This window comes from Thunnus maccoyii, chromosome 19 (genome assembly GCF_910596095.1).
Source record: "Thunnus maccoyii chromosome 19, fThuMac1.1, whole genome shotgun sequence".
Lineage (NCBI taxonomy): Eukaryota > Metazoa > Chordata > Actinopteri > Scombriformes > Scombridae > Thunnus > Thunnus maccoyii.
Genome location: NC_056551.1, coordinates 18,397,452 through 18,622,048, shown reverse-complemented (window position 1 = coordinate 18,622,048; position 224,597 = coordinate 18,397,452). Strand labels below are relative to the sequence as shown.

Here is a 224,597-nt window from a genome sequence, read left to right as displayed (position 1 = left end):
CTCTCAGTCACACAGAATTTCTATTTAGAGTCACAGTTTTCATGGCGCCAAGTATCCCATCATTTCAAAGTAACTAAGCCCTTTTGCGATACCGTTTTTAAAAAGATTACAATTCTTCGCTACAGATTGTGTCGATAGTGTACCAATACAGTCAACCCACCACTGTCATGAAAGCATGCACTGTCACAAATACTTAAAAAAGATACTATCTCAAAAATGTTGACGTTAAATGTAATGTTTAGATTATGTTTTGTTCATTGTCTGTCTGCCTAGACGTTATCTGTGTGTGAACAGAAGCATTGACTTTTCACATGGACATTCTTAAGTATTTGTGCCTAAACTATAGCCATGTTCCATCCTTTGTTATGAGTGTGAGCTCGGTGCGTACGGGGGTCACTTCTGCACACAACTGCGCATTCATTCTTACTATACTCTATGTGTTCTATGTCTCAGTGTTTTTAGACGGGAAAGGAGTAAGCAATGATGATGGCCAAATGTCTCAGTTTATCCAATTGGTATCTTTACTTACAATGTGAACTACTAGAAGCAGGTTTTTTCTAACATTCTCAGTCAAGCTATATAGAATATTTAATGAGGTTGTGTACAGTAGGAAAAAAAAAAAAGTGCAATCTTTAGCAGTAATATCACGCTCAATGAGACATTGTAAAAAATTGGAGCACCTTTACACCTTTCTTCGTAGCTAGCCACTGACGTTTGGGTTGAATATATTGATGTGTGGAAGGAAACTGGCCAAAGCAAAACATTCTAAGTCATTGTCTTTGTTTTTAAATTGCACTTTCTAATTTACTAATAAAAAGGTACTGATTCTTCTAGCTAGGTTAGATGTTGAATGAGTTAGTAAGGGAGCAATATCCCCGAGAATTTGTGCTGCCCCGATCCTGTATGAGGTTCTAAATGAGGGGGGAGATGTTCTATTTACAACGAAGAGCGCTTAATCGTGAATATGCCATAGTGTATAGGAACTAGTACACAGTCAAGATGGATAGCAGCACTGTTGGTTTGTGCTGTTTTTGATATTTGCCTTTGGAGGGAGAGCTTCCCAACTATGTGCTTTTTTCACTATAAGAATCACAACTAACATACTGGAATGGGCATTAATGGTGACATACAACACAAACTAATGAGCTTACATGTTAGCAGTATAGAGACTCTCAACAAACCAGCACATATATTTGTATATTTCTTTTTGTTTGTTGATTGGTTGGTTTGAGAAAAAAAAAAGAGATGCAAAAAGAACTGAGAATCATGCCCAGAGAGGACAAACCAAATGTTCATTTGGTTTTTGGTGACCACAGGTTTCATATGTTTACTGATGATGTGCGTAGTGGAGAGAGGCGGCAGAAGCTACAAGGAGCTGCTCGGTCCTCTTAAAGCCCACTCACATGGTCATTGTTCTGCTCATTCATGTAATCCAAGGCTTAGAGAAAAAGAACTATCAGTTGGTTACTTGATTCAGATGAAAGAAAGATAAATGTAAACTTTCTTACAACAATATGCAGACAAACAGTGTTTGTCAAAAAATCTTTTTGATTTTTTTTTGTTTATTTTGTTTGTAAATAATAAACCTTTAAAATATAGAAAATAAACGACATATTGTCATTTAAAAAAAACAAGTGTGTGTCATTCTGTTGTCAAACAGTGTGTGTTTCAATGGAGACAAGCGCCGCATGGCCGAGCTTTTACTCATTTACAGTTCGACGGAGGGAGAAAATGGAGAAATGATTTGTAGTGATGGAGAGGGTCAGAGAGTATTCAGGAATAGTGTCTGTCAGCAGTTACAGGTGAGATGAAAAATCTGTCCATGTGGCCAGCAGGGATTTCCATTCATTACCTACAAATCCAGTTATCAGTCATAAAGTCATCATACAAAAGACAGATTTCTCTTTATGATGATGTACATCATCATGGACTGGGGACAAGCTACTAAATGCTGGCTTATTTGTCACTTTTAATAACAGAACCTTGCTCAAATATATGTTTCTGCAACTTGTAACACTTTTGATTAAATCTCAAAGAATGAACTCTAAATACTCTACATTGCAAGGTTGTCTGTTTTCTCCATCCCAATTTAAACTAGAAGTTGAGCACAGCTCAAATTGCAGAGGTGGTTTGCGGTTACCTTTTGAAAGCCGGTCTCACAGGGGTTACGCCAGGGTGACGCATGCTTCAGCTGCTCTGTAGCTCCATTATCATCCAAGCACTGCCCTCAGTTAGACAGTTATCTTACATTAAATGTGAGTAATTGTATACAGAGGAAATTAATTTTTTAGCGAGTGTTTGTGAGATATGACAACTAAGATTTGTCTATGGAAGCATTATCATAGGAGCATCATTACTTTCCCAATAATGATCAGAGCAATTACATTCACAGTAATGTAATATTAATGGATATTGAGAATATTTGGAAATTTATATGACTAAGTCTGCATTGTTAGTGCTTGAAAATGTAAAATAATTACACAATATACTAATTTAGGTTATTAATTTTACCTTAACTAATTTAGAAAATAACTGAATATGTGGTCTATGTAACAAAAGTATTGATTAATATAGAAAAATTACAATTGGAATGTGGGTAAAATTTTTAAGTCCCCCTATTTAGCATTTATAAGGAATATACAAACATTTAATATCTAATTAATAGAATTTATTTTAACTAAAAATTTGAGTTGTATAGTAAAACACAGTTGTAATAATATGAAATATGTCTTCATATGAGAAATTATAATTACTGACCAATACTCTATATTAATACATTACTAATTATTATTAAGTGTGTATGTCCTCATATCTGCTTTTAATTACATTATAATGTGAGACACCATTTATTAAATGTTTATACACTGCTTTTAAACATTAAATAGGTGGACTTATATGAAAGTTATGTTTCATCATCATTGTTATACACCTATAAAATGAATGATAAATTTTGAATATGATCCCTTATTTATCAGTCATTTTAGTTTCTTTAGGGAGCGAGTGAAACACTTCTACATATAAGGCATCAGTGTTCTCTATCTATCTATGTAATGACAGTGAATGTATTCCTACTGGTGTCTGCACTGCAGCAGCATGACATACTGTACAAACCCGCTGTAGGATAAAGTATGGCAGGTCCTTTCTAAACCTGCGTTACCCTCCTGTGTGTTACATTGTAGCACAAGAACAAAGCAGATCCATTCATCTTCTACTCAGCTGGTAAAATAGCTCAAATTCTGTTTAATTATAGAGATAGCCAGGCTTAATTGATGAATGAATGGCCTGATTAGCATGCTTAAATACTTGTAATGGAACTACAGCCAACATTATTAGCTCTAATTAAAAAACAGAAAAGGAGAAGGTGGATAAAAAAAACAAACCTTGATGGTCATGAGTGCCACTTTTTCTTCAGTATCAAAAGTTATCTAGTAATTGTCTCCATGGTTACACTGCAAACCATATCTACTAGGAGTGAATGCAACATGACTTTTATTTGCTGATTCTCCAAAATATAAAGAAATATAAACTAAAATACAGCAAGGCTGCTCCATGGCAATATTATACTTCCTGTTTCCTTGTTTATCCTTTTACTTCCAAAAACAATATTGGTGATAGAATCCATGAAAATTCACATTTGGTTTTACACTATCAATACATTATTTGACATTATTAAGACTTTAAATGTCCCTTATATCCCTGGAACACTGACACTCCTCTCTATTCAGTCTTATACAGATATTAATGGTGTGTCAGAAACCTGTGGATGCGCAGGCAAAAAAAAAAAATAATAATTTCAAATTGCATAACCACTGACATGCCAATTGATGTCATTTCTGAATAGCTGTTCTTATGCTGAAAATAAAATGGTAGGGTGGTTGGGGGATTGCTTTGAAAACAGTTTGCCTAGGGCACTGAAACCTCCAGGAACACATCTTGCTAGAGCAGCATGAGCTGCTCACGCCCACACACAGAGACAAAGAGAGAAGATCTGACCAGGGTGAGTGACATCCATAACACTGACTGATGTTTTTCTTTTCTTTTCTTTTCTTTTCTTTTCTTTTCTTTTCTTTTCTTTTCTTTTCTTTTCTTTTCTTTTAGTTGAACACAGACTTATCTTGTTGCTGGTTGTTGCCTTGAATAAGGAGACAGTTGTCAAAGTGAGACCTATCAATCATATCTGTGTACAGGTTGGCTCATTTTAAAAAAGTTCCTATAATATGCAATGCAATTATAAGAAAACTAATGTCTATTTAATGCTAATTTTAGAGAGAGTTTCCTGTTGTCAGTGCATAGAAGCTACTACCTATACTGGAACAATATATCAACTACACCACAGTCTTATTTCTCATAGCATTATCAAGCTAGCATGAGTCAGTCCATTGCTTTTTCAGTTCCTTTCTGGAGGACTGTGATGTCAAACCAGGTTTGTATGAATATGTTAGTAGTTTTAACTGCACCTGTCAACAAAGAGTCTCCTTCATCTGTCGCTCCCTTTCATTCATCATCGCCTAGTTAGACTTTGTCCTCCCTCCCAGGCCTGCATATCTATGGTTAGGATTAGAGGGCATTATCTTCTTTGAAATAAGACTAAAATAAGGTTACAGGCTTAGGCTTGACCCTCACTGATCCAGTAGTAACTCAAGGTTGACGGATGTGTTTGAGAGAAACCAGAGGCATCATATTATCAGTCAATATTATCATTAGTTAGAATATGTAACATGCCTTGAAAATGTAAAGTGATAATGTGATATTTGATGGTAAATTGTAAATGGACTGTAGTTATATAGCAGCTTTCTAGTCTTATTGACCACTCAAAGCACTTTACAGTACATGCACACATTCACCCATTCACACACATATGCATACACTGATGACAGAGGCCATGCAAGGTGCCAACCTGCTCATCAGGAGCGATACAGCCCTTCCTATCCAAAGTGCCCCACAATGCTTCTATGTTCACCCATTCACAAGCATACAATTTGGAGCAATTTGGGGTTCAGTATCTGGCCCAAGAGCATGCAGACTGGAGGAGCCAGGTATCAAACCACCGACCGAAGTCACGACATTATCTCTGCTACAAAAAAAATTCTTGGTTTTTGTTTACTTGCTATCTGAACTATTTGTTGTTGTCGTATTAAATCTGAGTGAGTTTAAGGTCTTTGCATAAACCCCATCTGTGTAGCAATTCTGTGATGTTGTAGTTTCAGCATTGAGAGAACATGCGCCTTGACCTTGTTACGACCATGAAATGACTTGTGACCTACAGCTAAATTTGCTTTACAATGATGTTATCCTACACATTCAATTATTTAGAATTGCATATCAAAGCATTTTATTTAACCTGCAGCCTGAGGTCAGCAATCATGTAAGTTACATTGGACCAAGGACAGTATGATACAGGATAGGGAAGAAAGACCTACAGTTAGTCTGGAATAAATTATACACTGTGGAGAGTCCTCCTGAGAAATAATGAATTTTAAATTTAATTACTTTCCCATTCAGATATATTTTAATGAATCTGTATCTCAAATGGTAATAACTTATGATTTATCTGGCAACAGTTTAGCATTCATCAAAGGCTTAATGAGCTACTCTGCAAATCCCACACCAAGACCTGTAATGGGTTTGGTGTTTAAATCTATGACTGTGCTCCAGGATACCATATATCTGGGAGTGAAAATATACATTTTGTCAAAAAGAGGTGAACAATTACTTTTTTTTGTCATCATGGTACAATACAGCCTAGCAATATCACAAATACAGACCTTGACTTTGCTGATCTTTAATATAATGTTGCAAACTGCATGACGCTCTTCTTTTATCCTTGTCTGAAACCGTGTTCATACAATTAATTACTGCATGCACAACACTTGTCAGCTAAGAAAAGGGTAGCCCCTTCAGTTTGCGCCCTGTTTGTCCCTGTGATCGAATTTCATTAGGCCAGTCAAATCAATGTTGGCCTAACTTCCTTTCCTTCCATCGCATTTCATTTTTTTCAATCTGCTCAAGACGTTTGTAATATTAGGAACTGAGCAACCTTCCTCAGGTGCCCACGCAAGGTCACACCCACCAGGAAAGACAACCATAGTAATTTGCAAGGTGTTTTCTGGAGGTTCTGATTGGAAATAAGTCATATTTATGCAGCTTTTCAATTCAACAGCAGTCCAGATATTGATTGTGGACTCGTTTTAGCGGGTTCACCTCATTTTCTGTTTGTCTCACAGTTATCCGCCTTCTTCCGCATCCAATATTTCCCCACTGTCCTGAGTGAGACTGCCTGGTCAGTGTGTGTATGTGTGTGTGTGTGTGTGTGAGTATTTGTGTTTACTCAGTATCTGTGCAAGCACTGATGAGATGCACAATGTCCTGGCCTGTTGGGTGAGAACTTCCCGGGAGCCAAAACAGGGGGCTCTGATTAGAATGCAAGGTCTGCCCTGCTGCTGTTTGGCCTCTTCCTCTGCTGCTTTGTCTCTGTCTGCATCTGCCCGCCCTATTTGTCTACAGATCACACAAACACACACACATACACACACACAACACCAGCCAGTCTCGCCTTTTTTTTTTTCTTTTTTTTTCATGTTTTGCTCTCAGGTTCAGACGTCACTACACAGAAAATGAGATAAAACATGAAATAACTTTTGCATAATTAATATGAATACGTTTATGACCTGACTGCAAAGCTCATTACTCCTTTGACCTAGATGGGCAATGAAATTCTTTTCCACTTAACATTAACATAAGGAACCTGCAAATGATTTCTGAAAAACATACTTTCTTTATAAGTTCATGTCTACAGCATGATAAACTATAGCATTATGTCCTGAGACTGGAGTATCAATCAACTTATGCTGATATATAATTTACAGCACCACAGGTATAGTTCTCATTAAACTGTTCATTTTAAAATACAATTTGCAGCAAGAAAAGCCTCACACAGGAGTACTGAGATAGATTTAGGTAAATCTTAGTCCCTTTTTATACAGTAATATGGACTGAGAGAGGTCAGAGGATATTATGCATTGCAATGGAAATGGAGTCATCTTATTACACATCTTCTTCAAAGGGGACACAGCAGGAGTGCTGCCTCTGTGATCTGAGCTCAATATTGAAGTCTGTAGCAACAGAAAAGTCAATCAAGATTAGCTCTGTGAGGTCTCTGTCTGCCCTTCACGGGAGGCCACAGAAAATGGGCCACGGAGAAACGAAAATTTGTCGGAGAGCGTTGCTCCTATCTTGGTTTGTTTTTGGGATCCTTCAATTGACTCTCTCTCATTTCAAACACATTTTGTACATTCACCGGCAGTGACTTTATACAATATCTGAGCAATTTTACAGTCCTCACACTGCTGCTTAAAGGCCCTTTAACACAAAATGTGATTTTTTGGGGTGATTCATTTGCATGTAATTTGAAAACACATCACTGAATGTAACAATACACATATAAAGTAAAATTTTGCTCTACTGTCATGCAGCCTTTAATCCCTCCTGTTTTTGCCTGCGACAAGATAGTTTGAACCAATCAACAGCTCAGCTACATGGCAAGATGACAACAATGGTTGATCACCGTAATGTTTCTGTCCCATAAGTCCATAAAAATGTATTCAGATATTGGCCCTTTGGACCCAGTGAACACAAGAACATGAACTTGCAGAGATGCTGCCAACAGTCTGCATGTAGCCTACAGTATGTCCTGTGACAAGCAAGCAAGCAGTACTGAAACAGCTGTTGGTTTGCCACAGCCTCTGTCTCTGTAGCCTTGGTCTGCTTAGATGATTGTAGTGCACAGCCATAAATTCCACAGAGCCTTATGACAGTGGGTGTGGTTAGCCTCTCCCTTGTCCACTGACACATCTACTTGCCATAATATGCATGGCTGATATCACAGTAGCTCTTGCAAGATGTATTTATCATCATCTTGTCCTGTTAAAATCATTGCATTACTCATACATTTGTTCACATTTTTGTGCAGTTTATTCTTAATATGCTCTATAAACAGGAAATGGTATTTTCACTTGATAAAATGACTAAAATAATCATTAAATTATTAAACCTGTCAGTGATTAATTTTCAGTTGATTGAATAATAATCATTTCAGTATTCTTACATGGACTCTGAAGCAATGAAGAAGCTTTTTCTCTCTGCCTGCAAGGATCACCCTGAAGACAAGAGACATTTCCTCCATCTAGCAGGATGTTTTTTTTTCTTTTTCTTTTTTTGTTTGGTTACTTTCATGTGGTACCCAGATGTGCTGTGAGTCACTTTAACCTTTCCCAAGCACCTTGCCTTCACATAGCGTTTAACCTCAGATATGACTGCTGTGGACGTCTCCACTGACCTCGCGGCAGAGGTTAGAGGCTCCTTGTTATCTTGTAACTCACACACACACGCTCTCTTTCACGCACACACATTCTGTTTCTCCCTCAGCAAAAGCCTTCCTATCTCCTGTCTTAGCAAAAGCTGAATCCTATTATCAGCTAAATCATTTTGACAGGGCATCGTGCCCAGTAAAGAGAGGGACAAACACAAAGAAATGAAAGATAAATTGGGCAGCATGAGAGTGACATGAGGTAAAACTCAATGTGAATATTATTATATTAGTCACCCTGACTCTTTATATATCAGCCCGTCACGTTGCTGACGCCGCCTCTCCTCCACCACTCAAACACCTATTGATGAACTGTCAGCAGTTGGTGTTCGTCATCTCCTTCATGGAACACGTCTTTCCATCAATTACACCTGGAGGATTTTTGCTCTAAAGCCCATTCCTGCATCTTTATTTTCTTGACCTCTCTACAGCCCCCCAAAATCTGCTGTCAACACAGAGTAAAACAGAGTTAATAGTAAGAGTGTCTGGGGAGTCAAGAAGCTTTTAGACATGTCTTTGAGTTTATTGATGGCTAGGCCTGACAGTCTATAACAAGCTACACCAGCTTTGTGATTTCAGTCCCTTAAGAGAGACCAAATCCCAAATAAGTTTTTGTGAAAATAACAGAAAAAAAAAAACATTACATAAATCTCAAAGGGACCAACTAGTTTTTTCTTTTTCGTACAACATGCACAGCTAAATTCCAGCAACATCTGCACAATGTAAAGTCTTTCCATGAGAGGACTAAAATGATTAAAATGACGCAGAGCACCACAAGTTTGTCTCAATCCAATTGAGCTTGAAAATCTGGAGATAATGATGATAGCTGTATAAACTGCTGACTAACTGCAGGCAGAAGGATATCACATTAATGGGGGAAGTTTATTTCGTGGCCTTTTCCAATAACATTTTATCCTCAGTTGCATGTGCAAATGCAATTTAGACATTCAGGTTTTGACAAGGATTAATTTGTCACTGTGGGTAAACACCATAAGTTTATCAATTTTATCCAAGTAATCTTGCATTGTTGTACATTTACTATGATATAATTTCCAAATGCATGACACACTCTACTGTGAATACATCATCCCATCAGAAGCTCCATATCTTCAGTATCTCATACTGTATGAATCCCTTCTACTGAACGACTTGTGTCTTTGATCCCACACATGCAGCAGGGGTCCTCTCGAGGGGGCTCAATTGGCAGATTATCTTATAACTGCATCAAGGACGACATACAATATCCCTTTACCAGACCCACTCTTCCGCTCTCCAACGTTAATCTGTCTGAACGAGCCAGGATTAATGCTTTCCCAGAAATGCCAGCCTACGATATGAACAAGTGAAGGGGCAAAGGGAAACCCAACATCCTCCTACTGATCCACCGAAGGTCAAGGCCTCGTGTACAACATATATTGTTGACAAATGTGCTTTGAATCAGACAAACACTGGACTGATGTGCAGGATATTATATCAAACAAAACAGGCCAGTTTAATCCAGGTTAAATGTACGATTTTCTCTTTTTGTGTTATTGTGGATTTTATAATAATGGTAAATTCGGTAAAATCTAAATCTCTCCCTTAATATACTGCAAGCTAACCGGTTTATTGTCCCTGGGTTGTCATATTTTTTATGTTTGGAATAATGGAATAATGGTAACAAAAGCACAGAGGTGGATTTGTCTATGTCTATGCTCTTATCTGAAAGCACACATGCATGTTTTATTGAAGAAACAAAAAGAATAAAGTAAAAAGCAAACGTAATGATGTAATGATGCTTGAGGGTTGAACTTAAAGCCCCCCTCCCCTTTCTTGTTTTTCCCTCAATCGGATGTTTGAGCATCACTGTGTAGAATCATGTACGTGCAAAGTTTGACATTGGAAAGCTTTTTACATTCACCTGCTGAAAGTGGAAAGTTTCTCTGTGCTCACCTAATCTGAGTTTAAGATTAGTGACATCACAACTAGTTTGGAGCCAATCAACGACCAGTAAACATCTTACACAAGTGTGATGTGGAAACTTGGAAACTTGGAAACTCCAGTGCACATATACTGAGAATGGACTTTTCAGGGAAGTAGGAGACATTTTGTGTCAAGCAGTTAAACTTTTGAAATGAAACATATTTGCATATTCATAGATACCTAATTGTGAATAAGGGAGGAGATGTCAATTCAAGGATTTTTAACAAGGTAACTGAAGATTTTTGGTGGAAAAAAACAGTTTATTATTCCAAGCAGATGATTTTTATGTCCTAAAAATGTCTGGAGGGGATCTTTAAGTTTAAATTTAGTAAAACCTTACTAAAAGAAAGAAGTGGCATTGACATTGAAGTTACATTTTTGTTTTTTGGAGTTTGTCTCATATGGATATGATACCTCCCAGAAGATACCTCCCTGTAAGCTATCACTGTCCTGACATTGCCCATGCATTTACCCCCAAAAGCACACAGCTCATCTTTAAAGTCAGCAGTTCTTCTGGTTCAGGTCAGACAAAAATATTTTATTGCAAGTGCAGCCCTAAAACAGAGCTAAAGTTTCATCACATCTTGATCAGGCCAGTTTATAGTTAGGCAAAAGCATTCTCCCTGGGTAACAACTATGCATCATTGTAGCCTCCACCCTTTTTTTTTTTTTTTTTGAATTTTCGCCTATTTGGCATACCCAAATGGAAAAGTTTATAACACAAGAGCTGTGAGGCCAAAATGCAAGTACTAGGCGTCATTTGAAGGGTAACATCTTCTAGTTTCTGGAAATGTGCTTGTTTGGCATGTGGCTAAAACATAACCAAAATTACATCAGTTAAAATATGGCTCAAAAAAATGTTTTCGATCCTCATCTATAATCAGATTCAAATATGACTCATTTGAATGACAATAACAAGGACATGTTTATGCCAGAACTATGCAAACCACCACAGACCTTCTACATCTTGTCAAGCCCACGTGACCTCCAGACCTGTAGACCTAACCTTATGGGAGATAGGGAGTTTTTGGTTTGTGGTGTTACTGGTGTCCCCAAACATCTCCAAAACGTCTCCAAGTGGCCAAATTGTGCTAATTGCTTTTACTCATTACTGTGTGATGCTAAGCCACTTAAAACTGGCTTAAGCGGGTCGCTTGTGACCCGGTGGATGTTAAGAGGTTAAAACAAACCCCTATTACCTCATTTGTCACTAAATATTGTCTTGTTAACTATTCCCATTTAAATTTTCCATAGCAATTCTTCCAAAAATAATCCCTAAACATCCCAGTCTGACACTGTCATATCTACCAGACCAGGCGCAACATGTGGTGTAATTAGCTACAATGACCTTGCCCTTGTTGTGATGTGCTCCAGTGTGACACACAAAACTCGCCACTCTTCCCATTAGAATTCTCTATATCATGAGTAATTTTGCCATGTAATGAGGTTCCACTTAACTGTAGAGAGGATATGTGTAATAATTAATTTCTGGACTCCCCATTAGAATGATGGAGCACCACACGCATAGAAGGTTACTGACAATTTAAAAAGATGAATGGCCATTCTGATTAGATTGCCAAAGTGGTAATCAATTTATACTGACTGGACTGTTTTATATTAGAGAACTTTTATGCATGCTTTGCAGACTAAATAATAAGTAAATAGGATCACAGGCACATGCGCACACACACACATACAATTAGTGCCCTCAACTCCTTGCATATTCAATATGTGTAGAAAGCTGCATTGCATAATATTTCATATAATAATAATAATAATAATAATGATAATAATAATAATAATAATAATATGTAGACCAATCCGAGTTTGAAGTCTTTATAGCAGGAAAGCTGCTTTGCTTGGTTTCTATTTTTAAACTGTAGCAATTGCAATGTGTCTGTTTTTCTACTGATGAAAAGCAAAGGCTGAGTAGATTCAGAGCTGCACAGTACATGCCGTGATTTATGTAGTCTGCGTTGGTATTAGTGTTTATAAGCTACAGTATAAATGTGTTCTGTAGAGATTTTCCTAAATCCAAATATCATATACATATATTTGGTGCAGCACAAATTCACTCTAATTCCCATTCACACAGAGTAGACGTAGTATAAATTCAATACTTTCTATGACCTCGCCGTTTCCATATTTTTGTAGTATTTGCTGGAGTGTACATGAGAAAACTGCTGATTCTTATGGACATTCGCTTCTCTTTCCACTTTATTACTGTTGCACTTGATATTATTAAGATTAATTGTATTACTTATGTTTATATTTATCTATGTTAATATGTGTTTCATTTCAGAAAAAAATAAAGATTTGCATTGAAAAAAAGATTATAAGGCTGTACAAAATTAGTTCTGTCTGGACTGTCACCAATCAAGCAAGTGGGGAACATCAATCCATTTAACCTCGTGCTCCTTTAGCTTACTCACTGCTTTTACCTTCTTACTTCAGAAGATTTCCCATATCGCATGTGGTGTGTAAGCTTCTTCCTGGTGCCAGGTTAATACATATATTCATATAAGAGCTGTAGCGAGTCATAGTGTCACTATCACAAAAAAGCTCGAGACGTGATCCATGAATCACATCACATCCTCTCATTTATTTTGCTACCTCAGCTTTCAAATTTAATGAAGTGTCAATTACAATATGCACGCCTAATTTCCAGATATTGCATCAATTACTGACTGATCACATACATCCTACTGTAATTACTGTAATAAATAAAAAGCCATATGAGCAGCAAGTTAAAACTAGCTGAACATCTTTCATGTAGAAAATAACCTTCACTGGATGCACATGAGGCTATATGTCACAAGCAATGTTGCAAAGCTATTATAGTAAAGGGGTCAGTGCTGATGGGACAAAAATTGTTGCACTCCATCTACTTTATTTCTTTTTTTCCTCCCTTTAACTGCTCAAATGTTTCTTTCTGTGCATCGAGTGGCCTCTGAGTGTGGTGTAATGTGACCAAACATGCAGCATTAAAAGCTGCCGCTACTGATGATACTCACTGGTCTGAGGTGACAAACCACCACTTTCCTGCATTAGCTGCATTGCGACAGCCATGGCTGGGAGCTTCTCTTCACTTGTCTGATTGGTTACGGATTGATTTTTTCATTAGTATGTGATTAGCTATTGGTTATAATTTAACTGTAGGGTCATACGTTTAGGTTGAAGGTTATAGGTGATATATCAGATTAATCCATTAATTGTCTGGTCTATTAAATGGCAGAAAGTGGTGAAAGATGCCGATTACAGTTTTCTTAAGCCTAAGTTAATGTCATGAGATGTAGTAATAATTATTTCCCTTGACCAGCAGTTGAAATCCCCTAAGTGACTGAGGACAAAATCTACAGCCATCACTTATTTAAAAGTTTATTTGAAGCTAAAATGAGGTTTCAGCCAACCAAATTAGTCAAATCAAGTAAACATCTTCTAAAGTTACAGTTATTTTAGTGCTTTTTTTTTACTATACTTTCACTGCAGCTGAAGAGGAAAACACTGTCTTCTCGACGGACGGTGTTTTCTCTTTGAGGGGAAAGAGGGAATGTTTTTAATAAAAAGACTAACTGTGGAAGATCTCCACTTCATTTGAGTAACCCAGACGGCTGAAGCTTCATATTATCTTCAGATAAACTTTAAAATACATTTTTGCTCAAAATGAGGACTGTGGATTTTGCCCCCGGATCACTTAAATTATAAGCGGATTTAGAGGGGATCTTCTAATGTCCAGTATGAACAGGAGGAATGATTACAGCAAGCAAAACCTGTTTCAGACTTGAAAAATTGTGAACCTGTCCTTTAAGTGTGGTGAAACTGACAGTGTGATGTATCTCGGTCAGACAACTCAATGGATTTATTATGCAAATAGGAGTATAGAGTTGATACCTGCCCTCTAGATTCTGGGCCCATGACTCCCTACAAATATATGTCGAGTTCAGCATGACAAGAACAGGCAAAAATCTCCCAAAATCTGCATTACACATTACAACCAGCTATCATGTAGAAGTGTGGGTCAGCTGCAGCCTAGAGCACAGGAGAAATATACTAGCTATAGATTTATATTTTACTTAGGTGCTTGAGTAAATATACTTATTTTCCATAAATGAATATATATGCATCCTCACAACATCGTGATCAGAATGCAATTGAAAAATGTACGATACCTTTACATCTGATGTATACTTTTTACCAGTACATGTGGAGATCATTGAATTCTAATGTTGAGGAAGGAATTGACATGTGATGCATAACTGCACTGTAGATCACGACCATGTGTTGGGGTTAAATTATCTGTTTACAAAGGAAAAGAGCAGTCAGTAGTTGAGAGCTTTGTGGAGGAATCTTTTTTCTCTCAGAGATCTGCTTACAACAATTAATGACTACAGTGCAATACTGTTGGATTATATTTAATCTGAGGGAATGACGCGTTTAAGCATGAATGAACTGAATCTGGTTTGACAGTCTGTCTCATGTGAGGACATCCAATTTGAACACTATACACCAAAGATAGGTCACCACTGGTTTGGTCATCCAAACAAAATTTCCTCTCTTTCCTGGTGTGATATATATCAATGTGTGATTTCTTTGTGCTTTGGAGATACTGGCTTTAGATCACAGTACAAATAAAATACCACAGTAATCTACAGACCTCATTGTGAACATTTTGTTCCACAAGTATGCTGTTTGTGTTATGATGGTAGTGAAGAGATGTTATATTAGAAAACGTGCATTATAGATGTGAGCATGTTGTACCTGCTTATATATGCATAGTCTGCTGTGTGTAAATGAGTGTGTTTGCAGGAACATAATGTTTGTGCCTTTTGTTACACCGTGTGCATAGATGCACTCAAATCCTGGTCATTCAGTATCAGTTAGTCATCACCAAAGTAAACTGTAATCTGGTCAGTTGGAGGGCAAATGGATGTCAGAGGTTTCCCTCTGATGTAGAGCCCTATCCTAGACTCCATGGACATGTGACACCTAAAGCCTCCTGCGTAACAGTAAATAATCCTGCCATCGTTAAACCCAGCCAGATTAAAGCAAATCCCTTATGAATTGACTTTTTGTTGTAGTTTCCATAACTATATTAATGATAATATTATGATTCTCCCCTCCTTTTCTCTTTTGTGTATTATCAGGACAAGGATGTGAACAGATTGCAGAACTGATGTGGCCGGTACACACAGAGAAGAGTCAGGCATACACCCATCGCACAATATGAGAACTACAGTAGATGGAAGTCAGACTGACTAACAAAGCACATTCAGAGGTACAAAACATGTATTTGTAATTTAATGGATTGAGGAAGTGAATGACCTCAGCAGCCTGTTAAATCTAAGCTGTGGGATCCTGAACCGTCTGTTAGACAACATACAGTAAGCTTTTATTTTATTTTTTTCCTCAAATAAAATATGAAAGGGATCTGATGTAATTCTATTATGGTTCGGCTACCGCTCCTTGCTCCTCTGCTAGTGCTATTACTATTAATTCTACTACTTTTAGTGTCATGAAAACTACTACAACTACAAGTACTATTTTACCATGACTTTACAGGAATGTTTTTGCATATGTGTGATAATAAACTGACTGTGACTTTAAGAAAACCGGGCTCTGCGTCTGAGTCAATAGCAGTCACAGATGACAGATGAATGATACTCAAAAGATGCTGATGAGTAGGATTTGCCGAGAATGAGACATGTGTGATAATGCAATATAATATTGTGATGCTTTATTGAGCCCCACGGGAAAATTCTCCTTTTTTTCCCCCCTTGTCCTCAGGGAGGTCACACTCCAGGCTGAGCCACAGAGCAGCACTGCTGCAGAGGGGAAGAGGCAGTGTGCACTGGCAGTGCAGGTGCTTCATGCTTTGCACATACACTCTGTCCTTAATACATGTTCTGCAGAGTTCAATGTCATACATAAGTGGAACTGTAAGCTATTTTTCATTGCACAGTTTCAGCATAAAAATCATAAAAAGTGAAGGGTAACCACATACAACATAACACACACAGATCCTTTGTATTTCCGCTGTAGCATGTCAACATAGAAACACATCTTGAGCCATCTTTCTACACTTATTGGGTCAACAGATTAATGTGAAACTCACAAGTCATATTGTGCAGTTTACTCATCTCCTTGCATGACAGATGTCTGATGCAATCCTGATATAATCTGGCATTAAGATTGACCAATAGAGACTTAGCAAATTCCTTTTTTTCCCCTCATAAATTAGTGCCGTCATAGTTGTAAGTAGAAGACATTTGTGGACTCTTTTGCATGCAAGCCCTAGATTCTGAGGAGTGTAGTTCTTGAGGGCGCACAACACTGTTTTTCGAGGATTTCTTCTTTAAGGCTCATGATTTGTGAGACTATCATACACACATTTATTTACACATATTTTAAATCTACAAAGAGATGTATTCTACCTTTAACAAAAAGATGCCACAGTGAAAACTGTGATCTGCTACATTCTTCTATGCTGTCCACTAAGCAGCATTTTATGTATTCATTGGATTTCTGATTGTATGTATATCAAGTAGACTCCTTTGATGGTCTATCAAGTAGAATACAATCTCCAATAAAGAAAAAGGAAATTGTGGTGTCTGTGAAAGTCATGAATACTACACAGAAAAGGATTGGTACTTCACTTTGGAGGGGAAAGCCTTTAAGGGCAAAACATAAGCGTGTCAAAAAATGACTATTTCCACAAAAAAAAAAAGGGGGGCCATCTGTGTGACCTGACTTTCCTCCTCATGTTGCAGGACTTGCCCTCGCTGCTCTGACAGAAGCTATGTGATAATCAAATGGTTTCGTGTGTCAGCGGGAGGAAGTATTACATCACAGAATGAACGGACATGTACAGATGTGATATGAACGTGGCCAACCAGACACTGATGATCAGCCTGAAGTATAATAGGCACACTGAGTGGCCATGTGGCTGTTACGCAATTTTGAATCAAAAATGTGAACCCAGAGGTGCATATAGCAGCTTTGCGCTCATAAAGTAAAATATGATCACTGTATCTAACCTAAAGAGGACTGTGTAAGTCTGTTTACATCATGTTACCATGCAGATGCACAGTCTCACAGTGTTGCTAGCATGAGTGTAGACTCTTGTGAAGTGCTTGGTTGAGCCGCTGAATGCACTGAATAAATAAACTGAACACAAACTCAATATGAATATTCTAATATATATAAACATATTTCGATTTTTATTAATCAATGCAAAAGGTCAGTCTATTTAATTCTTGAACCCTCCCTACTTATGAATTCAAATGTTTTTAGTAGACATTCTGTAATGTGAAAATGCTGGAGATGGTGCTTCAGAGCTTCAGATCATTCAGGAAACCCTGAGCTCTCGGCTCTGTGTGTTGCCATCTAACTCACACCCTGTCCATTCATATGCAACCAAGCGTGCCCTGATGATTAACGTAGCTGACACGTGGCAACCATTAATCAGGTATTTGCTCGTGGCTGGAAGTGGTGATAAGACCGACGGTTGAAGATGAATACTGGTGGGGATGAACAAAGCATTGTATCTTTTTTTTTTTTTTCCTCTTTGCAGTACATTTGTCATATTGATTCATCAATTTACATAACAAAAAGACCAGGTGAGCTACAGTACATCTCACAAACGCTCTTTGAGTCTGTGGTGTTGATGTTTATTCCACATTTATTCTGCGTTCAGATGTTGCTCTGGAAAGTTTCCCTTTGTCATCCTCACGTTGGAGGAGGAAAGCTATTTTTGGATCAGCGTTTGCTTTTGACTCTGATTTGGCATCCTAGAGGTTTATTGACAAGAGGGAAACAGTTGGGCTACTTGACATAAACGATTAGCCAAACCTCAGATGACTGGAGCACGATGACCACGGGGGGAAAAAATCAATGATGATCATTTGACAAGTGAAACTGTTTCATGAATGCATTACTGCCAATATTGTATTTTTAAGTTGATTCATCATTATTTATTTATTATCTCTTTAGTATTTAAGCCGTCTTTTCAATATCTGCCTCAAATTTATCAATAAAGCCAGCATACTGCATTACATTATGTTAGTGGTTTACTTGGTCATATTACTGTCGTTTTTAGGGATCAAAATTGTTAGTTATCAGTTCCCAGTGAAAAATACAACATAAAAAATGGTACAGATACAATTTTGTCTAGTTTACTCTTCTGAAGTCTGACCTTTCTGTGAATACTGCATTTCAAACCACACCACTATAATCATTGACAATCAGGCCTTCTTCTTCTTCTCTCGTTGATTCTCTTTCTCAGAAAGGATTGCCCATACAATGAAATGAATAAAATTATTATAACCAAACCAATAGTGACAGTAAACAGGGATTAGCCAACAACCAATGAAAAAAAGGGATTTTTTAGTCATGCATTACAACCAGGATGGAGAAGCTTCATCATGAATATATATGAATAAATATAACACACACACAACATAATTCAGAGCCTGGTCCTAACTCATTGTTGGCTTGCTCAGCAGAGTATCTTCTCTCATCTCCTGGACTCAACGATATCCATTTTGTTCTTGTCATCTTGAAATTAGAGAGAATAGACAAGTGGTTATAGAACGAGAAACTGTTATGATGAAGGGATACATGTTTTTTTTTTTGTTTTTTTTTAGATTGCATGTCCTCAGGCAGTGCATGAGAGAAATGACAGTGTTTTGGTCAGGTGATAATGTGTGGGTGTTTGTGTTAATAATGCCTTTTATCTATGTAATTCCAACAATAACCTGATAATATCAAAGTGGGATATGTTTTTGAGTTTGCAAGTTTAAAAGCCCTATAGTCAAATATAATTCTTTCATTTTTGTCCATAATTTTGCTTTTCATTGCAACTATAAAATGTATTATTGCTGTGCCGTCTTCAGAATGAATGAAAATACAGATTTTTTCTGGCTCTGCTTTTGATCACTCTATTTCTCCCTGCCAAAAGAGTGAGAGAACAAAAATAGAAGAAAAAATAGCTCTAACTGAATAGGGATTTACTCACAGGTAGATGCTGGCACACTAGTTAAGTGTGATTGCACAGGAAGCGGCAGAAGCAGCACCAAAGATTGAGCAACTCTATTTGACAGCTTTAATAGACTTTCCAGTTGGTAATAGCACTGCACAAATTCAGCGAAGACATCCGCAGGACAGAACTCAGCACCACTTACGATAAGTTGCTCTGCAGGCATGTTTCATTTCAGCAAGTACATGTTCTATTTTCATGTTTCTGGGCACCTTTCAGTCACGTACAACACTGTAGCAACACTGTAATGACAGATGCACCCAACTTTGGTTATTTTTTCCTTCTCTACATGAAAAGTGTAATTCAGACAGAGGTGATGTGAGGCCAAAATTACACCTGCTGTACTGTACACATATGGTAATTTTGCATAAGAATTAATTTAAATGTATTGTGTAAAATAGAAGCAGCTGCCAATTTTCTATAATCTGTCTTGAGTGTTTTTCATGTCCACTGTTTTAACCTGTTTACTGTCCACATTGTATTTTAATGATACATAGTGAAATATTTTGCCTTCTGCATATGTTGCACAGATTCTTGCTTCAACTTGCTGAATTCAATCCATGAACTCTAAAAACAATCTTTGTCCTGGTGTTTAAGCATTCACACTGACTTGCTCCTCTGTATGCTATACCAACATGAGTGAAACAGTCTTATGAATCAATTTTATCTTTTGATTAACGTCTTAAAGGTTACAAAATTCTGCTTTTTGTTGTCAGGGCCAAAAGCCTGTGGATTTATTTTACATTTTAAAATGTATTTTACAATCTTTTTTTTAATATTTCTTATAAATCTTTTTGCATGTTATAAATTGAGAGAACCTCTTCCATATTCTGAAGATTTATCTCCTATCATAATGAAGGCAATACCATAGTAAGAAGGCTGAATGCTCTGGACCATAAACCCCTGTGGTTCATACATCCATCATCCATGGTACCATGAGGAAAACATGTGCTCCTTGTTCATCCGCACCATAAGTCAACTTAAGATGCCAAATTTAACTTTGATGAACAGATGAAAAGAGTTGGGATTTTTATTTTTTGCTGACCTGGAGAAGGTCATTCATGCATTCATCGCTTTATGGTTGATTTACTGCAACTCTCTCTACCATTGCCTAAATAATAATCGAGTCTCCAGCTTGCAGTTTGTGCAAAATACTGCAGAAAATGTTTAAGGGGAGGTTAAGGATACAATATGGAAGCAAATAATCTGTCCACTGGTTTGTTGGACCTTTTAGTTTTTGTACTTGTGTAGAGATATTTATCCTTTTTGTAATATGTGATTTATGCCTTTTGCATGTAAAGTAAAATGCTTCAACAGAGTTTGAAGGACTGAGAAGAACAAATTTCTCACTCATTCCATCATCTCTTAGAGTGCACCTCTCCCGTCTTTCTCCTCTCCGTCTCTCTCTGTCATGTTGTGAATCCCAAGTTTGTCACAGCCATGCTCTGTCCTTGACTGTGGCTCCCTGGTAATTAAATTAGCAGGATGAAATGTGCAGGTACTTCAACCAATTCATATATTTCCAAAGTTAACAGCCCTCGTGTTGACAGACACTGTTTTCTAATCAGCTTTGTAACACAGCCAAGGTCTCTCCTTTGAGATGAGGAGGGTCTCCACAGTGATGTTGATACAGGGCCAGAATATGCACAGTACCACATGAATAGTTGCATTTGGTGGAATTAAAACGCCCCTCAGTCCTATTTCCTAACTGTCAGTGCAAGTAAACAGCACATTGCAGATAAGACAATATTGTCAGATAATCATTAATTCATAAGGTGTTTCATAACATCAGCATACAGTATGTACTCCAGCTGTATAATGGATATGTTTTTGTTTTTGTATTGTCAATCACTTTTCTCTTATTCAATTTGAACAGCTTATTTCACTTGATACTAATGCTTTTGGGTTATTACAATAAATTACCCCTTTTTATATGTAGTAAAATAAAGAAAACACTTTCAGTTAGGTCCATTTACTGGTCCATCTCACATTTTTGGGCATATCACCAGAATTATTACTGTCCTATACAGAGCACAGCAAATTATGCCACTGAAAGAAGCATTAATAAATGATAAACCAGCAGCTGTGAGTGTCAGTGTTATGCAATCACGGCCTACCAGTAGTGTGTGTGTATATGTGAATGTGTTTCTGTGTGTTGGAGAGAACGAAAAGAGAGTGAGATGGCCATGTGGCTGAGGTGAGAGAAAGGGATCAAAACGGCCAAGACTCCAATGACGAAGCTGTATGAGACTTATCCATATTGATGCTGTATTTACCACCACCGCCTCCCCGCTTTGACCTGAAAGTTACTGTTTGTTGCATTATTAAAAATGCTTGAGGACTTCAAGTGTTCTGAACAATATATACAGTATGAGAACACTTTGATATTTTATGCTTCAATGGACAATTATTAAAGTGGGCATACTGTGCCTTTTGTGATTTTCTGTTATTTATATACTGTTATGATGTCTGATATCTATGCTAAACATAATCAAAGGTCCAAAACTTGAGTTAAACATATGTAAAAATGCTCCCCTGCAAGTAAAAAGCCAGGGCTTGTTGTGCATGGGCATTAAAGACTATCTGTTCCACAGCTTTAGTTTCTAATTTTTTTCCATGTGTTGTTTGTGTTGTCCACTCTCATATTCTCTCATATTTCGGATCGGATTTCGGCTTGAACATGTATGGATGTTTTTGAGAAGATTATATTTCAAGTAAAGAACGAGATAAAGTAGTGAAATCCTACTACTGTAGTTTGTTGTATGGTTTGTTGATGTAGCCTCCGAAGCCAGCGGCAGTCTTCTGAGGAGCAGCTTCCAAGAGCTGGCCAATCAGAACAGAGAGGGTTCCTCAGGAAGGGGGCTCGGGAAGGGGGCCTTAATCAGACAGGAGCTAAAACGGCCTGTTTCAGACAGAGGCTGACCTGAGGGGCTGCATAAAGAATCAGTATAAGATAAATAAGGGTTTTTTTTAACTGTAAATCATGCACAGATATTCAAATGGATAGAAAAATATTCCCCAGATTAAAAATATAGACCTGTAAATGTGTATAATATGTCCCCTTTAAGGCATATTCACTAGTTACACTGCTACTTTTAAAGGTGCTCATTCAGTAGAGAGGCAGGTTGCCAGGCGTGTGAAACACTTAATGAAACAGCATGTACTGCACAGTGCTGCATAATAAAAGTATCCATGGAGAACCATGTTTGAAGTGTGAAAATGATTTCAGAATGTTGTTTGCGTGCATCAAGTAAGCAGCCAGCTAGTTAACCATGTAGTTAACCATGCTGTGTGCCTCTCTGCTAATGGTGCTCATGTCTCCTCCGGAGCACTATGCATCACTACACAATAGAGATAAAGTAATGATAACATTTGTGGCCTGTACAGTACAATTAAAGCATTTGTACATCAGCAGTTGAAGTGTAAAGCATTGCGTGAGTAGCAGTGTTTGACCACTGCAGAAGATTGTGAAGGAAGGATTGACAGTATTTGCATGTAATCTGGAGGGGTTTTGTAATGGCAATATACAGTACAGTTCAGTAGATCCAGGTCACTTTGCATCGAGCGGTCTTCGCTCCAAGGATGAAATCAAAGTGTAATAAGACTGCTTTAAATCAATATGCTCCAGTTGTTGGAGCGGTTTGTCAGAGAACCAGAGGTATGCCCCAACTATATGCTTGATTAGTATTCGCCTGTTGCACAAATTGTGTGCATTTGTGTGTTGGACCTTGTTTTTTTTTCTAATGTAATATGTATTTTATGCATATTAATATGATGTAAATTTTCTCTGCATGAGCTTATGGTTCCCTGCATATGAAATTTGCTTAAATTAAATCTGATTAAGTACTTATAATTTCATATCAATTTGTTATGGTAAAGATTAGCCATTTCAGTGCTATATAAAAGTAAGGCCATATGCAATATACAAGGGGTCACAAGATTATCAAAATTGAGGGGTTGCAAGATGTTTAACCAGATAAAAAAAAGCAGAAACTTTTAATTGTAATGTTTATTTTTCAGCTATGCTAGTTGTGTGAATGGCAATTGGTTGGTTTGTCGGTCGGTTGGTCCACCATTTTGGTCCATGCTGAAATATCTCAACAATAAATAGATGGATTTCCATAAAATTTCGTACAGACATTAATGATGCTCAGACGAAGAATCCTAATGACTTTAGTGATCCACTGACTTTTTTTATACTTGTAAAAGCAATGGCATTCCCATCAAGCTAATACGCTCAAGTAAGATGGCAAACAGATGATGTTAGCATTTAGCTCAAAGCACTGCTGTTCCGATAGCTTCACAGACCTGCTAGTAGCCGAATTGGTTTTTTCTTTTCTCTCTAATATTTGGGGGTGGGTTTTGTGAATTACTGGACAAAAAATCACTCTTTGATTGAACTGGTCACAAGTTGCAGACTTATGCAACTGGTGTAGAGGGTCAGAAGTAGACACTGCTTCATTTCAAGAGGTCACAAACCAAAAATCTCTCAGCTATAGGCTGGAGGCTGGCATGAAGACGTTTTTTTCACCATAGAACAATATACCATCAAAGCTATCTGACAAATTTTCCAAAGGCAGAGAGGAGTTGATGACAAAGTGTTCTATAATTTTCACAACACTTACACAAATTGATTCACACAAATGTAAATGTAGTATACCATAAAGCACTGAGACAGGGAACCTCTTTGACATTGCAATAGGGGATGCTGCAAAGTAACCTTGATGTTCTGGCACTTTGCCTGCAATTATTTAATCATGTGCATTGTTGTTCAGGAGACAAAGCTTTTCTCCTCAAAGTAATCTTACTTGCCTCTTGACTTTCTTGTAGATGAATCAATGATATTGTCTATCAAAATCCAGCCAAATGTCAAATTTAAAGGAATCTTTTGATAGATTTAGATTGCCCTACCAAACTGAAGTATTGGCACCAATTGAAATAGGTGCCAAACCAGAATATCTTTAAAATCTTGGAGCAAAAGTGCAAGAATCACTAAGAATATAAAAATTTTCAAAGAACACTCCTTTGTCATGTAGTATAAGACATACTAAGAAAATAATAAATAAATATAAAGCTAAAAGGAGAAAGAGATGACTTTAATGAGAGAAATCCATGTGGATGAATTCAATTTGGACTTTTGTTTTATTTGTTCCTGATTTGTTGTTTACAGAGGACACTGAGTTCATAACGCTCCATTGGGGCCACATGTCATAACCCATCAAGGTCAAATTGCTGTGAATTGATGCTAAAATATCAGTGCATTGACGTGTATGTAGACACCAGAGATTAGTTACAGCTTAGGTGTCCTCAAGGATGGAAAGTTTCCATCCCAAAGGAGTGAGAGTGCTGTGACTGCAGCTGGCTGATGGGGAAACCTTATCAGCAGGTCACAGGGAGGGGTTTGTACGTGTGTGTGTGTGTGTTGGGGTAGTATAAGGAGAGCAGATAAGGAATCCTCAGCACAACTTTTGAATTTGGAGTATGTGTTGTAACAAATATAAACGGCCTGGTATTTGATGGAAAAGGGGAGCTTGCACTTAAAGATGCTCACTACTTCAGTCCAAGCAGCATTTGTAATGATTGTGAGCTCTCCAAGACTATGACACAGCTGGACAGGGACCCACATCAATTTGGAGCTGTGGCTACCACCTACACAGACAGTTTGACTTTGTGTTTACTTCTCTTCCAACTGTTGCCACCATACTGACATTTAAAATGTATGACTAACCAATCAGTGGCATTTCTGAAGGGTAAATCAATCAAAAGAAGAAAACTGTGAGGGCTTTGGCTTACTGCAGTCTATGATTGACACTTTGGCTGGCTCACATGAAATACAATTAGCTGATATAATCAGATGACGACCCCTCAGAGAGGTCAGTCGGACAGGTTGGCAGCATTCTGCATGAGCTGTACCCGTCAGGATTATTTTCTTAGACCGAATATGAGAAAGACTGCCTATTGAGAATACCTGATGAGGAAAAATCTGATTCAGTAAATGGTATAAAGTGCAAACCTGTCAAAGGGTTTGGCTGAAATAATATTGTCCAGAGTGAAGTGTTAGTGTTTGAAAGTTGTTAATGCTGAAATCTCAAGCTTGTTACACCAGCAGTCCAGTCATTTATCTGGCCTCTGCTTTTATTAACATTTCTCCCACAAACATTTAATGACAAAAGAAGAAAAGACCATGATGGAAACATTTTTCTGGGCAAAAAAATTGTGGTTTTTTGCAAGGCACCTCTGCAATGAAGCCTCAAGACAGATGACAACACAACAAAGCTCTGTATCCCCGCAAATGTACGTATACAATATAGTGATGTTGCATTTTAAAGGCAGATGGAGCTTTGCACTCAGAAAATTAAGACTAATATAAGGGGCCGTTATAGTTGTTAGAGATCTGGCAACCAAAGTTGGCTAGCTCCCAAACAACCATTAGCCTGTGTCCAAAGTATAGTGGGCCAACAAACAAACACTGTATCAGGCTACTCCAACATTAGGGAAAATCCAGAGAGACAACCAGCAATAACATAAAAGTAAATGCTGCCAATTCAAACTTCTAATTTATGTTTAATATGTTTGTTCCATTAGTCAAATTTAATAACAGTCTCCTAATATACAGTGCCAGTCAAAAGTTTGGGCACACTTTCTCATTCAAGAGAATGGGAAGGTGTGTCCAAACTTTTGACTGGTTAAAATCATTTAACTCAAGTCATAATATGATGATTATGTATAACAAACTATTTTTATCAAAAGATACTGATTAATCTCCATAGTTGTGCATGTAGGCACATAAACACAGAGTCATAACACTCCTATACACACAGGGTATGGTACACACTACAGCACACAATACAGTGGACACAAACAGTAATTTTATGCATACATACAGGAAATATAAAAATACCAAAGATGCCACTGGCGCTCTACGATAAGTGGAAGATACAATGTTTTCCGACAGTCAGTGTCTGGTTCAGTGAAAGCAGTATATGAGAGATGAAGACAGACAGGGAAGTAACCCATCCAAAGGCGATATCCTCACCTTTGTGTTTACAGCTTGCCAAGAAAGATCACTGTTGGAGTGAAAGGTGCATCTCTGTATTTTGTGATGCTGAACTGTACATGCCTGGGTCAACCTCAGACCAACCTTGCAGTCCTGTTGAAAACAAAATCGCAACAATCCACTCCTCTGGCACAGCTCACGAAACTACCTGAATTTAATCTTGAAGTAACAGCTGCTGGACTGGAAAATCAATGGTGACTTTCACTGCTGCACATTCAAACACCCAATGACAGTCTGAGGAAACGAATGGGTATGATAATAGCTTCCCTGCTAAACAATATGGCTTGGTGTACTGGTGCATGTTGCCACAACTGGGGTCATAAATCCATTGTTACCCAGGGCCAATGCTGCCTAATGCTTCAGAACTAATTTAAATGATGATGAGCTATATTACCAGACCTGTGCAAGTCCTGATCACCACAGCCCCCAGGAGCCTTCATCCTAAGATAGCAGGAGTTGAGGAAAGCAGGGCAGGAGGTGGAGAAAAGCATGGAAGAAAGAAGACATTAAATGTATAGGAGAAAGGAAATCCATTTGACCCCAACTTGTTATGAGTGCATAGCTACAACAGAAACTTAGCCTAAAATACTCTTACATAATAATAGAATACTCTTACATAATAGTGAGTGTTGGTCTCCACCATGGTTGTCCCTTGTCACCGATTCTGTTTGTGATTTGCATGGACAGAATCTCAAGGCGCAGCCGGGAGGGAGGAGAGTGTCCGGTTTGGGGACCTTAGATGATGCGGTTCTATTGGCTTCAACACACCGTGACCTCCAGCAGGCAGTGGAACGGTTTGCAACCAAATGTGAAGTGGCGGGGTTGAGAGTGAGATCCTCCAAATCTGAGGCCATGGTGGTGATCTGCCGGAAAAAGGTGGACTGCTCCCTCTAGGTTGGGAGTGAGTCGCTGTCCCAAGTGAAGGAGTTCAAGTATCTCTGGGTCTTGTTCATGAGTGAGGGTAAGATGGAGTGTGAGGTTGACAGGTGGATCGGTGCAGCATCAGCAGTAACGCGGGCGTTATACCGGACTGTTGTGGTGAAGAAAGTTGGTCTACATTCCAACCCTCACCTATGGTTATAAGCTTTGGGTAATGACTGAAAGAATGAAATCGTGTATACAAGCGGCTGAAATGAGTTTCCTCCGGAGGGTGTCTGGGCTCGGTCTTAGAGATAGGGTGAGGAGCTTGAAGATCTGGTAGGAGACCCTGGGGCATACCAAGAACACCCTAGAGGGGCTACATATCTCTTCTAGCCTGGGAACGCCTTGGGATCCCCCAGGTGGAACTGGAGGGCGTTGCTGGTTTGAAGGATGTCTGGGTTTCCTAACTCAGTCTGATGCCCTCGCGACCCAGTCCCAGATAAGCTGCGGAAAATGAATGGACTCTTACATAATAGCTCTGTTTTCATATAGATCATATTTTGGATTATCTTAGATCCATGAAATGTCACGTTAGTACAAAAGGCCTTCCGGAGAGATAGAATCCCTTCTTTTTCACATTTTTCCTGCATGGGTTGCCACAGTTCAGCCATCTGCTCGCTGGCTCTATATTTCAGTGCATCCAAGATCAAGAAATATGCAGCACATTCTCCATGTCTAAAGAAATTAAGCCATCCATCTGACATGGGAACTGCCAAGAGTCCTGTCAGCCATTTTACCGAAGGTTAAGCAAGTCAGCAACAGTAATAAGTAATGTCCGCTTCACTTAAGAGGCCTAGTTTTCTTACTTTCTCCATTTCCTCCTACAGATTATTATTATTATTTTCCATCATGCTCTGTCGTCTCCTCACACTGTTTGCTGTTTTTTTAATCTTCTAATAAAATCCCAATGCTTCTTGTCTCCCCAGTTCACTTCACACACACATTATTTTGTCACAGAGGCCAGTGGAAACAGACCGATACTTTCCTTTTATCAACGAGTATCTGGATCTGATAGGAGGATGAGGAGGAAGGGTGAATTCAAGGAGGGACTCAGTGGATTGTTCATATGTGTGTGCATGTGTGTGTGTATTATGGGGTGGGGTGTAAAAATGAGCTAGCAGATCCAGAGGAGGGGGAGAGACATGATGGCAGGGTGGGGCAGTGAAATGTGGCCATCCCAAGGACACTGCACTGAGGTTATATTTATTGATCGCAGCAGCGTTGAGGAGATACGTGCCAAGACATGTACTGTAGTAGTAGTTTCCAGTCTCACAGTAAATGTTGCTGTTATTTTTGTGTACTCATTGATGGGGGGAAGTGCTTTGAATCAGCTTAGTCGAGATTTTGATTGTTTCTACAGTCAATCTGTAAGATTGTGCTTGTAGGATTTTAACAAATATAAATAAATAAAATATTATCATTGTTGCTATGCAACAGTACTTTGGATGTGTTATTGAGGTCATGCTCTTTTGGCTGAGGACAAGCATCATGTTCATCATCCTCCTCATCCATGTACCTTCTGTTCGGATGGGCGTGTTTGCAGCAGTTGAAAAGCAAGACTTCCTCATACAGCACATCTCTTTACACCCTATGTGACCCACCAGTGAACCTCGAACATCTGGCGCAATTCAAGAGAGAAAGAGAGTCATAGTAACATGTGGTGGGGGGAAATCGTTTCTATCTGAAATGATGGGAAGAAAACTATATTAACCTGCTGTTACAACAGAGAAGAAATAGGAACCAAAGTGATGATGGTTGTGCTCAACCTGCTCTGCTTTGCCTTTGGGATTGGGTTGCTGTATCTCATCCATCCATTATATTAATGGTAAAAAAAACCCTCAAAATAAACAAAATGAGAAAACTGTGGAACTTAATTCAGACATATTAGCATTATCTGAATTTAAGCCTGTAAAACAAGGACTGTGGATTTTGTCCTCCATCTATTATATTGAAATTATATTAGGAGAAGATCTCTTTACGCTCAGCATGGAGTGGAGGAATAATAACAGCAACCAAAAACAATACATATGTGTTCATATATAATATATAATATATCTTATTCCTCTGTGCTGTAGACCTCCGTTGTTGTCCAAACACTATTAAATACAAATCAATGAGCCACACCGTTGCACTGGGTGACCTGTTCCTTCACCCCAAATACTAAGGCCACAGTGGTTTGTTTGAAAACAACTCCAAAGACTAATAACAGCGATCACATTTTCACCCTCAGGAGAGTAATGCTGTGTAAGACAGGCGCCACTGCACTTTGAGGGAACGCGGTTCCATTTACAGTGGTTGTGTGATGTTGATGTGTTCTTTGAGAAATGTACAATGTCAAGAGGTTGTGATATGCAGCACAACAAGCTAACTGTAAGCAGAGCAGTTTCTAAACAAACTAGCATAACCATAGTCCTAAGTAGGATCAGTTCATTATTGGTTTGGCTCTGAGATTTGTTGACAATAAGAAAAATGTAGAGAATCGCCTGCCATATGCTTTAAAGCTGCACCACCTGTGTTCATTCTGCACTGAGCAGTTTGCATTAAAAGCTTGTGGGAGGCAGAGTGACCTTGAGACAAAAGAATGCTCTGTACAAAGAAAAGTCACAGGTTTTGATTGTTGTGACAATACATGCATCCCCATCGATGGCATTTTAACATTTCAAAATGTCACTGAGGAAATCATTTTCATTTGCATTAAATGATACTTTTGTTCCCAATGCAAACAGAGCTTGAAGGAATACATGAATGTGTCCGTGATGCAGACTGTTAATATTTCTAGTGAGCTCGAACTTGCTGTGGCTCTCCCAGTCTGTCTGGGCATGTGCAGAGAAGCACTGCAGTGCTGCACTGTGAAGAGAGAGAAAGACAGAGGAGAGGAGTTTTGACAGCAGGGCGCTCATTCCCTGCCATATTCTCGTCGCCATCCCATGTGAGAGAGCATTTAGAGGATAAAAAGGCTACATTTGTGTATTGTCAACTCCTGCAGCCGTGCATTATGAAGCCCATCCATCAAGCATGAAAAGGTTAATGTGAATGAACAAAACAAGTTTGTTTTCTGCAATTCAACCTCTACAACCATCACAGCTTAGATTACCAGTTTAGTTCTGCTCAACAGCTCTGTCAAATTGAACCTTGCTCCAGTTCAACTCAGGCCAGACATCACAAGGACAGCTCCTTAATCATGAGAAACAACCAATTCCCATTACAGACATTCTTAGTCTTTCTTGGCTTTTGTTTTGTCCCCTACAAACCTCTGCCAACTGTGTCCTCCCTCCTCAGATCACTTTTCTTTCATCTGATTCAATATAAGGTCCATTTGTTTTCTTGCACAGTGCAGATTCTTCTCCCAGTCAAGGCAGTAGAGATAGGATAAGAATTTCACTTGATGTGGCACTCTTAAGTAAACAAAATGGTCCACCTTTCCTCTAACCCATCCTTCTCAGTCAGGAAACATCCAGTTCAGATCTACAACACTTATATTGATTTGGGTTAACGGTGAGAAGATGAAATAAATGGTGAGACCACTCAATAAGTTTGGCTCAACCTATCATTCAGTTTGGACTGCGGCAGACAGACAGACACACACACACACACACACACAGAGAGAACCAATTAAAGCAATGATGCCAACAGTCCCAGGAAACAAGCTTTAACCTCTTATACCCGGAACCCAAGAGCACTTGACAAAACATATAGATAAATATCATTTATTTCAAAGAAACAATGAAGTACATCAATAGAGTGAAGAGTAAAAATGCTTCCTTTTGTTGTTCTGCGTTGTTTTCTTGAAAATGATGACATGGCAAAAGGTTCACAGATAATTATTTTATATCCGTAAGGCAGAGGATGTTGCCTGATGTTTGAGTGAGGTTATTAAACCTGTATCTTTGATACAGTATCAGCCTGCAATATTAATTGGCTACTTGTGCTGCTTGCAGAAATGATCATTCTCTCCCTCTCAAGCTGCTGAGGCATCAAAACAGGTGGAACATAAATGGCACAGCATGTGCACCTCAGAGTCGTGACGCACCCTGGTATTTCTAAAAGCTGTCATCCATTTTGTGGGCAATGATGACGATAGCAGCGAAAGGGGGGGCTTGGGGGTAAGATCTCTTGGTTGAAAGGGCCATCAAGTGGCTGGAACATGAACTGCACCCTCAGACTGTTGCTGAGCCACAGAGGCTCTGCTGTAATGAAGCAAGTAGACCACTGAAACACGGCTTTCACTTGAATTGAAATAGTCATGCTTGAGCAGGCCCTTTGAAGCAGGTTCAAGGTGTCATTTTCTGCTAAAGGATACTGGAAGAGGCCAGATTCCCAGTCTGTAATAGGAAAGAAAAAACTCTGTAATGGGAAATATTGTATTACACATCTCCTGAATGGCAATTCTGACTAATGCCATGTTTTGAATAAAGTTAAATCATACCTAACTGACCTCACAGATTGAAAAGCGACCATTGTCGCTGTAAGTGACACCACAGTCCTCTTATTTCACAAGGATATCCTTTACAGGCTCCTCAGTGGCTCCTCTATCCAACTCCCTGTAATGCCACACTGCATTCCTGAGAAACTGAAGAACTCTTGGGTTCAGCAGGTGCCCGTGAACAGTGTCTGTGCTCAGATCAGACCTGCTGGTAGAGGTCATGCAGAGGTCAAGGTCATTCCGAACGAAAGTCAGCAGCATATCAGTGTAGGATTACTCTTCAGGTCTCTTAGATCACTCGACCCAAAGAATGAGCAAGATAGTGAGGTGAGTTTGGGTCAACAGAACAAGTTACAACTTGGTTAATGACATAGTGAGTTTGTAATATACATGCTAAATGCAAAAATGATGAATGGAATCAAATTGAGAATTGAAGGCAGCGATGTTAATGAGCAGTTTGGACATCATATAATGAAACATATATTGTGCCACTGGGCCAAAGACTGTGAATATTTCATGTTTGTTCTCCAATCCTTCAGTGTTTTTCCCCCATGTCATTCACAAACTCTGCTATTCTGTTTCAACATGCTGCCCAGCTTTGTTTGTGATGACTTGGCTGATTTCTTGTGCAGCGTAAATCCCCAGTGTTTTGACACAGTAAATAAAGACAGTAATCTGCTTTGCTTATACAGTCTTTACAGAAAACCTTAAATTAAAAAGCTGCCCTCTGTTGCCGCAATTACAGTACAATCAGTTGCATCAAACATGACTTAATTTGACATGATTTAAGGCAGTGGTCTGAGTTGAGTAAATGTAAGTAAATTCTATCTTATTTGAGTAATTAGTTCTCCTTGTTGGCATAATGTTAAATGGTTAAAGGGGCATTTCACCAATTTTACAGACGTTATTCAGCCTGGGAAAACTGTTGCATAATATCTTCTGTGGCTCTGGAGTGTTTTCAAAACTGAGTAAAAACCTGTTGTCAAAGCTGAATAATGATGTCATAGTGATGTTAACATGATTATCAGGCTTGGAGACGTTATGAGAATGCCTGCTTATTTGGAGGTAGGGGAGGATTCCAATGAAAAGATGCTATTGGGTTGCATTATGTGTTTTTGGAGTTTGGCTTGTAGTAGGGATTAGAAGTCCGGATATCTCAGTCTCTGCTGTTTCGATTTTGACCTTTTTTTAAAATCCCATCTGTCTCTTAAAGTCTCCGTACTTTATGGAAGTGCAGTGCTAAAGCGCTTGAGTATTCTTTTAACATTTCCTGCTGAATTTGTTTAGTTGATATGAAAACATTCATGTCCTCATAATGATCAGACATTACAACCTGAAAACATCAACATCACTCAAAAATTATTTGGGGATATTTTGTGAGGTTTACATATCTAAAGTGCTTATTAATACCTTAATACATTATCAGTCATCAATAAATGAGTGGGTCACCTGCCTCTGTACATATTCTGATTTAACACAACTACATTTGTGTACGTGTGTCTATGTGTGTGTGTGTGGATGTATGTGGGTGTGCGTATGTATTGTATATGTGCCCTATTATCTGACCCCCAGATACATGAGTGTACATGTATGTACATATTTATGTACTGTTTATGCAATATGTTGTATATATTATGTGTTTAAATTAAATAAATAAATAAATGGGTGATTAATCCTGAATTAAGCTTTCGGACAGCAGAGAGAGTGTATTCTTTAGGTTTTACACTATTTGTTTATTGAATAACTAGATTCACAACCACAGTATATTATGGTACCATGTTACCTTAAACAGCTAAAATGATTTCACTTAATTTTATTGAATATGAAGCATGCAACAACATTTTTGAATGGAATTTTTAAATAAATACAGGTCAAATTTAAACCAGAACACTCTCTATGTACAATAGCCCACAACAAAGGGTGAAATATTTCAGTTTTTGTGAATTCTGGGTCACTTTGGGAAAAGTCATGACATCTGAGAAAATGGGTGTTTAAGATGTTTTTACTTCTCTCAAATGTAAAAACTGGTCAAATTTGACCAGAACAGTATATACGGGTTAACAAGTTCTGCTATGTTTGTTTAGTTATAATGAAAACAACCATGTTCTTGGCTCATAATAAATTGACATACCTGAAAACATCATCATCTGTCAAAATTATTATGGAATATTTTGTGAGGTTTACATATTTCTGTTACTATTAAATTTGCATCAGATTTCATTATCTAATTATATTAATAGTATTTTAGTAAAGCTCACTGAACCAGTTGAAGAATGATGAATACTTAAAACTTCAATTACACACTGAAAAATTAATGAGTGTAAATGTATTAGTGCTCATAATGTTAACTGCATTTCGAATGTGTGTTAGCATCTACTGTAAATTTCAGATTCCGGTTAAACCGAAACAGACTTTTTTTTTTAGTTATATCATTAACAGCCGCGCGGTGGTAGCAAAGATGAAGACATCATAACGCGCATGGTCAACTACGACTTTTTTGCGTGCTCGTGCGCTCGCGCGTGCGCGGCTGAATGATGGTGTAAGCGTGAGATCCCTCCTCCAATCAACTTTCAAAGTTTCACCGATGAGAAATGCTAAATCTAAAGGTATGTTTATGTCTTAGAGCTGAAAAGTCCCAGCTTTTGTCATTTATATAACTTGTCTAAAGTCTTAATTGGACGAGGAGGAAGAGTTCAGTTGTGTCTGTGGTGATCTGAGGAGTTCATTCAGGATAAGAGCGCAGGGTGAGTGGGAGGGTCTGTCAGTGTGCCGCACATTTAAGTTGGTTGCACAGCGGTGAGGAGCTGTAATCATTACAAGTGTGGATTACTGACAGGACCCAGGTGACTGGACTCGATGAGATGATACTACAACACAACAGGAGTCCTCTTCTGCTCACCGTCACCTGCATGTACTTCTCAGGAGGTTTACTGTGGTCCTATCAAGAAGAGGATGCCAGTGACGGGTAATTTTAGGACATATTAACACCAAATGACGCGAGGACTCGTTTGCATTAGATGAAAGGGAAATTCTTACTTTGCTTCATTCTCTTTTCTTTCTTTTTTTTCCACAGTGAAGAGTGCTCCGAGAATAACATTTCTACAACAAAGTATCCCTGCGTGAAGTCGACTGGAGAAGTTACGACGTGTTACAGGTAGAGTGATCCATGTGGTTGAAGTGGTTGGATGCTGTTCTCAGACTGAAAGGATAATAATTGTGTGAACTTATCAAGCAGTGCGTTTGGTGCCCATGAAAATTATTACAAAATGTAGCTCTACATGATTTAAAATTGAACTTAATAATAATTCAGAGTGATAATGCTGCTTAAATGGTGCATGGTTGTAATGTTAGTGAACTGGAAATAGACTTTGACACTGGGCACAGTTCTGCCTTATGCAGGAATGAAAAATAATATTATTAATATAAGTGAAAATCACATAAAATCCTATTTCCTGAGACTTCTATTCGCTTTCAAACATAAATCAATAGGCTATTAAACATACTCTGTTCATTTTTTTCAACATGCATGTGATTTAAATATTCTTTTTAATGGATCTGCTACTGGTTAGATGTTTTTATAAGCTGTACAATATCAGCTTCCCATATTACAAAACAATATGACAGTTTTCAGCTTGTAGTACTCCAGTGTGTGGAAAATAAAGGGATCTTGTGAACTAAAGGGATAATAGCAATCTGAATATCCACATGCCTCCAGATTGGCCTGTTACGCTCTGACACTAGTTTTAATAATGACACTTCACAGACACAGTGGATGCAGCATTGCCTCGCGGCAAAACTCCTGTCGGAGGCAACGGATTAAGTTGTTAGAACCTGATCTGTCTTCATTGCAAGGGGCCGCCTCACAGGCATAATGAGAAGACTACTAAAGACTTTAAAGAGCTTGTTTCGTCAGAAAACGCTCAAATATCCACTGTATTCATTCTTAGAGCACTACGCACTGACTTTGTTGAAAAGTATGTGAAAAATAGAGAAGATTTTGTAAAAAGCAACAAATGTTAGCTGTCTTTGTGATTGATACATGCTTTTATTAAAATGCAACAACTGGTAAATACTCAAACGCTACTTTGGGGTAATGTAATGCTCTTTTTAGGCTATGATTCAGGTTGTACTGTAGCTCTGGAAAGAAAATCTTGTCCAGGGAGACTAATTTCAAACATTTTCTCAACAATCTTGATTTACAGTAATTCTATTTCTGTAAGTCCTTTTCCTGGGACAAAAAGTATGAAGAACTAAAGAAATGCCAGATTGTTGGATATCTCCTCTGAGAGTCTTCCAAATGGAGACTTTGTGAAGTTTCATCTCTGCATCACTTGACAAACTGCTGGCCGTGGTTCAAGCGCACAGTGACATCCTGTTTGATCTTCAAATCTCAAACACACTCTTAACATAATTATGTTGGTTTATGGTTATTGGCTGCAGCCACAGTTATTTCCCACAATGTTTATTTAAAGAAGAAAAACTGTTTTATCTAAGAGCCAGGATAATGTTTTCTGGGTGCATTTCAGTTCACCTGCACAGTGTAAGCTGAGGGCAGCCTATCAACCATGTAATGATTTGAAGAGTAGTTTTTTTTTTTGTAGTGCCAAACATTTAGAGTGAGATGAATGTGGATTTTGCATATTGCATTTTTTCCCAAAATGCAGACACATACCAGCACAATACACTTTGGCATGAGTGAAATCTAGTTCAAAAGGAACAGAATGTGATTTAAGTTGGCAAGTTTCAGTCGCCAGAGGAAAATATAGGCTTATGGCATTCATTAAGCGCTCTGTAGAGTGTCAGCGTGTCTGCACATCTTGGGACATTTTGTTACTCTAATAAACAGGTTTTTTTAAACACTGTCAAAAGAACTATTTGTGTAAAAGTTGTTGCTTGTACACACAAGAGTGCTATATCAGTTTGATGATATAATATTTGCTCCCAATAGGCCCGGGGCCCCACATTTTTCTTTTTTATACACCAATTTAGTTTTTGGACAACAAGTTGAAGAGCTGCAGATGTTTGGTGGACATCAGTTTACTGTTGCAGCTTAAGGTCCACATGTGAAGACATAATAGATACATTTCATTTTTTTTAAAGAATAGTTCCTTCTCTGGGGAAATATGTTTATACACTTTTCTGCTGAGAGTTACAGTAGATGAGAAGATCAATGCTACTCTCTCTGTCCAGTAAGAGCAGTTAGTTGCCAGGCAACCAGCAGAGACTTTAGGAAATCACTGTGCCTGGCCAGGAAGTATTCTGGCACATAACTCAGTGTAAAACATCAAAATATTATATTTACACTTTGTTTTTTGTATTGATTTAACAAAGATAATAATTAATTACTGAGTTTTAGCAGTACTGGTAGGTTGATTTTGTTACCCTTGGAAAGAGCCAGATTACCTGTTTACCCCTGTTTCCAGTCTTTATGTTAAGCTACACTAATTAGCTGCTGCTGGCTCTAGCTTCATATTTTACAGACAAACGTGAGAGCGGTATTGATCTTCTCATCTAACTCTGCAAGAAAGCAAATGAGCATATTTTCCAAAATGTTAAATGGGATGTATCATGCACATTTCCAGTTCTGTATTATATTCTGGGGCTCTACTGGTATATCTTTGCATGATTTACAAGTCAAAAAACTCCTTATTTATTGTATACTGGCCTTGGTATGTGGCCTTCAGTTCAGCCTCTGTCTCAAACAGGCCGTTTTAGCTCCTGTCTCTTTAAGACCCACCTCCCAATGAGCCTACTCTGTTCTGATTGGATAGCTTCCAGAAGCTGCATCTTGGCAGACTTCCGCCAGCTATGTAAACAAACTATAGTTATAGGATTTCGCTTCTTTTTCTTGTTCTTTGCTGAAATGAAAACTTCTCAAATACATCCACACACATTCAAACCTGAAACCGAAATATGCGAGTGGACAATGTGAACAACAAACAAACAGCAACAAAGGCTTCAGAACGGACAGCCATTTGTGGACATGTACGAACAATTTGACATCATCATGAGGATGAAGTAGAGATAACATTGCAAATGAAGAGTTCAGAGCAGGATGGAGCCCTTGCTTATGACTTGCAGGGAGCATAGACATCTGACTTCATAGCAGAAAACCACAAAAAGCATGATATGTCCCCGTTAAACTATTCCACAACTAAGGTTTAATGGTTACTTTTAAACGTTTTAGAGGCTTTGAAATTCAAGTCTGTTGTAGGCCAAGAGGGAGAGGAGAGGACCTCCTGATGGAATTTTGAAACAGGCCTCCTTTAGCCATGGCGTGCCACTGTGTGCACAGTTTAACACTCATCCTTGGAGCATTTATCATATTGTGAAACAACACCAGAGGAGACACCAGAGACCAGGGGGAGCATATGTCACAGTACAAGAGAAGTACCAGGGCCACAGCCAACTCTGACCATATCTGTCTCACTGTCAGTGCAGGCACATTCATCTCTCTGTGTCTTTCTGGGTTGTTTTATATGGAGACTGTCATATTTGGGTTCTACTTTATTTGTGTTAAAGGCCTAGTATGTCAGGATTCAGTATTTCCAGGCTTTATATTTGCAATTTCACAGGCTGTAGAGTCAAATATCCTTGGCCTATAATAAGATGTGAAGGGCTGTGCAGGGTTTTCATTCCAGGCGTTGCACTTCAATCACAAAAGCCTGTGATTGCAATATAAATGCTTTAATTGCAACCAAAAAAAGGGTCTGATTAAAATGATAAGGTGTGAACTATTTGGCAACATCTTCAGTGCTAAGTGGTCACTGCTGTGGTATTTATTCCCTGCACGTCACAAGAATCACTTTATAGTATTGCCAGGCTTTTCTTATTTAGATTTCCGTTTTCTTATTTGTTTTGTTTGGATAGATAGTAATCTTTTCTTTGTTCATTTGGTGTTGGTGGTTATCACAGGTCGTAATATGCTCATTTTCTTTATCGCATATCTCTTTTCTTAACCACAGTTGCTGCTTCTGAAAACATAAAACCAAACACTGCTCTATGTCCAGAGAATTTCTTTCTGTGGCTTGTCACAAAGCAAGATTATTGAGTTAGCTGGACAACTGTGCCGATTATAACCCATAGCATTTAAGAGGTTTTCATTTGAGTCCATGTTGCAGATTTGAGGGGGCTTCCAGCTTTTACTCAGCAGTTATCCAGCTAACTTCATAATCCTATTTTGTGAGAATATACCTGACAGCTGCTGCTAGCAAACAGCAAATCTTTGAGCCTTTATGAACTACTTTCAGGTTGAATCACTTAATCAGTTGGCAGTTAGGAGTATCAAAACATATACTTATAAAAAGATCTAAGGTTGTGTTCTAAAGATTGATCATTTTATCTTTAATTTTAAGCAGTTTACTCAGAATGTGTAAGTTTTCCTCAGCTGCTGAGATTAAGTATCATATGACATTTCTGCAACTCCAAGATGCAAACCAGACCCAATGTGTTAACCACAGCAGGATAAAAACACATCAATAATCTTTGTTTATAACTCTTCTTCAGAGACAAGAGGGTTGTTGAAACAGTGATTACATTGGCTTGATTCATTGTGTGTATGATGTTGGTCTTACCTACCATGTAAAGGAAATGCTTCTCTGGAAAAGAAGCAGAACTTAGGCAATCTTTCCACTCTACATCTGTAACAGTTACACATAATTGATGTGTGTGGCATGTGTAATTGTTGCTTTGTTATTTTTCCAAATAATTCTAGTGGTACTAAGCATTTTGCTGTGTTTTTCCCCCCCTTCTCCTTTGCTCCCTCCTCTTCTACTCTGGGATTCAGGGGAAACTGGTTTATGCAGTAAGGAAACCAAGGATAACATTTCTTCAGCCCCCCTGTGAGCATATTTGGGTATGGATGGTAGGGACATGTCCCGACCAATATCAAGGTGTTACTGGATTGTCCCTACCAATATTTTTACCAATCGCAAACAATCTAGCCGCTTCAACTCCATGTAATGTTAACAGTAAGATCTCAACAGAGTTGCCGAGTTTGTGTGTTTTCTGCAAAAAAGTGCACTATTACAATAAAGAGTGAAAGAGCAGGATATGGGGATACTCGACCTGATGATCTGGCAACCCTCAACTTCAAGCTATAGGCATTGTTGACTAGCAGCAGCAGCAGTAGTGGAGTCATGAAGTGAAGAATCTCTGAAGCGGTTAGTTTTTATAGTTTAAACGCTCCAAATGTCACAGAACTGACAATGACTTCACTGGACAAAACTTGGATCATTTAATATTGATATTATATTTAATTTCAGGCGTTGGGTATTAGCTAATTTGTGATTGTTGCTCAGACATACTGTTTAATTAAACAACTTTACTACTGTTGGTGAAAATTCCTCCCAAAACCAAAGTGTCAGTGACAGTTGAGCTCAGTTAATAAGAATGTTCTCTAATCAATCCAAACATAAATTAGTGGGAGAAATATTTACCATTTAATGTAGAGCAGAGCAGAGTTATTATTGCATATGTGTCATGAAGACATTAACATTATTTATAAGTTAAATTAGCCACAACTAATTGTTATATTGGAACATGTCCAACTGATTTGTTTGTGACTGTCAGGGATTATTAATTCCTGTCAGCAGCAGCCTGAACACTGCACTGCACCTGGCACTGCCTCTCAAGTGAGCTCTGGTGTCATAGTGAAAGCCATAAGTTCAAGAGTTGAATGAAAAATAATACAAATGGAAATTTTTGAGCTGATTTAAAGATAGGTTTGATCATCACTTTGGCTCTGTCATGAAAGAAGGATCTCAGGTTAGGTTTGAAAACCTTTGAAAACCTTACAACAGATAGTTACAGAGCAGCTACAGGTTTCTATATATTTATTGTGACAGTCTATGATATATTATTTTTACATATTATTTTGGTCTCAGATTTATAGTTAAGTAGTCTATCAATAAGATAAATTGTAAAAAATCTGAGGAAAAAAATCATGATCCAAGTCTGGTTTCAGGCAAGTCAGCAAATGCATATTCAGTAAAGTAAACATTTTGCAGAGTCAGGCTCTTTATGGGTGTGTGTGTGTGCACACATGTGCCTATGAAAGAGAAAAGCGTGATAGAGAGCTAGTACACATACACAATTGTTTGGCCCTCCGACAAAAAATGTCCCTACCAAAGTTAAAATCAAACCTCCGCCCTTGCCTGTGAGACACGATAGTCATGATTCCTCACATGCACTTGGCTGATCCAAAAATCCAATCATTTGTTCAGAGGTATTTCCTTTATCCTTCATTTGTACTTTCTCCTTTTATACATTGTATTTTACTGCATCAAGAGGTCCAGAAATTTGTCAAAAAGAATTGAAATATTCCATTGACTGCGAAACCAGTTAATTGATTTATATTGTAATACAATGGGGGCATACTGCTCAGTTCCAACGATCACTTTAGACTGATTATTCAACTTGGCTTTGAGGTCTGAAATCCCTCTTATTTCCTTCTTTTTCAAATCTGCTTTTCACATCACATTTAAATGTATTCTGCACCTTGGAATAATCCTCTCAGCTGGACTTCTGTACCCTCTCTCAATTCAAATAGCTTTCAACACGAGATACCCTTGGGGATTATTTGTTGCCATATTGTCATCCCTCCAGTGATTGTAGCTCTATGAAGGATATATTGTGGCACAAGAGTTCAGCAGGCCCCTGTTGGTTTTTGTTCTTTTGGCTACTACATTTCTGATACTATAAATGTCCCACACTGGGATTTATGAACAGCATGTGAGTCACATTTTTTCAGGAAAATTTTTTGATGGAAAACATGTAACTCAGGAAAGCCTTCAAGCTTAGTTACTAAATGAATGTCAACTGGGCCATGGGCACACATCCAATATCAGGACGATCTGCAGTTATTTATTAGAATGGAGTCCTTTAAATAGTTGTCAAGTGTGTATTTCTAACTATTTTGAATGTCTGCCGTCACAGAGCTTCTAGTTGAGATCATACATACTGCATGTTGATAAGTACGTATAATTGTTGATTGCACATGAGGGAGATGGAAAATATTAGGCAATTTAAAATTATTACTCCCAGTTTCAGACATTCTCTACAGTATAAATGCTTTTCTTTATTACTTAAAAATCAAATTATCAAGCTTCATGTATGCTACTGGATATGCATCAAAGAACCAGTTAGGAGACCTGTCAAGTGTACTTGTCAAGTCTTGTCTACTTGTGTGTAGACCAAAAAAGACAGCAGCACAGTTCATGGAAAAGATTAAAGATAGCTCTGAACTAAAATAGCAAACCCATAATACACTTACTGTAGCTGTTTTTCTGTTGTAAACAGTGTTTTGGTGAATGTTATTCTTAGTGTTTCCAAAGTGTGATGATTCTGGCACATTGTGATTTTTCAAAAACACCTGGAATAACTAACAAAATATTTCTTTTTTGATTTGCTTTAAACCACACATTTTTTAGTAATGACAACATTATCAGTTATTACAGTTTAACATTTGAAAATTCAAAAAATGCATCTCGATAAAGTAAATAAGTTGTCTGAGGAAGGAGCATGGAATGAGTCCAAGCTGTTTCTCAACAGCTCCTCGAGTGAAACAGAGTTTACCGGAATTAGCCTCAGTAGATGTAGAATGAGATAACGTCACAGAAAATCATGCCAATCAAAAATGCCTGAAATGATTTACAGTACCTGGCACTGTTCCTCAGCACTGCGGTACATAGATTACAAAAAGAGGGAAGAGTAAAAGTTGCTGGTCTAATGTATTCCATCACATTATATATCTATTATCTATTATTAAAGTGCAATAAAGCCTTGCTTCTACAAACTACTGGATACATCTGCTAAATAACTGACACAACCATAAGTCTGTGGTCAGACATATCCCATAATTCATCATAAACCAAATCCTTGAAATGATACATAATGTCCTGTCAAAGAAAAGACAGCATCTGTTTTCTATCAATATACAGAAAGAGGATATGAAGTCTGTTAAGTGAAGTGGACTGCTGTATTACAGAGACTGTTCTGTGTAGTTGACATGAACATTTGGTGTTGCTCTTAAATGACAGCTCCCACACAGCTGAAAGTTAAAAAGGATAAAAAGGCACAGGAGGAGGAGGAGAAGGAGGTCAGCTGCCGTCCTGAGCAAATGATCCTAGTTTGACATAATGTACAGTACAGAATGATGGCCAATGAAATACCAGCACTGACTTGTTTTTATTTTTCATTCATTTTTCTTTTGTTGTTTGTTGATCCTAGAGCTGAAACCATTAGTTAATAAACGGATTAGTCGATCAACAGAAAATTTAATAATAAATTTATCATTTCAGTTCTGAAATTTGTAAACTTTGCTTGTTCCAGCCTCCTAAATGTGAAGATTTCCCTCTTTTCTTTGTCTTATATATGCATATAGTATGTCTTATATAGTAAATTGAATATGTCTCTGGGTTTACAACTGTTGTTTGGACAAAACAAACATTTTGAATTCATCATTTTACTTCCTGCCATACAGACTGAACGGTTATTTGAGAAAATAATCAAGCCTCAAGAGAACTTTATTGTCAACCCATCCATACACAAGTACACAGTAGGGATGGAATTGCGTTCCTCTGGTGTCAAAGTTGATACATTTAATCAGCAGATTAGTCAATAATGAAAATAATCACTACCCTAGATGACTCAAAAACACGTGTGACTTTATGTTGCATGTCGACCAGATGCAAAGTCTTCCTGCTCATAGTACTATCTGTTTTTGATGAATAATTCTCCCCAGTGGATCAATTTGATGAATAATGAGCTTAGAGTCAGTGGAGGTGAGATGATCACATCTTTTTTCCCAGCACATTATATTCTCAGTAAGTCAGACAGTATGAATTCATGGATGAAGTTCAAAACATTTCGTCCTGTTTCTGATCTTCTGTTGGCCAATGAATTCAGTTTAGTTCATTTCCAAACTGTGAAAATGCTTCCCTTATAGTTGGAGAGCCGCTCGGCCCATATAAACACCATACTCACCTACTGTGACTTTGTGTCCATAAACATCCAATGCACTCTGAGCTCTTCCACTTGCAAGTGAACAGGCTGTTTTGAGTGTCAACTTCTTACTGCAGTAATCTGCTTCCATACATTTGATTGAAGACAAGGGCGTAATAACTTCCTTCCTTGATAACTTCCTGTTGTGAATAGATATCACCATGTTCATTATTAAAGCTATGTTAAATTTGCTGCATTTATTTTACTTTACCACCACTAGGCAGCTTGATCAGAGGTGAAATGTTTAGCTTTTTATTTGGCTTCTCATTAGTCAACCCATTGATTTATGTGCTTATTGAACATGTCTAATCGTGATGTTTTCAATGATATCAACTCTAAACTTATGCCAGTTGTTGCCCCTCAGGGAAAATTGTAACAATCAGGTTATTTATTGCATTGCGGTCGTTTGATTATTTTTGCACATTTGCAGTTTTGATTAATTATCATCCTGTGTGCTCATGTGTACGTCTCACTATAACCTGCACAGGTGAGATTAGTTGCAACTGCATGTGAATTTCTGGACCAATACTAGGCCTCATTGTAAATACATCATTACTTAGAAAAGGTCTTGCTTTTTAAACTGAGGTAAGAAGATAAACCTGTATGTTTATTGCTGTGTTGCACCACATTAGTGACAGGATGCTTTCAGTGTCATTAACCAAATGATTGGTAAGAAATTATAAATCAAAGAGTTCATGTAGTTGATGTTTTATACTATCATCATAAGATATCAACAGATTTTATGCATCAAAGTGTTTTCCACTGCTTTGTAGAGAAAAATGTGACTTGAGGCCTGGATGTAATGCATGTTCCTGTTGTAAAATTAGATATATAGAGATGAGATGCAGAGATGAGAAAAGTATTGTTATTGTTCATCGACTTATTTATGATTATCACTTGTTTTTTTCCAAATACCCGTCCTAAGGCTCATCAATTTTTAGTATCTTTAGTCCTAAAGAAATATTATTTATCTTGATGTTAATAATTCAAAGACCACACATCCTAAAGACGGCCATTGTTCTCTGTCACTTTTATTGGTGTCGCACTTTGCACTAAATTTTCAATAATATTGTTATAGAAGTCGGGCCAATTTGGCTGTGAGTGATCTCTGCAGGTCCTGTCATTAATATATTAGTGTGCTGTTGGAAATTCTCAGACTCAGTGTTGAACTATGAAGGGAGTGGGAGGTGGAGTCAGGTTTTTCAAGTTTGATTTGTATTCATCTTTGCCTCTGTAAGGGGTTGAAGTTGTATATTGTGTTTGGAATTGTGTTTTTCCATCGTGTGAAAGAGCTGTTTAACCACAGGCTTGTCAACAATTAAACTGCAACAGTGATTTGCCCTATTAGGTAAAAGATGGAGCCCATGCACTTCCCATTCCTTAAAAAGAACTGAGGAAGATGCACTGTGTGTAAGTTATCATGCTGAAAGCAGGGGAGGACATGTTAGTGTTAAGGAGCATTCCTTAGTGACTGATGTAGCGCACAAGCAGAGACAAACATCCTCTCTCTCCACTTCTCTTCTATGTCTTTGGTGCATAGCACTTCATGAATTAAAGTGGTATGTCAGAAGTATACAGGTGTTCATAACCTTCCTTGAATTCACCATTTTATGTTTTTCACTCAAAATGTCAAACACCAAGACATCAAATCCATAAATATGATCCAACATCCGTACGTTCCTCACACACAAATAAGAAATGAAAGGCTTCCCTTTTTTCTTTCTTTCAATAATTAAAAACATGTCTGTGTTTCTTTTCAGACCGTAATCAGACTTATTATTTGAGCTTTCTTAGTTTTACTGGATAGATTATAATTTGCTTTGGTTCCATACAAATGCGTTTTGCCATCTGTTTCCATTTGAAAGAAGATTGTAATACGAAACATGCTGTTACCGGAAAGACCATGACTTTGAGAGTTCAAATGGTTTATAAAGTCTCCTGATGCCTGAAATTGTTTTATCAGAACAGTTTGACAGCAGTTGTTTAGATGACAGAACGCAAACATTTCAATACTACACAGTAGTAATCAAACAGTAGGTTAAAGCACGTCAAGGACAGACTGTAAATGGAGATGGATGTTCTCTCTCTGTCAAAGACTCCACATCTTCAAAGGCACGTACACAGTGCAAGTAAGTTACTGGCTGAATATCTAAATGGAAGTCTGAATGTGAAAAGAAATTACCATAATGCATCAATTTGTCCACTGTAACTGAGTGTAATTGCTTAAGTACATGTTTGTTAATGTATTATAGAAACAGGCAGTGGTATACTGGACCTCAGGCATACTGGGACAAATCCCAGTGCCTGCCGCATCGGTGGGCCGTCAAAAAATCCATAAAGTTTTTACCGGCCCTGACTGTCTCTTTAACGGCCCTCTCTGTGAGCCTGTCATTAAGGGTGTGCATGAGAGCGTGCTGTGTGTGTGTTCCAGGACTGGGCTCACTGGCCAATCACAATTCCCAATACACCCCTGGAAACAGGTGTAAGAAACTGGCATCTATGTGAATTGAAGAATGAGTGCTGGTGTTGCTGTGACAACATGAAACATTTTGATACACGCTTCATTTTCTGACTTAAGTAACAGTTTTGAATACTTGCTAAATGATAGTACATCCTAAATGTAATGAACTGTAACATTTATTTGTTGTTTGGTGATTTTTTTTAGGCCATGTCTGATTACATTCAACTTGTTATTTTCAGATCACAAGCATTTTTCCTTCTCTAAACCATGTTTCAACAAGTACTTTAGCGACTTGAAAGCCTACTCTTGTTTCTTTTGGCTGATGCTCATTCATCCATCTGTTTCTCTCCACAGTGAACTGTTATGTGGCCACGCTTTGGTCATGCTGTGGTGAAGAGATGTGGTGATGTATGACCACAGGTTGTGGTTTTCTGCCTCCATGCCTCCGCTTTGCTCTCCAAGACTGTGCTCTAGTTGTATTCAACATATTTTTGCAAAGATATACTAAAATAACACTACATCTTTACAATAATAATATAGCAACACTTTACATAACAATCAGTATTTGTACACCCATTTCTATGAAACAGGAACTTCTTGACAAGTTAATCAGCTAATGGAAAGAAATTGGGTGTGTGTTTCAACTCAGTGTGTAATTTTTTCATAGCCAATTGTTATTCATCATTGGGCCACTTGAAGCCTTAATTTATTCTTCCATTACAGAAAAGAATAAGCCACTAATTTATTAGTCCTGAAGGACATCAACTAACCAAAGGAAATGTTTGCCTGCACCAGTGAACACACAGCCGAGTACCACTCATTTTAAATTGTAAACAGCTGCTGCATTCACCATTAATAATAACACATTTTGGAAAAAGGGCTTCGTGTTTGGTGCTTTTTGGCAGCACAGATGTTGCCCCGTCCATTGAGAATTTTGCTTGTGTGCCGCTGAATTTCAATATATTCGTGTCAGTCATAGTTTGATTTTATGATCTTCACCACTGCCATCATAAGTGTGTTTGTCCATCTGTCAGGACCATATTATACTGTAGTTTTATACTGTAGAGCTAGTACATCACGTCAGTCTGTTTAAATTACCCAGATATTTATCATCCTCCTCAACTTGCCCTCTTCTCTCAAGTGCTCCATTCAAGAGGGTTTTATTTTTCAGAGAGCGTGCACATTAATAAACTTGACATTAAATCATAATTGAAGTTAACCAAGCTAATTTTCATGTGTGGTCCCTGGACAGAATATCAAATTTCACCACCTGCAAGTATTAAAATAACATTAAATCCACAAAACCACAAGTGTACCAGCATACATCACATACCATACATCTTAGTTACTAACACATTGCCAGTAGTGGTAGTATTCAGATCTTTTACTCAAGTAAAAGTAGCAATATCACAGTGCAAAAATACTCTGTTACAAGCAAAAGTCCTGCATGAAAAAGTACATAAGTATGAGCAGCAAAAAATACTTAAAGCATTAAAGTAAAAGTACTTGTTTTGCAGGAAATCAGGCTGTAATATTCTACCTCTATTAAACAAAGTATTGTGAGGGGAAATGTCTCTTTGGTGGAACTGCAAACAACTCAGAGACATCTGAACCATGAGAAAGAGCTACAAATACACACTGATTCTTTGTAAAGGACTACAAGTCAAAAGGTTTGGGAACCACTGGTTTAATCTTTAGTAATGCAGTGTAATTTATAAACTCATCATTATGATATTTTATGTTAAATCTTCATCTGAAAAGTAACTAAAGCTGTCAAATAAATGTAGTGGAGTAGAAAGTACACTATGTCCCTCTGAAATGTAGTGGAGTGGAAGTATAAAGTGGCATCAAATGAAAATACTCAAGTTAAGTATCTCAGACTTGTACTTAAGTACAATAGTTGAGTAAATGGACTTAGTTACTTTCCACCACTGCACATTGCATGTCATGACAACAAAACAAATAAAAGCAGATATATAATACTGTATCCATCTCAAATCTAGACATAATAGTCAATGACCACAATGACACTACAACTATAGGTCAAAGCTTATATCAGAAAGCCTCCATTTAACGCATATCTGTTCACTCTGATCACATTACAATCAAGAGTCACTTGGCAGAATGAACAAAAAGATGAACCACAAAGCAAAACAGAGCTCAGCACGTTTACCAGTCGAACCCACAAGACAAAAACAGATCATCCAAACCACAAATGTCACAAATCTAAACATCTATAGTCGTCCTCTACACCTGATCACCCCTTGTCATCTCTCACACCTTTCAAACACTCAATTTAAAGTCCACAAGTGTGATTACTGCCTTTTTTCCCAGTTTCTCAGTCAGTAAATTGTATTGATTTCTCTCTTATATAGCGGTGTGGAGTTCCATTCCTGTGTGGCTTAAATTGATTGTAGATTGATTGAGAGCTCTCTCTCAATTGAGAGCTCTTTTTCATTGTATTTAATATATTTCTTGTTAAATCATCAGGAGGATTTATTGACACGAAAGACTCACTCCGACTACTTGAAAGTCTGAATGAACATCTGCTTTTTACATCAAAATCTATGGTGAAATACATTCTCTTTTGAAGGCAAAAAAATCTGTCATAAACTACTGTTGACTTTAGTTCACCTTTCAGGAGGCCAGGTCTTCAGGGAACGGTTTTCTTAAATCCATTTTTACATTGGAATTTTTTGCGTGGCTGTTCATGTAGCACTCTTTGTTTTTTAGCTTATTTTTTTAACACAGTGTTAACGTAATGAGTGTTTAAATCTGTGAATCATAACACAGGAATTACATTACTAATAATCCCTTCAAGATTCTTTTTTGCATCTCCCTGAAGTTTGCATGCATTCACAGTAACTCCAGGGTTTTGGAGGGGATTGGTAATATCTGGCCTGTGTCCAGTTGAATGGTTTGAGTTAGAAACACATGGAAGGGCTGATGACGGTTTACTGTAACAGGCCACAGACAGCAGTGCTTTGGATAATTTCCTGAGGTGTCAGAACCAGAGACATCACACACAGCTCTGCACTGGTCCTCAACATTTTAAGTGAAAGTTTATATAAATGAAAATTCAGTTTTCTCAACTGAAAATGTCATATGAAAGCAGACAGATTTGGATTACCTTATATTTTATAACATGTTGTTAGGGTCAAATCTGATTTGCAGGAAGTGCATACACCACTGAAGAAAAGCAACAAAGAGGCTCAGGCTGCCTCCGTTTTAGCCAACTGGTAGTACTTTTGCTCCAGCTGTCCGCCAAAGCTGAGTGAAGCTGAAGCTCTTTGGTGCAGAGAGAGAGTTTTGTTGTATTGTGTTGCTGATGCCAGCACAGTAGGAGTGCTGTACATGGCTTGAGTAGTAATATGGAGAGTTATTTCAAATGAACCCTTTTCAGCCACACATAATGTAGATATTGTTCGTTTGATGTGTATTGTAGCGGTAATTGTAATATTGTTGCACATTGGTCAGGCAGGCAGAAAGTCATGTTTTCCATTGGCAGACTAATCCGGAGGTTACACACACTAACAGCCAGGTAAACACACCCTGCCTTTTTGATTTGTACTATTAGTGTGGGCTCACCATCGTGAGCCTCACACTCAAACCATGCGGATATGTGCAGTCACTGTGAGACATGCTTTCTGGGGAAGGGAAAGCACTTACAGTATGATTCACTGGAGTGATCATACAGTACACTTCTTTTAATAGCCTAGATTGGCCACAAAGGAAGACTTCGATGTAATTACCAGCAATGATTTCCTTTCCTTGTTTTTACAAACTCTGACTGCATATTTTCCTACATTTTTTTTTTACTTTTACCAGGCCGCCTTCCCGTTACCAGTTTGTCACAAGAGAGAAAGTGAAAACAAAAGAGTTTTGAATTAGTGATATCAAATTGAGCAATGCGTTTGCACAATTTTCAATCCAGACTGTGTGTTTGTTTTAAATGAGGGACCTTACCAAAGAGTATTGTACCAAATCTGTGTGACTGTCACGGGCCATGAAGACTGAGTTCAAACAGTCATTAACCAATAGGTTATGTTAATGTACCATGTTAGTGATCAAATGAGGCGCCATTATTTCTCTGGACAGACATAAATGCACTCAGCTTGAATATAGATAGAAACAACATTGCAGAGAGCAATTCATTTTGATTCAAGAGCATATCTGTGGTTTAAAAGGCTTACTAGATTGTATTTATTTTGCAGAAGAAGTGTTGTCTTATGTGCCCAGTGTGGCCTGTCTTTCTTTCTCTAATACCATGCCATTGTGTAACTTTTAAGATCCCCTCCAGATATGTTTTAAATACTTTACTTTGAATCATAATTTGTGTCTAATTTAGGTTTTAATACTGGCCCCTTGACGTCAGCAGTAACTACAGGAGTCATGACTGGGTGGTCATGGTGTAGTCAAGACTTCCTTCAGTGTTTTGCATATTGAAATTCAATCAGATGACTACATGGCGTGTAATGTGAAAGGATTTGCTTTCAGTGATGAACCCACTGAGAGTTATCTCATGCGTTGCTTTGTTGAGCCTTTTAGCCTCATTAAGTTGACTGTTTTGGTTTTATTGATTCTGATGTGGTTGTAATGTTGCTTTGTTCCTCCTTGACGTGAAGTCATGTGTGGATTTGCCTGCACAGGGACTGCTGATCAAATCTAGCTGTCTAGCTAACTCTGGGACATTCAATGACTGTCCTTTGTCCTTGTTAAATGAACAAATAAATAAATAAAGTAAGCAGTTGTTTTCCAACATGTTAGACAAAGGAGTTTTGTAAGGCGATAACATGTGTCTGGTGCAGCTTGTTTTGTAGTTTTTCTGCCTCCTAGTGGACAGAAATTGATAGATGCAACTTTAATATACTGGCAGCTTTTAGAGGAAACTATGAACTATACATTCTTTTTTGAGGTTTATGATGGAGGGTTAAGCATCAGCAATTAAGAAACATTGCACTCTGCAGCAATCAATTTTCCTCACATTAATCTTTATTCCAATATTTCCTCTAGTTTTATCCTAGAACATATAACATAAAACATTAAACATGCTATATTTTTTTAGTAGAGGTATATTGCGCCAGTAACAACTAGCCTGTCCCTTCTCCTATAAATTTCATTGCTCCTATGAAGCTCTCGAACAGCTGAGTTGTTGTTGGAACCCACAGTATATGAAATGTCCCTTTAGTCTTCACGCTGAGTTATACAGCTAAGTGCTTTGGGGTTACAATGCTACAACTGTTGTTGTCTGTAATGGCTTGCCTCCAGCAGACAGATATCAGCTTGTGGAAAAATATTTCTCCAGCATCATTTACCTTATTTGGTATCTCCAAAAAGTTGTACGTAATTACATTATGATTGCTGACAACAATGGGACGTAATATATCATAGCTGAAGTTACAGTAACACATCTGAAAGACTCGGAGGAATGTGCATCATAGTAAGAACCATGACTAAAAGCCTGCCCCCATAGAGAAAATTCTGGTGTACAACAATCCCCGATGTCTGATTTCTTCCTCTTCTGAGTGTAGTATTTTTAGCACAATAAATGACCTTTCCAAGAGTGTGTGGTTTTTTTCAGTCTAGAGGTGCGGAAAGCTCAAGAGTATCCAGGCATTCTGAAGATGTAAACTCGGGACTTTGTGTTTTTATGTGTTCCTATAAATTTTTTTTTTTTCGATAAAGCACTGGCACATTTAACTGTCCCCCTTTATATACTGTAGTTTTGTCTTGCTGTGTAATGTGTTGCTTAACTTTATCTCCTGTTTGTCTTGACAACCAGCATGTGCTCAGAGAAAATAGGACACATTTTGACAGGCTGGAGTTTTATTTCTAAATGACATAATGTGAATCCCCTGAACAAATGTCCAAAGCAGGAGGCCTTACAAACTCCAGTGCACCTTTGTCCATTTGTTTTTAATACATTTCTGTGACCCTGAAGCTACAGAGAGGGATATTTTTGTCTGTGTGTGTGTGTCTGTGTGTGTGTGTATGTGTGCACTGGTATGCCTGTTTGTCTGCATGTTTTTTAAGAATGACTGAGAGAGTTTGTGGCCTTATGTGTGTTTAACAATAACACAATTTTAAATATCCTGTGAATCACGTTGTTATTTATTTCTTTTAATCAGTAGTACATACAAGTTATGGAATGAGAAACCCATGATGATCATAAGAAGATCAGACAAATCACTTTGTTTAATCTAAAGTTTCATTTTCTGTTGTTGAAAATGGATATTTTGGTTCCGTACTAATTTTTGCTGTGACAATATTGATCAGTCAGAGGAACATATTTTGATAGGAGTGGGTTAAACTTGTTAAGCGTAACTTTTTTTGTTACAAGGTTTTGGACACACAATTCCTTTGAGGTACAACAAGGCATATGTAGAAATATTTGGAAATATCTTAACATTATATTATGTTTGTCCAAGTATAACAGCAACACACTTTTATTTCAACACTGTCTCAGAGAAATTACGTTTATATACAACTAAACTGTATTCCCAGTTACGTTGCGTTGGCAAATGTAATCGCTGGATTATGTTCAGAGGCAACATTTTTTCGAATGAATGAAGCGCTACATACCAGACGCAGGACTCTGTGATCCCCTGTCTCTCAGCAGAGACGGGGGATAACTTCTTGAGTCCTGTGTGTGGTTAGGTTTAGGCAACAAAACACTATGTTTAAGGTTAGTGGAAGATCGTGGTTTTGTTTAAATGCTGATGTTGTGCTTCATGTCATTGCAGATTTATTCTGTATTAAACCAAGGCTGTGATTTTTCCATTACCTTAACCAAGTGCTGCCTGAACATAACCATAAAAAGGTCAATGATGCTGTAGTTATTACTTGTGGCTATTGTACTGCAAAATCTGATATTTTGGTGGAGAAAGAAAGAAATATGTTGTCTCTGAACTTTTCACTCAGATGTTCAGTATCAACATTTTTTGCAACTTGCCAAATACGTTAATTAACAACATTTTCTATGTTTAGAGAAGATGTAGCATTATGTTTCTAGCATATGAACATAATTTCTTGGAGACAAGATTTATTATTTTCATTATTGATGAATCTGATGATTATTTCCTCAATCATTCAATTGCTCACTCAGTCCATAAGATATCAGCAAGACCAGAACCCCATGGTGAGATCTTCAAATGCCTCAAGGACACACAACGGCTCCAACGGCTGATAAACTGTAGCAGTGTCATTATCCTGCAAATCAAGTGTGAGGGTCAAATATTAGAGCTTACATGATGACTGGTCTCTGGCTGAAGAAGAAGAGGGAAGACATTCTTTTACTTTAGCACAGACATAATCCAGTATATTCAGTTTTTCCTCCTGTCTGTTCACCCTCTTTAAAGGACAAATATTTACTGAGATTCATTCAACAACCAGTAGTAGCAAGTAACACCAACGACTTGATGCACTCAGAGTAGTACTGTATACAGAAGCATCATTGTTTACTCACACTCTACATTTCTAAATGTATAGTATTTTTTTAGAAAGGTCAAACAGCAAAGCACATGTCTCACATGCCTAACATTTCTATTCACAATACCTGTGATTATCATTAGTGTCATTATCCCTTGTGAGCTTCTCTCACTGCTAAAACACTGGGGTTATTTTTCTTTTCCTAACACATCAGGCAATCATTCTTTCAGCTCTGTTCTTCTTCAAGATAAGAGTGAAACATTTGAATGCCATATCAGGACCATTTGTACAATTTGATGTATCTGTGACACATTTTTCTGCACAGCATTATCTAACCACCTTTGAATTGGAGATAACTGAAAAGTTCAGGATGGTTTAGCAAACAAGTTTTTCTTTTTACAGCAGAGGACCAATGAGTGATCCTGCTGTGCACAGTTGAGAGCGACCCCCCCCGCTAGTGGAGGGTACTGAATACTAAGTAAGCAGTATACTGTATTTGTAGAGTGCACAAAAAATGAACAGTTGTGTTGTGGATTAAATTGTTGTCTAGAACGCCAGCGCCACGGTTTTGGATTTAATATTAACTGCTATAAGAAGGGGGTGACATAGGAGAATTCATTGAGGAGACTCCATATGTGTGAGATGAAGCAACTGAAGGCTGAAGAGTACAGTGCAGACTGCAGTACAGACAAGAGACTGGAGCTTGAAAAAGAATTTGGGGCAGAGCTGCTGTTGATGAGGAAAGGTCTGATCTAACAGATGGTTTTGTGCAAACATACTGAATGGGTTGTGCCTTCGTTGCAGGTTTTGCAAAAGAATCAGCTGACTAAGACTCATACAAATTTCTTGGCAGTGTAAGGCTGGAGCCACCGTGATCTCGTCAGTAGTGACATGTTGCGGAGGAGTTTCATGGAAAAACCTGCAGCCTCTTCTTGCTGAGACTGAGCGTGAGGTAGTATAGAGGTGGAGCATGAGGACTAGTGTGAAAATGATCCATGAAGACTCCTTGGACACTCTGATTTTTGGATAGAGTCAGATCACATCTCTCGGGAAGTTGATGGTAAACACAGTGAGGAGAAGATCAGCTGCACTATAAAACACTTGGACTGCAACTCGTGATTATCTCAGAAACTCTGTCAGCATTTTTTTCAGTCAAATGATGTTATCTGATGGGAACATGTGTGTTTCAAGTTTCCCACATACATTAACTTTTTTTTTTTACTATAGGAAGGAATACATTTAATGTATATGAAACCTTTAAACCCTGTTAAATTATTTTATCTGTCTTGACTAATGACATATTGTAGATACATATTACTTCATGTGCAAACTGTGTGTAAAAGTTCAACAAACCTTTCAGCCATATTAGCTGATTTTGTTTTCTCAATTCCCAAATCCTTATAATTATCAATATTAACCTCACCCTCATTTCCTTATTATTCTGCTCGAAGCCTTTGTTTTCTCATTATGCTACAGTGCAGCATACAGCACCTTGCCACAAAAATCTACAATATGTGGATAATTAAAATAAATTAAGATCAAGGCAATACATTTGAATGCTTTAGGAATGCAAGTACTGATTATTTTCATGACTGATTAATCTGTCAATCGTTATTTTTTTTGATTAATCAATGTCATTTAGTCTATAAAATGTACAGAAATTGTGAATAATATTCAGATTGCTTGTTTTGTCCAAAGACATTCAATTTGCTCTCATTTGAGGAGCTGGAACTGGAGAATGTTTGACATTTTTGTTTAAAAAACGGTGATTACAATATTATCAAAATGACTGAATTATTGACTGATTTGTGTATCTTTTATGCCGCACTTATCCTCTCTGCTCAGATTGAGCAGGCTAATCAGCATGAGTGTAGAAATTGTGTCCTCTCCACTTTGGTAAACATCTTCTCTTGTGTGGAATGCAGACGTGTTATTGTGTATCACTGGCAGCATTTGCTAGACAAATAAGCGTCCACTGAGGAGACTGCACGCTCACAGCTGTGTGCATGTGTGTGTGTGTGTTACCCATTAGTTTTGTAATTGTTATGCCTGTTAGACAGAAGAGCATGCTGGGATGTGGCTAAGAACAGGGCCCCTCGTGTGAAGGTGCATGTACTGTACGTGCGCTTTTTTGACTTTTATTCATTCTGTAGTTGCTTCCACTTTTACTCACATGTGCTGGTGTGAATTAGTGTGTTTCATCACAAAACAAAGCCTCGACATGCCGGTCCAGCATGTTCAGGGGAGGTCCTCTGTTTATAAGGTAATTAGAGTGCTTGTGGTTAACCTGAGGTAACTGAGGTCAGACTAATCTATGTCTAGATTTCAGGGGGCCCCTGTAAAGTGATATGGATCACTAGCAAAATGAAATAACCTTTAGGTGAAAAAAGGCACAGGTGGCCAAACAATCAGATTGTCTGTGATGTCCTGATTATTCTGAACAAGTGCAGTGCTCACAGATTAGTGTGTCTGGAGTCAAAAGGTAGTTGATATTCTTGTAGAAAAGTGTCATGAGTGCATTTAGGGTATCTTTCCCCTCGTCCTCTCACTCATGAATTTTAATGAACTCCACGTGTGTTTTGAATTTATTTGCCAATTTGCATGAAATACATGAGCAGCTAACAAGCTTGTACTCTTAGCTGTTGTTATGAAAGGTGCTAAGGAGCTGTGCACCATGACACAGCATGGTCCTGTTTTGTGTACTGAATATTATGAAGAGTTACATCTCTAATTATTGCAAGATCCATCTTTTGGAAAGTAAGAAAAACAACAAAAAGAACATTAAAAACATGCTCTGTGACTGTCCCCTGGTGTGTCACTGTGGAGAGTGACTTTAATCTGAGCTGTTTCTGCTGTTGTGAGGGGAGCTGAGGTGGACTGTTAAGTAGCTTCGGGGGGATCGATGCCAGATATTGACTCAGACAGTTGTTTAAATCTAGACAAAGCTGTTTGGAAAGAATTATATCCTTTTCGATTTAAGCATCAGTGCTGTCTAGCAGGGGTTGGAGAGTTCATTCACAGTCTTCATACAAACTGCATTTATTAAAAGAGTTACTTCTAAAAGAGTTAACTTGGCCTTAACCATCGGAAAACATCACTATTTTACCCCAAGCTACATAAACACTTAACTGTCCAGGAGAGGTGTGTTTGGACTGCAAACACTTGCATTTGCAAGCAATAGCAGCCCAATATGCCATTTGAGAAAAGTCTATGGCAGTTAAATGTCAAATCAGCATTTAAGTATGTTGTAAACTCTGTCTAAAGCATATAGTTACATCTATACATCAGTATTTTATCTTCATATCAGATCCTTCATATGAAAGGCCTGACAGATTTTCCACCCCCAGACTCAAATGATGTTGTTAGTTTGAGGTTATTGTATTGCTTCAGTGCATTGACCTTCAGCTTAGTATCCATCACCCAGAGTCTTTACTAGGCATGTTGTTTTAACTTGAAGACAGGTCATATCATTACCATCGTGGTTGTGCGTGTCAACCTCTCCCTGTCTGCCTGTTTTCAAGTCAATATGTCAAAATATAAAAGGTTAACAAAAGGATAACATAAGGAATCAACCGTTTTAAATTAAATCAATTTATATAAATGGAAAATGCGAGATAATACTTAAATTGTGTTTTAATAAGTGCTTTAATCCACAAAGTAACCCAACACCACTTAGATTTCAGTCTTGTTTATTTAATGATATAATGAGAGAAAGGACAATAAGGTAGAATATTACGGTATTGAGAATCAATTAGCATGGTAATTTAATAAAACATACAGCACAGTAAAACTGAACTTCAACACAGATATGGATCCAGTTTCCATGGGATGTTGTTGCCTCTTTCATGATCTTTTGGAGACGGACATAGATGTTTGTTTTATCATGATTGTTCAACCAAACCCGGTTATTTTCCTAAGCTGGTTGTTTGCTATAAGTGCCTTCTGTCCTCATGGGGATGTTATTGTGACATGAAATATTGAGTCACACAGGAAACCATCCTCAGATCAACTCTCTCAGGGTGTCGTAGCCTCTCCCACCCAAAACCACTGCAACATATTTGGAATATAATAACTTACACTATTAAACAACAGACATGGAAACAAATATCCACCATTTGGTGTGCACTGGTATAGCAGTTTATAGAAGAATTATTGTGGCCCATCCTAAAAAGAAGAAAAAAGAAAAAAAAGAAAATGCAGATCTTTTATGCTTTATAAATACATTTATAAAATCATTCTTGTTGTTCCAGTAACTAACTTTAACAAACTAGCATACAGTACCTATATAACAAATATACTAAAAAAGCACATCCGAAATTAAACAATTTAGTTCAAACAACAAAAAACACTAATTTTAAAATATCATTCTTATTAAGAAAACCAATAGAAAACCAGCCAGTGGCTCTGTGAGGCTATACATGTGCACAACATTGCTTTGAGGTAATAAAAGGCCAGCATGCTAACACATTCACAGTAGTGACAATGCTAACATGCTGATGTTTAGCAGGTGTAATGTTCACCCTCTTAGTTTAGCCTGTTAGCACACTATTTGCACAAAGCATGTGTTTAGTGCAAAGTGGTTTCTTTAGCTGATGGAATGTCATTAGATTTGTAGGTATTTGGTCATAAACCAAAGTATTAGACACATTAAATTTTGACCTAATAATGGCACTAGTGAAAAGTCAGGGGGTCACCAAAGTTATTAGAACTGATCCTCTAGGGAGCTTTAATATCTGGAGCAGATTTCACACCAATTGATTTTATAGTTATTGAGACATTTCACTCAAAACCAGAAATGTGGTGGAGCTAGAGGAAAAGCAAGGATACATCATCTGGGAACCTGAATGTCTGTACAAAATTTTGTGCCAATCCATCTCGTAGATGTCCAGTTAATAGTTTTTTTTCTTACACAAGGTCCTTGAAGACACATGTACAAAACACTTAAACTCACTTAATTTGAGTTGTATATACAGTTTATGCATTCATCTGTCCCTCTGTCAGTACATCGCACTTAATGAAACACAGCCACACCGCATATACACACAGTATATTTATATGCATGCAAACAAACTGAATTGCAATGTGTCATGGAGGGCCCCCTGAGCAGTGAATTGTTCCTCTTCTACATTAACCACCCGCAGGAGCTACAGTGTTGAGCATCAGCAAATACTTAAAATGAGATTGTTGCAGGTTACATAATATTCTTCAGTGAGAGCCTCAAGTGCAGTGAGGGAGGTCCTCACAGCCCCTCTTATGGTGGTGAATGACACTTGGCTGCTCTGTATATCCTGTAATGTGAAGGATAAAATGACTATAAAAGCAATCAGCTGTAGAAAGTAGACCCATTGAATTGCAGTGGTGCAGAGTCAGCGAAGTAATTCACTGCCAAGCTTTATCTTTTTTTTTTTTTTTTACCATGATAATATTTCTGTGATGATGTTATTTCAGAAGACACAACCATTTGGTTCCTTTGGCTCATAAATAAACTTTGAAGTAGCAAAATGGAAAATCTTACTACATAGGATGAGAAACTGACACTGGATTAAGAGATCATTGGTTTCAAAATGTACCGTGCACCCTGATTCTGTCCAAAGTCTCTAAAGGGCCATCTAGGTAAGAAAGCTCAAAAATCAATCTGCAATGTGTCACTTTAACTGTTAATGGATAGCATGTCCTGCTTTTTTTTCACTTTTCCTCATGCATTCATTCAAATTATTTCCTTTCATATCTTCTCATGTTCTTGGTGTTTACGAGCAGGCGTTCAGTTTATATCCTGGCCAGTGGCGGGGCTTTAGAGATGGCAACATTAAACTATTGGATGGATTGCCATGAAATTTTACGCAGACATTCATGGTTCCCAGAGATGAAGCCAACTGACTTCAGTGATCCCTTGAATTTTTCACCGTCATGAGGTTGACATTTTTGGATCTGAGTGAATGTTTTTAACAACCATTGAATGGATCGCCATGAAAATTCATACAGACATTCATGTCCCGTCAGGATGAATTAACAACTTTTGTGATCCTTTAACTTTCCATCTGATCCAGTCATAATTTAAATTTGTCCAATTCTTACGTTTATGACCAAATACTTGAAAAACTAATAACATCGGCATTGGCCTCACGGTGGTTAACACACTAAACTAAGATGGTGAACATGGTAAATATTGTACCTGCTAAACATCAGTATGTTACTGTAATATTGTCATTGTGAGCATATTAGCATACTGACATTAGCATTTATCTCAAAGCATTACTGTGCCTACAGTAAGTAAAGCCTAACAGAGCAGCTAGCATGGCTGTAGATTCTTGGTCATGTTTTTTATGGATAACCTGGTTGAGTTCAGATGAGTCAAGTTACCCAAATAAATTAAATAAATAAGTGACTGCACACCGAATAGATGCTCCCAAAAAGTCGACTTTTTGGTAGCGTCTTTTCCCTTAAGATTGTTTTTGCTGTTTTGCTTACATACCTGATATTATGTTGGGATGTGCATACAGTATTTTCAGACCTAAATATATGAATAAATAGATTGCCGCTATTTTGCTCAATGCTGATGAGCACAGAAGGGAGAATTTCCAGATATAATGCCCCGATCATCATAACTGCATCTGAATAAAAGCTGCAAAGCATTACAAAGTAATCATTTTTCAGTACCACTATCAAAGTGTGACTGTACTGTATTGCCATGACTTCATGGTGCAATTGGATTTTTTTTATCACCTCCTGTTTGAAAGCAACACCTGGTAGCACTTTGCTGAGTGTTAGCGAGGAATGAATACATCACGATGATGTGACAAATAAAATATTGCAACAATGAAGTATTTTAGATGGTATTAATAAAATAAGAATAATAAAAAATAACTTACCACAGATGTTGGAAGAAATCATGCAACAGAGAAGATGTAAAAGGAAAGGTCATTGTTTTCTCTTGCCCCCCCTCCAACGCACACACACACACAAACACACAAATACACATGTAAACCATTTGGATAAAGAGTAATGCCTTTTATCATCCATTTATCATTGCCATACATTTAGTAAATGTATGGATTACAATGGAAAAGGTGAGGATTTAAAGAAAATAAATATACAAGTGAGCAGGAAAGAAAAAGTAGAAAATACAAGAATGCTAAAGTTCAGCATTGGGTCATAACAGGAATTAAAAAGAGAAATATTCAAGAGAAACTGGAAAAACCAGCACATTCAGCATAGTCAACCCAACGGGGGATTTTAACTGTAATTCAGAGGAATCATCAGACATGAACGAACATGCCACAGCAGGCCAGACACAGCAATGAGACCTGCAGTCTGTGTGTGTTTATGTGTGTGTGCGCGTTTTTGTTACCTCTTGGGGACCGTTTCTGGTATAAACACTGACTTTGCCGGGACCAGTAGTCCTCATGGGGACCAAAGTCCGGTCTTAATGCGGCAAAACGTCGTTCCCAGTTAAGGTTAGTCATGAAATGGTTATGATTAGGGTTAGTGTTTGGGTTAGGCTGTTCAAAGTGAATGGATTCAAGGATAGCTGCACAAACCTGTGTGTGTGTGTGTGAGTGTGTAGTCTGGCCACATTTATCTTTTTGGAGATCTTTCCCACATTAACAGACAGGATTGTAAAAACAGACTGAATCGCTGGATCATAACAAATTCTTCAGATCTATATTAATGGTACATGTCAAATATTATGCACATCATATGGAAAGATGGGACCTACTGTGTGAATGTTAAAGTATTTTGGATTTGTCTTCTTACATATATGCATGTTCTTTTGCTGTCTTTCAGAAAGAAATGTTGCAAGGGCTTTAAGTTTGTCTTGGGCCAGTGCATTCCTGAAGGTAGGGAAATCTTGCCAAACTGTTTGGATGTCTGCCTTGTGTATTTGTGATGTTTTTTTTGAATTCTCCCCCATCATGTCCCATAAGATCGTACATGTAGGTCCTTCAATACACTTCATTTAACTTTCTCTTGTTTTAACCTTTACTGGATGTTTAATGACCCATGACATGATTGCGGAAAAATATAAACCGAGAGATAGATGAAATGCTTAATTTATTTCTGTAGACTATGACGTGTGTGCTGGCGCCCCCTGTGAGCAACAGTGTACTGACCATTTTGGTCGAGTGGTGTGCACCTGTTACCCTGGCTACCGCTACGACCGTGAGCGCCACAGAAACCGAGAGAAGCCCTACTGTCTGGGTGAGTCCTTGTACAACACCTCATCAAGTCAATTCCTCTGTTAAAATGAGAAGATGTTTATAGCGAGTGAAAGCGTTCTAACAGCAATTCTGCAGCACAGGATGTCAAACTTGGGTGATTTCCAATTTCAAAACTGAGCTTGGCAATAAGCCTTTAAAGATTCTGCTCCACTCAGATGGAATAAACTGCAGCAGAATGATGAATTTGATCACTCAATTTCTTTTGCTCTGTTCGAAATCTTTTTTGAAATCTCTTCTTTTCTGGCCTTTACATCATGCTCATATTCATTCATTATTGTTAGTTTGATGTCTATTTTATGTTTTGTATCTTTAACATTAATTGCAGTTTTGTATGTTTTGATTTCAGGGGGGGTTTTTTTCTATTTTTTTTACACTTTAAAAGTTGACAGCTCTCATTCAACCATCTTGTCTACATAAAGGTTAAATTAATCAATTAAAATGTTATTTTATACATCACATTGTTAATTACAGTCACATACTGACTCTATCCTTTTACTGAATGCTGCAGTTTATTTTCATACACTCTCCAACATGATGGCAACTGTATAAGATTGAAGATACTTCCAGACTCTGCATTTTATTTTGCAAATGTCAAACTGAAAGAGTTTTTGTCTTCCTTTAATTTACTTGTCCTAATTCTGTCTCTCTCTGTCACTGCAACGTATAGACATTGATGAATGTGCAGACAAAAACATGACTACATGCTCTCAAATCTGCATCAACTCTGTGGGGAGCTACAGCTGTGAGTGTGAGAAAGGCTATTTCCTGGAAGAAGATGGGAAAACATGCACCAAGGGGGAGAGAGGTGAGTAACAGTATTTTTACTCAGACATTCTCTCTTTATTCAAGGGCACATCTGACTGTGATGTGGAGGTGACCACACATTGTTATTCGGTGTGTGTGTGTGTGCGCGCGCGCTAAGGAAAGAGAGAAGGGGGTATTGCAAACAAAGACACCTGGTAGTCATTACACATCCCAGCTCCTTGTGCATGTCAGAACAGTTATGTCTCCCAAAGTTACTGCTACCCCTGTGATTCCTGCTTCTCTCTGATTTGCTGGATGCATTTGAAGAAAACATCACAAATGATCCAGGCGATAAAAAAGACATTTGCCCTGGATTCAGTCGCCAGTGAAGCGGTCAGAGGCTGCAGATTTGCTACTTCCTCCCATGAGCTTATCTTCTATTACCTACTATAACAATTCAGGAGAAGTTGGAGAGTGAGAAATTATGGTACATATAGTCATGCTCCTGCTTTATGTCCCACTGCGTTATAACACAGTGGTGAAAAATAATGTTCAGACACTCATCCATTAAATTTATGCATTCTAAGAGGAGGGCCCATTGTACTCCAGGATAGAAACAAACATCAAGATTGTTCACTTAAACTGCTTAAACTTCAATGTTTCATGTGGCTTCTGATCAAAGAGTGGTGGAGTGAATGAGGGTGATAAATCAAGAAAGCAATGTTGTGAATTTAATCATAAATTGACCTCTGAGTACTTTGAGTTACGCCAAGTTCTCCTCAAAAATGTTAAAATGTGTTCAAATATTGTATTGTTTTACATCCAACAGAGCCAGTAGTCAGAGTGCACTTCCCTAAGGCTCTGACACATTTACTACAGCACCTTCCTGTCTAAATCAAGAATGTTAAGTGACCCACAACATTTTGTCTGGCAAATGATAGAGTTGCAGAGTTAAAGTGCAAGTCCCATAAATCCCCTAAATTGACTCTCACAGTTTGCAACGACCCATCAAACTGTCATCAAAGCAATGCAAAACCGCATGACTGGACCCCTCCAGTTTGGTACTTTTGGTTGTTGAAATTCACTAAATACTTATTTGCATTATAATGTTACAGAAATAGTCCCATGTGTGTCGTGACAGTTATCATATTATAGTTCGGTCAGTCGGATTGCTTTAACACAATATTTAATAGTATGTGTAGATTTATACATTAATATAAAATCTACATCTGTTGATTTATTCAGTAAGTGAGGTGATATTTTAAAACTTTTTTTCTGGGCATTCTCTGAAAGAAACATTGTCAGGTAACTTCTGTGACAGAAACATGTTTTTTTTCCCCCCCAACTTCCAGCAGTGCATCTCTTTGAGAAATCTGACAATGTGATGAATGCTGGAACTTGCTCAGCCACCTGTGACGATTTCCACCAGATCAAGATGTCTGTCCTGCAGCTTAAACAGAAGGTAAAGGTCACAAACAATAACAAAAAACACACATTTCTATCTTAAAGGGGCCATATTATACCCCTTTTCCACAGGTTAACACAGTTGCCTGGGGTCTTAATAAAATATATCGGATATGCTTTGGTCAAAATACCTCAAGGATCAAGCACCACAGCAGCCTTTTCATCCTGTCTAAACAGCCCTTTTCAGAACGGCCAGTTTGAGTGTAAATAAACTTAGATTTAGCTGTGATTTAATTGTAATAAACGGATCAAAAGGATGCCGAAATAACTACATCATGATGTTGATTCATAAAAAGCCTGAATTCATCCTTTGTCAGGTCTGTCCACAAGACGACAAGCAAACAACTTTTAAAATGCTTGTTTTTTGAATGGAGTTCAGATCGATCAGAGCTATGCTAACATTGTAGATGTTCCATCCACACTCAAAATAATGTCCTCTAAAGGCATAAATATGGCAGCAACATTATTGTTTATACACATAAATGTCTACATACAACTTTAAAATTACAGAGTACAGCTGAAGTTTGTGACTCTGGTGTTAGCTCCAGCTAGATTGAAGATAAATCCACTTAATCCCAAAAGTTTAAAAGACAAACTCTTCCTGCCAGTAAACTACTCCAGATCAGAGCACAATTGGGTGTTTATTCCTCCATTAGACAGCAGCAGGACTCTAAGGCTCTGCTCCTTGGCCTGCTCTCTCTTGCAGAGCTTGCCGGGGCTCAGCAGCCATCTGTCAGCAAGCAGTGGCTCTGTGGCTCTTTTTCGCCTTTAGCTTAGCTTAGTTAGCTTGGTAGCCTAGTTTAGCTTCGCTCTTTGTGACGTAAGAAGGGGCATCACATCTAAATGGCTTGCTGAATCACAAGAGTACAGAGCAAGCCAGCCCACACCAAACTGACTGGGTGGTCTTATTTCACTGTTTGTGTGTTAGAAGGCACATCAGAGACCCAAATATATAAGCACAAGCAATGAAAAAAATGTTTTTTTCATAATGTGGCCCCATAAGAAATATGAAATCAAATCTATGCAATTTACCTGAAATACTGCACAATTTTTATCTTTAGTCACAATCCTGCAGCAGTTTTTTCTTGTGTGGTTAACCACAGAAAGGCAGTAAATGCACCCTCATGTTTCAGCTGAATGTAAATATCTGCAGAGCTGTTCTGTTTCTTTATCACCACCTGAAGATCTCACTGTATCTCCGGGGAGTCCATACCTGACAGTATTTCAGAATCAACAGCGCGCAATTTTTTTACAAGTCTCTTGAGATGCAGTATAGCTCTTTATTTCCTAATAAAAGAAAATGCCTGCAAATTTTTTTTTTTAGTGTAGGTTGATTTCTTTGTAAATGTGAATTGGTCAGCAATTTGTGTGAAACTCAACAGGGGGGTTAAGTTTCACTCTGTGTAATCACAGGCGTCTGAATCTATCTGAGCCCGAGTCTGTCAACAGTGGCACTCAACACCCTCGACTGTAACACATAATATATTGCTTCCAGCTGTGTGGTCTATGAGCTCCTGCAACTATACTGTATATGCCTTTTTTTCCCTTTATGTTAGTATATGATATAATACTGCTGTGCATTATTTTAGTATATGAGAAAGTATATTCTAATTTATTGTTATCACGGGAAGGTTAGAGTATAACTTTAGGAATACATTGTGGTTCAAACACCTGTGCCCAAGGTCACAGGCTACAATCTTGCATAATGCTCAGTCTTGCATAACGTGTGTGTGCATGTGTGTGTGTGTAAGTGTTTGTGAGCATATGCCTCTACGTCTGTGCGCATGAATTCTGATTTGTTGGCCCTTTCAGCATAGCAAGGTCTTTCACATGTTTCCCTCTGGGATTGCCAGATCCACACGATGTTATACAGAGATCAAAGACAACTTCTTCTCAAGGATGTCACTTAGCATACAGAGCAGGAGCTCTCCTGGTCATGCTGAATAATGCAGAGGGGTTGCCTGGCCCTCCATCTGGCTGGGTTACAGCTTGTAGCGTGGTGCAGATGGAAGATCAGCTTTCATCTTTGGCAGGATATACGATTTTAACATAATGTTACTTGAGGTTGGCCCCTACTTGAGTGTGTAATTTCCCTGTCCTATTTGACAGTGCATCACCTTTATGAATCATTGTATGTAAACCCATTTCAGGAATGACAACCAAATGCTGGAACTGTGTAATAAGACCTTTATATGTTTGCTATCACTTATGATGAAAAAAAAAGAATCTCATCCCATGAGAGAATGTTAGCTAGCTAATTTATGTTAGCTATGTTCTTTACTTGCATTCAGTCTTTTTCTTTACATCCTTATTTAAGATGGCCATGCTGTCAAACAGTGCTGATGTCCCTGAGCAGATGACCAGTGAGAAAATCTTGACATCGCCTGTATTCTTAACAGGGCCTCCAGGTCTTCCTGGTCCTCCAGGTAAGACACGTAAACCTAAAGATGATGAAACAGTGTCATATTCAGAGTAAGGATGGTATCTGCTGTGATTACTTCAGTTGTCTTCAATCAGTCTTGATCATTTTAGGAGATCCAGGACCAGAGGGCTCTCCAGGACTTGCAGGACTGATGGGCCCTCCTGGCCCTCCTGGACCCAGGGGCTTGATGGGACCCATTGGACCCACACCAGACCTGTCCCACATTAAACGGGGCCCCAGAGGACCTGTGGTCAGTTGATGTTTACCCTTTTCTTCACAATTATTTTAAGTGATTGTGTTTAAGGAGAAAGATTTACTTAGCATTTTAGATCCTAGAATTTAATTTCTTATATTCCTCATAAATCACAGCATAGGCTAAGTATAGCCTAAATATGTGTACTCTGTCTCTGACCTCTACTGCATTAAGTAAGTCTAGAAAACAGTACACCCGTTTCTTACGTCCAAATTTGTCTTCATTTTCAGTTGGTTCAGCTCCATACTTCTGCTTTGTATCACAAGGCAGAATTACTAAATTAATCTGGATTGCAGCACTGAATACAGTAAAACCTTGAACTTATTTACTTTAGTCTGTGTTCCAGATTTTATGAGGTTCTGGGTTTTACTCACCAAAATCATCAGATAATTTAGTAAGCCTGCATCTTGAGTCGGGCCTCTTGAGAGCTGTGATTGATTTAATTTTATGAAGAGAGCATGAGTTGGATGTATCGCTTGTGTTTCATCTGACACATTTCAAAAAGACATCAAAAACCAGCGTATACTCTTAAAGAAACACTTTTGCGAGGTGAAAAAGGATGACATTTGGTAATGGCAACAACAACAACAGAGAAAACTGAATCCATTTACAGCTTTTAGTTGTTTTTTTTGGCTTGCTGTGTTTTAGTGCACTGCCTCATCTTGCCTGCGAGTGTGAACCTCTCGTGTTGATGTGTGGGATCCGAATCAAGAATGTGCAGGATGTGTTCATCGTGATATATTTCTACATTTTAAAGCTCTAGTATTTATGCAGTCTAGTTATTGATAAATTAAACTATCAACACCTGCAATCAGTCATATCACACACTGCATGGTGCCAAAACAAAAGGTCTGGAACACTGTTTTTATAGTAAATAGCAGGGCTGCACTTATAAAGCGCTTTTCTACCTTATCAGACAAAGCACTTTACAATGTTTGCCTCTCGTTTACCCATTTAGACACACACTCACACACCGATGGCGGCAAAGCTGCCATGCAAGGCGCTGGCCTGACCATCGGTAGCAACTTGGGGTTCATTGTCTTGCTCAAGGACAATTTGACACATGGACAGGAAGAGCTAGGGAACTGAACCGCCAACCCTGCGGTTAGTGGACAACCCGCTCTACCTTCTGAGCCACAATCGCCCCTACACATAGTATAAAGTGATCCATAGTTTTGTGTGTGTTTCTGTGTGTGTGACATGGGAATGTGTGTTTTAATTCACGGCTCTTTATGTTCACAGCCTATTCATTTCATTATTGCACATGCTTGTGAGATCTGACTTCAGAGGGAGTTGTCCCTCTCACCACACAAATACCGATTGGATTCTGAGCACAGTTATGAGGTTTGGCCACCAGGTCACATGTGTTTGACGGCATGTCTGGGTTTCATAGATGATGAATGTGGGATAGTGTGTGACTCAGAGGCTTGGTACTGATCTGAATATTGGCCTCTATACAATATCTTCACACTTTTTTAATGATGATTATCCCAGGAAGGAGATCAAAGCATTCTTTACCATTGGGCTGAAGTCACTCAAAACTGGCCCAGAGGCAGGCACACAGTTAATCTTGGATAATCTCTGTTGGTGGAACACGATGAAGATGTCAGTGTTGTATCAAAAAAGATTTAAAGTAGATGAGTTTCCTGTGAAAATAATGAATCAAACATTTACTCATCTTTGTTTGGACAGAAGGTAGGAAAACACCATCAACAAGTCACCAGCACGTCATCAGACTAACACAGCAAGACAGACAATCACAAGCATATTCACACTCATAGGCACGTAACTGTATCCAGTCCAACTGACTTGTATGTCTTGGGAGTGTGGGAGCGTGGGAGGAAACAGACAAATATGAAATACTTTTCTTTTTATTTAACAGGGGCCTCCAGGAGCACCAGGAAAAGATGGCCTGAAGGTGAGGTCAGCTGATATTTTCTAACCTTTTCCTATCTGTTTAAAAATGTAACTTTTACTTAACTTAGACAACAAAAATTCTCTTGAAGAGCAGGGGTCCTGCGCATTGCCCCTCGGGCTGAGGAGTCATTCATGTTGGCAGCACTCTTGGCTCATTGAACTTGGCCTCTCTTAAAGGAAAGAAAATGAAGTTGGTGCAGAAGGTTCAGAAGTACCAACTAGATACATTTGGCTCAACTGCCAACACCATGTCTGTCAAAAGATGTTTCTCAATAGCTTAATTGTTTCTCCATTTCGCCAGATGGTATAGGTGCCAGGATACTCAGAAATCCTCAGCTGGATGCTACACATGCAGATGATAAAATCACTTAACTGCAAGTTACTACAAGTTGCGCAGAGGAAAAGTAATGTGCCCAACAGCAATTTGCACAATTTTAATGCTCTTGTTGGCAATGATTAGAAAGACCAAAAGAACACGATTTGGTGGAACAGATCCTCAATATGAAGACAAGCAGAGCATTGTTATTTGGTCCCTCAGTAGCCATGAATAGGTTCAAACGTGGTACAGGACAATCTTGTATTTGAGATTATCTGACTATCTGATCACAATTTGTTCAGAGTGACATAATCTCTGATAAACATGATTTATCTCACCTGTAAACAAGTTTCTCCTACTTGTTGGATCAGAGTTGACCCAGTTCACAAGGAGCTGGGGCTAACAGCAGTCTGTCTGTTCAAGTAACAACCCAGTAACTTCTTCTTGCTCACCAGTTTGAAGACTCTGGATACCTCTAGGGTATTGGAGTTGTCTGGATTATCACATGGATTTCATGAACAATTCCCTTAGATTGTCTGATGGGTGTAAGTGAGTAGTAACCATCTTTCAAAAAGCTAACTGGAATGTTTTTCTCTGCTTTGCCTCCCTGGGAAGCCTAAAGGCAAAGTGTTAAAAAAAAGAGGCTCCAGCAGATGGTTGAGCTTCAGATTAAGGAGGCACAATGCAGATTCCATCCTGGTTACAGCGAGATTTGTGTTCACATTTTTCACATTTTTTTTGCATTAAACCAGATTTGTGTGTGCCTTCCTTCTTGTTTCTGAGATATTCATAGGCTGAAAATTAAAAAGCTGCTGAGCTCAGAAGAATGTCTGATTGGAGACATTGGTCCACTCTCATTCAGATTGGGAGTACACACTTGCGACAAATGGAGCTGTTGTTTTCATGTCCGTGACAACAATGGTGAAACAAAGACTAGTAGCCACAAAGTAAAGTTTTATTAAAAAATAAAAGTCATCTTCCTGTCAATCTTTAATTTGATCCTCACCCGTGACAAGTACAGCAGGTCGGTTGTGCAGTGAGGCTTAAACGTTTCTCTGCTGGTGCTGAAGCTGATCTTCAAGGAGAGTTTGAATGTCTCTGATCCAGCAGAGCGTCAGAATCAATTTAGAGTGAAAGCAGCCAGTTTAGGTTGTTCAGGCAGGTAATAAATGACAGACTTGGAGACCATGAAGTGACTGTGATTAGACAGGAATCTGGTTTTGATGGTGTAACAAAACTTAAATTTGAATCATAAAAAAAAACTCCTGCTCAGGGGAAAATATTTGCAACCTGTTTCTTGATTTATTACAGCTTGTAATTTTGATCAATAAAGATTGTGTTACTCTTTCAATGACCTGTCATCCATGCCATACTGACTCAGAGAGGTATGAGGTACAAAAGCCAAAGCTGTTCTGATCTTGCGTTAGCCCTTGGCTCTTGTTATACTCGTAACACTGTTTGCATAGCTTGTGGATCACGTATGGAACAACTTAGGTACATCTGCCTTTTTAACATTGTACCTTGGTATTCTTTCAGTACAGCCGGGATGTTTGTGTGGATAGATTGGAGGGTGATGGTAATCTGTCTCTCTGAGTAACAAATCCAAACCATCTGCCAAAACACTCACAGCCCCGATGTGACCCTGAGCCTGGTGAACAACCACGGTAGTCAGGTCAACGTGTGTACGCTACCGTAGGTCAACAGGCTGCCATGACTCTTCACAGTCAAGCTATATGTAATATGTATGTTTAATATTATGTGAGCAGCACACATACACAGAGCATAGTTTCTGAACTGGCTAAGCAATAAATGAAAATACAGTTTGAGCAACCAGCTCTCCTGGTTTCTGATGTGACTGTGGGTTTGTCACACAATGCATTTTTCTTATAGTGTTATGACTACTTATTGATTCACCTCTTTTTTAATCCAACAGGCAATCATGGTCACTCTTTTCATGATCTCAATTTTCTCTCCCTTCCTTTAATGCTTTAAAAAAGCACTCTCTAACACGAATATTATGAATTTTTCTCATGCTTTCCCCCCCCCACTGTAATTCATCTAAGCTAAATATTTGTTTTCTTTCCCCAGGGGGATAGAGGAGCTCCTGGGCTTGCCGGACCACCAGTAAGACACCAGCTATCTATATTGATGCCACACTATTATAACTTGTTACTGTTAACATTATTTTTAAAGTAAAGCATAGCTGAAAAACAGACCACTGTGGACTCTGGACATTAAATGACACAGTTAATGATACTGTCAGACTCAAACATAAATAGTATCTGGTACAGAGTAAACATTTACCTCTTAGATAAACACTGATGGTGCTAAGTTAAATCATGAGAAAAAGCTCAGTAGCAACTGGCAGAAGATATGTCATAATTCTATTAAATGTAGCGTGTCAGCGTTTCTTTAAAAATGAGAGTAATTTTTAATCAAGGTTCCACAATAATTAAAAAGATAAACAGCTAAATATATCTTTGTTGTACTTGACTCGTAGGGCCCTCCAGGCTCCTTTGACTTCCTGCTTCTGCTGATGGCAGACATCCGGAACGATATTGCTGACCTGCAGAGCAAGGTGTACGGTCGACCGATGCCCTCTCCGGGAGACGACTTTCCCGTTGTCCCCGACAGCTGGAGGGACGACCAGGACAGTCTGGATACGGGCTCAGGTGAGGACTACAAGGAGCCTCCACCTCGGACAGGCGGAGGCTCCAAGAAGAACAAGAAGAGGAAACCAGCACCACAGAGAACAGACTTTGACTGGAATATCTGAGGAGGGTGGATTTAAATACTTTATGTGAGGTGTAAATATTGAAGTGGTTTGCTTTTTTTATTTAAGTGGTTTTTAACAGAATGTACTGTATGCCTTTTTGATCACAGATGTTTATTTTTGTATATTATACAAGATTATGTGTGACTATTTTTTAACAGAATGAGTAGACTGTGCAAATGCATGTTTTTTATTTTTTTTTATATTTTCAGAAATATATGGTTCCTCCACAGCACATTAAATAAGTCTCCCATAAAAGCGGTTCTACCCCATTATTTTTGCCAATATATTCCGCTTCACTCAAAATAAATAAGAAAGTAAGCAATTTCTTAATGATGAATCAGTTGACATAATCATACTTAAATTAAAAAAAGGGATTAAAGCAGCACGAATGTTGGATTGGGGCGTTAAGACTCTGTACTGACTCTAATGCCTTCAGTCTCCATCTGTAACGCCTCACTGTAGTGTTCAGTTGCCATGGCAGCAAAGTAATAACAAGTTAATGAAGATGAATACTTGCAAAGCCGCTTGAGATTTGTTTCAAAACTGTTATTGCTGATGTAGTCATGTTGACATGCGCTGTGTCAAGTTGTAATTCTTGTCTGGGCTTCAAATAATTTTTTGATAAAAACAATGCATGTGTAAATCATTACATATTTTAGATACTACATGCCAAATGGAACACACATGCTGACACAAAGGATAACAAGCTGACTCATTTCTCTGCACACAGGCCCTGTCTTTGTCCACTTAACTTTAGTAGCCTGTCAATGTTATTCATTATTAGTATAAAGGAAAGGTTCACAATTTTTCAAGTCTGTCTTAAAACAATAGTCAGGTGCCCATATGATCATTGAAACAGGTAATATTCATACTGACCATTAAAAGATCCCTTCCTAATGCACCAGCATCAGTCCCCCTCTTTTTGTACTGACATGGATTTAAATGTTTATCTGAAGATAATATAATCTGAAAATAATATTCAGCAGTCCAGGTTAGTCAAATCAAGTGGATATCTTTAAAATATAAAGTCTTGTTAGCATAAAATTCCCTCTTTGTGTCTGGTCAGACAGTGTTTTCCTGTTGAGCTGAGGTGTAAGGATCGTAACGAAAAGAGGTAATTTGGTACTAAAAAAACTACAACTTTGAAAGATATCTGCTGGATTTGACTCATTTGGATGGCCGAAGCGTCATACTAGTTTCAGATAAACTCTTAAATACATTTGTTCCCCATCACTTACATAGGAAGCACATTAAGGGATCCTTTAATGGTCAGTATGAACAGAAGGAATGATTAAAGCAAGCAAAACCTGTTTCAGTGTTTATAGGGGTTGACAGACTTGAAAAATTATGAATTTATCTTTTAAATCCAACCCTTGTTTAATTCAATTGCTGCAGGAAATGTTCAATTCAAAGCTTCCATAATAGGACAGAGTGATGACCCTTCCCACTAATTGTGAAATGCAATGCAACGACATACATATCTAAACTCATTTTAGGTTATGGGGAACAAAAATCAGGCCATGTTCCTGGCTGTATGCAGTCAGTTGTTGGGTGTGTGGATGTTAGTTGACTGAATTTCAAACATGATTTGATTCTCTTCTCCACCAGAGGGAGACCTTCTCAAAGCAAAGCCTCCAACGTACTGACACTTAAAAAATTCTGGGTAACGTCCCATTTTTAGGTTCTTGGTTCAGCAGTACCGTAACATTTGGAAATAAATGAATTGCTATGCAAGCTAGGAGATTTCCACTTCTCTTCTCAGCAGAAATGAATGTTGGACTTGGCTTACTGAGTAAAATGAGTCACACTGAAACTAACCAGAAAATATGAGATGTGCTGATTTTTAAGGCTGAAGACTCAGAACATTTATAAGAATTCATCTTACGGTTAGTGAGGAGATTTACTCATATATTCAAGACTTTACATACAGTTACCACTGTAGAGAACTTACTTTATTCGGGTATTATGTGATGTATGGCTGAATCATCACTGTGTCACAAGCACTGACAGAAAAATGCAAATAAAGTACACAAAAAAGTGTAATAACATCACTGAAAATGCATTATTTTCTTCCATTCTAAGTACAATATCTCACAACACAAATAGGATTATATAATATAATATTCCTCTATTCCTTACTATTATTTAACATAATCTCACTCAGGTTTCCGCACTTTTAGGTAAAATACTGAATGGAGGTATGATGTCATAGCTGGAAGAGGCAGAGCAGGCTGGGCCTCCGAAGGGAGGACAAGGTTTTGGCGTTGGGTGTCCAACGGATTTTTGGATAGGCCTTCTCTGAAGTCATAAAACTTGTTATTTCAAACTTTTTTTTGTTCACCTTTGACTCTCTCGCTCCTGGCTTGCATCTATCTGACTCTGCCTTTGCTTGGAAGAAGAGAAGTTGCTGATACAAACTTGGGAGCTTGACCAAAACAAGGTGATGTCACTTTTTTATTTTCATGAATAACAAGACCGCACAATAAAAATAAAAAACTCTCATGTAGTCTCATGTATCAGCACTGCTCCAAGGCTCTCATATTGTATTATAATTCATCAGCCACAGCAGAATAAAGTGATTTATCACAGCTGTCAAGTGAGCATGAGAACTTTTATTTTGCACATTATGACTTCTAATTAAAATATTTCACCCAGTAAATCTCATTTATTAGTATTATTAATAATTATTATATTGTATGTGGGTTTGTTATAACTTTATGTTTAAAAATTGAGTTTTGTTTCTTAATACATTATAAAGAAAAAGAATGTAGGCCTGTGGGTGCAAGTTATATTACCTTTGTCTTTATAACATAATAAAAGTTTATTTTTATGATAGCATGTTTCCAGCTTTTACACCACAACAATATAATAAAAAGAAATTTCACAGCAGGTGCATGAGCAGGAGCTCATCTTAATGTGACTTGTATCACAACAAGGCTGTAGTTGTCCGACATTACTGATGGAAAATAATGAAATGCAGTGGTGGGATATAACTATGTATATTAACACAAGCACTGTACTGTAATGTACAATTTTAAGGTGCCAGTACTAAACTTAAGTATTTATATTTTTTCTTCACCACCTTTCATTGGGAAAAATGAATAAAAAGGAAAAATAATTGAATTTTGATCAACAACAGCATAAAACACGCCAATGCAACAGTGATAATAATGCAATTACGTATTTTTTTGCTGACGATACCACTGTAAATACTTTAAGTTGTAATGGAGCATTTGTATACTTGTATTGCTACTTTTCCTTAAGTAAAGGATCTGAATACATCTTCTACAGCTGATGTTATGTTATGCTGTGATATGTGACAACGTCTAGGCCTCAAGACCAATTTCCTTTTTAGTTTGGTTGCTGGGATCTGGAGAGTGGCTCACTGGGAGTGATGGCTGACACCTGGGTTGGTTTGACTGCTCACCTATATATAAACACCAGATGCCTGAGCAGTCAGTCTCTCTCTCCTGTGGTTACTTGGTTTGGGTTGAACTTTGGTTGATTTATTTGATGTTGACACATACACACACTACACACATTACTGATGAACTGACTGCATACTCAATTTAGCTTTATTAAATAAATGTATTGTACTATAAGAGTCATGTGTGGTCTCCACATTTTGTCATTCCTTTGAGTCAGGTCGTGACAGATAAATATTAATCAATCAGCACAAGCATCCTCCTGCTTTCCTCCTCAGCTCAGGTGAGTCATTTCTGCACCAAAGCGCGTCACAAGGGCGTCGATAAGCTGACATACAGGATTCCAGCTTTGATTTAGAGTCTATTGTCTTTTTGTTTAATCTATTTTGCTCTACATGTTAATTAGTTCATATGCTAACATAAAAAAATCCCTCTTAAACTGCACTCAGTATGTGTCCTTTTGCACACTTTAAAAAATGTTATTAGGCCTAATTAACATTTTAGTTTTATTGCAATCTATTTATTTGTTTTTGTATTATCATTTTATTCTGACTTATGTCTTTTATTGCTCACATTTTCTTTTATTATTTTAAATCTTCTCTTACCATTTACTTATCTTTTATTGTTGTCTTACCAAATGAATTCTTTTCTTTCTAATCTATTATTATATTTTAGTATTTACGTATTTATTTTGTTTACATTTTACAAGTCACTGTGTTTAAATGTTGGTATTTTACTTGTATATTGGTGTGCATTAGTCTCTCAATCCATATTTACCGTCCTGTGCATTTTTCAATCACCTGTAAAGCACTTTGAATTCCATTCAACTTAAGAAAGTTGCTGTGTAATAAAGTTTGATTGATTGATAATCATCCTTTAGTGTAGTCTAAACAGGACAAAGTGTTAACTGGGCTGTGATGAAACACTCATTAAGGAGTTTAATTCTTTTTATTAAAAAAAAAGTGTTTGATAAATAATGACTTTTGCTTTAATGAAAGAATTCACTTTTACTACAGTACACTGTGCTCTGGTTGTCAGTACCCCTCTAAATCCACTAGGTGGCAGTCATTTCTCAGTCCTCAGTCTTACAGTATAGAGTATGTGCAGTGTGCTGACATGGCTCTGAATGATGCACGGCACACAGTGTACAGTGAACTCATTAAACTTTTCATTGTAGTTCACAGAGAAGCACATGAAGATAATCAAAACACAATCATGAATAAAGCTTTGTTGGGATTTTCACTCAGCATGGTTATGTGTCACCATTCTCTTTCATGTTTGTCTTTGGATTTAATGAAATTAGATGTTCTTACGCAACAATGTTTAATATCCTTCCTCTCAAAAATGTTTGACAACATAGTTGGCAGCCTCCAATGACCATATTAAGTAAAAAAAAAAAAATACAACATTAGGGTTTTCTCTGTCAGAGTAATTCTTGAAACTATTTTGTGATAACCTGTTACATTTTGAAGCAAATTAATCATCATCAACTGTTTTTTTTACACATTTATGGCACATTTATGGCACAATTTGGCACATTTTTGGCGATCGATCAATATCCATGGCCTTTGTTGTCAACTAAAATTAAACAAACAATAGCGTCATCATAATTATCAATATTATCACCATTCAAATTATGTAATCAACAACAAAAACAGATTTAACACTACATCATTGTTTACATGCTGCGTATTTGTTTCATAATGAGTCCATTTTCAGAGAACAGTACATGTCATGATTTGCATTTGATTAAAGAGGGACCGAAATTAAAGTCTTGTGCACATCCTTTTAACAAGATTAGGTCATCTCTTCCAGAAGAAGATAGAAAAAACTTGGCAGTATATTTCTCAAAAAATCCCTTCTGGAAGTAATTAATCACCATCATACAAGGGCAAGTCTTAAAAGATTTCAAATATTTGCTGAAGTACCCCCTTGTTCCTAATTATATCTCCCTGCGTGTCCCCCTCATTATTTAGACCTACCCACGAAAAAGATGCAACACTGAATGGGAACCGCCACACATCCAGCCCCCTTTTTTCAAAGCAAATGTTTAATAGCAAATGAATGAGTGAGTTACTGTGCTGTAATAAAGGCCTTAATGAGGTAATTTTATTAGTAGCGGCTGCCCAGAACTGTTTGAAACAGATGGGGGAAACAAACAGAGAGGCAGCATAGAGAAAATTAGTGTTACCCAATTCATTAATTAATGCATTAGTGTGGGCAGCAAATTAACTGCCCCAAAAATCCTCCATTCAGTGAAGATTATGATGAAAAAAACACATTGTTGCCCTCCAACGTAATTACAAGACAGTGCAAATTCAATTCTAATGAGGCGAAAGGCACCCCCTTAACATACATCCCCTATTTCCCCCTCTAAAAGGGCTTGCTCTTGTCGAGGCCTAAGTTTAAGGAAGTATTGAGAGTGAAGGAAACAATAATGAGAGATCGGCTTGGTCCTTGCTGCTTTATATGCTGCAAACAGGTAAAGAGGATTGAATGGCTCTCTTTCTGGGACTCCTGGGGGGCCGGTCTTCCCAGCACAACAACACTTGGCCCTGAGAAAAGGGTCCGCTGAGGAGCCTGGAGAGTGAATAGACCTGTGCTGCAGTGGGTCAAACTGAATGGCCACAAGGTTCTTCAATGATTACAAACTATGTTGTGCCAGCCCGGTCTCCACACATGTACACAGACACATGCCTACGCACGGACACACGCACACAGAAACACACAGCCATCACCCTTCCACCTCTCCCTCTCATTGAGTTATCTTTACTCAGGCTTTGTCTCCTCTAATTGGAGCTGATGAGGGACTAATTGGTAGCTTTTTTACAACACCCAGTACTTAAGCAATGGCAAACTGAGGGAGGCAGCATGAGCAGAGTTAATGAGAGGCTTTGCACAAATAAAAGCTTTAAAATGGGCCTGTTTCACAGAATGGGAGAAAAGGAAAGTTGAGGATATCCTTTGTGTCCTCCACATCTTTCACTTATGTGCAGGTATCTGAAAAGAAGAGGGAGTGGTGGAGAGCATGCAGTGGTTGCTGAAACGTTGAGCACTTGTGCGCATAAAGGGATCTGTTCTGTATTGTTTGGGGGCCCATCATTTAGTGTGTCTGTTAATAATGAGAAAGGGCTGCTCCTCAAATGAATGTGGCAAAGTCCTTAGGGGACAACAAGTGCCCTCTCTTCCCCCGGACCACACTGGACTGTGTTGAAGCAATCTGAAATAAAGGTTTAGTCTTTCGGCATTGTTAAGGGTGAGTATGTGGCCTATGTGCGCAGAATTGAGCCAACAAATAATACAGCATCAATAGTCTGTATTTATTGAAAGGTCCAATGTGGGGTAATCATTAAATCCTTTGTAGATAATTGTTTCAAATGATCATGAATCAAATTCAAAAACGGGTCTCTTGTTGGGTGCACGCCCATCATTTGTGACATTATAGACATACTGCAGGATAATTATGCTCACCGCATGGTAATTTAGACATAAAAATGATGCTCACTGGTCTTCTAGAGCACAGCATGTTCAACCACATGACATTTCCTCAGCATGCTGTCATCTCAGCAGACATTTTGTTCACATGGTAATGTGGTTTGCTTTGTGCTTTTCGAGTATAAATAAACACCATGAAGCAACAGGCTTCGTTTAACTAAGCCATGGTGTCACACCAGGAGGTAACCAGCCACTCTCCCTTTCCCACTAATGTGACACGGGCAATACAAACTTCTTTAGATGCCCAGATCCTCCAGGGACAAGTAGCCCCATGCACAGAACAACTGTTATTTGTTTTATCTTATTAGGCCAGTTTAGGGTCTCTAAATCTTGACAAATGACGGTCTACAATACACAGAGCAAGTAGAGATGAGGTGGAAAATATTACGACATTCGGAAGAAAGAAATTAAAGAAGAAACCAGCTCAAACTACATTCATCACAGGTATATATTGATCAAATTCAAACCCAGTATTACTCCATATATAGTATTATTTAAATTGAACTTCATATATTAATAGTGCAGGCTCCAGTAAATACAGTAAACTCAGATCAACTTGCTGTCACTTCCAAGATACGTTTACAACAGCATCGTATTATTCACTGGCCAAATATTTGTGCTGACTCATGTGATAGGCTATTCACAGTCTCGGTGACCCATTAACATCCTACAGGTTCCCATTGTGCACTACTAAATGGACCCATTAGCATTGCTATTGTTATTTAAATCCCACATTTCTTAACAAAGAGTGTGGTTTAACTCTCTAATGAGGACTTCCTCAGACAAAGGACAGAGGCCTCTATTTTCTCTGCTCCCTAAATCCACTGAAAACCTGTTCGATTTCATGAGTTTTAAACGTGACAAGAGCAATCAGCTAATTTATAATTTAATGTACTCAACTCTGGATTTCTAGTGTCCTTTTTGATGTCAATGGTTTGGTGAAAGCTTTGTGTAATGTGTTTTGAGAGTTTCTGTCATTCTTTGCTGAAGCTACAGTCTCACTACTTGCTGCTTGATGCATCGTCCTAATCCTTCTATGAAAGATCATTAACATTAATCTTTTCCTAAAATATGGCTTTTCAGAGTTGCATACCTTCAATCTCTTCTGATAGAGATGTGTCTGTACATTCACTGTGTCCCTGGATAAAAAAAAATAAAATTAACTTTGACATTAAAGTCTTGAAGACAGAGAAGGAAACATATTTCTTCACAGTTATTAATTTCTTATTGGTGCAGAAGTTACCTCCTGTTATTCTGGCACAAGAAAACTTCATTAAAGTTTCAGTTTTCGTGATTTTTGTGATTATCAGCCATGTTCATCCACTGTGGATTCCGTAAATAGACAGTGACAGACAGTGTATGCACCACTCATTATGGGCGACATCTGATCTGTATCAGCAAACCACAACTTTCACAGCTATGAAAAAATTCTTTTTTTCTGCTCCTGCACCCTCTGACTACAACAACAGCGAAAATCTTGTTGATGTGCATTTTTATGCCTTACGTATGTAAAACCCCTTTCTGTTTGAAAACCACATCATTTGTAATTGTTGTTATATGTGGGGTTGTGTAAAGGTGGAGAAACTATTCAGTGGTTAACACATGGAGGGGCACCCCCAAAGACAAAGGTCCTAAAAAGCAAGAGATCAGCCCTGTTCATATGTTGCATGACTATAAATAATCTTTTGCTTTGCGTGTGAAATTACTGCAGCATTAAACCTTATCACTGTAAACATGTGCAGATCAGTTCTTGTCATTTGCTGATCATTTGCCGGAATAGTCAAAATCCCCAGATTAGTGTCACCACAATAGCTTGTTATTCTGGCACAAGAAAACTTCATTAAAGTTTCAGTTTTCGTGATTTTTGTGATTATCAGCCATGTTCATCCACTGTGGATTCAGTAAATAGACAGTGACAGACAGTGTACGCACCACTCATTATAGGCAACAACTGTTCTGTATCAGCAAACCACAACTTTCACAGCTATGAAAAAATTCTGACTTTTTTTCTGCTCCTGCACCCTCTGACTACAACAACAGCGAAAATCTTGTTGATGTGCATTTTTATGCCTTACGTATGTAAAACCCCTGCCTGTTTGAAAACCACATAATTTGTAATTGTCGTTATATGTGGGGTTGTGTAAAGGTGGAGAAATTATTCAGTGGTTAACACATGGAGGGGCACCCCCAAAGACAAAGGGCCTAGGGCTTTGCGTGTGAATTTACTGCAGCATTAAACCTTATCACTGTAAACCTGTGCAGATCAGTTCTTGTCATTTGCTGATCATTTGCCGGAATAGTCAAAATCCCCAGATTAGTGTCACCACAATAGCTTGTTTTGTTCTGGGGTTCGCTCCTGAACCCGTAATCACAGGCCCCCACAGAAAGCGATGCTGTGCCTCTGGAGGCAATAGGAAGAGGCTGGTGGGAGTAAATAGAAAGTGAGTGGTACATAATTGTGTCATCTCCCATCTCCCACTGAGGCTTTCAATTTGCAGTGAAAGCTCGTGCAGCCGTCATGGCCGTGTCACCTAACCTATCGCTGACCTTATGGAGGCTTACGAGCCGCTCCAGAACAACATAGGTAATACAATAGCCGAAAGGACTGAAAACAACACAACACAGGACTTGTGCAGTTGGAATGCTCGATATGTTTGTTGCTTGTTACATTGTGGATGTTTGATCACTAAATCAGCTAAGTTTTAGATAATAAAGTTTTGGAGTTTTTTGTAGGTTTCCCATAAACTGTTTAAGTGCAATCTGTGCAGGATGTAGTCAAGAAAAGGATCATAGTAGTATCATATGTCACACACAACAACAGGTTTTACATATAAGACTAATCTTATTCTTATTTGTCCCACTGACATAAGAAATACATGCTATAAGTTGTACATCGCTTTGTACTGTACGTTGCTTTGGACAAAATTAATAAATGTAAATGTAAATCCCCAAAAATACATTTCAAACATGAATAAAAGCAACATTCATAGTAGAGCCAGACCAATACTCAACTCTTGAGGGCGCTAATAATATTGACCTTTGAGTTAAAAACTCTGATGATCACCAATATTTTAACATAAAGGCATAACATAATCAAACATTATTAATAAGGATCCCTAAAATTTGATTACTAAAGAATCGTGACCAATATGTTGTATGCACTGTACGTACATTTCACAGCTGAAAAAAAAACTTGCTCACTGCTCTCTGGTGGACAAACTATGTAATGACACATAAATTAACGCAACTACGCCATTTCTGCAGTGCCTTTCCTCTATTCTTATATGAAACATCTGTGATAAGCTGATATATCATCTAGACAGTTTATTGGTTGGGCTCTTATTCACAGAAACAACACGCAAAGGTTACGGCTTTGACATGTATTGGGTGTAATATGTAGCATAACACTAGCCTCAAACAATTATTTATTGAAATGAATTGCATTGAACTGTTTTTACATTGTTTCTAACCAAAAACCTTTAAAATCATTTTTTATATCAGTGGTTGGATTACAGGACTATTTGTGTGGGTGATTCAAATATATCTTTTATTGCAGGTTTATATATAAAAAGTATATTTCTAAGTTTTAGTATTAGATTGGGAATGTAGAGGGGTAGGCATAGCTTGGACACATACAGTAGAAAATAGATGTTGCTTACGTGTTCCTCTACCGTATAGCAGTCGTAGGCAAATAGCTGCCCGTGGGCTAATTTTGGCTCATCAACAAAAATACTTGGCCACCTAACGATAGCTGAAGTTTTCTATTTTAGACTGTTCATAAATCTACAGTGGATAACAATGTTAACACAAATCCCAATAAATATGACCATGTAACATCTTATAAACTTACATGATAATGACACAGGTACATAGCATAGTTTGGCCTATTTGTCCAGGACAGATTTCTGTCACAGTGTTTGTGTGTGGATAAGATATCAATTACACTTGTTGTCCCGCAGTGTAACACAGAAGGGTTTGCCAAATAAGTATTAACATAAGCTGCTGTGACTCTGTTAGCCCTCACTTACTAATGGGAATTATGAGATCTGCCTCAGATACAACCCTAAAAATGTTTTTTTTTAAATCAAGTTTATTCTTTAATGACCTCAAAGAAATAAACAAACAAGCCATATTAAAAAACACATTCGACCGTGTCTGTCTGTACAACATTGTCACCCTAATAAACAGTGTTGAAAAAACGGGCACATGATTGAACCTAATTGCTGACCACTGCTGTGTGTTGTACATCACTATTAATATACAATATACTAGCTAAATTGATTTTAAAGTAAATGAAATAATTTGAAAGTATATTTTGGATAGTTGAAGTAACCTGCATTCATTTCACTTGTTGGAAACATACACTCAAACCTAAGGCCATAGATTTTTGGACAAATGGCAAATGTGCCCCACTTGATCCCCCAATCTCTCATGTTTTTTGTGTTATTTATGCACGTTGTCATATCCAATTTCTCATCAGTGTATACAGCTCTACAGTATATGGCAGCTTCATTATTTCCCCAAACAGCCAAATAAACAACCAGTGCTCCTATGCTGGAATACTCTTGCCTGGGCCCTGGTAATATGTGTGTCAGTTAACTTGTGGTGATTAAATTAAACAGAACTTTATTCAGGAATGCATAATTTGAGCACAATATTAAGTAAGATCATTTAAAGGATAGGTTCACAGTTTTTTAAGTCTGTCCTAAAACAATAGTCGGGTAAACAAATGAACAATAACACATGTTTTTCTTGCTGTAATGATTCTTCCTGTTCATACTGCACATTAAGAGATCCCTGCATAATGCATTTTCAATGTAAGTGATGGGGGCCAAAATCCACAGTCAGTGGAAGTAATGGTCAGTATGGAATGATGGAGGAATGATTATAGCAAGAAAAACCACTTTCAGTGTTTATTTGGGCACTTGACTGTTGTTTTAAGGCAACTTAAGTCATCAAACTAGATTTTGACACAGGGTCCCACTATAAGCCGGGGCCACAAGATAGGCAACAATGTAGGCCTATAACCTGCTTTATACTTCAGTGGTGCAGTATCAGTAGGTTTTGCAGTTTTGCAATAGGCCTTCTCACAGCAAACATTTTGACTTGCCACAGTAGAAAAAGAAGGTGAACTGGTGAAAAACAGGTGTTACTGATAAGATTATCAGTGTTACTCAAGAGTCCCAGTAAGTCATGAGAGTGTGACAGTGGGCCAGCAGGCACAATACCAGTACCCTGAAACAGTAGCAGCTAAATGCAATTATGTCATAATTTTATTTTTTTACACCTTTTCTTTTTCTATTGTGACATGTCATATTGTCCTCCACGAAAAATACCTATAAATTAAATGGATGTATTATAAGTACCCATTTACACTGGGTGAATCTGGTGATTTGGGACACAAATACAATTTTGTATATTTTAAAATATATTGTATTGTAATTCTTAAAAAATAGATTCACAGTTTTTCAAGTCTGTCTTAAAACAACAGTCACGTGTCCATATGGACACAGGAAGGGGTTTTCCACTCTGTAATCATTCCTCTTCTTCATACTGGCTATTGAAAGATCCCCTTCAAATGTGCTTTTAACGTGAGTGACGGGGGGCTGAAATCATTTTGTGCAAAAATTGCATTTAAAAGGTTATCTGAAGCTTATATGAGGCTTCAGCAGTCTGAGTTAAATAAATACATAGTATGGATTATAGGATTGAATAAAATAAATAAATAAGTGTGTTATGAATAGAGCCCGACCGATACTGGATTTTTGGGGCTGATGCTGATACCTGTATTCTGATATCGATATATACACTATACACACACACACACACACACACACACACACACACACACACACACACACACACACACACACGAACACACACACACACATATATATTAAACTTGAAGTCAGGAAATGGATCAAATATAAATAACATGCTGCTCATAATCTAAAAAAATAAAAATATATATGTATCTGCACATATCAGACAACATATACGCCGATAACGATATATATCGATATATGTCTGACCGATATGTCGGTCGGGCTCTGATTATGAAGGGATCTTCTAATGGTCAATATGAACAGGAGGAATGATTATGGCAATAAAATCCTATTTCAAACTTAATTTTAGCATCTGACTGTTGCTTTAAGACAGACTTGAAAAATTGTGAACCGTTCCTTTAATATGTGTAACATTATATTATGAGTCATGTCTTTATATTTTCCTGTCTGTTCTGTGTTGTCGACAACGTGCACCGCAGGGCCCTTCATGTGTGTCAACCTCATTGGTTCATTATAACCACAGCTGTAAAAAAAAAAAAAAAAAAAAAAAGAAGAAGAAGAAGAAGAGGGGTGAAAAAAAAGGCACCAAAAAATCGTCCAATGAGAGAACGCCCTGTTGGCCCTACAGGCATCCCGTCATGCTCGTGGACGCAGCGCTACGTCAGCAGTGATACCGAAACATGGCGGTGTCCACAGCACAGCGCCGGGCTGCGACCGCTCGTGTGTTGATATTAACTTTCCTCACAGCGTTAATATTTCACCGGAGCGTCGCAGATATTGCAGCCGGTGCCTCAACGTCAGAGGAGGCTCCACACCGCCGGTTTGAGTACAAATACAGCTTCAAAGGACCGCACCTGTCTCAGACCGACGGCAATATCCCCTTTTGGATCCACTCTGGAAGTAAGTTTGTATCCAGCTGTCAACATCACAGAGATAACGGCTCATCTGCTGGGGAAAGCTGTAACACCGACCTCCGAGGGTGGCAGCGGGGACAGCTGATGGCTGTTGTTCGTGTTGTGTCTGTTTTCTGCTCAGGATGTAAAGAAGTGACAGCGTTTAGCTTTCTTCATTCAAAACTGCACCAGGGAATCAGTAGATTTTAGCATTTATGCTAACTGGGCTGCTTAAAAAGTTAGTTTGAGGCCCTGAGTTCGTGTAGACACATGCAACTGAAGTATTGAACTACCCTCTCGCCAAAATGGGCCTTTGGATTCTTGCATCACACACTGAGTTGTCCAGCTGCTACATGAGATTACACTGTATTCCCCCACTAAGTCAGCATTGATCTAGAGCTGCAAGGAAGGATTATTTTCATTAATCATTCATCTGCAGATTGTTTTCTCAGTTAATAATTCACTGAAAAAATGTAAAGCAGTCATAAGTAGCATTTTTATTTATAGGTAGATGTCTCCCTTTATCAAACGGAGGACAATATAGAGAAGATTTTGGATGACATGGACAAGAAAAGTCCACAGCTGGACGCAAATACATCGTCAGTTAACCCCTAGGCCACCAGCACGCTAAGGTGACCTCAGGCTGCTTGTTTTGTCCAACAGACAGTCCAAAATACAAAGATATTCAGTTTACTATCACTTAAGATAAACAAAATCAGCAATTCTCACATTTGAGTGGCTGTAACTTGGTTATGTTTGGCATTTTTGCTTGAAAAATGACCCACAAATAAATAATTAATTGATTATAAAAATTAATAGTTGATTAATTTACAAGTATAGTGTACACAAAATCTTAATATAACACTGAATAAACATAGACCAAAGCTGAGAGGAAGATTCAGCGGTTTCTAAATCAGTACTGGGTAAGATTAGAGAATAGACACACCCTGATAATGCTGGTTCATAGTAAGAATACAACAAGTTAGCTGGCAGCTTTTCCACATAGGCTCGAATGGAAGAAGGAATCACTTTTGCATTCATATTTTCTTATGAAACACCTCATAAGCTGTGTGACTTTGTGATAAATGAGTTATGGCACTTGATGAGCTATTGTTTTAATAGGGAATAAAGAGAGGATGATTACTTTGCATAGGCCGAATAGCTTTCCAAATTCCTCTTGCCAGAATTCAACATGCCACTGAAATCCTGTTTACTCTCTCCTCTCCACTCCAGATGCTATTCCCAGTGCAGACCAGGTGCGTATTACGCCATCCCTCAGGAGTCAGAAGGGCTCCGTGTGGACAAAAGGCAGAGTCAACTTTGAACATTGGGAGGCCGAGGTGACCTTCAGAGTATCTGGAAGAGGAAGAATGGGAGCTGACGGTTTGGTAAGGAGGGGTGAAACTTTGTTGTGGGTTAACGAGGCAGTGAGAGAGCCCACTTTCCTATAGTATACAATTTATTAATGCACTACTGTTCACAGTTGTTAATAAACTTTAGTTTAGTAGTCCAGAAAGTCCAAAACCATCTGTCCTGACCAGGAACATACTTAGGCTCTAAACTTAGACACAAAACTGAACTGGCACACTTATTTACTATTGATCTACACTAGGACTGGGTATATACTAACCTTATATTGTACTGAGGCAAAGTTCTTTATTTAAATGCCCCTGCACGCCTACACAAGTGTTTTCAATTGTTCTGGCTGATCAGACCTCTGCAGGTTGACAGATGGCAGAGCTATGATAGGACTTAGGTGAAGTCACCAGTCTCTATGCACCAATAAAAATCATAAAATACTAATTAAAGTCGCATTAAAAGGTGCAACAAAGAAAACGAGAGTGAGTAAGATGCCAATAAAACTCTTGCTGCATCCCAAATCCATACTACATAGAAACTCTAAGCAGGTTTTTAGTGTACTCAAACTGGACGGTATGCATACTAAATATGGTCAAATTTTGAGCGTGCTGTGGTTGGACAATATTGTCCCACAATTCAACATGCAGCCGAAACAGACAAAGGAGAAGGTGCACATGTAGAGGGCAGAGTTATACGCCTTGTTGTGCACAGCTGGCTAGAATTTCATATGAAGAAGAATGAAATCGGATGAAGGTAAAAAATCTGTTCAGTATGAGCCGTGTAGTTGGCTTCATTTTTTGTATACTAACTGCAAAAACAGTATACTCTTATGAGTAATAGGTAATAGGTATGTACAGTATATGTACAGTATGTACAAGCCCACAGAGCCTTGAGATGAGCTCTAATCAGCCAAAATAAATAAAATCACCTGTGTGAGTGCACTATGGGATTTCAGCACTGAGTCATTGTGCAAACTTATTTTGTTTAATTAAAAAAAAGGTCAAAATCAAGTTAATATTATAAATATATAAACTAAAGTCTCAGAAGAACACTTGGTTTGGTGTTGTTACAGAAACACAGCTATCATATTACCTCTGATATTAAAAATCTTCAAACAATATCCAGCCCTAATCTGAACTACCCTGCAGTTTACTTTAAATGCACAACCTTCCACCCAATAATTATCAACCTCATAATTAACGAAAACCTCAGGATATGTTTACCGCGTTGATGTGAAAAATAAAGATGACTTGTAACAACGGCTGAGAGAGTGTCTGTGACTACGTCTTCCTGCCGCAACCACTAAATCAGGCGTACCGTTAAACTCTGATTGTAGCTCAGAATTTGCATATCACATCTGAAGAGGCGTATTTAAAGAAAGGTGCATATCCTGTTTCATAACGTGTGATATGCCCACAGAGTTTTATGACAAGCATTTCCCCAGCTGACAGAAATGAAGAGGCCGTTTCAGCATCACATGGTTAACTATTTTAAACCAGTCCAGTAGATTGATTAAACTTCACTGGAAACATAGATTAGTCTTCACTAGAAATGATATTTTTTTGTAACTTGTTGCTTGTTGAAAAGGCTTTACTGTGAGCAAAGTAAAGTTGATCATTTTATTGGCTTGTCTGAAGCCGTGTCAGAAAAATTTAATTAATTGAACTTCATGATATTAAGATGCGAAAGTTAAAACAGGCCTCAGATGTGACAACTGCAATTCCATTCATAAAGAGTGATTTCCTTTACATAAACAGTTTATCCTATTCATAATAATCCTGTAATATTGACTCTCATTCACTGCTTCCCTGCTGACTTGACTAACTTATTTGTCAGGAGAGAAACATAAGCGACACCACACAATAAAAAAAAAAAATTATACACATTGATTTGTAAACGTTTTCTTTGTCTAACAGGCTGTGTGGTTCACCACAACTCAAGGCCTCGACGGTCCGGTGTACGGTGCCGCTGACAAGTGGAACGGAGTCGGAATTTTCTTTGACTCTTTTGACAACGACGGAAAGGTTGGTGTCAAGTCTGCGTTTTCCAAGATGAGCCTTAATGTTTGACTACCAATAGTATTTCTTAAAGAGTCACACATACAGATTCATGGTGTTGAAAGAGGACTAGAGAGCAATATTCATTTTTCTGTCTTTCTTTCTTTCTTTCTTTCTGCTATTGTTTGGTGTTTAGTTCAAAGATCTTCTACTACAGAGATAGCCCACATCAACACAAAGACCGCCTCTGTTTGGTTATCAACTAATGTAGTCATATAGGAAGTGTGTTAAAAATAGCAGATTATGTAGTTCCCCCTCATATATGCATCTTAACTCTTTGTTCTGGCTGTTATCAGATTATCCTTTACTCATGTAGAAACCTACTGTAGTCATTTACTCATTATTTATATTGAATTTAATACTTTAAATTCAATTAATACTTTAACCTTTTAAAAGGTCATTTTTTGTCACATTTATCAGTATCAGTTAGTTGTACTCGGGTATTGTATGGGATTGGTATTTTTGAATAAGATTACCTGAAAGTAAAGCCACCTCTTTGCTGTAGATGACAAAAGGATTAATGTGTTTTCTTGTTTTCTCCTTCAAATTTCCAGAAAAATAACCCAGCTATACTTGTAGTGGGAAACAACGGCAACCTTGTTTATGACCACCAGAAGTGAGTAAACATTTCTTCTGCTTCTCTCCGACGTCATCGCCAACTCAAATTTTAACAACTTAAAGAAGATTAGGAAATATGATTATATTTGCTTGAAAGTAAATAATAATCCTCTATCTTTCCTAATCTCCCTCGGGCCAGTGAAAGCTTTAAATCACTTTTTCAGTGCCATTCCAGTTTGTCTTAGAATTCACACTGTTTACGACACTACTAAACACGTATTTACAAAAAACAGACATGGGCATTAATGTTATTCACTTATTTAATAAACTCTCATCATATTTTCCCCCCACTCATGTACAGTGTCTATTGGGACCGACAGTACAGATGAAAGTAATGGTTATATTTTGTTCGAAATTGTTGTTTTGATGCAGTGACGGCACCACACAAGCACTCGGCACATGTTTACGAGACTTCCGAAACAAACCGTATCCTGTCAGAGCCAAAATAACGTACTACAAGAAGACACTGACGGTAAGAGACAACATGAATACACGCTCACATGTTCAGCAACAAAACAATGTTATCATCTGCATATATGAAGAGCCAAAAGGAAAATTCTTCCTCATTAACAGTTTTCAGCCAATGACGCTGATCTTATAATATCACATAACTTTTTATGACAGTCAGCTGTATTTTATTCAACGCCAACATGGTTCTGTCTTCCTCCTCAGGTCATGATCAACAACGGTTTCACTCCAGACAAAGAGGACTATGAGTTCTGCACAAAGGTGGACAACATGATCATTCCCTCTGAGGGCTTCTTTGGTATTTCAGCCGCAACTGGCGGTTTAGCAGGTATTGTTTCTACTCTCAGAGCTGAAGTATTTAAATTTTCAGTATTTTCTCTGTTGTCCTCTTCATTAGTGCGAGTCACAGTCCCTGATTGGGTTACTCCAATAACGACCCTGTTTATAGTTATTCCACTCAAACTACTGACTCTAATTTCCAGTAAGAGGTCAGAAAATAAAGACAAACAGGCCATTTTCCATATTTTGTTCAGGGAAGAGGAAACTCAGTATTTTCGTCTGGTAATTACTTTTCCTCTGTGTGTATGAGTATTATGGAAACATTACCCTGACATGAGCTCATTATCATGAGGTTAATACACTGTCATTACTTCTTTTTTATCCTCATTGTCGTCAGCATATTTTCCCATCTTAACATTACCCAGATATTATCATTATAACCAGGTTATGTCTCTATATTTACCTCAGTATCATCTGTTGTCCCCAAGATCCTCCTTACTGGCTTGTCATTACTATGCTTCAGTGTAAAGTGTGACCGTAAATAATGGTAATAAATATGTTTGTTTCTGTTGTTTGTTATTTTCTCCATCAGATGACCATGACGTTCTATCTTTCTTGTTGTTCAGACTCTCAGAGCCGGGCCAGCAACCGGTAACTACACTTTCCTAGAACTCCTAATACTTTCCCAATCCTGTGTGTACTATTCACTTTCTTGTAGCCGTGTGTCTCTGTGTGCGTGTTCATGCATGTGCGCGATATAGCCTAAGCACGGCCTCTATTGAGCTAAGAGAGGGGTTTTTTTTTTTTTTTTTTGTCTTTCCCATTGAAGCCCCCACCTGAATCTGAGATTCCTAAAGAAGAGAAGGACAAGTACCAGGAGGAATTTCAGAACTTCCAGCAAGAGCTCGACAAAAAGAAAGAGGAGTTTCAGAAAGAGCACCCAGATGTCCAAGGAGAGCCAAGTTAGTGTTCTGAAACTAAATGGACCGATTGATTATGTAAAATATATTGGAAAAAAATAATCATAAAGTATAATGTTGTTTTTTATTAATCTTTATAATATGTTTTACATTATCTGAACAAACTAAATTAAATTGTCAGAACATTATGATTACATTTCCAGTACATCATGTAAAGTACATAGATTTTAATAACGATTGATTTTTTTTTTATGATTGGTTTTAACCTTGGATTTTTTCATACTAACGTGTGTATCCTCTTCAGTGGAGGACTTGTATGAGAGCGTTAATGATCGGGAGATCCGTCAGGTGTTTGAAGGCCAGAACCGCATCCATCTGGAGATCAAACAGCTCCACCGGCAGCTCGCCATGATCCTGGACGAGCAGCGTCGATACGTGTCTGTTATCACGGATGAGGTCGCCAAGAAGGGGACGAACGCTGAGTCAGGACAGGTGGGCATGTCGTTGCCAAGAAATCAATTCATACACGATGCAGACAATTATGGGTCATAAATAATCCCATATCATGTTGGCTCTATGTATCGCAGTCATTTAGAAATGCTCATTTTACTTTTCACAGAAACAGAAATGTAACCATCCAAATGATAATAAGTTGCTTTGCTTCTACAAACATTGTAATTATTTGTAGTTTATTGATAGAAAAATAACTGCTGTTCATAAGGTACCACTGGAAACCTGCTGCTGAAGTAAACTCTTTTTTTATGACAGTTTATCAAAACTAATAAAAAAGTTTTATGACAGCCTTATCAAACGTCAACACTGGAGTGTTTAACCTTCAGACCATTATGTTATATTTGTCTTCTAGCTGGATACGTCCAGTCAGCAGTTGAGCTCCGTCCTATCCACCCAGCAGGAGGTTCTCAGAAACCTGAACGAGTTGAGGTAAGTTGTTGTTTACGTTCAGTCATTCCCTAAAAACTTGCTGTTTTTTTTCCCCAACAAACATAAAGAGAGATCCGTGATACTCCAGAAAAACAAGGGAAATCCTGGTGCTTAAATCCCTCAAATCATATTTAATCTCAGGATACAGTGGCTGCAACATCACAGGTGTCTGCCAGCCCGATAATCCAGCTGCAGTAACGGCCTCCTCCACACGTCAGTCAGTCAGTCACAGACACACACCACTAAATAGGGATGATCATCACACTACCTTGAACTCAGCTGTAAACCATTGTACTAGTTTGTGACATTTCAGGAGTTGGATAATTCACCTCCTGATGCATGAGAGAGGGTTGAAAGGAAAGTGAGTAATAGTCAGTTTTTTAAAGTCAGTGCTTTACAAGTTTTTTTATTACTTCTGATGGGTATAGTATAGTAATATCCAGCTGTAATCTCCTTTAACTTTAAAATGTCTCAAACTACAAAAAAAACAGTTTCCTTACATTCAGATGACAGGCTGGACCAATTTCTCAGATAATACAGCTTAAGAGATTTTCTGATGGTGTGCCTTGCATGGCAAAGACTCAAATGACTGTTTGATTTTGGTACTTACAGTAAGTAAGCCTGATTAGGTGTAGAATGTAATTTTTGATGTTTAGAGCTTGTATTGTGTCATCCACTGTCAATAACATATTTGTGCTTTTGTGTTGCTTGCTTAAGGTGCTTGTGGGCTTAGTCATTGTGAGCACGCAACAGATTTGGGGAAAAAAAAAAAGTCGTCTTCAAATCCTTCTCGTAGATTAGTGAGAGGATTTTAATCACCATTTTTCTCAATTTCTCAAATAATTAAGTAATGAAATATCTTACAAGTCTGCTTATGTCTAGCTTTGTTAACCTTTCACACTTGTGTGTTTGACTCCGCTGTAAAAATCTTTCGTACTTAATTTACTTAAGTGAAGTCAACCGCGTAAACAAAGAAATTGTGTACATTTATTCTATAGCGGCATATTTGTTCTGTCACAGCAGTTTGATTGTGTGTCTTAATTTTAACACACCATCTGCATAAAAAAATTAATCAGAATCACAAGATATTAAAGATTTTATTTTATGTAACATTAATCTCTTAGTCTCATGTATCATAAAAGAACCAAGCTGTTTATATGCCCTAAATCCAACAGGACATTCATCCTCAAATGATTTTGCATACATGATTTTCTTTATTGACCCATAACTCACATGAACCTACTTTTAGACTCTCACTCGTTAATGTCTCATATTCCACCCGAATGCCTCCTATAAGTGCATGATATTGTATAGATGGCAGAGAGAGAGAGACAGAGTTTTAAGAAAGCACATTATCAGAGTGGCAGTTTTAAGATAAGGTAGTACACAGGAGTAAGCTGATTGACACAGTGAATCAGTTCAGACCCTGGCAAAAGGCTGCCGCCGCTCCCTCTAATGTGCTAATGTGAGCGACTGATCTGTATGACTTTGTAGATTAAGTACTCAGTTTATCCCGACCCGTCTTTTAAACACAGAGTTTATGATACAGGACTTCATCTCTTCTCAGACTCTCCAAATGTCCAAGGAGGGCTTTCTGCTCATAAATGGGTCACTTGTAGTAGATGAAGATTAGATGTAGGGTTTAATAAATGCTCACTTACTTTCTCAAGGGAGATTTTTTTTTTTTTTTTCCTCCTCTCTGTGAAACAAATTAGATTTTGTTTATATGTCATCCCTGACCATCCTTTGAGACCTCAGCCATGTGGCCAAGCAAGAAAAGGCCACATCTTAGCACCATTTTGTCCTTATCAGATTAGTAGTCTTTAAATACATCTGTCATACACAGACCAAAACATGGTTTCCCTCCAATTGATTTCTTGTCACAACCCCCCCTCCCCCCCTCAGGACCTTCCTACTTACGCTGTTGGAATTCCTTTCATTTGTCAAGTCACTTTTTTTTTTCTTTATAATCATCTTAGATGTGTTTAAGATGATAAGGGAAACTTATTGCTTCCTCCCTGTAAGTAATCAACTTTAAGAAATTGCATTTTGTTGAGAAATATGATCCAGTCTTAAATGTCTTTCATTCTCTTCTGAGAATTTGCACATGAAATTGAAAGTAAAGACTTAGAGTCAGACAAAGCTTTTACATTCAATAGCTGGTGAGCCATGACCTTAACATTAAGGATTGTTATTTTCATGTATGGATTTTTTTACTCTGATATCAGTAATTCCAGACGGACACAGTGGCCCAGGATGAACCAGTATGAATGGCTCAAAATGCTTCTGACTCCTTACACTGCCCAGTTTTAGTATGAAAGGGTGGACACTGGTTTCTTTTGTAATAATAGACTCTCAATAACCCTTAACCCCTTAACCCTAATAGAATTTCAGTGCTCTAATCGCAGATATTGGAAAATGACTACTACCCCTAAAAGCCTCATTAAGTGACCTATTAATTTAGATAAATCCTATAAGGTTACACTTTTATTATGTTAAATCAACAGCACATGTACAGAAATTGGACAAAAATATAATATACAGTATTTGTATTAGGTGTTGCATTACTGATAATGCTTCAACATTAATGTGTGTTGAAGTTGCAGTTGATGCTCTTGTCTGAACAGTAAAAGATACTGTAGGGAGGTACGTAAGTAGATCTCACTACAGTGTAGAAACACACATTATATACCGTGTATTAGAGCTAGACAGGCAGATATTTACATATAGCTGATATTAGCTTATTGCAGATATATTGGCATTGGTGTACAGTATGTGTTGGCCAATAAGTAATAAGCAATTATAAAACAGGAATGTCCGAATCTGTTTGAGGCAGTGGGTCTGCTTTACAGAATTTGTCCACTAGAAAGCTCTGGCAAGTTAATTTATCAGAGGCAAAATGTCCAACTCGGTACATATCTTGGTCACAGTTATTTAAGAGTACGCCTCCAATTTAGCACTACACTGCTAAAACAGTGTCAGACTCACGGGGGACATTAAAAAAAAATGGATCAAAATCAATGCAGCAGTAGCAGAGATAATGTCTTTTTTTTATTCCATGTTTTCTTCCTCCTTGTCAAATCCTGTGTTATGCTAGCAGTGGCTAATGTAGCCTCAAGCCGCTAGCCACAAGCAGAGATGAGGAGCAGGCTACAGAGGTCTATTAACCCCATTTTTCTTTCTAACTCCACAACCCCCAGATTTTTTTTCATTTTCAAACTTTTGCGCCAACAAACATTGACTGAAGTAAAATCATTTGAGGCAATTTATCAGATTTTGCGCAGCTCCCTCTGGAGCCACGAAATGCTTAGTACAACTTTTTTCATGTATACAGTAGTGCTCCTCAAGACCTAGTAACAGGTTTAATGTGTTAAATCAGTGAAGTGCCTTTAAAGGATCCTTATTAAAAAATGTTTGTTATATTAAAAAAAAAACGGCCTCAGAAATCCAGTATCGAACAGGTGATAGTGCCTATTAAATTGGATCATCATTAGTTCTCTAATAGCAGCTGCTATTCTTCAAACACAGACAACCAGAAAGTCTACACAATGTGTTTCCCACGCATCACACCACCCCCTGTGCTTGGCCTTGTATTGCTCTGCTCCCTATTCTTATTCATTTCCAAGAAAATGAAATGCAGTCAAATGGATCTGTTGATGTTAGTTTGTGAAACCACCTCAGAGACCACCACAAAATATCTGCAAGAACTGGTTTAGATACAGTATTTATTCATAAGTCGTCCACACACTGAATTTTACAAGCCCCCAGAAAATGTAATGATACAGTACAATGTTTATAAGGTCGTCCTGTATGGATGGACGGACAAAACCAAGGACAGTTTTCCCAATAACCTTTCGGACAATAACCTTCTTAAATAACTAAACTAAACAGTATTGGTGCGAAACTACTGAGAGAACTTCCACACATAAACCCAGAGCCAGAAAAAGCCGGCCTCTCTCTTCAGCTGATTGGACTGTCTCCAGTCTGAGCCTTAACTTCCTCCGAAACACATTTAAATGAAAAAGAATCTCCCTTTTCTCAATTTAGAAACAGAAAATGCCTCTTGACTCTCAAAGAAACAGTATAATACATTTACAGCAACCAACTGTATTCCAGTTTTCATATGCTTTTTTATTTTTCAATCAACATTTTCAGTCTCTCTTTAGAATCATAGCTAGACTATTTTGGTTCGCATCCTCCAGATCCTGCAGTGTCCCTCTGCTGTCTGTCTCTTAACCCACTGTGCTAGTAATCTGTGTAAGAACATGTTTTTTATAAAGGATTAATTTAGCAATCATGACCTCTTTTATCAGATGGTAATTTTCTGTTTTTCAAACTTTGAGAATATGGAGCCTCTTGTGAATAGGGATTAAAAGATTAATTTTGGACAATTTGTATCACTGTAAATAAATGATACCACACAGCAAATTTACTGCACATCATATTTTCCCAACATGAATTCATTTAACAGCTGGATCGGATTGTGAAAAGTAAACATTTTGACCATATTGCTGAGATATTTGGTATTAAAAGACTGTTGCACTAAAGATTATTTTTCATTCCAGTCCCTTGGGAGGCCAGTTTCAGTATTGATGTTTATGGTACAACGCTTCTGCAGGGTCTTTTGCATGTAAACTGTCACTAAGTGCATCTTTGTCTCTGCAGAAACTCCTTCTATGAGTCACTGAAACAGATCGGCTCAGCCCAGCACCAGGGTAATGCAGTGGGTATGGGAACATACGAGACCATCCAGCACTTCAATGACATCAAGGAACATCTGCACACAGTCAAAAGGGACGTGGAGCACCTGGTCCAGCGTAGTGCTCCGGTATGGATCATGCTTAAGCCCTGATTAGAGTTCACACTTTCACTGAAGCTGCAGTCAGATTGAAATCTTTACTTGCTACTTCTTCTGGCAGAGCAGAGGGGGTTAGCATGGCTAGTGTGCTAGCAAACAGTCCACAAAGTTGTAAATTATACAGCGTTTTATTAAACATTTTACTGTCATTATCCTCTCACACTCTCCTTATTACTCACTACTGTCAACCAGCATCTCTTCTTCTCTGCCTCTTGGATTATTTTGCCATGCAGTTCTAAAATAAGAATAGAAACAAACAATATTTCCAGTACGAGATGTCAACCCTCTCCTCTTTCAAACGGGCTGTACATTGGAGAGCCTTGCGAATTTGCGAGTCAAAGTTCAGGTAGAACTAGAAGGAGGCCGGTCAATTTGCGACTTGAAGCAAATGTGTCTCACCCAGTTCCACACATACATGAATGGGAAGTGAATTTTAGTCTGACTGCACCATCATAGTGGTTTATTAATTAGATCAAACAACAATATTTGGAAATAAAAATGTTATTGCATTATACTGACATCTGTACTGTGCGCTTTCACATGCAGAACCCCGCTGAGAAGGTGATGAAATGCCCCGAGGTGCCTCCCATGCCTTCCTGCATATCCACTGTCCATTTTGCAGTCTTCATTGTCGTCCAGTCAGTCGTGTTCTTCTGCTACATCATGTACAAGTAAGACATCGTCATTTTTATTTGGCTTTGCATGTGATGGTGAATTTAAACAACTCTCTTAACTCTCTGTGTCTCTTCTTCTTTTCTCCTGTGTAGAAGCCAACAAGAAGCAGCAGCAAAGAAGTTCTTTTGATGAAGCGAATTGATGAAATGAAAATGTGTAAATGAGGGAATGTCTATTTTGGTAATTTTTTTTTTTTTTTTTTTTTTGGTTTGATTATTTTTCAGATTGTAAGTTATTGTACCTTGAAAAAAAATTAGGTTACGTTGAAGAAGTTTGTTTTAATTAATTGCAGATTTTTTTTAATTTGATCAGTAAAAGTTGTGTATGAATGCTTGTGTGAGACACATCGTCCTGGATTTCCAACATGATGTAACATGTTCCTTACAGTATTTTTGGTTGGTCAGATCCTTGGATTTTGTTTTCAAAAGCTGAAATCTGCCGCAGTCCAATTCCATCAAACTGTCAACAAAAAAAAAACAACCTGTGTTTTGAAATGTGCAATTTTGTATAAAATAATGCTGAACTATTGGTGATGAGAACTCAGAGAGCAGATCTCGGCTTCCGTTTTGATCGAGTCAGACTTGTCAGAATCTGACATATCCTCTGAGCAATTTACATAAACCAAAAACATGAATGACTCTGTGGTTTTGCTCGTTACTTTACATGTCAGACACACTCCACACAACATGCATCCACCTTTTAAATATGTGTCTTCTATTCACTTCTCATGATTACAGTTTATTCCAGTTAGCGGCTACAGTATAGAGATTTGTAGTTGTACATGTTAATGTTTTCAAATTCACACAAAAGACAAATTGCACCACCGAAGAAGAACTGCAAGTGATGTTAATACAGGATATCCCTGTCAGATCAATTGTTGACATAAAAGTCATAATACAGAATTCCTGTATTTACTACACAGTTAAGTGGAAAAAAGAGAGAATATAACAATCTGCTGCTGACTTTAACCCCAAGATTTTACAATTACATGAACATAATATTTATAAGCAGTATATGAATACGTGAATAGGTTATAACACACTATAATGTAGTTGTAAGCAAATATAATGACTTTTTTAAGTCAGATTATTTTACTTCATACATCTTTAAGTGTTTATTTGTGTATTTTGTCAACTCTCCTATTATGAAGCCCCCATAACTGTTGTATAACCAGTTAGTAAAGGCTTTATAACTCTTTATAACATAACTGTCTGATTACACACATGAACACATCTCACAGTGTGTTATAAAGCATTTATTAACTGATGATACATGTGCAGAGGATTCACTGGCAGGTTTGAAAGTGTTTATAAATATCTTCAATACTCAAAAAGAAAATTGATTTTATACTATTACAAGTATGTTGTCAAGCATTGATTAACTGCTTATACTCAGTTATGTATGCTTCATAAGAAGAGTGAAACTTACTAACAAATATATTAATGAATACTTAAAAGTACCCTTATATCTACTTTAAACTACTATAAAGTGTTATCATGTGTGCTAAACCATTCATTAATTGATAATATACTGCTTATTAATTCTAAATATGGATCTTTAAATAAAGTTTTACCACCTGGGCACTTTTAATGAATACACCCACCTAAAGGTGTCCTAAACCTGGTGTGGTTTAGTCTGCAGTATTTACCTTGTTGTAAAATCACAAAAAAGCTCTTCACCTGTTCGTGTCCCTCCCGCATCTATTGTATCTATACAGGAAAAAGACAATGAAAAAACAACAGATGCCTGAACTGGGGGCTGCTGAGTTGTGGAAATACCAAAAGTACTGGATTACATTTCCAGCTAAAGGAAACCTGAAAGTTTATCCAGGATTATTTAGACATTGGAGCAGTTTACTGCACATCTTCCCTTAAGTGAATGAGACAGATAAATAACTTAAATAGATATTACCTCCTATAGCATGTAATACAGATTCTTTTACATGAATATGTCTATGTAGCCTAAGTTCATAGAGCAAATGGTGCATGATGGAGATCTGAGCGTCCTTGAATCTCTTGAACACATTAAATTCATCTATCAATCCTGCTGCCAGTGTGACGCAAGTGGAGCAGGTATTTTTTTTTATCACTCTGTTATAACACTGTCAAGGCTGACAGAAGGAAAAAGATAATATACCTTGGAGTGTCAGAGCTGCGTAGTGGTCTACCATGCATGCCACGTAACTGCAATGTAACAGGTTTGAATGTGGGGACCTTTGTTGCATGTCATCTTTCACTGTCCACATATTTCCTGTTGATAGTTTGCTGTACTATCAACAGAACTAAAAAATAAAGGCAAAGAACAACCTTAGAATAAAAATAACCATGTAAGGTCATCTATACATTTTATTCTTCTGTGTACTCTGTCAAACCCCTAAGAGTTGATGGAAAGAGTATTGCAGTTAGTAAGTGATGTTAAAGAGTAAAAAAAACAACATGCATTTACAAGATTCAAATTTATTGTCGTATATGCATTAGAAGCATTTAATTCCAGCGCCATGACATGCTTAAGCTCAGGCTACCTCCCTGTGGTGCACAAAAAAAAAACAGAACATGAATACACATCCCTCCATATGTCTATGTGTACATATATACCACAAACTCATGCATACATTAAGTCAGGATAAAATACAGTAAAATGGAGATAATATATACATGCATGATACAAAATACAAAAAAAAGACAGTGTAATATAATAGATATTGAAAGACCTATGTGCGTGCAGGTGAGGATTTCTGAAAGGTTTGAGTGCTCAGGAATATTGGGGGTAATCTACAAGTCCTTCTTTGCTTGCTTGCAGATATGATGGAGTAACACTGTGAAGTGAAATGAGAGCCTATATCCCCCTCCCTATATCCCTCCACCCTCCTGTCAATCATCCTCCCTCTGAACAATAGCACGGCATGAAGGATGGCCCCAGTGAGGATAAACAAGACTGTAATCCCGCTCCTCTCTCCACTCTGCTTGGTCTCAGCAGTATAAGCTGAACACAGGCTGGCCCGTACTTTACTAATATGATTAAGCAACCAGTGGGCGGACGCAGGATATGTGTGGTCACAAACTGAGGAAACTCATCTCCAAAACCCATTTTTATTATGAGTCTGCACCTAGTTTTGGCAAAGAACGCACAAAGTGTCAAAATTAATAAAGGGAGAAAAAAAAACATCCACATCCACTGTATGATTTAAAAATAGATAGGAAACAGGCCATCTGCCTCTTAGCATAGTGGAGCAGGGAGGATTAAATCCAGATTATGGCCGAGGCAAAACGTTGTGTGTGTGTGTGTGTGTATGTGTGTAATTGTGCGTGTATGTGTCTGTTGCTTGTCGTCAGTGTGTCCTTGGCTCCATAGACAAGCAGCAGGTTAACTAGAGAGCTAGCACTGGATTTGACAGCTATAGGAAGCCAAACGGAACAGCACCATAAAGGCGGCGGCATCGTTTTTATTTAGTAAAAATATTTTTTGTCCTCGCAGAGTAAACAGTCACATAACTCAAGATGGCTTTCTTGATCAAGAGCATGATTGGAAACCCCCTGTCAGGAATGGGGCTTGGTGGTGGAGGTGACAAAGAAGAGGAGGCCACCCCCTCAGATCCAGCCAAAGCAGCAGGGATGACACGCGAGGAGTATGAAGAGTACCAAAAACAATTGGTGGAGGAGAAGTAAGTAGCAACACGGAGAGTGCTCCATTTTGAATTGATGACATTGGCCCATGGATGACAATATGACAATCTGACCTTGAAACGCTGTTATTTCAACACAATCTTTCACTTTTACAACCACCCTTAACTATATGTTTTCACATCTGACGTGACTATACATAAAAGCCCATGTATTTACTGTTTTCATGAGCAAACAATGTGCAAGTTGTTTTTCTGAGAGATGCATCTGTTGCTGAAGGTCACAGCAGACCCTCCACCATAGAGGATCTCGTCCTCTTTTTATTGAGTTTATGACAAAATAATCCATTGAGTTATGTTGGACCTTGCAGTTCTGCAGTCGGATCAATAATCTTCTATAATCTGTCATCTGTTTCTGCTGCAACAACAGTTGTAACATTTTGAAGGACCCAATCAGCAATTGTGAAATGGCAGTTTTATTCAGAGCTCTAAACATGGACTTTAAGGTGGTATATTCTGCAGCATTTGAACTGAAATGGTAAAAAAAATCCCATGGATAAGGAGGATCTGTGGTGGTGCAGAGAAGGAAAACAATCACAAACCTGCACGATTATATTTATTTGTTTATTTTATTGAGACCACCATTTGCTATTGTTATAAGATCCACATCAATGGACAGTTTTCTCTTACATCGTATGCACAGGTGTTCTGAAAAAGCATTTTAATATCAGTCTTATTTGATCTTTAATGGAATATCTATGAATCTGTTTTAATAGACTTAAAACTCTACAATAATATGAGCAGCAGGTAGTTTGTCCACCTCCATGTTGCTGTCAATCAATGCATCAATTTGTCTTGAATATTTTTTAAATCAAGTTCTAATAGTCATACCAGCAAATCATTATCAAAAGTCATTTTTGCATGAATCTGTCCTGAATCCCATTTTGAAGAAAAATTGTGAAAAATAACAAAAAATTAAAAACAGCATTTTGTGTTAAAAGTTGTCAAATCTGTTGGAATTTGCTACACAGAGCAGATTTTGCAGCACCAAACAGATCCAGTCAGCCTGAATTACATAACAAGATTTATCCAGCCTCTCCACTCCCATGTTTGGAGAATTAATTCATTAATTTTAGACTGACAACATTCTCCATAATTGTAGATTTCAAGTGATGATTTCAGATTTATGGCAATAACTCCACATCCACACAAACAATTAATGGAAATGGACAGAAAATGAAAAGCTGTAAGCTAATATTAAAAATCTGCATCTGTATAACCTGGATGGCTAAAAGCAGCGTTATAACAGGAAGAAACACCAGTGCACCATATTGTTGTTTCACTACAGTTCAAGTTGCAGCATCTTGGCTTGATTTCAAATCTGCTTGACACAGTCTGGCCTAATAATACCCATCTTTAATTGGCTGAGGGAAAGAACGTGAGTCTCACCTTAAAAAAAACAAAACACAAACACGCAGGATCTCACAAAGTGCAAAACAGTGATGACATTACAGAGACTTTAATAACCTGGAGGCATAATTCGGAGATGAAAAAATGACTTTCTGATACTTAAAATATCAAGGAACATGTTGAAACTGTGTTTTCTGACACAGACTACAGCCTCGGTGTGTATTCTATATTAATATAAGACAGGTTCATTTATGCTGGTGTATCTGAAATTAAACTTACTATGGCCTGTAGATTTAGGGACATGGGCCTACAGTACATTATTCATTAAATGTCTCAGGAATACTTTTGCAAAGCTAAAGCAAATTAACCCTGCGGAAAATCGAAATAAAAGCAAACAGTTCACCAGATGCTTCTAAAGAATTGAATAAAGAAAGATTTATTCAAATATTTGAAACTGTTTACATAGGAATCTCCTGAATTCACATATCACAAGATGCTTACTAGACTTCAGCCTCTGCATAGATATTCAAAATAGATTTTTGGATGTTTACACCAGTTTTATTAATAATAGTCAATGGCTGAACCCAACATAAATTAAAAGCCAATGGAGATACACCAATAGAAACAAAACCATTTTTTCTTTTAACTAAGATTGATCATATTGAAATCCTTTAGTTAAAATATGCTTTTTCAGTAAACATTGTTTCCTGCTTTAATTTTATTCAGGTGAACTTGATTTTTAACTGATATGGAGGATGTTATGCGTAGCTAAACTTCATCTGATTGGTCCAGTGTTTATTCATGTACCAGGTTGGATAAAGAAAGCAAAACAGAATGAAACATTGCTTTTTTTTTTTAAACAACATAAAAACATCCTAATACTGAAAAATTCACTACGCTGCTCTTGAGCCCTCAACACAGCGATGCCAAACAGGACCTCAAGGCCAAGGTCAAAAAACTCTACCTAGCTCCTTTTCTTTTGCAGTTTTCCCCTGCTGTATCTGTATAATATTTCTATTTTAAGCTAGTCTGTCTGGGATGTTCTTGAGACCATTTACTATACTAATAATATTTCTTGTGTGTCTCTTTCAGGATGGAGAGAGATGCAGATTTCTTACACAAGAAGGCAGAGAGGGCAACACTCAGGGTGTGCCTCAGAGATAAATACAGGCTGCCAAAGGTAAACACTTAAGACATTTTAAATGTATTTTAATACTGAACATTAATCTTCTAGATAGGAGCACAGCAGCATTGTGGTTCACTCTAACTCAAATATTTCCAATATATTAGAATATATGTTTAAAATACATTCAATATATTTTAATAAGCTGCAGAATTTCTTCAAACTTCCTTCCAAAGTTCCTGTAGTAGTGAGGATTTCTTATTTTTTCCCCCATCAGATGATATACTCTTTTCTCTGTGTTTTAATAAGGAATAGTAATTATTATTGTCAGTCCTTCTTAGAAGGTTTTTCTCCAGTGCCTGGCACAAAAAGTGGGATTTGATGACTGAGCTAAGTGTTGTGCCTGTGCAGGTAGAGCAACAAATGTCTGCTTCATGTTTAGTCTTTATCTAACAGCAGCACTTGGCAGCTGCAGCTTGGACAACAGGAGGTGGAAACTATGCCAGTAGATTAGAGAGAAAGACGTTCAAACCGGGTTCCTGGGAACGTTAGCCTGTGTGTCCCATATTGCACCTTGAGTCTTACAAAGCCAAATACCGCTGAGCAGGTGTCCCAGGCTCATTAGGGAGCACCAAGGTAGTGTGAGCTGGCATTAAGAGGGGACCGCATCTACTTTAGTGGATGTAAACTGAGCAGTTTCCGCCATTTAAAAGGACTCTTAAAGAAAAATTTGCTGTAATGGAAGGAGCACAAAAGGTATGTTGGGATTTTATTTAAAGTTATTTAAAGATAAATATCAGCAGTGGGTTTTCTAATCCAACAAATCAATCTAGTGGTGAAACCTTGCTTGTGATGAACAGTTTTTAATGGCTAAAGAGCAAAAATCACTTTCTAATACAGGTTTTCTTATACCATGATTTTAATTGTGATGTGACTGTGATGACCTTGGCTGCTGCTGGCATTTCTTATAATCTAATACAACAGACAGTCTATTGTTCAGTCATGTATTTTAAACAATGGGTGCATTTCTTTTCACTGTTTCTTTTAAATTGAAACCACACATGTAACATGAGGACAATGGCATGAGCCTATACATATAAATCTAATTATTTTTCCTCAAATGATGTTTACATTCCATGCCAGCTTGAAAAAAAAAGGGAAAAACAAATGACAATGGCCAATGTGTCTTTATGAGAACTGAAATATACATTTTAAATGGATTTTTCAAGGCACCTAAAGAAATCCTATTCTGTTTATTCTTTTCTTTTAATGGACAGGTAGTTGAGAACATAAGTGCATGCTATCAAGTGTGAGTTTTGAAAAAAAAACAACAACAATTATCACTTTTAATAGAGCTAGAAGGATGTCGGTGCTGTTAGTCTAATGGAATTAAAGGTCTCGTGCAACGCTATAGAAGATATCTTTAGACGATCATTGGGATTCTGAGAGGAAAGGCTAAGGCAGGTCTGAGATAATCCCACAGATTGAAGTTCAAAGTAGTCACAGTACGGTGCCTATTGCATGACTATTCCAGATACTAAGTGATTAAATTGAGTTTGTTGGAATGGCTTTAATTTTAGCGTTTCTATGATGCAATAAGTCAGGAGGTGCGGATGGTAAAGTCCAAAGGAGACTCATCCCCGCTTCACAAAAACAGCAGAAAATCCTCGAGAGCAATACTTAGGTTTGGATTAAGACGGATCGTAGAGTTCATCTGTTTGTGTCTTTCCTTGTTTGTCTCATTGTTTGCTTAAAATATGACTTCAAACCCAACGACTGTTAAGCTTCAAATATGTTACAATTGGTGAAATCAAAGGAGGAAAATGTAATTAATCAAAAAGCAGTTAACAAGTTAGTCTTTTTTTGTTGTTTGTTGTTTTATCCATAGTTCACCTTGGTGATATGTCCTCTGGTAAACTGAGGTCAATACATTCAGTGTTTGGCAGAGTGTAGTGTAGCAATGGGAAGACATACTGTATGTTTTGGAAACTGTGTAGGCAAACAGCATGTTAATCCTGTAAAAAAGCCTTTAAGTCAACCTTTAAGTTGTTTACCTCTGCAAATAATAATTCAATTCCATGAATATTCAGTCTTTGTTCAAATCAAGGAAAACAAAAAATGCCCCTCCCTCATGTCTGGTACCTAGAAAGACTTTGCTGTGTTTTTTTTTAACACATTACATTATTACATATACACACACATATATATAAAACCATTTACTATACAATACTATACCAGAGGAAGCAGATGCTTCAGTTTAAGATTTTGAAATGAACAAACATATTTTGATAATACAGAGAGGAAATTATTATTAACTGGATTATGTCTCGTTGTTTGGGGCCACAAGTACATAACTAAGAAGAACTACTACTGTATAGGTGGAGAAAACAAGACTTCTTTGTCCTCAGCATAAATAATCATACTTAATTTTAACACCTGTGTCTCTGTGCTCTGACCGTCTTTTCTGCTCGATGTTATCATCTTGCAGAGCGAGCAGGATGAGAACATGATCGAGATGGCCGGGGACGACGTGGACGTCCCGGAGGAGCTGCTCAAGATGGTGGACGAGGACGCCACGGAGGAGGAGGGCAAGGACTCCCTCATGGGCCAGATTGGAAACTTGCAGAACATGGACATGGACCAGCTGAAGGAGAAGGCCTCGGCCACCGTCACCGAGCTGAAGAGCAAAGCAGAGGAGAAGTGCTCCGTCATGTGAACGGCTAAATAAAGAAAGGTGTTTGGATAATGAAGAAGAAGAGGAAGAAAAAGGGAGAAGAATAAGCATCACACAAGAAAATGAATTTCAACACTTTTTTGGGGGGAATCTACAGACCAAGCTGTGTTAAAAAACAAACAAATCTGGGATTCAGCAAATCATCTGTCTGGTGTTAGAATATGAAACACAGCCCAACCAGAGCGTCACATTATTACTGCTACCAGTGACGGTTATACTGTAAAAGTTTCCCTCCCGGTTAGCTTGTTACTGAATGGGTAGTAATTTACAACTCATCATCTCAATACACTGCGAATTATGTCCAGAGTGCCCCATCTCTCCCCCGTTTCTTTTAAATGATGTAGAAAAGTGACCCCCCGCCCCCCAAAACAGTCCCAGACAAGTATTCTTTTTCACATCTGTGATATAATGTTCACAAATCTTCTCAGTTTGTTGTATAACGAGACACTTCAGTCTCCTAAAAGTGTGTTTTTCAGAATCTACCAATCTACAAAAAAACAATCTACCAATACAAAACCAATCCTGTCTGAGTGTTTCAACTTTCCTTTTGGTTTGTTGGTTATTCTAGATTTTTATTTCTTCTTTTTTTTTTTTTTGTATGTGGTGTTTGAATTAATTATGATATTTAGATTTTTTTTTCTTTTACTGTTAATACAAAGCAGGAAATCCTCTTAAGTTTTGACATGTTGATTTACTTTCCACATACACATTTTAATTGTAATAAAAAGTTTTAAAGCCTGAAATATTTGCAGAAAATGCAAAATACTGAGTGATGTATTCCATAACGATAAAAACAATGTACATAAACACTGATAAAAATATATGAAGGTCCTTCAAACTGAGAAAAAACAAATGTATTGTTCAAATAAAGTTGTATATTGAATAAATGCAATTTGGCAGTATGTTTTGTGAACATCTTCCTGCAGACATAATTTGTTCTAATACACTAAGCTCCATGTGTAAGTCAATTATCTTTAATTAAAACTATCCAGGATCCGTCCTAATTTCAGAAAAAGACACTTAATTAACTGTAATGTTGCTGCATGGAGCTTTATGTTTGGATACAAGCCATTACTGATCACGTTTCAAATCCTTAGCGGCACACCAAACAGTTCTGTTGGACAGCTATTAAACATATAAAGCTTAATCACATCTACCTGAATCAGGACTAATGCAGTGAATAAAGAAATAGGTCTTAATTTAATTGGGCATTATCCAAACACTTATTAGGAACGATTAGGCAGAAAAGGGGGGGAGGAATTGTTAACATTTACAGTTTCACATGAACCCAAGTTTAAACGGCTGTGGATTTGTAAAGTCTGGAGATTACCATCTAATAGGATCAGTGTAGCCAAGGTTGTCAGCCCGTGCCCTCTCTCTCTCTCTTCCTCTCTCTCTCTCTCTCTCTCTCTCTCTCTCTCTCTCTCTCTCTCTCTCTCTCTCTCTCTCTCTCTCCCAGTGATGAGGATATCACAGCACAAACTAATGTCTTGTATTATCTCATAGTTCAGTACATTTTAAAGGATAGGTTAAAACAATAGTCAGGTACCCAAGTGAACATTGACATATGTTTTTCTTGCTGTAATCCCTTCACAATACACTTTCAATGTAAGTGATGGGGGATAAAATACACAGCCTTCGTTTTGTGCAAAAATGTATTGGCCAGTATGAACAGGAGGAATGACTACGGGACAGACTTGAAAAATTGTGAACCTATACCTTACATTTTGCCATCTGTGTTATTTTCACAATTTCAACACTGGTGTGCAAATTTCATTTGAATGTACTGTATGGTATTTATTGGGCCGTGAAGTTGAGCTAGCAACTAGGTAGCTGTCATATATTCTTCAGGTAAAGACAGAAACATACTGAAATCCCCCATTCACTGGGATTTCAAGTTTGTTTGTTTGTTTGTTTGTTTTAAATGCTATAATTTATGATAATGTGAAGCTGTAGGTACATCTCTCAATATTGTTATTTCTACTAGTTACCAGTAGAGGGTAACTACAGTAGATAAACAAACACGTCTGTCCACATACTTTTGTGTACTTTTGGCCCTTAGCTGCTTTTAGTCCAATTTAACTTATCTTAATGCTACAGCTTACAACACTGGTATTTTACTCAAATATAAGTATCGATAGCACAGTGTAAATGAACTCTATTCAATTAGAAGTCTTGCATTCAAATTTTTACTTAAACCTGCAGTACGGAACTTTTACAAATAAATGAACATCTGTTACATTCAAGCCTTTGCCAAACGAGTTCACACAATGCTGATTAAGCTTATCACCAGCAGATGAATCTCTCTGTATTTCACAGTACAGCAGAGTTTTTAATCTGGCGTCGGATTTGACATTCCCGCACTAGCCAGTTGAATGCATACTGCTTTATGGGCAGGGCATGCGCACTTGAGACTTCCACCGGCCGAGCAGCTAACTTCTGGCTAGCTCTCTGCTAACTTGAATGAGGATTAAATAATTTACTCATGTGGCTCTTCTAGACTCTCCAAATGTTATCAGACAGAATCGATCAAATTCTGATAGTGAAATGAATCATTTTGCAGGGGTTGTATGATGCATAAAACAATTCATCCACCATTTTACACCCGCAACAGTAGCGACGGACGTCAATAGCGTTTTTGTAATTACTCTCACTGCAAGAGGGGGGAGACAAAAGTCCCCCACTCCAGCTTTAAGTAAAAGTACAATAGTAGAGTATCAGAAAAATATACTTATATTATCATATATAGTATCAAAAGTAGGCTACTCATTATACAGAATGGCACAATTCAGACTGCTATATTATTATATACAGTGAATTATTTTTGCAGGTGCATTTACATGTAAGCAGTATTTTTCTGTTGTAGCTGGTTGAGGTGCAGTAACAAGCTGTCAGATAAATATAGTGCAGTGCAAAGTATCATGTTTGCTTCTGAAATGTCGCGACATAACTATAAAGTAGCATAAAATGGAAATACTCAAGTAAAGTACAAGTGTCTCAAAATTGTACTTAAGTACAGTACTTGGGTAAATTTACATTCCACCAATGATATTTTACTTCCAACTTTACTTCCAACAGTTTCCTGTATCAGCTGACAAAGCAAAGTCCACAAATAAACAATTTCTAGAGTTTGGTGTGGAAGAACTTGACTGGCTTGTACAGAGACCAGACTGAACCAACACATTTTGGATTAACTGTAATGCTGATTTAAATGGGTATACACTTAAAAAATCAATAGTATATGTGGAATTGGTAATAGATACATAAAGGCAGAATGCATTTGCTAAAATGTGCTCAGGTTGATTCAATATGCTCATTGATCCTTATGATTGGTTGGTCAGAAAACAAACAATACTTGTCAAGCTGTTTCTGTCTTTGACTGTCAGGCTGTTAAACCAGCAAATAAAGGTCCAAAGTCTGATAATAAAAGGTTGATAAAAACAACTAAGAATGACTGAAAACGACTAAAAACGAGTTGTGGAGGCATCAGGCATCAGCAGCACATTAATGCTCTTGGTTTTGGAATGAGATGTTCAAAAGTCACATATAATGTTTGAGTGTTCACATACTTTTGACCTGTTAGTTTAACTTTAAAGTCCCTTCAAAGTTTCAATCTGTAACTCAGAATAATCGAAACAGTCGATCAATGCCGCCTTTGTCTCTGTTCTCATTGATATTTATTGGATTGAAGCCAACATGTGTGAGAGAGCTGCACACCTGTTTGAGGTTCAGGTGAAAACTTGTTCTTTCCCTGAGGACTCTGACTTTTCATCATTTTGCAACATGTATGTTAAAATTAGGTCAAGAATTCTGCAAGACATTGTCTGTCATTATTATTCTCTGCTTTCTTACACTGGAGGTTATTATACTGTGTTTATGTGACAGTCAAGGCCAAACTTGCAGCTGAACACTAAAGAAAGCGAACATTCAGCTACTTCAACAGGTCAAAACATAATTACTGTTTTAACAATAAAACTGAATCAATTCAATCAGTGTTCAAAGGAACATTTTCAACATACACACATAAGAACCTGTTGTCCTCCTATGTATGTGCGCCATAAAACCACATCCTCAGAGCTCTGGACATGCAAAAGAAAACAACTTTAATGCTTTATAGATGGAGTTTTGTAACTTTTTGGTGTTAATTAGCATCTCTCTCTCTCTGCCCCCCTCCTCTCTCGGCCAAACAAAGGATAAGGTCACCTTCTGTAATTAGGAAAAGCTAAATAGTTTTAGGGGTTTTAACCCTTTTGAGTAAAATAATGTAATCCCCTTAAGCAGGATTACCACACTGCTGTCAATCTTTGTTTGCTCTTAAGTGGTTATAGCCTGAAATTGTTATTGTTTGGGCTTTGTTCCCCTCTTTGACTCCACACCTACAAGAAACTGGTTTAATGAAACTCCATTAACTCATTAGTACAGGATGTATTAGTTAATTGATCAGTAAAAGTTTATTTTATTCAACATGTGTCACTCTGGGAGGCTATTAAATGCCCGAACATGTTTTTCCCCTTTAGGTCAATAAAACAAATAACATAATTCTTCAACTAAATGAAACGTCTATTCTTTTTGGCAACAATATCTTGACACTTTGATTAAATATTAAGCTGTCATCTTGCAATCCGTGTCCTGACCAGAAATCTTGTAATTATGATTTTGTTGTACCTTAATCTGTGGGCCTAATCTTCCTCTCTTTTTTTTTTTTTTTACACAGACTGACATGAACATGACATCTGGAGGAGTGGAAAGATGGTTTTAAGATTTATGTAAGTCGGTTTAGAGCCAGCACTGGCTGCTGTACGGAGATGCACTTGAGATGGGGAGGAGTTTAGGGGAGGGTGATGTGCGGCTGGTGCCTGGATGGACGCGCAGTTACCCCTAAATCCAGGGCCAAATCCAACGGGACGTCCCCTCTCTGACGTGCAGCGGGGGTGCCGCATGAGCAGGGGGTCTTACAGCAGGCGCTACTTTAAAAGCCCACTCTGAAGATGCTCCATGTCCACTGAACAAGACCGTCTTACTGGTGTGTGTCTTGTGCGCAACTTTCCCAACTAGTTTTAAAATTAACAGCTTTAACAGACTAGAAACCAACTTTAAAACGGACTGCGTGCGTAATTTCGACCATTTCTTTGGGACCTCACCGACCAATGTGGCTTCTTGGATCACCTTCCCAGCTGATGATGATGGATGAGCGCCTGTCTCCCTCCACACGATCCATCCAGAGCCCGGGGAACCCGTCCACAGTCCACAGCATAGAGGCCATACTGGGATTTAAAGAGGACACCATCTTCCACAAATCAACCTCCTACAGTATGACGGATAAAGTCCTGGTTAAAGATGCTGAGCGCAACGGGGATGTAACAGTGACCCCGATGAAGAAAAGTCATCACTACTCAGAAAGTTTTGACAGTAAGTTGATTCAGCTTTCTCCAAAATCCAGCAACAAGAATGTAAAAAATATACTTATAGCAAACAGGATCTATAGTATCAAGTCTATAAGTCTTTAATTAAACTTTTAGATAATCCAGCAGGTGCCAGCTGAGTGAGATAATTTCACTTCTTTCTCAAGAAAATCGTCCAATAATTATTTTCCACAATGCAAAAAAAGGGACAGCAAAGTGTGCTTTCTACGTGGGTGCTCATCTTTAAAAAAAAAAAAAGCAAAACAGTTCAAAAGTGGAAAAAGGTGGCAAACAATGTAGAGCTTCACATTTGATTAGAATATCTGAGCGATTTATTTTTTAAATTTTCTTCACTCATTTGTCATTTTCTTGATAGTGAAGGAGCAGTTTTATCTCTCAGCAGACTGGCACTGACTGGTTATTTTAAAAAAGCCTCTATAAATGAAAGTGTAAGATCACTTACCTGAAAGCATATTCATCAAGAAGCATATTTAAACCTCAATTTTGAGATTCCAAACTTTTTTTTTCTTCTTAATTCAAACTCTTCGTCCTTTGTCCGCAGGTGTGTGTTGTGCCAGCGGAACCGGAGAAGCGTCGGTGTGTCCGGACTCACCGGACAGAGACGGCAAACTGTCCGATGATGAAAACCCGAAGAAGAAACACCGTCGGAACCGGACCACATTCACAACCTTCCAGCTGCACGAATTGGAGCGAGCTTTCGAGAAGTCGCACTACCCGGACGTGTACAGCAGGGAGGAGCTGGCTCTGAAAGTCAACCTGCCGGAGGTCCGAGTCCAGGTATGTCCCCCCAAAAAACTCATCACAACTTCTATTTAGTCACTTTTCCTTATCGTGCAGGCCTGCTGCGTGTATACATTGTGCATACAGGCCTGCAGGCACTAGAGTGAGACGGATATTTTATGGTCATACACACACACACACACACATATAAACTATATTTTTATAAATGCATGAGATGATGTTTCCTAAATGACATCTCATATGTTGAATGTTTTATTACAAAAAGTTTAGGGTAAACCTAAAATCACTGCATCCAGTAAATCAGAAACTTGAGAAAACAGAGAAATTCATGATGCCTATTGATTTAAACCGTTCACATTAATTTAATTTGTACAGTTATATTTCACCCTGCCATGAAATCATAAATATAAAACTGCAAGAATTGTCCCACTACTACTAGTAGTAGTAGTGCTACTTGGCTACTAACGTTTGTAATTCCCCAGTTTGTTTTAAACTCTTCACATCTGCAAAGAGAAGAATATTTATAGCTGTCTTTACTTTTGGAGGAACTGCTGCTGGAGGGAAAAGGCTATTTGATTTATTTGTCTGAATTTTAACAGAGAAAAAGAGTTTTTTTTTTACAAAATGTTTGGCTTGCTTCAGATATAGAGGGGGAAAAAATCAATTACCACCGATTTAACACTATAAGTGAATGAAAAATTGTAAATTCAGCTAGTTTCTTAAAACGTTATTATTGCAACAATCACTCATTGCTGATTGCAGCATTACAATTTAATGCAAAGTAATTAGTTTAATAGCTGTAATCTTCACTGGGTCTTTATATCTTATATTCTTCTTCTAAATATTTGATTCACACAGTATAATATTTAACATAACACACTAAAAAAGGCTTTTAGATACAGACTTTGATTAAAAGTGTGGTTTTTCCCTTTCCTCTTCTATCTATTGTGTGTATTTGTTGACCTCGGTGGGGAGTTGCAGCTTACATTTGCCTTCACAGAGGTAAATAAAGTTTTAATGAGTTAAAAAATTAAATCCTGCCCTTTGATTCCAGGTGTGGTTTCAAAACCGGCGGGCCAAATGGCGTCGGCAGGAGAAGCTGGAGGTGAGCTCCATCAAGCTCCAGGACACCTCCTCCTCCTCTCTGCTCTCCTTCAGCCGCTCTCCCACCAACTCCCTGGGCTCCGGCCTGCAGCTGGACCCCTGGCTCACCACCCCGATCACCACCTCCACCTCCCTGCAGTCCCTCCCGGGCTTTATTGGCGGCTCGCAGGGCCTCCCGGGCACTTACACCCCTTCACCTCCCCCCTCCATGCCCTCTTCTTTGCCTTTCCTCAACTCCCCGGCCCTGGGACACAGCCCTCACCTGCCCCACATCGGCTCTATGTGCCCCCCACCCCCGGCGTACCAGTGCTCAGCTGATCCAAGGAACTCCAGTATTGCCTCACTGAGGATGAAGGCCAAGGAACACATTCAGTCTATTGGGAAGACGTGGTGATGCTGAGTGGAGGTTCAGATCACATCTGCCGCGTCTTTTGAAAAACTGACTTCATCCTCATGCTGATGGGATTGTTTAATTTTGGAAGAACTACAGCTGACATCCAGGATTAGAGTCATCCTGATCACTTATACGGAGAGGCTGTGACACCAACTGTGAAAAGTCCTGTAAAATATGAAACCATTGACTACTCTGTTACTTTCTAGTTCTCTGGTGTTTTTCTTTATGTTCTCTGCAAACTCTTTTTACTGTTAAGTTTCACATTCATTCAGCCCAGTCTCATTTTTATCCGATGTTATGTTGCCAATATAACAGAGTCCTTTAGCACCCATCAGTATTTATTTTACTCTTATAAATGGAGCACTCCTCATTGTGATTCATTCTGCCTTGCTGGTTTTTTATCCAAGTGTTTGGTCTCCATGAATGATTTATCAAATGTGAATATTTTCTCCATACAATAAACTTTATATGTAAAAATCAACAAACAAATTGATGACTAATCAAGTTCTCCCAGACATATGAAACATGTATTTCATGGCTGTTCATTAATCATGCTGCGGCTATAGGAGGTACAGCAGACTGTATGAGAGCTCTGCACACATAAATGTGGGGAAATAGGAGTACAGCACCCCTTAGTGGTGGATTTCACTAACATAACTATCACACTGGGAGAAAGGCTTTTTCCATAAAAAGCATTAAAACCTAAGAACACATTTAACAAGGTTTTCAGCTGTGATTTTTCAAGATTTATAAGAATTTGTGGTCTAAAACCATCTGATCATGGACACTGACTGACGCATTAAGGGCTCCAGTCCTACTGTAAATGCAAGTGTTGGATCAAAACATCTATAAACATGAATCTCTTTATGGTATCAAGTTTCATACCACTGTAGCATGTTACCATTAATTTAAAGTAGCATAGATAAACATGGAGGGTGTGTTAAAGCAGCTTAAACTTCCAGACTTCCTCTCTCCTCTGTTTCAGAGAATGAGTTTGTCAACCCACTTATTTCCTCCTCATTAACTCCTGTAAACTTCATCCCATTCGCATGGGGGATTAGACTCATAATGATGGGGTGAAAGTGGCTTGTACCTCTATTGTTCACCAATCATCTGTGACAAATGAGGGAAGAGAAAACCTTCCTTTTGGCTTTAAGAGAAAGATGTGTGTAACCAAACTGTTTCAATTAGCATTTCCTATCATCTGCAACTCCTGAAGGCTAATAATAGTCCCTGTCATCATCCATCCTACTGTCTGAATAGACACTGAATGAATGAATGAATAGTTTTGTTTTCATGTCTGGTCTTTTACATGATCCATCCGTCGTGGAATTATTCAGACACATTATAACCCACCATCACTAACAGCACAATACATATATATCATCCAAACATAAACATAAACCTCCCACAAATAACGCTCCAGGAGATATCTCACAATGGAAAAACAAAAACAAAAACAGTGGTGTTTGTGTGTGTGTGTGTGTGTGTGTGTGTGTGTGTGTGTGTGTGTGTGTGTGTGTGTGTGTGTATGGTAGAGGGTGTGTGTCTTCTTTCTGATCAGAAAAAGGAGCGGAAATTGCTTTTAGAGGTCTGTAATTTTGAACTTGTTCACTTATCATGCACCACCTCACTGGTAAGATTCTCAAAATGTAGTACAGAAACTATAAATGCTCTTAAAATTGATCTTGAGCACCATCTGGTGGTATTAACTGGTTACTGTGCATGCAGGTGGAGCAAACATCATAAGCATTTGAACCACAAACAGTGAATGTGTGATAAAAACAAAAGGCCACTTGCGGCCTGCAAAGCATGATTAGACATCCACAATGCAGTTATCACAATGTTAAATTTATTCAGTATTCTCAGTTTAAGTGACATCACTTTGTCAGGTCAGTCTAAAATCAATCTGTCGCATGATATGCATATACAAATTTGAAATTACTGGTAAAATAAACTTCTATTGGTTTTCCCAACGTATTCTTACAGCAGAAAAACTATACAGTGTGATATATGTGATTACAGAGGGCACATGTTTATAGATAAAGATGAAAGATTTCTGAAGTTTTTGAAACAGAATTTGTCTTGCATTCAGGTGGAGTCATCTTGCAGTTTCGAGGCCAGAAGAAGAAGGTCTGACATCTATAATGCAGTGATGAAATGGAGAAATACATGACATCATATTCTCAAAACAATATAGCTGAAATCAGTGTTCCCCTTAAATAAAACCTGTAGCTCAAATAAAGGTGCATTAAGAATCACTGATTGCAAATGTTACCTCTCTGAGATATTTGTCTCTGTCTTCTTCTCTCCAGCCGCTGCGCAGAAAAAGCAGCCTGTCTGCAGTTTGTGGCATCGTCTGTTTTTGGTTCTTCTGTTGCAGCAGAGCCTCCATCAGACCCTCGTATCGGTCCAACTCTGTGACCCCAGCTGTTTCTGAGGGTGTGAGGTAGTCACTGTCCTGGTTTGTGTCCTGCAGTTCCTTCGGGCTCTCGATGCTCTTCTTTCCCATCAAATGACCTGGAGGGTTGAACGTAACAGGATGCATTAACTGTTTTCTGGAAAAAATATCTGGTGTCAGGTTGTGGTCTGTCATACTCTGATTAACTACATTTGGGTTAAACTACACCATGATGGGCCCTAATCTGTGATTACATTAGTTAGTGTAATTAATTATACTAATTAAATCCACACTGTCACCATATGTCAAGACTTGGTGGTTGTACTGTATTCAGTATACACTCATCAAGCACTTTATCAGGAAGACCTGTGCAATCTAATGCAATCAAAGGTCATATTTCTACTTTATGTTTATTATTGAGGGTGGTGATGTACTGGAGTGCATTATATTAAAAAAGGTTCCTTTTGTCTACCCCTATATCACCTTTCTGATAATGACGATAAAATATGTAAATATTTTCTTCAGTGGACCTGTCCAGCAGAAGATGAGAAGAGAAAAAAAACATCTTTTCTATTACATGCATCATTATAATCATCATCAGAGCTAACACATTAATGCATGAAGATCACTGCATTATTATTGCACTTAAAGCTATTATAGCACATATTTGCACAAAAGAGCATCTGTCCTATAAAACATGCAGAGTTTTAACCCTAAAATATGGACAATTAAATACTTCTGATCCACTTTTGATGCAACAAATAAACTGATTTGCTCTAAATATCATCGCCTTCCATGGTGCATATTACCAATTAAACACTGCAAATACAGTAAAAATCAACATTACTTACTCCACCTGTTGAAAATGTTCAGTTTCTCTTACCTACTGCCCAGTGATTGCCGCGTGGATACATTTTGCCAACAGCTGCTGCAGGATTCTCTGAGCAGTGCAACATGCAAGGTAACGAAGCCAGAATCATGAACACTGGCCACACTGGTCTGCAGCATAAACACACTCCGCCCATGTTATCAAAGAAAATGTCAGATCTAAACCGAGGTAAATTAATCCTTAGTTGAAGTTAATCAGACTTGATCTAACTCTAGAAAATCTCCACCATATTTTATTTATAGGAACCGATTTCGCAGCAGAGGAGGAGGGGAAAAAAAGCTCCAGTTGCAGAGTTGTTGAAGTTACACTCACGATGCCTTTGATAGAAATGACTAATGATGAAAGTTAAATGCCCCTCCTGATACAGCTGTGCGTCAGCGGGTGTTTTTTAGAAGTGCCAATATGCCGGTACCAGGATGAGAAAGTGATGATGACAAATGGTCATCAATAGCCAGCCTGTAATTATTATTACTCACTATTATTTGTCCAGAGATTGCAAGGGTGATTGCAGGAGGTGCCAACGTCATTTCATGATGATGGACAGGATTTCTAGGTAATTGCTTCCGGCATGTGGAGAAAAGAGAGGCAACAGCCAGACAGTGGTGGAAAAAAGTGTTTGTACTCTCTTAAGTATAAGCACAAAAGTCAAATGTGCTTATAGTAAAAGCACTCATGCAGAGTGGTATTACAAACAGCATGTAGGCTGCTGATGTATTAACTTGTAGGTAGTATTTTAATGCTTGAGATGGTTAAGATGTAGCTAATTTTATCTATTTCATAAACTGTTAAGTAGTTGAATCAATAACAATACATCATACTGTATTTTATGAACTGATCATATGTTTTGTATGTGAAATCTTCATCTGACAACGTAACTACAGCAGTCAGATCATGTCAGTCATGTAGTGGAGTTAAAAAAAGTACATTCTGAAATGTAGTGCAGTAGAAGTATACAGTAGTAGAAGTATTAAGTAGCATAAAATGGAAACATTCAAATAAAGTGCAAGTACCTAACAATTGTCATTAGGTACAGTACTTGAGTAAATGTACTTTTTCTTACTTTTCACCACTGGTAATACCTTTGTGGTGTAATATCTCCTTCCAACTGCTGCGGGAAGGAGATGTTACAGCACTTCATTAGAAGAGCTGTAAATAACTGTAAATAATTTAATCTTTCTCAGACCTTTGCAACTCTTTTTTTCATTAAAATTTTAATTTAACTGATTATAAATTTGTTTATACATATTTTTAAACCTGACAGAGTGAAGTGTACAGACATTTCCTATGTGCATGTACCTCGTCTGTGTGCAAATGACACTAAAGTCTCTTGAATCTTGAAGTCTATAAATATTCCCCTGCAGTTCATTCAAAATCATATATAGGTCAAAATACAGGAGCAATTGTTCTTAAAATATGAAAACTAAAAGTATTCATCATGTAGAATGGCCTCTCTCAGAATATTAATATTGATGCTATATAATGGTATCATATTACTGACACATTAACATGTTACCAGCATTTTAATATTTTCATTATGTAAAATCTTCTTCTTAGTTACTGCGTGGTAACAACCACATTATATCAGACAGTAAAATTACAACATTTGCCTCTGACATGCAGTAGAGTAGAAGTGTAAAGAAGATAAAGTACCTCAAAATCAAAGTGAAGTATGGTATTTGAAGAAAATATACTTTCTACCACTGACTAGAGCCTAAATTTAACTAATGAGTGTTTTATCCAAAGGGTGAGGGAGACCTGAAGATAAGAAGCTAATAAATAAAAATAGGATAGAAAAACCCTGTAATGACACAGACTCAACACAGGAAGAACCTTTGTTTAACCAAATTCTTTTTTTCTTTTTTTTCTAATGTTACAAAATACAAAACAACACCTGATTAACACAGGAAAACTGATATATTAATTACATTACATCATCAAACTGAACAATTCATATTAAGTAAGGCTGAAGAAAAAATAAATATGTAGGCCTACTATCAAAATACTAAAACTAACTTTAAAAATCACACAAAAGTAGCAAACAAACATTTAATAAATGGTTGATAGCACACTATCATGTGGTTATAAGCTGATATGAAGACATTCATTTCAGTGTCTATTAATGTACAATATTTGTCAGTAATTCTCCTGTGAAGACATATTTATATTACCACAACTGCATTACATTAATTGACACTTACATCTGCATTATAGAGTGTTATAAACCATTTATTATAGTACTGCCTGTATACTGCTTATAATGCTAAATAGGGAGTCTTAAAGTAAAGGATTATCATTGTCTCTTTGTTTTATGCTTTTTGCTGCTTTTTTTCTGTATTTGTGAAACATTTTGTGACATCTGCTGTTGTGGGCTGGAATCAAAAAACAAAAAGCACTAACTCACTCGCACCTGTGCAAATGACGCAGATTTTAAACATATCAACAGTGATTGGAAACAAACACAGCGTCAAACAAGATGCTGTGAAGGACGATGATGATGAATAGTTTTGCTGCAGCCAACACCTGTCGTGTGCTCAATTACAAGAAATCTGACAAAGCAGCATATGCCAGCTTGTTATGCATAGTCCACATGATTTATCTGTACACTTTATTACAGTGTACTTATCCCTCTGGAAAGGTCAACAATGTGAATTAAGCAGCCCTCAAACACGGTCGGGCACACACGCATGTGCCTGTGTTAAATTCTCATACTTGACTGATCCCTTTGATGACAGTATTGACACACAGAATGCTGCAGACAGAGAATAGATGAGGACAGATAAGGAGTCCGTGTACGTTTTCAGGAAAGTAACATTTTGTGTTGAAAAGGTTAAGGGTTTCCTCCGGGTATTGTCAGGTCACGACCCCACACACACACACACATGCACACATACACACACACACATCCCAGCAGGATATTAGAGAGTCTATCTGGCTCGTAACGTATCATATCCAAGGATGACCTTAACAAAACATGAGTCACCTATTGGTCAAAGGGCATACAGAGCAGTGCCATCTGAAATATTTGTTGGTTTATTTTTATGTGAGACAACAAGATCCTGTGTGTGATCGTGTACCAAGAAAATATCTTGAGAAATCACCAAATATCAGAAATATGTAGATTTATCACTGAAATAAAAGATTTTTGTGTTCGTTGATTCCCTAAAATCCTTCTCAAATATGCTAATACAGATTGATTTTATGTTTTATTACATTTTTTTTTAAATGCGATATCTTGATACAATGACATCAAGGATGCTAAAGTGAAACATTACATTAAAAAACAAATGAGTTATACTTTATATATCTAACATGCGGCACAATGATGGTTTGACCTCAGGGGTTGCCACATACTGAGAAGCCAAGGAGCTTTTAATCATTCATGAGTTCACTTACAGCCACACATGTCTGATTGCCAGCCCTCGATCACCGTCACAAGAGACCACTGGAATTATTTCAGGCCACATACAGTAATCAAACCAAATCTAATTAGTCTGAAAGTTTGAAGAGGCCTTATTGGCTGCGTCATACACCATTTTACACATGAAAGCTGGTAATTATAAGCTTTTATTATGCCCTGTGATTGAATTAAGTGGGCTGTGAAGGTTTTACAGCCTATATTTATGTAGAAGAAGTATTTCTATTCATATCTTGGTATCCTTTCATATGTATAAGTTCAAAACATCCATTAAAAGTATTTTTAAGAGTCGGTGATGCTTTACTACAACAGCTCCAAATGTAAAACACCAGATGGCACTGTCGAGTGAATTTAGAGAGCATTCAGTCAGTGTTTTTTGTTGTTTTTTTATGATGAGTGTTGTCGTGATTAAAGCTGCATCAACTACTTTATCTTTAAATATTATATTGCACATACTTAATATCATAGCATAATGTTAAATGTCCAACAGAGTGCTTGAAAGCATCACATTTGAAACAACTGATTTTACTTCCATTTTTAGATTGTGTACAGAATGTGTTAATTGTGTTATTATTGTCTCTATTTCTATATATATGTATATATATATATATAGAAATATTGGTACACTTCTTCAGGCTAATTTGACTTATTTCATGTACAACAAAGTGAACAAATTGAATGATATCATGCTGAGAAGTGTTTCTGAGCTGTGAAAATAAAGCTCTTTCTATTCTCTATTCACACTATTCATCCTTTTCAAATGTCATATGATACGTTAAGTGCTCTGATGGTGTCCTGGCTGTAATAATATTGGCTTTATGAAAAGTTAAAACGCCATTCAAGGGAAGCCTTTCAATGGGGAAGTGTCAATTAAAATGGACACTTTGCTATTATCAGGTCTTTGCTATTAGTCACAGTTTGAAATCACCTGGCAGCCGACCAATCAGAGACCTCGGAGGTGGGGCTGGGGTATAAAGAAACATATTGCCTCATTATTTCATGTCACATATGTATTCTGTATAGGCTCGCTCTCTTCATTAAAGCTATTTGATATTTACACATGAGGAAATATTCATATATGGCTACAAATACTAGTACAGGTCTTGTGCAACATTTACACACTTTAACCCAAAATTCAATTGGACATTCTGGTATCTTTGGAAACTTTGGGCTCGCCACAAGAATTTAAAATAAGGCTTTGTGGGTTTGAACAATGTTTGGCTGTAGAGCATGAGTTTGTGCTGACTAACACACCAGTGAGGGGTTGAAGAGATTTGAATCAGTGGCTCTTCATCTGGGGGTCCCCAAGAGATTTCAAGATCAATCTGATGGGTCACAAGATAATTAAAGAAATTAGAAATAATAAAATATTTCTGTCACACAAAACCAGATTCAATATTTTTTTCTTCTGAAACAATAAATAGCTTTATTTCTTCAGACAACTTAAAAATCCTTCAAATAACAACCCAAGAAGACAACATCACTCTTCGGTTGAACCGCTCACAGCTCATGTCCACACTGAGTCACAACCTGAGGTGAGGGGTTTCATTGCTTCATTTTAGAGTCACGAGTCCAAAAAAAGTTGAGAACCACTGGTTTTGCATTAAGAGCCTGTGTTTAAGACTTGTTACAATAGAACAATATGGAGAGAGGATTACACACTATTCACATTCAGAGAGTTAAAATATAATAAAATGCTAAAAATGAAAAAGCATTTTTAGATATGTTCAAATAACTCTACTAATCCACATATAATCTACATAATATACCACAATCATAGGACTGTCTGATTCAACAAGTCCCTCGTTTTGTTGACCCATCCATCCACCCTGACCTCCTCCCTCTACAGACTGTGTAGCTCTATAATAACATCACCTGACTTCCTTCTTTTCTCCCGACGGACAAGAGCCATAATTACTACTTGGGCCGCTAGAGGGCTTCATCACTTGAACACAGCATGTCGTTTTGGGGCACTATTCTGTCGTTTTGGGGAGGACCATCTCGACTGATTATCAAGAAAATATACATATGTATGACATTTTATTTATTTTATCTTATCACATGCAAGAAATTCTGGAAATAGCAGCTCCAGCTTCTTTTTTTAATTGAACACAGAACAACAGTACAAAACAACACCTGAATTAACACAGGAAAACTGTGACAGATTAATTACATTACATCATCAGACTGAATAATTCAAATTAAGATAAGGCTGAAAAAAAAATAAATATGTAAATAAGTATGTAGGCCTACTATAATAAAACTAAAGAAAAGTAGCAAACAAATATTGCAGATTTACAAAGAAAAATAAAACATTTAAAAAACTTACTGTTTTTAATAAGACTCAGAGACTGTATTTGAGATCTAATGTCAACTAAAATGAAATCAAATTTCAGTTTAGCCTTAAGGATTTTTTGATTAGAATAAAGAATTTTACAAGTAATGTGAAAAAATGTACCACTAATTCAGTAGATTTTTAGCATTTTCATAGCAGCAAACAGTAAGCTATCACAAATTGAGAAAACAACTAAACTACCATCAATGTTTATCAAAAATAAAGTGACTTAAATCATCTCAATCAAAAGGTTTTTACAATCTACATTCTTTGAAAATAGTTTCTCTTTCATTCAACCCAATACACGCATATCAGACAAATCAGTAAATTTTGCTTAAATGGCGGAAAGAATCTTAAAATAGACTTCCTTAAACTCCCTTAATGTTTGCCGCTTATAGGCAACATGAACGGAGGCAACATGACGTCACATTACTGTGTCTCTGTTAGGGGAGGGGAGCACAGCAACCTCAGCCTCCTCCTGCACTGTAGAGAGGCAGGAGGCGCCATGAGGGCCTTTTATAATATATATGCACAAATCCAACTGCCTCGCAGTGTATAAAATGCATTTGTGTTGTTTGATGAATAAATCTGTCATGGTCTTTTACATAATGAAGGTTAATTAGTTTATGCTGCAGCATTCATGGCTGCCTTTGAGAGGCTTGCCAGATGTATTAAGGACTGGTAGCAGGCCAAACAGAGGCAGTCTGCTGAAGGCACCTCTCTGCAGGCTCCCAGGTAGGTTATAAAATACTTGCTTTAATCATGTTTTGTTTACCAGACTTTAGATCATATCTATCCCACATACTGTAATGTGATGATATTTTTACTTTTTGATGGTTGATGTGTTATTTATCTACATGAATAATAATGGAATCAGGACAATCTTGCTCACGTTTGCAGAGTGAAAAGTATGAATTACCAATGTTTGCATGTGTTAGAGAAAATGGTGCCATTAGGCATTATGTCATACCCTTTTACACTGAAGAGTAGCCATCTTCTCTTGCATTGCTTTTGTACTGTAAGATGTATGCATGTGGGTATTTATCTTTTGCACTTGAGCATAAAAAACAGGCAGCTGGATTGCCATCAAAATGTGCAACACTTCCAATCGTAAACAACAGAAAAGCAAACACAAGATTCAGTGACCTTGGCACACGCAGCATGCAGATGGGCAGTCGGGCCTAAACAGGCCTAGGCTATTTATATATAATGTTATTGACCTTAAAAAAATGTGCAGCATCGACAGTTCAACACTACTTTATCAACACAATCCTATGCTAACATTTGCTAACATCCTATGCTGCACAGGCCTGAAATATGAACATAGTGTGTATATTCAGGTCCTGATTATACTCTCCTGCTCATTTCCTTTTCTTGTTCTCTAACTCCCCCACCTCCCTGTGTCTCTGTCTCTGTCTCCCTCTCTCTCTTCTTTCTCTGCACCAGCTGCTGCTGCTGCTCCAGAGCCAGAGTGGAGAGTCCCCTCACCCCCCTGCACAGACAGAGACAAAAGGCCTGATTCGACTGCTGAACACTGCCCCCTTTCTCCATCCATCCCTTCATGCACGGCCGTGGTGGTGGTGGTGGTGGTGGTGGTGGTGGTGGCGGGGGTTTCAGGAGCAAAACGAGGCCTGGACTGGGACTAAATCTAGGACTGACCCAGTGAAGGAGAGTGGGAAGAGGGGGAGGGAAGGAGGAGGAGGAGGAGGAGGAGGAGGAGGATGGGGGCTGGAATGGCTGGGGCAGAGTAAGGCAGGTGCTGAGGCCTCTACAGGAAGACCTTTTTTTTCTTGAATATCTCTCAGAGTGGGGAAAAAAAATCTAACAAAGGGTATGCAACGTTTACCTCTATATATGCATGAACGTGCATGTGTATGTGTGTCTCTGTGGGAGCAGGGGTGGCATGTGTTTGATGGAAATCTGGGGAGGGAGATGCATGGATGGCTTGTGTTTGCCAGATTGTCTGCTGGGTTTTTATTCCTTGTCTTTATATTGCAATGCTGAATGTAATGCTGCTGGAGGCTGCATGTAAAGCAAGTTTTTTTGTTTTTTGTTTTTTTGTTGTTGTTTTTTTTAGTATTGTTTTGTTTTCATTTGGTGTCATGACTGGACAGACTACCAGCATGTGTGGGGTGACTGGGAAGCACTAGGGATCTGGTTGAGAAAAAGGCCAAGGTACTGGATTGAGCTTCTACTCAACTGCCACCATGGTTACCTGAACTAGCTTCTTCTTTTCAATATCATCAATCACCATTTTGCACATCATTTTACCTTAAATGTTTTGAATCTTACCTGATGTAACACATTCTTTTGTTAACATAGTATGATTGTTGTGATTTTCTTTACTCTTGTCTTGTTTTTTTTTTTTTGTCTTGCGCTCATCCAAACAACTTCTTTTTGTGCACTGTTGTTATTTTTGTGGCCTAATTTTATGGCAAGTGCAAGGGACCAGAACAGGGATTCTCTTTTAACCATGTCTCAACCTGATATCATATGATATTATATAATATTATGTGTTCTTCTTTAATCTATATGACAATATACACATAGTTTAGTGGGAAATGTTGCAGTGTTTCCTGGGAGCTGGGCTCCCTGCGCCTGCCTGTGTGTTTCTGAGGCCGTATTGCAGCACAAGGCTTTATGTTGGGTGACCGGAACCAGCTGAAACCGGTTTGAGGCAGACTGAGGGCTGACAGGAACAATGCCGTCTCTGTGCTCCACTGAGGGATATAGATAGTCCAGGCTACTCCATGGCGGCCCTTCACAGCTCAGCCACTAGCTACCATGTCACAGGCACAGACCCTGCCGCTGCTCGACGCCGGCTAGATGTCTGCGTGCTGTGCAGCGTGGCTCACACAGCGAGGGGAACAGGAAGATTTGGGAAGGGACGAGTGCAGGGGGACGTGGCTGGCTGGGAGTCTGTGAATCTGCAGCCTAGAGCCTGCCTCACACACACGCACACACACACACACACACACAGGAGCATGATCTATCTGTCTGTTTATATGTCTGTGTGCTGCTAGTGGTGCAGAGAATGACTAAGGAGGATCCTTACCAGGACCACCACCACTTACCAGATCCTTGGATGTAACCTGACCCTGTATTCTGGGCCTTTGCCTATTTGTGAAGAAGCAGGACTTTTTTTTTTCTCAGGCAGGGTGGGGTGGATGGCTTTTTGTGGGTTAGTAGTGTTGTGACTGTGTTTGTTGCAGGATGGAAGAAAGGAAGGAAAGAAGGTTTGGCTAGTGGCTGGAGAGGGACGGAGGCAAGAGGGTGAGGAGTGGCTGATTCTCTTGCATGTTTCCACTATTGTGATTTTACATTCACTTTACTGAGATTGTAGATATCTTACTCAATGTGTAGATTTGAGGTGGTAATGATGCATGTGTATTAAACTGGAGTTGTTGAGAGGTTCTGTGTTGTGTGTTATTCATATTTGTCTGTATTTAACCTTCATTACTTTCTGTGTCAGGCTGCTCTGGCTGTCATGGCTGTGACTAGCTGTTCTTTCCACCAGGCCTTTCTCTGTCTGCTGCAGCCTCACACAGCTCAGCAGCCATTTTTTCCCCCTCACTGCATATCTCGCCTGCCCTTTTCCCTCCATAACATTTCTCCCTCTCTGTGTCATTTTGTTTGTTAGCTTCATCATTATAGCTATCCCATCATCTGGACTGAGGATTGTTGCTTAATGAAACCAAAGCTGAGGCTACAAGATATGGATCTTTGTGTGTATGTGTGGGTGTGTGTGTGTGCAGATGTGGTCGCCATGCATTTGGATCAAAGAGCAGCACTGGTTTAGCTGTATGTACAAGCAGAGCAGCTCCATGACTGTACCTTTTGTCTCCAACATGCATAACACATACAGACACAGTGCATTTCATTCCTATCATCATTTATTTGCAGTGCTCACTATCAAAAAATTAAAGACTGGTTTGTTTTCGAGGAATTATAAAGTTCTTGTTTTTCTTGTGTTAAATAATATAAAACATTTTGCTCACAGAATTCACTGACATGAATAAACTATGGTCATTGGTTCTTTCTGATAAACTTGATGCCTGTACGCTTGAAAAAGTCCATCTTTAGATCTTCTCATTCCTTATACCACATTATCAAAAGCCATCTCTGCTGCCACCATGTTCAATTTACATTTCATATTGCATTCAGCTAACATATGTTATATTCAGTGCCTGTCCCAGATAAGAAAAATACTCAAAATTGCAACTAAACTCATATATTATATTGTATTAATTATTTAGACCAGACCCATCATTCTCCTGATTATAGATCGTAAAATATAATATTCTAAAGGAGGAACTCTCTGATATAATTAGGACATGATGCTGGTCCTTGTATTTTCTGTCAACAGCTTTTCAAGAAAATCAAAAACGGATTTAATTGGCGCACTGGTATACTATTTGCTTTTGTTTAATTATAGCAATGCGAATCATGTGGTGATTGAAGAGTGAAACTGTTTTGCTGAGTACCCATATTTAATGTCATGAAAATGTCACATCTACCCCCCATGTAGACCAACGTGTGGTTCTGCAGTGTTTCTCTCTAAAACAGATCAGTGATGTTATCTGATAAAAGAGAGAATGTGGCAGAAATAGGACTAACTGTACACACTAGTATGTACATACTGTACGTCAGCTGGACTTTTTTTTTTTCGAAAGAGCTTTTCATCAGTGTGATGCACATTTTGATTTGAAGAGTCAGGAGAGAGGGCTCAGCTCTGTCGGCTCATGCATAAATGAAAAATCAAGCACCAGAAAGCAGTGACTAAGTCATGGTTAAAATGGTATTTCATAGAATGAGCAGTGTGTGGACACTGGCACACCATGTGGTAACAAATGAAATTGCAAAACTAAAGCTTGAGTTCTTGAGCCTAAAACCACCACAAATCATACAGAAATTAACAAAATATAGGCAACTACAAATTAGACCGTTCAAACACTAGATAGTGAATTCTGTAGTTTCTTTCCAAATGGTAATAATTAGCAAATACCCCTAAATCCTATACTTACCATCTCAGTCAACATTGTGAGCATCTACCAAAGCTGGAAATAAGTATAATGCCACAACATTATCATCAGATATACATTTGTGATAACATACTACTACAACTAGAGGCCTTTCCACTGACAATAAATTAGAGACCACCTTTATGAACTCAAGTTGGCAGGTATTCATTTTTTTGTAATAAAATGTTACTGACATTTTCCTTAGTCTATTGCTCAATGGCCAAACTTGGCAATACTGTCGGCAGTGTAGGAGTAGTACAAAAGTATTGTATATTGCCCTTCCTTTCAACAGCATCCAACATTTTCTTGTTCATGTAATTGTTCCTTCACAAACTGCCTAATTGGGCAATCAGTTCATGATTTTTCCAACTTTAAGAAATGTGTTGTGCAGCTGTTTCTATTACAGCCCACAGTCAACAGTCTGCAGTCTGGTAAATATGAATAGTGCTGTTAATAATTCATCCTGACTGGAATGCACATTCGCCCTCCCTCATCAAATAATTCCAGAAATTCAATTAAAATTTCTCCTTTGAAGAATGATTGCATGTTTGTTTTGGTTTTATTTACTGGCACAGACACTATTATTTCTATTCTTATCATCCAAAATGTCTGATTTTCTCCGGGATTACAAATTTTTGTATTGTTGCCTTCATAACCCAATGTGACACTCCAACTTCATCAAAACCCAACAGCCAAAATGCTGATGAACAGGATCATATTAAAATGGCATTAAACCTAAGCAGGTTCTGCTCTCAACATGAATTGCCTAGACCAAAAGAAAAGGTGGCATTTGGGACTAATGATAATGATGTTAGTGATTAAAGCCATTTGTCAATCACACCTTACCTTTGGAGACTGATGAATAAGTCAAATCTTTTGCTTGCACAACGTATCCTAAGATCTGCAGAGAAAATTGCCATGACATTTATCAAGCATATTCATACCCACAAATACATGAACCTTTCCACTATGGAAACCACTATCTATGGATATTATTAGCTTTCATCTTGCACAAACATAAGACTAAAATGTCAACTTTAAACACAAGACACCTCATAGTCTAATAAGTAGATGAATGGCATGAAAAGAGCATTCTGCACCAGATCACAAAAGATCAACTGTATTGGTATATTGTGTTGAGAAATAAACCATTTTTTCCCTGTCTTACTAAATTATCCAAGACCAAAAGCAAGCAATAACTATACAAATTTGGTTACCTTTAATACATTTTTTCGTCACTACATAATTCTTACTCTAATCAGATCAGAAGAGGTTCGTTCCAAAATATGATATCTTGCATAGTATGTTGAAGAACACATCATATCATTACATATAGTTTTTAAAAAATCTGCAGTTAACATGACTTACATTACTCATTATTCTTCTATTCCATCTGTGTTTTTCAGGTGATCTCCTCATCAGAGCAGTGGCAGGACCATGGGAGATATGAAGACGCCAGACTTCGATGACCTGCTGGCGGCCTTCGACATCCCCGACATGGTGGATCCTAAAGCTGCTATTGAATCTGGCCACCATGATGACCATGATGGCCAGCTCAAGCAACCCAGTGGTGGGGTGACTACCAATGAAGACGACGCCCACAACTCTTCAACAGGACATGACGTCGGTGTTAGTGTCATTGTCAAGAACATTCGAAACATGGACACTAGTGAGCATGGTGGTGCCACATCAGAGAAGGATGGTCATTTCCACTCCCATCCTCACCCTCATTCTGTTAGTATTGGTAATGGACTTCATAATGGCTTCTTGCCAGCTTTACCAGCTGGTACTCATTACACCAAAAATGGATGGACAGTCCCCAGAGAGGAGGGGCAGCCAGTTAACAACTCATCATCTACCTTCAATCAGTTCAGTCCCATTTCAAGTGCTGAGGAGTTTGATGATGATGATAAGATTGAGGTAGATGACCCAGTGGAGAAGCAGGGTGGTCAGTCATTCTTTAGGTCCACTACTAAGAAAGAGGAGCAGAATCCCAAATCTCCTGTATCCTTGGACAATGTTTCTAAGCCCACAGCAAACGGAGACCTAAAACCAGACCAAAACAACAACAATGCCACTTTGGGAGGTTCCAAGTTTAATAAGACCCCTCAATCAAGTTTGCCCGAGGAGGAACCCAAGGAAACTGTCCTCAAGTCTCAAAGTCAGGAGTGCAAAGAGGCTGGAGAACCATCAGGGCTTGGTAATGTGTGCAGTATCTCCCAGATCAAAGCCAAGTCCTGTGCAAAACTTTCATCTTGTATAGCAGCCATAGCAGCCCTCAGTGCCAAAAAGGCAAGTGCTACAGACTTGGGTGTTTTGGATTCTTCTACAACACAGAAAGAATCCATCCAGGCAAATGAAAATCCTAAAGCTCCAGAGAAGCCACATGAGCAGGAGTCAGCCCTGGAGTTTGCAAAAAGACTGCTGTCAAGACAACCGGACAGTCCCTCTAGTGTCATCAGTGAAGGTAGCTGTAAAGGTTCCCCTGCCTCAAGCACAGACACCACCCCAGTCATCCCAAAGGTCAGGATCAAAACAATCAAGACCTCAACTGGACAGATCAAGCGCACTGTCACCCGAGTCCTCCCAGAGTTTGATCTTGAGGGTCTGAAAAAAGGAGACAATTCCAATAGCCCATCTGTCTTGGCTACGACCAGTGCAATTTTCTCATCTCCCACAAGGTCCTCATTGCCAACCACAGTAGTAGCTACCAGTGGAGGCCCTTCAATTGAAATCACCAAGCAGATGACTATTAAACCTGTGGCAACAGCCTTCCTGCCAGTCTCTGCTGTCAAAACAGCCGGTTCCCAAGTCATCAACCTGAAGCTGGCTAACAACACCACAGTCAAAGCAACAGTCATCCCCGCTGCCTCAGTGCAAAGTGCCAGCAGTGCCATCCTTAAAGCAGCTAATGCTATCCAGCAACAGACTGTCATGGTACCTGCCTCCAGTCTGGCTAATGCTAAACTAGTGTCAAAGACAGTCCATCTTAGTAACCTCAATCTTCTGCCTCAGACTGTGTCCTCTGCTGCCTGCGATCTCCAACGGGCCCTGTCCTCCTCCAAACAATCTCAGCATCAACAATCACAACAGCATTCACTTCCCACTGGCCATCCCTCAAAGAAAGTCTCCAGGGTTCAAGTGTTCACCAGCTCTCAAAGTTCTGTAGTGGATGCCTTCAATAAAGTCCTGAGCAGCATAAATCCTGTCCCTGTATATGTCCCAAACCTCTCTCCACCAACCTCAGCCTGTATCTCTCTACCCTCTCGTGGCTACAAGTGCCTGGAGTGTGGAGATTCCTTTGCTCTGGAAAAGAGCCTGACCCAGCACTATGAACGTCGCAGTGTACGGATCGAGGTCACCTGCAACCACTGTGCCAAAAGTCTAGTATTCTACAACAAATGCAGCCTCTTGTCTCATGCCAGGGGGCACAAGGACAAAGGAGTTGTCATGCAGTGCTCGCACCTAATCCTAAAACCCATCCCTGCAGATCAGATGATAACCACATCACCCTCATCAGGACCACCCAACATCACTGCCACCACCTCCACCTCTCATGCACAGGCACCCACTGGTCAAATCCAAGGAAAAGTTGCCAGCAGTGGGTCCCAAACTACAGTAATTTCAGCTCCATGCAGTGCTCCTCATGTGGCAGCCATGCCCTTGGGGGATGATGCATCGAAGCTCTGCAGGCACAGCCTAAAATGCTTGGAGTGTAATGAAATGTTCCAGGATGACAGCTCACTAGCCATGCACTATCAACAAGCACCGGAGTCCAATGGGCAGGTGTGTATATGTATGTTGTGAACTGCAACTTATTATGGTTTAATTTACTTTAAAGGATTCTAAATGGGAAAACATCAATTTGACTACTGTTAGGTGTATTGATTAACATAACATGGTGGGCTATGAAGAGCCATAAATCTTCTGTACAGTCTAATTTAAGTAAGTTAATTCAATCAAAACACGTTTTATAACTTACCTCTAGTGTTACTGGTTTTAAGGTACTATCATGTGGATATCACTAGATGTAAGTGACACAATATGTTTTTTGTGTTTTTGCTGACCTGACCCTTTAACTTTATATGACAAGGAGGATCACACCATGCTTTATGTAAAGTTTAACCCTTCATATTCCAGGTGCAACAATTCTAGATCCATGATAAAGCACAATGACATGATTTTTTTTTATTTCCTCTTCTCTGTGATTATAGAAAACCTGCACTATCTGCCAAATGCTTCTCCCAAATCAGTGCAGCTTTCTGTCACACCAGCGAATCCACCAGCACAAGTCTCCTTACATCTGCCCAGAGTGTGGTGCCAGCTGCCGTTCTGTCCACTTCCAGTCCCATGTCACCAAGAACTGCTTGCATTACACCCGTAGAGTCGGCTACCGGTCAGTCACTACTACTAGGCGTTATTTATTCGTATTTGGTCTGCTCTTTTGCTGAGATAAATTTTCCAAAGTTTGAGAGCAAATTCATTCAGTTTTAATTTCCAAAACATTTCTTCCGGTGTCTGATAGTGAAATCTGACAGAAAACCAGAGAACGATATTTACCACTGAGTAGCATCCCTCCTTTGTAACTTAAGTGTAAGTGGCCATATTCTGACTTTAATGAGTCTTGCTCTTGCTTTTCCTTCAAAGTGCCACTTACAATGTCATTTTCTAATTACAGTTATTATTACATTATGTTTGCTTCAGCTTGACAATACCATATCACTGAAAATGATATTATTCACAATGAAACTTGTGGGGAAAAAATGGACAGTCACAATTACTACATGGAGACACCCAAGATCCAGGCCATTAAAAGCTGAAAACAATTATGCTTCAATTATGGACCCAAGGCTGATCTATCAAAATTAAAATGTTGTCTAAAATGTTGCAATGTTATAATTTATTTGCATTCTCATCTGTTAATGATATTTTTAGAGCGATTCAAGTGTGGCATTGTGAAAACATAAATGTGACATTATATGGCATCTTTTTATGTTTTAGCTGTAATTTAAACTTGCAGAACATTACGGATTTTAACTCTGAAATTCAATGCATCTCTGTCTATAACAACCTAAAGAAAAGTCACTGTCCTTTTCTGGTTATACTCTGATGTCACCAATCAAGAAAATTATAAAAGACAATCCTAAATTAGAAATGGCAAAGTGCTTCTGTCAGAGGAATGAGTTAAATTGACTTTCGCTGAGTTAAAATCTCATTTAAGTCTGACTTTTGCAAATCCTTACATTTTTCTCTCCTGTCTCCTTCACTTCTCCCTCCAGCTGTATCCACTGTAGTGTGATCTTCGCTGATGTTGCAACTCTTAAGTCTCACATCCAGAGTAATCACTGTGAGGTCTTCTATAAATGTCCTCTTTGCCCGATGGCCTTCAAGTCTGCACCTGGCACACACTCCCATGCGTACACACAGCATCCAGGAGTGAAAGCAGGAGAGCCCAAGTAGGTTGTCACATGCTGTATGTACAATCAAAAATACTGTAAACACTGATTTATATGATTTATATAATGTTATACCAACCAAATCTATTGTAATTAAATATTCTGCTAAAGACAGAATTCAACAAAGTGTATTGCACATTTAGAAGTAAAGTTTAAAATGACCAGTATGCAATATATACTTTATGCATATACATTTTTCTCAAAGAATTGCCAACTGCACACATACACATCAACACACATCTACGCACTCTTCCTTTCACACATCTAAACACAATGTAACTTAATACCCATGTCCAATTCATTTTTCTGAGGAAAATCTGCTTGCTGCTTCGTCAGTAGCAGGATTTGTGGGTTTTAGACATGGTGGCTTTACTTGGGCTTGTTTTTTTCCACACAGCAACCTTTCACTGACTTACATACTGTCCATCTTTAGGCACTACTGATGATTCAGGTGTTCAGGGGCAGGTGTTTTAAGCTGAGATGTCTGATGGCAATGAACTGGACCACATATTTCCAAATACTCTGATCTAAAACTAAAAGTTTGTTTAGAGATACAGGCATTGGTGATACACTGCCTTTCCAACAGATTTGGATAAAGATAAATGCAACTGTTTATTAATGGCTTCATGTTTTGTGCAAAGAAAAAGATACTTTAACATTTCCTTAATAATGAGTGGAATTTATCTAAACACTTCAGTTTTCACATTTCTTTTCTTTGTACATAAATTAAGTCTCTTATATCTTTCAGCAAACTCAGAGTGCTTTTTTTCTGTCTTTCAGGGTGATATATAAGTGTTCCATGTGTGATACCGTCTTCACTCTGCAGTCCCTGCTCTACACACACTTTGACCAGCACATCGTCAACCATAAAGTTTCAGTGTTCAAATGCCCCGACTGCTCCATGCACTATGCCCAAAAACAGCTCATGTTGGACCATATCAAGGTATGCATGGAAAGCCAGTCATTTTGAGGCATTCTTGTTAATCAAAGCCACTTTTTATATCCCACCTTAGTTGATTAATTAATAAACATTTTAATTAACATTTTTTATTAATTAATAGTGACACTAAATTACTATTTTAGTTTTCAAAGTTTTCAAAGCCAATCAAATAAGTTTGCTCTAGTTGGTTTAAAATACCAGCACTTTATAAAACTTAAAATGTACACAAAATTTGTATTTATAATTCCATGTGTGGATCCTTTGCAGGCTATCCATGGGACCCTGAAGACCATCGAGGGTCCACCAAACTTGGGTATCAACCTCCCTCTCAGCGCCAAGCCTACTAATTCAAACAGCACCAACAGCAATGGCCCCAGTAATAACAACAAAGATGGAGGAAATCTCAATGTTCGAGACAAGGGGGAAAAGAGGCCTTCACCTTCACCGCTAAAGAAAACTAACTCAACCGACCTCAAGAACCCTCCTGGCTCAGGATACACATGTGGAGACTGCAATACCCTCTTTGCTTCCAGGGAGGTCTTTGTGGCTCACATGAGGCGCGACCATGGCAAGGTGAATGTCTGAAACGGAACACATAACATGTTCTTACTCATGTTTATTTCAGGTGTCTTATGTATTCTCCCTCTCATATTTCAGATACTGAAGAAGCACCCATGTCGACAGTGCGACAAGTCCTTCAGTTCTTCCCACAGTCTTTGCCGACATAACCGTCTCAAACACAAGGGCCTGCGTAAGGTCTACACCTGCCCGTGAGTACACATACTGATCCTTAAGGGCTCCGCATGGTCCCCACACCAAATGCAAGCCATATCCTCTACAGCTTCGTGCACACTCTCTGCAACAATTAATTTATACTCAAGCAAATTGTGTTCTTGTGCATGTGGGAGTTGCCAACGTGGACAAATTGGCAAGCACACAAGTTGCTCCTGCAGTAAAACGTCGCACATGATGAAACTTTCACAGCAGCTGCATGTTGCCATGAAGCACATGTTATTACTTGCGTCCTTTTCCTCTTTATCTTTAAAAGAACATCTGGTTACAAGTGTGTTTTTGAAGGAGGCGGAAAAGGAAGTGATGGCTCGGGGGCTACAAACCAATGAGCCCATAATTGCAGTTGGCGTGACAACAGACCATGATGTTTCAAATTTTAAGAGGTGTACACTGGATACTTGTGGCAGCCGTAATTACGCAATTACAAAGATTCACAGAACAAAAGTCCAGTGCGAAAACCATGCATGTTCTTGTCCATGTGGGGGTTGCATATAATTGCAGTTGGCGTGGTAGCAGAGCACCAGTTAAACACTGGATCCCTGCATCAGCTTACACTTCACCTAGCTTAAATACAGTACACTTCAAAGTGAAAATCTTCAATTGTCTTTTATACTTGTTTACTAAAAACTGCATGCAAATGTGCATATGCAAATAAATGAAGACAAAATCAGCTTGCAAGGAGTTATAAGTTATAATTGTTATTTTTTTGCACTTTAATAGGCACTGTCCAGCTCTCAGTCAGCCGTTCACTAAAAGAGTGCTGCTGGATCAGCACATTCAGCTGATGCATGGAGTCAAAGACCCCGAGGGGAAGACTGCAAACTCTGATAATATGGATGTTTTACCTGACAAGGAAACGGTACCGTGGCACAAATTTGCAAACATACATTGAATCATTTTACCTTTCAAGTGAATTTCATAACTCTGCCATCATTTCTAACCCATCCTTTTAATCTCCTCTTCAGACTCTCAGCCCCAAGAGGAAGCCACAAGAGGATGAGGGGTTACACTCCAGAGGCTCTGACTCACAGCCGTTGAAGAGGCTCAAGGTGAACATCCTTAAAGTTCACAAGTGTGCCGTCTGTGGCTTCACCACTGAGGACATCGCCGCTTTCCACAAGCACATTCCCCAGCACAAGTCCGATGGCTCGTCCTACCAGTGTCAGGAGTGCGGCCTCTGCTACACCTCCCACCGCTCGCTGGCCCGACACCTCTTTATCGTCCATCGGCTGAAGGAGCCGCAGGGTCTCGGCCGATACAATGGACGGGGCAAGGACGACGATGAGAGTCAGAGAGAGAACCAGTTAGATGTTACAGATGAGAACAATGACGGGACACCAAATACCAAATGCAAAGTGTGCGGGAAACTGTTTGAAACTGAGGGAAACCTGAATACTCACATGAGGACACATGGGATGGCGTTCATAAAGTCAAAGAGACTAAGCGCGGCCGAGAAGTGAGAGGGACACACTTTTTAACCATTCCATCTAAAGCAAAATGTTGTAGTTTGTAAAACTTGTAAACAACTGTGGTTATACTGTATATACATAATGTACATGTAGCGTACTACAATATGTATACAATATACTCACAAAAATATGTAATATACAGAATGTCAAAGTCACTTTATGTGTCTTTAAGTGAACTGAAGATAGTTTTTTGTATACACATAGATGTTTCTATAGGCCTTGAATAGATCTTTTTTATAGAAGAGCTTTTTATTTTAAACTGTTTCCATTGGTGTCTTCTCACTAGGACTAGATAATGTATGGATATATTGTTGTAATGGGATTAATCCTCATACAGTCAGCAGTGTTCTGAATTTACAATGCTGCTAACGTCCAACGAATGTCTGAAAGAAAAAAAATAAACATATACAAACATTTTGGGAGCCTCAGGTTTCCCCAGTACAGGTCACACCTGACATCTTCTATTTGTACTTAAAAGTTGAGAGGAAGATTGGCATCAAACATTCTTTATTTTTTAACTAACATTTATCCCTTGGCTTCTCTGTTACAATACAACCCTGGCTTTGTTCTCCTTTCTAATACATTCTGAAACGATTGATCCTAAAACTAAATCTTTGCATAAATATGTGAGCGAAAGCTTACATTAAACATCAAATGACTTCAGGACAATCAGTTGAAGATGAAGCCTATTTTCAGCTGCTTTTCGTTATCGCCTTGTCCAAGTTATTATCATTTGCATATCAAATGAACACACAACAAAAATTGAAAATGAATAATTTTGAAATTAGTTTAAAGCTCCTGATTTTGTGAATAATTATGTCAAACACTTTACATCAAAAACAGATGTCTCCTAAAGAAAAACATATGGGCCAAAATTTTAATTTGCTTTTTAAAAAAGGTATCTTGTAAAGGTGCGTGAAACTTTTTTATGTTTCACAACGTCATTCCTGTCTTAATATATATATATATACATATATATATCTATATATATATATATATGGCAGCTCTTTGTGATTAAACTCACTTATAAGTGTTTATTTACCTGAATATTTAGAATATGAGATACTAAGCACTTGCCTTTCTTTTAACAGCAGTCTTCTTAACAGCATATTACAACTGCCATTTCAAGACAATGTTTTTGTTTTACTTTTTACATTCCTTCAGTTTGTGGTTCTTTGGTTTAATGTGAAGTCATAATGAATGTTTATTGACAGGAATTGCACTGGGATTAACATCTAAACTGAAGAAAAACTTCTAAGAATGTAACCTTGGCTGTGAACCTGAATGATTCATACAAAACAACCCAGTGCAGTTAAACGAACAATAACTTTGACATAAGAAAGCTGCCTCTAAGATTGTTTCCCATTGCTTTCTTTCTTCCAAGCATTTCTAAAATCCATCATTCACTTTGGGACAGTAGTTTTTCTATTCTGACAATAAGACTTTAATTGTTTTGCGCTGTAAAACTGCATGCGAGAAGCAGTCTGTGAATTGTTTGTTGGTTAGAATGTGTCTTGCTGCTGCTGCTGCTGCTGCTGCTGCTGCTGTTTTTAGAAATTTCTGATGCTCGTGTACAACGCTGTTCTTTATGTCAATAAAAGATGAAACCTGCCAAGGGCAAGATCTGATGTCGACTGCACATGAGACATCAGCTCTTCCTATGGAAATATAACAGAAATCCTCTCATGATCATTCATGCTCATGCTTGCATAGCGCTGTTTTTGACCTCTCCCAAACCTTAAAGCTGCACTATTCAATATCTTTATGGGTAGATGGATCAAATGACTATGTGTTATGAGAAAAGGAAGAGAATTAGAAAATTATCACTCCACTCTGCAGTTGCCGTCAGCTCTACTGAGTGTTTTTGCATCTTTAAGCTCATAGTTTTGGTTTTTCTTTACTGTTTTGGTTTGGTTTTGTGGTTTTGGTTCAGTCTCACCACTCTCATTTCTTTATTTATTTTTGCTGATGTTTTCAGCAAAAACACTCTGATAAATCCACTGTTGGACAGACAAAGTTAGCAACTAGCTGGTGGAGCATTTAGCAGCTTAAAAGCCAGACATTTCCTTCAGGAGTTGGTATAGATGAATACAGAGCTGAAAGGAGAGTGGATATTAAACTTCAATTTGTCAGGTGACCTGAAACATGCCTCTAAATAAATGCTAATGTTTCTCCATGACTGCTGGATGTGTAGACAGCTGTTTGCTAACATGTTCACTAAACAACTTTATATGGTGATAATATGTCAATGTTGTGTTTACAGCTTGTTTTGCACTGACACCAAGGGACCAAAAAACAAGGAATGCTTCTTTTTAGTTGTTTATACTTGACCGCATGCAAGACACATCCGGGTTCCCCAGTATCTAAGTCCTATGCTTTGCGCACCCACCATCCACCTCAAGCACACTTCCTACATGGTCTATGTCACAGAACAATTTAATACATTTTGGGCTGGAAAGACACGTTGGCAGTGAACATAATCCGGGGCACAAGTGACTTTTGTGTTACAACATATTTTGCAAGATGATTTAGCAGTTTTATAAAGATATTTTTTTAGGAGACAGTAAGTAAGTAAAGCTTTATTTATACAGCACTTTTAAAAACACGCAATTACAAAGTGCTTCACACACACACACACACAGGAAAAATATGAACGAATAAATAAATAAAGCAAAATGAATTACAATATAAAACACAGCACGATGAGAAACAGATCAAACTAGAAAGAACAAAAACATATGACACAGCACACCACAGCACAATGAGAAACAGACCAAACTGAAACAAGTAAAAACATACGACAGAGATGGAGATCCATAAAAAGGCTTGCAAATAAAGATGGATTTTTAGAAGCAGTTTAAAACAGTCCAAAGATTCAGATAATCAGAGGGATTGGGGAAGATGATTCCAGTGTTTGACAACAGCAGGACCGTGGCAATTAGAGTTTTAAATATTTTCACCACCAACAGGTAAAAAAATGCAACAATGATAACACTTGTACCTCTTTTCTAACTTCTAATATGATGATGCTTTATAAGAAAGAGGAAACATTTACAAAAAAGTAAGTGTATTAAAACAACTCACTCTAATGACTTCCTTATCGTAACTAAAACAGATGGTCAAGAGCTGTATAACAAAGCAGTTATGTCTTCTCTTTAGCATGAACACAAAAATTAGAATTGAAATATAACTGCATCATAAAGTGCGTATGTCATGGTCCTTTATGTTGGTTTTTCAGGACAAGCTCACCCTCTAGTGGCCAAGGCTGATTTTATTTCAGTTACTGGACTATCTGAAGTGCAACTTATCCCATCATTTAACTTGAGACAAATGTTTCTAAAATGTAATGTTTGAAACTGTGTAGGTGAGGTGTTCCAGCTGTGTGTGCTGGTTATTTGAGGCTATTTAAAATGTGCATGAACTCACAGGAAAGATCAAATATAATTAGACTGATATTATTGTAAGACATCTGGCATCTAAGTGGTACCCTGCACTGACTTTTCTTAAGGTGTAGCCATCATTAAGTCTCGCACTCTAATTATGTTGATCCTGAGTGGTGACATCACAGCCTGGGTCTTTTTTGTCAGCCTCTCATCCTCATGTAACCGAATCCTTTTCACACCTGATATAGAAAACCAGGTGGGGACGATCCACAGTTTCCGGGGCAGTTTTTCAATCCAGCCCGTGAAAGATGAATTTCATGCAAGGTTCTTCTTAATGACGTGTCCTCTCCTATGTTATTTAAAACACCTTCTCCACCAAAAAGATGTAGTCAGTCCTATAATGGCTCTGGGTTGGGTGGCGTTGCTTCTGTTTGCAGGTTGTAGTGCAGTGCTGGGAAAAACGCAGGCCTTGAATGTGTCTCAAAGATGTATAATGGATACCGACACTTTCCTCCAAGAAATTAACCACGACAGGCCACAGGAATATGCTGTTCTCAGTAAGTGTTTGACAGCCTTTTTTGTGTGTTTATTTGTAGTCACTTGTTCATTTGCAGTAAGTTTAAGACAGCGGTGGTTCTGGCCAATTTAAATTACAGGGGCCAGCTGTTCTATTAGAAGGGCCAGTTAAATGAACCCTAAAGACAAAGCGCTTATTTTAGCAATGTAGTGATTTAGAAGCCAAGTCAGACAGGCCATCTAAATAAATAAAGTATAAAATAGGCCAAAGATGTGTCATTTTATCAACAACATAAAAAAAATTTAAAGGCTTTGCTGTACCGTTCCACTGTGTTGTAATGCAACAAACCAGATGGCATTTAAATGAGTAAACTTTTAGACAACAGCTGCAACTAAAGATTATTTACATGACTGATTAATCTGTCAATTATTTTCTCGATTAATCATTTATTTGTTTGGTCTATGAAATGTCAGAAAAAAGTAAAAAATGACTGTTTTCCAAAGCCCGAGGTGACGTCTTCAAATGTTTTATTCCAACCAACAGTCATCATAGTCATCATCATTTATCATAAAGGACTAAATAAACCAGAAAAAAACACATTTGAGAGGCTGGAATTAGAGAATTTGGACATTTTCTTCTTGAAAAAAGGCTCAAAATGATAAATAATTTATCAAAGCAGCTGCCGATTAATTTACTAGTACTAGGTAACTAATCAATTAATCAATGAATCATTGTAGCTCTAATTCACATCAAAAAGAAACAATGCACATACACATGTTCCTTATATATTTTCTTTGCTTACAAAATAAAGTAGTAGCTTGTTACAGGTGATCGATACAAAATACTAAAAGGACTGAATGTTAAGAATAAAAGTTTATGCTCAACAAAAAGTATCAATGCATGTATCAAATACATGACTTACACAGAGCCACAGTTTTGTAGTTAGTTATTTCCGCTAACAATATAGCCCAGCTCTTGCGGTTGTTAATTAAATTATATTAACTTTCTATTGTTTGTTGTGACTGGCTTCAAATTTTACTAGTTAGTACTACTTAGTTGATTTGCCAGAGACATCTCTGTTCACAGTTTCACAGCTCATGATGGCATCACCATCACTGCATTTGATTGTTTGACAGCCTAATCAAAGAACTTCACCTGTCTTCTGTTCAGTAAGGGTGCAGCACCACTTTTGACCACACAGACTGACTGATATTGACCAGGAGTTATAACTCAGAGGGGCGCTGTTGTACTCATTTGAGGCAACTTGATGAAAAATGGGGATGAGATGACCTCAACAACGAAATAAAAAGTGTCTGTTTTGAATGTGACATAGAGAGTCTTCTCATATTTATCTTATCATTACAGTGATTTTGAATATAGAGGGAGCCCTGTATTGGCTTGGATATTGAGAAATAGGCACGAGTAAAAATAGGATTTCTTGCTCAAATTGGTGATATTTATTTATTTTCAGTGAAAAAAATTAGTTTCCGTTTTTGAGTATTATTTTATGTTTACATTGTTTAAGCCATTACATGGTATTGTAAAGTTGAGTAATTGACATAAATTGAAGAATGAATTTGTAGCCCCATTTTCAGGTCTGACAGGATGTAGAGAGTTTCAAGCCGTGAGAAGTTTAAATGGAATTTTGAAGAGAAAAAAATATTAATTTTGAATCATGGAAGCAGATAACACACTTACTTTGCAATCATAGTCATATTGTTTCTTTATTTGTGCTTGTGTGCGTTGCTTTGGGGTGCTTTTGTGTGTGTCATGTCAGTGTATGACGCATTTGGGAAGATGGGTAGCAATGTCGAAGGAGGTAACGCCAACCAGCCTGGCTTGCTGCAGCAGTGTCGCTCTGCCCACAGTCCCGCCTTCTCTGGACAGTACTGCCAAGTGTTCCTTAAGCAGGTAACAACAAAAATTGCAGTTGTATAAGATAGAATATCATCTTGACAATTAGATATTAAGTGACAAAAAGGAGATCTTGAACAAAGCATTTTTACTCCCATAGGGAACATTCCAGTACTTTGTGGGTATTTGTGTTCCTGACTCCTGCAAGGAAGAGGAGGTACAAACGCTGGTGCTGTATGGTCAGTGACTTTTAAATTACTCTGGATACATTGCAGTATCATTCAGTCATTCCAATATTTGTTTTGTCTTACTTGTTTCATCTTTTAACAGGGAGATTTCGGTTTGGTCAGATGTCCCTCATTCCTCCTTTACCTCCCATCCTGGTCAATCAGTCCACTCAGGAGATGATCATGACTCACTGCTTGTCTAACACCATCGCACCCGATGCATCAGATGTCACCTGCCTGTCAGTATCTGACTGGGAGTTTACCTTCTCTACTGTCTTATCTTCATGTGTACTTGTAACTCGAAAGTGCCCTGGGCTTCATCTCAGGACCTCACTTGGCTTTTGTCTTTTAAAAACTTAATGTTCAGTCTGAGTCTTCACCTAAAACAGATACCTTTTTTCCTGCAGGTTTGTGTGTTGTGTAATGGTAGCAATTCCTCTTGCTGCTACCCTGTTCACGGCTATAATAAGGTGGCAACGGAAGAGAGAGGTCAGTCCAACAGTGGAGTCTTCCTGTTTAAACTCTGGACTCAACCTTTATGGGACCATGAAGTCCAATGGCTCCTCTAGTAGCGAAATGAATAGTAGCACATCAGAGGAAAATAGTAAGTACAATCTTCATTAAGATTTTTTTGTGTGAGTGTATGTTCCCACACATTTTCTGAAAATATTTACCAGATGATGAAGACAAGTGTGATGCTCTGATTGGAAGATCATCCACAGAGTGTAGATGAAAAATAAACCTAAAATTTTGAGGCACAACAGACCTATAGTTAAATTTTGAATAACCAAATATCAAGGTACTGCAAATGTGCAAGAAAATTTCTAAAGTGATGTACTAGTGCAGCTGCCAAACCCCCTTTATACAGATTTTGTTTATATTCTCAGACGTTACCTCATTGAATAATGTCTTTTGTAGACAACGCCAGCCACAGATCACTGTGTTTTCCTCGAAGCTGTGTGTACCGGTGCCTTCAGGTGCTCTCTCTACAGACTACCAGCCAGGGTGTCTTAAGCACCTCCTCATCCATCCCAGGAGGAGGCTACTCCTCCCTGAATGGCATCCGTGTTCTCAGCCTGTTCTGGATTATATGTGGACACTCTGCACAGTTCCCCGTAATAAACAACCTGGGTATGACAGAGCTATACTTGCCTACTAAAGACTCACTCATACCTGCATGTTCAGTTACTCACATATATATGTGTTCACTTATACTGCCTTATCTCTATTGTAGATAACTACAAAAACTGGAAGAAAACAGTTGAAAGCAACCCTCTGTATGTGTTTACCATCAGTGGGCCTGTTTTTCTGGCTGTAGATACCTTCCTACTGCTGGGGTGAGACTGAAACCACATGAAGTTTAAATCAGTGGTGGATTTCATGTAGTGTATCTGTAAAAATACTTATTACTGTGAATTTTAAGTTGCTGGTTCTAACAGCTTCTGTGTTTCAGGGGTCTGCTTAGTGCCAGGTCTCTGCTGGGCTCCATCCACAGAGCTGAGGACAAACTGAGACCCAGTTTGGTGGCCGACTACCTCTTCAAGAGGATTAAAAGGTATGATGATGCATCAGTTTACAAGATGAAGCTCTTATAATCTGTGTAATTGTTTTGGGAATAAAACCTAACTTAAAAGTCCAAAATGATTAAACCAGTGTTTTTCTGTCTTTCCTTTGCCACAGGATTCAACCACTGCATCTGTTCATTATGTGTCTAACTATTGGCCTTATCTCTGTGGTCCAGTGGGGACCCTACTGGTTCCCATTTATAGACACATTGATGGATTGTAAGACATACTGGTGGGCTAACTTACTATTGATTAGCAATCTCCTCCCAGTCCATGAGATAGTAAGTTTAACCAGTAATTTAGACATATGACATATCTATACTGACCTATATTTTTTTAACATTTTATTCCCCAATCTCTCCCCAGTGTGTTCCTTGGACATGGTACCTGTCTCTTGACTTCCAGTGTTATGCCACCACTCCTCTACTGGTCTATTTCTACAGACTGTATGTCCACATCCTCTCATATGATTCTAAAAATATTGCAAAATAATTTTAGTCCTTAGATTTCTACCTATGAGACAAATCTCTAGTTTTGTAATCTTATCCATCCTATCTTCTGTTCATTATCAGGAACAGAGGTGTGTTTGCAGTTGTGGCAGGAAGCCTCCTGCTGATGACCACATTGGCTGGTGCTGTTATAACTGCACTTCTGCAGTTGCCAGTCTTCCAGCCGTCTACACTGTAAGATTCAGTAATGGTGATCTAGTGTTAATGCAAGCAGCTTAGGAACCACATATATGAAATGCAAGGAGAGGCAAGTTGATTTGTAAAGCACCTTTCAACAAACAGGCAATTCAAAGTGCTTTACATAAAACCTGAAGGCACTCAGAAAAGAAACACAACGCGATGTAAAAAGACATATATCATACATTTTAAAATAGGTTTAAAAAGGGTCAAATAAAATTGAAGATACAATAAGGTAAAATAGAATAAAACAAATTAAACAGGAGAATAAAAATTACAGTGCAGCAACTGTGCAGTGCGAGATATGAATAAATAGTCCCATATTTAATTTAATAAAAGGCAGTGGCTCAAGTTTTCTGGGAGTTTTTTACAGATGTGTGGTGCAGTGAAGCTGAACAGTGCTTCTCGAGTATAGTTTTGACTCTGGGGACAGTAAGTAGACCTGTCCCAGATGCTCTGTGAAGTCTGGAAGTGTATTTTGGCCCTAAATCATTCAGTGCTTTACACACCAGCAGAAGTATTTTAAAATCAATTCTTTGACAGACAGGAAGCCAGTGTAAAGATCTGAGAGCTGGAGTGATGTGATCCACTTTCTTGGTCTTAGTGTAAGGTGGCTTTGCTGTCAAGTAACTGCTTTACTTTGTACTTTAAATATAATGTGAAAGAGAATAAATGCTGTCAACTAAACATTTATTTTCCTGTTATCCAAATTGTTTTTGGTTTTATGTGTTTGTTCATTTATATTGCAGGACATCTGAGAATTATGTCTTGTATTACTATGTGAAACCCTACACCAGATATGGGCCATTTTTAATAGGAATATTGACTGGAATATACCTGACAACAAAGAAAAATCAGCTGTTAAAGCAAAAGGTGAGAACATCTGATGCAGATCTCACAGCATCACTTCACACAGTCGAATCCTTTTTTGAGTAAATTTGAAAACAACATACAGTGTGTTCTTCTGTGATATTATGAAGCCAAACATACAAGCCACTAAGCTGCCGCCACACTTACGTGCTCACCATGTCTTGCTGTTGCTCCAGTGGCAGGCAGCACTTGGTTGGTTCTGCTGTCTGTCTCTCATGGCTGTGTTGGTTGGATTGGCCTACATCCTCAGGGAGACCCCAGCCTATCCATCGGTGCCACATGCCCTCTACCAGGGACTGCACAGACCACTCTGGGCTCTGGCTGTAACCTGGATCATACTGGCCTGTGAGGAAGGTTATGGAGGTAAACCAAGAGCAGGAAGACCAAATACCTTATTCAGAAAATGGCATTTAATATTCAAAAACTTAAAAAAAATATTTAAATGCATTTTAACTTCAGAAAAAGTCTTGTTGAATGATTGCTACACTATAATATCAGCTACTTAGCAAAGCCAGAGCTACAAGTGGGCATACTTCAAAAATAGCAATGCTGATATGATAAAAAAAAAAAAAAAAAACACAATTTGGAGTATTAAGCCTCACCTACTTCTCTGCAGTATACAAAAACAAATTCATTGTTTGGTTCAATAAATATGGATACAAATACAAATGGTAGCACATCTGCACATCCCTTTTTAAGTGACATGTGAGTAATGACTAGACTGTGTTTCTCATATTCTTTCTCATTCTCCAGGCTTCATCCAGAGCCTCTTGTCATTGGGTTTCTGGGTTCCTCTCTCCAACATTAGTTTTGCCTGCTATCTGACACACCCTGTCTTCATCATCCTCTACATCGGCCTACAAGAGACCCCAATCCACTACACAGATATCAACTTTGTAAGTGCTTTCCACAGCCAATTTCATTCCATTTCATTAAGCCTCATGCTGAGATGTTTAAAATTTTACCATTATTTGGCTGTGTTTCTTTATGCCCTTTTAAAATCAATGTATATATGTCTGCTCTCTTTTTTAGATGTATCTGTTCCTTGGCCACCTGGTGCTCACATTTGTGGTGAGCTATGTGTTTACTGTGCTGGTTGAGAAGCCTTACCTCCTCCTGAAATGGAGCAGTACATAGAAGACCTATCCAGCTATTAACATCCCAAATCCTTTAATCTGTTTGTTTGTGCCGTGTAAGCTCTGCCAGTTCCTTTGTTCCCATAATAAACCTATTTGTTTCTTTTTTTTAAAAAATTGCAGTAGGTTTTTTACTGTGGTTTGCTAACAGGGTTACTATTCTTATAAAATAACTACTATTATTAACAGTTTGCAGAGGGTTGATATAGAAAAAGTTTTTGCAGATCACAAATAATTGCTTTGAAATCAACACATTACTTTCACTGTGATAATAGTGAAAATGTTACAGTAATACCAGGTCCATGGTCCTGTTAGAGAGAAAAAAAGTTTTTGCAAATCTGAATTATTTTTCAGGTTAATGGTTTCACAAATATATCTAACACATCCTCCGGATAAATCAACATAATGGCCTATACCTACAGTTTAATTGCAGGTGCAAATAATTGTGGATAAATGGGGCAGCCCTGTCTTGTTTCCTGTAGGATTGGTTATGATTTTATTCAATTTTAGAGGTAGGAACTGAGATTACAGCAAAATACGTAAAGCACTGGCCTCTTGAGGAGTATATAGACTGGCTATCTTCTGACTGACCCAAAGCTTATCTTATTCCCCTGCCATCCTTCCTCACCTTTTAACATTTCTGACTGTACAGATAACTTGGGCCATGTTTTTTTTACTGCACCTTCCATGACAGTGAGTCAGAATTTACAAGTGTCACTGACTCAGCTGATGAGATTATAACAAAGGTTTCCAGTTTCTTATGACGCTAAAACTCTTGCCTACGTTTCCAGTCCAGCACTTGAGTTATGCAGGGCATGCGCTCTGTTGTACATTGTTGTTATCAAGTTGGGTAATGCTTGGTGAACGGCCTAAAAGAAATACCTTTATCCCTCTGCTGCTTATTATTTATACTTATTACTTCATCCACAACTCCCATTGTTCAGTGAGCTTTCGGTCCATCCATCGGGCCAACGTCTTCGTGCTCTGAGTTGAAGTGTTGTGTACTATTTACTGTAGATGTCTTTCATGTGCGGACTGCTTTTGATTGTTTTATTGTGTATGATCATAAATTTTGTGCCCACACTGCAAACCAATTTCCCTGTGGGTTAGAAAAGTTAATCAAGATCAGCATCATCAAGAAACTGCTGTGAAGGGGTTTACAGGTTTTTAAACATCTCCTCTGCATAGCATGTTTGACACCAGGATGGAGATTTTTAAAAAATGATATAATCTCTCCTAGAATTTTAAGCCATAATTTCCAGTTTCAGCATTCACTTTGCTTATTTGAATCATGTTAGTAGTTTTAGACTACGATGTGCTCCGTGGTGTTAGAGTAATGCCAATGCTATTTCTTTCACAACACTTAATGGAGATGTGTTTCATAAGTTAAGCTGCTATGGCACTCTTGCCTTAATTGGTTCTGGAAAATCTTCCTTTGACCAACTCGCTCACGCTCCCACGTAAACAAAACGTAGCTGTGACGCACACTTCTTACATGTGCAGCACTGTTTTCCACCTGCCCCGGTTCAGGGAGTTTTAGGGAAGGAGTACAGACGCCAGGATGAGGCAGACTGTGCAACAACATGGTGTAAAAATATATCTTGCTTTGGTAAGACGACACTTCTCTCTCCATGACTACATGATTCCACAGGGCTACGTCCAATCTCAAACTCCACAACAACATGCTCAAGATGGTGTAACATGTCTGTGACTGATAGAGCATTTTCAAATGTTTTACAACTGTTTCAGCCGCTCATGCTGCCAGATACGTTTTATATTTTGTAAATCCATATTTATACCTGTATGTAAAATATATAAAATATACTACTGTACGCCCGCCACGGAACACATAAAGTGGTTGTTTTTAAATTTTCTGATTATTTTTTGGCGTGCAATGAATCTCTGTGCTGATTATTTGCTGTCCAACAGTCTGGTCGACATCTACGACCCATCAGCTGTTCCCTCCGGATATCGTAAATGTCTTGTTTCTGAGAAGTTGCACAGCCACTCACATGCACAAGTACTGTACACGCACATATATCCTTTAACAGCTACATAATAACAAGTCCTACCTTATTAAAGTCTTGTCTTGGTGACTCAGTGAATGTAATGGTCAGCCACATTGACATCTATTAGAGTTAAATATATTAGGTAGGAAATGAGCATGCAACAACTCCCGCACACATGCACTAACAGTCCAATAATATTCCCTCTGTTGCTTAGTAGACTTACAAGGTACCACAAGAACAGGTGTGGGAACATAAGTGTTACATAATGGCACCAAAAGAATAAAAAGACATTACATAATTTTAATGGTTTGTGTCCTCACCCTCTTCTGTTTATTGTACTTGTAATGATAAATGAGACCCTTTGTAGTGTGTGTGTGTGTGTGTGTGTTTGTGTGTGTGTGTGTGTGTGTGTGTTGGGGGGGGGGGGGGGTATTCATTCATAAAACTCATCACTGGTTTCTTGCGCACACACACACACAACAATAGTGACTTCACACATTGCTTTGCCGCAGTAGTTGGAGGGGTATCAGTGCTCTGAAATTAAAACAGTCATAAAACTATTTCCTGTTTTATTATTGTTGTTGTTGTCTTTTATATCCAACTTGGATCGCTGTTTTATTTAAGGCTCTCTGTTGTTACACCACTATTTACAACGTGATGATTTTAAAGCAGTAAGTCTCCGCTCCCCTCACCTGTCACAGCAACAATGATGTAACAGGCATAAATTACTCTTGGTTATAAAACTGTCCTTCACTGTGTTTAAGGAACAACATTTAGAGAGCGGTTTCCCTAAAAGAGATGTGACAAAGCTGAAAGCATCTAATGACACTGATAGCTTGGCATGTAAAAGCATCATTGTCTCTTGCCTTTTAGTACAAACAATAGAAATACAGGCCGTCATGACTATCTTTATCACTTTCCAGCTAAATTAAAATCATTGGACCATTTAAATTATTGGAAACTGACCTGCCGTTTATGCCATCAGGGATTAGTGTTCATCGCTTATGACATGAGTAATTTGGCTAAATGAGAGGCAAAGTCACATTTAATCACTGTCACACCAGGGTGAGCTTATTGACTGCTACTAATTTTTCCATAAAATGAAAGATCTGGCCTCATTAGGTTGTTAAGACCCCTGACAACAGTGCATTGCTGCTTTGCCAGATTAGTAAGAGGAGCGTTTATGTTGCCAGAAATGTGACCCTCAGTTTCACAGGAGCACAGTAAACAAATTTTAATTGTACAAGAAAAAATAAACCCTTTAAAAAAACACTGTCTTGTGTTCAATGTAGCATTAGTTGTTTGTCTCTATTTTCTAGTTATTCCTTTCTGTAATTTTGTAATGAAATAATTAAAAAGCTGGCAAGACAGGAGTGAAATAAACATTTAACTAATTTCTGATTATTTCTCTCACTGGAAACAGTCAAAAAAAGCCACTTCCATCAATCAAATTTCAAATCAAAATATTGACCCCACACTTCGGTGAAGGTAAGATTCAATTTGTAAAGCAGGCCATCATTGAAACAACTCGTAAATATAGATATCGTGTTAAATGCTCAAGATCGGCACATGCCCGCAATATCAGGTAACCGACTTTGTACTTGCGGGGGACAACAGTTAAAAATAGACTCACACCCCGAGACTGCCGGCTCTGCCTGAGCTCATACTGAAGACCTACATCATAGGTCTATAACCTCAACTACACGGCTATGAAAAGGGTACGTACTACATGCATGGCTGGAAATCCCCTTCACAGGCAAGACAACTGTTTTATTGCCTCAAGCGTTGATAATACTTTTATTATGTATGATTCAACTGTGAGGCAGCTTGTTAGACATTTGTTTGAGGTTTTCTTTGGGAATGATACATGTTGTCAATTACACTTGCTTCCTCTGTTACAACACTGCTAACACACACTCTCTAGTGCAGCATGTTACACATGATACACTTTGTCAGGAAGCTAAGTTTATCCCTTAAAGTGATTTACTAGTGCATCAATTTTGATAAATATGAATAAGTATCATTTGTATTTGCAGTAATGATTGAAAATGACTTTTAATCTTCAAACAGCTTGCATTATTATCAATTTATTTATTCATTTTTTATTTATTATTATTTTATTTCACATCTTTCTAGCAAGTCATTCACATGCAAAAGATTTAAAGGTGCAGTAGGTTCTTGGAGGGGAGCTGTGTGACCGAGGATGAATGTATTTTGGCAGACACGGTCCAGATGAAATCAAATTACACTTTCTTGCTCTCAGTCACACAAGTGCTGACAGATTTATTTATTTTTTATGTCAGTACAGATGAAGCCCTTTCTATTGCACCAATCAATTGTACCAACAGAATTGATTTTGATTTAATTTAAAACTTTTATTTAAATTGCATTTTAAAGTAGGTTACAACTCAAACACAAGGAAAATCTGTATGTGTGTCAGTGTGCTTCTGTGATCTTCACGTAGGAAACAGATTCATTAAAGGAAAAGAGAAATTAAAAACCTTGTTGTTTTAAGTGGCTGTTTGGTACAGTGGTAAGGTGGTTTAGTGCAATATATCATTATTATTATTATTATTATTATTATTATTATTATTATTATTATTATTATTATTATATTAGTACAATATATCATTAAGTAACTTTACTGGAGTACACTTGGAACATTACCATGTCTATAAAACATCAGTGCACAGTGATTCACTTTTAATGGGTTTTGCGGCCTCAAAATTAGAAGTTGGGATGTGTGTTTCATAGTAAACATGTCAGGCCCATGGGCTTGGCTAGGTGTCCTTCACTGCAGCAGGAATGTGACAAATGCAGGTCATGGGTGAAGATGCACTGGTATTTTTCCAGTGTCTTTGCCACCGGCTCCCGTCCTACAAACTTGTTCTGGACATCAGAGTGGATGTTTTGAAGCTTCCCTTCAACACTTCATATCAATCCTCTGCACAAATGTCAAGTTGCCTGCAGCAGACAACACGGGCGATGTGTTATCTTAAAAGCACATTACCTGTGCGCTTTTAAGACATTTAATGTGCCTAAATAATTGTAGCTGTAATCTAAAAGAAAAATAACATAAACCCAGCTGAAATATTAAGAAACATCTCTGATATTACTCATCAGGTGTATCTGCATTGTGGTTACCAACATTTAAGATAGTAACTGCTCCAGTTTGATTCTTGTGAACTAAGTAAAAATGTGATTGCTTTTACTAAACTATGAAGTTTGGAGTATCATAAATGTTGAGGTCAAACATTTTTAGCAACACTTTTATCACAGAAACCTCCACAGAGCACATTCCTTTCCTGAAGTCTCATAAATACCAAGAGTCAGGTTGCCACTAATTTGGAGACTAATTGCTTTCAAGTGTGCATGAATGTATCTGTGTAGAAATCCCTTAGGTAACTCAGAAGACTTATGTATGATAAATTAAAAGTTTCTTTACATAATCTTTATTACTGGATATTTGATTGTCAATTACAGGCCAATAAAAGCTGAAAGAAGAGCCTTTGATAGTTTTGCAGCAACTAAACTGAAACTGGACTGTAAGAAAACATTGTTTGTTCTTAAGATGTTTCATGTTTCTTATGAGTCCCTTGAACTTGTGAATAATACCAGAGATATTTAACATTTCTCTCGAAAATGTAACTACTTACAACTACAGGCATGTGAAGTTAATATTCTTGTATTTTTTATCTGGTAAACTGTTAATATTGACTGGGCAGGAACAAAAAGGAAAAAAAACACTTTTGCATGAATCACACACTATCTAATGCATGGAGAGTGTGGTGTGCTGCTGGTAACGCCACAACCACCACACAGCAGATGTTTTTATCTGCTACAAGGTAAAAACAACATCCTGTTGATAAGGTATGTCAAGTGTCCTTTAAAAGCTTCTAAAATAGATGCAACATGCCATTTGAAAGGGGCATCTCCCACAGCCAAGATAAACATACCACACAAAGTGACAGCTAGAGGGAGATAGTGGGCCTTACTTCAAATATAGATCTGGGAGGTAAACACACAGAAGCCTGAATCTAAATCACCAGCTCAGATCAGAGGTTATTTGATTTTCTGACTTTGCTAGTTTGACATTTCAGTTGTGAATTATTATTTTTCATTCATTGGTAATGTCATGCTTTACTTTGCAGGTAAGGTAAGGCTACAGTTGAACCCAGGGGAGGAAATAACAGAAGAAAAGCCAAGCATATAAACAAGCTGATACTGTCCACAGAATTTTGTGCCGTTCATCTCAAATCTTGACCTGAAGTTGCTGTTTGACAGCCGGAGTCTCTCTGCTGCCAATTTCCTCGAGCAGCACATCAGAGAGTCCCGATGGATCTGTCACTCCTCTGCACAGATGACCAAACACGGTCACCACCGGCTCTCACAGAGAGTCAAACTGGGGATTTAGACACTCTTCCTCTGCATACAAAGTCTGCATACGAGACAGGAATAGAGATTGTGTCAGATCTCGCAGACCCCACTGACAAATCCACTAAGCCTTTATCAAACGTTTCCAAATGCCTCTCTCAGGAGAAAAGCACCAACTCAGACTGTTTGAATCCTTTATCATCAAGCTATAAGATGTCAAAGTGTTTCTCACTTTGCTCAGAGCCCACACCAAAGGATGATGATTTCAGGGTTCATGGCTATTTTGGCTCATCAGAACCAGTACCTCATTTACCTCAACTCTCACATGACCTTATTTCGCCATCACCTGAGATTTACACTGAACATGAATCAGCCCTTTCCCTTCCTCTCATAGAGGAAAATACTACACCTCAACCTTTTTGGGCCACGTCATCTTCTTTAGAGTGTTTGACGGAGCAGCCTGTCAATGAGACCTTCTCTTGCTCCAGCTCTGAATACAGTCGAGCCACCCATCTATTAAGGTCGTTATCACATCAGTCAGATAGTTTGGAGAGTGATACAGCTATAGCATCTATGTCAGAGCTTTATATCTTTGAAAATGACACAAAGGACTTCATCCTGAGCACCACCGTAGATCCCCAGGAGATTAAATGTCCCGAATACCCATCATTATCGCAAACAGAGAGAAAAGAGGCAGATCGTGATGGCGATACACATGTCCTGATGTGTGATTCAGCAGAGGTAGTGACACAATATATTCATGGCTCTACTAAGGAATGGGCTATGGTAAACTATGAGTCAGACGTGAGCGAACATACAGGGCTAAGAACACCTGCTGTGGATGCCTGTGAGGCAGGCTTGACGTCAGTAAATGATGCGAGACGAGGGAAAGCAGAGGTCAGTGGTTTAACCCCCCAAGCAAGGAGAAGTGACAGCCCATTCGATCTGTGGCTGGACGCTTCCCAGTATCTGGCAGGTGAGGATACGGAAGATATGGATTCTTTGGAAATTACAGGTCATACTGTGATGGAAGGAGGGCTCTCGGCCACCAGTAACTTATCTTTTCCCCCAGGGGAAACACAAGTATCAGGTTACAACCCTGATGGTAGCGACAGGATTGGCTGGTCCAGGGATGACACCAAAGGTTGGGGCCCACCGGTTGAGAGGTGGTCGTCAGTGGACAGCTGGGCAAGTGCACTCTCAGACTGGGCTGGGATCATCACAGCTCCACCAGAGGACATCACAGCTGCCTTCACAGAGATAGGAGCAGAGATTGATGCATTGACGCAGGCACTAGCAGAGGTAAATACTCACACAGATACAGAGACATCTATAGAAGAGCAGAGTCAGGAGTCATCAGTGCAGGTACAGTCGCAGACGCCGCCACACATGGGTGTCCAGGATAAGCCTCTAGAGGCACAAAACATCCCAGAGAGCTCCGTCCTCTGTGGACAAAGCTGTCTCTCTCTCCGCCTTGACACTGCAGGACCGGAGCTCAAAGACAGAGGGAATTCCCACAGTGTTGAATCCTTGTGTGATTCAACAGCTTCCATACAAGAAAAAAAGGAGCCAGGGGAAATCGACAGCAGCCAGGCTAAGATCTCTCCATACCATGGACTTAAACACTCATCAGCTGCAACGGTGGCCTCACCTGGAGGATACAGTGTAGATGTGTCTACAGTTGCACTCATCCCTCAATCTACTTCCTCTTCTGACTTGGATCTCTCTCACTTTGGTGGATATGCCAAGTCTTTCGAGACAGACATTTTCATCAGCAATGAAGAAGTTCCAATCATACTGAATATAACAGAGGATTCAGATTTGGAGAGACAAAATGCACCCGCAGAGCTAACGACTGAACAGGTAAGATGATTTATTATATTGATTATTATCTCTGGTATGGCACGATTTAGGCTTATTGTCCTGTGCAATTTAGAAACATGTATGACAGGTGGAAGTGCACACTATGCTTGGTGTATTTAGTTTTACAACAGAATTTGGGGACAATATGTTTTTTCCTGGTCTCTCATACACACACACAATCACATATTACAGGCACCATTTTCACTCAAATGTGTAGCAGAGAATGAGCAGTGGAAAGATTCACCCTTCACGATAGAGAGAACAGGAATCACCTTCACATCAATTGTGATGGCCAACAGATATATCAGTCATGTGCTTTGGAAACACAGCCAGAAATTCCCACTCCTGTCCTTGTCAGTGTTGTCATACCTACAGTATTGATAGCCAGTCAGGAGGTACGTTGAGCACTCCTGAGAGTGAAATCCATAAAAGTCAGTCACCACATATGAGGACTCACAACTATTGTCACCTTGCTTTGGATTGGAGCCATTCATTTTACACCCAAGGACTGTCACCCAGGTTTGAGTCTGTATTATTGGATAAGTCCTTTGGCTCCAATCTCAAAGACTGACAGCTGTGTGTGCTGGAAGAAACAAGAGTCCCTGAGCAGAAAACTTCAGATGGACATAAATGGCATCTAATAATAGCTAAGAGTTCAATGATAATAGCATGCATCCGTGGCGTGTCAGGGTAGAGGGGTGAGAGGAGAGCACAGCTGAGAACTGAAACACGACCCTCCCTTGCTCCCTCTCTCTCTATTCATATGCACCCTTTAACACACCCATTCCTACCGCATCTCCTTTAAAACCCAAGATCAGGACGCCAACAGGTCCACGGGCCTAGGAGTCTGCTTCTGATTGGCTTGGGTACTCAAGGAAATGCTGGAGCTCCAGTCTATAACAGTGACACTCTAGGTTTCAGTAGGTTTCAGCATGCAGGACGTATGGACTGTAGGCTTGGATATAGAAGCATGGTGTTTCATAATCGTCTGCTTTGTGGCTCTATAGAAAGGTATGTTTTGAAAGATCTGTAATGGTATGTCTGCAGAATCTACCTTTAACATAATTACCCATTTAGTAATATTAATCCTTGTACTCTGAGTACATATTACCTTCTACATGGAGACTGACAGTCATATACTCAAGATTTAAATTCTTGAATAAATATTTCAGTCTCAGAAATGTGCAATTTCTTAAAATTACCTAACATTTTATTGTTATTTGTCTATTTCCATTATCAGCCCTTTAGAGATGGAGTGTGTGAAGTGAAAGAGGAACACCGTATCTCCCAGCCAGGCTTGGTGGCTGAGAAGGAAGCTAGAAGGAGCTGTGGGCCAGCCAAGGTTGATGGGGAAGGAGCCAAAGATTCGAAAGATCCTCATTTCCTCGACACACACGCTTGGACAAATTCAAACGTGCCAGGTGTGGACACACAACCTGGCCTGCATATTAATGTTCGCACACACGTGTCGTCTGACACTTTAGCAGACCTTGACGGAGCACGTCAGGTGGAGCCACCGTGGGGGAGCCCTGAGTTTATTATGCCCTTAGCTCCTCTCGGTATCAGTCCCCCCCTCGTCTGTCAGGCAAGTCTGGAAAGAGATCAAACTTGTGTCAAAAGGTCTCTCAATGACAACAGTGGCTTCAGTTGTGATCGCGTACAACCCCATAGTCTCTGGCCAACCTCTGATGGAATTACTGACACGCCATCTCTGGAAGACAACGAGGAATTAATTCATAAAAAGGATAATACAACAGACTCTGTGGAGAAATCTTCACCACAGGGACAACTGGACTTGTACAGTGGTGACACTGCAGAGTGTTTCCTCATTGAGAGAAAAACTATTATTGAGGAGATTAATGACCTCAGGAAAGAACTATCAAACTTGGCTGTTGTCCCTACAAATCGTTTTATGATCTCAGAGCAGAACCGTGTTGCATTCATCACTTTAGACTTAAATGACCCATTTGTCTCCAGTGCTGCAGAACCCATCTCCACAGCCGTACAATCTCAGAGGGCTGAGCTGAATCACAAACCAGCTGAAAAGATGCCTCACAAAACTCACAAGATCACCTCAGAGGGCAAAACGCGCTCCAAAAAGGATAAGTCAGCTGGTCATTATCATGGTGCTCAGGCTTCCATGAAGCAGGAGAATTTACTCCACCATGTCCCAGCCCAGCAGACCTGCAAACAGAAAGAAACTCCTCCTCTTCCTGGAGAAAATCATACCAGTCAGGATAGCGCAGCCAGGCCTAAAGACAAGGAGGATAAATTGGTGATTGAGACTAGTGTGGCAGCTGAGAAGGCTACAAACAAGCCACATGGCAAAAAGAAAAAGAAACACGGTCAGAGCGCAACAGGAGTAAAGAGTGTAGGGGAGCCGCTGGTTGAAGTAGAGAATGGAACAAAACCAAAGACTGCAAAAGGAAGGACTGATATGTTCGTGGCCAAGCTGGGTGCTAAAGCTGGGAAACCTCAAAAGGATAGTGATCACTCAGACAGTGCTGAGAAAAAGCAGCCACAGCTTAAACCTTCACAGGCAGAACAACCACCTCATCATACAGAACATAAGGACCACCAACCCAAAAACTTCACCAGTCCTCCAAACGATGATATCATTAAAAGGCGACGCCTGTCAGAGAAAAAGTTTGGGAAGATTGTCAGTAATTTTGAGTCTAAACTACCAAAGCCAGATTTTTCTAACCAGATGAAAGGAGAAGTGCCCAAGGTAGATGTCGGAGCAACTCGAAGAAAGGCGTACAGTGAAGTGGTCAAACAGACAACAATCACACCTAAACTAGGTAAGGAATATTTTACATTTTTTCTGCTTAAGCACCCCTCCGTTGACACATTCTCAAAACAAAAGCAATTTTTAGGCAGCTCTCCTTGTATAATTTGCTACTTTACAAGAAGCAACCACAGAATGGCATGTAAACACACATTCTACACTTCATGATAAACACATATAACAATGTTTACAGACCCCAAGGTGGTGCAGCCTATACAGGCAGCATCAGTGAGCGGAGAACCCCAAAGCCTGTGTCTGTGGTGTCAGTTTGCAGCTGTCTTCACCAACTACACAGTCACCTGGAGCAGAGACGGCACGGTCCTGTCTGAGATCAAGAGAAGGTATTTAGTCAACATGATTTTTACAAAGTATTTTCTCAAATGTGACATTTAGTTTTACACAATACTTTCACATAATTAAGTCTAAGTGATGTTATGATCTACAAGTGGTTCCCAACCTTTTCTGTCATGTTATTATCACTTGTTGAGGTTGCAGAAGTTGGACAGTTGGTTTCAACCACTGAAGTTATCCATTACTTTAGCTGAGTAATTCATCTAATAGTTAACTGTTTAACCATTTAGCTAATACTGTATGCATTTCAACCATTTCCTCATTGCTTCTATTAATCTATTTCAACTGTTTATACATTACCTTCAGCAAACTATTTCAACTGTTATTTTAAGCAAACTACTGCAACTGTTTATCCATTAATTTTAGCTATTTCAGATGTTTATCCATTATTTTTAACAAAACAATTTCAGCTGTTTATCCATTACTTTTAGCTAACTACTATGACCATCATTACTTTTAGCTAACTATTTCAGCCATTTATTTAGCCATTTAGCCATTTATTAAGCTACCTTTTTGCTAATGCTAACAATTTCAACTTACCTGCCTCCTTGCTAATTAGTTTTCAGCACTCTCCATTGCTACACGTGGTGTACAGGTGCTACAGCTACCTCAATGTGTGGATTTTTTTAAATCAAATTATCATAACTTCTATTTTTTCAAATGAATTAAGCTACACTTCAATCTTTCCAGGAACCCTCTGGCAACTACAGAAGTACTCCCTGGTACAAGTACCCCTAGTTGGAAATCACTTAGCCTATCTAAAGCATGTTAGCATGCAATAAGATTTAGTGTTAGATATTAGAAAAAGTTTTGTTATGCAGTAATGCAGGAATAGATATGGTTTTATTTATATCCTTCCTTTACAGTCTTCCTGTTTTTTGCACAGCAGTCGGTGGCTGCCAGTGTGTAACCTTTATCTTCTCCGTATATCTATCTATAGCTACCTTGCACAAGGCTACAGTCAACATGAGCGCTCCTCAAGAAGAGAAGCAACCAAAATAGTAAAATATTAGCCGACACAATAAATATTTTGGCATAGAAAGGATCCTGGGTGGCCATAATGTGTAATTAATACATGTCACGATAAATCAAAATTTCAGCTTATGTTCAGATCTAATGCCAGAGGTCATAGTATAGTATATGGCTTTTTGTGACATTTTACCTCTCTCTGAAGTGCAGGGGACGAGAGCAGAGTGTCACTGACCATTTCCAACGCTTCTCATAAAGACCTGGGCAAGTACCAGTGTCGGCTCAGCAGCTTACATGGATCAGTCACCCTGGACTATCTGCTCACATATGAAGGTATAAAAAACATAACTGCCCACTATAATGATAAGTGTAGGACATGGTCAAGAAAAATGTAGACCTACAGTTAAAAATGTGTGTCAAACTTCATTTTAAGTTAGTTAATCAAAAAAAACTATTTTACAGTGCTCAGTGAGATTGTCATCCCTCCATCTCCAAAGTCCATCTCATGTGAGTTATAATCTCAGAACAATTTGATGGTTTATTATGTTGCACTGTTGAGTTTTAAAAGCTTGACACTGCTAAACAGCTGACACATTCTTCCTGTCTTTGTCTTTCCCAGCTGCACCTTTAGAGGTGGAGAATGAAGAAGAGGATATCCATTTTTCCAAGCTGATGTTCAGAGATGATTTCCTATCTGACCAATACTTTGGAGAGAACCATCCTGTCAGCATCATCACTGAAAAGGCCCACTTTGGGGAGGGGATGCATCGGCGGGCCTTCCGGACCAAGCTGCAGACAGGCCAGGTGCCAGTCTTACTACCAGGACACTCCTGTGTGCTCAAAGTACACAACGCTATCAGCTACGGGACCAAGAGCAGCGATGAGCTCATTCAGAAGAACTTTAACTTGGCTGTAGAGGTAAGAACGTCATGGGACTCTGATGTTCAGTGATATAAAGTGTCACTTTACATGGTATAGTTTTTCTTCCACGAAATGATGAAAATGGAATGAATTCAAATGTAATTGTAACACAATTATAATACCATTAGCCTACCACATAAATTTATAGCACCTGGCAAACATATTGATCAAGACAATTTCTGCGGAATAGTATAACATAAAAGTATTACTCAGAAGGCAGAAGGTGTAACAAAATTTTACTTTGTGCACAACAGGGAATTGTAATTTCTACATAAAAGGCATTAATGCATTGTTAAAAGATTTGGTAAGAATTTTATGGATTTATTGTTTTTCTTTTTTGGCACAAAATTCAAAAAGTCATTCAATTTTAATAAAGAAATTAAAATAATAATTCTATCGAGTTGCATTGACGGCTGAAAATGCAGTTTGTAGTGAAAACAAAATGCTTTTTGTGAATTTGTATGGTTTCATTATAGTATTATAAGTTTAAGCCTTTGGGCCCCAAAACATTTATGAAATACTAAATGTGAAACTTGGGTTATTCTGGTTATGTTTTAATATGTTGATCATCCACTTCTGAGTTAAAATAACACACTTATACAATAACACAGCAAGTGATCTTATATCAATGTGTTCGCAAGATGTATTCTATTATCAGCCAACAAAAGCTGCTCTGCTTTTCTTTAGATTTATGATCATCATTCATAGAGATCTTCTGATACAGAAAATACATTAATTGTAATTGACTTTTTGCTGTGTAGGAGTGTCAAGTGCAGAACACAGCAAGAGAGTACATTAAGGCGTACACCGAGGCGGCCCAGTCTTTTGAAGCTTTCGGAGAGGTCCCAGAGTGAGTGACATGTTTGATAAACTATGAACTGTTTGCAGGACATACATTAACTCTCAGCAGCACATTTGTCTTCATAGTTATTTTAGAATAATGTAGAATTCTTCCACTATAGGATCATTCCCATCTACCTGGTTCACCGTCCATCCAATGACATCCCGTACGCCACACTGGAGGAGGAGCTGATCGGTGACTTTGTCAAGTATTCGGTCAAGGACGGCAAAGAGATCAATCTGATGAGACGTGACTCGGAGGCAGGGCGGAAATGTTGTGCTTTCCAGCACTGGGTCTACCACAAGACTGAGGGTAACCTCCTGGTCACTGACATGCAAGGTCAGGGAAACAGAAGACATTTCATATAATGCAAATACATGAGTTCAATTTGCTTTTATCTGCAAAGAGAATCCTAAATATCAATTTGATTTTTGTGGTTTTCAGGAGTGGGCATGAGGCTCACTGATGTGGGAATAGCCACCTGCAAGAAAGGGTGAGTATTTTTTTTTTTTTTTTTTTGAGACCAATGATGGATTCAATTTGCTGATTCACGCTAATTATTGTATCGATATTTATTTTCTTTTCAGATATAAGGGCTTCAAAGGAAACTGTGCCACCTCCTTCATTGACCAGTTCAAAGCCTTACACCAGTGCAACACATACTGTGAGATTCTGGGCCTCAAATCTCTGCAGCCCAAAACCAAAAAACCTGGATCTGTTCCTAAACCCAAACCACAACCTTCTGCTGCACCCAAAAAGAAAACATTTGGGCCATCAGTGAAGGGAAAGTCATAATAGGAGGAGAATCTTGGACTAAGGGTGTCGTAATAATTGAAATGGTGAGATTAAGCTGGTTCGATGATGTGCTTCACTCACATTTGGACCTCGATTTGCAGAATCAAAAAGGCGTCCACAGTATTGGACACATTGAAGCCAGATGCAGGAGACACACTGACTCTGAGGGAAGCGAACGTTACACAACCAGCAGCTGTTGTTTCATAAGAGAGTGTGTTTCATCTCATGTTGAGAAACAATTGAGAGATACTTTTTATTTAATGAAGATTTCACCATAGATGGTTTTCTGTAAGAGATTTTATGTGCTGTATTTATAAACTAGGAACTTTTCTTTCGCAAGTTTTGGAATAACTGTGACAATTTTAACGAACACTTGAAAATGATGTATGATGTAGTTTGTCTACAGTGTTGAACTGTGATGTCTTAGATTGCTTTGTTGATGAACGAGGTGCAATGAATTTTCTCTACGGTGTTTTCCTTGTTTTTTCTACTTCAGTGATGTTTTCAAGCTATTAAGTTCATTAAATTAATGACCTTGTTAATTAATTGATTAGAGGAAATGTCTATGAGGTAGGTTGAGTGACAAAATACACATAGTAGAGGACACATTGTTTTGAGTTCAGTTGAATGAATGGTTACATTTTTATGTGTTTGGTTACAAGGCTGCAAACATATTTGATGAACGTATATTCTGTTAAATAATACGAATTTGTTAATTTACTGTTCAGGATGAGCTCATGTTTATATACTGGAAACAACACAAAGACATTTTGTACACATTCAGCTCATGTGACGTGTGACATAAGAGTTATTGATTTGTCATTTTATTCATTTCTGCTCGTCGAATTGAGTTCAAATGTCTGGCAGCATTTTAAGCATCCACACTACACTGGTACAATATAGCTCCAAACTGCAGTCGATAATCAGTGTATAGAAGTGCAGGACATGTAAAACTAAACCCAATAATCACACCCTGCTACCCTGACATCTAGAGCCACATCTACATACAGTCTATATGATCTCAATAGTATGCCAGTTATTCCACTGCGCACTCAAACTGTCTCTATATGATACAGTATGTCCTACTCTCAGTGACCCAAATTGCTGACATGGCTCTCGGGTTGAGGCCAGTGTGTGAGCTAACAGTAGATCTTTGTTATTAAAGAGATGTTGCTGCTTAATGATGCTTTCTCTGTTATGGAATTAAATCAACATTTCCTGTAATGGCACCTCTGGCCTACGGGTTTGAGGAATGGTGTCTTGTATTGTGCTTTAGAGAGTGTTTGTGTCTGTGTGTGTGTGTGCATGCAAATATGTTTTATCTTTGTCCACATATGGTTGGGGGGGATTTAGGAAATATGAATGTCATGTGTCCATTATTTGAATTTTAGGACTAGAACGGCTTGAGTGCAAAAGTTCACAGTACAGCAACAGACAAAAAACAAGCACTGTTTATTGATGTCATTTGCATAGACGAAGGCAGTCATACAATACAGCATTAAAAAATCATTTCAGTTAAATGGTCTGTTTACATTTTGGAAAAAGTTTGAATGACAACACAAGAAGTGGCCGCAGCATGAAAACAAATGAGACGTCTATTCTTATCTGTGCTTACAGGAGAAGGTGTCCAGCAGCAAATTAGCGCCTCAAATGTAAAAGTAAGTGGGTCACACTCAGAGGCTCAACATCATGTATGATGAATCAACACCCTGCATATGTCTATTTTTATCCCTGCCCCTCCCGTGTGGTGTAAAATGTCCCAGGCTATGGATACGACTCACATATGGGGACACATTTTCAGACTTTATAGTATGTAAGAGGAAACCATTATAAATCTGCAAAAAAAAGAAATGCTGAAATAAAGATTATACAGAAGCCACAAAACAAACAAATGACAAAAGAGGAAACCAGGCAAACCAGGAAACGGAGGAAAACACTGAGGTCCTTTTCACACTGTAGCTATTTAGTGTGATAATGGCGTTTGATACACAGGACACAAACACCATTGTCACACTCCACAGCTCTGGAGGACAGGGGTTTTACTGGTGAAGGATGGCTGTTAACATGACGTGGTGGATCCACAACCTGGTAAAGTAAGGAGAAAAGTAGTTTAGTGACATGGAAACAGCAATAGAGAAGGAGAAAGAGAGAAAATACAGTATAGAAGAAAGCAAGATGAGTGTGAGTGGGGTTTTTTGCAGTAGAGCAGTAAAAAAACAAAAACTGAAATCACACTAATTTATGATTTATGATGATACATGAAGCTCTTCGATCTTGAGCCCGTTACTAGATAAAAATAAAACAGTACTGAAACTGTACAGAAAACCGCAGAAAAAACTGTGAAAAATAATGCTGAATGCTGAATACTGTTTGAACAGTTTGCCCAAAATGACCAAAGTCCAGTCATGTTTTTTTCTACTGATTGTGGGGATGAGTGCAGCTGTGTGCATTTGTGTGTGTGATTAGGAGCATGGTAGAAAGTGGGAAAGTGAGATAACACCAATTCATTCTACATTTCTGACATTTTGCCTTATTTTTTCCATAATGTGTGGTTGGAAAATGCAGCTGGTTCAGACTCTGTGTCACAGTGGATTGAATATAAATATTTTACATAACATTTCTGAACTTATCATGGCACAAAAAAAATTCTAATTGTTATATTTGTTAAATTTAGTCTGTAACTTATTCGTTTTACTAATAAAAACAATATTAAAGACTTCAAACCTGTTGCATGATGATAATCAACTCACCTCAAGTTTCTAAAGTGGATCCTCTTCCCTTTTCATTCATTCACACCCAGTGGTCAGTCTAATGCTCTCCCTTCCACCAGATACTCTCTTTCCTCTGCTCATTCCTTCTCGCACTGACGTGTCTTTGTCTCTGAGTCTTTCCAAACAGTAAAAGTCCAGTAGTGCGTCCCGGAGCTGCAGGTTCATGAGGTGATCCGTGGTGCGTTTGGGTTTGCTGCTGTCCCCCCTGTCCAAGTCTTTATGTAGACAGAGCAGGCATTGGACAAACAGCCAGTTCCACATTAGTGATAAGCTACAGGGGAAGTATTGATCGACCCTGACCAGAGGTAGAGGGTGAGGGGTGGAGTAGAGGGAGACCAAAAAACTGCCCTGGTGTGGCAATGGGGCCTTAAAACCAAGGTTGCACTTAAAGTTACCATGAGCTGAATGTGACAGACTTAATGCTTTTGGGCTTCATGCTGCAGGTGATGGTACCTGACGAATAAAAAATAGATTAAATATAATGTGGGAGTTTGGTGGAGTTGTGGGGGCCAGAAAGTGAAGGAGGTGCACAAGGAGCAGGCAGGATAAGAAGTAAAATTAGACACTCGTGAAGTAAATATCACAACAAGCCAAAGACTTAACACAATTGCATTTTTGTCATTTGTTTTTTTACTTATGTTCAAATCCTCATTGTCTTTATCTAAGCAAAAACTGTTAAAGAAAAACTGCTTTCTCTATTGTCAAACTCATATCACTCACTACAGCTCTACACATATATACTTAATATTTCAGATAGTAAATGTGCAAGTTTAGTAAATAGTAAATGTGCAAGTTTTTACTAGTGAAAAGTTAAAAAAAATAGTCAATCGATGCACTAACTAGCCATGTGCCCAAGGACTAGTTTCATAATTAATCCTGTCACCTATAGGGCAGATTATGAAATAGCATCCTTTTAACTAGAGGTCAGATAGTGTCACTCTGCTCAGTTTTCACCCTCTGCAGCGTTACACACAGTCCATTACACTACAGGTTACTATACATATCTGTCTATGATAAACTGGAAAATGCACTTACTGAAGTTATTAGAATTACATTATTTTACAATCACCTTGGCTCACAAGAGTTTCAATTTGCAAAGCTCTTTAACACTCAAAATGTTGCACTCCTAAATTTATTCACACAGCTAACGAAATTAAAAATATCTGTATTAAATCGGGTAACACTGCACATCACACAGTGAGCTTGTCAGAGCATCACAACTTTGTGCAGTGGTCATTTCCTCAAGATTATACAAATAGCAACAAAAAATGATCGATGCACTGTAATGATGAAGAGTAAGAATGGTTTTTTAAAAAGTCGGACTCTAGAGCCTTCAGGGAAAAAATGACTGTGATTGCACCACACTGCTTTACTGTAATTTACTCTTTCTGTTCTTTCTCAATGTTTGTTTTTATTTAAGACACCAAACCATGGATATTGCAATCACCTGTAAGCTTAATCATCTAAATTACACTAAACCACAATAAATTAATCCAAGTCACTGTACTTTAACAGATACTCAATACAATGCTACATTTTGACAAGAAATCAAAAGGAAAAAATCCTACTCACAAGGATAATTTCATTGGGTTTTGCACATTGAAACTCTGTTGTGGAAACTGAAACAAAACTATCTTAAAGTACTGTAATGATACTAGAGATTTTCCTGTCTTATGATACATCGATATTATTAAAGAATGACCATCAAAATTAAGGTTTTAAAGTTTTGCACATATAGAAACTTAGCAGAAGAACCACATTAGAATTGAAAACATTAATTATTTGAGTAACTTATGTTTTTTCTTCTGGTCCAACCTGTAAGCTTCAGCAGTCTTAAACTTCCAGTCAGGGTTTCATCAGGGCCAGTGCTGTGACGTGTACGAAACAAAGGCCTCTAAGAGACTGATAGCCTGTAAAAAATCAAACTGTTAGACCTCAACTTTACTAGAACTGGCTTATCTTTTACAGGAAACCAAAGAAATATGTTTGAACTTTCTTATGATTCATTTTCTTTGCATATGAACAAATAAAACTTCAGTTAACAGTTATGTTGACATTTAAGTCCACTTATATGCAAAAGATCACACCACAGATTTATTCTCTTATGCACTTTGTGACAATTTTTTTTTCAAACAGGTGGAATGTTGGTCTGTTTGTGCCTAGATCGAGGTAAGAGGGCTTGATAAAATGTCCCCGTACTGGCAGGGTGGCTTTTATTTGCTTGTCCTTGGAGCTGATAACTCCTAGATTGCCTATGTGAATGAACTGAGGTTCCTTCACCACGACATGTGCACACATACACACACACACACACATACATAAAAGAGAAAGAGACAGGGAGTTGTAAGTCTCACTAATTTTTCAGGACAGGCCCTTTGAAAATTGATTTTATTGACAAATGTTGGATGAGAGGAAACTATGCTGAGGTTGGATGGATTGATTGGATACCAGGAAATCAACAGGAGGGGATAAACTACAACCTTTCTTCCTGAGACTAGCTGCTCCAATCATTACTGATCAAATAACACATATCTTTAATCTCTCTATTTCAACAGCCACAGTTCCTAGAGCCTGGAAATCAGCACGTGTCATTCCCTTACATAAGGGTGGCGACAGAAGTAACCTCAATAATTATCGACCAATCTCTAAGCTATCCTGCCTGGCAAAGATCCTAGAATCATTGGTAAATAGTCAACTTAAAGCATTCCTCTCAATGAACTCTGTAGTAAGCCCACACCGGTCTGGCTTCAGAGCAAAGTGTAGCACTATTACAGCCCCCACACTATTTATAAATGATATAGTATCTGCCCTGGATATAAAGAAACATTGCGCTGCCATTTTTGTTGATCAGTCTAAAGCTTTTGACACAGTTGATCATTCTCTCCTTCTGCAAAGATTTGACAGTATCGGCTTTGATATAAGTACATGTAACTGATTTCATAGCTATTTATCCAGCAGATCACAGCATGTGAAAATGGGAAATACTGTCTGAATTCTTGCCAATTGTAAAAGGTGTCCCTCAGGGATCAGTTTTAGGCCCTGTGCTATTTTTGATTTATATCAACAATATTGCCTCTTCCCTTGACGGTTGTCATGTTTATTTTTTACGCAGATGATACCATATTGTACTGTATTGCTGACTCTGTAAAATTAGCCACTGAAAAGTTGTGTCTCCTTCAATGTCCTTCAAGATGCATTCATTAAGCTCAATGTTCTTAATGCAAACAAAATTCTTGATGTTCTAGAAATATTGCTCATAATGATTTGCATATATCCACTATAAATGGATATAACATTGATTAGAGAGACAGAATATAAATACCTTGGCATCTGGCTAGATAAGAAATTAACATTCAAATATCATGTGCACAACTTTGTTGTTAAACTGCAGCCAAAAGTCAGCTACTTTTACAGAAACAGAGACTTTCCAATGTGTAGTAGGAAGAGGGTGATCAAAGCGGTTTTCATGCCGGTTCTGATTTATGGTGATGTAATCTACAGGCAATCTTCTGCCTCCACACTTATGCCCCTAGACTCTGTATGCCACTCATCCCTTAGTTTTATTACAGGTGATAGTTATCATACTCATCATTGTATCCTATATAACAAGGCTGGCTGGTCTTCTGTCTGAAAGATGCAACGAGTATTGGTATCTGTTTATCTATAACGCTCTTTTTGGGAAACTACCACCCTACATTACTGGAACCTTGGTCTTTATCATACACGTTCTAATGATTGGCTTGAACTCCAGGTTCCACGTGTCTATTCTGAAATGGGAAAGTTATCCTTTAGTTCTTGTGCCCCAAGCTCCTGGAATAAACTGCAGCACACCCTTGCAATTGTGCAATTTAAAACAATGACCTGGGATCACTGTATCTCAACATGTAATTGTTTTGATTTAATAGCCTGTCTTTTACCAACTATTTATGTATTGTGTGTGTATGTTTTATCTTATTGTTATTTATTGTGCTATTGTTAACTTGATGTCAATGTAAATGAGGGCAATCTCAATGATTCAAGCTTAAATAAAGGTTATGAATGAATGAATTTAAAGAATCCAAGTGTAATGTGGATGAATGAAAAACAGTACTTTTTAAAAAACTCCTGTGAAACAAACATGTTGGCACAAGTAAAAGCATGTTCAAATTCCTAGCTATAGAACTGCTACACTTAGTGGCATTATAGTATTTCTGCACATTTTCAGTCAGACATGGTTGAATGTAGAAACAGCACTGAATATAGGCACAAAGGTTTGTTTAGATCATTATGAACAGGCAATAATTGCCTATATTTAAGTGAATTAGCAAAAGACTAATTAAGTGGCTGTTAGGGTAATTTGGGTTTATATTTATTAATATTTCAAAAGTGTAGTTAAAATTATCATTTAAAATTTCAGCAATCTAATTCAATGCCATGTCATGCCATAATAACTGACTTTCAATCTACCTACATCTATACTATATATTTTTATGAATCCTTAAAGTTTCTACTTCTGGTATGAGGAAAATAAAGGTCTCAGTCTCAATGAACACAAACAACACATTCTGAGAAGTTTCATTTTTATTTTTGACTGGAGTTAAATGAACCACAAAGAGTTGCAGGGAGTGGTGGAATCTTTAACAAAAGTGATATTTTCTGTCATTCATTAAAAAAAGAAAAGAAACCCTCTAAAAAAAGGGACTAATCTTTACTGAATCAGTTTGAGTGGTGGGATCACAGGAGGAAGAAACACAAGGGAGGAGGAGAAGGTAGAGAAAAGAGAAAAAAAACAGAATACTAAAGGGTGTGAAGTCTCTGCTTCACTTCTGTCAACTTTTTCTACCTTAGCAGCAGCCCAGATTTACAGACTATTTATATTGCACCAGGTAAGTGCTCTGAACGAAAAAAAAAAAAGAATCACATTCAAGTTAATGACAAGACATACAATAGGCGACATGACCTCAGAGTGATCTATAAAGTGCCCTTTAGGTTCAATGGTGTTAGAAAAAGGAGAGAGAGAGAGAGAGAGAAACAAAACATAAAAAAGAAAACATTTTTTTCTTTGTAAGAAACGTGCTGCTTTATATTCAGTGGCAATCACAGCTTTTCTCTCAAACACCCGCTCACGCACACAGCTTCATTTTAGTGTTGTTGATCAGTAATACTTCTGTTAAATGTAATACATACATATATTTATATATCATGAAAGAACTTAAAAATGTGTTTTTCCAAGAACAATTTACAGCATTATGAACAGCAACAGGCATGAGAATATTAATATAATCATGATGCAAACGTCTCAGAGAAACTATCCCCCCGTTTCGAGTTTTCCCTTCCCGACCTCGACACCGATTACACGTCCAAATTACTATGTAGTCAAAGCAAACACAAGGTACAGTTTCATGCTGCTTCCATAGCACTACAATAAAAACCATTTTATTCAACACATTTGCTATCACCATAACAAATGATATGGATTAATCATTTTTCCCCAGACTAGCCAGATTTACACTTCACACATCATCTCATATAGAAGTGTCAAAATAGTAAACAACATTATTCATCAGTACAAATACGTTGAGAGTATTTTCCTGCGAGATTTATACCAATGAATTAAAAAAAAAAAAATAAACGGTTCCATGATGACTGGCAAAAACTATAAAATCATCTTTGGGGATTATTTTATCCCCCATTCTCGAATCCTTACCTAAAAAAAGAAAACAAAAATGACTCTACAAAAGGCTGCAGCGGCGATATCTGATCACACGACATAGACGAGGCTCTATGGAGGGGTGTGGCCGATTTCCTGAAATGTGATTGGCTAGCATTCCTAAGGTTATCTGGTGTTGGTCTAAGGATTTGAGAGAGTTGTGATCATAGTGCCATTGCAGTTTCTTAGAGAAATAGTGCATGTATGAGCCAGATTAAGGCCATGCTAAGACCCTTCCACTGAAGGGTGCTCAAATACTGTGCTATAGTGTACATAAAGGAGCTATTGAAATGCATTAGTGTTTTCCAGCACTGTAGATTTTCACAGGACGAGGGTAGCGGGGAAAGAAACGTACAGTATCAGGGCCAGCTCTCCTCATTCATCGTTCATGCCTGTGGATAAAAAGACAGTGCGACTCTCCCTTTCTTTCCCCAGCCCCCAGCACCTTTAAGGAGTGACCTACGCACACTGAAAAGATATAAAGACGGAGGCATATTGGCTCGACAAGTCGCTGTACAGTCTCAAAACCACCGTGCTGTGGAGGTGGCTCACAGTCAGGCATAACAGTACAACATGCTCGCACAGAACTGCTACAGCAGCTGGTTTGACATCCCTGTGGCTTTTTGTTTTGTTTTTTTAATTGTCAGTTGGTTGGTTGGATGCAGTCAGAGGGTTGCTGTTTTAGTCGACGCCCTCAAAGCCCTGCGCGTTCTCCACGGCCATGAGGAGTTTCTCTCTCAGGTCCTCAAAGGATTCGTAGGTTGGCAGATCCAAGCGGTTGAAACTGGGATATGGGAAAAATGTTCGACAAATTACAAACATGGCAATCCAAAAACGAGGCCATAGCTACTGAGACTTCAAAAATACTTGCGACTCTTGTTAGTTTTTTTTTGGTTTGTGAGTGTGTGCGGTGACATACCATGTGTGAGCTCTTGGCAACTTATCGGGCGTTCCCCACTGCTCGATTGTGAACAGCTGAGGACCATTAGAACCTGGCATGAAAAAACAAACAATTATTATGCCATTATACCATTGTTAAAACTAGAAATACCACCTTGCGGTTGTCTGCCTCGGCCAACCAGTCAAGTTGCAGTTTACATCCATGTCTGTCCAGACTCATATAATATTTGTAGAGAAGACTTTGAAGGAATTTAATAAAAAGGTATTAAGTGTATTGTCCTTGTATGTGTTCACATGCAGTTGCAGCCATGACAGTTGCAGCCATGACAGAAGACGATGCTTCAGATATGGATGTTGCTGCAAAGAATCTTCAACCCTGCAGCACAGAAGATCTAAACTATCACCACAGTTTCAAGGTGGACACCCAAGAGGAATTTATTTCCTCCATAGCAAAAAAAACACAAATTCAGTGTTTTAAATTGAGCTAACAAAACACTGTTCAGGGTGACTGGCTCTAAAAAACACACTATAAACAGACTCTTGCCAGCCTAGCAACATTAAGGCTATAAACAACCCACAATGCAACACTCTCTGTAGGAGCTGGTGTTACACTGGTGCTCTCTCCTTTCAAAAAGAATCTGATCTTCTGAACACGTAATTGTCTAGTCCACGAATATAAGGGAACCCCCACTTTTTAAAATGTAATTTCCAGAAGAAAATATCATCTTGTGTTCGGGGCCAACACATTGTCTTAATATGTTTTTCATTTTTAGTCAATGGATTATTAAAAATGCTATAATTCTACAGACTATACATTGAAAAGATTTTCTATTTTCTCACACTGATGCCATGTAGAAAAAAATCTTACATTTTTTGGTCAACCTGTTTGACACCATTCATCTACAGTATCTGTATGTATACTGTGAAACTACTCAATTCTTACAACAGCTACATCGTTGACTCATCTTTTCTTGGAAAACTATTTTTGTGTCACTGTTACATAAAGTTCAGGCATTGCCATTTAAACCAGTAACATAGGATTTTTAAAAAAAACTGGTACTGTTATACAAGCAGAAAATAAAAGAAATACAAAAGTACCATAAAGCTCGGCAAAGCCATTCATGGGGACTCGTGACGTCCCCGTGACAAACTGGAGAAGTCGGATCCTCTTTTCAGCATCCATCAACAGGACAACCTGACGAAAGAGGAACAATAAAATCAATCAGTGACAAATGGTTTACAAAATGAATTTGTCAAATATCAATCATCACCCTAAAAAAAGTAATTGACAACCCACACCTGTGAGATTTTCTAATTTTCACAACTACAACACAGAAAAGATGATGAAATTATTCAAAGCAGGAAAAGCTTTTGTAGACTGTTTTGCAATCTAGCCTGTGTGTGTGTGTGTGTGTGTGTGTGTGTGTGTGCGTGTGTGCATGTGTGTGTGAGAGTGTGTGTGTGTGTGTGTGTGTGTTGGAAAAACGGACAGCACAAATTTAAACAGAAGCTGTTTGTGCCAGTTCACTTAATCTCATGACATGACACTGCTGTCTGTCTGTGTGTGTGTGTGTGTGTGTGTGTGTGTGTGTGTGTGTGTGTAAGCGTATACATGCACACATTTTGGCTTGTGTGTATTGTTTGCTGTCTGAGTGTATTTGCTGTGCGAGTATGTGTGTGTGTGTGTGTGTGTGTGTGTGTGTGTGTTAAGGGCAGGTACTACTTCAGGCTCTTTCATCAGAGCAAACAAGCCTGTTCTTCCAAACAGACTTTGATCTTCAAAAGCGAGGCCAGCAAACCCGTCGCATGCTGGATGGAGGGAAAGACGACTGGAACCAATTTTCAGTATCCAGCTTTCATGACTAATATGTAGCAATATGTACCTTCCAGAACCACTGAATAACAGGATGGTTGGGACAATAGCCGTTCTTGTAAACAGTATGTTGTCTCCAGTCGTTGACATCAACATCACCCAGACCACACATCAGCAGCTACAGAGACGCCGAAAGGGAAGGAGAAGAGAGAGGAAGCATACAACAGTCACTGCCACTTTCCATCTCAGATAACATTGTGTCATATTAAAATCCTCACTGTCACATTGCACACACAGTGCACAGATTTGATAGTTGGAGGAAAGGGTTTAAAGGAAAAGTTCACAGTTTTTCCTAAAACTACAGTCAGGTGCCCATATGAACATTGAAACTGGTCTTGCTCGCTCTAATCATTCCTCCTGTTCATACTGACCATTAAAAGATCTCTTCCTAATATGCTTTCAATGTAAGTGATGGGGGACAAAATCCACAGTCCTTGTTCTGATATATTTAAAAGTTTATCTGAAGATAATATGAGGCTTCAGCCATCTGAGTTAGTCAAATAAAGTGGGTATCTTTCAAGTTGCAGTCTTTTTGTTCCCGATTCCCTCTTTTTGATCCGATCCTTCCACTGCAGCTGAACAGAGGAACACTGTCCGTCAAGACATAAAGGGGGAACATTTTTAATAAAAAGACTGTAACTGTGGGACACTTTGTTTGACTAACTCAGATGGTTGAAGCCTCATATTAAATACATTTTTGCATGCAAGGAGGACTGTGGATTTTGTCCCCAAATACTTACAATAAAAGTGCAGTATGAAGGGATTTCTTAATGGCCAGTATGAACAGGAGGAATGATTTCAGTAAGAAAAAAATGTTCGGAAAGACTTGAAAAATTGTGAGTCTATTCTTTAAGAAAGATGAAAGAGATAAATAAATATACAATAATACGGAATCCATACCTCCAGTTCATTTTCATCAAAGATCTTGATCAGATCTATGAGAATGAGCTCAGTGAAGCCCTGAAAATAAAAAGAGAATTAAAAAAAACTGTTTTCATGAAAGTACAATTCAAGCAACATAATCACTGAACAACTCACCAAAGATAAAAGTTGACAATACATTTTGAAAGTTATAGACATTCACAGGCTGAGATTAACTCTTACACAGCACTAAGGGCCTCAAGCATGCTAATCACAGTCTGTGGTCACATTGCCCCCAAGTGGCAACTGCATTACTGCACATAAATACCTCCAAGAAGGCGTTCATCTGCTTCTGGACCCGATTGACAAACCTCCACTGGATGACCAGGCTGTCAAAAAGATATTTGTATGAACACCTGACATACTGTAGACATTGTTTTTAAGTTGTTTGATGGTGTAGTTGTATGAAAATGCTCTTTAAAAAGACTATAACCATAATTAAAAAAGACAAAGGATGAAGCTGGAGGAAAACATTCATAATGTTCTTACTCTATGTATTCCTTTTTGTTGTCATTGGTGACCACCATGTCTGAGCCGCTGGGCTTTAGATCAACCTGGTACGTCTGATAAAGAAAAACACAATAAAATAAAGGCCAAGGTAGTCCAGAGGGAAGACAAAATCACATACAACTACCTTACTCCAATTAAAAACTGAAATATTAACGGATGCTAGTATTATGCACCTGTCCAAAGTTGTCCTCATCGATACAAAACCTCAGGTCCAGCTCTGTGGGATCGTTCTCCAGAATCCACTTGAGAGAGTTGTAGTATTCACTGTCCTGCAAGGTTTCAACAGGGAAAGATTAAGCAAATTAAAACAAATACTGTATATATTTCAGCCTCTTACTCTGAACAAAGTGGGCCAGAATTGCAGAGCTTTTAAATAATTAATCCATTAATAGTTTTAGAAGCGTTGAGATCTTACCACAGACTCCATGTCTTTAAGAGAGATCTGTTTTCCCAGCATCATCTTGTAGAAGGGCCGGATGAAAAAACCTGGGAAAACAGAAGACTCCATGTAAGTGATGTAAATAAATACAACACTGTTCTGTAACAGTACGTCCACGGATAAGCAGCTTACCATCCAGCAGTTTTCCATGAAACACGGCCATTCCTGCAACACGCCCGATGAACTTGAAATAGGAGAGGTGATCCTCATTGCACAGGCCAGAGTTGGGATTAATCTGGAGAGTGTAGTTGTCTCTGGAGAAACACAGGATGAGAGCACACAAGAAGAAAGTCATTTAAATACTCCTTTTCTAAATGCTACTATAAGGTTTGTTTCCCAGTTCATCTCTGTATGCAGATGCGTCAAAATGTAAATAAACATAATATCTTCACTGAAATGTTTATACTGTTTGCAGCTGCAAGTTATGAGAGGAACAAATTACAAAAAATGAAGGAAAATGGATCTGATGAAAGTGCACGAGAATTGATCGTAAACTAATTTAATAAAACATTCATTACAGCATAGAAATAATCTTGATTTGAAAAAAGGTTTTGCTGTGATTGCTGGTTTTTCATAAGTGCCCCAGACATTTATCGATTCATTTGTGGTGCTTTAGACATTTTCTGGACACGGAGGGACTCACATGCACTCACATGCACACTCACATGCACTAAAATGCACACACGGCCAGACTGGCTACCAAAACAATGAACAGAGAAGCTCGGATAACAGCACACACATTGGGAGTGTGACTTAATTCTCTGCTCAGGTCGGTATCACTTCACTATATCTTTACATAGCAAACAGTTGTTTGCTGACATCTAGTGAGGCTGAATGTCGTTTATTGGAACTTTAAAACAGTCCAAAAATTCAGCAAATCTGGTAGATTGGGGAAGATGATTCCAGAGGGTTGAGGCTAAAACTGCAAAGGTGCGGTCACCTTTTGTCTTGCAGTTGGAGCGGGAGATGGACAAAAGCCAGATATTGGTCGAGAAGTGGAACGAGGAATGAGGAAATCAGAAATATAACTGGGGCAAGGTCATGCAGTGCCTTATATGTTATCAACAGGACCTTGTGGTTTATTCTAAATTTTACAGGAAGCAGGTGGAAGGATGCAAGAACCAGGGTAATATGGGACCTACGGCTTGTTTTAGTTAATAGCCTGGCAGCTGCATTTTGAACCAATGATTTAGAGCAGCTTTACTGAGACACGTGTAGAGGGAATTAAATATAAATCTAGATGGGAGAAAATTTGAGTGTGAATTAATAGTTCGAAATCCGTAGAAGGCAAGATATATCTGATTTTTGCAATATTTCTTAGTTAGCAGGACTGGACAAGCTTAGTGACATGATGGTCAAAAGTCATATGCTAGTCAAAGATTCTTAGTGGTAGAATTGATATCTGAGTGAAATTGACCAACAAACAGATCAACTGCAGTGGAAAAGTTATCCCATCCATTTAAAAGAACTTTGATTTTGTCAGGGTTTAGGTGGAGGAAATTAAGAGACATCCAATCTTTGTTGACGGCTAAGCAATCATGGAGGAAGGACAGTTGATTCAGGTTATTGGGTTTGGCAGAGAAATAGATCTGTGTATCATCGGCATAACAGTGATATGACTCATCTTTAACATGTCTGAACAAATGACCCACAGGAAGCAATTATAATGAGAAGAGGATTGGTCCAAGGACCGACCCCTGAGGACTCCACACAGCAGAGGAGTTGAGGAGGACACATTATTGTTAATACAAACATTAAAATATCTATTTGTCAAATAAGAATGAAACCAGTTTAAAGCTGTACCAGAAAAGCCAATCCAGTTATGCAACCTATCCAACAAAATGGCATGATTGATGGTATCAAAGGCAGCAGTTAAACTGAGTAAAATAAGGATCAAATATTCACCTTTGTCTGCATGCATACGAATGCAATTGGTCTACTCTCAGTACTACACTTGTGGTAAAAGCCAGATTTAAATTTATCAAAGATTTTATGACCCTCAACCAACTTCAGGAGTTGGTCCATAACAACTTTTCAAGGATTTTGGATTTTAAAAAAAAAAGGAACCTGGAGATTGGTCTATAATTCTCTAACTGGCTAATCTTTTTTTAAGGAACACTGGAAATTTTAAAATAGTCAGGTATGGACCCAGATGTGAGAGAGTAATTGATAACAGAAAGCAGGCTGGGACCCAAGACAGGATGGACGGATTTTAGAAATTTTGTGAGAACTGTATCATAGGGACTGGAGGAGGGACGCTCATGAGCTGCAGTGTTTAAAAGGAACTGCTGGGAAATTGGAGCAAATTCAGACAGTAAAATAGGGCAGCTGAGTGGGGCGGGGGGTAAAACAGTCAGGGGAAAATTGGACCTCAGACCATCGATCTTGCCAACAAAAAAAGATAAAAAGTTTTCACGGTCATTAGTAGATGAGGCATGAATAGCAGGAAGACAGGGATTTACATGCTGGTTGATAGTTCTAAACAGAAACCATGGGTTATGTTTATTACTATTAATCCATCCAGAAAATTAGGCAGCTTGTACTGCAGCTGAGGGGAAATTTGAAGGCTGATAATAGCAGATTAGATATAGCATGTCATATTTTTCCCTGCTTACCATGGCAACAAAACCCTGCATGATTCATACAAACACTGCCACTGTTTTGGAGCATTGTACATCTCCCATGGCAATGCATTGTTCAAATATTACATGATATTGCTGTTTTCACTAAAACTATTGTGTGACTTCAAAAAAAACACAAGGTTAAGGTTAAAATTTTTGTGTGAGTGTTTTTTTTAACGCAACCATGAGCAAAATATAAATGGAGACAGAAAACATCAAAGTGGTTGCTAAGCATCGTCTTTGATAATCATGATTGTTTTTTAAAAATACTAAAGTTGCTGTGATAAATAATCACAATGTGGATTTAATTTAAAAGGTATTAAAGGTATTATTTTTGTATTAAATCAAGCACACTTTAATTAAAGTAATGCTTCATTTTCTTGCCTTTTCATAAGCTTGATATCTTTGATTTATTAATTTCTTATTACCTTTACCCTACATGGCAAAACTTGGAGAGAATCAACTGTGTCATCATCTATAGATGATGGTGCCAAGAACAGTATAAAATTGGGAACAAAACACATGATACTTCCATTATCTTAACGTGTATTGTATGTGGGAAACCATTGTTTCAGGATGGCTTTTTGAATGAGAGGAAAAGTTAATCAAAGTGAAAGAACGCTTTAACAGGTCTCATAGGGAAACAATACAGCAGCTCTGCCCTTACTCCACATTGAGGAAAAGAGCCAACCAAACACTTGAATAGGGAGGGAGATTTTTCCATGGCTCCAAATATACATCACGGTTCTTTTACCACATCAGCTTTGCGTAAGCACTACGTCCGCTTGTCACATCCTGTTCAGTGGCTCAAGGTTTTAAACCTCTCTCTTCAGTTAAAAACAGCCAAAAAACACACACACAAACAAGAGACGCACAAGCAGAGACTTACGTGGCTGAGTATTCAAACAAGCCATAGTAAGGGTTGAACATTTCCTTAGATAAGAGGAAGAACCATTCTCTGGCCACACCACCATAGTCCAGGCCTTTCTCTGACTCAAACTCGATCCACAGCCGCGCCTTCAGGACATCCGGCCTCTTCAAGGACATGATTCGACGATACGATTCCTCGAAGATGTTGTTCCTGTGTAGCTTCATCTCGAATCGGTTGGGGATGTCAGCCTGAAATAATTCACAAAGAAAAGTTGGCAACACTGTGTTTGATGCAAATAAAATACAATACTGTGTTAAATACAGGCAAAATTATTAAATTATTCTAGTAAATGATATTATGTGACCTTGATACAAGGTCTGATTTAGACATATCAAAGGTGACACAGAAGTGTAATTGCTGCCAAAGCTCCTACAAACAATGACTCAAGGGTTCGAAAACAATGTTGTCATTTATTATTTCATGTAAATTATTGAAAGAAGATTATTGTGAAATGAAGACTCCAGGATTCAGGTTGCAACAGCAGAAAATGCAGAAAAAGTCCAGGGGATGGAACATATCTTGCTGGCCTACTGAAGGCATTCATAACATTATTTTATCTCAAAAATACACATCTGTTTCCTCTTTAAAAACAACTAAGTGAAGATATTACCCTCAGCATACCCATGAAGTTGCTGACCTTTAACATTATCTAGCATAACACTGAACCCTTTCAGCGTTTGGAAAGTTTCTCTCAGCTCAACTATTATTGTTACTGTTCACTCAAGATTAGATTCCAGCATTAGGAAAAAAAACAGGGCAGTAGCGTGCAAGTCTGCAGAACACCTTCCAAGTGTTAAACACAGAGAAATGTGAAATGATTGCAATGAATATTTAACATATTCATCTCAGTCACGCAGTGTCAAGACAATGCATTAATGATGCATTCTCTCTTACAATGTGAAGAAAGTTGGCTAAGTATGCAATCAAGCATAATCAAAAGAGAGATTAGATTGCCTTCTTTTGCGAGGAGAAGCTGTGAGGTTTTAAACAAATTAAGCTTTGTGCTGACACTGTTATGCAGAATTCCCCAGACAAGAACACAGAAACCGAGGACAGATCCGTGTTTTAAAATCACTTCTTACCGGTTTCTTTAATTTCTTCCTGAAGTAGTCATATTTCTGCTTGAACTCTCTGGAGTAGGGAACGGCCTGCACAGACGAAAAACAATGCAAACAGGAATTAAAGACTGGTACTGTAAGATGTATCAATAACCTTATCAGTGAGCAAATTGAAATGTAAATGTTTTAACAAGAAAACCGAACATGATTCCATTACTTATTAAAACACAGAAAACTACACAGAGTGTAACTTTGGGGAGGAGAGTTGGCAACGAGGCAGAACAACATCTGAAGTGGCACACAGAATAACACGAAGGTGTTGGCATGTTAAGAGACAACCGCAGTGACAAAGTGATAAATCTTTGTCGCGCAAAGACACACTGAGGCTGATGATAGTGTGTGCCAGATTGAACCACAGTGTTAAAAGAAGAACTTGTTATTTCCATGTAGCTACACTGTTGTGGTAGAAACTCCCTCGACAAGTGGAGCAGTAAGAGGAAACTACTCACAGGTCCTGTGATAGCTGGACTCTGTAGGCGAGGGTCCTCCCACTGCGTGTTCTTTGTATCTGGATGAAAACAAACACGAATAACACAAACTCTTTAGGCAATAATAGGATTCACAGAGACTATAGTGATATCTAGTGCAAAAATGATGAATTAATAAATTGTCAACGATACTTTTAATAATCAATAAATTGTTGAAGTGATTTATCAAGCAAACACTTGCTAGTTTAAGCTTCTCAAATGTGAAGATTTGCTGCTTTTCTCTGTTTTATATCATTGTAGATTTAATTTATTTGGGTTTTGGACTCTTAGACATAAGTATTTTGTAGACTGTCAACATTGTTTCTGAAATTTTATACACTAGACAATTAATAAATTAATCAAAAGATGAATCAATAAACAAAATAATCGTTAGTGAATGGATTTCACTTTACCTGCAACTAAGATAATAATAAACATGCCTCCATTAATTTTTAATTGAATTTATTGACATAGTGAAGGGTAGTGACATCCATACACTCTGATTCCATTTGTATTCATTTATTAACATAAGGAATCTTTAATTTTTTGATTCACTCTTTTTGATTCACTGTTGGACTACATCAGGCCTTCATACAGCAAAATTTCTAACAGCGTGATCTGACCACCGAATCTCTGTGCTCAGTCGGTGCTGTAATGGATGAGGTGCTTTGCTTTCCCTGACACTGAAAAATCTGTGGCTGCACTGGAACCACTACACACTATAAAAAGTAACCTTGATGATACAAAGAGAAGGGCAGATTACTAAGACACACATGACCAAATACAAGCATGGAGGAGACAGAGAGTAGTAAGAGGGAGTGGGCTTACTGTGGTCGATGTAGAAGGTGCGTCCGTCTGAGTGAACTCTTTCTTCCCAGCCAGGCTAAAAAAGGAGCATAAGAGAGGACGAGTGAATAAAAGCACACAGTCGCCATTAAAAAGGCCATGCTCAAATAGTAATTTAAATCCATCCACTTTGTTTTTCCTTTTTTTTTAATTTATGCTTGATTGAACTTGACTGACCATTAAATGGTCCAAACACTGACAAGCGCAGCACTGCGGGCGAGGCAAGCTCAATCAAACAGCACAAAGGAACTTGAAAGGGATTTTCTCTCCTATTTGAGTCAGGTCTGAGACGTCAGCAAGGCAGGGGTACGACCACAACATAAAGGTTAAATCACCACCACCAGTTCAAACCAGTACACCACCACTGACAGGTGACCACTCAGTACAGTGTCACAGGCCACACACACACACTCATACGGCACCAGCAATCAGGCAATTAAAATAAGTTGATTGAGAGTAAAGGGGTGGGGAAATGGACGGTCTGACAATCTGTCAAACGGGGTGTACTGACAGTATGTGTGTTACGAAATATGCTCCAACTGCATGAGTGGAGACAAGATTGAAAAAGCTGATAACACATGCAGCATACAGCCAGTTCCTTCCTAACATACAGTTGCTTTTGTTTCTCTTGAAACCTCCATCTCTCCCTCCCTCTTTCACTCTCCTTCTGCCCCTTTTTCACCCTTCATTCTCCTTCTCTCTCTCTCTCTCTCCCTCTCGGTCTCTAACAGTGCATCTCACCTTGTTCCACTTCCCCAACTTGTCTATCTGTGCCTCAGACAACTGATAACAGTTATGCAGACATGGAGCAGTCTGAGGGGTCCTAGGAGAGTCTGAATGTTAACAGAAGGAGGGGTGGTGGAGGTGCAGGGAGGGCGTACAGAGAGAGGAAGTGGGGTAAAATACTGATGAAAAGGAAGGGAGAGGTACAGTCCATCCATGCCGGTCATGAGAGAGAAAGAGAAAAGAGAGAGAGAGAGAGAAAAGGAAAAAAAAAAAAAAAAAGTGCAAGGCTGTCTGCAGGCATTTGACCAGACCGGACTGGACCAGACAGGTAGGTAAGGCAGGCAGAGGGAGGGAGGCACCAACCAACCTCCTCTGGTAGGTTCTGCCAAACAGACATGGCCAGGTGTGGAAGAAGATGTAGCATACATTAGATCCACCAGAACGGAGAGAAAAAAGAGAAAGAGAAAGAGGGAGAAAGAGAGAACACACACACATGCACACACCACACAAGCCTGTGAGATGTATAAACCCATGAAGCTTTGATTATTCAACATCGAGCTAAGGTAACGGTTCGGCCCATTTGTTGGGAGTTTGTCTATGTTAAATAGATAATAGTGGAGGTGACAAACAGTCTCCACCTCCTAGTTAGGGATTATTACAGCCCCCAGACTCGGTTTTCTCAGCCTCTTCCCATGACCACCTCTTTTCTAAGAGCGGGACTAAAAAGGAAATGTCTAATACAGTCTGATCACATGATTATGTCTCATCTTTTACTGCAAAAGACGCTTTATTCACATGCTTCAAATTTAAACATAAACAGACCTTTTAGTTAAGCTTTTTAAGCTCACTTGTAAATTAAAACCACAACTAAAACATGAAAAGTCACTGATGGTGCAACAAGCTGAATAAATACCTTTTCTCATTCAAAGTTTAGCTTAAGAAACTGGTTACACAGTTAGGCTAAATAGATGGATTTCTTAAACACGAACAGTAATAGAGTACATCTTGGTACTTGTGAGTTTGCAAAAAGAGCTTAGCGTTGTTGCAATCTATTGTTTGCTTCTATTGTTGTTTATAATGTTCTTTCTGGGCCAAAGGTTAACTATGTAGTTGTGACTGTACTTACAGGAAGAGGACCGAGTTCACCAGGCTCCATCGAGTTCTTATTCCTCATATGGACTGGATATTTCAACCTGGGATCCTCCTAGTAGTCAAAAGAGAGGGAAGGATAAGATGGAGAAGACCATGAGAATTATTCCAATACCAGGTAAAGAAAAATATTTTTAAAAACAACGAAATGATAAAAAATAACATTATACATATTCTCTGGTTTAAGGATAAAAACAGCAACTCTTCGATACAATACGGCTCCCCAAAGGTCACCGAGTCTGAAGAGCTGAATCTTAATAAGGGCTAAAGTAAATGTTACATTGACTTTCACACCACCAGATGTCACTATAAGATCCCGTGAGATCAACGCTAACCACTGGCCTTGATTTTTTGTGTTTTGATAACTTAAAATGTCAAATTATGATCATAATCAAATGTAGAAACAAAAAATATAAACCACTTATCACTTATGCAGATTCATTCGCTGAAAGCTCATTTAACGGGTCTGCAATTTCCAAGGAAGTTTCCTGGAATGAAATATGTAAATTGGTACTAAATATAGAGAGAACAGAGACAAAGGTCTCAGACAGTTATCTCAGTTTAGTTAGCTGTGTTATGTTTCCACACATTCTCGAGGAAGTTCCTCGGAAATTTAAACCCAACTGAAAGCTCATTCATTATTAATTTATTATTGGAAACTTTATATTTCTTCATTTATATTGAACTGTATGCTTGTGGGCAGACCTTGTGCTGCTGTGCAATGACTCTCTAGGTTATGCAAGCAATTCACTGAAATTTCTCTCCATTTTAGTATATATCTATAATTAGTACCAACTAACGTTTTTTTCCAGGAAACATACGAGGAAACTAGTGTCCTATTATATGTTATTCTGTTGGGGGTGTGGCTTAAACTCAGGAACAGGATCAATAAACTGATCAGGAAGGCAGGATCCATTATTGGCTTGACCCCTGACTCGCTGGAAATTATCATGTAGCAAAGAATGGGTAGGAAGCTCGAGAGTGTGATGCAAAATTAGGATCATCCAATGTACTATGCTTCAGCTTCAGGAAGTATTTTGTATCTGCTGTGGCAAAGCTTTTTAATGAACTCTGTTGTTGACTGTCACTGTTGATGATGATGATGATCTGATGTTGATGACTAGGGTGGTGGTTGTACTGCGCATTGTGGTAATGTTGGTGTCCATAAATATGTTGATGTCATATATAACCACTAACATATACTAGTACAGTCACATTGATGTTTACTCTATTTATTATGGTGCTGTGCTCTCTCTCTGCCTTTAGATGTGTATCCCTTTTTCCTATTGTCCTACAGTTGTCTGTCCTATATGCATGGTAGCACTCAGTTTCCCCCCGGGGGATTAATTAAGTATTTTGTATTGTATCATAAATGACAGACCTGTGAAATAAGTCATTATCCTTCATTAATATTTCAAAGATCATCTTCTTGCCTTAAGTAACACCAAATTGCTGAGTCTGTTACCACAGCATGCTTACTCACCCAGGTGGTGTTTCTGCTGTTGTGGTCGATGAAGAAAGGCCGTCCGTTGGGGGCTATCCTCATCTCCCAGCCTGGCGGCAGGAAGCTCTGCTGTGCCTTGTGCTGTGACTTGGGGGAACTGTAGGGGGACGGTTGGGGAGACTGCGGGTTGGAGAACGTGTCCTTCACAGCCCTCCGCACCTGGATGTTGTTAGCTCCCTGGAACCGAAATGGGAAAGAAGAAGTGTAATATTATCAGTCCCGCTACACTAAATGTAGAGGATGAGGAGACTAAAGATTAAAAATTAAAGTTGTAACTGGATATGAATGACTGACAGCTTGAAACAAATCATCACTGGTCCCTTAACCCACAGTGGAAAATAACATAGACAGACACCGAGCCTGGGGGTAAATTATTTGGATTCCTATGTAAAGAAGGAGGGAACTAATAAATAACCATGCCATGTACTCCATAAACATGTCAAGCTGTCAATCAAAATGTCAACAGAAATGCACTTGTTAAATTTGACAGATTTCAGCTTTTACTGATTCCCTGGATATTACCTCTGAGGCTTCTCTATAGAATTTCACTCCTTCATAGTTTCTTGGATAATGTAAAATGTAAAAATGTTAAAAAAAATTTAAAATAACATTTAAACCTACCAGAAGTCTCTGTTAATCTAATTCTGGTAAACCAAGAAAGATGTGAACCTCAGTCAAGGCTAAAAGAAAAATGGATCTTCACTTGATGCTACTCCGGACACCACATAGCTAGAGAAAATCTACCATTTCTGGGATCTTAAAAGCTTATTAGCAACATTAACGAGATTAAAGTTCCGAGGGCTAATAAATGTTCCTGCGTCACATTATTCTTCTGACAGTATTTATCACAGACTGATCTGATTTTTAACAAGAGAAAGAACTGCATTAATTAATCCACAGACCTCTCAACCCTCCTCTAGATGTTGTAATTACCTTCTGCAGTGAGTATTTTACTTCCTTTAACTTCCACAATGTCGAATTATCACACAGACACGTGCACACGCAAACCTTAATTAAACCTCCATCAGGTCTTCTCCCTTGCTAGTCGCATAGAATCTTCACCACCGAGTCAAGCCATTAAACGCAGTAGTAGGTCGAAAAAAGATCATGTATTCTTAGATTCAATGTGTTGATCTTAATTAGCCGAGTTTGTGTCATATATTTATAGCTACGCTGCATAATTAAACACTTGAGCTAAATATATTTTAAATGTGCACAGAAGATAAACGACTAAATCAAAAGTTTTACAAGTTTTCTAGAGTGTCAGACAATCAGCTGCTTCAAGCTGCGATAACAAGTGCATGTGCACACACAAAGCTACCTGATGGACCTGAAGTCCTCCACTGAAAAGGGAACAGTATCATGCACATTTTCAGTTCTACATTTATATTCTGGTGCTCTACTGAAATATCTTTGCACAGTCTACAGTTCAAAAAAACTCTTTATTTATCTTAAATCAACCCTTTATGCAGGCCCTCAGTTCAGCCTCTGTCTGAAACAGGCTGTTTTAGTTCCTGTCTCTTTAAGGCCCGCCTCCATGTGAGCCCACTCTGTTCTGATTGGTTAGCTCCCAGTAGCTGCCCCTCAGTAGACAGACCACCAACTCCAGAAGCTATGTAAATCAACAGTAGTAGTAGGATTTTACTTCTTTTTCTCGTTCTTTACTCGAGATGGACAAGTTTCAAATACATCCATACATGTTAGAGCCCGCTTTGATCCGAAATATGCAAGCGGATGATGTGAACAACCTTAGCAACAAAGACTACAGAAGTCTTCACACAAGTACTGTACATTTTATTTATGAAGTCAAGAAAAGATGGCTTCATAAATAAAATGTTCAGTACTTGACTCTTCAAAAATTCTAAAATGTTCCTTAAAAAAAGGCATTCATGTCTATTCATCATCTATGTCTTACAAATTAATCTTCAAATGCTAACCAGGAGGAAACAATAAAATGTTCATTTTCACTTGTGGTTGCCTTTGTGTTACTAAAATGACCTCTGGATTTAATTACACTCAGTTTCCAAGATCAATATCATTGATTTGGCTGTCCCAGGGTTTGGTTTAGCAAATGACAACAATCATTTGGGACCTGTGATCAATTTAAATAATTTATCAGTTTTACTCATCCAGTGGTAACTAAATCTACCATCTTGGATTTACTGCACCAGCTTTATCCTGTTACTGTTATTGCTTTAAAACACTGTGCTGCAGAACAAAATGCTGACAGTGCCAAGAGTGCTGAGTGTTCACAAAAAAAATCATCATCATCATCATGATCACCAAAGCCGGGGTAAAGCTTGGACCATTTCATGTGACTAATCATTGTATAACAGCGTAGTCATCAGCTCAATATCCATTCAAGATGAAAGAAGGCGCAGTATGAAGAAAGAAAAGCATCGTCAATGGAGAGAAGGAAATAACAGATGAGAAGAAAAGGCCGGATTAAATGACGAGATTAACATTTCCATAGGTTTGGCAAAGATGGAAGGAGAGAAAAGCAGCATCAAGACAGACTTAACCTAAAAGAAGGAGAAGTAACAGAAGAAAGGTGTGGTATTAAACAAGGAAATTGAGGATTGACTGATGCACAAAGGCGAATAAATAGAATCCAGCTGAGGATCATGATTTGGTCATCTTCTAAGGGATGGAAATGCTGGTGCAATGAAGGACTGCATGAAAAGAAAGTGGAAAGGTATACACTGGAGAAAAGAGGAAACAGAAATAAGAAGTCCTTAGGTAGTGAAAAAAGGAAACGGATATGGGTATGGTGGAGCGGGACCGTGCGGGTGGCTAATTCTCACCTCCAAGGGGGTGGAAAGGGTGACAGTAGGGGAGCTGAGGCTACGAGGTCGTCGGACTTGGGGCTCATGGAGGTGGTTGCTGGAAGCATTGGAAGAGGAGGAGGGGGTGGATGCGGGTGGCAGGGCCGAGGCTCCTCCTGATGCTGCTGCTGCTGCTGCTGCTGCTGCTGCTGAGGTGCTGGCTCCGTCTTCAGTCAGCTGTCAGTGAGAATAGCACTTTTGAGGTTAAGTTGGGTTGGAATAAGGCAAGCAATGCTGGTTTGTGAAAACAAAACTTGTCCCCATCATAAGCCATGCTGTCTGCACCGGAAAGGTCTGGATGCAAGCTTTTCTCTCAGTTCCTAAAATGTCAAAAGCGTGGGTCATACAGGCCCAAGGCAACATTTATATCACATAAAATATAATTATTAATGATTATGATTATGCATCTGACTAGAAAAAAGTGACAAAGGCTTGGGGTCAATGTCATAAAGTAGTGGAAAAATGAAAGTTAATGTTACTTCCAACCCTAATCCAAGTGGCAGGCACAATGGGTAAACCCACATTTACAGAGGGCTACAACTATGCACCAAAGATAAAGCAATGCCATGCTTGTTTTTTTTTAATTCAATTGTTATGTAAATCATTTGGCAGGTTCCTCTCCTTCTGAGTAATAGTGAAAACAGATGAGAACCAGAGAATGAGCAGACTACGTGATGACAGACAACAGATGAACAGTTATAACCGGCGGTGTTCGGAAAAAAAAGCAAAAATAAAAAGGTGGATTTCAAAGAGAGACACGAGCATTAAAAACATACACCCAGTCCCATGTACTGTTGCAGTCTCGCTCCCTGCTCAGGCTATGTGGAGCTGCCTCACTCGCAGACAGAAAGACATGGGAAGACAAGTGGAAAAACAGGGTAGAAATGAGAAAAGGGAAGGAAAAGTGGTGGTTGCAATTCCATGCCAGGGTTTAGAAAAGGCGTGACCAGTACAACGTTGCACTTCAATCCAGAGTATCAAACAAAATGCTAGACAAGAGAAGGAAGGCGTACAATAAAGTGGGACAGAATAGGAACAGAGAGAAGGACAGAAAAAGAGGTTGCAAAGCTGTCTCTTTCCATCAATCTTTATGGCTACACAGAGGAGAAACACAGGGGGAATAGAGGAGGAGGTCCAACACATAGGCCAAGGCCATGACGTGGAGGGCCAAGGTAAGTCCAGTCCCATGCACTGAGTCCAGCCTTCCAGACCTGCTGTACCTGCACAATTGGCCTAGTCCAGGTAGTGGTGCGGTTGTTATGGTTGACGTAATAAGTTCTTCCCTTGCCGTCCTTCCTCTCTTCCCATCCAGGGGGCAGGCCAGGGGTGGTCAAGGTGTAAGCAGTCGCTGAGGGAGACTGGCCAAGTGTAGAGAGAGAGCAAAGCAAAGACAACTTATCAGTACAGGCTGATATGCTTTTGGACATGAGGAGGGAATCTTTTAATATTTTTAAAATGTCTGTTAGTGGCACAGAAAGGGACACAAATTACCACCTGTGCAAGTGCAAAGTCAAGTTGTCCAACATACCACATATTTTTCTCAACATCTACAAACAACACAATCATTTTCTCCATTTCAGCTGCGAAAGTGCAGCAAAAGTGGGTAAAAGTGTATAAAGTGAACCTTGAAACACAAAACACAATGAAACAGAGAGGAGAACTAAAATAAACACCGCATGGGGAAATGTAGTGGATCATTACTTCTTTTCTGAGTGAGCTATTAACCATTTTCAGCATGAAGGTTACTGAAATAGTCAACCACATGATCACAACATTAACATGATATCCTCCCAAGTACTGTGGTGTTATTCTAGGTATCTGCAACGATAGCACCCTCGGACATTGGATACATTTTATAAAACTGCTTTACGGCTTGTTATGAACCACTGATCAGTAGCATTACTTAATACTGACCACCAGGCTGACAGTTCTTGATCAAGACACACATACATACACACACACACATACCACTGTGTACCACATACACAGCAACTTTGGGAGAACTGCTGATCTAAATAAGCACTTAAGCACATCTGATAGGGATCTGACAAAAACTACCACAAATAAAAAAGGATAACTCCTTTAAAAAAAAAAAAACAGTATAAATAACTGAAGGCCTTTGTGTGGTTTTCAACTAAAGTGGGTGTTTTTATGGAAATGATTCACAAAACTAGTCAAGGGACAAACATAGCCCATCCTATGTGGTGTCTGGGAAATACGAGGTGTACGACTGATAGGGTTTATACTGTATATAAACTGAGATATTACCATAGGCTCCTCACCACCTGAGACTGTTTGAGCTCTCGTTCTCCTGGTCTGGGAACTCTGCTGGTGGTAGACAACAGGGGAAGATGGTCTTTAGTTCACAGTATGTTATGATTTCATTGCCATGGTGGAAGAAATGGGGCAAGGGAGAGCATTTGGGCAACAGTGAAGGTTGAGTGAAGAAAAACTGAATGGACAAAGGGGGCAATTTATTCTCAAAGGAGGTGAGGAGTGACAGAGAGGGAGGAGATTCCTGTGATTATGGTCCATGGTGGGAAAGTGTGGTAGCTGTGAATATAGAAAAAAAAAACAGAGAACACCCACTGAAGCATATAAGCTGTGAAGTTGACGTGCAGCAGGAAGGAGTACAATTTATTTGGAAAGTAACTGCAGTTGTGATTGGTTGACTTGATGTAGGTTAAGTAAAAGTTTCAGCAGTGTGTTGTCAGTAAATTTGAGTGAAGTAAATCAACTTTAATATTGAGACAGACAAAGAAAAAAATCAAGACAGGCTGAGCCGCAGAATTTATCAGGCATTTCCCTGTTGGAGGGAAGAGACAGATTCTTTTCCATGAACTGTAAAGTTATTCCCTCACCAATGCAGCATCTTTAATCTCAACCCAAGTAGAAAATGATGTTCAAGCTACAGTAATGCCAGTCAGAGAAAACAGTTCTTCTTTGTCCTAAAAATGTTAGAGCGGTGAAAGTGAATTATTGTGCTGAAGTTTGCAGAGAGTTCACAAGAGAAGTTCGAATCTCGGACATGAACTGTAAGAACATTATCAAATGCAGAAAAAATAAGAATAGAGATTGAAGTTTCATCCAAGCAACCCATAAGACATGTCGTAAATACAACAATATCAGTGCAACTCAGCTGGCAGTCCTTTAGAATAGGCAGAAAAACCTCCAGTACATGTCTTCGTAAACTACATATAACCTGGAAGTCAGTTAGCAATCTGATTTACACTTCCACCTCTATAAGAAGTAAACAGCCCTGTAACTACGGTAAAGAATGACCCAACCATATGAGAAAGCAAAAACCTGCAACCTACTTTCAAGGTTAAACTTGAAAGTATAAACTTTTACATATAAATGAATGTCAATTACATTCAAGCCCTTGCCAAGCAAGTTCACACAATGCTGATTAGGCCTATCATGTCGGATGCGACATTCCAATGCTGGCCGTTTGACCGTCAATCATTCAGCTTTTCTAGACTTCCCAGATGTTATCGGACCAAATGGATCAAATTCTGATAGTGAAACGAGTTATTTCGGGGAGGTCGTGTGACGCTCAAAACAATTTTTCCACTGTTTTACAGCCGCAACAGTAGGTTACGGCAAGTGGTGTACTGGCCATCGGGCATAGTGGGGAAAAAATCCCAGTGGGCCGCGGGACCTTCAAAAAAATATATTTTTGGGCCAGTGGACCGTAAAAATATATCTGTTTTTACCGGCCCTATCTGTGTGTCTGTCGTTTGGGGTGCACATGAGAGTATGCTGCATACCTGTGTCAGGCAATCACAGCTGAGTGCCCCCCTTTACTCTCGCTGCCAAATGGGGGAGACAAAAGTCCCGCACTCCAACTTTAAATTACTTCTAATTGTGAGTCAAGGCTACCTTTATCCAAGAGACAATTGCAAATGCATCAGTTGATATAAACAACACAGAGGAAGGAACTGTTTAAGAGGAACAATAGAGTTCCCTAGGTTATCGTGATTTGAAAATGCTCTTTCCTGAGGGAAAGTTACTTTAAACTCTAATAATATAACAGTACAAACTACCAAACACACACACACACAATTGCTCACTACACCCGGAGGAAATAAATCCAGGATAGGCAGCAAACACATGCGGTTTATATTTCCCCTCTGAAGGCTTCTTAATAAGCCTAATGTTGTTCAGTCCTGAGAGACTTGTCATTCAAGTGAAAGGCTGACATCAGCACCTGTACTTTTCCTTGGCGCGACAATGCCAAGCTCACTGCTGTGACTCAGCTGTGTGACAAACATCTGATTCAGATCTTGTGACAGTTTGCTGAGCTGAATCTCCATTGATGCTATGACTCAGGACTCTCTGAGGAATGTTTGAGCTGATGTAGCGCTATCCTTAAAGGGGACCTATTATGCTCATTTCCAACTCTTTATTTTTATTCTGGGATTCCCCTAGAATAGCTTTGCATGATTCACAGTTCAACAAACTCCTTATTTATCTTATACTGGCAGTTTAAGGAGCCCCTCAGTTCAGCTTCTGTCTCTTAACAGGCAGTCTTGGCTCCTGTCTCTTTAAGCCCCCCCTCCCAATGAGCCCACTCTGTTCTGATTGGCCAGCTTTCCAGAATGGCAGCTGTATCAGAGTCATGTTAAGTTACTGCTGATGCAAACCCAACATTTCTTGCTTCACTGCTTCATATCAAATCTACTATTATGAAACATGTTCCTCATCGAATTAATTGAGCTTTGTTAGCGGTGCTAAGAACCAGTCCACACACCAAGATATGGACATATTTAGAGCTATTTGTTCAGCAGATCAGTTAGAAATAATGCAAGGACGAATAGTACAAGCAGAAACAGCCACAGTGAGATGTTTGATGAAGAGCCGCAGATAACCAGCACACCTCCAACAGGTAAACAAGTTATCTTACTTTGCCGTGCTGTGTAATGGAAAAACATTCACAGCATGCCAGCTCGACTCAAGTCATGGCTCGCCGTGACTGCCCCCAAAACAATGGAAAAATGCCATAATGTTAGCAGAGTGGAGCAGCGAACTCACGCGCTGTGCATGGAGCAGATGACCATATAAAAGAAATCCATCACAAGCTGACAACAGCTCACGCTGAAAGTAGAAAAAAACTGTTGGAAACCGAGTGTCCAGAGCAGTCTGAAGCCAGTGCTTTTTGCTCACAGGGATTACTTCTACATACATTTACCTCATTATTTGACACGTTGGCCACATTTGATATGAACAACTGACATTGCAACATTATATATATGATTGAAAATAAGGAAAAGCATAATAGGTCCCCTTTAATCTTACTTCCCTGCCAATGGTTTCTACTGAAATGGTCATTCTGCCGGCACACAGCTTTGGAGCCAACGTTTTTCTCATACGTCAAACTTGGCTGCGAGTGAATCACAAAGAGCAGAGAGTAGTAGTGGGAGGAAGAGGTGTGGTAATCCTACAGAGGCAAGATGAAAGGAACCAACACTAAAATCAAAGTATAGAGAGCAGGAAGGAAAGGTGAGGGGGTAGCAGCACCTGCCAAGTACGGACAAGTGGAAATTTTAAAAGCAAGGAGGAGCAGAAAAGGTGATTTTAATGTGTGATACACCCACAGCTCTGAGACATGCCAATGTAGAGGAGGTAAATGAAATAACAATACCTGCCTGCTTAAGGCATTCAGAGAACAAAGAAGAGGATGTTCACTACGCTAGAAGTAACGTAACAAGGAAAGGGAGGAAGTTAAAGAAGGAGAACAGGATGGAGGAAAATGTGGGGGGGGTTAAAAATATGTACCGTAAGAGGAGGAGCCTGGGTCTGATCACTGACGCCATCCGTCATACTGGAGGAACGGAGTCTGTTTGACATTTGGCCCTGTTAAAAAAAGGAGGCAGGGAAAGAAGAAAAAACTTTATTGCTAGCAGCACTACGACACAAAATTCCCATTTAAGACCTGCCTGGAAATCAATATGACTATCCTACATTTACACAATAAAATAATCTAAATGTGGAGCAGTTTAGATTGTGACTACTGTAAACTACAGCGTCCAGGTCTCACCAGAGCAGAGCTGGGCCCTGGAACTTCGCCATTAGTATCTGGGGTGAGTGACAGCCTCAGATTCAAATCTTCGGAGAACTCCTGGGTGACAGGTGTCAGCGGGTGTTGTGGGGTCATGACGGAGGAGGGGCCAGGCAGTGACTGGTCCAAGCTGTCATTAGGATCCTCCTCTGTGATGAGCTCCCAGGACTACAGAGGCAACAAGGAGACCCAATCATGATAAAATAATGGCATTTTTGTGACTTTATCACTTGAGACAGCTGTGGCTCTGTGACTCAATGTGTGTGTTTAGTATATGCATGCATGTAATCATCTCTCTCACGTTGTCAATGTCCCTGGGCTCCAGGTGCTCGTTCTCTAGGTCTTCACTGATGTGGCGTCTCGAACGGAAAACGCGGTGCGCTTCCTGATGGATCTGCCTCTGTTGATTGTCACTCTCTGTCTCTGAAATCACATCCCTGAGAGAGAGGAGGTGATTTCAAACAAAAGCAAGTATTATTAAGTCACAATATTACTGCCAAGAAGTAGTCATAAAACATTGGATTAAGTCAGTTTTACCGCTATGTAAATGAAAACCAAGATGCATTGGATAGCTAAGGTAGTATAGTTAAATTTATAAGAAGGGTTGGAATAATAACAATGGCTAAAATCTGTTTCTGTTAATATTGCCAGATTTAGCTAATTACAGCCTATGTCTATTGCTCATCTTGCTGACTTGCACAGGCTCATTTTGAACAGTGTTGGGCAAGTACTCATTGAAAAAGTAATGATATTACTTTACTTATTATTCAGCAACAAAAGTAGCATGTTATATTACTCATTACTTTACACTTGTTACTCAACTGTTGGCTCCATCAAAGTTGCCTTTAAACAACTCAAAATCCTCCACACACACACACAGCATCTTTTGTATTTAACATTTAGAAATAGAAAATGAGGTGTTTGTGGTTTAACAAGTAGGCATGAAACAGTTGGACAGTGGAAGAAGTCCCAACCTCAGCTTCAGGACTGACACACCCACCAACTCTGAACTAAACCATCAGGTGACTCGTGAATGTAGGCGTACCTGTGGCTAATCTTAGCAAGCCGGCTAAGCTACAACACAACGTTGGAATTACCACAAGTCACATTTCTCCTCCTCCAGAGCGTCTGTCAGCTGGTTGCAGAGACCACACTGATATCAACAATCCATTAATCCCAGTAAGACAGTGAGCACACAGACCCCCAAGTGTAAAAGTAATGGAGTATTACTGGGATTAGTAACTGTAATTTAATTACTGAATTTCAAAGTAATCCTTACACTACTTATTAATGAAAAAAGTGATAATATTACTGTATTGTGTTACTGCCCAACACTGATTCTGAATGAGCCAAAGTGAATTTGAGAAAATAATAAGGCTGTCAGCCGAGAACCTGACTAATATGTGAGTTTAATAGTCAACCTGTGTAATAAAATGTACACTTTAAAATTGACTGTTTAGGTCTATTGTACAGTTTTTGTGCTGAACTAAGGTTTTCTACTGAAACTGATGTAAAAATATACTTTAAACCTAAACACATAAGAAGGGAGATCAGGCGTACATGTTTGAGGGCCGTTTCCACTGTGTAGAGCGGTTGTTGTGGTTGACAAAGTAGGTGCGTCCCAGGTTGTCCACCTTCTCTTCCCAGCCTGGGGGCAATGGTGGCAGCAGCTGCTGGGGTCGCTGAGACCCTGAGTCTGCATTCTCATCCCATCCCTGAAAGGGAAAATTCAGATTTTTTTTCCTCTGATAATGATATTGACATTAAGTTCATGAGTCAACCTGCTGTAATACATTTCCTTTTGCTAGTCAGTGCACAGAGGTGAAAAAAAAAAAGATTGAGAATGAGGGACAGTGAGAATATGAAGTGATGGGAAGTGAGCAGAGTGACATTTCCATTTTTGTATTTTTTCTGCAAATGTCACCTTAACTGTGAATCCTTTCACTGTCTGTATAGCACCTATCATGCGATCTAGCACTCTATTACTTATACATACACATCCAATCTTGTGGAGTCTGCAAGAAAATTCACACTTCAACACATACACATGTGAGAACACACAGAAAGTAAAAGAGGAGAAGCTCCTATTTCTCAAAATAAGGAGCACTATTGTACAGTAAATGGTTTTTCCAGAACCTGACCTGGAAAAGACTCCCACCAGATTCTGGCAGCAAGATGCTGTCGGAATTCTTAGAAAATAGAATAAAAAGAAGAGTGATCCTCTCTCCTCTCACTCTTAGCAAAAACCACTCTCACATTTCTACTGGTTCCTAAGTGGGACGCTCTCTTTCATCTTTAAGCTTAGAACTATGTTTTCTTAATGTGGAAGGAAAGAATAAAACTAGAATGTGGTTTGGCTTCAGGTCATTATGAACAAGACTGTCAAAAAGGATGCCTTAGGTAATGCTTAGTCAGCAGTTAAAACTAACTCAACAATAGTGGCCAAGACCTTACCTCAGCCTCCTCCCTCATCTCTCCAGCTTCCTCCTCATGTCCTCCTTGTTTGGGCAGATAGGCCATCTTCAGACGCAGGTAACCCTTCACCCTGGACTTGTGACTGGAGAGATAACATCAGCAGAAACGGACCCACATTAAAACAGTACATTAAAACCAGGTGGCCTGTGTCTTCAGAGTCCTTAGTAGGCTAATGCTTATAAATGGAAGGGAGTTTCCAAACTGCCTCTTAGCACCAGATGGTTTTTCACCTTCAGTGTACGACTGACCCCAAAATGACACCAGTCTACATAGTGTTGCAAGCCATGATTTAAGTTACTGTGAGTTATAATAATAGTTGTCAGTGTCTATCTTCTTGCTAATGGGGGCAAATCAGACACAATTTAACCTTAGAACTCACTTTACTGGTATCTATTGTCACTGTTTACTTGTCACGTCCTGTTTGTTACTTCCGAAAGAAACTGACCTTCTGGGCCGTAGGAGGAAGTCTTTAAATGTGTAAGGACGCTCCATGGCAGGGTCCTCCGTCTGCAAATTAAGAGGAGATATTTGTTGACGGCAATCAATTGTACACAAAAGCAAATACACATGTCAGATGGTATCAAAATATCACTCATGAGTTTACAGCACAGCAACAGTCCTCTGCACAGCCACCCCAGGATCATTATGCAATCCTGAGCTTCTCCTGTTACATATTGAACAGCAGAAAAGGTCTTTTGTAATTCACAGCAATCTCCCACTGCTCTCTGGAAGGGCCAAACCAGTCCACACTGGCTGCTCACCACATAAGGCTCTGTAACGTACCACTGGATCAGACTGTCAGTTTCCATATCTCAAGAGCGATCTCAAACACAGGTTTGTTTAAAAAAAAAAAAAAAAAAAAAATTAAGACATGATGAAGTTGCTGGAGCCAAACTGTCCTTGAGATCTTAGATATTAAGAATTGCTATTAGGTTTTATAACTGGTACATCAGCATCAGGTTCATGAAACTGTGTTTGGCTACTAGATTGCTTGAGATGAGTCAGAATTGCTGACCTGATTCATAAAAAGTAAAAGAACAGTAGCTACGAGAAACGTAGAATAAGCTGATGACTAAAGTAATGTCCAGTAACTGTGAATAAGACTGTAGTCATGCACAAAACACACATCACACCATCTACAAGAGCAAATGAATAGCTTATTCAAGCTCTGTCAATTTGTTTAATGACTAAAATAAGATTTTCAGCATTTGCTGCATCAGGACACAACATCCTCTACCCTGTCCACTCACTTCACCTCTCGAGATGACTCAGCTGCAGCTTTTATCTGCTACTAATTCTCTGGGCCTATGGGAGCCAAACAGGACATTAATAATTAACCCTCGCACCTTTTACTGATAAGCTTTTAAGGTTCACAACTTAGACAGAACTTCAAAGAGCCACAACCACAGTTTCCAACTGAACGAAGGAGCTGCTGCTTCAGAATGAGCTTCAGGTCCTGTTCATTTACATCAAATCTATATCATAAATATTCCCAAGCAGCACACACTGGTTCTGTATGTTGTTGTTTTTTAAATCTGTTATTTCACAGAAGTCAACAGTTTCCAAGCGAGTGTACCTGTGAATATGTGCATTTGACTGGTATGGCTTTTTCCATTAGTTCTGAGGGTAGCCCGCCCTCAGGACACTCACCTCTGTTTATATTGTAGACAGCCCTCGGAGGGCTCAGCTGTTTGATCACAAGACACTACTTGTGTGGCTAGCATTTTCTCACACTCAAGACTGACACACACACACAAACACACTTTTTGTCTGACCTTCACATAGGTTAATCAGGCAGAGCAAAATTGAAGATAAAAAACAGCTGAGTATTCAAAACGGTTTTAACTGTCAAACTGGCCACACACACACACACACACACACACACACACACACAGACACAGATGTACATAACTCACCGGCAAATGACTGAGAGGAACATCAACTTGTCCCAGGAAATCATCTCTGGTCTAGGGAAGAAAAACAAAAAGGTCACATTCAGCAGCTTAATTTTAGAAATAACAGGTTTTTGAATGTGTCTGGGGAGAAATTTCCAGCAGGGGAAAAGAGGGGTAAACCACAATGTTGAGGTCAATTATCTAGTGCACCAGAGGACCTGCCAGCATTTTGTGTTTGTCATAAACAGAGAGAAAGAGACAGATTTTCATTTCATGGACAGCTCCATCCAGAAATAACCTCTAGTCTTTTTTATGGACACCTGTGGTGATCTGAAAATCTCAGATGGTTGCAAAATAGTTAATCATGTTTCAGCAATTTCTGATACATTTTACTAAAATGATCATATCACATTTGCTAATTTGATGTGACTAATGCGGTGACAGTGCTTTTATCTTCACTACGAATCAGCACAGATCTCTACAGGTGTCCAAGCAAAAAGCTCAGGGTTTATGGACAGGCCTTTGGTATCACTTCATAGGAAAAGAACCCGTGAACCCAGCAAGGAAAAATAACATCCACTGCTACCAGATAGAAGCCACGTTCAGCCAGACACAGGAAGAGGAGGATTGATGTGACAACAGGAAAGAACCAGGGAAGGTTTGTGTTTCAAATTAAAGAGACCCGTAGATTTGTCCATCCTTTTGCCGTAATTAATGCAGACTGAGAGGAAAAGGGGGAGATTGACGGATGATTGAGCTGCACAGCAGCAGCCCCCAGTGGGGGCGATGATTACCTGTCCGAGATGGAAAAGCCCATTCTTGGTAGAGGCCTGTGTGTGGGATACAACTCATTTAGACAACAGGGATTAACTAACAATAATGTCTGTTTGTAGACACTGGTTTAACAGGCAGTGAGTGTTTCTCAGCCTGACATGTGACTCACCTGTGGGTTGTAGGAGACTTAAATGTGTTGAAAATGGGTCAACAATAAAAACAAAGTAATAAGAACCTACCCTCCCCAAAAAAAAGAGTGATCCTGCAATCTACTGCACAGGAAGATGTTCAATTATTCTTCAGGTTTTAATCTACAATAAAAGGACATTTAAATGTCATCAGCAGAGAACTTTTTAATGTGCTGAAATGTGTGACAAAAAAATAAAACCACTAGCTTAGTACCAATATTTCACACTGATCTAAAGTCAAGGTGTACAGATACCACAATTGCTTATTTTGATCATCAGAAGGAAAAAGAATAAGCAGTGCAGGGAGCGAGTGCACTGGACTCCCACCACAGTTAACAGACCTGGAATTCAATGGTGAAAGGTTACAAATGAGTCACATAAAAACTGTGAGTTATTAATGCACAGGCACGTAAACAGACCCTTGTGAATACATGTGTACTTTCTCTCACACACACACACACATCCACCCACCTACATTCAAGCACACACACACACACACACACACACACAGAGTTTAAACTATTTCTTCTTGGAAACCTGGAGCCACTACTTTATAATTTACCGCAGTATCTGTTTTCATTTCCTAAACTGACCAGACAATTCATTTACTGAATGCATAACTCCCAACTAATTCAAAACAGTGAAACGTAAGCTTTATCTGAACTAGGAGGGAGCAACAGAAGCAGCCCAGACCGCAGCACGGTGTCGTATTACACTCTTTCACATGTGTTGATCTGTAACTTCAATGTGAAGTTGTGAAAGACTTTGTTTTGAAAAGCGCTCTATAAATAAAATGTATAATTACACCTAGTGTTGCAAAGAATTCACAAACCAGCCAAGACTCTCAGTACTGATCACTATGAGCATTTATTCTTGACCTCATTTGCTACTATGCTTCAACGTTTAACAATAATGGCTGAGACCTGTAGCTTGTAACCTATGAAACAGCCAGTAGTAATGGCAGTATCCTATGTGACACATGTGCTCTTGGGAGACAAGGCCATTTTTTTTTTCTATCCTTAACCGTAACAAGCATTTTAAGCTGCGGGTATGTGTATGCAGTGGGATATAATTGCAGAGTCATCTAAGGGTCACAGTTGAGCCTGCAGCTGCCTCCCAGGGCCAGGTTACACTCAGAGAGGGAGGGTGCCACGAATGACCAAGAGAAGGAGGAGAGACGAAAGGTGAACGAGGCCTGTGGCAGATGAAGTGCTGTAGAGCTAGAAAAGAGTTACAGAATAAACACTTAAAAGGTCAGTCCACCCCAAAAACAAAACACTTAAATTGCATTTAGCTGTGGAGACAGTTGGGGTTTTTAATATCCGTCTCGGTGTTTCCGCTGGTAACATTTTGTGGGCCGCCGTGGCAAAAAAAAAAAAAAAAAAAAAAAGTTCCGCAATGAATCATCTGTAAGGTGGTCGTAAAACTCAGTCCTAGCTGTCTTAAGTCAATGTTTTTCTCGTCTTGACGTTCCAATATAATAAAACTTGTTTAATAACTCCTCAAATACCGCCAACACACACACGATAGATGATGAATTAACAGTGTTATGAGTCGGTGTTTAATTTGGCATGTATCTGATCCACCAATCAGCATGTATTTTAGTGAAAAGCATAGCACAGCTAACCAACAGAGGCTGGTAGCGAAAAAAAAAAAGCCAAAATGTAAAGTTTGTGCGCAAATACGGTTAATCTTTATGGGTTATATTGATGCTGAATTGACAAGAAGACTGTCGACATATGACACCTTTTATCTTGTGTTTCTAGAGTTATGCGTTATTGCCGACACACGAGGAATTGTCAATATGTCATATTTCTTAAAGGGAGTTTGGTGTAACATTAATATTTTCCCCAGAGAGGGCAGGGAGCTTCAGTTTAATTCAAAGCGATAATTTGTATATTATTCAATATTATATGTGTGTGCGTTTGTATTACTGACAGTGGCTGATCAGGCTCATTATCAGCTAATTGCACTCAGTTTCTAACGGCAGCATGCAGTAAATGTTTGCCCTTTGCGTGCGTGTTTATTAAACTACCTTCCTAATTAAACCTGATGTGCTTGATGAAAGCTCAGCATTCTTGTTGCCCTGTAGCTTCGCTTTTTATGAGTCACATTAACATTTATTCGTCCAGATAAAAAGCTAATATTTCTCTGTATAATATGACCTCCTCTTTCTGTCAGCTGCTGTGTGTCCACGCTGTTACTTGCTGGTTTTTCACACGTTTTCAGGCCAGTTGGAGGAGTTAAATCTGTGACTTTCTGCCTTTGTATAATTAACCAGGCTGCTGCTGTTTTTACTTTATTTCATGCAGTTTGCAGGGTTTCCAAACAGTAATACTCCAACATCTAGCAGCTGAAAGTGCTCTGTTCTAATAGTTAATGGTTCATGGTGGTTTCTGTGGCTAGCTGTTTAATCTGTGTAGCTGTTTCAATGTTATAAAAATACCTTGTTTTTCCCTACACATCCTGGAAAACCTGGAAATTTAAGGCTTTTTTCAAGTGAAGGCTACATGTTTTGAAAAACGCTGACCCCCCAAAAAAGATTATTTGTAAAAAAAGAAAAAAAAAGTTGTTAATAACAGGAACATCAGCGTGTGGTGTCGCTTCTCTTCACAGCTTTTGTTTTTCAGTTATAACTGAATTAATTAATTCATTTTCTTTTTGTTTTTCAGAACAAACCACTGCACACAAAAGGGCAGCTGTGGCCAAAATCAGCCTCTGTTTCTGTTCTATTGTTCAACAGTTTTTCTTCTTGTAAATTTCCACCAGGACCAGGATGGGAAATAATCTCAAAACAAAACTAGTTGTAGTCTTGCAAATAGTGACCCTGCAAGATCCCCAGTCTTTGCAAAATCTTACAGTCTGTGACTAAACTCAGTGACTAATGACACATTGTCTTTATATGTGAGAGGGCGTCAGACTTAAGTCTTTTAAGTCTTTTCAAAAGTCCTCTCGTGTATGGGAGGCATAATCCAAAGCCTTAGTGACTCACCCGGGAAGCCCGATTCCAGCAGGCCGGGAAGTACCCCCCAACCCGGTTCGCATTGCCCCCACAGCAAATCTCTTGTTTCACAGGAAACACTGCATATCTGTGATTTCTGTTGCAACCCCAAAACAAAAGGAGGCAAGTACAATTTAATTTGTGGCACACACTGCATTTTAAAAGAAAACAACAGAGCAACATGTCTTTCCAGAACCAACATCCGTTACTCTTAGGGACTATTTCATTTCAAGTTCTAATGAAAACTGTGTTCTGTGGGTTTTCCACAGAAACCAGGACTTTGTTTATGGAAGAAATATTTTTCGTTTCTGTGAGAGCAACAAACAAATTTCACTGAACTCCACAGTACTGAGGCGTAGAAATCCGAGAAACATCTTAAAACCTGGACCAAAAAGAAACAAAACTATCAGCATGGCTATATACCACAAGAAGTAACTTGATTTGAGATTTGGGTCGTTTGGATGGACCAACCCTTCATGAGCAAACAGTCATAAGAATTAGAAACGCTACTGTAGCTGCATGAAGAAGTAGTAACAGATCGAGAGTTTATGATATAGGGTTACCTGGAACACGTCCAGGCTGGCACTGAGGTGTGAAAAGGCTGTCTCACCTACTCAACAGTCTCTGTGTTGACACAACTGAATTACAATGCCATGCAACTCTGAGAGGTCAGAGCTGACAGAGAAAACCCCTTCACAACAATACTAATCTGAATCCCTCTCACATGCTACTGGACCAAAATAAAGACAGCGTCCCCCGCCATCCATCCACAATCCCCTCTCAGGTAAATATAGCAAGCCCGGTGGCCTGCAAGAGCTCTTTGTGAATGGCAACTGAGGGGAGGGGGGATGAGGGGGGGGGGGGGGGGGTCTAGGCAGGGCTGTAACGAGGGCACGGCACAGTGGCATAGCTGTCTGCAGCTAGTCTAGCTGGCACACATACACACACACACACACACATACACACACACAAAAGCACACGTGCATAGTGTCCCATGCAGGGCACTCCAACTCCAGACTACCAGTTGGGGAAGACCTGTCATTATGGTCTATATGAGGATTTCCTTGTTGCATGAGAAACGGGATGCCCTGGGGTAACACAATACCACATCTTAAAAAAAGGGAAAGGGGATGGTGTGTAAAATACATTCAAGTGGGCACTAAGTGCTGTCAAAAATACAACTAAAAATAAGTTAGGATTGTAGATGCATTAGTGGGTAACAGCAAATATTAGCAAGCCAATCCCCAAGTCCCTCACTCTGACTCTGAATGACAAAACCAAAGAGATATTTTACAAAAGCTTACATTTATCACATGTGGGTTAAATGGTAGCAATGCTTAGCCTAGTGTGGATACCTTTGTGGAGGAAGTGGTTTATCAAAAATGTTATTCATGTGATGAAAACATAGCATAGCACCATCCTCATGCAGGAGTTTTAGAGTCAGAGATGAAACCTGGGGCACTGAGGCACACTATAACAAAATGCATCTTATTGGAGCAGATAATTACACAATGATGTCACGTAATTTGGTTTTGTATTAAGTATGATTCATTATCACCTCCGAGGTGTCGCAAGAAAATTCAAAGGGGGTCATGAGATGATGAACACGATAGGAAAGCAGAATAAATACATTTCTGCAACACAAAATACTTTTTTTTTTTGCTGCTCTAACCTTCAAAAATCAACCTGAGAGGGGAAAAAAAATACTGTTTGGCTAACTGGTCACAACATGGATACATACAACTTGTGACAAGAGGTTGTAAATATACATTGCTTCATTTTCAGAGGTCACAACCACTGGGAACAACTGGTATAGCAGATTAAATGTCCAGGTTGTATAAATTAAAAAGATTTAGACAGGCAAATGTTTCAGTTTTATATAATCACTCCAGACTCCTGGCAGCACACACTTCATGAGAAACTACAGAGATTAATCCTTATATAGTCAAAGATTTTAAATATCTATTATATATTACTTTCATCAGCAACATGAGTTTCAGTTTATTAAGAGAAAAAAAAAGGGCTACATAACATACTGCTGCTGAAAAGTCCAATATCTAAATTGATTTAAGCAGAAGCTTAGGAGCGATGAATTAGGTAATGTGACGCACTGTTTATTAAAATGAAACCTTTAGATCTGTTCTGCTTTCAAAGTTTGAGCTTCGCATGAAAAGGAGAACAGACAGCAACATCAAAAGAATTCAGCCTTTCGGGAAACTACTGATACGGACAGCTTGTTCAACTTCTTGATCGTCATTTGGGCTGTAACGACATCTTAGCGCTTAATCACTCACGGAGCAGCTGCTAGGATACAGATCCATACCAGCCTAGAGCCAAAGAAGACATGCCGCCTGCCCGCTCTCAAAATCAACAACCACGCTCGAAACAGACTAAAGATAGAAACAGCCAACTCTCAAAGAGCACTGGCTGCAGTTATGGGTATAACCAAACTTTAGTGTCACATTTCTGTGAAACAGAAGGCAACAAGTGCAGAGGGAGAAATTATCCATTCATCCAGGAGCCTGTTCCTGTTTTCCTTTCGTGACTGAATTGGCTTATGTGTGTAAAATTTCAAATGCCTGTGGTCATGAAGTGAAAGAAAGCCAGTGTGTGTGTGTGTGTGTGTGTGTGTGTGTGTGTGTGTGTGATTTAGCTCAGCAATCCTGTCTGTGCTTTCACTTCCCAGAATGTCACCACCCTCTTCCTGCACCATACGGATCACTTCTCATCAGGGCTAAATTCAGTGAGTGAAATGAGTGAAATTCTAGCAACTTCACAAATTATATATGAAACACTAAATACATCCCATATTACAGAGTATAAATTTCACTCTGATTCTCATTTGTTACGTCCATGCACCTACTAAATACTTCCCCATCCTCTGGCTGTACAACACAAGCTATCATGTATTCAACTAAATGTCATATGAAAGAGAAGACCCATTCACTGTTAGTTGCAATTGTTTACTATTCAGTCTCAAATTAACTTCTCCACCATTAAAACTACAACACTACAAATCTTGTGTGTGTCTTTATAATCTTGCAAATTTCCACAGTCCTTGGAAAACCTTAAATCTTCAATCTTTTTCCATTAAAAAAAACTTTTTTTTGACAAAAGGATAACAGTCCTACTAAGCTTTTCCTATAATCTTTACCTTGGGATTATTCCTTGTCGAATCACTGCCATGGCTCACATCCTGATCTCCACCTCCGCCCGGAGTAAAATAAATCTTGAAATGAGGCTGTCTTCTAGGGGTATCCCCACTGATTTTAAAAGTACAGCCGTTCGATCTGTTGCTTGCTTCCATTCTCTGTGTTTCCATATCAATGTGGTTCTCCTCTATAGTTGGGCTATCTTGATTTCCAAGCAAAAGCCTCTGATGAGACGAGCTTCTCCCCAGTCGGATTCTGGGGTAATGCACCATTCGGCTACCGCTGGAGTTGGCAAATCCGACATTGGTGCATTCTTCCTGGGATGCAGCAGCCTGTTGCCTGCCCTGGTTCTGATCCTGGTTCTGATTTTGCTGGAGCTGAAACACTACTCTCTGTGTTCCTCCGTTAGCACCAGAGCTCTGGTCCAGGCTCTGCTGCTGGACAGACCAGCCAGTACCACCGTAAGGGAGGATTCTGAAATGCTGGATGTCAGATCCGTCTTGAGAGTTCCTCTGGATACAAATACCCCCAACACTGATACCAGGTTGGCCTCTGCTATACATAGTATGGCCATTGGAACCAATACTAAACACCCTGCGCTTGGGCAGGTTCAGCTCTGTTTGAGAGTTTAAAGAATCTGGGCTGTAGTATGGAGGAGGTGGATGTCGTGGAACGTCGGCTTGGATTTGTGGTTCTGTGTAGGCAGGCGCAGGTCCTGGAGGAGTATAACAGGGTGGTGGGACATCATCAGCGTGGCCACTGGAATCTCCATTACTTGATCCATTGGAGCGCTGGAGGGAAATGTGCATGGAGGAACTCTTGGTGGGCCGTGGTTCAGCGTAGGCAGCAAGCTGGGGTATGAACATGGAGGAACTCCGTTTAAGCGAAGGGTCCAAGCGCAAAGCAAAAGGTGGGACGTGCTGCTGAGCTGGCCCCTGAATAGGCCTCGATATCGGAGGTGGCCGCATACGGAGTGCTGTGACCACATCATTGTCTCCCTGCTGCTCCTCTGAGTCTCCTTCCAGTATCTCCGGGGCTGTGTTACTGCGGCCAGAGCCAAAGTATAAACGCAGACGTTGTGCCATTTTCACCTCACGTCCCACAGCTCCCGTTCCCTCTCACTTTCTCTCTGACTGGTTTGGTTCTCTCCTCTGGCTCTCGTCTCACTCTCCTAGTGTCGCCCACTTCTCTCCTTTGGCTGGCTAGATGACTGAGCCCCTTTTTTTTCTTCCACACTCTCTCTCGCCTCTCATCCCCCCCCACCCCCCACCCCTCTCTGAGTCTCTTCCACAACTTTCCTTCCCACAGTAAACTGCACAGAGGAAAAAAAGTCACACCACAAAAACTAAACAGCCACTGCAAGAGAGCTGACAACTTTACACTACGCACTCAGGAGTGGAAGAGTGAAGGCTAAAGAGAGAAAGGGGGAGGGGGAGAAACAAAATAAAGAAGAAGGATCCCTGCCAGACTCTTAGCACTACTAAGCACTAGCGACAGACATCAGAAATAGCCTGAGCCGAGTGATGGCCAGCATTCCTGACATGATTGGATAAGAGCGGCCGGCGCTCCTGGTTTCCGAGGTGACAGTGGGTTGCCTGTCAGTCATGTGACTACAAATGGCCCCACCACCTCCTGTTACCACCCAATGCTGCCCTCAAGTGCCAACTGGGCCCCCAAACACATCCTACTCACAACTGCCCATCCCTCCCTCCATTTACATGACTCTTTCCAACACCTGTCCATTTCCCTTCCTCCATACTTCACATCACTGTCTTTGCTCTTAACTCCACATAGTTTGGTAGTTTTTAACCCCGATAACTTATCTCTTAATTGTGACATTAACTACCACTTCATTCCTTCACCTGAAACTGCTATCTGACTTAGTGCAGCTGAGTTTCACTTCTGTCTTTATTATTAAAAGATATTTTAAGTCACTTCTCTGAAAACATCACTGGTAAGTATGACCCTCCTTCCTCTGATCTGATCTGCATCCCGCCATCACCCCCAGGAGAGGAAGGTAGGAACAGAGCCATTAATCTGTTGTATACAAACACACAATTCAACATCCATACCCTCTAGAGACAAACAGAGACACCGGCCACAACATGAAGCGAAGACGTCTTTGCTTAATGACCCACTAACACTACTCGGAGCCAATACTCCCACTAAAGATGCTAAATTCATCAACAAATCTGGAGGATGAATTGAACCGTGTTACTTCTTGTGGCTCGGAAACAGAAAAAAAAGAAGCATGAGGAAGTTGTTGCTAAAAATGGACCAGAAAAAAAAAGGCAGTGGCAGAGAAAGGAGCAGAATATCTGACAGATAGCAGCTTTGATAACACAAAGAGCACAGTCCTCTCTGGGAAAAGATATCCAAGTATTCTTCAAAGAGAATAGACATACGGCGTCTTCTTCAGTACACAGCCAAACACTTAAATGTCTGCTGGTTTTATGGGCCACTCTCTGTTTGCATCCCAAAACCACTCAAGATACAACTCAGCTGTGATGCTAGTCTGTGATGTTGAAATAAAGCAAATTATGATGCTTAAGCACTTGTAATATACTAATTGGACACAGTATGAGGTAAAACCGAGACAGACATCTAAGCGACATACTGTACATTAATGAGACAATGCTTTACACTGCTATACAGTAAAGTGATTCACCAGCATATCAGCATGTGAAAATGGGGGTCTAGGCTACTTTGCCTTGAGGCCAGAGTTAGTGGGGAGGTTGTCCGCTTTCATACACAGAGGTGACAAAGCCCTTATGATAATTTGGCCTTTCAGAGAGAGCACAGTATAGGGTCCAAAAGTGGCTGCCTTGATCCAAGCGTGACTGCTTCGACCGGCACGTCCTGATTTTGCCAAGCACTTGTTGTCCTGGGATCGACATTTTTGTATGATAGCCCTGGGACAACAACTGCCTCAGCCAATCAGCGTTTGTGATGTCATCACACGCTGTAAAATATCAACATCTAAATATTACTTTCAGATTGTTTCAATTTGAGTCAAATATATATAGCAATGCTCATCAGTTTTGGCTGGTAGCAACCTGGCAAACTGTAAGCTAATGTTAGCTTACTTTCATGGTGGCAAAATGCTAATGTGAAAAGCAAATATGCATTTTAATATCATCATAACAATAAATAAATCAGATTTTTTTATATATATTTATTTATATATATATATATATATATATATATATATATATATATATATATATATATATATTGCAGGCATCAGAGAGAGCAGGGCTCTCTGTGATGACATCATACAAAATGTTGGTCTCAGGACAACAACCACTTGGCAAAATCAGGACGGGCGCTTATGGTTTAGTCCAAAGTGCGTCACCTTATTGGCGTCAAAAAGCAAGCTGCAACAAGCTGACAGCCAAGCCACTGATGACAGATAGAGATAAAGGAAGATGACACAAACAAAAGAATTTCTTCTTCTGCGTTGTGGACGAGAGGGCGTCAGGGAGACAGGCGATATTGACTGGAGAGAGAAAGAGCCAAAAAGGAAAAGACTGTGGTGCAAGAAGAAATCGTGGCTTGGCAACCAGTAACACTTAGTGATGACACACTGCCTACAGTGTTAGGCACAGTCAATAAATGTGTGTGTGTGAAATGTTATGAAGAATGTTCTGTATAAAAGAAACAAAATGCCAACGTGTGGTCCAATGGCAGCAAGCCCAGCTTGACAAATGACATAACGCGTCTGCTTCAAACAAAGTTCTACTCTGTATTGTAGATCTATTCAGCCTCTTTATATTCTATGTTTAAATGTCAGTCTTCCTATATAGTTCTCTTATATTCTGTAGGCACATTAGTTGAGTCAGTGTAACAAGTGTATCTATAAGTACACCTAATCAAACCACATCTATTGTAACGGCTATAGCACAAAGCTGAGCCAAACCTTTCATCCGATCTGACAAATAAACCATTAACTAATGGACGCAAGAGAACAAGCAGCCCCTTCAAAGAAATATTGGCCAGTGGTGGATGAATTGACTTGGCATGCACCTAGAGATAGACAGAAGAGCGCCTCCTCAGACATATAAGGAGAGGACTGGGCTTAAGGCTGCCTGTGCTGTGCTTTCTTGAGTAACACTCTTCTATACAGCAACAGAGAGCTACCACTGTACTGCTCTTTTTGTGGCAGGCTGCATGCCAGCAATTCCCCTCTACAGTGAGGATGTAGAACGTGCACACACACACACACATATACGCACTGATTATATCAGTGCACTGCATAAAACATGCACATTAAAGTAATTGAATGAGTTCAAATCATCTACAGAAAATTACAAAAAGACACGATCCAAGCTCAAATCTTTCGACCACCCACAATGACGATCCTCCAAGTACAAAAGCAGTAGACCTGAACCTGTGAGACCCGGACAGAATGTGCCTTATCCAGCCAAGAATATACAATACTGTGTTGGGCTGCATCTGCTGTTTGTTTTATCGAACATCAAACTGAACATCCAGACCTTCAAGTTACTGAGAAACCATAAGAAACAAATATCACTGCAGATCTAAGCTCCTCACTTCTTCCACAGAACAATTTCTCTCTCACGTCAACAAACACTTCCAACTATTCACTCCTGTGAGGATGCTTTGCCAAGGTGAAGGAACCTTTAAACATGAGTGTCAATTAGTGAATTAATTATCAAGACCTACTTGTGCTGTTTTTAATTGCTGCAACACTTGACATTGTGCCGACCAGAAATTTAATATAGTTGTCATGGCAACTGAAGGCCTACCAACGGGCTAAATTTTACAAATCAAGGAAACTAGTGTTCTCATCTGCGGGGGGAATCTGAGAGATTTGACGTAAGAGGAATGTAGGAGTTGTTAATGTACTACAGTCGTGTAGCAGAGCAATGGAGCTAGCAGATAAACAAGCTGCAGCAATGCCTCTGCCCACTTTTCCTCTTGTGCAACATTGCATTTCTTTTGCATGAATTATTTTGCCAGAGCCTACAGCTGAAATCCCGTGGTATCAAATCTGGCAATGCATCAGAGAGTTCATAGGAAGAAAATTGTAAAGACACAGAAGTGCAGTGCAGATAAAGTCTATACAATGAAATCAGTTCCAGGACACTGAGTGAGAATGCAATAAATGGTACGCAGCAATCATCACATTATATTTGGTGACACATTATGTTTTACTGGTACAATTGAAACAAAAACATAGAAGAAAGTAGTACTGGAAACCCAATTATCACAATGGGAAGTGGGGTGAGATGTTATCAGGATGATACAATTTATAAATAATTTAAAGGAGAAACACATTACATGAATTAAAGGAGCCATAAGTATTATGGTGGGCAGAACTCAATAAATCGACTTGCTGGTAAAAGCTGTCAAAACATAACAGACTAAAATTCAAAGTAATTTGTGCAACAGAGGGAGTGGAGGGTAAGAGGTTATGAAGTGTGAATCTTACCAATCTGTTTTCATCAAACACCTCGAAGAGTAGCCTGTGATTCTGCGGACACACCTGTGTTGGCGACAAAATGACAGGGGAGATGTTAAAGCAGTCATCCAGTGGTTATGTGGCATACAAAGTTAATGCAGGTGTACATGCTTACACACACTTTTTAGGTAACTGCCTGTTTGCCATTGGGTCACAATAATTCCCAACTACTGTGACCAGAAAGTGGACAATCTTGACTACACTGTAATTTTTTTTATAAATAACAAGTAGGGAGTTATCATACGCATGTGGCCAAGCTTGTAAAGTCTAATATGGTCAGTTTGATTGCAGTGGTGAAGGAGGTGGGACTCAGTTCTCAATTGAACTGCAACCAAAGATTAACAACTCTAACACTACCACTCTAAAGTAAACAAGTGCAATAACAGACCGTCGTGGAGGAGGATACAGGGAAGAAAGGGAATCTGGCACTTAAATAAAGCACACAAATAGTAATAAAATCTGAACTCACTCTGAAGTAGAATTCCTCGTTCCATTTGGGATTGAGGGTCTGAAACATAAAAGTGTAGATATGGTTAGACTAATAAATAATGCATTGAAGCAAAGTGAACACCATCGTTAGTTTACACAGAAAACAGAACAGATGGATGAAATCTATCAAACTCAGGGTGAGAGAAGAGAAAAAATGAGGCTTGTGTGTTTCTTGTGCGTCAATGATTCTTTTATGTTGTTAGAGGAAGTTTATAGCTAACAAAGCGTCCCAGTGATTGTCATTAGTCCCTAGATAAACAACCATGAGGATTCTCACCCACTTTCTGGATGGATCAGCTGAGCATGAGACTCTCTCTCAGTCTACCTCACACATTTGATATTTTATTGGTCTGAGAACTATGTGACACTTCTCATTAAAATTCCTTTGGTGATTGAAATGACTTAAACACTAGAATGTCAATGAAGCCTTAATGTCACAAGTCTCTCTGATTAATAAACACTTTACAACATTTTATGGCAGCGATAAATATCATCTCAGTTAAAACAAATGCTGAGTCACAAATAACAAATGAACCTGCTGCCCTTTGACAAACAGCCAATTTAACACTAAAGTCTATAAAACTCTCCTTGATCAAATAATGAAAATACTCAACATGCTACACCAAATATCAACACTTAGTATGTGTCATTACAAAATTAGATGAAGGCAACTTCTAGTAGCCTAACTGATTTTACTTTTTTTTGTCATATTTGCCATCATTTTTCATGTCTTCTTGCCATGAGGCAAACTCTTAGCTTCAATAACAAAAGATGCCATCAAGGGAGCCCCATTTTAAGACATATAAAGCCCACAGAAGAGCAGAGCAGTGATGCTTCTTTTTCTGCTCCACATAGCAGTGCATTGTCAGCTATTTATAACCTATAAGGCAAGCATGGCCACTGGCAGCATACAGTATGTCTGCCTGCATGGAGGCCTGAGCTGCCTGACTCCAGCAGAGGGTTGGCTGGCAGCAAGCTAACCTTAACCTTAACAGGAAAAGAGACAAAGAAATATGAGGCTGCTTGGCAAAGTAGACATCAGCAGGCTACATGATAGAGTTTGAAGCAAACAGTTTCATCCCTGCATATTATGCATTTCCGCAAATCTTAGCCTCGGGCAGTGAAAAGCATGTAGTGCAGAAATCTTTAGACTTCACTTTATACCCCAGAGCATTCCACAAGCAATGGATATGGGCATTTTGTTTCAAAATCACAGCCCAGTTTAAAATCAAGATTTCTTCTGAATGAAGTTTACACTAATAGCAAGTAATAGCTCCCCCTGCTGTGAATATATTTCCTCCCCTAAATAGGCCACTGGGGTAAAAGAGTTTGGCCAATGTCTCCCTCTAGACTCAAATAGATGCTCCTGAATAGAAAAGGAAGGATAAAGGAAGCTCTGCCTTCTGGTGCCTTCTTGTGGTTTTCCTTTCTCAGGATGATATGATTGCCTTAATTTGAGAAAGTGGCAGTGTTGGGATTTAGGAGGATGAGGATGTCTTAAATCTGCGATTGAAAAGGGGAGGGAACAAAGCCAAATTTAAGTGGCTGTACAGTAAATGACTGGTGCAGGTGGGGGAGGAGATTACTGGGACAGGAGTAGCCAATCTGATAAGGACCAAACATATTAGAGTTTATTAGGTCTGTCTGTGCCAAAGGTCCTTGAAGGACAGATGAAAGAGCAGAAGAATGCTACAGATGGATGCCTGAAAGCCGCTTTCTACTTCAAGACTTACCTTTTTAATGGTTTTTGTTTGGACTAAGGCAAGCTCTCTGTTTTCATCCGCAACATAGAGGGAAAGCTTGACGTAAGGATCGCTGTAGAAACAGACAAAACAGAGGAATAAAAACCATCAGTGGTAAAAAGTGATCTTGAGCTTTTCACAGTACTCACTTTGAAATTCACAGGTGCAAATCAGCTCTCTGCAATATTATGATTATGTACCCAATAATATTTCAAGATGGTTACATTTTCTTTGATGCTTTGACGTTAATACGACACACAGATTTCAGTATCCATACCAAAACAATATTTTTCTAGTTGAAAATAATTCAATATTTTAAACAAACAAAATTATGGTTTGAATCAGGAAATATCTAACTAAAGAATAACTCAATTTGACAGAGTTGACAAGAATCTGACCAAGCCAGTAGCCAGTTATAAGACTTTCATGAAATTGATCTCATTTTTCCCATATTATTCATGGCTGGCATTTTATTCTGCAATAGCATTTCAATGTATTTACATTCAGTACTTATAGTAGTTTTTAAATCGGTGGTGGCGGAGTACGCCATTCCTGCACTGGTTCCAAGTTGCCTACCTAAGCCATACCTGTGCCTTACTTAAGTTAGTCCAATTTCCAATGTAACATCACATTATCTGTGGCCGCAGGTGTCAGCGCCTGTATTGCTCAGGCTACATTCAAACACACTGTTTGCATTAAGACCTGAAACCTGAGTCTACCACAAACAACCCTTCAGATAAAAACTGCTTGCATTTGGGTACTGTAAGATAAGGCTATAATGTGTTATTGACAACACAGAGCGCTAAAAATAGAAACTGCGGAAATGTTTTGAGGTGAGCAGCACAAATAGTAAGCGGAGTTTATATGACTGTGCTATTTAAAAACCGCCAAATGGTTTATTTGAAGGTGCTGACAGTGTGGAAATCTCCAGCGAGGTCTAGATAGAGATGCAAAGCTCCACTATTCACTGGGCAGGCAAATTACTCTTCTGATCTCAGTCCCAGCAAGCAACACAAGGTACAGTGTCAGGTAGCCTATAACCTTTCCAAAACCTCATGTTGATGAAAAACTTCATTTAAGTCCTAGGTTTTCACATTACAAACAAACCTGGATAACAAAATCAGTTTTAAAAGTTATTTATTACTTGTTGTGATTACAACTTTTACATCGACACATCTCTGTTATTATGTGGATACAGCAAAAAGCAGGCAGAATGTGGAAAGGTGGCCATGTCAACAAAAACAAACATGGTGGCTGTGCTGTCTTTACTCATGATTCTGTATTGTGCTCGTATTTTATGCCCCTTTCATAGTACGCAACAGACACATTTACTATCAGTCGAGTGACTGCTACTGTATGGATGAGGGAAGTGAGATTACCGCTGAGAGCAGATTGTGCTCAAGTACTTCGGTGAAGCTAAGTGGATGTGAAACTCCAGGATAAGTGATGGTGTTTAACTCTTGCTGAGATCTAAATACAACATGAGACATGGACATCTAGAGACCTCGATGTCCATGTCTGATCTCTGTTTCATAAATATGGTCTCATTAGATTATATTAGGCATATATTATATTATTTATGATCAGTCGATTAATCGATTAGTTGCCAACTATTAAGTTAACTGTCAACTATTTTGGTAATGGATTCGTTTTGGGTCATTTTCTCTGATTCTAGCTTCTCATATTTTCTGGTTTCTTTATGATAGTAAACTAAATATCTTTGGGTTCAACATTCAGACAAGCACGCAATCAGCAAATAGAAACAACGCAATTAAGGCCAGGCAGTCACAATCAATAAATAATTAATAAAAACCGTTACAAGAGTCATAAAAAACATCAGATAATAAAGCTTTAAAATCTACAAAGGGTATGAGAGACTCACCCTGTTTGCAGTTCATTCCATTTAACAATGTGCACAGTATCTGAAACTGGTTCTGCCAAGACTAGTGCAAACATATGAGACGTCTACGGTTACGTAGTTACTGGATCGTGTACTATAGTTACAAGATTTAAACGTTAGACGAGATGTGAGGTAGTTTCATATCATGTATGCATTACACAGAGAATTTAGTGTATTTTTTGGAGCAACTTTGACTCTGACTTTAATAAATTCACCATAATGCTTATGGTGCAATTCCCTGCAACTGTACTGTGTATCCTTAAATAACTTCAGTCAATGTAAACATACATAACATAACTTTTCTGCAGTGTGGAAGTAAAATAACAAGCTGCAGTCTACATGAAGAATACAAACACATCATCTTATTCTTCACAGCAACACAACAATGTTAAAATCCTTCTTCTTCCCATGCTCTGGGTGAGACATTAGTGTTGTGTTGCATTTCCTGTGTAGTAAATGACATTTTGATTGCAGTGGGTAGATTTAACACAAAGGTTTAGAAAATCCATTAGAATCGCATTTCAAACCATCAATAAATGTGTTTTAAATCTCATTTGCCATAATCAGTTTCCATCCAGACTTGATATAAGAGATTCAATCAGAATATAGATATATAGCCAAAATTTGATTTGGTCTGCCAGTCTGAGAGCAGCAAGGGAAACAGTTGAGAGTGAGGAAAGGAAGAGGGCAGAAAGGATGGGAAATATTTAAAAAAAAAATAAGCTACAGACGTAAAGAAAAACTGCTGCTACTTGATTGCTAATTAACATCTCCAGGAACCCCACAGTCTCTAATTGTGTGTTTGTGTGGTTCTGTGATGTGCTGTGTCTAAACAAAAACAATGGGCCTACTGTATGTCGGCCGCACTGAGAGTCCTCCTTGTCTACTTCCCTCTATCAACAAAAGTCCTGCCGAGGGAGACAGACAGGCTACTTCAGGTCAACACTGGCAGATGAAAGCTAACATGGGCCGACCTAACATGGGTCAAATATGGTAGCTCCGTCCGCTTGTTGTTTGATTGCATGTGAGTTCCTCCAGTTTCTATCAACACCTCACAAGAAAAACGAAAACAAAACCTCACAGTCTTTCATTTAGTCTTCAAAAAGCACAATAGAACAAAAGTAGCCGTATGACAGAATACAGCAGATACAGGAACAGGTTTGGAGCAAAAAGAAGAAAAGAACAAGCCAGCACTGTTTGAGCATCTTATGAGATGACAGACTGCCAACTCAGCCCTGTCTCCTGTGGTAGCTAGCCACACATCGAGACCTCATTCAGTGTTTCTTCATTACAGTTCAGTTTTCTCCTGAGCCAGGCTGAGCTGTCCTGCCAGCAGGGCATCAGGATGCTAACACATGCACTCTCTGGCATGTGAGTAGCATTCACACAGTGCTAAACATGCCAGGCTCTTTCTCTGACAATGTCATCTTTCTCACAGCTCAGACACAATGCATCACTATTAACAACAGTAGAAACAGTGTTCTAATCTAGATGAGGCTTACGCTCGTCATACAGAGATTTCAGCCAAATACCAACCGCATTTAAATATTGCAGTTTTTTTCCATAACTGTTCCCGGGATCAAATAATTGAATTCTGATTGTGTGAGTAAAGCTTTGCCCCAAATGGGCATTGTCTCATCTAGACTATTCATCTAGACCTTCTTGTGTTTGTTGTCTACCAGCACAACTTATTTATGAGGAGAAGGCAGTTAAATAATGGTAATGTGCAACCTCCAGTGGGGCAGCATGTTCTGAGCACTTCTAAGGATTGCATTACTGGAAAAGTGCTGTATGCATTTGTGTTACATTTTCATGTACAGACCTATCTGGATATTTATTTGCACCTTTGTGGGCCAAAGAAGTGACTCAGCCTTCTAATAATCTGCTTTCAAGGGAGTGTATTGTGGGAATGAATGCAAAAAAAAGCAACTGTAGACACTAACTGACATATGTATCCCTAGATACAATCTTATTTTTGAACAATAGAATTAGTATCACTATCTTCCTGTGTATCTAACTTGATATTTAAAATAGCATAGTACCAGTGTGGCAATGTTTTCAAGAACTGCAGCCTTCCTGTGGGTAAAACAAATGTGCAGCAGAAAGGATGGTTGGATATTCAAACTGTAGCAAATACATACATTTGCTACAGGGGCCAGACATTTAATTTAAACCCATTAAAAATATAATGGTAATAACCCTAAAATTAAGCCTTTTACTCACAGAATGATGCATTTTGCCTGGACTAAGAAGGAGCAAGTTCATAAGAATGTTCACATTTAGCAGATGAACAAAACATTAACTGATTAGCAATGTCTGATGATCACTCAGTGTATTATTAATTGATCACACTGTTCTTGCACTGCAAGTACAGAGAGGTAGGTAAATAAAACTATAACCTCAACACACTAAACACACTTCCAGAGAGGGATATTATGCAATGTCATATAAAAGGTGTGATAATAGTGGGTCAGAAAACATGAGACAAAGGCCATTTGATAAACAAAATGCTTCAAAGACTCTCAAAAGTTTAAGCAGTTAATTTGTGTCTTCTCACATGTGGGAACACATGTGGTGTGTATAATTATTAGTCAAACGCTTTTATCTAGAAAAACTGTAATAGAGGTAGGTTATGAGTAGGATAGCAGAGGCAGGTAGGTAATCATTGATTAACACTTGGGGAGTTCAAGGTCTTTGTTTTTAAGTAGAAGGAATGCAGTGAAAGTTCACAACACTGTGCTGTCCGAAGCTGAATGGACAGATTGAAGGAGACCCTCGAAATCAAAGAGCATATACGCAATACCGTAGCTTAAGTTTCTGTAATTGGTCTTACAGTATGAGTCAAACGTTCGGACACACCTTCCCATTCACTTGAATGAGAAAGTCCAATGAGAATGTCCAAACTTTTAACTGGTACTGTATGTTTGCTTTTCTCATATAAATGTCCCTGACAAATAATTAGTGTTGACTGAAGTGTCTTATGTAGCTTAAATATGGTATATAACAAAATGGAACTGTTACAAAAATGACAAGACGTGTTGTATTGAGCTTTAGAGTCCCAAACACCAGCCAAAATATTAAAATATTAAAAAAGGCGCCATGTCAGAGGCAGCAGCAGCGCACCTGAATCAAGCTGCCTGTGTCAACAGCAGATGCACTGACCAGGACTCTCATTTATAAAACAGTGCGTAGATCCATACTAAAAGTTCACATGTGCACACAAGTCGAAATTGGTGTGTGAAAAAAAAAAAAATCGGATTTATAAAATCGTGCGTACACACGAATGCACGCATTTATCCCTTTATAAATCACAGCCCACCTGGAAATGTACGCATGTGGATCAGCCTCATATCCAGCCCTCTACACACCCACATTCAAAAATAAATGGTCAGTGCAAAAGTATTCATAAATATTGATGTGCATGTGTTTCTTTCGCCGCATCAATCAGTCTCTCTGTCTTGACACCTGACCAACAGTACGTGTACTTGTCACTTGCACTCGGGCAGCTGCAGAGGAAGGACAGCAACAGCTGTGAACAGACTTTAGATTAATGTTTTATTTCCCCATTTTCAGACTTCATGAAGTTAAGTGTGTAACCCAAAACAACCATATACAACTTCAATAAACATTACTGTGCATCGTAAAGTCAGACATCTCTGGTTAATTCTTACCGGACACCCTGCAGCAGGCCAGTTCCTAGTTAACCAATTTTAAGTAGTTTTTATACCACACGCTCAATATTTAAAAACACAATAAACACTGTATTCATTTATATTTACGCCAAACTCCAGCATACAGGTGTTTCTCTAATTTACACAGTCCATATATGAGTGCAGGTGGTGAAGATGTGCCAGTGAGGTGACTGGAGAGGGCAGAGTGTGTGGAAACTAAAATCATAACTGGTGATACATGTACAGTATTAGAAGATATTATTAAAGATCTATTAGTGCTCTTATCTGCATTTTTGAGTTACGTTTGATGTGGTCATGGATTTCTACAACCGATGGTGATAATTTCACCAGTTAAGTCAATGCGGTTGAGGTGAAAAGGAATCAGTATAGTCACGCTTAATGTCGGGGAAAAGCGAGCCAGACTTTCCTGAATCCTGCCACCTGCCACATCATGACATCATTCGTTTCAGCAGCTGCCGTGCTGCTCCACAACTGACCCACTCCTCTGAGCTCCGGGGGTGGGGAATGTGATGGTGAGACAGCGCTGATGAAATGTTCAGCTGACTCTTATTTAACATTTGAGTTGGCTTATATCTTTTCAAATTGAAAGGTGCTTATGGAACAGTTACGGCTCACAACAAGTGCAAGTACAAATAATCCTGCTGGTTTCAATGTTATTGATAAAGTGGATCTATAATTAACATTTAATATGAAGTGAAATTAAATGTGTAAGAGGAATCATTATACAATCTGGCTTCAGTTCACCACCTCACCATCTGCTTCACCAATTTCTCCTGTCTCCAAAATGTTTACACACATTGGTCAGAGTTTACGTACAGATTTGCACATTCTCCCGTCAAGTTTGTTTTTATAGATCACAAGTTTTGCGTGGGAAGTGGCGCACGCCTCTTTCAAGCCCTGTTTTGTGCGTACGCAACGGTTCTAAATGAGACCCCAGGCCTCCACATCGTTCTCATAATATGACATGACCTCTGATGAAAAAATAGCATCTTCTGGTGTTGTCTTAAAAAAAAACTGCTTTGATGCTCACCTGGCTCCAATGATGTCTTTCTTCGCCAAATCAATTCCTGCAATGACCTTAACCCGCAGCACTCTCGTCTCATGCTGCAGAAGGGAGAGATGAAGCATCAAGACATTTCATCAAACTCACGTAAAAATGATCTCATAACCCCACAATCAAACCCCCTCAAACATTTCAAGCTGCTGGCTGCACAAACCTCCTATTTTTTTTAAGTCAATAACCCTGACCTAGATATGATATGCGAGTTGTATCAGAAAAAGCTTTCAGCCCAGAGTGACTCCAACATCTAGGGCCCGTCAGATGACATAAAATAAGCTCAATTTAAACACTAAGTGACAGAAAAATAACCACCAAATATTCTGATCATCAATTAATTGTTAAAGGAAAAATACCAAATATTCCATAGATTCAGGTTCTCAATTGTGAGGAGTCATTACTTGTTTTTGTCTTATTTGATTAGTAAACTTAATATCTTCGGGTTTTGCAGTGTTGGTCAGACCAAACAAGCAATGTGATGACATCAACTTGGGCTTTAGGAAATTGTGATGAGCATTTCCATTAATTGATTAATCAATTAATCAAGAAAATAAATGTCTAGTCTAATGTGGACTATTATCTATGAGTCTTATGATCCATATAATGTACACGTCTCTGCGTATTTTTCATTTTCAAAACATTGCTTCTTGGTAGGTAGGTTTAATACGACTGTACATAAAGGCTGACAACAAATTCTGTCTGTTTTAGTTATGACAACTGCAAGAGAACAGAGAAAAGGAGGTGACTGGGGCAGGAGTCCAGACCAGCCCAGCTGTTGCCTTGGGCCATGGCCTTGATCTGAGGGCGTAACATTACTGAATGTTTACCTCATAGTCACAGGAAGTACATTGTCTCATGGAATGTAGGCCCACAATTGTCTTAAAACTTTTACTTGGGGGGACTACTTGGTGTGGTTTTAAGTCTGTAATATGCTGAATGGTAGCCGAAAACTAGCCAACCCTTTCCAAAGTGCCCTTTGTTGTAGTGTGGAATGTTGTTATAGGCATGCCTTCCCCTCCACTAATGAGTGACAGAGAGACAGGGCAGCTCAAATTTATGAAAGTGAAAAACGTGACCTAGTCAAGACAGCAGAACAAACACAAACACTGTCTGAGTTAGATTACTCATACCCCATGAATTAATATATGACTGTGTATCTCATGCTCTGATCTCAGACATAACATTTTAAGTATTCAGGCAGAATTTCAAATTTAATGGATTTTGGAATATCTATCTAGGTATTGGCCAGTTCACTGTAACATGCATCTGCCAAGAAGACATACTGTATATCCACTAAATTGGCTTCTAAATAATATAACACACTGTGTAAAACACCTAACAATTTGCACATCGTCAGTTGCCACATGCAAATCTCTCTCTGCAGTGAGTTTAGTCTACTGATAAAAGCAGAGGACAACCTCAACACTCAGTCACACCCCTATTTCCCCTTGAAAACTCCCCCCAAAAAAACATTATCTTAAGTCATCCACCCAGATCAACTAAAAAAAAAATCTCCAGCTTTACTATTCCTGACTGCATTAGTAATGTAGTTGGCTGATATGACAGCTGTTCGGTTGGCAAATTGTTTTGTCAGTCACTCGATGCTCTCATGTTTAACTCGTAACGACCGTGCTGTCATGTAAAACAACGTTTCAGTTACACTATAGCATCTCTTCATACTACATTATTGATGCATCTCTGAGTGTCAAAAGGCGACACGGAGTTCACTGCACAAACGGATATCGATCTCATCGGCCAGTGCAAAACATGCATGCAGCAAAACGTACATGCCCCCCCAGCTTCAGTCTTCAAACTGGTTTAGTGGTCAGCTTACCATCAAACATATTTGATTACTGACAAGAGGTGGTAAGCTTGTAATGCCATCCAACCCTCTACCCAATAAACGAATCGATTTTTCCTCTGCACATCTGTGCTTCAAAATAGCACTTTAAAGGTACTAGTTAGTCGAACTACAAGTCTTTCATTCGTCAAATAGAGGTTTGCTCGGTCGAGTTGAACGGTGCAATATCGGGGCTCTGGCGGCAAAGTATTGCAGTAGTTACTGAAATTAAGGTAGGTAAACTAAAGGCTGGAAATTGACAGCTGCCTGAACATTACTACGGAATGTGGGTGAGGGCTTGTTAGCTTGAATACCAGCTAACGTTGACGTTAGCTATGTCTGGCTGCAGCCCCCCCTATTAGAGACACTTATTCGTGTCTGCTGTCTGCTTTGTTGGGATTAAAGCTTACCTCATCTTCTGAAAGTCCATATATTGGCTCGTAATTCGTAGCCATATAGCCTGTGGTCCACGCTTTACACACAAAAACAAGCCGCCTGACAAAGCTAGCTGGCTAGCCTTGAACAATAAAGTCCCACTTTCCTCTGCGGTGCGGTGGTGGTCAAATCCACGATGACACCGAGTCGTTGGCACGGCACAGGTGTTCGGTTCACTGCAAAATAACTTAATGTAATCCTCGCCAGCGTCCAGGACACAACTTGGAAATGTAAAAAAAAAACTGTGTCCAGAATGTTTCGACTGAGACAAATCGCTTTTGTCAACTCCGAGCTTTACCCCCCCTCCTCGAAACGTTGGTTGTGACACTTGACTTCCTTCTAACAGCTAAGCCAATCATGTGCCAGCAAGGCGTGATTGCTGACTAAATTAACCAATGAGGTGCTTCGTGAATTTCCCTAAGCTCCTCACCGACCAATTAAATATGGAGAGGGCGTGGAGCAGGAATGTGTCTTGTGTGTGTGTGTGTGTGTGTGTGTGTGTGTGTGTGTGTGTGTGTGTGTGTGTGTGTGTGTGTGTGTGTGTGTGTGTTTTTAAGCCTAATTTTCGGGGTGTGTGAGGTTGTGTGTTGCAAAGCAACTAAAATTTATCATTGTCAGGATTTTTTTTAGCTTTCCATGGAATAAATGATGTCATTATTTCCAGCTAACTAGTCTCATTAAGGTCCGTACACAGAAGGAACCAGATTAGATCAAACTACTGATCCGCATTTTACCGTGGAAAATTAAATGTGTTTTTTATTTTATTACAAATAATTCATTAATGATAGATTATGCCATCTTTATCAGTCCCAGTGGGCGGGGGATTGCAGTGTTACAGCAGCCAAGTCGCCCATAAATCACATAACACAGGGCTGCTCAAAGTAGGTAGAAAAGAATAAAGCAATAAAAAAAACTATATAAATCTGAGCTAGAAACGAAATTAAAACTAAAGGCTGAACACAGTGACGGTGCCTGTCATTCTGTAGGTCTACATGGCTTATGCAAGTATAATAGCCATAGCCTGATGTCTTTTGTTTGGGTTGCTTGGAATTGCATAAATGATTGACGATGAAAATGACGACAATGGACTAAAACAGGCCTGTATTATAGTTATAGCTGTGTGAAAATAAAATAATAATAATAAAAGTAAATCCTACCAACTGTGACCATTACTGTAACACGGTAAATGTATTATTATTATTATTATTATTATTATTATTATTGTTATTATTATTATTATTATTATTATTATTATTATTATTAATGGTGATGCATTGTTGTCATTCATTCATTCATTCATTCATAGCTCGCTACCATATCGAGAGATGAGTGTAATGTAGGCCTGTCTCTTTAATTACTTTTATGAGCAACCCTGGTCCTATACTGCCGCCTAGACGCATAATGAAATCCTACCAGACCACAAAACACATCCAGATAAGATATAACCTACAGAGATGTAGACATTTGATTATTTTTCTTTCTTTCTTTCTGTTTGTCTTTCTTTTTTCTTTGTTTCCCCTTTCTTTCTTTACAAACACTGAAATACAGCCTACAGCAGTGGTTCCCAACCTGTGGGTCGAGACCCCCACAAAGGGTCATTAGATGATTGCCCTAGAAATAAGAAAAAAATAAATTCTGAAATTTTAGGATTATTTTGTTTAAACTTTCCTCAAATCTTTGCTTCTTTCTTGTGAACTACTGTAGCCTATAGTTTTATCTTTTCAGATCTCTGCGACTGAACTCACGACTTGTAGACATGCAGCCTGTGACGTGGGTGGGGTCGCGAGGAGATATGGCTTCGTATTAAGGTGTCACAAGCAGAACAATTTTGGGAATCACTGGCCTGCAGTATATGAAACATAAATTAATAAGAATCTACCACTGCATGCAGTTTATTGACTGCAGTTTCAACGACAAACCCATATCTAGAGATGCAACTAACGATCATTTTCATTATCGATTAATCTGGCAATTACTTTCTCGATTAATCAATTAGTTGTTTGGTCTATAAAATGTCTGAAAATGGTGATAAATGTCCAAGATCCTCAAATGTCTTGTTTTGTCGCGACCAACAGCCCACAACCCAAAGATACTTTATTTCCACAGAGGACTAAAGAAACCAGAAAATTTCATATTTGAGAAGCTGGAATCAGAGAATATGGACATTTTTTTTCTTTAAAAAATTACTCAAAACGATTAATCAATTATCAAAAATAGTCGGCGATTAATTTCATAGTTAGCAATTAATCGATTAATCGACTGATTGTTGCAGCTCCACCCATATCCCGTCTCACCAAAGGCAGACCCCAGTTTCCTTCATCCCAGCTGTTTTGGGTTGTGTGTTCGTTTTCTGGACTGTTTATTTTGCCAAACCAGTTCCCACCAGCGCCATTAGATGTCACTATTTGGTCATAATCGCTTCATCATTTGACCCGTTTTATCCTGGTGTTAATTCCAGATGTCCAGTGACTGATTGAGCAACATGACACACGGACACAAACTGACCCACTGTTTCACTGAGGAAGAGGAAGGACCCCAGTGCCTCACCTCTGACTGCAGGTCGTGCCTCAGTCCTGTCCTTTTTGCGACAGTATAATAAATCAAAGAGCAAGCACGGACATGCAAGCTGACAAACCAAAATCACAAACACACCACGCACTCGCACGCCCCCAACACGAAAAACATTCACTAGCGACAGAAAATGATGAAAAGGGGCAATAAATCTGCGCACTCTCGCACGTATCTAGCGAGGGCACCAATCAGTCTAGTCCTTGTTCAAATGTTCACCATGGCTATGTCGCATAATGGGTCTTTTAAATCAACATGAAGAGCAGATGGCTATATTATATAACATTATCGCTTCTAAGTAGAGCTGAAAAGGGGAGGGACAGAGATTTCCCAAGCCACCCTTGATACAAGGCCATCATTCATTCCGCACAAACGTTTGTTTCAACACAGAATTCTTCAATGCTTAAAATGCATTTATTACAGATATTAATGGAAGTATGCATTAAGTCTTATCAATCAACAAATACTAATAATAAATCAATATATATATATTGTCTTATTTCTTAAAATAACATATACTAGAGAGGGTTTTTTGTCTACCCATCATTATCATCATCATAGACATAAAAAAGAGCATCTTTCTTTTGGAAAAAGATAA

The 224,597-nt window shown here is 38.7% G+C and overlaps 9 protein-coding genes and 2 long non-coding RNA genes across 18 annotated transcripts; 7 read left to right on the top strand and 4 right to left on the bottom strand.

The window, feature by feature from the left end:
* The first annotated feature begins 34,280 nt into the window (after positions 1–34,280).
* Positions 34,281–74,408, top strand: ccbe1 (collagen and calcium binding EGF domains 1). 5 transcript variants are annotated; one of them, XM_042396128.1, is made up of 12 exons: positions 34,281–34,506; positions 34,599–34,727; positions 34,836–34,916; positions 61,440–61,492; positions 61,719–61,853; positions 62,541–62,678; positions 63,973–64,079; positions 66,399–66,507; positions 66,614–66,753; positions 68,639–68,674; positions 71,078–71,113; positions 71,490–74,408. In XM_042396128.1, exons 2-12 carry the CDS (start codon positions 34,624–34,626, stop codon positions 71,763–71,765), a joined length of 1,215 nt encoding a protein of 404 aa, XP_042252062.1. In that variant the 5' UTR covers positions 34,281–34,506; positions 34,599–34,623; the 3' UTR covers positions 71,766–74,408. The 5 variants fall into 5 exon arrangements, with proteins under 5 accessions (XP_042252062.1, XP_042252063.1, XP_042252058.1 ...); XM_042396129.1 differs by having other exon boundaries at positions 63,970–64,079; positions 68,639–68,679; positions 71,490–71,628; XM_042396124.1 differs by having other exon boundaries at positions 34,282–34,506; positions 63,970–64,079; positions 71,490–74,407.
* Positions 74,409–85,109: 10,701 nt separating this feature from the next.
* lman1 (lectin, mannose-binding, 1) lies at positions 85,110–98,178 on the top strand. Its single transcript, XM_042396255.1, has 13 exons — positions 85,110–85,371; positions 86,598–86,752; positions 88,640–88,747; positions 89,335–89,396; positions 89,771–89,870; positions 90,071–90,194; positions 90,738–90,796; positions 90,975–91,107; positions 91,370–91,557; positions 91,931–92,007; positions 96,673–96,835; positions 97,412–97,536; positions 97,633–98,178. Exons 1-13 carry the CDS (start codon positions 85,152–85,154, stop codon positions 97,667–97,669), a joined length of 1,551 nt encoding a protein of 516 aa, XP_042252189.1. The 5' UTR covers positions 85,110–85,151; the 3' UTR covers positions 97,670–98,178.
* A 2,859-nt stretch (positions 98,179–101,037) lies between these two features.
* On the top strand, positions 101,038–106,444 carry cplx4a (complexin 4a). The gene is made up of 3 exons (XM_042395507.1): positions 101,038–101,201; positions 103,662–103,749; positions 106,181–106,444. The coding sequence occupies exons 1-3, from the start codon at positions 101,038–101,040 to the stop codon at positions 106,406–106,408; spliced, it is 480 nt and encodes a 159-aa protein (XP_042251441.1). The 3' UTR covers positions 106,409–106,444.
* A 4,903-nt stretch (positions 106,445–111,347) lies between these two features.
* Positions 111,348–114,495, top strand: rx3 (retinal homeobox gene 3). The gene is made up of 3 exons (XM_042395506.1): positions 111,348–111,835; positions 112,391–112,626; positions 113,645–114,495. The coding sequence occupies exons 1-3, from the start codon at positions 111,574–111,576 to the stop codon at positions 114,086–114,088; spliced, it is 942 nt and encodes a 313-aa protein (XP_042251440.1). The 5' UTR covers positions 111,348–111,573; the 3' UTR covers positions 114,089–114,495.
* A 1,463-nt stretch (positions 114,496–115,958) lies between these two features.
* LOC121885309 (gastrin-releasing peptide) lies at positions 115,959–122,072 on the bottom strand. The gene is made up of 4 exons (XM_042394653.1): positions 122,048–122,072; positions 117,373–117,429; positions 116,367–116,608; positions 115,959–116,230 (listed from the first exon to the last, which is right to left on the bottom strand). The coding sequence occupies exons 2-4, from the start codon at positions 117,401–117,403 to the stop codon at positions 116,180–116,182; spliced, it is 324 nt and encodes a 107-aa protein (XP_042250587.1). The 5' UTR covers positions 117,404–117,429; positions 122,048–122,072; the 3' UTR covers positions 115,959–116,179.
* Positions 122,073–123,150: 1,078 nt separating this feature from the next.
* On the bottom strand, positions 123,151–129,604 carry LOC121885312. Its single transcript, XR_006092526.1, has 4 exons — positions 129,518–129,604; positions 128,996–129,050; positions 128,153–128,185; positions 123,151–124,620 (listed from the first exon to the last, which is right to left on the bottom strand). It is a non-coding gene; the product is annotated as an uncharacterized LOC121885312 (long non-coding RNA).
* znf532 (zinc finger protein 532) lies at positions 125,736–136,824 on the top strand. Its single transcript, XM_042394651.1, has 9 exons — positions 125,736–126,401; positions 129,556–131,935; positions 132,364–132,545; positions 133,429–133,605; positions 134,386–134,548; positions 134,813–135,118; positions 135,203–135,315; positions 136,058–136,196; positions 136,303–136,824. Exons 2-9 carry the CDS (start codon positions 129,587–129,589, stop codon positions 136,795–136,797), a joined length of 3,924 nt encoding a protein of 1,307 aa, XP_042250585.1. The 5' UTR covers positions 125,736–126,401; positions 129,556–129,586; the 3' UTR covers positions 136,798–136,824.
* Positions 133,535–146,132, bottom strand: LOC121885311. Its single transcript, XR_006092525.1, has 3 exons — positions 146,056–146,132; positions 135,017–135,126; positions 133,535–133,620 (listed from the first exon to the last, which is right to left on the bottom strand). It is a non-coding gene; the product is annotated as an uncharacterized LOC121885311 (long non-coding RNA).
* Positions 140,023–147,154, top strand: oacyl (O-acyltransferase like). The gene is made up of 15 exons (XM_042394654.1): positions 140,023–140,746; positions 142,484–142,617; positions 142,721–142,799; positions 142,891–143,026; positions 143,195–143,395; positions 143,716–143,918; positions 144,022–144,124; positions 144,241–144,342; positions 144,468–144,633; positions 144,719–144,798; positions 144,925–145,035; positions 145,788–145,911; positions 146,085–146,271; positions 146,662–146,804; positions 146,941–147,154. The coding sequence occupies exons 1-15, from the start codon at positions 140,347–140,349 to the stop codon at positions 147,043–147,045; spliced, it is 2,274 nt and encodes a 757-aa protein (XP_042250588.1). The 5' UTR covers positions 140,023–140,346; the 3' UTR covers positions 147,046–147,154.
* Positions 147,155–154,696: 7,542 nt separating this feature from the next.
* On the top strand, positions 154,697–163,179 carry alpk2 (alpha-kinase 2). The gene is made up of 10 exons (XM_042394652.1): positions 154,697–155,290; positions 156,531–158,091; positions 158,272–158,419; positions 159,604–159,731; positions 159,861–159,905; positions 160,018–160,316; positions 161,081–161,169; positions 161,282–161,499; positions 161,605–161,653; positions 161,748–163,179. The coding sequence occupies exons 1-10, from the start codon at positions 154,817–154,819 to the stop codon at positions 161,953–161,955; spliced, it is 3,219 nt and encodes a 1,072-aa protein (XP_042250586.1). The 5' UTR covers positions 154,697–154,816; the 3' UTR covers positions 161,956–163,179.
* Positions 163,180–169,268: 6,089 nt separating this feature from the next.
* Positions 169,269–221,755, bottom strand: nedd4l (NEDD4 like E3 ubiquitin protein ligase). 4 transcript variants are annotated; one of them, XM_042394597.1, is made up of 32 exons: positions 221,407–221,755; positions 219,130–219,203; positions 212,499–212,580; positions 210,746–210,784; positions 210,247–210,300; positions 198,471–198,506; positions 197,698–197,748; positions 196,227–196,288; positions 195,761–195,863; positions 194,867–195,021; positions 193,608–193,743; positions 193,286–193,474; positions 193,024–193,101; positions 189,514–189,573; positions 188,466–188,603; positions 187,225–187,422; positions 184,400–184,597; positions 182,894–182,971; positions 181,024–181,078; positions 180,178–180,236; positions 179,693–179,758; positions 178,569–178,798; positions 175,191–175,312; positions 175,035–175,105; positions 174,793–174,888; positions 174,599–174,672; positions 174,378–174,438; positions 174,089–174,148; positions 173,199–173,306; positions 172,414–172,510; positions 171,335–171,407; positions 169,269–171,199 (listed from the first exon to the last, which is right to left on the bottom strand). In XM_042394597.1, exons 1-32 carry the CDS (start codon positions 221,449–221,451, stop codon positions 171,097–171,099), a joined length of 3,051 nt encoding a protein of 1,016 aa, XP_042250531.1. In that variant the 5' UTR covers positions 221,452–221,755; the 3' UTR covers positions 169,269–171,096. The 4 variants fall into 4 exon arrangements, with proteins under 4 accessions (XP_042250531.1, XP_042250532.1, XP_042250533.1 ...); XM_042394598.1 differs by lacking the exon at positions 198,471–198,506; XM_042394599.1 differs by lacking the exon at positions 198,471–198,506 and having other exon boundaries at positions 189,514–189,570.
* Positions 221,756–224,597: the final 2,842 nt, after the last annotated feature.

What these genes read in the sequence shown, in the direction of transcription:
- ccbe1 (XM_042396124.1), top strand. Translation starts at nt 34,624, where the DNA reads ATGATACTACAACACAACAGGAGTCCTCTTCTGCTCACCGTCACCTGC. An exon ending in GAAGAGGATGCCAGTGACGG is followed by an intron (nt 34,728 to 34,835) that starts GTAATTTTAGGA and finishes TTTTTTCCACAG; the next exon opens with TGAAGAGTGCTCCGAGAATA. An exon ending in GAAGTTACGACGTGTTACAG is followed by an intron (nt 34,917 to 61,439) that starts GTAGAGTGATCC and finishes GCTGTCTTTCAG; the next exon opens with AAAGAAATGTTGCAAGGGCT.
- lman1 (XM_042396255.1), top strand. Translation starts at nt 85,152, where the DNA reads ATGGCGGTGTCCACAGCACAGCGCCGGGCTGCGACCGCTCGTGTGTTG. An exon ending in CTTGTTTATGACCACCAGAA is followed by an intron (nt 89,397 to 89,770) that starts GTGAGTAAACAT and finishes GTTTTGATGCAG; the next exon opens with TGACGGCACCACACAAGCAC. An exon ending in AGAAACCTGAACGAGTTGAG is followed by an intron (nt 92,008 to 96,672) that starts GTAAGTTGTTGT and finishes TTGTCTCTGCAG; the next exon opens with AAACTCCTTCTATGAGTCAC.
- cplx4a (XM_042395507.1), top strand. Translation starts at nt 101,038, where the DNA reads ATGGCTTTCTTGATCAAGAGCATGATTGGAAACCCCCTGTCAGGAATG. An exon ending in AAACAATTGGTGGAGGAGAA is followed by an intron (nt 101,202 to 103,661) that starts GTAAGTAGCAAC and finishes TGTCTCTTTCAG; the next exon opens with GATGGAGAGAGATGCAGATT. An exon ending in ATAAATACAGGCTGCCAAAG is followed by an intron (nt 103,750 to 106,180) that starts GTAAACACTTAA and finishes ATCATCTTGCAG; the next exon opens with AGCGAGCAGGATGAGAACAT.
- rx3 (XM_042395506.1), top strand. Translation starts at nt 111,574, where the DNA reads ATGTGGCTTCTTGGATCACCTTCCCAGCTGATGATGATGGATGAGCGC. An exon ending in CTACTCAGAAAGTTTTGACA is followed by an intron (nt 111,836 to 112,390) that starts GTAAGTTGATTC and finishes CTTTGTCCGCAG; the next exon opens with GTGTGTGTTGTGCCAGCGGA. An exon ending in TGCCGGAGGTCCGAGTCCAG is followed by an intron (nt 112,627 to 113,644) that starts GTATGTCCCCCC and finishes CTTTGATTCCAG; the next exon opens with GTGTGGTTTCAAAACCGGCG.
- LOC121885309 (XM_042394653.1), bottom strand. Translation starts at nt 117,403, where the DNA reads ATGTATCCACGCGGCAATCACTGGGCAGTAG. An exon ending in CGGCAATCACTGGGCAGTAG is followed by an intron (nt 116,609 to 117,372) that starts GTAAGAGAAACT and finishes TCAACCCTCCAG; the next exon opens with GTCATTTGATGGGAAAGAAG. An exon ending in GAGACAAATATCTCAGAGAG is followed by an intron (nt 116,231 to 116,366) that starts GTAACATTTGCA and finishes ACTGCATTATAG; the next exon opens with ATGTCAGACCTTCTTCTTCT.
- znf532 (XM_042394651.1), top strand. Translation starts at nt 129,587, where the DNA reads ATGGGAGATATGAAGACGCCAGACTTCGATGACCTGCTGGCGGCCTTC. An exon ending in CACCGGAGTCCAATGGGCAG is followed by an intron (nt 131,936 to 132,363) that starts GTGTGTATATGT and finishes CTGTGATTATAG; the next exon opens with AAAACCTGCACTATCTGCCA. An exon ending in ACCCGTAGAGTCGGCTACCG is followed by an intron (nt 132,546 to 133,428) that starts GTCAGTCACTAC and finishes TTCTCCCTCCAG; the next exon opens with CTGTATCCACTGTAGTGTGA.
- oacyl (XM_042394654.1), top strand. Translation starts at nt 140,347, where the DNA reads ATGTTGATCCTGAGTGGTGACATCACAGCCTGGGTCTTTTTTGTCAGC. An exon ending in ACAGGAATATGCTGTTCTCA is followed by an intron (nt 140,747 to 142,483) that starts GTAAGTGTTTGA and finishes GTGTCATGTCAG; the next exon opens with TGTATGACGCATTTGGGAAG. An exon ending in GCCAAGTGTTCCTTAAGCAG is followed by an intron (nt 142,618 to 142,720) that starts GTAACAACAAAA and finishes TTACTCCCATAG; the next exon opens with GGAACATTCCAGTACTTTGT.
- alpk2 (XM_042394652.1), top strand. Translation starts at nt 154,817, where the DNA reads ATGGGTGTCCAGGATAAGCCTCTAGAGGCACAAAACATCCCAGAGAGC. An exon ending in CAGAGCTAACGACTGAACAG is followed by an intron (nt 155,291 to 156,530) that starts GTAAGATGATTT and finishes TTCCATTATCAG; the next exon opens with CCCTTTAGAGATGGAGTGTG. An exon ending in ATAGCCACCTGCAAGAAAGG is followed by an intron (nt 161,654 to 161,747) that starts GTGAGTATTTTT and finishes TTTTCTTTTCAG; the next exon opens with ATATAAGGGCTTCAAAGGAA.
- nedd4l (XM_042394596.1), bottom strand. Translation starts at nt 205,876, where the DNA reads ATGGCACAACGTCTGCGTTTATACTTTGGCTCTGGCCGCAGTAACACA. An exon ending in ACAGCAGAAACACCACCTGG is followed by an intron (nt 182,972 to 184,399) that starts GTGAGTAAGCAT and finishes TTTGACTACTAG; the next exon opens with GAGGATCCCAGGTTGAAATA. An exon ending in TCATGGAAAACTGCTGGATG is followed by an intron (nt 175,106 to 175,190) that starts GTAAGCTGCTTA and finishes CTGTTTTCCCAG; the next exon opens with GTTTTTTCATCCGGCCCTTC.